Source organism: Anomalospiza imberbis, chromosome 3 (assembly GCF_031753505.1).
Source record: "Anomalospiza imberbis isolate Cuckoo-Finch-1a 21T00152 chromosome 3, ASM3175350v1, whole genome shotgun sequence".
NCBI lineage: Eukaryota > Metazoa > Chordata > Aves > Passeriformes > Viduidae > Anomalospiza > Anomalospiza imberbis.
The window spans coordinates 16024102-16312459 of record NC_089683.1 but is presented as its reverse complement, the minus strand read 5'-3'; the positions used below and the strand labels follow the sequence as shown (position 1 = coordinate 16312459).

At 39.0% G+C, this 288358-nt stretch overlaps 3 protein-coding genes and 3 long non-coding RNA genes across 15 annotated transcripts; 2 read left to right on the top strand and 4 right to left on the bottom strand.

The window, feature by feature from the left end:
• The first annotated feature begins 19261 nt into the window (after positions 1-19261).
• On the top strand, positions 19262-25550 carry LOC137470324 (uncharacterized). Its single transcript, XR_010997001.1, has 2 exons — positions 19262-21064; positions 24170-25550. It is a non-coding gene; the product is annotated as an uncharacterized lncRNA (long non-coding RNA).
• A 14868-nt stretch (positions 25551-40418) lies between these two features.
• LOC137470321 (uncharacterized) lies at positions 40419-55846 on the bottom strand. The gene is made up of 3 exons (XR_010996998.1): positions 54608-55846; positions 42656-42814; positions 40419-40835 (listed from the first exon to the last, which is right to left on the bottom strand). It is a non-coding gene; the product is annotated as an uncharacterized lncRNA (long non-coding RNA).
• Positions 55847-66027: 10181 nt separating this feature from the next.
• ID2 (inhibitor of DNA binding 2) lies at positions 66028-68100 on the top strand. The gene is made up of 3 exons (XM_068183506.1): positions 66028-66477; positions 66717-66781; positions 67456-68100. Exons 1-2 carry the CDS (start codon positions 66130-66132, stop codon positions 66771-66773), a joined length of 405 nt encoding a protein of 134 aa, XP_068039607.1. The 5' UTR covers positions 66028-66129; the 3' UTR covers positions 66774-66781; positions 67456-68100.
• LOC137470326 (uncharacterized) lies at positions 67807-70967 on the bottom strand. Its single transcript, XR_010997002.1, has 2 exons — positions 70838-70967; positions 67807-68313 (listed from the first exon to the last, which is right to left on the bottom strand). It is a non-coding gene; the product is annotated as an uncharacterized lncRNA (long non-coding RNA).
• A 17729-nt stretch (positions 70968-88696) lies between these two features.
• Positions 88697-164760, bottom strand: KIDINS220 (kinase D interacting substrate 220). 7 transcript variants are annotated; one of them, XM_068183501.1, is made up of 30 exons: positions 164672-164760; positions 156654-156803; positions 152260-152358; positions 150793-150891; positions 149249-149347; positions 148214-148315; positions 147689-147787; positions 146606-146803; positions 144623-144721; positions 142254-142352; positions 141495-141593; positions 140305-140482; positions 139638-139802; positions 138098-138277; positions 137627-137792; positions 136605-136756; positions 133947-134236; positions 130581-130721; positions 129720-129963; positions 129464-129552; positions 128371-128515; positions 126601-126763; positions 111263-111441; positions 107951-108177; positions 103718-103828; positions 102816-102872; positions 96341-96481; positions 94455-94553; positions 93357-93605; positions 88697-91087 (listed from the first exon to the last, which is right to left on the bottom strand). In XM_068183501.1, the coding sequence occupies exons 2-30, from the start codon at positions 156759-156761 to the stop codon at positions 89819-89821; spliced, it is 5346 nt and encodes a 1781-aa protein (XP_068039602.1). In that variant the 5' UTR covers positions 156762-156803; positions 164672-164760; the 3' UTR covers positions 88697-89818. The 7 variants fall into 7 exon arrangements, with proteins under 7 accessions (XP_068039602.1, XP_068039604.1, XP_068039600.1 ...); XM_068183503.1 differs by lacking the exon at positions 164672-164760 and adding an exon at positions 164073-164233 and having other exon boundaries at positions 156654-156798; XM_068183499.1 differs by lacking the exon at positions 164672-164760 and adding an exon at positions 164077-164233.
• Positions 164761-168025: 3265 nt separating this feature from the next.
• On the bottom strand, positions 168026-260156 carry MBOAT2 (membrane bound O-acyltransferase domain containing 2). 4 transcript variants are annotated; one of them, XM_068183495.1, is made up of 13 exons: positions 259992-260156; positions 242520-242665; positions 238881-238958; positions 203201-203296; positions 199191-199246; positions 192124-192178; positions 191137-191320; positions 185112-185304; positions 182711-182814; positions 182302-182366; positions 177512-177644; positions 174901-175052; positions 168026-174385 (listed from the first exon to the last, which is right to left on the bottom strand). In XM_068183495.1, the coding sequence occupies exons 1-13, from the start codon at positions 260061-260063 to the stop codon at positions 174163-174165; spliced, it is 1557 nt and encodes a 518-aa protein (XP_068039596.1). In that variant the 5' UTR covers positions 260064-260156; the 3' UTR covers positions 168026-174162. The 4 variants fall into 4 exon arrangements, with proteins under 4 accessions (XP_068039596.1, XP_068039597.1, XP_068039599.1 ...); XM_068183496.1 differs by lacking the exon at positions 259992-260156 and adding an exon at positions 259595-259666; XM_068183498.1 differs by lacking the exons at positions 238881-238958; positions 242520-242665 and having other exon boundaries at positions 259992-260155.
• Positions 260157-288358: the final 28202 nt, after the last annotated feature.

Here is a 288358-nt window from a genome sequence, read left to right as displayed (position 1 = left end):
TGGCCTTTAGACAGCTCTAGGAGACGCCTCTGCTCACCGCAGGTGCCCGAAGGAAGAATTAACTGTGCTCCAGCTGTGCAGAGACATTTCAGCACGAGGGAGAGCCGCTGCCGAGGCAGCACCGCCGCAGTGAGAGGCAAGGGCAGCGCTACGAGCCCGCCGGTCAGCCGGGGGCAGAAACTGCCCTTCAGCCTGGAAGCAAAGGCAAGATGGGCAAGCTGCCGTGTGGGGACTGAGCACTTCATCCTTCTCACCCTTCAGAACAAAAGGAACTGACGCACTAACTGATCTGACATTTGCTTTGGTGGTGGTTTTTTTTTTAAATTCCATGCATTCTCTAAATAATGGGAACAACGGGGCTTTGCACCTGGGAAGGCCGTTGTGCATTTCTCTCCGATAGGCAGGATATCAGGGTTAGCTAAATATGAGTTCAGCTGCGGGACTGACTCACTGCTTGTTCCTGGAACTGTCTGAAGGAGGGGAGGATGCTGTGGGCAGGCTCTAACTGTATCATCTGGGTTAGGGCCGGTAGCAGATGGTCCTAAAAACATACTTCCATGTGGGTTTAAAATAGCGCAGCACCCACAATCAGCTGAATGGGGAAATGTGAAAAAGGCTTGTCACACAAGGAATGCTGCTGTAAAGATCTGCAGTCAGGAGGGGATCCAAAGTTTCACCAGCCCTCACAGTACAGAAGTGCCCAAGGCTGTCTCCTCGCTCACACTGGCTCACACCACTGCCATGGCCCACCAGCCCTGGCAGGGGGATTCTAGCCTCCCCGTCATATTTCATGAACAAACTTTTTTCCCCCACCACAAAATCAAATTAGGAAACTTTCTCTTAGAGCAGCTTTTCCAGTGAAGCAGCACTCCTTGTCCACTACATAAACTTAAGCCTGAAAAACTGAATTGGAAAAAAAAAAAGAGAATTGCTTGTCCTTTGTGAGTCAACCTACTGTAGTGTTGATCAGCAGCGAGAGCCCTAAATACTCTGAGTCTATAGTTACATCCTTCTGGCTGCCCTGATGCCACACACAGAGTAAAAGAGGTGGTGACAGGGGAGGAATTGGCAGACGGCTCCAGGGCGTCAAGCAGGCGGCTCTTCCGAAGAGGCAGCTGAGCTACCCGGGGGTCAGCAGGGAGCAGCCCAGGAAGCCTCGGAAAGATGCCCCAGCACAAGCCTTAGGTGAGTGTCCACACCATGCAGCAGCCCAAGGAGAGTGTCCAGCTGGCCGTGGGAGGCATAGCAGTGCGGAGAGCACTGCAGGGCTGCCCTGTCCCCTGCCCCAGCCCACCCGAGGTCGACCTGAGGGAGTGGGATGAAGTGAAAACTGAGGAACTGCATTGCTATTGTGTGCCTGACTTTCTTAGGCTGATGGGTACAGAGATGCTGCAGAGAAAAGAACACTCTTCCATTCCCCCAGCCCTCCCTCTGTCCTCCCTGATGTAAGGGCTGTTACTGACAAAAGAACCTGATTCTTCTTCATTCTTCCATATTGGTGTCTCAGTAGGTATGCAAATACCACCAAAGATTTCTTGCTCCTTCCCCTCTTCCCCACCTCCTGCCTTTTTGCCATGCAAGCACCAAGAGCAATCTGGCCTGTAACCTTTAGAGGAAGAGAAATATCACAGGCACATCTGTTTTTACAGCTAATTGGCCACAGTTTTTGAAACGGGCAGAAGTAGCACAGATGAACAAAAAGAGTTCTCTGAGAAGCCCTGGCCACTGTGGGGGCCTGGCTCTAGCTTCTAGAGCAGTTCATGGCATATCCCATTGATGCCAGCAAAACACATCAAGATTTGCTTGCGATTGCACCAACTCCTGGTGGAAACAGGTCCAGCCCCCTTTGCTCCGCTGGAACTTGCAAGAGTACACAGCAGTGCATTTGGTCCTCCGTTTGAAACACGTTTCAAAAGCAAAGATTTTCCTAGGCGTTACCCCAGTCCTAAAAAGTGAACACATGGTGTCTACACCTTGCATTTAGTTTTCAACATCTCCTGTAAACTGCTTTTAGCATGCAAGAAAGCATTTCAGAATGCATTTTAAAAAAATATTTTCTGTGTTTCACATGACTGGGTTTTTATCAGCACAGAAGTGTTAGTACAGCACTGGATTGTTACACACTTAGCCAGTACAATAACGGCTGTAACAAGAGATGTTTTAGATGAAGATTATTTATTACTGCCAATAGTTGCAGAGAAAGTGCTTGTTTGGGCAGAGTGGGCTGAGGGGAGGAAGGGCTGTTCTGGTTTTTGCTGCAGCCTTCACTCATTACTTTTTCCAGAAAGCATTAAGCTTCCCGCCTGCACTTGCAGTTTACATCCCACAATTTTATCTAGGCTGAGCAATTTTAAGAGATTGGAAAGCTATTTGAGTTCACACAGGGTTGCCCTTTTCACCCATGTCTTCACATTTTGGTTCTAGCCAGCAGCAGTAAAGGAGCTTCCCTCCACATTCATCTCTACCTGGCCCTACGAAACAGACTTAGCCAAGCAAAAATGGCCACTTTTGTTTAAACTAGAGTTGCACAAATTGGGCAGGGCACTTTCTAGATGTCAAAAAAAAAAAAAAGGCATAGTCTTAAAATATCTGAATAGCACTACTGTTTCTGCCTCCAAGTACACACAGAAGAAATTTTCCAGAATCAATAAGATAATCTTTTTCCTTATTGCTTATGCAAACTACATGCCCCTTTAACTGGAAATGATCACTTCCCCAGGATCCTTCTTAATTTTACTGCCTCTACATCTCTCCCCAAGAATTCAACATACAATGGTGAAATAGTGAGCCTAACATATGCTGCAGTCTGAGTACATAATATTTTGCAATAAATGTAAATTATATATATATATAAATATATATATAAACAGAAAGAGAATGACTGTGAGAAAGAACAACCCTACCTACTTCCCATTCATGTTATGCAAACACCTTTCACATGTGTCTTTGCTCACTGAATGCAAACAGTGAGTATGCATACAGCTATGCCCACAAAGCACACATTCCTCATTAAAACCCATGCAATACATTTGTATCTGATTGACTTTTAAATCCTTCATCTTCCCACAACTACATCTTCCCCAAATCTAGTGGTCCAAATCCTGTTCACTTCTTCAGACAGTCTGTTGCAGTCAGGGTCTTCTGCCTCCATTAGTGGAAAGTGCCCTCCCATCCCTGGGAATGTTACTGGCTTGAGCACCAGGACTGGTGACATCCAGTTTTACACCATCAGCAACAAGGTGAAGAGGTGATATGTGGAGTTTGTTGTCATGCAAGAGGAATAGACCGTGCTTTCCAACGAGGCAATATTTTTATGGAAAATTAAGGCACACGAGGACATTAACAGGCTTCATTTTCACACAGGGGAAAGTTTTTCTCTGATTATTTTTAGAAAGATTTACTGGTTTTAATTTTGGTAGTTGGATCCTAAAAAAGGAAGCATGGCACATGGCCTCTTAAAAAGTTGCAAAACCCACTCTCAATAAAATTTAATATGCCCTGACTTGGCTTTCCTTTAATGTGCACTGTGTGAAGTACAGTGGTATAACATTTTTAGCATCAATCATTTCAGCACACTTCTGAGTAATGTGACTACCTCACACCTCTGTAGATAGGACATTTATTCAACAGTGCCACTTATTTTCTCTGCACTATGTGCACGTCTGGAAACCCACAAACATGTGTATCACTGGCAGCTTTTCCTTGCTATCCAACATTACTGCCCAGTGAGGAGTCACTAAGTGCACGGAGATCAAGAGAACTGTGCTAACACAAACTCACTTCAGCAGACCAGATTGTCATCCTAGCAAAACAGGAGCTCTGGTGAGTCCATGATACTATGTTTTCTGGGTGAGCACTGTTGTGTCTGTGTGTATGTCTAGGTAAATTTCCCATCCACTAGTCCTTGATGGAATAAAATGGCCAAATCTGCTGCTGCAGTGAACTGACGGAGTCCTGTGTAATTTGACAGAGCTGTAACAGATTACACCTACCAAATAGTTGGCTCCAGGAAAGAATTTTGCTGCCATCATTATTATGTGAAAGCAGCGCTACTATAGATTGTATTATTTATTACATATTTATGTCACCAGTGCAGTCAGGAGAGTGCAGCATAAAATGAGGAGGAGCAGGGCCACCTAGCTCACCAAGTTCAATCCCTCCAAAATCTTATATATAGATGTTCTGCCCAGAATGGCCTGTAAACACTGTGAACATTTTCGCTGTCCCACCCACACCCCCACACCCCACCTGAAATAGATAAAAAGTGTAGTGTACCACAGGGAGCATGAGACATGAACGTGTCCATGTTTTGGGCCACAGAAGTAACAGAATTTCCTCCCATCCCCTAAAAGAGTCCATTCAGGTACCACCGTATATCCTGGATACCACAAGGAGCTTTGGCTTTGTGAAGTTAAAATGTGCACCCATCAGGGCTGAATATTTATTCAAGTAGATACCGACCAGTAACATTTTGGCTAGTAAAATAGATTCCTTGAGCTGCAAACTAAACTTTCTACAGAGTGGGTTAAATATCAAGATTGTACAGAAGAGGAGTTCAGGAAGAAGCCTTTGTTAGTCAGTATGTCCCTTGTTAATCTTGTTAGTCAGCATCACTGCAAAACACATAAATAAGGCCATATTTCCCACAGAAAAAGCTATAAAGTAGCAAAGTGAAAACTACTGCTGATTTAAAGGAAGAATCCCCATTTTCCTAAAACTAGTTTTCCTCTAGGAAACACTTCCCATAAAACACAGAAAGTCAGCACATTTGGGTTTTAACAGGGACAATCAGATCAGTTCAGCTTTGAACCTCTTGTGTGAGATATTCACTAAGATTTTCAAAGGAACAGGTTGATTTGAAAGCAGAATTAGACACTTCATATGTAATGATCCAGTTATCACCTAAGACTAATTTTCAAAAATTGGATATGAATTGGCCACAGGATATGGTTAAAAGGAAGTTCGTAGAAAGAGAGCACATGAAATCTACAGCCAAAATACATATGGACTAATTTAAAAACAGGATTAAAGGAAATTCACAAAGTCATTTTGCTGCCAGATGTAATTAGTATGTTTAATATGTGAGATCACCTGAATCTACTTCTACTTGTTTTGTGTCCCATTAGGAGTTTCACAGGAGCAGTAATATGATTGAGTGGCCCCTGTGAGGGATGAAGCTTAGGCTGCTTTGAAACAAATTGAATTAATTTGAAATGATTCTTTCCAGGTATGACATTCTTGGAAACAGATGTGGGGATAAGGAGGGAGGGCATCAAAAGTCCAGATATATAGTCCTGAAGCTGTATCCACCTTTTTGTATAAACATCGGCACCTTTTAAAATATTTCCAGAAATACTGTAATGCTTGAAAACCTGTGCACATAAGATTACAATTGTTGATACTCCACAGAATTAGGTTACCATTTGAGATACTACAGTGACAAGGGTCCTCACACAAATTTTCCATCTCTATCACTTCTCTAAAATGTGAAAGTTGTGGGGATTGGATTATGCAAACGTTTTTTGTAGGATGTTAAAAGAGTAAATTTATACCCGGACATTTCTTGGTGAGTAAAACAGGCCAGATTCCAGTTCATTGGCTGAGACAAGGCCTCCGTGGAGGAAAGGGAGCCTTATTTTGAGAGGCATTCACAGCCCTTCCACTAGATTTCACTATTGTTGATTGATTTTACATGGAAGTCACTCAGGGGTTTACACTGCTGAGTAGCAGTGCAAACTCCTAAATAGGATAGAGCAGATTTATACTGTTTCACAAACAAATGGTATCATAAATGCTTTAAATAGTACAGTTACACAGCTAAAATACTATATACCAGCAGAGGAGGTGGAGGTAAGGGCAATAAGGATAGTATCAGGAGAAAAAATGTTCTGAGACTCAGAACATCTAAAATTTACACTCAGTTCTGTAAGCTACAAGTGCTCAGCTCGCCTGAAAACAAGCCCATGCATATGCATTCTCATTTTAACCTACAAAAACATTTCAAAATCCAGGCCCTGATCTGGCAAGATGCGGAATGTTTTGCCTTTTCATCAGACAAGCCTCTAAAAGAGATACTGAAGCGTGCATACTGTAGGAGCCGAAGCGCAGCCACAAAGGCTAATTTACCCAGCCAAAAAGCAGTCATTGCTGCCACTGCTATGCAGACATACCCACTGCCTTCAGCAAAACTTTAGTGAAGACTGAGGGCACTTGTCACTTCACAGGGAGCACTCAGTGTCTTCCAGGCTCACATTGGGTCTACATATGGATGAGCCGAATATTTTTCACTACAAACACTCTTCCCCTTCCAGGCCTCCTTCGCTTTCAGTTCTGAAGGGTGAATTCATTGAAAACATCTGCACTACTAGAAACATTCTGTGCTTTTTCCAAACCTCATCCCCATGGTGGCTCTGTAGTAATGGAGAATAGACAGAGCTGCATAACACAAGCCTGCAAGCAATGAACTGCTGTAGGGAGACGATACCAAACGCTGGAGCTTTGCCTCCAGTACCTAGCCACTACCTGGGCTCTGCTCACCTTCTGCCCTCTGCCATACAGCCAAAAGGTTTCCCCCTCTGTCATACAGCCAAAAGGCTTCCACAGCAACTGGCACATGCCACCACACCACTCTTAGCTCCACGATACAGAACACAGCTTAAACAAATCCCGCTTAACAGTGTCATGTTACCTTCTGCACACCTAGGAGTTGCTGCATGCTTCCCTTGGTATCAAGGCCAGTTCTGGAATTAGTTTTTGGATCTTTTACATAATTGCTATCTCTCCTTCTTTTATAATTTTTTCCTGATTTTCTTTAACTTTTCAGACTTGCAGCACTAAAGAAAGGGCTTTCTAACTGTGTCACAACAAGACAGAAGGGGCATAAATGGGTCTGATCCTGTTTCATTCACAAGCAGCAGCAATGAACTGGGCTAAGACTGCAAGAGCACATTTATGGCAGCAAACTTTAATAAGCCACATGAAATCTTCAAACAAGGGAAAGGAAAAGATGTATTTTTGTTTGGGGAATAAGGGATGTGGACCAGCCTTCAGCAGGCCTACCAGGAAGGCATGTGTAAGGGCTTGCGTGGCCATCTGTTTCTCCTCCTTATCAGCACTCCAGTGCCAGCTGCCTCTGTGGCTGAGCCGTCCCACGAGCAGGTCCCCTGCCCAGTCCTGTGCTGCTTCTGTCTACTCCTCACTAATCCCACATATCTCTATGAACTGCTTCCTACCAGTCCTATTTGGCCCCACCCCGCCGTAAACCCCATATAAATCACAGGGGGGAAGCTGGCGTCTCCGCCATGGTGCCTGCTGGCAGCGCTGCTCCTGTCCCTGAGCGGTTGCGGGGGCACGCGAGTCGGTGCTGCGCTTGCTTTACTTCCCGTGTTCTTCAGCCTGCTGAACCTCCATTTCCTGCAGTGCCATAGGAGTGTGGTCCAAGCCTGAACAACCATGGGATTTATGTTTGCTGACCTAGCACCCACATCCCAGTGCTGCCGTGCTCAAACTGCAATTAAAGCTGCAAAGGCAGCCCAGAAGTAGATACCCCGGATAGACAGGCAAGATAAGAACCTAATAGCAGATAGACAGGCTGATAGGCGAGTTTGAAAGCTGCAGCCACCTGGGAGCCATGCACGGTGATGCAATCCAGCAGTGGCAGTTGCCAAAGTCGTTCTGACAGCAGAGGCCGAGGGTGGGCAGGGCGCCCGCAGGGGCGCCGGGGAGGGGAGCTGGGTCCATCTGCGCAGAGGTGTGAAAACAGCAGAGCCACAGCCAGGCTCCCTTTGGGGCGACTCGCAGCGCTGGCAGCACAGCACTCCACTAAGCCTTGTGCTCAGAGACCATGAACAAGCAGGATTGAAAAAATATGTGTAACCTGGCTAAAGGACAGCAAGCTGCTGGGGGAACGGAAGGGGAAGGCAGGAGAGCGTGGTAGGCTGTGGATATCTGGAGGATACTGACCCCAGCAAGGGCACGGAGGCCAAGTAAGAGAGCAAGAAATCATCCAGGATGCTACGTTTTGCATTACCGTTCCGTGAATGAAATACTGGATAAAATTAGGAGAAGAACAATGAAACCCAGCCAGGCAGGACAGGCTGGCAGATGCACTGGCACTACCTCTCCTTTGGATTCCAGGACCTCCATAAGCAGGGTAACAGGGAAGAAGGCATGGGAGTTGCTCCCACAGCTCACCCAAGGCACAGCAGCCAGACCTGGCCTTCTCAATTCACTTGCAGAGGTGGAGAGGATCCATCTCTATTGTAGTATCTTTCAGCCCAGGAGGCATGGTCACAGACCAACCATGAAGACAATTCAGAACAAAACAATGATGCCACTCCCCAAAGAATTACCCGTTGATCTAAGTGTATGAGAAGTAATAGCAATTGGATGTAGTCTCTCCACCAGGGACTTAGAAATTTACAGTGAGTTGCCACAGCACTTTCACTAGCTTTTCAGCCTTCTCTTTAGCTTTACTGCTTTCCAGCCAATAAATTAATCTATACAAAAGCCAACATTGAATGCAATTTTCACTTTAACCTACATGTTGAACTTCAATATCTTCAGTGAACCCAGAGTTAGAGAAGGACTGATGTAGTTTGCAGGACGGGTTTATAAAGATTATAAGATTTATAAAGATTTATAAGATTATTATAGACTGTTGTTATTATAAGTATAATAATAACAACTTCATAATTTAACTGTTTGTCTTCAAGTACAACAGCTATTTCCTACTAGTTCCCAAATACTGCTACCAGCGCAGCAGGAGGTGCCTTTGTCACAGACCTCCACATCAAGATTAAGGATGGTGAAGGACTGACAACTGAATTACAGTGGAAGTACTTTCTCTTGTTTCAGTGTTGAAGGATCTAGAAGGGCAATGCAGCAAAGGTCACACCATTATCACCAACACAGGCTTTCAGAACTTCCCTTCCCTGGGCTGTCAACTGAACTAGTTATTACAAACCTCTGGCTACCTCTTGGAGAAGAGGCAATAGTCTGTACAGCTTATTTCTTATTTTACTTTTAAGAGGTGATTTGTATTACGAAATAGAGTATGATCCAGGTGTCCTTGTGCTAGATGCTGCAAAAAGTTTTTTGAGAAATTTTTTGCAAAGGGAACCTAAAAGCTAAAAACAAGAATATTTAGGAGAAAAGTGAAATGGAGAGGAGATGTTCTACCACTGAATCAAACTTAAATTCCTATTGAAGAACACGTTCTCACTTGAAGAAGTGATTGCAGAGTCTATTGGAGTTTCTGTGATTTTACTGAGGCTGAGCACTACAAATATTAATTATTTGAAACAGACAGGCTAAAACTTCCTGACCAAACACCCTAAACAATGTACAAATGTGGATTTGAGTGAGATATGAATTCTGACTGGATCCAGTCCCATGAAGGTCAATCCCATGTCATACAGTACAAAGCATATCTATAAGATTTAAAAAAACTGAAAATAAATCCTTGTTCTGCTTTGGTAATTGTCATTTACAGAGATGCAAACTACAAATATCTATAAACAATATTCTCACAGGAATTGGAAGGTATTCTTCCTTTTCAAATAATTACTATTTAAAGAAATTTTGAGCTCACTTAAAATGCAATGCAACACGTGAGTATGCTTAGCTTTGTTAGAGGAAAAAAAATACTATTTTAAATAAAATTAGCATTGGAAAACCTCTGCCACAAATCCCAAGCAATCCGCCCAGCAAGCTTGAAGGTAAACATGCAAGAAAGTCTCAGATAATGCAATGATGCAAGATGCAGAAGAATCTGCTTGCTTGGGTAAGATAGAAGATCACTACTTAACACCACTAAGACAACACCTCCAGGCTCTTTTATTTCAGTATCGAGCTAACCTGACTGTTTAGCTCACAAAGTGTGTTGGGACCAGATGATGATGAAGTCAGAGGCAAGATAACTGGAGATTAAACTTTACAGATATTTCTGTTCCTAAAATTACTTCCCTTTCTATACTCTGCTCGTGGCTCTGGCTCACAAGTTTCTTATTCCTTCTTAATAAAGTTAAAAACAATTCAACCAGCTGAGGATCAGATCCTAAACTTTTGTTACTCTGCTAGAGTAAAATTAATGGTGGTTTGAAAGCCTCCAGAAGGTCAGCAAGAGGCGCATGGAGCACGCTGTGACCTAGTGTTAAAAGAAGAAATTCTAGTCCCAGTTTCTTCAGCCACCTTAAGTTCAGAGATTCAGAAGGAATCAGATACCTGCAAAATGCAAATGAGGAAGGGGATGTGATGGACTGCAGGGCATAGGTAGTTACTCAACGGTATAAACAATAAGTAAGAAGAAGAGCTTATGAGAACAACAGTGGAAGGGGTCATTTAGAAGTGCAAGGAAATGCAGCTACAAACCCACTGAGCTATCGGTGCTGTCTGCATGCTTCTATTGTGAGTGTTATTTTGAGGAGGTGAGGAATGCAAGGCAGGGGGTCTGTGGTCTATGGTTTGTTTTCCCATCAATACATATGTCTGACTTCGAGTAAAAGATTAACGAGACAGCTAGCAAATGTCCTCGGAGACAAATGGGTAAAAGGCTGTTTGTACATGTCAGTTGAGGGAGGGCTCATTCTCGTCTCTCAGTCTCTGAATGAATCTGCTAGGATGCACACCTGCACCAGGAAGACTTCCTTGACAAGGTAACCCTTTCCTCTGCAGAACACATGAGCATGTCAGCATTCAGCTTACCTTACACTTACATTCTTTCAGTCAATGTGGTTTGGAAAGAACCTTCCACCTACTTTTTTTCTGCATGTGACGTACATTACTGTATGTTACAGAAAAGCCCCAGGTAAAGTAAATGGAAACTCTATCCAGCAGCTATGCACCTGGTGTTTTTGCATTTCCCAACAGATATTACAGTTGCTGGAATGATGTGTGAATCTTCTACAACACCTCCTATTGACAATTTATTTTAGGTGTGGCATGAGAGAGATCTGAGATATTGATACTAATGACCCACAGCCTGTTGCTAAAGAGAAGGAAGAAAGGAAGTAAGTGAATTTATAGTTTAAAAAAAAGAAAAAAAAAGCCAAACTATAAAACCCCACAAATATTTACATTCTACTGCTTTTGACAGCAGCCATTCTATTACAGACCAAAAACACAGCAAACGGGCATGCTGACACTTTAATATTTCCAGGATAGTCATGGTGGTGGGAAGAACAACTGGACTATCACAAAAGTTCACCTTTTCTAGGTATCAAAAACTCTGTTGTGTTTTCCTGTGCTGTTGTCAGTCTGTGATGCTGGTGATCCCTCAAAGTTGATGGTGTAATGGTGTTGGCCTGAGTCCCACTGCAAGGAATGCAGTGGCACCTAGTCAACCACCAGTACTAACCACAATCTCCCTGCAGATCTTAACTAACCTGGCAGCTCAGCTTTGTGTAGCAATGCCACAAAAAATGGGAGTGCCTTTTCCTTTCCTTCCTATCCTTCTTTTTTTTTTGGTCTTTTTTGCTCTTTTCTGGAAAAGTCTGAGGGATTTAAGCAGATTCCCTAAGGAGAGAAGTGACCCACCACTTGTAACACTGTCACAACCTTCAACATCTCTTATGTTCTGATTTCTGCTTTACCTGAAACCTGTCAAGTGTGAGTCACATCCATTTCCCTTATGCCATGATAGGGAAGAATGCTGATATGTGGGAACTGACAAAGAAGCATGAGGGAGCCGATGTTCACCTCTTAAACCTGACGAAATTTGCTGATGAATCACAGGGTAAGAACTTGACCTCACCCATGAAGTTTCGTGAAGATTAAAAGAACTTCCTTGTACCACTTTGCTGTGCTTCTGACTACCAGATTTATTGTCTGGAGACAAGCAGTTAAACCACCCCACTAAGCTCAAGGAGAATGAGTTCAAGTCTTGTCAACAGCCATCTCTGACAACCCAGCTCAAAATAACATAAGCTATCCCTTTTGATGAGTCAAGAACAAGCAGTCCCCTCTATTGAGTACATCAGACAGATGTGGTTGGCTGAGGAAAGGAACATACTGAACCATCCCAGGCCCCTTCATATCAGTGACATCAGATATATTTTGGTGTGAGAAGTTTGGAGCTTTGAATGAGAAGGTGATGTTGCAGGAAATTAGTCCTCAAGCAATGTTTTTATCTCACTTAAGTCTGACAGCATGTAAGTAAGCACAGGATAAGCTTATCCAAAAAAGCTGAGAAATGTTAGAAAACTGTAAGACCATCTACAACTACCCCTGAAAAAGCAGGAAAAGGAAACACCATGAAATGAACATGCTGTGTTAGGAACCAAACAGCCTTCTGTAGGCAAGGTCCTTGGTCACCTGGGGATTTAAATGATCCTGATACTTGGGCTTTCTTTACACTCCTGACTGCAGCTCTTGAACTGAGGATCTGGCCCATAGTCACTGCCAGGGTGCTGTGTCCCTCCTCCTTAAGAGTGCCAACAGAATGCAGGAAATAAGACATATGTTGGTCCATCCTGTACTGTACTCTTACTTCTATTTTTTTCCTTCTTTGCAGCTGCAAAATACAACTGAGCAAGTTAAATTCCACTTCCCTTGAACACGGAAGCCAGCAGTGCATTTTGTCACATGGTCACATCAGCAGACCACAACAACAAGCGCAGTCACCTGGTGAAACAATCCACACAGAGATTTGGAAGGAAAATTTCCTTTGGGCAGGTGACACCGGACATCTGGCAGTCCTCTACTTCTGTTCTGAGAGCAACACCCACGTTGTAGGGCGTGCTGCCAGAAGCTGCACCCACCTGGGATATAGCCAGCCCAAGATGAAAGGGAGCACCAAATCCAGAAGGGATGATTAGCATTCACTGATGTTCAGGACACAAGTACCTGGGAACATGCTAGTTCCCCTTAGGTGTTCAGTACTGCACAGAAAAGTCAGGCAACTAAGAAAGTTAATCAGGTCAGAGCCAGGCTTGCATATGCTTTCTCCACAGGAATTACAAACTATTTGCCAAATATTCCAATTGGGTAATTGCTACCCAGACTACTAAGGATATGCAGCCCAAAAGAAGATAATTGCTCAGAGGTTCTGATAGATTGCATCACTCTCTGCCAAAGTATGTGACAGAATGAGAATTATCAACACATAATGTAAGGATACAAGCCTGCACATACAGCAGAACTGAACCCATCATGGCTGGCTAAAACAAAAAAAAAACATTAACCCCCCAGACTGTTCATAGGAAAGCAATAATTTGATCCTGAACTCCAGAAGCATTTGTGGAATCCAGAGATTCCCTGAAATAACCTTCCCTTTCTTAGGACACAGGGGACAAGCATTTATCCCTGCTCTCTCTAAAATGTAAATTCGACCAAAGCTAATTTTACCCCAGTGGCTAGCTATGAGATCATGGTTCTACCAGCATACAAGTTTAGTCTCACATTGCCATATATTTTGTGACCAAATGCAACTTGGAGCAGAGCCCGTACTGTCCATCAAGGGTGCTGCTGTGTGATTAAAAAAAAAAATCCGTCATCTGTTGTATTTAATTATAAAGCTTTGATGAAAGTCAAGCTACTTCTAACATAAATCTTTAGGTACTAGTTAGATTAGGAAACAGAAAAACTAGTCTTCCAAAATACTACAACCTAATTGTATGTGAGAGTATGAGATTCCTGAAGCATTACAGAGGTACATTTCTTCTATGCAACCAAACAGCAATATAATCCAGAGAAGAGAACAGATATTTATTCAAAGTTTCACTATTCCAGTCAGTCATGCATACAGTGCTGACTCAGGAGCAAACATTAAAAAGCAGGAGCCATGTGGGAACTTAGAAATCTAATTGTACATCTCCCAAGAGGAATCATTACAGCAGTGTCAAACAGGCCTTAAGCAAGAGGAATGAACAGGTGGGGGAAGATCTGACAGCAGGGGGAAACAGTGCTGTCAGAAAAGGCCCCCAGAACAACAGGTACAATAGACAGGCACAGCCTTCAGACTGAGGCTTTTAAGGAGAAAACTGATAGCCCATATTAAAAGTAAATAAGGAAGACATGGTACAAATATAATAAGGAGAGAGAGCACATTAAAATATCCAGTGCAGGCCCCACTGCTGTGTGCCATTAGGAGATCATAGTCCTCCTTGTTTTCTCAGGTTTATAACTGAAATAGTTAATTTTAGACATGACCGCAAACAAGCAAATAAACTCAAAACTACATCTCTAAGAAAACTGGAAGATTATTAGGGCTTATTCAAGGTATGACACCTAGCCATATATGAACTACTAATTAAAGGTTGAATTCAGTACCTTCAGAAAATGACTATTCCACACAAGAGTGTTTTGCCTAATTGTGTAACATAGTTTTATTTTACTATGCATAGTAAAATAGACCAAACTGTTGGTGTAAAAAGACCACAGAGCTTTAGTGATGGGCTGAAACTTAAGAAAGGCATGTGTGTATTAATATTTGACTTCAGAAAACATGCAAATCATTTCAATAGCACAGTGTTTGTCTTCTCTATGAGATAATGGATAGTCAACAGCCTTTCTTTCACTGCTGGGTGGATCGTCAAATTAGTGTCTAAATTAAGGATCTGATTAATCTGTATTAAATAATTTGTCAATACAAGTAAAATCATTCCAAATTTAACATAATCATGTTTCGGGGGGGGGGGGGGGGAGAGGGGAGAGGTGTTGTGATTTTTTTTCTCTTATTGCCATTAAGAATAGGGACTTTTATCAATGCCCAAATCACAGCTCCCTTAAACTGGGAGGCTTCCAAAATTCTGATTGTGTACCATGACTCTCTCTCCTACATATAAAAAAAAATGCTTCTTTATCTATTGTGAAAACATCTTTTTTCTTGAGACAGGAACTATAAATTCCACTCCTCCCATTCACACCAAAAAGAACATTTGTCCCTAAACAGCACCACTTAATCCAAAACAAATAGCAAGATATCTAAAATATTCTTTAGTTTACTCAGGGATGTGAGACTCAAGAGACAGAGTACCTCCTTCTTAGAACAAAGGAAGGAGAGAGGGTGGATTCAAAAGGGCTGTAATCAAAAGGGTCTAACTCATCTCCAAGTGCCATGGTCAAATTTATGAGTGTTTCCACAGAAAAAAAATGTGTCAGAAGGACATCTTGGGTTGGAATGCAGTAGAATTGATTCTCACAAGCCCAGGAATGTTGCTAGTTTCCATGATAGAGCTGTTAATCTTATAATAAAGTAACTTTTGAATATATTTTGTACTCAGTGATGAGCTCTACTAGCAGTGACCTCAGTGTGAGCAGCCCTCTCCAGTAACAGGGCTGTGGAAATATTGCTGGAGGCAGGTCTTGTGTTGCTTTCTTTTGTTTCTCCACTTAAGCTTTACAGAAAGATACTACCAGAAGCACAGAAAGGCCATAAAGCTGAAAACATCATTTTAAATCAAAAGGCTTTTAGTGGTTGTCTTAAAGGGGCGATCTGTTTCCCAACAGTGACTATAGCAATTACACCGTGAAAACATCTAGGCAGGTGCATAATTTAAAAAGAAAAAGGACATCCTCCCCATTTAGGAGAGGCCAGGCTTTATATTTCAATAGGTCTGTTTGGCTAACAAAGGAGAAAAAATGAAGACAGAATGAAAGAAAGAGTGGAGCAGGATAGAAAAAAAAAAGATGAGATGGGAGAAAAGAATGGCCAGCAGAAAAAACAGCAGGGAAGGAGGATGAAAGAGAAGGATGACATCTGACTTGGACAAGGGGTGAACCACAAACCTAGTCATTGCCAGTGTCCAGGACAAAAATAACTCGTTTGTCCAGCAGCAGCAGGGCAGCTGCCAGTGCAGTAGGACGGAGTCCCTCCCGCACTGCTCTGCCCAGCACATCCCCAGCCCACTTCCAGATCTGCCCCTTTCCCTGTGCTGTGTGGCAAAACTCAGTGTGCTCTCGCAGTCCCTGTGGTTGTGGTTAGGAAACTGCTGCATGATGGATCTCAATAGAAAAAGTATTTTAATACAAGAAAAACAGGAAACTCAAGCACGTTTTGAGTCTAATTCAATTTCAGTTCCGTGATTCCTTTATTTTCTATGGACAAAAGGCATGTAACAAAATTATGAACTGGGACGTGAAGAAAGCAGAACTGTGCACATGACAGATAAAACTGGCTCATTATGTGAAAACTGAAGCCATGCGAAATAAAAATGCAGAGCAGATTAGAGCGCTTCTCATCCAAAAACCAGTTAGGACCAGTCAAGCACATCCCAGCACCTGGACAGAGTTTGAGCAGAACATATATGAACTGGCACAGGTCACAGTTTCACAAGAGGAGACCAGGTTATGAAGAAATGCAAATATTCTTTCTTCATTTTAAGCTGAAAGCAACCTCTGGTTTAGGAATCTTCAGAGACAAAGTACAAGGTAGCAGTTCAATGTCAGCTGCCTCACACTCTCTTTGCAATATCATCAGTGCATTTTAGTGCTAATGTACTAAAGCATGACACTAGCTAAAGATAACCACATTCTATTGAGAAACATAACAATTGAAATAATGGAATAAGCACTTCATGCAATTTGCTAGGAATGTAGTTTGGACACCAACAGCCAAAACAAACTAAAATGGCAAATGCAAGGACTCTATTTTGAAAAGATCTGCAAACAGACTCAGCAGCTTTACGGGGGGTCATATTTTCCACAAGGATAAACTGTCCTTGAACAATATTTTCAGTGTTCTGGGTATTAACCTGCTTTCTTTTCATATGGATTGTTCTCACCTACACTCCTTTTCCTTGAACAAATATTTACTGTGACCAATAAAATTCTGCTCTCCATTTACGAGTTTAAATAGCATCGCATTCCCACACGCTGCTTTATATACGTGTGCTTTATATACATTGAGCATACGTGCCCACAGAAAATGACATCTTCAAACTACGTCTGATGGAATTATTTTTAAGCAATCATATTCACTGTAGATTTCAGTCCTGATTCATCAATACATTTAATTCACTGTGGTATTAGATCTGTGAGCAAGAGGAATTAAACATTCAGCTGAAGGAAGAAGGTGACATATTTCACCAGCGATAAAGCATTTCTGTGAGTATGTGAGAGCGATGCCTGATGCATTGCTCATAAGCATGAGAGTAAACACATCATCTGCACAGGGAATTAGTGACATGTCTAATTTCAAGAAAGCAACAAAAAGTATTTTTAGTGAATTATTCATACACTTCTAAATGTGTTCAAGGGTTTTACCAGGTCAGAGTTTAAGTGGACAAATTACAGCCAGCAGGATGCCAACAGTCTGTAGGTGATAAGCATGCTGGACTACTATCTACTACTGTTATTCATTCATTATTCACCTATTTGCTGCTCATTGTCTTGAAATTTTCAGTAAACAAGTCAGAAATTGAAAGAATCCTTATATGTGAACCACAAACATCCAGCACAAACTATGTATGAAGAAAAAGGGTGAAAATTTCACAGGTTAACATATATAAACGCATCATCTAAGCCTCTTCTCTTTTCTACCCGGGGGACAGACTCTCAGCACACCGGAGCCCACCAGCGTCTGTGTTGTGTTTATATAGTTTTGGGGAAGTCAGGGACTGTGCTCCCCATGCAGGTCCTTTTTGCTGAATTCCCCTCCAGGGGCGCAGGGGTGAAGAGGAACACATCTCTCATGAACACCTGCAGCCAGCAGTTCCTTCCTCAGACACTTAAATAGATTTTCCTCACACTACAGTAAAACAAGATACTGGCTGTTCCCCTTCATACACCCCTAAATATAAACAGTTGTACTAACAAGAAAGAAGGTGAGAGCTGCAGCATGTTAATCTGGGAAAAGTAGAGCTGTGCTGGACTTGGGTTTAATTTGGAAATCCCAGTTTCTCTGCAGTGCCCCCCAAAATCTGCTGAGGTTCAGACTGCATAGCATGCCTAAGCTCTCTCACAAGCACACTCATATACTTCATTTAGAACTGTTCCTAGTCTTACAGATCTCTCTCAAGTCTTCTGAGACTAGTGGTATCTGACAGAGTTTAGTTCTGCACCCAGTACTGTTTGACTTATTCATCAATGACTTGGATGAAGGGGCAGAAGCCTCCTCAGCAAGTTCCCTGATGACACAAAGCTGGGAGGAGCCAATGCCCCAGGGGGCCATGCAGCCCTTCAGAAGGAGCTCAGCAGGTTGGAGACATGGGCAGGGAAGAATTGTCTGAAATTCAACAAAGGCCAGAGCAGAGTCCTGCACCTGTGGGGGAATAACCCCAGGCACCAGCACAGGCTGGGGCTGGCCTCCTGGGATGCAGGTGCCAAGAGGATGGACCAGGCTCTTCTCAGCAGTAGAACAAGAGGCAATGGGCAGAAACAGATATACAGGAAATTCCCCCTCAATATGAGGAAGAATTTCTTTAGTGTGCGGGTGACTGAGCACTGGAACAGGTTGTCCAGAGAGGTTATGGAGTCTCCCTCACTGGAGATATGCAAGAACTGTCTGGATGCAATTCTGTGCCATGTGCTCTAGGGTGGCACAAGATTTAGCAGGGAGGTTGGACCTGATGACGCACTGTGATCCCTTCCAATGCAACCCACTCTGTGATTCTGATCTTTACAAAAGAGGCTCAGCAGCCCCAGACTATCTGAGAGAGCCAATTGGATGGCCTCTTGGAGAAGAAAGAAGTGCACCCACACAGGCAGCAACATGAATAGATTGTGTATGGTCTCCTAACAATTTGACCAGGATTGGACCTAACTTGGTTTAGGACTTATCTAAGCCTCATGTTTGAAATTATTAATGTGGGCATGCATGTTTTGCTTTCTATTTTACACATGCATTTGGTTTTTGTCAAGATAGCTAGACTTCAGGACTAGCCACAAGGCAACCGACCACCAAGCTAAGCCCAATGGCAAGGGAAGAACCAACTTCCCTGTGGGTGCAAGGTGGAGTAATATATCAGCACAGATGCCTTGGTTAAAGCAGAAGAGGGTGAGAATTCTTGTCCAGAAAAGAGATGTCTGTCCCTCATGAGGAAGGACAGGTTAAACAGCCCATGCTACCTGCTCTGTGCTAGGAGATACACTTTGTACAACAAGCCCTCAATGCCAAATACCAGTGAAGTGTTAAGCAGAGAGAAAATGAAGTCAACCACCAACATGCTGGAAACAGCAAAAACTATTGGCTTTGGCACACATGCAAAGTGTGTATGCCTGGGCTGCCTGGAATAGCAAGAGATGCAAAATCCAGGACTGCCAGGATTGTTGGGGAGGGGGGGGGGGTGAAATGCTGCACTGCTGGGCAAAAAAAAAAAAAAAAAAAAAAAGTTCCCATGTGCTGATTTCAAAGGAAATCCAGATGCTCTCCTGATAATCTTGAGGTGGAGGATTTCGGATCCATCAGGCCAAGAAAGGGGAACTACACAGAATTAGAGAATCACTTAGGTTGGAAAATACCTTTATCACCAAACTTAACCATAAACCTAACACTACCAAGTCCACCACTAAACCATGCCCCTAAGTGCCACATTTACACATCTTTTAAATACCACCAGGGATGGTCACTCAACCACTTCTCTGGGTAGCCTGTTTCAATGCTTAACAATCTATTTGATGAGGAAATTTTTCCTAACAGTCAATCTAAACATCCCCTGGTACAACTTGAGGCCATTTCGTCATGTCCTATCACTTGTTAGTTGGGAGAAGAGAACAGCTCCCACCTCAATACAACCTCCTTTCAGATATTTGTAGCATGTGATAAGATCTCCCCTGAGCCTCCTTTTCTCCAGACTAAACAACCCCAGTTCCCCCAGCTAGTCCTCATAGGACTTGTTCACTAGACCCTTCACCAGCATGAGACAGTCATATCACAATGCTGAGGAGACTTTTTTGTTTGCCAAGTTGCTTGTTTGTAAGGCATTTTTTTCTCTTAGCAGCAAGCATGTTCTATACTAACATCTGCTTGACAATTTGATATTTGAAAGCTGTGTCATCTGTAACCTTATCTGTCTCATTTATCTGCTGTCATACACTAAAGATCTTTGCTTTTACTTTAAGATGACCTTATTTCCAGATTTGTAATCCCTGCTTTACAGAGAAAACATCTTTTCATCTGTTATTTGGCCACTATCAAGCATTTAGCAACAAGAGCATAGAACAAGTCACACTCTTCTGCACACCATGTAATAAAAACAAGAATGGCTTTCTTTTAAATAGTCCCTAATTAAGCCACAGTGCTGGTTTCAGGGGCTTTTCCAGTACTTCTGAGAAGAGACAATAGGCTGAGTTAGACAGCAGTGGCAAGCAGCCAATGTGCAGGTGAGAGAAGAAAGGGACCCCTAACTTCATCTATGCCAAACATTCCCACGTGCTTGACCCCTTTCAGCCCCTATAAATAAGCTTTCACTGATTTTCTTAAAACAGATGCTACTGGGAATAACTGGGAAGTCATTAAGCACTGAAAATAACTAAAATATATAACATTGTTGTAAAAATATCCTGAAGAACTGCGATTTGTGATGCATGAGCTTTGCTGTGTTGGGTATATTAACTTAATAAATTGCAAAATTAATTTGGCCACAAAAGGTCTTCCAGTCAACCATACATATTAGCACAGTTCTGTTGAAATGTGTTATATTTCAATACTGCTTCTAATCAGAGGATCGCATAATACATTTGCGATCCATAATTAATAAGACATATTTCCTTGAGCTATGCAAGTATGATTATATCATACACTGCAGTAGTCTCATTGCACTTCTCCACAGCTGGAACACTGTATTATTGTATGAGTGGGCTCATATAATAGCAACCAGCTCTGACCATTGCTTTGTTTTTGGTTTACCATTGTGCTAGTTATGTGAACATGTGCATATCCATGTGTTGCCATCGCTATTCTTTCCCTCCCTGCACAGGTACAAAATATACAAGTTGGTGGGAGGATATTAATCTTGCAACAGTTTTTTCTCAGATGCCTATTTCTTGCAATTTTCCAGTGGTATCTTCCAAAGGAGAAGCAGCAACAGAAGTGAAAAGGGAATGTGTTTATGTGCTCATGTGGATGCATGAGTGACAAATCAATACATCACATGGCAGAATCATGTAGTTTTTGAGAAGCAGATAGGTAAGCCTAAATTTTAGTAATCAAAACTGCATACCTAATTTTTCTTGCTAATCATGCAGAAGATTATTCACGGTAAAAGAGATTTAAAAATACAATTTAGTTTTAACCATGTATTCTTATTTAAAGAGTAGAAGAAAATATTATTTTACAGATAGTGATCAGACACCAGGAGACTTAACTTTCCCACAGCTGCATTGTAAATCTGTGCTCACACTGGCAGTTTCATCCATTCAAATTGCTGTTAATTCTGCTTACCACATCAGTGCTTAAGAACTACTGCAAGTGTAGTGCCTTCACTCTCACCAGGCTCTGTGCACACAGAGCTGCAGGTAGGCCCTGCCAGGAGGTCTCACAGCCAAAGCAAAAAATGGAGGAAAGGCTGGAAGAAAGGCAGTACCACAGCCAGGTACTGTGCAGGCTTTAGATAAAGTGGGGTATGTGGAACTAAAAGAAACAAGTGACTGATGAGTAAAGATTAAAGGAGAAATAGGTCAGGAGAGACGAAGATAAACCAGAACAGACAAGGAGCAAAAATGAAGTGAAAGGACTGCAGGGAGTGGTAAGATGCAGAAGAGAGAGACAGAGCTTCAGCGAAAGAGGATGGGGTGCAGAACATGCTCCAGAAGTGCAGCAAGCTCTCATAGCATCTAACAGTCCCTATTTCAGCAACTCTGGTAGCTGTTCCTCTCTGTGGTTCAGGGGAGGCATCACTTGTGTCCTAACATCCTCTGAGCAAAAGAGCTCCCTACACAACTCTGCACTGAGGGAAGGGGGAGGGATGGGCACTGACCAGAGCCCATCTACTTCCCCATCTCCTCACAGCCAGCTCAGCCCTGGCTGCCTCTGCAGCTGCTCCGCCAGCTAAAGAGTTCGGCCGCAAGACCAACCACAAGCCCAGACTTCTGCTGCTAGTTGGTTCACCACTTGTATCTCACATAACAGGCCTGCTCTGAGCATGCTGCAAACACATTGAACACTCCTGCTTCTCTTCCATATCCATAGTGTTTCCCTTCCAGGTTCAGATGAGCAGAAATATATATGCAATAGATGAGAGGGGAGGAGAGGAAAGAGAAGAAAAGATGGAGCATTCTGGCTCAGTTACATAGGTTTTTAGCCAAGTGTTCTGACAATCATGCAATACTGCTAAAAGTTGTTCCTATTAAACCCAACTGAATATGAAGGACAGACTTCAATCTTTATTATTTTTTTGTGAAAGCTGTCAAAACCCCAGATTTTGAAGTCTACTGTACCTGATGGTGATGTCATGCACCTGTTTCCTGCAGACAAAAGGACACGGACATACAGCACACCACGGTTTATGAGAGGTGGAAACAGAAGATGGAGGCACTGGTGCTTACCTCCATATCCCTATCCCCCATGGGAGGAAATGGAGTTCAAGGGCATGGATGTACAACCACTTCCCATGGTATCTTGCCAGTCCTCTGCCCCTGAGTCTGTTATGATTAATGCTGATCCACCACCTGGAGCCTATGTTGGCTGTTCATACTGTTTTTCATGGCGAGTAAACATAGTAAGCATGTGTAATAGATCTCCACCCACATTTTTGAAGAGTTCTGGGATTGCTAGAAAGATGAAGCAAAGTTAAACTGGGCCCCAGACTGTACCATGTAACTGAGTTCCCTGTGGATCTACTTTCTGCTGACAGGCTTGTAGCAAAAGCTTTGTCTTCCTTGAGGGTATATTAGGAGCAGCAAGAAATTAGTTACAGCAGGGTCTCTTCTCAACAAAGATATTTTCTTCTCCTAAGCCACTCTGAATCCTGTTCGGAAGCAAGTTTCTCTCCAGAATCCTTCAGACATTGCGACACAGTTCACTGCCTTTAAAAGGCTGACTTTCAAACAAGAATATGAAAGTTAGGGTAACAGGTTTCTGAAACATTTCCGTTTCTTGGGAGTCATCATTAAAATGGCCATTTGTGGGTAAGAACAAAATCCTGAGCAAAGGTTACCCCTCAAATGCTTTTGAAAAGCCATGTGCTGTGTGAAATAAAACCATTATAACACAAGCTGCAACCTATTTTCAACATCCAGAGCCAGAGACCATATAAAACTATCAGATTAGATTTGTATTGTGAAGTTGCTACTAAAATAAAGTCATGCCTGATAACACTGATATACTACACCCTATACATAGGTAAATCAATATTATCATTACCCCCCAGTGTGCAATACTCAAGCTAGGTTTGGTAATTAAAGCAGACTGCATTTAACAAACTATCAAAAATATTTATGATTTCTTTAAACAATTGCAATCCTGAAAGCTAGAGCCCTGATGATTCAAAGTACAAAAGCAGGATTTTGACAGCACTCCCTGGAAAGAGAATTTTCTTTCTCCATTTGGCACACTACCAAAAGATCCCCTGCATGCAGTCCAGCCCCACAGTAAATATCCAGGCCACATACATATGTACACACCTGCAGGCACCCAAAGTTTTGGCAGTTGTAAACTACCATTGCTTGCTTGACTTCAGCACAACTGTCTGCAGCACCTGAGGATCTGGCCCAAGAAACATATTCCACCAGAAACTGAAAAGCACCAGTTTTAATGTGTTTTTGACAGATTAATGAGGTTGGTGTTGTTTTTTAAATTAACATCCTTTAGCTAATGAGAAGTCTTCAGCATTTTTATATTACAACAATCATCTTAAGCTAATCTGCAAGGTTTCAGGCCAATGCCAACAGACAGTACTGCCAGGCATTGACATTTGGGGCTTACAAGACTACATTTCAGTCACCAAACTAAAGGCCTAGAATCTCATCTGAGATTTCAAACTTCACCCTTCAGAGGTGCAGATTATGAGCAGGGACTGAGATTGTGGCTGCAACTGAGAGAGAGCCCAGCTTCACAACAAGCCCCATGAATTTTTTCATACCTCTATCCTCACCACATTTTCCCAGATAAGATGCTTTGCTTCCATGTTGAGACTGCTGGGAATGTGATGAGCAGGCTCTGGTTAACGACAGAGTATTCTTGTCTTTCTGTGGGTAGATAAATAGGATCAGAAGTTTGGTGAAGTTCACAAAATAAAATCCGCTATTAATACAGTCTGGGTGGTTTGGGTTTGTTTTTTTTTTTTTTTACCAGACTGGTTCATAAGAAGACTCACCTATTCATCTGTTCATTCTCAAGAAATGTAAACTCCTTAGTTCACTGCATGTCTAATTGGAAAACCCAGGGCCCTGTGATGTATCCTGAGCCCTACCACCCAAGGAAGCACTGCAATTTGACAACACATTAAACAGTGTCACTAGTAGAAGCAACTTCTAGGTATAACCACTGAAAAATTTTTTAAGTACTGGTCAATTGCTTGTTTAAGAAACTGCTGTTAGAGGGTCCCCCTTCAGTTGGTTGCTGCCATCCCTTTGCCAGGAGTGCCCACACTGCAGAGCTCCTCTTCATTCCTATCACAAATGCTAGCAAGTTAATTTAACACAAGAAAAGCTCTTTACTTTAATCTGGCTGACATTACCCTGAAGCAGATTCTCGCTGTCTCTTTCCACATGGCTTTGAGGGCAATGGCCTTACAAAAAAAAAAAAAAAAAAAAAGTGTTGGTAACCAGCAACAAAAAGGAAAGCACATCTGAAACCAGTGTGCTGATCTACAGTGGATGTCTACCACATCCTAAAACACAAAATGTCAATCAAAGATGAAATCTGCAGGCAAAACCAATCTTTGCATGCCAGTGCCTTTCCTTTGAAAGAGATTAAAGAAAAAAGTAATTGCAGTGAAAAACTACTCCTTTACCTAAACAAAATCTGGGGAAATTCTAGGAACACATACCTTGGAGGAAAAGAATACATTCTGGAAATCATTAACAACTAGTTGACTTCCCTTATGGTAATGTTAGAATTTAAAGCTAAGGAAAAAGACAGTAAATTTCAGCAGATAGATCTCAATTTCCCTTCTCTAGTGCTCAGACCTGAATGTTAACATGATAGCAAATTTTGGCCACAGCATTTTTTTTCCTTGATTTTTATTTCTTTCCTGTGAAACTCTGAAAGTGTTTTTTATCTTTTTAAATTTCAGTCAGGTTTATGTTCTTCAAATTTTATTTTTCTGTATAACTGCCCAAAATGCTGAGTGTTATGGTGATATACACAAATTTCAAGCTCAGTTTCCAAAGCTTTCTTCTGGAAAATGCCAATTTCCTCTAAAACACTTTTTTTCTATGGAAAAAAAAAATTGAGCTTCTTTTCTCAGAATGGATCTCATTTCAAACTTGCAGTGATTTTTCACCTTTTCATCCAAATCTTGGAATATAATTCAAAATGATTTACCAATTAGCCAGATCTTGAAGTAGAGTGGAAGAGGCACTTCTGTGGTGCTTACACTGGTCTGTATGTTCCCCCTGTAGCTGTTAATGAAAATCATCTCTTGATAATGGCAAGGAAAGGAAAGGAGGAAAGGAGGCTTGAAAGAGTGGGAACACCCAGTAGAAAATAAAAATCTTTGCAAAGAATTTAAGATTTCTATTGCACTCTTGTCCTTACTGTCAGCAAATCTCAAAGCAAATATAAATAGTGTCCCTTAGCACTAATATAATTGACTCCTTCAGGTTCCCCCATCCTTCTTTTGTTAATACCAGTCCTATGAAAAATGAAACCCAGTAACTTCTGATCAGCCTAGGCATGGAAACCAATGTTGCAACATGCAGACGAGAAGGATCTCCCTGATTTCAAACAGGAGTCTGAAAAACCAAGCAACACCAGTCCAACACAGCCAGTCCCTGGACAAAGTCCCCCATGCCCCTTCCCAGATGTCCCTCAGCCAGGACTTGCCTGTTCCCTGCTGCTGCAAACCTGGGTCTTTTCACACCAGAATACAGCACTCATGCCAAATTGTGAAGTGGTTTTACGAGGTGAAAAGGCACCAGCTAGGGGCTAAAGAAAGGCTAATAAACTCCTCTAACTTGTAACAAAATAACAGATTTAAACCCAGGTCAACCGAGGTGAAGGGCAAGTGAATTAATCGCCTGTATTAACAAGGCTCTGTGTGGCTGCAGCAGCCCTCAATTGGAAAAGACAGTACATCTTCCTGTAAATAAGACAAATAAACAGCAGCTACAACAACAAATCTTCCCCCAATTTCTTTTACTTTTCATTAAATGAGTAATCTGACTTTTATTAAGTCCTCTTCAAAGGCCATGCAGGCCACTCTTTCTAACTGTGCCCGTTTGCACCACATGTACACTCCAAGATGTACATCACAGCCTGACGGATGCCTGGAAAGGAACCTCAGCCAGTTTTGTTCTTAAGTGATAATCGAAGAAATCCTCTGTCACGTGTTGCAGCAGTGTGAGTTGGCCATACCAGGACGAAGAGTCATGCAGATGTTACCCAAATGCTTCCATTAACTTAATCTTCCTCAGAAGAGCCCTTCTGCTGCCAAGTACTTAAGAGTGTCACTTGGGATTTAGATGCCATTTTTGTTCACTACTGAAGACCGGTCATGTGTAGGAATCTGCAGCCTTGATAATAGGGTTTACAGAACACCATGAAAATAGATTACTGACTGCTGAAAACATTTTAAAAAGACAATGTTACCTTTTTTACTAGCTTTAAGTGCTTTCTGGCATGGAAGACTTAATGGTTATTTACTCCAGTATGTTTTCTAGAATGTCAGCTTAGAACAAAATAAGGATCATCATAATAATTAGCTGAGATGCTGACAATATGGATCAAGAATCGAGATCAGTAAATGTTTTCATACACATCATTTTAGAAAACAAAACTGTATTTCTGTGATCAGAAAAATGCATAAAACTTTTTCAATTGTCCTAGCATATGCTGTTATCTTAGTAATGAAACCAGTTTTGCTTTTTTCCTTTTTTAACTCAGTTGTTATGTGGGAAGATGTAGTAGTATAAAATAGCAGGAAATAGTATGAGTAAATTTAACTTGAACAGTTTAGTATGTGTTTTAGAGAAAAGATTAACAAGTCATATTTTTTTTCAACTGTCTTTTTATCTCTGTTTTTTTCATCTTGCATTTGCTTCAGCCAAGCAATTCCAACAGTTCAGAAGGACAGATGTTCCATTTCATTCTATTCCCAGACAAGTCACTCTGTAAAATTACATTTCTTTTGAAACATTAGTACAACAGTTTAAAGACCATCAGAAGTTTTAAAGGCAAATTGCAGAGGAATAATCAGCAATATGTTTGGATCTAGTTTTTGTACTGGATTTTTTTTTCAGTTGTAGTACCACTCCTCAGTGAGACAGTTTCAAATTTATTTTCCACCTTGTGGTTCTTCCTGGTTTGCATCTATATAGTACCACAAACATCAGTGCAACACGAGCAGAGTATGTGTATTTGTGATATTCAAGGGTGATGTGTTCAGGCATGTGTTCAGTGAACCAAGGCATACCAATACACATCACAAGGAGAAAAAAATTATTTAAAATACACTACTTTGCTGACTGGCTAATCAAAGCCTACTCAATAAGGACATTCAGATCACACAGCTGCATTTCATATCATCACTGTTAATCTGCTTGTGCTGATACATTTCTACAACAAGGCCAGAGAGGCAGAAACCTTTGATCGATGCTCTCAGGAACCACACACCTGCACTGTCTCTTCCTGAACAGGTTAGTGATGGCACAAGAATTAAATACAAAGTCTCAAGAAAAGCAAATTAAGATTTAAAAGCAGTCACTTAACACAGAGAGACAGAAATCTCTCCATGTGGGTGCATCTGTACTATTGCTTTAGCTCGGATCACAGGGACTCTTTTGAGTCAAACCTACCAATCATCCCCATTTACTGCACTTGGGCTCACACTGCAGAGTGGCCTCAGAGCTAAGAGAAAGAAATGTTCCTGAGATCCCTATTTTACTCACTGAGATTGCTGACATTCACTCCATAGGACTAGACTAGCATCAGGCTGAGCACCCTCCTGAAATGTATCCAGCATGGCTACCAGGTCCAGAGGACTGACAGCTCCTTCCTGCCAGAGTGCTGCTCTCCGTCTGCACTGGTGGCTACTGTGGGCACACAGTCTGTACTGTGTCATATGGAAGGCACATTAGTGTCAGGGCCTTAATCTCCAGGTTCTTCTCCAGGTATGAACACTGATGCTTGTAAAAAGGAAATAATGCCTTACACGCATCTTGTATAGTTGAAGTCAGACACAAGATTTAGGAAAGTACAGAATTAGGCCCAGCATTGCAAATCTTTATAATAACTGATTAGATCAATTAACTGTAACTCATATGATATATTAAATACATTTTTGATTTTGCAATATAGAAATAAATTTCAAATTAGACCCTTAAAATACTATTCAATATAATGTCTTCCTAGGCCAATTACTTCTCAGAAAACACAGACTCAAGTTTACTAACTTGAAAGTGTGAATTTGTTGCTTGAAATTCCAGATCTGCAAATACACACAAACAAAAACTTTGCATGTGAGTATTTTATGTAACCCCAGTGTTGCCTACACATAGTAAATCTTACCACATACATTCTTGTTACCATATTAAGACATCATCAAGACCAAGAACTTCACAGAAAAAGGCTTGTGCATCCTTGTATTCTATTGCCAAGATTCACCATGTGAAATTGTGAGAGATGAGCTCAGGCCAAAATACTCAGTTTAAGGCAGTTTGCACAGCCCAGCTTCATCCACCTTCCCATATCAGATGCTGCTGGTTCAAGGCACGCTGAAGATCTGGACTCCCAGCTTTTGAATTCCAAAGGCACCACTAGAGGTAGTGGAAAGGAACTTTATTTGGGCTTTTTTTCTTTATTTGTAACTATTTTGGAGTTAATCACCTAAGGTTACTGTCAATGGAAACAAACTGAACCCTTCAGGATATCACCCTGTTGTGATCTGAACCCCACTTTTATGGAAGGACAGCTGACTATAAAAACAATCATGTGCAAGAGTGGGAAATTCCAGCCATCTTAATGTCACTAGGAATTTTACTATTGATTTCAACTAACAAAGTGAGGTTTCAAGGCAATTGTGGATATCCTTTAGTTACTTGGCACTATTTGCGGCAGCAATTTGTTTACTCCCTCTAGCAGGAATTAAAAAAAAAAAAAAGATGCTCATGTTTGAGTGCAGAAATAGAAAATTTTATGGTATTAAACTCCCTGAAAGCAAGATGGCACTCAGTGAAGAGTGTATTAGGTCAAATCCAATTATTTAGTAACTCCAGAGAGGTCAGTGGAATTGCAGCACAGCCGAATTCGGTCCAGCACTGCAAGTTAAGAAAATTGAGCTAAATTCTGCCCAAGGAACATGCGCTGAAGTAAGACTACACATTTAACAGACAGGAAAAAAATGAGCTTGCACCACACACAGGATCAAGTCATGCTTGCTCTGGCAGTGTAAATCTCTTACCAAATGCAGTGGACTTACTCCTCTAATTTGAAGCAGCAAGATTTGGATTTTTCTTTTTACAGTTACATATAAGAATGTGATCACATTAGGAAGATTTTCTGTCATCACTTTTCATTCAATTACAAAACAGAATACAGAGGGTAGGGGATGTTATGAAATCACAGTATTGGTCTGAATCCCAAAACAAGGATTATATTAAATAAAAAGGGGAATTCAAACTTGCTTCATGACTGTGGTACTTCAGTTTTACTTAGATGATTCTAACAAAACTAATACTCATGTCTGATTTACAAATGTGCACATACCAAATACAGGATGGAAGATCTTGGGAGCTTTTCTGGAAAAATGTGAAAAATGCGTGCTCCCTAGTAAAAGAAAAACCTGTTTTTGTTATTATATGAGTAATCTTATTCACCTAATATTGGTACAATAATGGACTAAGATAACCTGTAGCTCCAGTCACACAAATAGCCCCTTTTTTCACTTAATTCAGTGAGTTCCCTTTCTACCAAAGCAGCCAGAAAGCAAACTTTCATCTAATATTATCGTGCACTAATTACAGTTAATGCTCTATGCTTAGAAATTGTAAAACTACTTTCTTTTTCATTAAATGTAACATAGCTAATGGACTTTCAGAATCCTGCAGGCATTCTTAGGACTTTGCATAACTGGAGATGCAAACTGGGATCCTCATATCTATTCATCTGCCAAGTTCTTGAATTCCATTGAACAAGGTACTTAACTACTACTGAGGATGCAAACCCCAGTTTCCCACAAAAATAATCCATCAATACATCACAGAAAGAGGATACCAACATGAGCTTTTCAGGCTGAGCCTTGAATGAAAAATATGAGAAAGACTTTAGGAAAAATCTTCCTGTGTAATGATAGCAGTTTAGCTTTAAGTATCATCTGCTTTTTAAATTTTCAGACACTAGAAGGACTAAAATATCACATAAATGTTACATTTTAAAAAAGGAAAGTCCTGGAAGTAACAGAAATAAATGGAGATCTCTGTGGCAAATTCTGCACCCTTTCTGTGGGAGTCAGCCTGAGGAAGTGGGAGTAGAATCACACTAATTGGTAACAGAGTCATTCAGTTCACTCCTAGACTGGTACTAATTTCATTATTGCACTATATAGAAATGTATAATTATTTACAAATAATTTCACAAATAAATTGCCTGAATTTACACATGAATAAATCAGGCCAAAGTTAGGTTTTGCTCTGGAAAAAGTGTTTTTCAGCAGCTTATAAAGGCCCAGACTTTAAAAGAGGGACCGATGCAAACAGTGCCTCTGTACGTTGTTGATCTTCTGTGCGAACTGGTTTAGCACTAAGGATACGCGGCACACAAAAACTCATATGGGCTGAACATTGCAAGGCTGCCAATTTAATTTGAAATGACTTGACAGAAAATCTCTAGGCCACCAAATGCTATTATAAAGCACTGTATTCTCATTAAAGGTCTGAGCCCTTTTTTTTTCTCCCCGAGGGCAGGCTCCTCGTGAGGCTGTCCCTCTGGCATAACATGTGATAGAGCTAATCTGTCTTCACTTGGACAGCATTGCGGATATGCAAACCCAGGTGGCACTAATAGGTTTACAGTAATAACTATGGAATTGGATACAGTATGTTACACTGTGAGAAATTCCCACAGATCAATTTTTGTGGTGAAGGTTAACCAACAGACATAGAGCCATAATAGTCTCTTTTTCATGGGTCTGTTAACAATTTTATGGTTTTAAAAGTAAAAGAAGGACTCTCCCATATTTGGACAGAATATAAATATTTAACTTTTCAAACATATCTACAATATAAGTGCATTAAAAAATGCTCTCCTGGAAAGACAACTTCTGTTGTCAGTTATTCCAGCACAAACTGGGAGGAATTCCACTCAATTCAAAGATACCACTATAAGTGAGAGCACAATATGCCCCCAAAATATGTGTAACATAAGATTGTGTCATACCATTTTGTTTGTACATTTTAGTGGCAGTATTGTAACTTTATTATTAGAAATTACAATGAGAATAAAATTAGCTGTATAATCATAATGAATGTACTATACAGTTGAAAATACCCTTGTTGTAGTACAGCATTCTAGCCAGAGACACAAAATTGTGATCTGACCATTTGTGGTCATTAGAGATCCCATGTTACACTTTGTAAGATTAGGGGTTTTAATCTCAGGGTGCTGGCCAAATTCCAGCAAGGGTAATTACATTCTCTCTACCTAAATTCTCCACATTTCACCTAAGGTGGTTGCATTTCCATGGTGCATGAAGTGTTCTTTGCACGTGGATTTTAAAATTCTGTACCTGTTAGTGTAAAAGGTGTTATAAAACATGTGATACCCTTGTTACAATTAAGTACATTCATTCCAGAAAAAAAGAAAGAGCCATCTGTCAATCAACTGCAACATTTAATGTACTGATTAAAAACATCATTTCAGCTCAAGAGGCACTCCTGTATTGTGGTATGTTATGTCTTTGCAGTCATAAATTCCATACCCCTGTTAGCTACCACAGATGGAACATATTGAGAAGTTAAACACACAGCACTGGTGACTGAAGAGGATGTATACAACCACACTGCAAATTCACCCAGCTTGTCAGCCCCCAAACAGCACTATTACCAGCTCAAGCCAGAGCATCTGTCTCACTTGAGACTAACAAAGAGATCTCCTAAAGACAGTATAATCACCTAGGAGAGGGAGTTTGGAAACTGAAAACAAAGCCAGACAAAAGAAATACATTTCTCAGTACACAGCCACCTGAGCACTTCCAAGGCAGGGTACCTGTCTACCTGCAGACAGGATGATGGGCGACCACCTCCCCAGGCAATTTATTACTCCCTCTGATGATTCAGGTAGTGCCTCCTACTGCAACACCTACTCAGCCTCACTAGTAAGCAAAGACATATGGAAAGAGGGATGATGTACTCTGCAGCACTGCAAGATGGTTTTTCAGCCCAGAATGCCACCTCATGTGTATCTTGATTTTGTCAGCCATTTTGGTTCATCTTCTACAAAAGGAAATGGACTGGAAGTAAAATAGCAAAGTATCACAAGAAAAAATAGTAATGAAAAATACTTCCAAGCCTTTTTTTTTCACCAGCATCTTTTTGTCTCATTCTCGACAGTCAGATTTTCAGTAAGAAACTTGATATTCCTCAAGCACAGAATGAAATCATTAGATTTGAGTTTCATATACTTAATTCATTTACTAAAGAGTAAGACAACCTTTCAGGATTGTTCTAATAATTGATCCAGTGAGTCATGGGCCAGGTCTGGGGATGCTCAGTCTAGCAGAATGGCATCTTCATTTGGACTGAGACTGTTGCATTGAACCAAGTCATGTACAATTCAATTCTTAGAGTCTACTCTGATGAAACCAGACTTAAATATCTATCTATCATCTATCTATCTATCTATGCATGCTAAGTGCTTAACAAACAAGTCACTTGGTTGAGCGGCACTATGTGCAATATTGACATTAAATGCAGTTGGAAGCAGGAAATCACTGATTTTCAATTGATATTGATTGTTATTAGGCAGACACTGTTGTACTGAATTAGCACAAAATTATCTGATACATTAAAAAACTACCATTAATCAAGGTAATACTAAGCAAATTTAACTGCAAACTTTAAAGTTTTTCTTATTTGTTTGAGCCTTCCACATCAATCTACAAAACCTATTTACACACAAGATACAGTTTATTGCTAAGATGAATATTCTCTTCTGTATTTACAAAAATGTCTCACGTGTGGGCCTTCACATCAGAAAAAGACTTTATACAGCAGTTTCTCCTAAAAGGTTGTTTGAGAACTGATACCATGCAACTGCACTGCCAACCCTTTTTTCCCCCAGAGAAAAGTGGAGGTATTTCAGACACAACATCTTAAAACAATTTCAATAGCCTGTATTTTTAATTTTGAACCTTCAGATTACTATATCAGCATCGTTTTTGTTTTGATTTGGGATCATATTCAGCCTGTATATGGCAAACTTAGGGATCACAACCAGTGCAGTCTCAAAGTCCAAGAGAACAGCTTTCCTTCAGATCACACATGACCCAGAGTTTTCAGACCCAACTGCATAGGCAGTCAATGAAAAGAAGTTAAATTAGAGTTGTGGAATACAATACTCTGTATTTCTCTTTATGCTTTGCATTGCACAGACATTAAAATATGAACTAACCCTATACAACATAGGCGTCTCTGTGAGGTATCCAGTTGGAATACAGTCTCCCTTTGATCCATGTCTTGCAATAAGGATAGGAAGACACCTCAACACAACATTCAAGATGTATGAACAGAATGATGAACAGAAATAAACTGTTATGTCCATTAAGTACAAAGAAATTACATAAAAATGTTGACTTGTCCAAAACCCCAGCAAACAGCTAAAGAAAGGTAGAAATGGTTCTCAGTTCTATCAAGTTCTGACTTGGTGTCTCTTGTATGATGCCTTCTTACCATATGTGCTTCCAAAGACACAGATTCCTCAATGCCTTATTGATCAGGGCCTTCAATTATAGCAACATACTTGAGCAATGGAGGAAAACAAAATTATTTTCCATCAAAATATTTAAACAATAAAATTTCAGTAGATTTTTCCTACTTTACCTCTGAGGAAAAGGCCTGGCTGAATCTCCCAGCTTTAGAGAAAGGTCTGAGTGAGTTTAAAGCAAATTAATAAATTAGTTAATTAATAAACTGGCAGCTTCTGAAACGGTTACCACATTATAAGTTACCCACATTTAAACCCAGCCTTTTCTCTCAATTCTTCCTCTTTCAGTGAAATTTCAGTGAAATCTGTTCCTAAAATATCACACCATCAACCTCTGATTATCTCAAACAGATCTCTTTTCTCAAAAAAGTTATCTAGTCTTCTTTGTCACACAGACTCTGAAAACTACAACTAACTCAGTTTTATTCTTCCATCTCATCTTCACCTCTCCTTTTCTCCATCCCCAGACATCAGCAGTCCTCATTCTCCCATTATGCAACCCACATTCCCCAATACAAATCACGGCACTAAAATTACTGCTCTGCTATGTTTTTTACCAGCTTATCTCCCTCTACCACTCCCTTCCCTCCCTCTATCATATCTGTCAAACAGCACAAGTTTCCCAACCTCTCTTTCCTCCTTCCAAGCTATCTCTGGATTGCCCCATGTGAATCCTACTCGTGTTCTCACCTTTCTGCCCCTCTCTTTTAGGCTTTGCTCTCTCTTTTGTTATTCATCAAGTTACTTTTCTCCTCTTTTATCATTCACTTGCGGTGCATTTCTCCCACAAAGTATCTTAATCATAATACTACAGAGAGATTTTTAAATCTCTGTTAATAAGAAATGTGGATATTGAACCCATGTATTTCACACAGCTCAATACCTATTGTCTCACTCAGCCAAGTCTATTGTAGGCCCCATGGGCAGCAGCATTTTCTCCTTGTATATCCGTACAGTACCAAGTACTCTCCTGGAGCTCAGCAAATAATAAAGCAGTTGTGTATCTTAAAGGAACCAGATAGCACAGTAATAATGATCATAAGCATATGCAGTAACTTTTCTCCAGATGGATCCCAAAGCACTCTATACCATTTGCCAATTAACAGTACAAAATGAAGTATTTACATAGGAATAATTTCACCCACGAACAATGGCATAATGCCAGCCATGCCTTAATTGCATGAAGTTACACAATACAAATTTAAGACAGGAAGTGAAGACTCACGTCATATTTTCAGGGAGAATTAAGGCTGGAGTATTATAATTACCAAAACTAGTAGTAAAATGTGAATAAATTCACAGCAAAATAAATTACACTTATTTTCAGAATTGTGGAAATATCCTAACAATTTTTATCCGGTCAATAATGAGAACAGTTAATCCCAACCAAAAGTCTGAACACTTTCAAAGATTGCTGCAATTGAAAAAAAAAAAAACAAAAGCAAAACCAAAAAAACCCTACAAACAAACAAAAACAAAACCACCCAAAAACTAGTGTGCTCCTGAATAACTTTATTAAAAACTAGAAACTAGCCAGGACCTGAGACTTCTTTAATAACTGTAGTAGTGATTTCACTCATCATAAACTGGGACTGGGACTTCAGATGACAGGAAATATCATGATGTGAAAATCCAAAAAAAAAAAAAAACAGTTTGACTGTGCATTCACATATCCAGAGTCAAAATTTAATTTAAATTAATTAGATTAATAAAAGCTTAGGCTGAAGTAATTCATCCTTATTTTTTCTATACATTGGAAAAGTCACAGGTAAGTTTACCACTAATATTTAAACCAAGGTTCCATAAGTAAATGCAACACTTAGTTCTCAAAAGACTTTGGATTGGGTGAAGTCTTGGCATTGGTCAAATAATTTAGAATGTTTCCGCTAACTTTAAAACAATCACAGTTTCACTCACAGTCCATGGGATAGAGGAGTGTATAATGAAAAAAATACTTTGAATAAATTACTCAATGATTGCTCAAAATTTATGAATAATTTATTTGGAAAAGAGTATTTAACCACACATGAAGCTCATCAAAGAGGGGCAAATATATTTCTGAGTCATTTATTCAACAATTAATGGAAAAAAAAAACTATTCACAAATGTCATTCAAATAAGCTCTAGACTATAGTAACTTGGTTTCTAGTTGACTCAGTATGCCTTTTAGAAAAGTTCCAAGTTTTCCTGCACACTACGCTTGCTCTCATTATTTGAGATTCTCTTGTTTCTAATTTTCCCTTTCCCCCAGCAAAATAGCATCTTTTTTTCAGTACCACCACCACTATTGTAGGCCTGACTGGCTTTGACTGCAAGCCCAGTATCCAACTCTTATGAAGTCACCTTTCCCTTCACTAAGAAGCCAAGAAGTAAAAAAAATGAGCATGTATCTATATGTATTTATATATGTTTGAATTTCTGAATATATCTACTAGGTGGGGAGCAGAGAAGAAATCCACCTCAAAACAAGGGCAGGAGTCAGAGGAAACACTGAAGAGGTGAGACAAGATTTGGTAGCTGCATTCCTTCAAAGCCTCTCTTCCAGCCATGTCCATGCTTGGGCACACCTGCCTGGAGTGATCCAAGAGCACAGTGCACAGCCAAAGATTTCCCTTCTCAAGCCACAACATGATTCACTGCAACCACTGAAGAAGTAGGTTGCTCTTGAAAAGAAATACTGGCATTTGGTGTAATTATGCTTTCTTAATTATAGAAATCTTAGATGCAGGAAATTCATGTTGTTATCATTGTTTTTCCAATATGCATTTAAAATGCAGCATTACAAACGCTGGATGGTGTTCCTGCCTCAATGGGACTTTCCCAGTGCTTTGAGCACAATATAATGGAGTGAACTCATCTTTCAACAACTTGGCACCTTTTTCTTCAAATGCAACTTAAACAATAAAGGTCAGATTTAAACACACAGCAAGACAAACAGCTCTGCTTTACTCTTTTTTTAAAATGTTATTCACTAGCATTTAATGAGAATTTCTAAGGCACTGCAAATCACCAAGAGTAAACAGGAATGAACTGCTAAGAAGAATTTACCTGAAAAGGAGGGAGAGGTAGAAGAAGAGCTGTATGATGCTCTGATAAATATGAATAAGTACTCTTTGTACACAATGTGTGCAGAAATTGGTGACTTATTTCTTGTGCTCTGAGTAAGAACAAAGGCAAAGTGAAAGAAGCAGAAAAGATCAGAGTGCAAGGCTGTATAATAGCCATTCCAAAGCAAAACAGCCACTATTTTCAACCAGATCTGCTTTAAAATAATGGCTCATAGAACTAGATACAATATTTTCTTAATTTAGAATTTTCCAATGCAATATGATTTGGCATCTAGAATATATAATCATCACCAGAATGTAAATGCTATAATCCTCCAGACATCTATTCTACCTACTCTTTTTGATGCTATTTTGGCTTGACTCTAAGAAATTGTACCACACCAAGTATTACTTTAATTAATAAAGGTTAAGCATAGCTGAGTGCTGCTTAGCAAAATCTTATTTACATGAATAAATAACTGACTAGAAATGATGAATACACACAGCAACGTGCATGCTTTCATTTCCACATAATATACATCCATTAACTCCCACTGTGCATTAGAGTTATGTGCCCTGTATCTAGTCAAAGAGATTTATTTAACAGAGCATAATTTTGAAGGTGAGTTTTGAATCCTTGGACTGTTTGTTGGCCTATACCGAAGAACCCAGGTCTGGAGCTGGAAAGAAGATAAAAAGTATGTTTTGTGGTTTATGGTGCAAGTCACTCCTTCATTTATCCATCCCTGTCACACCAGAAGCTGCACAGTGCCAAGGACAAGACACCACTGCAGGTGCTGCCTTTCAGAGGAGATGTACAGCCCAGCCTTAGCCTACATGAAACCAGCAGAAGGATGAGGTCATGGCTGGGAACAAAAGAAGCAATTTGGGGAACCTGCTGATCAGTGAACAGCCCTGGGGCTTAGCACAGGCTTGGCAGGATGTCCAATCCTCTGACCTCGCTGATTAGCAAGATGGGAGAAGGGAGGAGAGGGGAGGAGTTTGTAAGGAAGATGAAAGAGCAATTGAATCTTGACAAAAACAACCTTCCTGAGACCCCTGTGTCTAATGTCAGCAGTTAATTTGCATTTTCACATTTAATTTGGACACTGCTGGACCAAAGCCTCCCAGGCACAACCTGTCACCACGCTGCTTTCAATGGTGTTAAAGTGGGATACATTTGTCCTGTAGTCTACATATTAAACATATTAAATTGCCATCATCTCCTCTTTATGCTTGTAGCACTAGACTGAGATTGCTTCTCGACATTCATTTCGAGCAGCAGCCTTGCCACACACGTTACAGCAATTGTGCCACTGACCATTTAACAACAACACTCTGAAAGAAAGGAAGCCTCTTTCTTTTTCCCTGCCCTGTCCAGCAGATCAATGTTCAGGTCCCATCCATTCTCTATGGAAATGGCCCCTCTGTAAATATCCTGTTACCTAATATTTACTGCACTGGCACAGAGTCCCAAAGGTAAACTTGAAAAGAGGTGAGTTCAACCCTCATAAACAACTAACCAAGAAATGCTCCGGGAACAGCAGGCACGTAGGATTCGTTAGCTGTAGCAGGGCTACAAAAGCCATTCACAACACCCTTCTTGACACTGCTTTACTTCTTCAGGACTCTGCTTGCTAATAAAACTGCAAAAGGATTAACCAAGGAGTTTCACAGAAATCGCCACAAAATGTCTTAGCATTTTAAAGCAGAAAACCCTTGGCATCGATTTTACAGATGACATACTGAAAAGGTTGGGGGTTTTTGTTGCTTTTTTTTTTTCTGTTAAAGAAAATAGGATTAGAGGTAGAGGCTTTTATATACCACCACTTCTGAGACATATGTTCTGCTCTCCCACCAGTTATGAAGTGATTACTGGAGTGGCACAAACAGATTTTTTTAACAAAGTAAAGGTGTGATTTTCTCAGGTTCTGTGAGAACATGCACACTTATTTTTACCAACCCAATCTGTTTTCCAGTAGTTTAATGTCCGCAGGGTTTATAAGGCTATCTTAGGTGTTGGAATCAATGCAGTTTGCAGGGTGCTACCTGACTATGAAAGTTTAAAGAAAAAGACACAGAGAAAGCAGAAATTATATAAAACTCAACCTAACTTGGGGACCAATTTAAATATACAAAAAGATTGACCTTTTTTTGCTGTTTGCCCATATACAGTACTCTAAAGCCTGAAGGCCTTCATTTCATAAATACTTGCTTAGTTTTAGAAGCCTCACTGAAGATCTATCCCTAAATAGATAGGGATACACATACAGCCTGAATTTTAAAAGTATTATTTTTACCCCACAAAAAGGAATTTGATCTTATAAATGCTTACTGCCAGGAGCAGCAATTCCCATGTGGAAAATGGGACTTGATTTCTTGCACTTTGTCTATTTAAGCTGGCCATAAAATGTTACCAAAGGCATGACTGAAGAGATCTGATTTTATATCCATTCACACTAAATTTTCAGTATATAAAAACCAAGAAAAGGAGATTTCACTACAAGGCAATGCAGAGAAAGAATTCACACCTGAATTGGACTGCTCACCTATTCCAGATTCTCAGCCAAAAATCTATAAACCCACCAACAGAAGGCAATGCTTCTCCAAGAGGCTCTTAAAGTTACATTTTGGTCTGTTACACTGGGACAAATTTAGAATAACCACTTCAAATGCAGTGAAGATACTCAGGACCAGAGGAAGTGAGAACAAAATTTGGTAGGGACTGTACAGGGAAGTCGTTGGTTAACATTTAATTCCTGATGAAAATCTTCACTATTGAGTGTCACTGGTTTAAAAACCAGTTTATCTGAAAACTCTTTCATAAATATATTTCAAGCTACCATACAGCATCTTAGCTCATAATTTAGCAACAGAATCGAGACTTTACATTTCCAGCCTGGTTGAAATCTATGCATTTGAAATTCTGCAAGGTTTCGATGCCATTTTAAGTATAACATTTCTGGGGGAGAAGAAACAACAAAAAAAAAAAAAAACCCAACCATCTCGTTTTCTGAATCACTGAAACTTTACAGGTAGATAAAAACCTTACATAGGACAATATTGGTTCCGTATTTTTCTGCTCAAATGACCTTACTTTGTCAGTACTCTTAAGACAAGAGGGCTATAGGGTATTTTCTTGACACAAGATAGCTCAGCCCTCCTGATCAAATTTTTTTGGAAAAACAGTCTTCATTCTTAGCTCTTCGCTGAGGGATTGGACAGTGAGGTCAAAATCATTAGTCCCTGGCAAAAGCCATAGCAGGTCCCACTAAGCATGCTCGGTAGGATTTGCTTTTGTTGCTTGTAATTTTGGATTAAAAGTATCCCCTTCTTGACAACTGGGATTTTCAGTGCAGCCTCATCTGACCGAATCTGTGCACATTGGCAGGAGCAGAGAGGTCTTGTGTTCACAGCAGCACAGGTGGTGGAGACCCTTTGGCACAGGGCTGCACCCTGCACTTGGGGCCCCTTTGAAATGCAGCTTTCATGAAATCAGAAGTTTAACTGTAAAGCTGAAAGGAAAATGGAGACTGGGAAAAACTCTATGCATCAAAACTTAAAGAATAGATAATCCTTTTGTAGGAAGTACCCAGAGATATTCCTGGTCATTTCATTTAGACCTCTTACAATATCAAAGGCACTTGTGACATCCAAGCTGTTCTTACAGCTCTGTTTTTCTCTGCATGCCCATTTCAGTATTTCCTACTCCTGAAACAGCTCCTCATTTATGGAATTGGTGATGTTTCACTCAGGTTTTTTCACATAAGTTATCTCCTCTTACCCCACTCCTTTACTTCCTGTTGGCTATACCAAATTTGTATCAGACAAAGCTGTGAACAAATAGACATTCACATTTTAAAATTTACTATGTATACTGCTCTATCCCATACCTACACAACAATCATTTCAAACACCTTGCATGAATTATAACATGGTATTTTTATTTACTTGTACTATGTGCTTATTGCCATTTAAAAACCCACAAAAAAAAAGTGCAATAATCTATGGGAATGCAAAACATAAGTATCTGTTTTAGATACACAGAGGCAAAGAAATTAAAAGAGACCTAAACTCTGAGCTAATGTTTCATCCCTAATTCATTCTCTTGTACCCATATATGGAACACTCAGCACACTGAATCTGGGAAAAGACACAATAATGTGTTGTGGAACTGGTGTACAATAAATTGATGGGGAATTTAATGTAACTCTAATCAGAGACTGGGTCAGAGATTTCAGTGATGAATAATGCTAGGCAAATAATTTATATTTTAATTCAGGCTTTCCTTAGTTTTTTTGCTTTAATTCATACCCCAAATACTTCTGGGAAAGAAGGCTTCTGCTGAGGCATCCTATACAAGGCACTGAATGTTTGACAGCAGTCAGTACTTTGTGATTTATCTGCACTGGTATTTCTTAAAAGTAAGAGGTCATATGTCACAAATCAATGTCAGGGTCTGAACCTCTTCTCTTAACGATTACTAAAAATTGTTAAATCCCATTTGCAACAGGAAGAACATACTGGTCCTAATATTGCAGAGTATATTTGTACTCAAAACATGTTCACAAGTTCTCATAATCCTATATTCTAAGGAAGTAAAAATATCTTACATAGTATTAACATCAAATTGAACAGAAACTCATGCTCTGCGATAGATTATTTCCAAGAAGAAAAGCTTGCTTTTCCAAGTTCTTCCTGCCTCAAGCTTGCTTTTTTAGATTTACAATGAAATAAAACAATATTTTTAACGAGTGGATATTTGGAAAAAATACAGAAACAGTGTAATCTTTCCACTGTAAATACCCATGCTGAACTGACAAAGGAAAGTAGAAGGTGTATGCAGAATCACTGCAAATAAATTGCTACATGTGCTGTATCTCGTAGAACTGCTGAACAGTTTTTATTACATTTTTGTTCATTGGTGATTGCTATAGAGATCTCTGCATTGCAAGTAGCCACACCATTTTAGTGCTTTGCTGTTTCAGAAGAGCAGATTTTCTTGATTAATAACAAAAGGTTTTGTTGGGATCAGAGCTGTTTCCCACCATCTCTATGCAAACCCGGCAACACAAACTGTGTACATTAGCATTTCAAGGAGCCTCCTATTAATGATGGCAAGAAAAGCTTCTCTCGGTGGGTAAAATCCATTTTGTCCTCTCTTGTGACATCTGTTCTAACTTTTAAAGCCAGAAAGGAAACTAGATAATGCCAGAGAGTCTTTTGATTTACTGTATTGGCACTTGTGATGATGCTTCAGACTATAAAAGCATGTAACCCTAGTGGACATACATGACTGTGTAAATGTGAACATCTGCATATTCCCACAACATAGGGTGAATTGAACAAGTAATTCCAAAGTTCTTTGTTAAACTTTTAACTATCTTTTTTTTTCAAGATTTCATAATTATACTTTCAATTACTTCTATACCACACAAAATTCAACATTTTAAATTGTATTTTTATGTAAATGTTTATTGCTACATATGTTTTTTTAATTAATTTCATTTCCCAAAAGCTTTTCTTTTTCTTACATTTTTGTGAGTGAAGACATTTAAGAAATGGAGTTGGAGTTACTGAAACATGGCTAAAAAATAAAACGCCAAACAGCATAGAATAAGAAAACGTAAACTAAACCCTGCAGATTTCTTACCTCTTTACACCATCTGTGCAGTATTGCTCTTAGGCCTTTTACATTGGTCATCCTGGGAACAAAGCTGAAGGCAGATTCCAGCAGTTTTTCCATTCACTATTCATTCAGAGGTTCATCAGCTCCATATGGATCCAGCCAACTGCTGTGTTAAATCAGAGCCTTTTCCCAGAATTGACATGGTAATGAAGTCATGGTATTGCTCACAGAAAAGGCCTCCATAGGTATTTTCCTCTCTAACAAATCCAGCCTTTTCACCCCATTCACTCCCTAAAATTATCTCATAACATTACAACATCTGTGAACTGGGTTTTTGCCTTTTAATGTCTAGCATGTTTTATTACATGACTATGCATTACGTACTGGTTAACAAGACTCCTACACAACCAAGGAAATAAACTTGCACTCTTCCCAGCTCAGATTGTTTCGTACCCTTTTTATTTATATCTACTATATTTATTTTTCTGCAATAGAGCTGTACAAACTATTGACATACAAGAAGAACTTTATTTTTTTTTATTTCTATCAGAAAGTCACTTCAGAAACATTCCAGAATGAAAAATTGTTTGACCACAAAATGGTAAATCCATCAATACAAAAAATTGCTAAAGATAGTTTGCATTAATGGCAACTATGTTCTAAAAGTTTTCTTCAGTTCATCATATGTATGAGCTTTGCTTTAACAGCAATGGTTTAAGATTTTTTAAGGAATAAATATGAGAACATTTATTTCTGCAATATTTCATCTTCAATAAATATGTAGATACTGCCTTGGTATGAAAACACAAGGTAGCTTTATTGGAAAAGTATGTCGTACATGTAGCAGTAATGTACTTGAACAAATATGATCTACAAAATGGGTATCGTTACAGATGTGTATGTGTGCCCAAGGTTAGCCATGTGCTGAGTGAAGAGATTACTCTGTTACTTGCAGTTAGTGTAGGTTTGTGAGATGGTTGTGAGATATGTTTCACTTCTGGTCTGCATGTATGCTGACATTATTTTTCTGTATGAGTTAGCACTGTGTCCTCGTAAATTCTGGTGTTTGGGATTGGAAAGCAGAAAGATGCAGAAAGATAAAGTACACACAATTCCCCTTCTGCACCCCAGCATAACATCCATGCAAGTGCCTCAGCCAGAGAGAAGCAGTATGGCTTACAAACAGACAGTGGGGCATGGGACAAGTGACTAAAGACTCTTTTTAGAGAAACTGTCCATGGTATCCCTCCCGACTACTCTTACAGTGTTGGTCCCAGCACCTCAAGGCAGACATGGCAGAGTTACTCCATGTGCAGACAAGAAAAACTAAAACTGTTGAAGGGATAAAACAGTTGCTCTAAGAAGAAATAAGTGACTAAAAAAGATTAGAGTTCCAATTTGATGAGGAGCTATCTGAGAGAGGAAATATAGAATCACAAAGCAGAAGTCTTCAGCAACTTTTGCAATTCTATAACTAGGGGTCACTTGAAATCAGTAAGTGATTGATTTAAAAGAGGTAAAAGCACTTCTTTATAAAGCATCTACTGAACTTCTGGAGCCTGCTGATGCAGAAGGGTTAGAAGGGAAACTGCAAGTGTAGGATCATTAAAAAATGAGATAACTTGATGGACCACGAGTCCATAAGCAGATGCTGAAAGAGCTAAGCAGGGCTACAGTCTAAAATCCCTAACACAACCACTCCAGGTGTGGGAAGGAAGTGAAGAATGATTTGCAGAAAGTGACCAGGCTAGTATGGTCTCCCTAAATAACATTTCCTGTTTCTGCTTTCAGAGACACAATACCTGGGCAGCTGGACACTGGTCTGACCCAACTAGTGCAAAGTTCTTTTTTACATCTTGTGAATGTCATTCAGCCACCACTCTAGAGCTTAGTGTTCATTCTGCTGAAGCAATGACTGCCACATTCTGCCAAAACTGGCATAAACCAGAGATTTGCTATTCAAAGTAAAGCCATCTCAAGGTAGATGGAGCAAAAGACCAAGTCACAGAGAACAAGGAACTGCTTCGAAGCAGAAACTGAGAGATATTTTATTTTCATCTGACACAAAAATTACAGTGTCTCCAGTATCAGAAGACACACTTTATCAGTGAGTGACAATTAATGGTTGTTTTATGGGGGGGCTCCAACTGGATATCAGAGACCACATATAGTCACTGACAGCATCTGTGCTGGATTAGTTCCTGGGAAAAAGTATCCTTGTCTGTGCTTACTGCAGTGAGGTGCACCATCATGATCCTTGAGATGTATGTTACGAAGTCAAAAAGGAGCAACAAAAAATACTGGTAGAACACATATGCTCCTTATGGGTGAATTAACTCATTATTAGTGAGATTAGCCAAAGAAACATCTTTAATCCTGACATCTTTAAGTCTGTGATGTTTAAGAACACAAAGGTCCAAGTCTGAAGATATTTCTTCGATACTTGTAACTCCAGAGGGCTAGAGTGACAGCTCCACCAGCACAGTTACTCAGAAAGATTGCCCAGGGTGCACCCAAGCCTGACCTGGGATAAATGCCAATAGCCCCAAGAAGAGTAAAGAAGCACTTGATGAACATGAAAAACATCCTTAAAATACTTCTGGCAATTGGGGAAAAAAAAAACTTGCTGCTTGTATAAAAATAGAAAGAAATTAAGATTAAATAACATCTGCAAAGAAACACTGTACAAGAAAAACATGTGGAACTTCTATAGTAGATTATGCAAAAGAATACCCCTTACACAATAAATTTGTTATACCTATCCATGAAAACCAGCCGCTGAGTCAGAGTCAGCCCACTCCATTTGTTCATGCTTTGCCTTTAGTTAACTAAAGTTTCTAACACCTAACACAATGCTGACTGCTGACAGAGGGCACACAGAGCAAAGACAAATACCCCTCTACCTACAGGCCTCTCTGGTCCCTCTGAAATCAGGACACCTTCTTGTGAAGCGATACTGGGCCTTGATGCAACAACTGCTGCAGGAAAAATGTGGAACTGAGAGCAACGCCCAGGCAAGTTTCAAGTCCTGGTTAGTAAATCCTGCTGTAGCAGCCTCACACACCGAAAGGATGGTTTCTACCAAGATTTTCTGTTTCCCTTTGGCACCAGGCAGTTATGAAGAGGAAATGTTATCACTATCCTCAAGAAATCACACACGCTGTCTCCACAGCACAGTATGTCTCCTCCTTTCCAGGCAGCAGAGTTTCCAAGCTGGTTAAAGCCAAGCTGTCCTGCATAGCAGAGAGCTGAGGTGTTGACTGGCCCCTTGGAGAGCACTGGAGGGCAGGGGGAGGGGACACAAATCCCCAGTGCTGGTGAGGAAGATGCACTTGCTCTGTCTCTGAGGACAAATGCTAAAGAAGTTGGCCATTCTCTGTGTTTGGACACCTACTGACAACTGATCTCATTCTTTCTTGGAAAGAGTTTTTTAACTATTCAGTGCACCTTAGACCTCTTTATTCACAAATAGCTGTTTCAAAGTAGCCTGGGGCATGGATGTATGGCATTGTGTTGCAATTGCCTCCACAATATTTGCAAAAGGATTATTTATCTATTAGGTATTATGCATCTCCCCCACTTGCTTCTTCCTAGAGGCTACTATGAAGAAGAGTGCTATCGTGCTTGAAAGTCTTTTAACCCAGTATACAAACAACACACAATGTATTTACAAAATTACTAGACCCAGTGTTCTGAGATTTTGATGTAGTATCTCCTTGCCTGCCACTTACCTATAAATCTGTGGAGATGTATGCCAAAGGTAATGGTTATGGAGGGAAAAGACTGCTGGTTTGAAATGGGACACTTGCACCTGGTCAGAATGGTGTTCATTCCTTGGTCAGAGCTGCTCAGCCCTGCTCTCAATTGCTCTAACTGCCAGAAGATAAGGAGAAACTGAAGAGGTAAATCTGTCTCCTCAGCCAAGACTTGCAGGTGAAAGCCTGTATTCTAGCTCCATCTTGCATGCCTGTAACAGTGCTTTCCACTGCAGCTTCTGTATGGGTACAGGCTGTTTGATTCAGTGACACTACACGAGACAGGAAAAAAATTCCCTTTGCTCCTTAATTATATTTATTAGATTTGTAATAAATGAAAGCAAATGAAGAGATAATTTTGTTGGAATAAGAACCACAGGAGTTTGTAAAGGAAAGCAGAATCTTTTGCAGCCTTGTTCAGTGCATCCCACCCTGGATGAAACAGCATCTACTTCACATCTACTCAGGGATTTGACGCAGCAAGATAATCAGTTAATTCCAGTTACACTAATGAGCTGGAAAAAAATCTCCAACATGAAGAACAGCTTTGCTAGCCACTCAGAAGAGAGGCTGCCTTAACACAGAGGTTTGCTGCCAACCCAGGGGCCTGCATTTGGGATGTCACAAAAGAGGCCTCCAAGCATGGCAAAAGCTGAGGATTCGTGTAGGTTCCATTGAAGCTGCAACAGATTCTAAAATATCAGAAGTTACTTCATGTCCCTCTGAAAGATATTGAAAGGATCTGAGGCACCAGTAGTGTTCTCTTTTATCCTCCCAGCAGGGCACTGGGACCCAGGCAGAGTGAAACAATTGCATAGGGTGAAGGACTGGCCATATGATTGGTGCCATGCTCAGAGCTTTGCATTCTCTGATCTGACACGTGCCTTTGAGAGACCGGGCTTGTCAACAGTAGATGGGGCACACTTGCTCAAGTGAGGTACAAGTGTCTTGGGGAGCAAGTTGGTGGGACTTAATAGCCAGGGCTTTAAACTAGATTCAGTGGGGAAGGGGATGCTCTACCAGATGTCAGTAAGGAACCAGGAAAAAACAGCCCCAGAGCAAAGAAACACCAAAAATAATCCCAAAGGAACTGGAGAGGGCTCCTCACAAAACATGAAGAGATCAACAGCTCAGTCACACTAAGGCATGCAGCATGGGTAACAAACAAGATGAGTTAGAAACCATGGCGCAATTAGAGAACTACAACATAATTGCTCTCACAGAAACGTGGTGGGATAAGTTGTCATGTTTGACTAAAGCATGGCAACTGAGGCCCAACAAGCCTTGAAGAAGAGACAGGCTGGGAAGGGGGACCAGGGGGTTTGCACCCTATGTTAAGGAGGGGATAGATTGTGAAGAGCTGCCTCTGAGTAACAGCCATGAATAGGCTGAGAGCTTTTGGGTAAAAATCTAGGACAAAACCAACAAAGGACGCCTGGTGATGTGCGTCTACTCTAGACCACCTGATCAGGAGCTTATTGACGAGGCTTTTTTTGCTTCACATACAGGAACTGTTGCACTTGCAAGTTCTCATCCTGATGGGTGATATTAACCACCTGGACATCTGCTGGGAAAGCAATCCAGCTGGCTGCAAGCAGAGCAGGAGACTCCTGGAGTGTGTAGAGAACAACTTCCTAGTCCAGGTGTTCAACAAGGCAACCAGACGTGAGGCATTACTGGACCTGGTGCTCACCAGTGTGGATGAGCGCCCAAAGGAATTAAGATTGGAGGCAGCCTGAGCTGTGGTGACCAGCTCTAGCCTGGTGAGAAGCAAAGTCAAGACCCTGAAGTTTGCAAGAGTGAACTTCCAGCTGTTTAAGGAGTTAGTGAATGAGATCCCCTGGGTAACTGGCCTTAAGGACACACGAGCTAAACAGAACTGGCAGCTATTTAAAGCCATCTTTCTCATAATAAGAGAGCTCTCAATCCCAGTGTGCTGGAAATCAAGCAAGGCAGGACAGAAACTAGCACAGCTGGGTAAGAATCTGCTTCTCATACTGAGGAGTAAGAAAGAAATGCAAGCCAGTGAATGCAGGGACAGGTCACCTGGGGAGACTACAGATTTTCCCAGCTAGAAGTAGCTGGGTTTTGAGGCACAAAAGCCCAGAATACGAAGGAGACTATGCTGCTGTTTCCAGTGGAGGAATGAGGAAAGACATTTCAGAGTCTTGAGTGTTCAAAATTTTCCTAAGTATAAACACCCAATTTACAGAATGTAAAACATCATATTGATTACATGTGTAAGTTTAGGACCACAACATGATAAAACCGCTGATTTTTTTTTTCTCCATAGCTCACAGCATTCCACTCTGTTCTGATAAAACCAGCAGATATCTTTGCCTTTTTCTTTCAAAGGGCAAACACATTCTTATACTCTCCCATCAAAGGGTCCTTTGACTTTTCACCTCCCTTGGTTTTAGTTCAGCTTCCATCAACAGTCATTTAGGGATTCTTGGAAATCAATGGTAAGTGTACGTTTCTAATTTTTATCTCACTATTTTCAATAGGGGTGGGACTTGGGACTTTTTTTCATTTCTGGAAAAGTATTTTCAGCTTCCCCCTCATGTGTTCCATTCTGGAATGGCTGCTATCCTTGTCACTTCTTTACATTTTTGCTTTTCACTTGATGTTTGTGTTTAGGTATATACTTCATCCACACTGTTTAGAATCAAACCACTACCTGCCACTTTTGTTTGCATTGACCAACAGCTCCCTAATAATTGCTGCCTCAACATTTAATCCATCACAAGCCACAGAAAACCCTTGAAATTAAGACTGCAGATAATTTGTAGGATTATAATCCACAGACACAGAAATTTAGTTCAACTAAAGACCACCCATACTACCCAAACTAAAAATTAAACAGCAAAGTAGTAAGATATTTCACTGGTTACTTCTGCATTTATCTTCTAGGTCTCTTTTTTGGCCCTCCATAAGAGCACGAACAGTTCAGATAAGCATTAGGGCACAGAAAAAGAACACATCCATAAAATAAGGTACTCATTAACAGTAAATTTCAGCATCCAGATTCCTTGCTGATATGCCAAGAAAATCAAGATGAAGGACTGGCAGGAATTTCAGGCTGCTGTATATATTCTTCTGTAATTTCTTTTAAGATGAGGTGGGAAAAAATGTGCTTAGTTGTTTGTAAGACTCTTTAAAAAGAAGCAAAGTTTGCTTTGAAGTTCACAAACTTGAGAATCTTTTAGCTCAGGGCTGTTATATTGAACTGCTTGTTAAGTGCAGCAGGAACAATCTGTTGCACTATTAATTTAAGAGATCTATATACCTGCACTACTAATGATGCTGGCATTAAGAAAGGAGGGAGTGCATCCTTCATAAGACCTGATCCTGCAGTGAACTTCATGTTGGCAGGTTATGCATCAGTCTGGAACTTGCAGTCAAAGCAAGTACCGAGTTCCTACTTTCTTTTGTTTACAGCTTGTTTACAGCTTTTGCAGCTTGCTTAATTTCATGTCAATTTAGAAACTTTAGGTGATCACCAACTGATCGTTGAGTTCAGTCAGAGGTGTATCAACAAGACATTTGAGTTCATTTGCATTTAGCTTGTTTAGCCATGTTAACTGCAGCCATAGCAGAGCCCAGGTACCTGTGGAGGGCTGCTTACTAATGGCACAAACATCATAAACAGAAAAACAGAGAAAAGATTTCAATAAGCAAAGCATCTGAGAACCTTCAGGGTGTTACACAGCACTGGAGCAGGTGCACAGGTGGGTATGCATTGGCCTCCATCCCTGTGCTGGGTGAGCAGGCCACTCTGGAAAGGCATAGTATAGCAAAAAATCACAATTATATAGGCTGGAAATTAGCTGCTGGAATAAGAGAAACAGTTTCAGTGTTTATCTGTCAGTGTCAGTTTTTAAGTTAATGGTCAGTGACTGCTGAGCCATGGAACTGACTCAGAGGCAGACATAGTTGGGGACTCTGGTTTGACACTCCCTAGAGACTGAGTTTATCGATTAGATGTTCATTGACTACAACTGGTGTCATTTGAGGTGCCAAGAAGATGCAAGCAGGCTCTCCTCAGTGGTGCCAACAAGAAGGCAGCGGGCAGAAACAGATGTACAGGAAGTTCCACCTGAATATGAGGAAGAACAACCTTTCTGTGCAAGTGACCAGAACAGGCTACCCAGAGAGGCTGTAGAGTCTCCCTCACCAGAGATATTCAAGAACTGTCTGGACACAAATCTGTCCAATGTGCTCTGGGATGACTCTGCAGGAGCAGGGAGGTTGGAACAGATGACCCACTGTGGTCCCTTCCAACTTGACCCATTCTGTGATGCTGTGGTCTCATCTGAATTCCAAAATCCTGCTCCTGAATGAGAAACTCTGCAAGACTCCATTTTAGTCATTTGGACTTTGTGAGAGATGGAAATATAAAAACATACTTCCTAGCACTGACAAGAGATACCCCGTGTGATTGCAGTGCAAGGGATGTTGCTACAGAATGTCTTATGGATGTTTATGGAGAAGAGAAAGGTGGATTCTGGAAAAGCAGACAAAAACTGCAAACCAAATTTGCTGGGCTACAGCAAAAGCCTACAACCTTGTCACAGATACTCATAAATAAAGGCAGCCTTTGAACTGTATGTTATATGCAGCAGGCTGTTGCTGATGAGCCTCAAACAGGATAGCAGTGACAGATTAGGCAGCTTCTCTTCTAGTTAGAAACATACCTCAACTGATTTTGGGCAAAAAAGCTCCCCAGTTCTGTTCCTCATTGGAATTGACTCCTCACAATGAAGGCTAATTCTTAATCTAATATTTACTCAGTTTACTGCTTTTCTGCATTCTGCTTTTCTGCATTCTGCATTGTCCACATCTGGACAACGCACATTTATTCATCAGCTGTGTTCATTCTAGCTGTGGCTGAGATGGCAATTTCATTCTAAGTCTCTGCATACATCAGTGGATACCTTTCAGCTGAACTTTCTCATGCTTGTTCTCAAGCCAGAACTTGGATATGTTTTCTGAAAGTTAGGAGTATACATGCACTCCTTTCCTGACCTCTCATATTTAAATGTGAGAACACAACATTTTAACAAAATGCTTTTGATACAGAGTGGTTTTTTATTTTTCTTTTTGAGTCTTTCAATTTTAAAGCAACTCTGAAGATATAGGAACAAGTGTTTCTTCAAATGCTATCACAAATGCAAGAAAGGCACAAGACTGTCTAGGAAAAGTAAGGTTTATAAGGAAAAGGAACACCACCACTCTCATTTGTGCATGAACTCCAACAGGAGGGTGAAGCATGTGACTGTGAGAAAGTTTGAGTCACATTTGCATACAAATAGTTAAAGAGCACTCAAATGAGTCATGAAAATTCACTCTGTTTCTAAAAATGTGTGGAAATGCTAATGCAATGGTAAGGCTGAGATTTCAATTGATGATAAGCAAAAATATTTACTGTTCTGGTTTCAAAGAGACTCTAACTTCTGCTCATTATTCCTACCTACTACAACAGCCCATGCAACATTCGTTCAATTCAGGTCTTGCCAGTATGTATCTATATTTATTTTTTGATTATTTGGGTCTCTTTTTAAGGGAGGGTGGATGTGTGGTTTTTTGGGGGTTTTTTTTTGTTTGTTTGTTTGTTTGTTTTTTGTGCAATACCACATTATTTTTCCTTCATTAATGGCGAAGAATGTTATATCACAAGGGGTAATAGCGATATCTTATGAACAAATCATAAATATACTCAAATTCTGTGCTCTAGTAAAAACATAATGGTCCAGGATGGTTTAATGTGTTGTTTGGGAAATCAAGGAAGGTGCCAGTGCTGGGATTTGTGCAAAGAGAAAGATGGGAAGGGAAAAGAGAGACCCTTTTCTGGAAGAAGGCATGGATGTTTACTTGCAGAGCTGTGTAAAGGCAGTATTAGAGGATGATGGAAAGTCAGGATGAGTACAGTTTTCTGTCACTACAGTGAAAAAGATGTTAAAAGTTAAAAATATGTGAATGCTGTTCATGTGCAGAGCCCAGAAGACAAAGTAGCAGGTTTACCACAGCTTGAAGAGCTCACTCTCCATTCACAAATGTTTATAAAAGCCAAGGTAATGCAGCAAAGAGCAAAAAGTAAGAAGGATTTTTCTTTCTCCAATACTAAGTGGAGCAGCTGAACAACTCAGAAAGATGACTCTCACTGACAACCCTGCTCCTATACCAGCACCCATCCACACCACAGGTGACACTTCCATTGCTCTAGGGAAATACATCACGTGAGGACTACAGAACGAAATACTGCCTGACTTTTGCATCTGTCATCCTCACAAGCTGCCTGGTTTTAAAACATTAGCAAAAATGGCAAGGTAACAGCTTGTGTTTGTTCTGTCATCCCCCCACTTCAAGACCCCTGACGCACTGAGAGACAGACTGTGGGTCAGGTTCTGCTCTGCCCCGTTCTTTCTGTCGTTATTTACACCTGAACAAACTGAGTGGAAAACATGCAAAATGGTACCATTTTGTTTTGATAGTGTTTTACCCTCACTTCACAGGGGTGAGAATGAATAGACAGGGTGCAAGGCAGTGGAGAATCAGGGATTCTGTATATTAAAAAACAGTGCAGACAGCGCAGAAAGTGTCAAACACAATACAAAAGGACTGCTCATGCATTCACGCTCAGCATCTGTGATCTGGACAGTATAAACAGAAGTCACTGTCTTTGGGCTATGTGGATTTTACAGGGTGTTGTTTATATAATTTAAAAATCAGCAGACCTGCAAAGCTGGATGTTGCAGGATGCTTTGCAAACAGCAATCTCACCCATACAGAAGCTTCTGGAGCTTACGAGAGGAATTCCCTCATTATTGATAGATGGTGAAGGCTATTGTCAGATGACTGATACTGGCTCTTTGCCACATTATGCTGGAGAGTACGATATTAATTAGAAACCCTAAAACAATTTGAAGAATTGCCTGTCTGAAGCTCTGATTAGCTAGGATGCCTTCCCCTTCCATATGGAGTTGGGCAAGTAATATCATCTAGGAGGGAAGGCTTTCTGCCACTCTGAAGGATTAAGATCTGTGGCTTCAAATGCAAGAAAGTCACCTCCCCAAAAGAGATCTTTGATGCTTAGAGCCAAGATGTGCTAATAAAGCCTGAAAGGGTGGATTCTGCCTTAGTCCCTCGGCCAGGCACAGGAGCTGAATTTGCAGATGTGCGAGAGCCAGGAAGGATGGAAGCAGCACGGTGGCTGTTGAGAGAGAAAGAGAGGGAAGGTAACAACCAGCAGGGCCAAGAGCTGCTCGTGTCTATGTCAGCTTCCAATGACAGCTGATGGTTACTAAAATGGTATCATGCCTTGTCATCCCCAGCAGGAGAGGGGTTGACAGCAGAACTGCAGTAGGAAAAACATGAGCATGTTTTCACACAGACTGCCTAGAAAACAATTTAACTTCCACTCTGCCCAGCTACTGTCAGCAAAGCCCCACAGACATGAGGGGGGGAGTGCATCTTAAGGAGTGATTTGAAGGCGAGTGGCTGGAAAGAATTTTCCAGACCTTTGTCCCACATGTGGAGGATAGGACACAGGAGAGTGTGAAGATATCTGTGCGGTAAAAGGACAAGTGTGTGGTACAGGCCGGCATCGCTACCAGAGCAAAGGTCAAGTTCAGCTATGCAGTAAGTTAACAGAGCTGGAAAGAGTGGATAAAGAGTTAAAAAAAAGAGCAAGGGGTTTTTTGCCTGGAGCACAAAGGATGTTAGGTGAAGTTAGTGGTTGTAGATGCAGGTTTTCCTCTTTAACCATCTGGTTTTTGAATTGATGGCATTTTTTGTTGTTTGGAAGAAAATTTCCCGCATTCTGGGATTTTGTTTTGGTCTCCCTCATACTGCAAGCACTCTTCAGAGCTATTAAGTTGAACAGCCACTAGTTAAGCACTTAAAGATGGGCTCTGACAGGTTTCCCAAGCTGCTTCTGAAATGTATTTGGCAAATAAATTCCTCTTCATCTGCTAATTTCAGACTTTTAAAATAATTTATCTCTCAAGTACATAACATAATGTTATTATCTTGTTCTTTACAATCTGAGGGCAGAATCTATTTAGAACGTGAGCAGGCTGGCTATGTGCAAGTGACAAGCTTTAGATAAAATTCACTTGCCAACCCAGAGCAGTGAAACAAATTCTCTCTCCGCTCTCACAGGCACCTGTTGCACTAGCCAAAAACCAGCCACCTCCCACATACACATTCACAAACACACCTGAAGCTGAATCCAAAGCTGTGACCTGACAGGGAGTCTTTCTCTCTGGAAGGTCTCACTGGATTTGCAACAGGCCTCAAAGGTGTAAAGTATGAAGACTACTGAGTCTCCATCAAAGGAGTTTCCACTGCCTGTTTTATGTCTTACCCACAGCCACCCCCATAACAGCTGATTCACACAGACAGCCTGCTTATTCTATACAGGAATGTACATTTGCAGCTTATATACATGTGCTTCACTCCACAAAACACTACCAAAATAGCAGAAAAGAGAGAAATTGGCATACTTCAGACTGCTCCTTAAAACCTTCTGCAAGGTGTGTTGCTGCTCTCAGTACAGAGCAGAGAGTACCATGTCCCCAGATACCTATGCCTTTGTCAGCTTTAAAAAAGGAGCATCTACATTACAGCAAAAAACACCTAGTCAATAAAAAAATTACCAAAAACTTTCCCATAATTTTTTTCCTTAATAGAATCTATAAAAGCACTTCTGAAAACAAAGCAGAAGTTCACATAAAGAGATATAAAATCACACTTCAGAAGAAAACCAAGATTATTCTCCTGAAGATATTCTCAGGAAATTCGAAGTGGTCTGATGCTTACAATGCCTGTCAAAAACCAAGGTTTCATATCCCATTCTTCCCAGATCAGACTGCAATTTAGAGTTTCCACTGCACCAGCTGAAAGTCCCAAATGACCACTTCTGGAGTGTTTCTTATCAAATGATTATAAGAACCTCACTGGATCAACCCAGAACCTATGCCTCCCATAACCTAGGAAACTGATTCAACTAGGGCTAAAATCACCACATTACAGCTCACAGGTTGTCCTAACAGGAGATAGAAATACAAGAAACTTCTTCAGAAGCATTCACTTTCTGGATAGTGTTGCTTATTTTAGCTTGACATTTCAAATGAAAGAAATCTAAATTGATGAAGAAATTTGAAACTTGAATTCTCCCCTTCCCCTTTAATCCTTAGACTTCCTTATTCCTGCTCCAAGTCCTCATCCAGCTGTGACTGGTACTTTCTCTGGTCTCTGGCAGTCACCCTACTGTCACTGCACCACCTTGTGATTTCCCATGTGGAGAGGAGGAGGTGGAATCTCTCTATGGGCACTGGAAAGGACACCAGAATGCCCCTTATTACAATTATTACTTCTGCCACCCCAGAATATTTTCCCACATTTATTAGAATATCTTCTGTACTACCCTCAGAAGGGATATTCCCTTTTCAAGAACAAGAAAATAAAAAAGGTAAAAAAAAGGGGAAAAAAGGAAAAAATTAAAGAAAGAGAAAAATAAGCTGTTATCTGTAAACCAGTGGTAAATGTGAAGCAGCTGGTCAGAAAATGTACTGGCTACTGATTCTAGTTCTGGCTGCCAAACTTGTGATAGATGGGACCTGTTACTTCAAGCAGTGTTTTCATCATAATTTAGATCTTTAAGGACAATTCCCATTGGATTAAGGACTTCCCATGTGATAAAGAGTCTCCTGACACAGGTCAGCTTTAAGTGACTTGTCCATCATTGCACGTAAAAATCTTTGTGGCAAAGACATGAATTCAGTCCTCCAGAACATAATTCAGCTGTTTTAAGGAGCATCTTCCTTCTTTGTGTACCTTCTACAACAGTTGAGGTAAGGCTTCCACAGAAAGCAATCCCTCACCATGGAAGTCCCATCTATGCCACAAAGGAATACACAGCCCTGCTGGTGTAAACTGCACAGCTAACAACAGGCAGAAATGCACAAAACTTACAACTATGAGCATCTAGCCTAGAGGTTACACATTGTGGACTCTAAAACCCCAGCACTCCACCACTCCACCAAACCACTGTCAGAAAAGCTTCTTGGTCTAAGTCTCTTAGCCACTGCTCATTCTTCTCAATGCTGTCAAATGTGTGAAGTCACACACAACCAAAAAAAAAAAAAAAAAAAAACAAGTGGAGAATTGTCAAGAAAGTCTGAGAACCAACCCTGACATGGGACATCCACATCAAGGCCAGGGTGCCCAGTTAAACCATATGCTGTCTGGGCTAAGGACAGATGGACCCAGAGATCAAGAGTAGCAAGGACAGAGTTAGGTGTTTAGACTTCTGCACTAGGTAGATATAAGCCATCACAGAAGAAATTATTTTCTCAATTGTCTGTAAACTGAGTCTTTAAAGACAGGCTTAGATGCAGACATCAACCAGACACATGCCATAAATCAAGTGAGGTGAATCTCATCTCCAGAACCAAGAGACCTGTGAAAGGGAATAAGGAATACAAAACTATTACTAATGAAGTGAAAACAAGCAGAGTGATAAGGCAGGAAAAAAGAAACTGCTAAAAGTCCATATTCTGATTATTCAATGGAGAACAGCTGAGATGCTAGGTATAAATGAGCTGTTTTGTTCTGGCTCAAAGTAGAAATACAAGATCTCTTGTCTCTGCTGTAAATAGCTTGAGGCCTTAAATAATTTAATTTTAGTCCATTCCAAATTATTTTTATGTTGCCAAATTTAGACATGTATCTTCCATATTTGATTAAAGAAGTAGAAGTGTTTCTCAACCATGCGTTTTGGAATAGTTGAAGGCATTCAGCTTTATGGAATTACATGAACAATGTGGTGGCATCATCTCCAATTGTATTCATAGCTAAAAACCCATCAGGAGAACATATTACTGTAATTTTGCCAAACTGGACACTTATTTTCCACAATTGTTTCCACAATCTAAAATTTGCAAAATGACTGGACAATAAGCTTTTGGTGACCTTTAACTAAAATTGTCTTTCCCTGGAATCATCCATTTGCAAAGAATATGTGTGCATCAAACTCAGACCAGCACAGAAAACACTTGCACTCCAGTAATTTGATAAGAAAGCTGGGTGACCTTTTGCTGATCCCTGACGAAACAATTAAGTACATAGCTGGGATTTATGCTGCAGTACACCACAACACTATTCCACATTATCAAAAATGAAAAAACTATAGATTTCTGAAACTGAGAACTACAGACTCATCTCTTCAGAGCTAGTATTAAAGGTGATATTTTTAAAGGCATCCAACCTCCAGTTTTAGAAGATAGAGACAGACTTTTCTGGGTATTCAAGTGCATAAAATGCAGTACACAGTCCATTTTCCATGGTACTTCACTTTCTTTGATTTAAATACAGAGACTTTCAGCTCTCTGAAAATCCCAACTGTAGCCCTGTAGTATCTTCAAACAATTTTTATGCATATTTTACACATCTAGCTCCTCTCTTAGAAGTAGTACGTAGTGCCTCGAGTCAGTTAGACCATCCTCAAAAGAAGTGCACAAAATGACATGTTATAGTTCCATACTTACATTTCAGACACCCAGCACCAGGATCCACAAGCACAGACTAGGAACACACATGGCCACATGGTCTTTAGGCTCTACAGGCTCAGCAACACTTCATCCCAAGACACTTCACCCCAGCTACCCATGTTCAGCCTTCCAGTGGAAGGAATGACCACGATACAGACAGAACTCAACTAACTTTGACTACATACCCAAATTTTAAAGGCTAAATTCGGGTATGATGAATCAGAAAAATTAGTCATCCACAGTGGAATCCACCTCGCTTGGCATCTATAAGTCAGGCTTCTGGCTGAAATTGGTTGTCTGGCTCCTGCTGAGAACTGATGGTGAGCAACGGCCCCCAGCGAGGAGATTCACTCCATCCTGAGAGAGGTGTCAGATGGGCACAGAATGAATCACTCTCTGCAGGTGTCTCTTGCTCTCTCTTCCCACTGTCTATAGAGAGATGAGACATAAAACCTCCAAATAGCTAAGATAAGGTGAGATGAACCTCACCCTCAAGAATGGGTGAGTCTGCCAGGCCAGCAGGCCCAGACTTCAGGTTTCTTGCCATCCAGGAGATGCCTTTACCCCTGAGCTATAGTGTTAGGCTCCCTCTTGTTTATAATGCCTCTGGCCCTCCGAAATTTGCATCTGTTTCTTTACTGTGGCAAGCTGGAACAGGATGGGCGGGTGTCCTCCACCTTAGCCTTATCTCTGGTCGTTAGGGTTGCTTTGCAAGCAGGAGGGAGTTTATATCACCTCTGATGAGGAGAACATTGAATCTGCATCACTCACTTCCAGGACAAGTGCTCTCATGAGAAAAATTGCTTATGAGAAAGCAGCAGTTCCTTTCCTTCTTTGCCCCTGAACTTTCCAGCAGCTCCAGCTGCTGCGCCTTGTGCTAAGCTCCATGCTGTCAGTGTGCATTTAACCATGATCTTGCACACACCTCCTAGACCAGGCCTCTCCAGAGACTTAGGCACATACCTATTTTGTGTGTCCCAGGTGGGTTGATGCAGGCGACAGTCACTGAGAAAGTCAGCTTAACCTAGATAATGCTCATTCTGGGCCAATAAAGGAGCAAAGTTTTAGCAGCCTAGGAAACTTCACTAGAACTCACATGGTTCAACAGCACTCATGAGGGTGCACGTGCATTTGGGATGTGGTGCACATATTTCGTTAAAATGCACTTCCAGTACCCAAACCCTGAGTGCAATTAGGCTTTCCTGACCATACATTTTTTTTTCTGCACATTAGTTAAAAAGGACTGAGAATGCTGTGGGTCCTGTGTTGACATAACCTATAACAATTGCTTTCAAAAAGTTAAGTTAGTACTGCCTGCTTAATAATAGAAAGCTTTCCACCATGGAACTGAGGTATTCTTCCTGAAGACAATAGGAAGACCAGATTGACCAACAATTAGATGCCAGTTGCAGTATAGACTCAATTTCTCCTCTATGTTCATGAAACATTGTTATTATTACTGAGGAAAAACAAAACACACAGAGCATACTATGAAAATATACTTATATTGAAATTATCATAATTTTACAATCTGGGGGGTGGAGTGAGGTGTGTGTGTTTAAAACCATACCTGGATCAGATTTGCAAAATCTTCTCCCACCAAGCTAATTCCCAGTCCCTATTTTTTTTATTTTGGTGAAATTAAGCCAAGTGTTTTGTGATCTTATTCCCACAGACCTGTACCTAAAGATCAAAACTGGGCCAAAGTGGGAGACTGAGGAGAGCTGGACCAGCCAGCCAGATAATTCACAAAAGAATAAGCCCATTTTTTACTCCTTGTTTTATTTCTTATTGCATGTGAGGTACTGTCAGCAATCTCCTGCCTGGCCCCTTCTCCCTTTTCTATCCTGAATAGATTTTCCAGAGAATTGGTGGGGAGTGCAAAATCTGCAACATTTTAGACCTACATTAATTTAAAGGTATCACTAGAAAAGTTACACTAGATGAAAACCATCTGCTATATAAGCCATGCAGTAATAAGTGTACTTGCTTGATCCCAGATTTTAGAACAACCATGCTGTTAGAGAGCCAGCTAAATGGTTCACTATAAGGACTTATAGAGGACCATGTGCAACTTAATTAAAGCATAGATGTTGCATTAATAAAATAAAGATTTTTAAACAGAAATGTATTTGGCTTTGAGTAAAAATAGATCTAATACACCTTATACCAGTAGAACTTACTATGCCAGAGAGATGCTGCTCTCAGATTTCACGGCAATTTGCTTCAAGTCGAATCAGGTAAGCAATAGCTCTTTGCAGATAGCAGTTTATATAGCAAAGCCTTCAGGGCACTGGTCCTACTTACAAAAAAAGAGAAATCCTACAAACCAGAAATAAATATTAGAACTAAAGCATCCGAATTTGGATTTGATATAAATGTTGCAGCAAAACAATGCAATTCAAATGGAAACACCCCTCTTTGCAGAGTGGTGTTGGAAAATACAGTTTGAGTAAAAGTCATTTTACAGAACAGCAGCAATTTAGGAATATGATCATGATACACATGTCGAAACAGAATCCAAAGGCCTGCCCTTCCTATAGTCCAACACTTCTAGCCAAAATGGAGATGTCTCAAAAGAATGAAAAAACATTTATGTTTTGCCAAAACACTTCCAAAGCATCCCAACAATACACAGCCTGGGATTAACAGCAGCAGATCTGGGATGCTTAAAAGCAGGAATGAAGAGAATGATACTGTGCGAAAGCAACATTATTCAAAAGCACAATGAGGAAGGAGGAAAAGAGATCTTAGAAGGCGACGGATCTGTAGCATTTGCAAATATGGCCCAGAAGAGAATGGAGTTTGGAAATGGGTCTCAAAGAAGGTGTATCCATAGGTTCCTTGAAGCAGCACCCAGAGGGGTTCGGAGCGGGGTGGATGGAAACGGTGGGCAGGGCATTCTCGTGCCCAGTGAAGGACCTGGAGGCGAGGGAGCTGTGGTGCCAGCCCCACTGGCCGAGAGCCGCTGCCGACAGAGCGGGACGCGAGAGCCGCGCCAGGGGCATCGCGGGCTGCGGGAAGCAGGACTGCTGCTCCCAACAGCACAGCTGTTCGCAGAGCGCCGCGGGAGCAGGGAGATGTCACCCTGCTGCTGCCGCTCCGGGGCTGCCCCTGCAGACGGGGAGCGCCGGGGCCCCGCTCCCCGGCCGCGGGGCAGAGCAGCGCTGTCCCACGCACGGCAGCCGCGCCCCGCCGGGCCGGGCCCGGGCCCGGCTGACAGCGACTGCGGCCGCACACGGCAGCACACGCACGACACGCGAGGCGTGGGACAGGGGCCGCAGCCGCGCCCCTGCCAGTCTGCAGCGCTGGGGACGGGGGCACGGGGAGGGCTGCTGCCGGCATGGCGAGGAGTGGGAAACAGGGAAAAGTAGAGGGAAAAAAAATAAATAAGAAAAGGTCCCTTCCCCCAAGGCAGCTGTGGAGTGTGCTGAAACCCCCTTTTAGGCACAATCAGCCCCGAGCATCTGGGCAAGGATGAGGTGGGTGCAAAGTGCACGGGGAGGAAATGTGTCAGCTGCAGCATCCGAGAGCAGCGGAGCAAGCTCAGACGGGAAATGAGCTTGCGAAGTGCACCCGACAAGATGATCGCGGGGATAAGTTGCTTCTATGGAAACTGCAGCCCGATGAACCAAAAAACAGTTTGATGGCAAAGTTTTAAAAGGAGCTGGCTGATGCCTGGTTTCAGCTACATTCCCCACCCCCTGAAGAAAAAAAGAAAAAAGTAGAAAAAGCTGCACAATGTGTTTCTTGTTATGGACCAAAAAAAAAAAAAAAAAAAAAAAAAAAAAAAAAGAGAAAATAAAAAAAAAAAAGAAAAGGAAAAAATGGGGACACAGGTTTTTCCCTGTATGGGCTACATCATATTAAGCTGTAAGTTTAGTTCTGGACAAACAATCTCTTGTTGCATCTCTGGGATGGAGGTTAATGAATTCCCACAGATGATGTTGGCCAAACAGTGGTCGGCTTGTGACTTGATTTCCAGCATCATGATGTGAGGGGATCAGTATAGAAAAGCACTTTGAAGGGAAGAGGCTGCCTACAGCAGGATTGTTTCTACAAGCTAATTGTACTGAGTGCAGCTGCACAAAGCTGGATCAACAGTAATAGAAGGCGGCGCAGACTTCCTGACGCCAGCCCCGCAGAGCTCCCACCAACAGCCTGGCAATTCCAGATTGTTTTCCAGACCTTATCTCTCCCCCAAGTTTTTTTTTTTTTTTTTTTTTTTTTTTTTTTTTCTTCTTCTTTCGCCTTTTTTTTTTTTTTAATTTTGTGACCGGAACAAAAGTAACAGGAAAATCCTTTGTGAAAGTAGAAAATGCTGTTACAGATCGGTGCCTTTCGCAGAAGTTGTAACTAAATATTTTGCATGCATTACTCTCCCTCCCGCTCAAAAGAAAGAAAGAAAAAAAAAAAGCCAACCCCCAAACTTCTACAACTTTTCTTTGAATGAATTGGAAACGTGAGGCAAACAAAAGGGAGCGGGTAGTTAAAAGCGGCCGGGTTTAGGGAGATATTTTACCTGGTACATTGAAAACTCCTATATCAAAACATACTTGGATCCCCCGCTTGGACAGGCTGGATGGTGTCAATGACTTGGAACCGGGCCAATTTTAACAGATTCTTTTTTTTTTTTTTTTTTTTTTTTTTAGTCTGGTTTGATGGCTTAAATACGCTGCAATTAAAGCTATTTACATTATTACTGGATGCTTTCGATAGATTTCATTAGAGGCAGGGGACAGGGCCGCGGAGGAACGCGCCGGTCCCCAAGGGGGTTGGCGGCGCAGCCCCGCAGGTTCTGCCCGGAGCCCCGCGCCCCCCACACACACCGGAGGGAGCCTGGCCGGGGGTGACTGTGTGGCCTCGGGGCTGGGCTGAGAAGACCTTCAGAGGCGAAAGAATAGGCAGCCTTCCAAACAACCATGAAAATACACTTTTTTGGCATGGAGGGGGAGGGAGGGGAAGGGGTGCGGCAGGACCGAACCCCCCACTCTCTACCCCACATCGGAGCCTGGGAAGCGCGGCCCGCTCCTTCGCGCCCGGGTCGCGGCAAGCTGGCCCCGCAGGGCAGCCGGGCTGGGGGGCGAGCGGCGCCGGCACCTTTCCCCGCCTCGTCCATCGCGATTTTGCCCGTTTTACTCTTTCCTCTCTCCTGTCTGCGGGCGACCCCCCCCGCCTTCCCACATTCCCTCGTCCTCCCCCCGCGGCATGGCGAGGCGTCCGGCGGCGGCCCCCGCTGCAGGTGCGCCCGGGAGGGGGAAGCGAGGCCGGGCCGCCGCCGCGGGCGCAGCCCCGGTCGCCATGGCAGCCGCCTGAGCGGCGCCGCCGGGCCCGGGCGGCGCGGGCGGGGGGGGCGGCGGCGAGGGGCTGATGTCACGGGGCTGGCGCCGCGCAGTCCGGGCCGGCCCCGGGCGCGGGGCGGGGCACGGGGGCGCGGGGGGGAACGGCGCCCCCGGGGCGGCCGCGCTCCCGCCGCCGCTCCGCGCACCCAGCGCCGCCGCGGGCCGGCGCCGGGCGGGGGGGACCCGCGCGCCCGCCGAGCGCAGCCCCGGGTTCGTGATCCCGGGGGCGCGGAGGCGAAAGCGGCGCTTTGTGCGTGGCTCCGAGTGGCGGCGGCGTTTCGGAGCTGGGAACCGGCTGTAAAAGTCCCGGCTGAAAACTAAGGGGTGGACGCACGGCTCCCGGGGCGCTCGGAGCTGCTTGGGACGGGGCCTGGAAAAGCCCCCGAGGAGCAGGTCGCAGTCCCCTCCCCGGTGGTTTCGGGCTCCCCCCCGCCCCGCAGTCCCCCCGGCTCGCCGGGCAGCGGGGCCGCCGCGCGTGCGACACCGCTCCTGGGGCCCGAGCGCAGGAGCTCCCAGAGCTAGCGAGCCGCTGCCAAAGCTTTCTGTGGTAAAACAGCAGAATTGAGGGAATGCAATGTTAGGGAAAGACTCTTCAGCCGCTCTCCTGGGGGAAGCGGAGCCTGGCTGCTCGCGGGCTCTATTTTGCTTGCAGAAAGAGCATATGACAGTCATTTGATGGCAGAAAAAATAGCCAGGTTAGCCTCTCCACACAACTTCCCGGTGTTCCAAAAAGCGTGCAAAGCCTCTGGTGTGGAAAACCTAGAGCAATAATACGGGGTCCTCTGCAGCGCCCGGCCGGCCGGTGCTGCTGCGCTGTCCAAGAACGACAAACAGTGATGGGAGAAGCATGAACATATTTACATTGGCTATTATTACAACCAAACCACTCCACATTTCTTCCACTGGTGCCTTCATTAGCGCAAGTATGTTGCATGACCAAAACCTGTGGCCGCTGGTCAAGTTCCACCACCAATTGGTATCTTGAGATGTAAGGGTTGAAGTCGCCCTAAGTTGGGATTTTGAGTGAGTCGTTAATTGGCAGGGTGGTTTTTATTATTATTTACTCTCTGTAACAGCACATGAACAGTGTACTTGTCTTCCTATCAGATTGAATGTCGAGATTCACTTTCACCCTTCGCGTTTCAAAACGCGTTGAATTGTGTTCCTATCAGCCTCAGCACCGCCTCCAGCCCCCCCCCGGAGAACAGCCCCGGGCAAACACCCTGGTGTGACAGTCACCGAAGTGCCCGGTTAAAAGAATAACCAACCACCAGCTCAGGAATGCCACGTTAATTGGAAAAAAACCTGATGTGGCTCTTCGCAGCTTTGTCTCCAAGTGTCCGCAATGTTCCTCTCTCACAGCCCCGACCCCCTTCGGGTAGCTATGCAACAACCGCGCAGATAAATGCAGTATTTGTCTGCTTTTAATATTTATGATTGGCAGCACAATCCTCACTGATTTTATGGATGTATGCGTTTACTACGGTTTTGTTTGCAATGAACACTAACGCGCTTTAGGCATCTGTGTGGTTTTAGTATTAGAAAATTGCTGCGATTTGGGCAGAATTTCATTTATATTAGTTGTGTATATACGTTCACGCTTTTTTAAGTTGAACTTTCCTTAGGTAGTGTGTGGAATGGAAGGTGGAAGCTGTGTCCGTTTGTTATACAGCCAGTAGCATAAGCAAAATATAGGAAAATAAAATGGAGCTAAACTTAAAAAAAAAAAAAAATCGAAGTCACTTCTCCTGCACAACAAAACAAAACAGAAAAACCCCGAAAACTTTTTCCTCTGGAATGTTTCTGGAAGATGTTTCATTGGCTGCAACCAAAAGCTGCTAAAAGTACAGCGTGTAGTAAGCATTTGCATTTGTCACCAGAAACAATCTATGCATAATTAATGGCAGTACTGTGTCACGAGCACTGATAGGGCGCAGATGAGCAGCCTTTCAAGGGTAATACATGTAAATGCACTTCCAATATGCAGATTTGCTTAATGATCTCCAATTAATAGCATCATCTGAAGTAGCCCTGTTCTCAGGAAGCAGGGCGCTAGAGTGACGCCTGCCTGGCTGGTGGGGTGCTCAATGTCCCGTTCTCATCAGGACAGAAAGTTGCAGTGGGATTTAAAGGCTTATTTGATCTTTAATCTTGGCTTATTTCATTCCCGCTTACAGCCTCAGCGTAGAGCGCTGGCTGCAAACCCGGCCTTTGACTTTCGCTGCCGTGTGCTGAGTGGGGACGTGCAAGCACCGCCGGGATGCTCCACTTCACGGTGACCTGGGGAGGGCTCAGCCCTCGCCACCCCTCGCTGCAGCGGGACCTGCGCAGCCCGCACTGCGCTCCTGGCGCGGCGCCGCCAGCCCCGCACACGGGTGCGAGCCCGTGCAGAGATCGGGGTGCGGCGGAGGGCAGGGAAGGGGCAGGGAAGGGTGTCTGGGGGCACGGAGGGGCGCCGGGGGTCACGGAGGGGTGCCGGGGGTCACGGAGGGGTGCCGGGGGCCGGGCCCGAACGCGGCGCTGCCGCCCCAAGCCCCGCGCGGGCCCGCACAGCTCCGCGCACTATTTACTCCCTCAGCTGTGCGCGCGGCCACGCCCCCCGCCGCCATTGGCTGCCCGGGCGGAAGGCCCCACCAGTGAGGGCGCCCCGCGGTGATTGACGTGCCGGCGGCCGCCAATGGCAGCGAGCGCGGGCCGGGCCCGGCGGCGGCCGCCATATAAGAGCGGCCGCGCAGCGCTGGCCCTCAGTGCGAGCTCCGGCAGCGCCAGAGCGGCAGCGCAGCGCTCCGCAGGCTCCAGCCCGCCCGCCCGAACCGCGCTCTCCGCCCGCCCGCCCGCCAGCCAGCATGAAAGCCTTCAGCCCGGTGCGGTCCGTCAGGAAAACCGGCCTCTCAGAGCACAACCTGGGCATCTCCCGGAGCAAGACCCCCGTGGATGACCCCATGAGCCTGCTGTACAATATGAACGACTGCTACTCCAAGCTGAAGGAGCTGGTGCCCAGCATCCCGCAGAACAAGAAAGTGAGCAAGATGGAAATCTTGCAGCACGTCATCGACTACATCCTGGACCTGCAGATCGCCTTGGACTCGCACCCCAGCATCGTCAGCCTGCACCACCAGAGACCCGGGCAGAACCCTTCCTCCAGAACTCCTCTGACCACCCTCAACACAGACATCAGCATCCTCTCGCTACAGGTAAGTGCCTCCCCCGCGCCCCGGCTCGTCGCTGAGCCTGCGCCGGGAGCTCGGGCGGCGCTGGCGGTGTCCCCAGCGCGGGTGGCGGGTGACAGCGCCCGCGGCGCGCTCCCTCCCCGCGGCGCGGCGGGACCCGGACGCGCCGCGGGGGAAGCGCTGCGGGAGCCGGGACAATCCGCTCCGGCCTCCCTGTGGGTGCTCGGCCACCTCGCCCTTACCCTGCTCTTGTTCTCTCGCAGGCGTCCGAGTTCCCCTCAGAGCTCATGTCGAGTGACAGCAAAGCACTTTGTGGCTGAACCAAACGGTGAGTGCAGTGCGCCTTTTTCCTAAACTTCGGGTAAAAACTGCCTCCCCGGGGAATGGGAGGCGTGATGGCAAATGCTAAAAATAGGTCCTGAAAGTTGATTAGGAGACGCCTTTGTAATCAGTAAGAAATGAGACTCATAACTGAGTCTTGAGGTCCTGAGTGTGTGTGTGTGTCGCTAAGGTTCACCCAGCAGCACAGGCTCTTCTGATCCTGCTCGCTGCTTAATGCAAATTCTTATCTGTTCTTGGAGCCGAAACTTCCTGGGCCAAAGTGACTGATTAAGTTGGGAATCTTGGCACAATTCCTTGAATTCTGTGATGTGGGATTGTCTGCGCTATCAGTTAAATAAGAGACTGCTTTTAATCAAATAATTGCTCTAAGAGGCAGACTGGCGCCTCTGAACATTGCGTTTACAGAGATCTAAATAAAGATTGGACTGAGAATCCTCTTTCTAGCCTTTCCCTGGAGTGTATGTTTTTTTTTATGTTCAATTTGTGCTCTTGAGAGCGAGTGTGTGAGCTTGTATGTGTTGCATCTGGACGCCAGGGTTTGCCCAATCTCTGAGTGTTTGGTTAAATGTTCAAACTGTGGCTTCCTCTCTGGCGCCAGTCTGTCCGGATCTCTGCCCTGTTAGCATTCTCCTAAATATGCCTCTTTTCAATCTCTTGCAGGTGTTCCACTGATGAGATTTTTTTTTTTCTTTTGCACAAGAAAATGTCTACAGGATTTTTTTTCTTTTTTGAGGTGCTGAATTTATTTTTCAGCTGTATCTGGAGGGGAAAATCCACGTTCAAGTAAAAGGAACTTTTAAAATGAATAAAGAAGAAAAAATCAAGATTGATCTTTATCCCCACCCCATTTTTCAACTTGGACTGAACCTAGTTATTTATGAAGAGACTCTTAACTACCCTTTCCCTAGTTGGAAGGCTTCCTTTATATACTATTCCCAGCGTGGGGAGCGAAACAAAAATCTCACAAGGAGTTGCCCATTTTAAAGCAGACTTTGCCTTTTTTTCCAAAGGTGGAGCGTGAGTACCGGAAGGATCCAGTGTTCAGTTTTTTAGGAAAGTCTGTGGTCAGAAATTACCTTTTTGACACAAACCTAGGACTGAATGCTGTGTATATATTTATATATAAATATATATATATGAGTGAAACCTTGTGAACTCTTTAATTAGAGTTTTCTTGTATAGTGGCAGAAATATACATTTCTGCAAAAAGTGTAATGATGTACTTAATCATGCTAAACTTTTTATAAAAGTTTAGTTGTAAACTTAACCCTTTTTATACAAAATAAATCAAGTGTGTTTATTGAACTGATTGCTTGCTTTATTCTTTGGGGACCAACTGTTGGCTTTGATTTGTGTTGTTTTTGTTGGTTTTTTTAATACTTATACATTGTTATGACTTCATCAAGTAAAAATTCAAATATGTAGAGACTATAAAGAATAAAATTACCTGAAGTGAATAATTCTTGTAACTTGGAAAATCTTATTTGAGTGTATATTGCAATCTTCTAAGTCATCTGCCTGTAAACAGCGTGAAAGGAATGAGAAAAGGAATTTATTACACAAGGGATGCTATTGACAAAAGTGCTTGGAAATGTATAAAAGCAGTTAATCCTGAGGCATTCCCATAGAGAATTGCCTTTTTTCTTCCCTCCCACCCCTCTGAATGATTCAGTTGGGGTAGTAATGGCCCAGATCTGTTAATTTGTGCTTGGAATAATCACTCAGAATTAAGGGTTGTGGGTGGTTATTAGTGCCCCAACTATTAAATTTCTCTAAAAAGGCTTTGAGTGTGAGAGTTGGTGATGCGTTAACATGGGATCTAAAATGATGAAGTGACTGTTGCCTTTCCTCACTGGAATTTTCATGCTTCCATGCAATATTTCAATGAAATGGGCTTTCTAATCAGTTGCAGCAGCTTCTCCATATGACTAAGATACTGAGAATTGACTTAAATCGCTGTTGTGTTACTGATTAAACTTTGGCTGCTCCTACAGGGACTGTCTCCATAAGAATTAAATTAAGTTTGAAATAGGAATCTAAACTCCTGAAAGGCAGAAACGGTTTATTTCTTCTTTCTCTTTTGCCTTCAGAAGCGATGCAATATCCCTTATTATTCCAGGGACACTTCCTGTACCCTATGGAGCCACTGTTCATTAAATATGTGTAGTTGTCATAAGACAGTGGTTGTGGGAACTGTGCCTTATCAGATGACATTCTAATTTAAGCGCAGGCATAAACTTCCCTGAAATGAGAAGTTAAATTGTGGGTCCTGCTTGGGAATTTAAGAGTCACTTGTAATCTGAAAGAGAGAAACTTCACTGGTGCTTAGGGTAAGTACAGCTGTGGCGGGTGCTGCGCCTCGGGCCGGAGGGAGCGTGTTCAGGGTTTCTGTGCTCTGGGGACTCTTAGTGTGAAAGGCAGGAGCCTCACCTGAGGCCAGTAACACTTTCCCTCGCGAACAGGTGGGTGGGTGGTGCTCTGGGGCGGCAGCAGCTGCCTTCCCTTGCCCTTGACACCAAATCCATTCACGTAGGCTGGGAGAAAGCCAGCTCTGATCTCTTAATACTGACGCTGCCCTGCCCAAGCAGAAGCGCGCCCTCTCAGAGGACCAATGCAATCAGAAGACAAGAAGGGTCAGCAAAAGCTGGGACGGGCCGGGGGGTGGGGAGAGGAGGACACGGCCCAGAGCTGATCCGCATCTCCCCATGCCCAGCCCCGCAGGGATTAGGGAAAGCTCCGTGCAGCGCACACCGGCTGTGCCTCCTGTGGCCAAACCTCGCTACTGTCTCAGCGCCCGGAGCGCAGGGCTTGTTCCAGCTCCGTGCAGGCAACGTTTAACCCTGACAGCCCAGTAGTGAAATACTTCGTTACCGCAAATCAGCACGCCTCAGTCCCTAAAATACTCTTTTTCTGTGTGTGTTTTACCCAACTCTTGACAGCAGCACATTCGGGGTTGTAATCAGAGTATTGATCACTTATAAACCAGTAACAATCCAATGCAATTGCCACCAATTTTCACCGTCAAAACTTTTTCACCCTGCTGCTCGTTTTGGGGTGAAACAACAGTAAGTCACTTTAAACCCACAGTTCATTTTATAAAATTAAAGAGCTGCAACGGTCAGATCACTGTAATTATTTTAAGATCAACCCCTTTAGAAACTACGGCGTTTACACTTTGATATTTTTAAGCTACAGGATGATTAACACACTTGTAGAATGAAACGATTTCCTTATCATGCACAGCCAAAATAGAAATTCACAATTTACAAGGCGTGGGGAGCTGAGCAGGAAAACAAACAAACATGTTTTTAAAAATGTAAATTAAGAAAGGAAAACATTTTTCCTCTTTCAGAATTAACTAATTCCTCGACTTGACAATGCTCTAAGATCAGAACTGGGGGCTTAAACTAGGTCCTCCCTTAGAGATTCACTCTCTTCCTATTCTTAAGATTTTGTCATTCAAAGATAAACAGCAAGGTGAAAGTTGAGTGCCCAATATTGTTAATTTTTAACATTAATTCTTTACATTTCCTTGAAGATGTGGGATTTCTTTATTCTATGCCATTGTCATTGTCCCTCCAGAATGCATCAGAAAAATCTGTGGCATTTTCACCACTTTCCCTGGCCCGTTTACTGTCTCTGTACAAAGTTGTTGTCCATAGTCCTGTTAACTGAGTAGTTCAACACAACAGATAAAGACGACCTGCAGGCAAGTATGTGACAGCAAAATAGTTTGTGACAATCATATTTAAACTCTGCAATTTGTTTTTGAGTAGGCTATGCATGAAAGTTGCAAATACACCTATAGACAATTCCATACCGGGGTGGGGGTGAAACAGAGATAGAAGAGGATTCTCTCATCTAGAAGAGAGGTTTCAAAGCGTGGCCTTTCTTGCGTATCGCCCTTAATAGCACATGGCCCAGCTCCCAGTCTTATCCCAGTCAGAAAGCGGCAGGCTCACACCCACGGGCGGTAGGAGACCCTCTAGCCCGTCTACAGGTAAGGGAAAGGCAGAGAGCAGGCTGGGGTTTGTTTACTCACCCCCGGGCAAACAGCATTGTGTCTATCGCACCGAAACCATTCGGGAGCCGCTTGCAGAACCGGTGCCAATATTTTGACAAAAACGTGACCGAGGGCGCTGCCTCGGAGCACGGGCAGGACGCGCCTTGGGGCCGCGTCCCGCGGCGCGGGGCCGGGCGGTGCGTGGAGGGCCAGTGCCACCCTCCGGGCCGGCCGCGCACGGCACCGCGCTCCCAGCGCCGCCCGCCCCTGCTGCCCGCAGCGCCTTCCCTGCGTGCTCCGGGGAGCTCTGATAGCTGCGGACCTCATTCCCAACGAGTGACACGGTTTGTAAAAACCTACGGAGAACGCTGCTTTGAAACACCAAACACTTCGCTCGTAACGCAATGAAAAAAGCACCATTTGATAGAACTAATTTGTGTTTGACTCTGGAAAGTAAAACATGTTCTCTAAACAGTCTAGTGTGTGTTAAGGATTCTTCCATAGAACATTTTGCAGTCTGGATCAATTAATGCAATATGGGAAAGGGATAACATTATTATTTGCTAATGAGAATGAGCTGTAGGTAAGAATCTCTTCCTGTGTTTACCACTGCCCTCGCTTACTTACAAGAAATTATTTACACAGCTTTTACTGGAAGCTGCAAAGAAGAGGGATAGCAGAATGCAACTATTGCATGGCAAAAGAAAACACTGGCATTGAATTTTGTACAGAAAAAGGTTTACACAAATGTACTGTGTAAAACTACTGTTTTGCAAAAGGATCAGTATTTTCCAATTCTACAGATAGATGAAAATGTTGGATCTTTGAAATCAAATTTGTTTTACCCGCATTACCATATTCCCCTCTACAACAGCCATTAACTTATCATAATTCTGAAGTGTAGGAGCCAAATGCAAACAGTATTTCAATAAAACAAGCTGATACTGCAACAGCCACTGATTGTGTGAGCCACTAGCTAAGGTAAAATGAAGGAGAAAGCAAAGGATGAAACAAACAAATACAATTACTTTTGGAGTCACTCACGGTAACTGAGAGGAAATTATATTTCAGTTGATTGCTTGTCTCAAATAAAAAATATTTTAAAAGGGCAGTCACTGCACTGGGCAAGAACTATAAATAGGGCCAAACTGAGAAAAATTAATTGCACAGGAAGCTCTGCAGTGGACTTAACTGCTGTTAGCTGCCCTTGAAGACAGCACTTTACTTTCTATTTCACAAGAACACAATGATTGAATAGATAAAATGACATTATGTGGAGCAACAAGGCCTATCCAGATTTGAAACAATTAAACTAACTGCATTACTTACCAAAAAGAGTATGTTTCTATAATTTCTAGTAAGTATCACCACAAATTACACCCTGTCTGTGACTAACAGTTTTATGAATAGATCAGGTATTTCTCCTTAAAACTAACGGCCTGAAACAGCTCTTAAGTTTTACTACTGATGGCAGTACTTCAAAAGCTAACACACAGTTGTTTGTAGGTTGTTTTTTTTTTTTTTTTCTTCTTCTCTTTATAAGAACTGGACTGTAAACCTGCTGAATTTCTCTTTCATTTGGAAGAGAACAAATTATTTGGTTACTTACCATCTTGCATCTGAGCAGACATAGGACCAGCAATATTGCCTCACTGAAGCCCACCTCTTGCTAACAGCTGCAGTATCTGAGTATGGATATCTGAGTATGGATATAAATATCTGAGTATGGATGAGTGCAAGATCAGCTTTGGGTGGTACTTCCTCCATGCAATCTCAGCATGTCACATGCTCCTAGAACAGCTTTTCTCATATTTTTTGGCATGGAGGTTCACTTTGATGCACTGTTTCTCAATACAGAACTTGCATATCCTATTGGAGTTACACCTGTCACCCTATTTTTCTCTTGTCCTGAGAAGAGACGTAGTGCTCTGAAAGGGGAGAGAGAGGCAGAAAGAAAAAGGGAGGACAGAGGTAACATAGGACTAAGTATTTCCTGCACATTAGACTGTAAAAGATCAAAGCAGTGTATCCTTTAAAAAACAATGAGGTTGGAGTTGTGTTTTCAGTCTTGTGCAAGTTTCTTTCACCTGGAGTAGAAAGCCCAACCTCCATCCCAGATGGACCCTCTCACTCAGGCACCCCACAGAACTGAGCTGGGTTAGCTACATCAGATACCAGCACCCCAGGGAAATTCAGTGTCTTAGAAAACCTCTAAGAGTGTCCTTCAGTCATATTTTCTGTCAAGCTCATTGCCCATCCACAAGCTCTTTGTGACCTTTTAGAAATCTGTGCAGTACTTGAAGAGAAGGAATGTGATGACAGTCTGCTGTAAACCAATGCAGAGAGCAGAGAATAGAGAAGAACTGGTGCTCAACACCAGATGCTGCTGCTGCTGCTGAGATTTCTGCCTTGTTCAGACCAGTAGCTTCACACCCAGCTGTAACACATTAATGCCTCTAGAAAAGACAGTCTCACACAGCATCAGAAAGACACACAGACACCTCAGTGGAACTGGGAGGAAATGTTTCTCATGGACATTGTTATGCAGGAGGTTAACTACTTGAGATTCTTATTTTCCATTCCTTAGGGTAGAAGAGATTTGCTTCAAGCAGCAGAGTAAATAAAACAAAACAAAAAAAACCCCACAACCCCCCCCCCCCAAAAAAATCCCAAACAAAAACAAAGGAACAAAAAAACACCCAAACCTCAAGAAATAAAAACAGACTAAGAATATGAACATGGAAGTAATTTTTAAGTTCAGATTCAGTGTCTACATGAGTTAATATATACAGGAATAAAGTGATGGGCAGGCAATTTCAGGAAGACTGGTCAAGCTACATAGCTACATTTCACAACTTCTTAGAAAAGTATCTTCCCAGTGCTCTTGTATTTCTCCCCATAAGTATATGAGAATGCAGTGCCACTGCTAGGGATTTGCCTCTTTGAGTTTAAAAAGCTTGTGTAAAATGCATTAAGTAAATCTCCCATTAGTACTTCTCAAAAGATGTAACAGTTAGAAGGCTGAGTAAATCATATGCCAAATTTATAAACTCAGCCCAGCTCTTGTTAGAAAGCTGGTTTCCAGCACATAGATATTGTCACCCAGCAGATATGAAGGTGCTACACATGTGGACACATTTTTTACTCATCTTTACTAATTCCCATTTTGCTCTTATTATCACAACTTTGCACTTACCACTCTTTCAGAAAAAGCTGGAAGTGTTGGTTGGACCTCATCCTGTAAGTATCAAGATATCACAATGCCTATAAAACTAAATTCTAAATTCCACTGTAAATCTGACTCCTCAGTCATTCAAATGTTAAGAGTTCCTTGGAGATTTGATTTTTTTGACTGAATTACTTTAATTCATGCACCTAACTAAGTTTAAAAGTTTAATTTAGAAGGAAAAGCTATGCTTAGATTTGAAAAGGGTAGAAGTTTGGACCCTTGTAGTAAACATATACATAAAAACTGTGTTATGTACACACCATATCCAACATGCAATTAGCAGTTTATTGATAGCATGAAAACAATTCTCCTAATCTGAATATCTGACAGAGTGTCACTAATATTTAATGGTATGTTGTTTTTTTGGCAGTTTTGAATACTTACTATTATTTTTATTTCTCTTTTACAGGGCTTTGAGGTAAGCAGTATTTTCCAAAAAGATAACAGTAAGTTGACTGAACAGCACTTGTAAGGGGAACGGAGCACTTCTGGGGAGACGCCCAAAGGCAGAAATTTCCTGGACTATGGCAGTCCTGGAAGGAAGCAGATTTGTTAGTTATGAGCCTAAAAATAACCAAAATTTTTGAAATAGAAAAAGAAACTCAGAAGTCAGGCATCAAAGTGAGAAAACAAAGCAGGTACTTCAGGATTTATTGGTCTTCCACTGAAAAATATGATGTGACAACACCCTGCCACAAAACAATGGAAATGTGACTACAAGTGGAAGAATGAGACAAGAAGGATACGCAGAACAAAAAGAATAAGTGATGTCATGTACACACACACACAAGAAAATTCTGAGGAAAATTATTGTGCCAGAGGAAGGAAAGAAAAGTAGGTTTTATGCAAGGAATCACAGGTAATGAAAACATGGAATACACAAAGAATGAGGTAAAAAAGTAGTGTCCATGTAAGAAAGAGGAAGAACAGAAGAAAGTGTATTTGCAGTGTAGAAAGTAAATGCAGTCACAAATTATACAAGAAAGAAAGCAGAGTTATTAGAACAAAAGAATGTAAAACTTGTCTTGTGAACTCAGGAAGGGGGTGGACAGATTTATTCTTTAGCCTCTCTGAAGAGTTTTAAGAAAGAGATAAACATCCCTTTTCTAATTCCACAGTATTTACAAATATAAAATGCTAGTTCCAGCCAGCCTTGTGCCTCAATCAGAATATAAATTATTTCCTTTTTTTTTCCATTTTAGATATTATTCGCACTGCATAACCTATGGAAAATAAGGGATTTTAGTCCTTGATAACTATACCTCCCATAACAGACTAAATTTAACATTTTCTAGGGGAAAACAAGATAATTAGCTGTAAAAGTATTTCTTTAAAACTTCCTTTTGCAGGTTCATTTGCTAGGAAAATTATGAATGAATCACCTTCAGTAACATAATTCCTGCCAAGCATAAAGTAACAATAAAATATTATCATAGGAAGCATGTAATTCACTAAAAGCAAGGAGAACAAAAAAGTAGGTCATCTTTGAGAACTTTTTTTTTTTTAAATTCCATGTTGGGGTTTATTAGTTAGTGTTATTTATTATTAAATCCCATGTATTTATAACATTTATAACCTCACATATGATTTCAGGGGGTTACCAATAAATATGTAAATAAGTAATGAGCATTTTTTTAATACTGTTTACATTAGGAATAAAAAGTGGGGGTTTCTCCTTCAGAAATATATGCAGCAAAGGATAAAAAGCACTACAGTTGTGTCAAAAATAATAGACATGGTGAATAGAGTTTAGTAAACGACAGAGGAAAGGAGGACTGACACTAAAACCAAGAGTTCTGTGACCTAAATTTCTTCATCAACCAGATTTTCCAATGAAAGTCATTCACTAAGAAACAAAAACAGCAGGTCCTTTTGATATACAAGTTTCAGGCTTATAAAGGAAAAACAGCTCTGTAAGTGCTATCTTTGAGGGCATTAATTCATGCAGTAACTCAAAGGTTAGAGAGGGTGTGGATATTGTCCTGAGGTGATCCAGCATTTTTCCAATCCTGAAAAATGCTACCTCTGTAGTACAAGTGGGAAGCACGACTGCAGTATGTGAGCAAGACCTAAGCAAACTTTCATTCTCTTAAGTTAGGCACCAACACCAAAGAAGATTGTCCAGTACAGACTTCAGTGTAGAAGACAGCAATGGAGAATACACAAGGCTGTACTGACACCTAAATCTTTGCAACCTGACTGCTCCTGATGCTTCAGCTTTTTCTGTCATCCTCATCATCTGCATGAGCTGACCTAAAGGCATCAGACTGAAACATAGACATACATAGACATACCCAGAAACAAATGCCTAAGGGCTTCAGTGGAGGTATACTTGGAATTATTACGTGACATAATCGATTACTGGATATCTGTCCTTATCTTTGAGACACTGTCACATGGGACCTAAAGGTAAATGTAAGGTTAATGTGTGGCAATTTGATGTAATCATCACAGAAAAAGGTTTCAAAAGAAGCACACTTCCAAAAAGATCTTCAGAGATAGATGCCTCTAAGCAACTGAATGTTTTGCTGAAGAGATATTTATAGATATTCTTCTGTTTTCTGGAGAGAAAAAAAAATAGCTTTATAAATGTAATCAATTTCAAATTTTAGAAGTATTAATTCACTATCTCTTAGTCTCTGAACTATTGCTGATATGTACTTTTAATTTTTTTGATCAACTGATGGCTTCCACAGCTTTCTTAAGCACCTAATTACAATTCAGGAAAGAAAGTTAATTTCATTAGATTCTCACAGAGTTGGTGAATGATTTAAGGTGTCCATGAAAACACTTATAAGCCACAAAAACTTCTTACCTTTCCCTTCAAAGTTCTGGCATTTAAGCAGCTCAAACCGGTAATTTATCAGCTGTTGAAGGTGATGAAACAGGGCTTCACTGATGTGGGGGGAAACACGATCTTGTGGTTAAGACTTTGAACTGGGAGCTATAAGACATAGCTCTTAGCCCAGATTTCCCACAGACTTTGTATGCTACCTCTGCAAGTCATTTCACTCCTTCATGTTTCTAACCATCTGTAAAAATGGAAAATATCATTCTCCCTCTCAGGAATTCTTATAAACTAGCATGTCTCTTGCTGGGCTACCTTTGTAATACTACCAATGGGAGCATCTTGGGCACTAAAATTGGTCATTTATCAAGTGAAATTGTGCCTGCCACACACTCGAACAATTGCCAGTCACAACTTGGGATTTACATGGCCCAGAAGCCCACCCAGAGCATCATTATGTTTTACAGAGTATCAGTATCAGTATCAACAGGAGAGATTCCATTGCAATAGGCCAAAGAATGGCCCTTATCCTGTTGGAAGCATTAATGTAGGTTAGAGCCCTGGGTTTGTTTAAATCACCAAGAAAAAAGAACCAGGGAGAAAGCAGATCTCTGGGTGAAGTAAGAGCAATTTCTTTGGCCTGAATTGATATCAGACAACAGGATTCTATGTCAAGTACTTTAATTCTTCCAAGATGCATACATTTCATTATCAATGTTAGTAACATTGTAACATGAATGCAAACACCCAACATGACAGTAGGCTGGGCATGAGGTCACTGTGCAAAACACAAGAGTCATACTTGTGACTGCAAGTCTGACCATCAAGTGCATGAACAAGGAGCTATTAATCTGATATGCAAAACATACTGGTTTGCTCCTCCATTTGAACTGGCAGCCACTGTGTCCCATACAACTGGAACAGTCTGGGTTATTGCTATCTTTGTGTTGCCTGGCTCTTTCTATTTCAAAGTGGGACCTTCTGCATTTGGACTGCTACTCAGGGACCTGCTCCATGGTTGGTAACTTTTCCTCTTTCATGGGTATTTACATTGAGGCCTACTTCATCAGTGAATTTCCCAGGAGCACATATAGTTTGGCACATGCTGCTTTTTCTTTGGGAGTCCCATCAGTGCTGAACACAATGACAGCTGAGGTTTAAAACAAATTTCTGTGTGTTTGGCAATGTAAAACCAAGAAGTGCAAACCAGAGTGGCAGGAGGTCATCTTATGATCTATTCATTTACATTACTCTCAAACGCTCCCAGTGAATGAAATTCCACAATTTAGCATCACTGATATTACTTTAGTAGAAAGCTTTTATTTTCAGAATACTTAAGAGGGATTTCCACCACAAATTAGAAGCTGATTACTCTGTGCTTCACTGATGAAGCTTAAAATCTTTTGTAACAGTATTTTACATCTGAAGAAATCATGTCCATTCAACCTTTCTCTAAATCTAACTCTTCCAATATTACATACCTGTAAAGTCATGTTTTCTATATGTTTTTGCCATTCTCCTTCATTGCTTGTTAAAGTTGCTCAGGTCTGGACACAGTATACCTTCAGCAGCAGGACACACCTCTCCTGGATTGGAGAATACTGCTATTAATTCACCCATCAGACATTTCCCTTCTTCCCTTTCACTTCCACAGTATTATTTATCTTCTTAGCTTACTACTGGTTTAGTAGCCACACCAAACCCCTATTGTTCTCTGCAGTATTTCAGTGGTTTATAATCAATTTTATATTTGTGGATTTGATTTTACTTTTGTAAGTGCAGTACTTTATACTTGCCTTTACTGAATGGCGTCATGTTAATTTACAGTCTTCTGTGTATCAATAATTCTGTCCTTTGAGATAAGGCAGGTTCAGACAATAGCAAACTCTGAGATTTCACAAATAATGTTGCTAATTAATTGAGGTACTGAACAAAAATGGACCAGACCCCCACATGACCCTACTTTGACATGAGATAACTGATGATCACTCCAGGTTTACCTTTTCCAGCAGTAAGCTTTCACTCCATTGCATGATTTGCTTAAGCTTCAATGATGAAAGTCTTACTGCAGTCAAATATATCACATCTGCTGTATCCATCTTCTGCAGGTTGGTTACTCAGACACAGGAGGAAATTGGAGCAATTTGATAAGGGTCATTCCTGAAAACTTAATATTAACTTTCAAACTTGCAGTCTAAACACCTGATGAATAATAAAAGCTTGATAAATAAAGTTCTTCCAGATGTCAAAGTAAAGATAGTTCCCCAGGCCCTCCCTTTCTGGCTTGAATATGATTCCAGATACTCCTGTCCTATCTTCTAGTAGTCTCTCAATTTCTCCAAGAAAATTGATCATAGTTTATATATTATTTTGACTGGATCCATAATTTCAACAGAAAGCACACTGAAAGAAAAATAAGTATGCTTAAGTTACTATCTGGACAAAAAACTCTAGGTATGCTAGAAAGGTCTAAGTGTTCAGAACCCCTCACTTCTGATCTCAAAAGTTTTTGTGATCTTTAAAATAATTATTGATTTCTTAGTATTGCAGAAATCCCCATAATAATTTACGTTCATAAGATAATTGGAGAGAAGAAAAATATACAAATCAAAGAGTTATGTGGAGTCAATTTATCTTGGTTTTTTTTCCGTTTCTACTTGTTTCTTTTCAGAAAGCATTAAAAAGATCTTACAACAGCTAGACATGAATGAATTTTGAAGTTATTTTCTTCAGAATTTTCAAATTGAGATAATTCTAAGATGTCTGAATTGAATACATTTCAGTCCTACATAGCATCAATATTTTAATGACTATCCTCAGTAATTTTTTTCCTCAAATCTCTCTTCTTTAGCTGTGATTTACTTTCTTAGAAGTGGTGTTCATTTGCATATTTATATTGTAATTGCACATGTTCTCAGGCAGTTAAGAATTTTCAACCTTTGCACTACCCACGGCGTGTGTTCACACCACATCCTCACACATACTTCAGATACAGGTGCTGTGTCATCTCAGCCCTGGCTCCGCTACAGAACTTAGAGTTCTCAGAAAGACTTGCCCTTAGGTGCAACCTATGAATATTTTCTTTCTCCATTTTAAATGTATATTTAAACATCTTTGTGCCTTACTCTCAGTGACCTGGGAAGAGGTGTCACAGTCCTCATTTTAAGACTCAAATCAATCAATTGACTTACAGATCAATCTTAGAAGCTCAGCAGCAACCCCCAGATTCCTGTGTGATGCCATAACTCTTGCTGAATATCAGCTCAAAGCCTGTTGGCTCTGCTCTCAGCAGAGAAGAGCTTCACAACTATCTGCAGTGGAGACTCTCAAGGGTTGCCAGAGTTCTGATGAATTGCACCACTCTGGGCAAGTTCCACTCTAGACATGTCATAAATCATTATCCTGTTTAGCAGCCTTTACAGATAGTGTTGCTTTGCTACTAACATGAACTAAAACATGGTCCCAACTTGATCCTGTGAAGACAAAATCACCCCCTCTTATCATCCTGATCATGAAAGAATGATCTAGGAATGAGAGGCTACATAAAACTACATTCCCTAGTTAAAATAGAATTGCTTAGGAAGGGGGAAAGCTGTAGGACTTCACTTTATCTAAAAAAGTGACAGTGGCAATGACAATCCTAAGTGTGAATTTCACCTGCTCTCTAAACAAGGTTACAATCTGAAGAGACGTGATCATGAATGCCAATGCTGTTAACTCCACTGAGGTTCTGTCCTGCAGTCCTAGCCCTGATCATTACTTGGTTTGTTTCTGCTGGTCTTCCACGCTGGAAACAATTTAATTCAACCTAGAGAACCTTTGAGAATACTGAATTGAACATGTGTGGCTGGTGCACCAAGGTAATGCTGCCAAGTGAATGTGGAGCAGACAACAGGATGGTTGAGCTTCTTTAGCTCCAACAGAAAGTCCAAAGTCTGGACACTCAGCCAAGAGAGAAGAAACAGAAGGCTTTTTAGTGCATTCTCTCACAGAGCCCTTTATGCTTTTGATAAGGATCTCTCCCATAGTACAGGAGCATCAGTACCCCAACCCTGACAGACACCCAGTATTCACCCTGAAATAGAAAGGGTGAGTGGACTAGAATAGCCAAATAATTCTTCATCAGATCCAAGATCAGATAGAGATGTTATTTTGAGATTTGTTACTGACAGATAGGTATAAAACACCCCCACCAAAACCAAACCAAAACAAAACTGAAAACCAACAAAAAACCCCCACAACAAACTGAACGTTATTTTTCCAGAAAGACTAGAAAGGAGCTCCTCACAGTAGGAGGATGACTGTCTAACTACTCTGTCCAACTTTCCACAGCCTGAAAAGAAAAAACTCTGATAGGTTTCTACCCTCCTCTGAACACCAGGGGCTATTTAAATATAGGTGATTTTTTTCTTTATTTTCATCTACTGTCCCTGAAACAAACAAACAAGCCCAAACAAACAAACAAACAACACAAAAAAAAAACCCACAAAAATTGAAGAGCCATAAAGTAGTTGATGGAACCTGAGCAAACTGATCTTATGTTTTAGAAGCCAGTTACTCAAGCAAAAGAGTCATGGTCCATCTCAGATGAGCAGAGGCAGATCAGATCATGTCTCTGCTAAAAGACATCTACTCCCATCAAAAGTAATCTGAATTTTTTTCTGAAAGTCCAAATAATTTCAAGGATGAGAATAAAATAACTGTCCCCTTTCTATACTGAAAAATTACAGAAGTGGGACTACTTTCCTGAATTTGAATTTTAAGCATAAATACCTTCCCTTGCAAATCTAGGATGAATCACCATTGTATTTTTGCTTGAGAGTAATGGGTCTATGCAGATAAATTAGTTCTATGGATCTCAGTTTTGAGAAATATCACCAGGTGCTTAAAGAAATTACTGTAAAAAGAGACCTGAAATTTGATGTGAAGACAAAAAATAAAAAATAAAAATTACTGAATACTGTAGCCATGGACAACAAAATTAAAGACTCTGGTTCATATTAGCATATAAAAAGATCTGATGAAGCTGAGCTAGTCTGTCATCAGATGGAAGAGAGGCAGAAGGTAGCACAGATGGTGAAAACAGAGGAAATTATTCATGGTTTCTCATCACACCTTGAAAGAAGCTACTGAAAAGATGATGTTGGAAATTAAGACCAGAAGGCATCCTGAAACAACAAAACCCCTAAATCCTCCTTTATATTCCAAAGGTGTAAATATGTCCTGAGGTTAAATAGGCTTATGGTTTTATGATTTGTCTTTTATAGAAAATGAAAAAAAAAAAAAATCAAGATTTCTTTTTATCTTTCGGAGTAAAGATATCTGAACACCAAAGGTTGACTCTTGAGTCTTTAAACAAATGTAGAACCTTTCAGATTCTTCAGATTACTTGAAAGCAAGTTCTAAAATGTCTCGTGCACATAACACTATTTGCAGTACCACTCAGACCTGCATCATCAAGCATAACTTAGAGAACAAAAAGGAGTATTAACCCTTCCTGAGTGCAACTATAAAGTTCTTCTAGAATCTTAACAGACTACTTAGAATGTAGATGAGCTGACAACTGTCTTTATCCTATGAGCAATCACTGCCTGATTATTGACCAGGAACAGATGCAAGGAAACAAAGAAGGAGATTTACCCCACAAAATAAAAGTTCGAAGTTTTTTTTCCATTGGCAGATATAAATTAGTGCATTTTTAGATGTGTCCACAATACCATCCACAATAAAGACATCAAATAGAATGTATTTTAAAACCAGCTTTGTGGACTGTGGATATATCATGTGAATTTTCCTGGACTTGAGGAAGAGGATGGAGAGAAGTGAGAGAAGAATTGATTGTAGAACTTAAAGCCTACCTAGGCTGTAAAACCTTTCTAGGGTAAAAAACCCCACCAATTATATATCCTCATCCAAGCAAAAAACACCAGCACTGCAGTACAACAGCATTTTCTGCCATTGCTGAAGTGGAAAAAAATGCAGAGTACAGCAATTATGAGGTTATCATGAAAAAGTTTGGGAAGGTAAGTCACACTGTCAGCAAACAAAGCTCCAGCTACCAGTCAGGTGTTGAGGTAGAACTGAAACAGTTCCAAGTTCACGATGTTCTCGTGCACTGAACACAGGGAGGGGGGGCAAGACAGGACAGGAGCATGTCCAGCAGTAAGGGAAAGCAAATATACATCCAGTCCCAAATGACTGGCATGCCTAAAGCTAGAATCATTCAAAGCTAGAATCTTAGGTTTTGCCAAAAGGAGAGGACCATAAACAAGTTGCAAGGCTTGTAGTCGGGGAATGTAAGGAGGATGATGAAAAAAAAAAAAAAAGCTGGGTAATGAGAAAAAGTCAACTTGATAGGAATCTTCAGTTTCGATTTCAGGACTTCTTACTGTTTCAATGAATGTAAAGTAAAAGTGGTCTCTCAACAAAAGTCCATTTAGGTTGGCAGATGAAAGCTTAGGACTCTCCTAAAAAATACATGTAATTCTATATTCTACCACTGCTGAGGTGGGACAGGATTTTTGGTGTCCAAAATGAACCTAGGAAAGTTTTGCTGCCTCTCAAAAGTATTATTACAAATGAGGAAGATTTGATGCTACTGCAATACGTAAACATATTCAAAAATATGTATTGATTTTAGCCAAGCACAAACCATCACATTATTTCAGAAGAAATATTCAAAACAAAAAAGTTAAATCTCTGCTGATTGCTTCCCTGTAGTTTAATTAGTGAGGCAAGGCAGTAAGGCATCACAAAATTTCCATTTTAGTTTAACTGTTCCCCACAGTCAATATTTTATGCCTTTGTTTTTATTTCTAGGTTCCAGGGACATGTATAAACTATTCAAACTTTTCCTTTTGTTTTCTACCATGAGAAATCCTGGAGACAAAGAAAAATCTTATAATGAACCACTAACATTCCTTTCCTCCACTTCTCTTTCATAAACAATAAACTTATTGTACTCCAGTAAAGATACACAGACACTCTGGTTTACTCACAAAGATAATTCTGCAATCCAGGTTACTTCTGTAAGAAGCAACAAGGGTATACAATTTCAGCAATCAGACCTGAAACATGAAAGAACCCTGAACACTGTGCTGTAATGGCATCTCTGAGAATTCACATAACAAGAAGTATGCTCTCTTGCTGGACTCTCATCTTTAAAAGAAATGTACACCAACTCTCTGTGAGAGGCTGAAATGGTTAATGGCTTAAACACTGTAAGAATCATCCCAGGACTTCTGCCCACTCTAGCAAACTGCAAAGAAGCTGTTCATCTGAGACCAGCACAGCCCACCTCACCCCACCGCGATTATGCCTACTGACTGGAGTGTGGAAAGTGACAGGCACTTGAGATAAGATAAAGGGGTGCTATTGTCCATTCATCCCAGGTCTGGGAGAAGAATGTATCCACGAGATGCTGGAGAGAGACTGGAATGCTGATAGCTCGAAGATTCAGGGGCAAGCCGGCGATGCGCAAAGTACCCGCCCGAGAGGGTGCGCAGGCCCCTAGAGCTGGTGTTGAACAAGACAACGAAAGAGGCAAACCCCGAGGCTCGGGGGTGTCTCCGTGTCCTTACTGAAGTGAACTCAGCTGTGGTAGCTCCCTTGCCGGAGAAGCAGTGGGACATTCACACTCAGCCTGAAGGGTTTCCTCTCTGCTGACATAGACAGCTCTAAGGTCTTAGAGGGTGTCAAAGGCTTCCAAAGCTCCCAAGAACCACAACCTTAATCCACAATTATCTTCCAGTGTGAAACTCCCCACCCCAGGAGAGGTACCTGGGCGTTCCCATGCTCACCTGAACCTGAGCTGATGAAAACTCAATAGATGTAGTGCTTTAGGGGGAGCTCTATGACTTCCCCCCCCTCCTGATGGTCTGCAACCACCACCTTGACCAACAGACATCATAATTGCAACTACCAATTGGTGTAAGGATGCCTTTTGATGGCGAGAATTTTCGACACTTGTCCCTTCCTTATAAATTTTTAAAGTGTATATTGTCATGTTAATACAGACAATAATAACCAAAATGGCTAAATACCTGCTTTCCATTGCAACCAAATTGTTCTGCAATAAACTCTACCGATATTTAGAAACATCAGCCATTCAGTGTCTTTTACTCTAAGCTGCCCCAAGGCATCCATTAAGGGTAATCTGCGTTACCCTTGACTTTCTGGAGGGGTTGTAGCACTCTCAATTGTAACCTTTTGCTACATAAAATGTCACACAATCTCTCAACTGTATTTCTTTCCTCCAAAAGACTTTTTTTTTCCTAAAATATCCCAGGGAATTATTTTTCCTTCCCTTTAAAAGGTGACCCAAAGATAACGATAAACTAAGAGAAGGAAATTGGCCAACATAATTTCCTTTATAAGTTTATCCACTGTTATCATCACAACAATCTGGGGGCAAAAACACCACCTGTTAATGTTTTTAAAGGCCCAAACATTTGGTGTTGTCAGTATCAATCTTCTTTAAGAACTACAATCACTTGTGACTGCAAAAAACATCACTAAGAACCCTGTAGCTCTGAGTCTTACTTCATGGAAAACAGGGCATAAACTTCTAAACCAAAACTCAACCAAAATATTAAGCATATCACAGGAGTCAGACCCACACATGAAAATATAAATGTTAGATTCAAAGCTTGGAGACATAGTGTGATATTATTTATACTATGAATTTGAGCATCCATTTTCCCTTTTTTTCTCTGTTTGTTAAAATTCAGAAACCTGTGAGAATATGTCAAACTTATGAAACTGTTCTGTATTCTCAAGGAGAAAGATTCTAACTAAAATTTTTGCTCACCCTGGCCTTAATCTAATGAAACAGGCCTTAGGAAAGATAACTGAAATCTAGAAAATCCAATGCACAAGGGCTGCCAGAAAACAGCATGTAAGTTTAGCACAGTCTTTCCAGTCTTCTCTGCTTAACTGGGATTGGAATTTTGCTCTAAGTCCTCCTCACTACAACTCCTATACAGCACAGAAGAGACCAAAATCCCAAAAGCAGTCTTTATCTCACACCAATTACTACAGTGTTTTTCTCTCATGTGTCTAAAATTCACTAACTGGTATGAACACTTCTATTTTACCAATATTGTAGTTTTCATTTATGAGACCTCAAGTATTCAGGTATTATTTTTCTTTGGCAATTTCTTAGTAATGTGTTTAGAAACTTAAACAAACCTGTAACAGATGATAAAGCTGATCAAAATGGTCAAGGCCACAGGGTGCAACATGCTGAACTGTGGCTCCTCTGCTTATGTTATCCTGTAGCCGTACAGGGAACTTCCCATATTCTTACAGCAGAAAGCTTCCCATGAGAGCTGCACATGTGAAAAAGAGGCTTTGTGGATTCTGTAGACAGAAGTGAACAGCTGAGCCCCAGACCACAAGAGAAACCACCTATTTTCAGCATTTTGTATAAAACCATGCTAAGTGTGTCTCAGGAAAATTTCCCAGAGATTATATAAAAAAAAAAAAAAAAAAAGGGGAAGAAACCAAAAAATGTAACAGTATTTGAAAATAAAAGTTACCAATACCCCATACCTATTCTGCTGTGTGGGCAAAGTCACACAGGGTGATCATACATTCCAGACTGAACAGGATAGGCACATAATGGAAACATTTTTTCCAGATCTCCAAGAATTTTACCAGACCATCATTTTGTTGCAAGTTTTACAAGTGAAATGTAAGAACTTCCCCCTCTCACTTCCTCAGAAACTGCAATCCTGGAAAAGGCTGGCAAATAGCCACAAGAGTCTCATATAAAACCTGGAATGTTACTTGCATCCAATTTTTCCTTCCAAAAGTGGTTTATTTTCACCCTACCATGCAATCCTATCCAGGCATCATAACATGAGGACAAGCCAAACTGTGCTCTTAAGATTCAGTTAGACAAAGTAGTCATGGCTTCAAGTTCCTGTACGTTCAGCCATCCAAAATTAGAGTGGATACATAAACTATCATTACAAGAGTTCTGGAAAGTGGTGAGCACCAGAAATAAGTATGCAGTTGTCTTATTGTTTTATACTTTTCATTCATTTCCATTTTCCATGGAACTCTTGGGTTCCATGATTCCCACAAGTCACAGAGCTAACATTAAATATTTCAACACTGGAAATTGTTTATGGTTTCTTAACTCAAAAAATTGTGCAACTATGCAAGCAAGTAGCCATAGAAACTGCGGTAGAGAAAAAAAAACAAGTTTCATCTAAGAAACTGCAGTGTATTTTTAATTCTCACAAATGCTATTCCATTATATTCTACATGTGAAAAAAACATTAAACATTTACAGTAACTAACATATATTTCTGTTATGTACTAAAGGATACTTACTACTCTGTTGTATTAAGTATTCCATTCCCTCTTCTCCTCCTCTCTCCCTTTATCATACTACCATGGTTTCTTCTGTTAGCTTATGAACACCTGTATAAAAAAACTTTGAAGAAAAATTCACTCTGTCTAGTTATTTTTAGGCAAGTGGATTCTGAGAGTCAGTTATATTTACTGTCCTGTTAAAAGCCAGCTTTTATAGCATGATGTTCTTAAACTGGCTATGAAGTATTCATAATTCCCAATGCTAGGAACTTTGCTAGGAAGGCATTAAATAAAAAGTCCATGAACACATTTGATGATACAAACTACAGCCTGCATTACTAGATAACGCAGTTAAAGCAGTCCATGAAACTGGACGGAACCACTGTTTGGAAATGAAATTACTTTAGGTACCCACATCCCATGTGTGGCATGGATCAACATACCCAAAGGGAGAATTGCATTAAGTCCTGTGCCATCTTACACAGACACTTTCTTTTAACTATTGCTTCCTAGTGATGGTAAGCAATTCCACTGGTATTAGTGAACACAAGACAGAAACACTAAAAAGTTTTCTACTCAACCACCTCTTTCATCAAAATGTTGGTATTTTATGAAGACTTGAGGGATAAAACTTCCAGTAAGAGAAATACCTCAAAACCATATGACAATTTGTCATTCATCTACTTAGAGGACTTAAGACAAAATGATTCAAAATAATTTGTATCTTTTGTCAATACTATATGTCTCTTGACTTCTCTTACAAAACAATGATTATAAGTATCTTTCTGTCAAAAGCTTTTATATCCCATAAATGTCTGAGAGCAGAGAAATGTACTTTTATTTTTAAGATGAAGAACCCAACGCAAAAAACTGCTCCCAAAGATTTGGCAAAGTCTTACGAAGCTACACAGGCTTTGGGGGCTTCATACTTTGTTTTGGGAGGCTTTTAGGCTGAACTATTTATCTAATAGTGCACACAAGTTTCCAGTACTTCTGTAACGTTCTGATGAGTAAATTTTAATTCAACCAAATAACATACCAACCAAATAACATACCAACCAAATCCAGAAATGTACAGATCACATCTCCAGTTCTGTAAGTATAAGGCATCCATGGACTGAAAAAATAGAGAGCCTAGATAAAGGCAGAAACACTTGTGTTGACTCTGGCATAGAAATGCATCCTCTTGATTTGGAAAACAAAGGCCAAGGCCACAAGGTCCCTTGGGAAGCATCTGGTTGGAGATGTACTGGGATATAAGCAAAGCTGTGCAAAGTCACCAGCACATGTGACTGCCAAGAATACTGCTCTGGACTAGTGAGAGGTGTCCACTTCTCTGTAGCTCACAGCACGTATTTAGAAATGTCTGTTTTGGCAATTTCATTTATCAAATGTATTTTTATACTTATTTAGTATTATATTTAAAAGTATATTGTTTTAATGCATGTTAAATAATTGAATCTGTAAAGTACTTTAACCCATAACAATATGGATTTAACATTTTTATCAAGTGAAGAAACAAAGTACTGCAAATAAAAAGAAATTTGGACACAAGCCCAACATGCCAATTTATTTTTTATTTTCTTTCTATTAGCAGACTCTAGCTTCAACAATTCTTCCTCAAAACCATGCAGATTTCACTGGACAGTACAAGTATTTGCTATAACATTATTCAGGTACATTACTTAGATGATAAAAAAATCTTCAAACACTGTACTTCAGAAATAAAGAAGCTGGAGAACAGCTTTGACAAGATTCCATAAAGGTATGCATTAGTTTTAAAATGGCAAACACTGCTTATTTTTCTTTCCATAACCAAATGATAAACACTGTACCAAGGAAAAACCACACACAGCCACAAATGCTTCATAAATTCAAACATCATATTCATACTTTATCCTTACAATATTTTAATCTGGTGGCTGCATCTACAGAGACCATCTATTGAATGACTGCAAAACTGTGTACCTATAATAAATAATGGATCCACTAAATCAATGATAAGGTATTACCTTATAAATAACTGCCAATTCCAGTGACACAGCAAGACAACATTCCTTACAAACCTTATCACCACCCTACCCAAAGTTCACAAATTCAACAGTAACTACTGAACATACAGAGAGCAAAAGGCAAAAGCGTACATATAGCCAAACAAGTACCTTAACACTCAAATTTCAACATATGTAATTTATGTTGCACACATAAATTCATAAATTAATGCAAAGTTTGGTAAGGTTGTGCTATTCAATGTTTTGGCATATTGAACATCAAATGGCAAGGATGGACAGCATTAACTTTACTTGCAGATATGGAGAATTAATGGAATGTTTAGATGGGATAAGTAATACATATCCCAAGAGAAAAGCAAAATCATATTGTACTTTTCATAATTAAACCATACTTCTGTAAAATCTGCCCCTGACCAAACCTTTGCACAGTATTTTAACAAAGAACTGATTTTCCATGCTGACAACTACTGCTTTTACATGTGGGGAAGGTTTGAAGTAGTTTGCTTCTGGTAAAAATCACTCCTCCTTTCAGAGAAAATGACTGAAAATAATCTAGGCCTTCTTTTAAAATATTGAAAGCTTGAACTACAGAGATTAGTGTAACCACAGACTGACAAAGAATTCCAAGCTGCAATTCATGAGCATATTCTTTTCAACCTGGCTGCTTTTCACAGGATACTCTCTCTCTCTTCTCCAAAACCAGCCCCCTCTGAGGCTGCAACAGTGTGGAGCTCTGATGAATCTTTTGAAAGCCTGGTATAACTTGAACGCTGGCCTCGCTTGTGAGCAGCCGTCTTCAAGTTCTCATTCTGAACTGCAGTTGAATTGGAACCTGAGCCAGGGCGCAGGGTAATTTGAGTTGGATCTCTGATACCTTGTATTTCTTCAAAATTTTGATTAGCTCGATTGCTTGGAGCACTGTTGTTATTTAAGGTGACTGTACTAGGGGTTCTGTTTAAATTATAGACTTTCTGGCAGGCTGGCCAGCTCTCTTCAGGGCTACTTGCTATCAGGCTGCTTTCAGAAGGGCTCTTCTTATCTTCTGAGCAAATAGACATGCGAACCACAGCTGGATCTTGAAGGCCACTAAGGCTGTGTGGAATTCCTCTTTTTGCACTGTGACTGTCATCTTCAAGCTCAATGAGATTTGCCTTTTCAAGCTGTGAATCATCTGCTCCTTCATTGTGGAGGGAATGATTTGGAGAACTTTCGTTGGATCTTACACCCGAGTCAGACGAATCTTTCTTATCCAAAAGGGCATCTGTCAAATACTCCTTTGCTTTGATGAAGGTTCTAATAGGTTCAGAACCATGTTCTGGAGATTTGGGCTGCTTCTCTATTTTGATATCTGTTTTCTTATCTTTACCTTCCTTAAGAAGTGGAGTATTATCTGATTCTTCAGTTCCTGACTCATCTTCATCACTGGGAAGTTTCTGATACCGGAGAGTAACTCCCTTAAGCTTTAAATCTGCAGCCTGGAAAATACTTGGTCTTTCCAAAGACTTCTTTCCTGGCAGAAGCTTGGAACCAGATTGATCGGATTTTTCATCTTCTTCAGTAATAGGATCCAAAGGAGATGCATCATTAGTAGAAACACCTGAAGTACTGTAATCAACATCATTCCTCTTCAGCAAAAAGGACTTTCTTCCATCATCTTGTTTCTGTTCACCATCTTTTCCTTTTTCCTGTTCTGAATTGGAGTGCAGGGAGCCCCCTGACGTGCTCTGGCCCATATAGAAAGCACTTGAGCTATGAGGGGAGGACCTCCCACTTACTGTGGTGGAATTGGCACCTCCTTCTAACTGTGACATTTGAGCAATATACTCTCTATATGCATCTCTGTACTCTGCCTGCACCTTGTCTGTAAGCTTTGATATTTCAATACTAGAATCTTGAGAGTTAAGACTTGAAAGACTTGGAGTTCTACGAGTTTGTGACTGGAAAAAAAAAGAGAAAAAGGTAACTGTTAAATGAACTACTTATTTTTACTTTTATCAATCTTCTTACATGAAATAACTCAGAGCATTAAGTATGTACTTAAATTATTCTTTTCATTGCTGCAAGTAAGATTATGCAAGTGAAATTGTAAACACTGTAATTAAAATATTCTTACTATAAACATATATATGGAATCACACACACAAAATAAACTTAGAATATATTCTGAATGTTGGTTCCCATAATGGAAAATTTCCACAAAACAAGAATTTTATCCAGTGCATTTGAGACTAACTCTTTTGAGCATATAATTATGAAAACTGGATTTGTATGTCAAGATGGGCTTTTCTAATACATTTCATACATTTACAAAACTTGCATTTTATATTAGAAAGACAGCAAGAATTCATCTAAATGTTGAACAAATCTCAAAAACATCTTTAAAAGACCTCCACCATACATACTTCAATATATCCTGGCAAAATTCCATTGCACAAATCTGTTTTCAGAAAAATCAGGTTTTTGACAAATATAACCCTCTTTGCCCCCATGTCGGCTTTTAGAATTTGGTTTTATTTCTCACTATCCCACTCTGATATCACTGGTAACAAATGAAACTAATTTCCCCAAGTGCAGTCTGTTTTGCCAGTGATGGTCCCTGGTGAGTGATCTCTCCCCTGCCCTTATCTTGTCCCACAAGCCTTCCATTATATTTCCTCTCCTCTGCCCAGCTGAGGAGGGCAATGATAAAAAAACTCTGGTGGGCACCTGGCATCCAGCCAGAGTCAATTCACCACAACAGAGAAGCTGCAATACAAGTCAGTATTGACTTTAAAAATTCTAACAGGAGAATTCTAATGTTTTCTTAAGGACAAATTACCTTTCTCATTCCTTTGATTCAACTTTAGATAACTATATAGGCATCATAAGCACTGTTTATTCAGCTACATCAAATGTGTGCAATGCCACTTTGGTCTAGAAAAAACATACATTGATACTCCATGGAAATGGCCAGTGAGGGTAATTGTATCCTACAAACACAGGCATGCATGCACACACTCAGAAGTATCTGGGATAGAAATCTATCCCTGCAATATACATCCCACACCCAGTTTCAAATGTTGATTATTAAAAGTATCACCTATAGTTAGGAATTTGGGGTGTCTTTTTATTTTGTTGCATCGTCAAGATTTTATAATTTACTTTTAGAGATGAAAAGGGCTCACCCCACTGAGTTTGCTGTTTCTTTTTTTTTTTTTTTTAATTCTAACTACTACTTAGCCACCAACTGATTACACTTCACATGGTCTCATAAGATGCAGAAGAAAATTGACCACAACCTATGGCAGAAACCACAGCTGGAGAAGGATGTCTGTGGTGTTATATTTCAGTTAAATGGTATGCTCTGTCTCACCCCTGGAAAATGTCTGGTTTATTCCAAGCCTGTGATCCTCCCCTGCAGTATCCTGTGTCTGTAATGCCATTGGCCCGATCTGTTCCGCGCCCACTTTGAATCTCCCTGTTCAGTGTGCCGGGGGACGTTTCTCTCTCTCTTCGCGGCTCTCCTGGCCGGTGCTCTCTCAGCCCCTCTCTCCCCCTTCCCTTTCCCCCCTCACTCCCCTTTCCCCCCTCTCCCTCAGAAACCATGCTGCCTCCCGGGGGTAGGACCCCAATAAACCCTCATCTAATGAGCACCCTCAGAAGCCGTGTGGAGTCTCCTTGCCTGCCTGCTGCCACCAGCCAACTCACAGCCTTGGGGGCCCCCCGGAGGGTCCCCCCAAACGCACCGCAACAGATGTCTGTTTTGGAATCCATGAACAGGTTATATGTTGTAAGGAAAAGATTCTTATGTCATGGAGCACTGTCTATTTTCAAAAACCTAACAAATATATTTGTTGAATGGGCTAACCTCTGGTTAGCACATAGCTAAAATATTTCATACACAAAGCCTGAATAATACAAAAATACAGAAGCCTTGAAGACACCACCCTAGGCTAGATGAGAAAAGCATGATAGCTTCAGATTTTTTTGTCATGAAGAGTGATTACCGGAACAGATTAATAGTTTTCAGACGGCAAAAATGAAAGACTTCAACTCAGAGTATGGTTAGAGTTTACATCTCTGCAGAACAACGATTTGCCAAGACTGAGAACTGAAAGCATCTGAACTAACCTAGAGACTTATTTCTTGACTTGTCTATAGCAAGCCTGGAAAAAAACCTCTTTTCCATACAGGTAAACAAGCAGAATACATTTCTCTATTAAATACCTGCCAACTTAAGTTACTATGGCGTGGAGGAGCTTCATCAAGACCAATTGTGTTGAGTTCTTCAAAGCTGAAGTTCAGTGTGTAGGGAGCTTGACCAGCAAGACCCGTCAGCTCAGTGTGAGGCAGCTCGGTGCTATGGCCAGCACGGCGAGTAAGGTCAGTGTGAGGAATCGCAGTTGTACCGTGCTCCGTTGCTTCACGAGGATCTTCCTGAGCAGCCTGATTTTCTGAATTTCTCATTTCAAGTATCTTAACATGCAAAGAGAGACAGTTTAAATGTAATTACATAAATAGAAGAAATTGATAAACAAGAATTCCATTAAAAATAGGAATGAGGAATTCACAGCTGTAAAAGTGTAACTGTATATGCAGTTTTGACCATAAAAAAGTAGAAAAATCACTTGATAATTTTTTTGTATTTACAAATTATTCTTATTACTGCTCAAACCCTTGAAAGAACCCACATGCCACAAAAATACTTCAATTCTTGTAAAACTAGCAAGTGATAAATTACAGATTTTGAAACAAAACCAAACACTTCGTATCTAACAATATATCTCATCATGTAATTCTTGGTGTTTTCAAGACTGACTTACAGTTGAGAGACACACTGTTATTTCAAGAAAGAAAACTGGCAATAGTCTAAAAATACTTAAGAGAAAACTCAGTTCTCTGTCATGCATAACCCCCACTGTAAAAACCTAGCTGCCCAATTCCTTGCAGTTATGATTAACACATACTTTGAATTCCTTGACTAACTTCAACAGTAGGACAGAGATTTAAAAAATAGTGAAGTTCTGACCATTTCATTAAAATAAGCAAATTTCAAAAAGGGAACCCATAAAGAAAAAAACAGATCCCACAAAAAAAGGAGGTAAAACTTCAGAGTTCACAATCAATTAAGATGCAAATTCATAGGCAGTTACTCATTACTGCTTAAGACAAAAAGACAAAGTAACAAAATAGCAGATGTATTCATCCCTTAAGACAATACTTACAAACTTAAAGATGATGACACTAAGGAAGCAATCAGAAAGAAAGACTCATATTGAAAAAGACTAATTTATGATGACCTGAACACTGAACAGAAAGTCTTACCATGCTCCTGAATAGGTGCCAGTCACCAAAATTCATATTCATTTCTTTTTTCAATTCATCAATGTTGCACTGAGCCAAGACACGGCCATTTATATTTGCCTAAAAAAATAAAACTAAATAATGTAAATTATGGATACAAGAATTATGGCATGGCAGTAACAGACTAAAAAGCTAGAGGTAAAGCTGGATGCAGACTACTAATGAAATTTCCCAAAGTCACTATTAAGTCCAATTCTATATAAAACCGTATGTTTTTATAGAAGTCTATTTAGTGATGATTGCTGATGGTCAAGAAACACCTTTGTGTCATGGAAAAAAAATGGAAATATTAAACCCATTAAAAATGTGTATATAAAAGGCAATATGATAGTTTCCTACATAAAGACATAAGGAAACAACACTTAAGTGGTGGAAAATTTCAGGGACAATAAGCCACACTGATCTGCTTACATTTCTCCAACTCAGAACAGAAATGGACTGCAGACACCCAAGCATTTGAAGATAATCAGACAATGAAGTCCCAGGCAGCATGTGACCCCTGCCTTGAGGAATCTAAGATCAAGTACTACTTCCATTAAGTTCCCTCTCTGCATAAAACAAGCTTACATTCCTCCCATCATTAGAAATTCCCAGGGATAGAAGATTAGACTTCTTTCTAATGTTCATCATCAATCAGAGATCAACACAGGAGTGCTTAAACAAGATCTGTATTCTAGGAAGGTGATTCCTCACACTGGGCATGTTTATATAGTGCTTAACTTCCAAAACCACCAAATTCAACACAGAACCACTTCCATTACATAACAATGACAGGTATTTCTCTTTATACCATATATCAGTGTATGGACAGAATGTAAAGGAGGAACCATGTCTGAGAAGAGCAGCCAGAAAATGGAAGACCCAAGTTGAGAGCTCTGCTTATACTGAGGGATCTCAATGGTTTTGTACCCATATCCCAGCAGATGGTCTTAGTCAAACCAGGAAAAAGACCAGGCTGAGCCATTTTATTCCTTCTTTTTTACATTATATCCCTTGTAAGAAATGCAAGAATATAAATAAGAGGAATCTCATCAGAGATAACTGATGAGCACATCTTTCTTTCACTCTGGAGCAAAGGAAGCAACTAAAATTTTTTGCAGTTTCACTTAATGATCTGCAATCTAACATCCTACTTCTTGCTTTGAGTAACTTTGCTGAAGCTTCCTATGATAAACCTGTCTCTTAATCCTTGAATCAAGTAATTCCATATTATTTAAGATACTATAAGCTCCAGGACAAATTGAGCTCAGCAAAAACACTAATGACAACCTTCATATTTTTCCATTCTTTCTTTGTAAAAAAGAGCACACAGAATGGTGAAAAAAAAGAGCAAAAAACAATTCAGTGTTAATGTAATCACAGAAAAGAGGAGAGACAGAAAAATACAGTGACCTTTTTCTGAAGCAAATAGATGTGGACTGTGATAAAGAAATGGAACCATCTTCACCATTCATTTACAACAGGAGAGATGTGCCAATTTTTCACAGAAGAAAAAGTAAGGAATACTGCTACCTAGATATGGAACACATTTGCAACCCTTTTTATTTTTTCATTACATGTGGCAATTCTGAAAACATTTTTCTTGCTTCTTTTCTCAAAATAACCAGTCTCATCAGCATTTATATTTCTGAGTGTTTGTCCTTTTCAATAGAGAGCATTTTCTCTGAAAAATGAATGCTTGTATTAAAATGTCCTTCAAACCTGTCATGCACAGAACTTAGGATGTTATTTTAACATCTGATGTGTTTAAATAAACATTTTCAAGAAAAGAGGTAATTAAATATTTTCCTCTCCTTGTGTATCTCCATGTTTAGGAACTAAACACATTAATGAAATTCAGCTGATACCTTTTTTATAGTTGCAGAGTACTGAGGTAGCATGCTCTGGTCCAGACCATCTATCTGCTTTAGCTTCTCACACACAGCTTCCACACTCATTGTGCTCAGAGATACATGGGATACTCCTGTAGCTGACCCTGTGCCTGCTCCCTGTAAGTGAGAAAACATGCACATAAGACTTTTTCCAGTACTCAGTACACCCAGAAATTCACAATACACACTAACACAAATCAAGCTGTGTTCAACTGTATTTCAAAATTAAGAGATGAGAATAAGAATGCACAGGCATTTTTAATTACTCTCAGAATATCTATATATTGGGAAACATTAATTATATGTATTTATAGGAGAAAAAAAACAGCACCTTGAGTCCTGCCTTTGTGACAAAAGAACCCTCTTACATAATTTTAAGTAAAGAAACATAAAAATCAGAAATATTAAGTACAGGTTAATCAATTTACAATGAAGTTTCACTCACAAGTTTTCCTCCAACTTTAGTAATTAGTTTGGTTTTGGGATGTTTGTTTTTTTTTTTTTTTTCTCAAATAAAGCAGATACAACTTAGATTTTTCTGTCTTAAAATCTCCTGGTTTATTATCAGATAAAGATGACTTAAAACTCAAAGACACTCAAAACAAAGATAACTCCTCAACTACTTGGATTAATTTTAACAACAATTTTAACAATATCTGTTCATTTTCCAGAAATTCCTTCAGCTCTATTTATGCAAGATCAGCCAAGGGGCTGTGTACAACAGTACTGAAACAGCAGCACTGCAAATACAAGATACTATGAGGATGCTTCATGTACCCCAAACTTGGGCAAGATCCAGGTAGAAATTATTTATAATTCAGCTCTGTAACACAAGAGTTGTCCTGTTAATATTGCTAGCTTCTGGGAATTTCAAAGAAAGGGTGGAAAACTAAAACGAATGCATCTGCAGGTAGACAGTATTATTAAGGCATGTTCCTTAAAAAAAACCACATTCCCCCTGGATGGGAACCTATGCAGTTACACTAGTGAGTCCAAATTTCTAAAAGCAAAATCAGAATCAGTTCTATCAGTTAAAAAATATTTGTATGCTCTCCACTTGTGAGGGAGGTTGCACCTTCCCTTTTTTCTTAACATGAAGATTTGGGTGCAGCATTGTAGACTGTGCACCAAACAGCTCATTTTGGGAGGATACAAAAGAGCTTCTAAGCTTCAGGGGTCATTATCACATGCACAAAACCTGGGATGTAAAAGTGCATTTTGACTATCCAGTTAATCAAGTTTTATTATATTCCTCAAATTACCAATGAAGACTGGCTTTGGAGCCGTAATATTGTCTCCCATTTTTATTTAATTACTTTGAAGGTGTCTAATCTTTCAGAATTAATATAAATTACTAGATAAATTATTAAATTACTAGTTCCCAATATACTGCTTATGAAAACCAAGAGTTATCACAGAGAATGCCATTAACCTTATCTGAATTATCTAAACCAGGATATTTACAAAGAATTTTTTCAACTAGTAATTCCAAGGCAGCAATCCAAAACCCCATTATCTACTACCTCAGAGTTCTGACTTACTCTTATCAAAGATAGCCTGATCTGGGGAGCTAGGCACACTCCTCACCCAAGCTACTCTGAGTTTCAAAGTTTAGGTAATATTACATGTAATTGCCCCAAAGTTCTCCACCAGATGTCCTTGAAATGGACTTTAAAGTGTGTAACTATCAGCTTCATTTGGGAACAGTACTGGGGGGGTCGTAGGGAATTTGAACTTGGCAGTTGACACGCTTGCCTGGAAACAGCTGGGGCACAAATCTTTGTTTCTTTAACCATTCCTAATTTTTTTAATGTCATGTCAACTGGATAATAAACAAAAGACATATCCCATTTTTGGGGAAGGCAATCTACTTCAATTACTGCAGAAAATTTAAACATTTTAATTCCACTCCAGTCTAGGCACTTAAACTAGGGCTTGGTATTGCTTTAGAGGACATGCTAGCTACTTTTCAGATACTGCAATGTCTCCATAATTAGGTGCCTACAATACCTTATTAGTTATCATATAGGCATCTGAAAGACAAATTTTAGGTCTTAATTTAGTCTGATTTTTAGCACATCTAAAATCTGTATCAGGTCAAGGATATAAGCCAATCATCAAAATTATGAAAATGACAGAATGAAGCTTCACCCAATAATCTATTTATCATATACTTCTTTTATGAACATCTTTAATTTTCCTCTTTAAGAAATCACTGTGGGTTATTCTTCAGAATACCAGCTTTATCCATTATTTCCTCATAAACACACTATTTATTATTGGCATGAGTTAGACAATACATCAACAAAGACAAGATACTAAGTTAATTCAAATCTTAATTATTTTTTGAAAGAAGGCTTATCAATTAAAATAAAAGAAACTATTTTAGCCAAAATTACTTTGTGGCACCACTAAAATAAATGGTCCCAAAGCAACATGTGTTAGCAATTGCCTTTTTTCTCAGAATCTATTAAATACATTATCTATGATATACTCAGAAATAAATGACGAAAAGTTTTAAACACTTCTAATTTAACAGATTCTCATTCAGATCAAAATATTTTTTTAACAATCAAGGACAAGCAATTCTTTCTGCATGCATTAAGACCTAGTTTAGAAACTTTGCTTTCAGTCTATAAAAAAGATACATAAAAGCTGAAATATTTAGACTATTTTTGTTGAAGTGTGAACTGTTTGAAATAGATGCACATTAATCCAAATCATTCTTTATGAAAAGCACTCTCTGAAGAATAAGTAATGTAATAGCTTTAGGGATATTGTCATCATGTAAGTGAATTAAAACTGTACTTAAACTGACACATTTTTCAGCCTTAGTGGTTTTGTTAGAGATGCTTAGAGAACATTAGTCTGAAAAGTATTTGCCATGCAAAAGCTAAAAGCAGCTTGTCAAAACAAACCTCAAGGCTAGTAATGAGCATTAGTTTACAGACAGCCCAGCATGAAGCACCAGTATGATAGCTTCTGGAATGACTCTGAAACAAGTGAATGAGAATTCACAGAAAGTGGCTGTACCTGTCTGTTTTTGTTTAACTCAGACTTACAAAGCTTTGAGAAAAGGACAAAACAGAATTAAAGAAACAACAGCTTAAAGTGACATCACAAAGGTTGAACATACAGAGAACATGCTTTGAAGTAAACAAGAAATCAGGGTTAGGACAGACACAGGATATTTTCATAATGTAATGAAACTTTAAAAATAGGTCTTCAAAATATACATTTAGGATATGCTATACAAATACTATTTTTATGAGCAGACTATTCTATTTTGCATTTGTAAAAAATCCACTTGCTATATTCTGTTTTGCATACAGGTTTTAGATAATGTTTCTGACAGAAAATCCTCCTTTTAATGGAACATTCTCCTGCCATCTCAAGATCACATACTACCAATGTACCTCACGTAACTTTTCAAACTTCTTTCTAACCAAATCTACCAATGCCCCTCGCCCCCACCCCAAAAAGCCTCCAAAATAAATCAGCACCACCCACAGAATGGAAAAGTTATTTCATATAAGCATAAATATTCAAAGCACAAAAATGCTACACAAAAGCGCTGGAAAATCTGCAATAAAACTCCCAAGCCATACATTTTCATTCATGCTCAAACTTTTCAAAAGTACTTCCAGTTTCTTAAGAAGTACTCTATGTTTATCTATACTACATGCTCTGGGCCATGTTAGTCCTCATTCAAAGCACACATAATACTACATCTTAATGGATTATATATTCAGTGCAGTATGAAAAAATGTATTTAAACATAGTAATTTTATTGGAACAAGCTACTTCTTAGGAAAAGAAGTCAAAATTGACATTGCAAACTAAAGCACAAAATCAAGTTTATGACAGATAAGCACTGCTAATGCTAGTTTGATTTCTAACATAAAAGGGGATTCTGTGAACCATTCCATGTTACCATTTCCTGACTGGTAACACTACAATCCACCTACAAACTCTTCAAAAGGGCACTCTAGAAGTTTTTGCGGTTATTCAGAAATAAGTGTTTGCACAGTAAAGCCAGCAGAAATGCATGTTTGTCTCCCTCACAGATGTCAAAGGCCAGCATCTTAAGACTATTTCAATTAGTGATTCAAGCTGATAACCTAAAATTTGCAATGCACCTTCATGCTGATACAACTAAATAGATGACATTTGGTCAACTTACCAGTTTGACATCTAAGTTTTGATCCACTCAGCAAAGAACAGTAAACTATGGTCTGAGATAGACAAGTTTTATCATCAGCAACAGAATCTAAGTATAGAAGGTGGCTAAAGTAAAATACTTGATAAAGGATGACTATACTCAAAATATTCCTGATTTTTACTAAGCTAACCTAGACTTACACAGATATTATGGGACTAATGATGATGGTCTGGAATTTCAGAACTTGGTCACTCCAACATCAGACTGACAACAACAGCAGACCCATAACTAGATCACGTAACAGCCTCCACACAGTTCTGTCAACTCATGCAATAAGCAGAAGTTATAATCTGTATGAAAAAAAGTATACGCCTAAGTAATCCTGGTTTTTTTTTCCCTGTTATGACTCAAGCATCCAAAACAATGATTATTCTCTATTTTACACAGGAGTTGCAACATTTCTGGCTCCTTGCCAGTTCAGCATGAAAGACAATTTTGATTCTACATGCTCCTCTTGTTTTCAATCACCAAACCAATTACACATCTTGGTGTTCATTAACTACTCTGTGTAGGTTTTGTTTACTTTATTTAATTACTTTGAGTGCATCAAACCATTTAATAAGTTGGATCACTTATACAGTAGCAATGACCCATCAATTAAGAGCTACCTAAATAGCTGGATTAAATTATTGTACAGATCATCTACAGATAATTGTAGCACATAACACAAATATCATACTGTTTCCTTTCATAGAAAATTCAATAAAGTTGACAAAAGAAGTGGATTTAGTAGTAGATGGATTTCATTAGTAGATGAAACCCTGATAAGACAGTGCATATCATATCCTGACTGACAACCTTCTTGTCCACTTCCCAAGAGACTTTAAAAAAAAAAAAATCAAAGTTTTAGATTTACACCTATTTAGGTAGGTTAAATAGTGCTAAGTCTTAGAAAAGTACATGATCTGATACGCTGCATTACAGCCTCACAATAGTATAAATTAAATTAATAAACAGATCTAACAAAATCTTCCATTATCATTATCTCAAAGGAAGTTTCTTTCTAATGTTTTAATTCCTTTATTTTCTTACTTAGAGGCAGAAGGTTACTTAACTTACAGGAGTCTTTTAAACTGCTGTTTGAAGCTGCACCTAAATGTGTGTTAAGATACACACTCAGCAGCAAGCAGCAGAGACACCCAGTTTGAGTTCTGCTGCTGGAACTCATTCACTACTTGGCCTCAAGACTAAATCCCACTTTTCCTGGCTTATGCCCCTTGTCACACTCAGAGAGACACACTCCTCAGCCATCACACTAATACTTTTGAGAAAGTCTTGCACTGACAAGTCTCAAAGGTCTTGGAAAAGAATGGGATACTGAGATAAGGAATCAAACACAAGGATGGCATTTCCAAAGGAAAAATTACTCCAAAGTCATCCCTTCACACAAGGTAAAAAAGGACTTGGGAGAGAGAAATGTAGCATACCTTTTCCATTGCACTGCACATACATGGCTTCTCAGTGAAACTTATGTACAGTTAAACAGAGTTTGGAATCTGTATGGGGTTTGATTGTTTTTAAATTGCACAACAGTAGAAAGACATTTTTGCAACTATTTACTAAAAGAAAAAGTAAATGCAATCAAACTATAACTCTTGCCAACAACTATTGGCAGCAAATATTAAGAGAATCATGACAGTCACATTAAACTCTGTTTTGGTACAAATCACGATTACCATAATTAGAGTTAAAACTTATACCTAAGTATGAATACTTAGGATAAAACAAAACAAGTCATAGAAAAGGTAACTGTTAACATTCTGACTCAAAAATAAGCTTATGACCAGCAATGTTTTATTTTTCCATTTCTATCAAAGCTGCCTTATACTATGTTACCTGCAATAGCTTTATGTCACCAACTAAAGAAGTAGGGTTTGGACGAGAGAGTTGACTGAAGCAGAAAAACACAATTGCTTCTAGAACTTAAGCACTGAATGACCAGCTGTCATTCTACACTCTGCTCAGCTACCACGACACTTTACTGAAAGCTCACCACAGCTACTGAGAAAGGCAAGGGGAAAACTACAGGGGAAAATAGAGTACATCTTACAAGTGAAATATTAGCTTTTAAATTCATTCACGAACTACATTAGTTTTCAACTACTCTATTTGCCCACCAAAGCCACTGATGCAGTGTTAGTGAACTGCAGTTATGATTAATGCAGACTCATTACTGCTGAAAAAGCAATGAGATGCTAAAATTTCCACACCACATGACTACTCGTTTACCATTGAGGGGTCTGTGGGTGAAGGAAGCCCCTCATCAGCATCCTCCTTGATAACATCCTAACAACAACAAAATATTATGGTTTGGGTAAAATGATCAAGGGCTCAACAAAAATTATGAAGTAAACAGTGAATGAGAATGATCTCATAATAATACATAATTCAATAGAAACACATTTGTTTTCTTTAAGTGATAAAAGCTTTTACCACCTTTTAACAGCCTTGCTCATTGTATCAATACCCTAGAATTAAAGCAACCCATAAGTGAGGCTTTTACTTTTTTATCTTTCCTTAGTTCATAATTCCATTTGAACAGCCATCTGTCAGTAAAATAAATAATTATAAATAGGAAATTTAATATTCTATAAGAAGCTAGGAAAGTCTGCTAGTTTTGCCCTTCTAATGGGTAAAACTGAATTATATGTACTTGCAAAAACACTTAAGATAAAATGTATTTTGCTTTACTTAAATATTAAAAATATTTCTTTTAACATTTAAATTTGATCCTCCAGTTTCTAGCATTATTTACAACATTAAAGGATGTAATTTTATATTCTCCAGATACAAAGAACTTGTGACATATTATTTTAAAAAATTGAACATAAATTTACAAGTAGCATTCATTTTCTTATATCACTACATCTATTTTGGCACTATAGTACAGTTGGCATTTTCATTAATATATTTTTGCCAGTATCACAGGCGATTCTCCTCCTCTGTAAGGAATTTCTAAAGTTAAAACAAAATACATTTACATTACATGTTAGTAACACCTTTGCTTAAAATATTTATAATATAAAGCTTATACTTGTCTAACAGAGAATCATCATTAATAATCTTCAATTTCATTACTCACTATATTTATTGTCTAGGTTAGTATTTGAATTACCCTTCAAAATACTTACTAGGCCATTGTTCTGATCTCTGGACAAACTCGTTTTTAGTGGTGGACGTGAGATGAGATGAGAACTGCCAGGGTAATACCTTGGCATGTAAAGATATGGGGCAAAGAATGGCTATGGAAAAAAAAAAGGTGTAACAAAAAAGGGACAAACAATTACACAAATCAAAATGTAATAATAATAAAATAAAAATCATTACAGCAAAACACATCCTCTAGTTGAGTTTCATAAAGTAAAAAAGAGCAATTACTAATAGCTTTCTTTACTTTTGCATTGAACCACTGAACAGAATTCAATCAAAAGCTCTGGAGTGAATTCTTCAAAATCACTCAGCAAATTACCCCCTTTTTTAACTCCGAGCCAACTGGTGCTCTGGTATAGTTTTCTGGAGGAACAGTCAGAATGATTTTGGTAGCTACACTCTAACATCTGCTTTCAATATGGGAAAAGGATAATTTAACAATAATTCTGACAATTTTACTCTCTGACCTTATCAACTAAAAATCAGCAAAACTTTGAGTCAATTGTCAATAGCCAAGACAATTGTACCAAATAAACAATAAGTGTGATACATAATAGCATCACTAGAACGTCCCAAATTTGTGGCACCCAACCTGGGGGCTTCCACAAACACTAGATTTTATAAACATATGAACAGATGCTTATAGCAGACAGTACTGGAGCTTTGTTTTGCTGGAAATACATTAATGCATGTTGTTCAATACAAATACCATTTTACGGGACAGTGTTAATTTATACTTTAGGAAAAGCAGAATTACAGCACTCATTGCTTTCAACTCATTGCCCAGTTTTTAATACAACCACCCACCCCTCCAAAAAAATCAACTAAAAACCAACAAAACACCATAAAAACCTAAAAGAAATCTCAAAACAATGGCTGTATTACTGATTTCTGATGTTTCTATGTGTAGCATTTTCAAAATTGTATTATCCAGATACTTCACAAGAGAACATATTATCTGATTTGTGTTTCTGCACATGACAAGATTCTGATTAGTCTACAACACCAAATTCAGTATAGAGTAACTAATTCCATGACTAAAGGGAGAATCTATGAGGAAGGAGTAAAATTTGTTGAAATATATAGATTTGCCAATAAGGACTTAAAAACTTCTGTATTCAGAAGCAGCTCTAAATGAACTTAGAAATTCAAGTTTAATTTCTCAGTATATCATTTATGTAGGCAGCATATGCTACAACTTCAAGCACTTTATGGAAAATAAAAATGGTTCCATATTCTTAGCTGCTAGAGGTAGATTCTGAGCACTTTCACACAATTATCACAAAAATTTCATATGCTCTTCCAACATATGAAGTTACACAATATTCATTGTAACCACTCGTCTAAATGGGGAAGTTTGGTTACCTAGCCTTTGCCTTACATTATTTGGCTAGTACAGAATGATGCAGGAAAGTTCACTGAATTAAACCTATTCCACTGTCATAAGGCACATTCTACAAATAATATGAACTTTTTTTTTGAAGCAAGAATAATTACCAGAAAATACTTCCGAATAATTTAATGCCTCAGTTTTCCACTAACAGCTTAAACCATGTGGAAAACCCCCAAGCATGAAATGCTTAACAGTCAAACTGCATTCAAGTGCCCAGCTCTCACTGCAGAGCCTCTTCTCTGAAACACACAGGGAGTTTGCTGGTTGCATGATATCAGACTACAAAGCAATGGAAAAACTCTGTCCACTAAGGCAATTATCCCACAATCCTCTCAGAACTTCTAATCAACCCCTGGGCCCATTTCAGCTACTCCACTGTTTCCCAATTGTGGGATTAATTCTCCACTACAGGCCAAGCACTTCAGACTCAATCTCCATTTGAACTACAATACAGTATCATGAAAACATGAGATCAATATAAATATATATTGGGCATAAACCAGTGCACAGTTGCTCTTCAAGTCTGCAGATAGCCTACAAGGCTTAATGGATGCAGCAAAATGCCATTTTTTCAAAATATCAAAGAATTTTCTCCTCTTTTGTAAAAAAAAAAAAAAAAAAAAAAAAAGTATTCAGATACCATAATTTCTCGTTCCCACCCAGGAAATCCCAATTAGACTTGCCTACTGCTCTGACCTTCCCTGTTAGAAACATCATCTCCACAATGATCCATGAGAGCAGCAATTTTGAGAAGCTGAACTTCTATTCTGCTTTCAGCCAGGCTGTTAGACAGTGGTTAACAGTACGTGTCCAGCTTAGCCCTATACTGAGAGCCAGAGTGCTAAATTGAAGAGCTTCTAAATGGGACCATAATCTTCCCTTTACAGCTAACCAGAAAAAAAACTGGGGTTTAAAACAAAAATTAATAGATTACATCACTGGAAGTTCATGGTCCATAACATAGGAGAATCTAAAGAAAAAAGAATACATACATAATTTAAAAATATCTGTATTTTCAAAAAATAAAGTCTTTTCCCCAACAGCTCAAGGGGGTCTTTCTTAAGCATAAATTTTTGCTTAAAGACAACAGGACATGAACCATTTACTGGTCAGAATATGGCACATATCCCCAGAACTGAGGGTGTTTTTGAATAAAATCCAGCCATTTCCACAGAAGTATTTGAATCTATTGTGCTGTGTCATCCAGTATCCAAGACCTCTCTCGGAAACTTCTACTGGGGAGAGTCTGTTCTTCAGTTCTATTTGTTTTTTTTAAATACCATTTCTACAAAAACCTGAGAAATGAAATATGATCGAAAATGCTGAAGGAAACAGTTTTTCAGGATGAATTTTCTATTTTTAAAAGCTTCTAATCACTTATCTCAGTATGTGGTGTTCATGACAGTACCTTCATGAGTCCAGAGTAATGAATAGTTCCCTGACAATATTTATTAAGTGACACACTAAAAACAATTATACTTTAGAAGGGTAGTATAAAATTCCAGTGAAAAAGGCCAAAATTGAAGTATTTTAGTCTTCAGCAGGCAAAAAAGTAAGCACGTCTGTAAGCCTTAACAAAAATGAACAAATAAACTCTTTTTAAGAACAGCTTATGACTCACCAATAATTGTTTCTCTAATGCTTATTGGAGCCAAAAATCCCCATACAGGTTTCAACAGTTTATCACCCCTGACTTTAAGCCTTGTCATGTACAGTAACACAAAACAGGGCAAAACAAACACAAAAACAGGGCTTCCAACAAAACAGCTACTTGGACTAAGCTGAGTTAGTATCAACACAAATATTCACGTGTCAAGCATTTATCAGTGTTGGAGTACTTCAAACTATATGTTATTTTACGTTATTTTCAACAAAACAGCATACCGTCACTGTCTCAAGAATCATTTTAGAATAGATAACTTTAAAGGTTCTGGTCTACATATATACTTTTTTGCCTTGTTTAACAAACACTGATTTCGGAGTAACTCAGTATACTTTTCACCTTAATAATGTTTATCTACAGTCAAATCTACTTAATGTTGAGGCTATTTCCTGTATATAGAAGTACGCTATGACTTATATCAGCTCTCTGGGTTTTTTTCATGATAGCACTGCAGAAAAAAAAGTGAAAAATAAAGTTTAAAAATACTGAACACATCCCACAAAACTAGAAACGTTAGACTCTCTTCAACTATACAGTAAAGCACTTCATTCAATTTTCATGTGAGCCATTCCCAGGACTATGTTTTCTGAGGCCCACAAATAGCTCAAAAATGTAAGTTTTATGCAATTCATGTTAATTCCTTTAAATGAGTACAACACCAGCTTAAGGAAAAGATCATAATAACTTCAAAAGATCAGAATAACTTTAAAAACAGACAACAGGGAAGACAGACATACATTCTTATAATCTATCTCCCCACTTGAGTTTCTGTATGTTTTAACAAAAGTAACCAAAAAAAAATGGGATCCTTTCCAACATCTGTGAGCATGTGAACAACTGAGCACAGTTTACCCCTCCAAAAAACCCCAACAAAACAAAAACAAAAAACCTCACCAAACAAAAAAACCCTGCAATATCCTACAAATGAGCAGTGTCTCAAAATTATTTTTTCTTCTTTGTAATTTGTTGTTCTGATGCCGTTTACCATGTTTCTTCCCCAAACAACAGTGACTGAACATTAGTACAACATTGGTCAGCTTTTGGACTTTTCTCCACTCCTAAATAAAACTTGCATGGGTATTTTAATATTTCATAGATGACATCTGCAGTATTAGCAGACTAAATCAGAAGAATGTTAATTGGATCTCGATTATTTACCCGATTGTAAAAGGGATGCTGAGGTCCTGTCATACCACTATAGTAACTGCTGTGAGGCTGGGGGGATAAAACTCCACTATTGAAAGGCCCATTGAAAGAGGTTGTAGAAGAGCAAGCTGAGGAAGGCTGACTGAACAGAGATGTTGCTCTAGCAGGTGCCTCATGTAAAGGCAAGGTGGGATAAGGAAGTCCTCCAATATTCATCTGATCTCTTGCAGCACGAACATCTGAAAAATAAATTCATAATAAGAATATTATTTTGCCGGAAGTATTTGGGAAAGTTTTTATTTGTTTGCCAATTCATTACAGTACATTTTTGTACATTTAACTCCAATCAGAACTCATCAAGTAGAACATCAAGGTGGTCAAATTTCAGCTGGATTTGGTTGATTTCTCTTGATGATCACATCTACACAGGAGGCTTTAGGAAAGTTAGAACGGTTTATCACATAAACTTATATAGCATACTTATTCTCTAAACATTTAGATTTTTTTTTAACGTGGCATAAAGGAACCTAACAGTCACTCTCCAAGAGAAGCTGCTACAAAGACTGGTCTGTACCATGGCAGAGTGACAAATCCCAGCACACAGGGGCCTCTTCTGATCCACCGGGAGCTGTCAATGCTCTCACAGCAGGTGCTACAGAGACCTGGGAGTTGCCAAAGAAACAAAGGTCCCCAGCAAGCCTAGCCCAGGGAGTGTGACAAGGTAGCTTGTGTGGCCAGGGCGCAGGAAGGGTGCAGTCACCCTACCCAAGAGGTGAGCCCCCTTGGTGGTCATCATCCTCTTGGAAGGAGCTCAGATATGGCATCCACAGAAGGTAAGGCACAAACCCATAGTTCTCTGCACTCTCCAGAAAGGATGTGACAACACAGACAGAGCTCCTATCCAGGTCTCAGGCTGGGGGTGGGGCAGAGCCTGTCACTAGTGTTGCATGGTAGTAGAGACAACAGCTGTGTGAGACATGACCAGGCAGACAACCCTGGTCCAGCCTGGTGGCAGAATTAAGTAAGGAAGCAGAAAGATTAAGAAGCATGAGAGAGTCAGAGGACAGAGACTGCTGGAATAATCCTCTGGCCTCCCTGAGACAGAACAGCCTCCAGAAAAAAGCCAAGATCCAGGGGACTCTGAATTCTCCCCACAACAGGCAAAAGGCAAGTGTACCAGGGGACATTCATATTGGACATCAGCAACAATTTCTCCACTGAAAGTCTTATAGAGATCAGCCAGGATCTCCTGAGGTAACAGAAGCCAACAGGGAAACACCACTGAAACACTTCAAAGGAATTAAAGGGTGTTCCTCAAAGAAGGTGACACAGTTGACAGCCCAGCTCACGTGTCTCTACCTCAGTACACATAGACTGGGCAACTAACAGGAGGAGCTGGAAGCCACCGTGCTGCTAGAAAGCTGTGACCTAGCTGCCGTTCCACAAACTTAGTGGATGAATCCTGTGGCTGGAGTGCAACTATTGAATTCTGCAGGCTACTCAAATGGGACAGGAGAGGAAGGAGGGGAGGAGAGGTTGCCCTCTAAATCAAGAGATGGATAGATTGCAAATTCTTAGAAACAGTAGAAAGGAGGACCCCAGGAACTAGTGACCTGTCAGCCTCACCTCTGTGCCTCTGAAGATCATAGACCAGATCCTCGGAGAAGTTTTACTAAGGCACACGGAGGACAGAGGTGATTCAAGACAGCTAGCAACAGCTTCACCCCACAGGGAAGTCCTGCCTGACCAACCCTGTGATGGAATGACTGCATCAGTGGACAAGGGAAGGGCTACAGATATCATTTTTCTGGGCTTCTACAAAGCTTTTCATGTAGTCCCCCCCAATATCCTTCTCTCTACATTGGAGATACATTTGATAGTTACACTGTTACACAGAGAGGAATTTGGGTGTGGACAACTGCATCCAAAAGGTAATGGTCAATGGCTCAGAGTCCCGACAGACATCAGTGAATACTGGTGTGCATCGGGTCCATACTAGGGCCAGCATTATGTAGTATCTCCATTAACGATAGGAATGAAGGGATGGGGGCATCCTCAGCCAGTCTGCAGATGACACCATGCTGAGTGCTGCAGTTGACACACCTGAGGGATGGGATGCCATCCAGAGGGACCTGGACAAGCTCAAGAAGGGGACACATGGGAATCTTTTGAGTTTTAATAAGATCACCTGGGTTTAGTCAACTCTCAGTAACAATCCAGGTTGGGGGATGAACAGATGCAGAGGAGCCCTGCTGAGAAGGTCTTGGGTGTGCTGGTGGGTGAAAGGCTGGACTCAACCCAGCCACGTGCCCTTGTAGCTCAGAAAGCCAAAGGTGTCCTGGTCTGCATCCAAATCAGTGTGGGCAGCAGGTGAAGGAGGAATTCTGCCACCTGCAGTGCTGCATCCAGCTCTGGGATCCCCAGAACAAGAAGGACATCAATGTATTTGAGCAAGTCCAGAGGAGGCCAAAGTTGACTGATGGATGGAGTTGACTGCGGGATGGAGCACCTTTACTATGAGGAAAGGCTGAGAGAATTGGGATTTTTCAGAGAGAAAGATTTGGGGTGACTTAATTGCAGCCTTCAACACCTTGAGAGAGCCTACAAGACAGGTGGAGAAAGGCTCTTTACAGGGATATGCAGTGACAGGACAAGGGGAAATGGCTTCCAACTGATAGTAGGTTTAGAATTCTATACCATGAAGGTGGTGAGGTACTGGAGCAGGTTGACCAGAGAACTTATGGATGCCCCAGCACTGGAAGTGTTTAAGACCAGGTTGGATGGGGTTCTGAACAACCTGGTCTAGTGAAAGGTATCCCTGCACATCGCAGGGGGGCTGGAACTAGATAATTTTTAATGCCCCTTCCTACCTAAGCCACTATAAGACTCTAAGGAACAACTCCCTTAGGAGAAAAGGCTGACAGAGTTGGGGTTCTTCAGCCTGGAGAAGACTTTGTTTCACTGACTTAAGTTCTACAGGGTTTTACATGTACTCTCAAAATTGTTAACAAAGATCTGAAGTCAACTTGTATCTCTTCTACTAAAATATAGTTTGTGCGTATTTGTTTCCTCCATCTCCTGAAGAGCTCTGCAAAGCAACAACAGTAGACTTCGCTCTCCAAAAGAAAAGTTTTAGTCCAGGATGGTCTGGCTGTTACAGCAAAACTATTAAGCAAAACTGAATGGCCTCTTACTGAAGTCAAATCAGACAATCTGAAGGTATGACCTGATGAACAAATGAGTGTTCTATGTGACATGCCAAGTAGCTCTACTTAAAATAAATAACAGATTTGTTATTTTCTATTTATTTGAAAGCATACTCACCTGCAATGATTTCTCGTAGCTTGGGATCCAAGTTCACTGTACAAGGCAAAAAGGTTCTTACATCACGTGCAACAAGGACAGGTGTTCGTGAGGATAAAAATACTTCAAAATTCCGTATATCTGCATCAATTTCAAGTAGAGGTTCAACATCTTTAGTTGTAGGAATATTCTTTGAAATTCTGGGGAGCAAAATGAGATACATCATAAATCATAGTTATTAGTGTATGACTTCAGTTTACAAAGTGATATTCTAGGGTGAAATACTAGTACACTTGCAACTCTTCTCCTGCTCTCTGAAAAATAAGAGAGCCCATAAAAACCTGTACTGTCTGCAGAAAGATCAATGTAACATTTTCTAATATGCAAAAAACCTCAAACTGCTGAACAATCTGATCTAACGGTATGCTTCAGAGAAATGTCCAAGAAGCCACACATCAGTGCTGTCAAATCCCAAGTAAGGGAAAGTTAACATTTGTGAACTTTAACCCCAAACATCTATTCGAATTCCTACACCCAATTCAGAAATTCCATGGGAAAAACAATTTCATTTTTAAACTAACTTTTTGTAACAGAAACAGGCATCTTAGAAGTTGATCAAAATCTAACTGTGCATTCATTGTAAAAAGTGGGAAAACAACCACCTGCTTTCAAGCATTTCACCTTCTAAGAAAAAGCCACAAACAAATGAAAACAACAAAACCATGAGACATGATCAATGTAAGGGACTGTTCATGTATTATGACTATTGTCAAGCAACAGTGGGGGTTTTGTGAGCACTAGTATAAAGGGGAGTTTCACGACAGAACAAGAAGGATTAAATGTTAGTCTTGTGGAAGTTTATGAAAAGCTCCTACCAAGCAAGTGATGGAGGCTGACGCTGTTGGTCAGATGGACTTTTTTTACTTGATGTTTCATCTCATAGTACTGGTATCTTACATCAAATGAGAAATGATAATCTAAATTAAAGATTACTAAAATGAAAAAGTACTCACACCCAGCATAATAAAAATGTAAACAGTGAAAGAATGCACTGAGAATAGTGAACACAGTTACAGTAATGGCTATTAAGTGACTGTGACACCACTCTATATGGATACCAGTAAAGTAACCACACTGTACATAAAGTAAAAATAGAAAAAAATATGAGGAGAAAAAAACCCAAAATTTTAAATAAATACAAATTTAATTACGATTTTTAATGGTTCTTTTCAAAGACATGTTAAGACTACAACTCCATGATAAAGGGGAACAGCATAGATATGTTGGCCGCTCTGTGAGCTGCTGTAACTTGCTTAAAAGAAGAAGGTAGCATAGAACAAAGAAAGTGTGTTTTCTCCAACTACTGGACAATTAGAAGAGTTAAGGCAACTACCAATGCTGTCATGGGGGAAATGAGTGCACTGATGCATGGATGGGAAGGGAGGCAGAAGACTCATGCACACTCAGTAAATCATCAGTACACCAGGAATTTCTTACATTAAATACATTTACACTTACATTGTGTCTTCAAAAAGGAAAAAAAACCTAACATTTAAAAGCAACCCCCAACTGGTTGTAATTGAATTGTATTTTTAATAGAGCTAATGAACTAAGGCTACCATTAGCTGAACAACCTTACCCCATTTCACAATTTGTCTGCTTTTTAAAAGCAACGGTCTTTTTTTATCTTTATTTTTAAATCCTCCACAGAAAATAGAATTTTATGCACCATGGGATTATTCCAGAGACAAAAGTGGCAGATTTACACAGAATACTTAGCATTTAATGTTAAGAAAAATAAAAGAGTAGAGAATCAATGCTACATGTTTGAAGTAAGTGCAACTCCATTGCATTAAAAATGTATTTCAGCCACATTAATCTTTCAATCTGATCTTTTATGACATTCTAGCCATTATACTAAGAGTAGAATTAAAAAATTCCTATCAATTTTACCAGAAAACAACGGACCATGTACCTAACAGATGGAGGATACTGCCATACCATCCTATCATAAACAGTGTCTGTGAATAACTTCATTCACAGTGGAAGGTTACTTTCTAGCACAGGAAAAATGTAGCAAATATAAAGCATAAATCAAGTGTAGCCTATTCTAACAAAGGTTCTGCAGAACAAGTTGTGATGAGACATTGTCCAGATGGCAGCTGGATTATCCACTTTAGGAAAGCTCAATGTATGTAAGACTTCAGAGACTCCAGCCTTAAGAGAATAAAAGGTGGTGATTCTGTGAGAAGACACTCAAAGGTTACAATTTCAAATAATGGGAACAGTTCATTCTCTGGCAGAGTTTAAAGCAATCAAGTATAAGCTGAAAGTAGTCCTAACCTCAAGGAGTGAAGGGCCAAAAGGAAAAAAATAAGAACACTGGCAGTATCAAAGTAAAACTTGCATACTCCACTGAATCTGAGAAATGCCTCTTTTACACCTACTATTTAGCTACTACCTTATGTTATTCTATTGAGCCTTATATAAAACTACAACTAAACTGACTGTAAATGTGTATGTTTTAAATCAAACATCAGATTGTGAAAAAAGCCAAGATCCTTAATGTACATTTTAGTTATATATATTTGCTACATATATTTACTGTTAGTATTTTAGACAGGAGTTCAATGCTGAAAAAGTAAAAATTAAGTCACTTTTCAAGTCAGGAACTAAAGAGTTAAAGAGTGGCCTACTTCAACACTTCAATCTACAAAATAAAAAGCCAAAAGAGAATGTGACATAGATTTAAATAAAACACACAGCTGATGAATCACATGAAACAAATTAGCTGATTTTTAATGCCAGCTCTACTTAAGTCTGAATGCGAACAGTGTTCCGAATACGATGAACAAAGCTACTGTTCAGAAGCCAATAGCCCACTGCTGGTGTGCAGATTGAAGTCTCTATTCTAACCTCCTGAGCTCAATGTCTTAAACTATGCCTTTGAAAGAAATATTTATGTAAATTATAATCTTTTGGCAAAGAGCCACAAAAACCATACGTGCCTGCACTTCTCAGATAAAAAAAAATAAAAGGTTAGCATTTAAAGTACTTTAGAAGTTACTTTCTCTAAAATACAAGCATGCAGATCTAAAAATAAAGCACTGTGAACACACTTTTTTCATTTTGGGGCTAGATTCCTGAGGCAAAAGAATTATTTTTTAAATCAGAAACATCAGAAAGTGTCAGTGTTACAGACTGTCTGTTTCCAGGAGAAACTACTTGAATTTAGAAGGAATGAAGTTAAAACAAAACATTTCATTGATTGAAGTGAACCTTAAAAATTAATTCCACTACACTTCACATCGCTTTCCCATGAGCAGCTGAAATTAAAAACTGCTTCCATTCTGGAGTAAGTTACATTGCAACAATGATGAATTATTCCTGACTTTTTCCTCAAATATAGACAACTTAGTACAAGCATACAGAGACACATCATCTTATCTTTCACTCTGCAAATCAGATTCCTATTTGTTCTAATTAAGTTCACCTTATACTTCCATGACTGACTTAGAAAATAACCAACCATGGCCTGACAGTGTGACCAGCACAGAATGTTGCCAGCATAGCTCAGAGGAAGGTGCTAAGCTGTTGCACCTATTGACCACCTCCTTCACTACCCTGCTAGGTGGGGGCAAAATGGCAAGAGCCAAAATCAACCACCTTCGTCCACTCTGGAGGTGCCCACTTTGCCTGTGCCACTGGTTATGTCAGGCCCTGGAACATGCCAACAGGATTTACCCACCTCTTCCGCCAGCCAGAGGTTTTGGGGCAGGTGCTCAAGGCTGGCTCTGACAGAGTGTAGCTGAGAAACCAGGCTGTGGTGACAAGAGCTGTGAGGAGCCTCACTGCAGGGCTCTCCTGCCTGAGCTAAGAACAGCTTTTACGCTCAGACCTTTGCCCTTGGTCCTCCTCTGAGCTACATCTATGCACCTTTGGTCTTGACCTTGACCATTGGCTTAACATCCTGCCTTGACCTGTGCCTTGTGGCTACACACCACAGGGCTGTTTGCTGTCCCTGCTTACTGTCACTGAACCCGCTCCGCTCTTCCCGTCTGGCTACTGAGGGATTGCTCCCCTTGCTCACAGGACCGTGCCTGCCTTGCAGCCCTCCTCAGCTCCCAGCTCACCCTCGCTGATGGAGCAGAACCCTGCTGTTCCCACACTGGTGGGAAGTTGACTTCTTTACAAGCCCTCACACCATGAAGGGCTGTTCTCTCTTCTCTTTCCAAACCTCTCTCCCCGAAGGTAAAAACAAAGAATTGATCTTTGCACACCTAGTTTTTTTTCCTCATGTGTTTTACAGGAGCAAGCAACTGCATGGACAAGAGTAATTTAACTTTCTCATTCCATAAAAAGCAAATTACTTAATTAATTGCTATTAAATAATAGAGCAACAGAAGGCATGAGCATGAAGGCATGTCATGTTTTATCTATCATGGGCTTTTTAATTTTTTCCTCTCAAGACAGTACAAGTCAAAAATGTTGCTTAAAATAATGACATAATTTGTCTTTAAAAACGAGAAAAAAAAATTCTACAGGTTTGATACTGAGAAACACAAAACTAGAAAATCTTGGATGCAATGGATTGCAATATGAAATTTTGATGCTTAACAGTCTGCTAATTAGACGTCTGATCTCTAATTCCTAATAATCAAAACCTATGCTTTGCACTGAAGTTACTTATCCTACTCTTCTCATGTCTGGTCAATATAATGACAGTGTTAAAAGCTCTCACACAAATCGCTCCAGGAACTTTGCAGTACTAGCAAAGTATCAGCAACTGTGCTACAAATATTCTCTCAAACTGAAAACTGCAACAGGTCACTTGGACACTGAAAAAGAACATTCACTTATATGCCCATTCGTACAAAGACAGGAATAAAAAGTCATCACACACTCAATAATATAACATAAGGAAACAAATGCTTTATCTTTATAATGACCAAAAAAAGAGAAAGCTATAGTTTGACATATCTATGTAGACAAAAATTCAAGTCTCCTCAGCGCATATTAAGCAGAAGAGACTTCACTGAACAGATGCAATAGCTATTTAAAAACTCCTATTACCATAGGTATTCAGGAAAGCTTCCTTTGCAGAACTGACTCTATTCAATTCAAGTACCAGCAGACAAACCACCTCTCCTCAGTGTTCCTGCTTTTCATTATTTCAGAAAGGAAACAAAAAACATTCTGATGCTTAAAAGATTGATATTTATTAAACTAATCTCCCACACCCAGTATCACACACTGTCACTGAGCCATATTAAAAAGTTCTGTTCTTTAAACAACTCACTGGCATACTTTATGATTAAAATAAAGTGTTAAAGCAGTTACAAATGCCCGGATTCATTCACAGCTTTGCAGTGCTATTTGAATTACAAAAGGCAAAAGAATTTTAAAAAAGGTGGGCATCAACCACCTACTACTCAACTGGTACACTGCCTTTTAACACTGAGACCACACTATTAGCACAGTAAGAAACATAATAACTTTTACATGCCCTGCATTTTAAGTAAGAGGCAATAAAAGGAAACAGAAAAACAAAAAGCAGGTTAAATATTTTAGAAGTAATGCCTCACTGTGAGGTCTACAATACTAAATTGTCTACTTAAAGGAAATGATTTATTTAAACCTGGCCTGGGCAAAGATGATTGCAGAGAACATTATCATCAGAGTGATGAATGTGGCACCTTCCACGGCTTTTTCCTTTTTAATTTCTGTAATCACTAAATAGCTACACTTCTTAAATTAATACATCAATAGGCATTAAGCAACTCACAAATCCCTCAGAAGTTCATTTCACCCTTTTTCTTAAAAGGTATTTAAGCAGTGTCAAAACTGGAATTAACATAATAACCTTCCAGAAAAGTTACATTTCAAGGATCTTGCTCAATTTTAACATTTAAAATCTCTACATAATTGCTGAAAGCATGTAACATACTTTTCTAAAATAATTCAATAGATATTTGTCTAAAGCACTGTAATGAAAAAGTAAACAGATAATGCTTATCTTCCATTTTTATTTTACTTTTCTTCTTACTTATGTATATTAACAAAAAAACCTCAAATGATTTAAACAAAAGCTTTTAGCTCAACACATAATTGCAACAAAATTACAATAATTGTACCAATTAAAATAATCCTGAATGAACAGTTTGTCATCTTAATGTTCCAATGGTTTATAGAAGGATCTACTTAATTAGCTGAAATTGCTTTCCAATGTTAGTATCAAATGTCATTTGTTAAAAGTTGAACGATTTTGAAAATAATTTAACAAAGCAATTTTACAAAACACCAAGAACCAACATTTTCTTTTCAGCTGAATAAAGCAAGCAGATGTGTCATCAAATTGCTATAAAAATAAATGAGCCTTTATATGGAGAAAAATAAATTTTACTACTAGTGCAACAGAATACTATTTTTTTATGAAATCAGATTCTTTAATAAAATAATTTCATATCATTTATATCTTGGCGATATTTTTAGTATGCTATAAATATACTTTCTTAAATTGAAGTAGTAAACAATCAAGGAGAAATATTCCATCGTACATGAAACAGAAAAATGTTTTAACCTGACTAAGTGATTTCTTAATTTGATTACCATGGGTGTATTAAACAAGAGATCTGAATCTATCAGGAAAACATGGCACCAGTGAAACCATGTTATAGAATTCCAAATCTATAGTAATGAACTGTTACACTTATAACTAAATCAGTTTCTACCAGTTTAATTTCAGGAAAAAAGGAAAAAAATAAAAGAAAAACCATTTTGTGGTTGATTTCAAGAAGGGGTAACTTCAGTAAAGACTGGAAAAAAACCCAAGCAAAATCATATACCAGTGCTGAAACCAGACTTGAACTGAAGGACCTAAGAAAAAATAATTCCTTCTACTATTGATAAATTAGACAAAGCATGTATATTCCACAATTCATCCCTTGGAATGCTGTAACAGTTGCAGGAACATTAAAATGAAAGTAATACATGAGCTATGGCTCACTTAGATCCTTTGGTTCCCGTCACCCCTGCAACCCCCCCACTACCCCCAGAAAAAGGAAAAAGAAAAGGAGCTGAATTAAAGAAAGCTGTTATGCTATTCTAAATTTGGTGTGTTCTGCCTCGGCATGTTGTATTGCCATCCAATTTGCCATCCATCATAGGTAGGCATGCACACATATGTGCACAAAGACTTTATCGCAGAGGTTAAATTAAGCCCAAGCGATGGATGAATTACATGTTGCTAAGTTTTAAATAATGGTTACCTACAACTCTGAGGAAAGTAGAACCATTTTCTTGTCCTGAGAAATCTTTTTTCAAAATCAAACAGTTCTTGATTTCCATAGTTTTCCTCAGCTTCCCAGAAAGCGTATTTTCAAGGAGATTAAGGAAGGGTGGAGATCATAATCTGAACAGATGGCTCATGAGTTTCTTCTTCTATCCTGAGCCAAGCTCTTCTGTTCTAATATTTTTAATAAATATATAAAAATAGTCACAGAAATTTAGGGACCATCAGCTATTTGCAAATATCCTCATAAAATATCGGAAAGTTCTGTCTTAATATTCCGGTTTGCTAAAAGCCCCTGTCTTAACACCCCAGTTTGGTCAAAGTTCAGGCAAAGAATGACAGGAGGGACTGTCCTTTGTGATATCAAGCCATGACAAAAAGCAGATTAACATCCAAAGCAGCCAGTAGGAAGCACCTGAACAGAAGGTTGTGTGAACACCTGAATTCTGTAGCATTAAATAAATTGTATATTCAGTCATGGGGGACAAGCACCCTCACCTCCCCAGCATCTTTAAGCACTGAGCTCATGGTGTCTCTTAAGACTATCTCCTCAGATACACCAGCCTTACTCTTCTCACAGTTTCAGCAGGTTCAGCTAGAATTTTATTCAGAAAGAAGCAGAACCTAGATCCTAACTCCATAAGACAGAAGACAATATTTACCACACATCTACCTAATGCCTGGGTGAATGTTCTACCTATGTCTGGTATCCATGAGGAAATTCTCATGGATTGTCATCAACTTCATACTGACTTTTTCCTTCCAAAGGGCCCTCTGTAACAGGCAGATCATTAAATTGCTCTGGTAGCCTGCAGTGCATTCCCTGCCATTTTCTGTCCAAAGGTCAACTGGAACTTTTCTATAGTGGCCTTACTTGCCTGCCTAGACAACACATCTTGCTCAACAGCACCAGAAGGTTCCTGCAACTTGTCACACATCCTGTCCCAGCACTTGGCGTAACTAATTTAGACACATTTATCTTAGAATTAAAGTAGCCTTTGCTGCTGTGCTTTGTGTTGAACCTCATTTTATTCTCCTGCTACAAACATGTTCAAACCACATTTTGTTTTGTCCTTTACTTGGCTCTGTAAGGGCTTCAGTTACTGACTGAATAGGTTCTAGGTGCAAGGTAGGCCTTGCTTCAGCAATTCTGTGCATGCACAACAGAACCATTGATTTCACAGGACCTTCAGGGGTAAAAATTCAGACTGTTCATAGTTTTTCAAGTGTCTAGAAATTTACAATCATTTTCTGAAATGCCATACAAGACATTATTGAACTCAAGAGGCATACGCACACCTAAACTTTCACTTTCAGTTGTATAATTCTTACAGTCCAGCTACTAACAGCTCTAAGAAGTGGCAGATTGGTAAATATGCCATATCTAGAAGAGAACTGGCTAGCTCATAAATACAGAAGCTCTCCCTAATGCCTCTGGAAGGACAAAAGCCGCCAGAAGGACAGGCAAGAGAGTTACACAATTACTTTAATGATTTCTAGGAACATTTTCCAATTGACAAAGTACTGCAGGCTTTGCTTTCTGCCATGATAAATAGGGTACAAAGAGAAAATCAGAGAAATCATCAACAGCTTAGGAATTCCTTTGCTTACTGCAGATTTACTGCCCACCACTGCATGAGCAGGATTATAGATGAGATTATTTTCCCCAGTAGGGTATGATACCTATATCCACAATGACATGATCTGCAACTTACTCACAGCTACTTCGACAACTCTCTGTGAAAAAGTTATCCTGGTTATATGCCCACATGGCATTTCCTCCCTCTGTCAGACCGTTCACAGCTATGTCAAATAGCACAAGAATTATCTTTGGAAACCTCACCTGCAGTTTCTCACAAGACAGATACTCTTATCTTTTGCTTCCTTCTTTTGTTTTCCTGGGGCAATCGGGCCTGTTATTATCTTAGATTTTAATACATTCAGATGTTTCTAGATTAAGATCTTGCTTTAAATGTCTTAAATTTCAAAATACTTCCTCGTCTTCTTCCTATATTCATTGAATCTGTTGAGAATTCAGTTTCTTGAAATGTATCTTTTTTCTACAAAAGCCACAGTGACTTTTCCCAAGATATCATTTATTTAGATCTGACACTGTCATTTATTCTGGTGTCATGGATGCTTTACTTGCCTTCACAAGAGAGCGCATTCCCATAGCTGGCTAATTTACAAGTCTGAGAAGTCTCAGTTGCAAACATTCAACAGAAACTTGCTTTAATCTGACAACTTAATTCTCTAAGAAATTATTTGCAGAAAGCCCACATATTTTATTTCACTTCAGAGCTTTAAAAATTTGCCTTTTGCAACTTCTGCAAACCACTTTGATATTACACAAAATCAACTCTTTACAGTAACATAGAAGAGAATACACCACACCATAAATGTAGAGAAATATTAACTCTATGTCACAGCTATAAATAAAATGGTAAAAATAATTAAATTAGACCAGTAAGGAGGGATGGGTACTGACAACAGTGAGGTTGACCACTGAAGAACCTAAACACAAAAGGGGAAGGAGTGACAAAATCAGAATTAAGAGCTTAACCTGGTAATGAGAGAGTCTACATGAAAATCCTGACAATGAGAAAAGGCAACACATTACCTGAATGAATAAATATTACTACTAATAAATATACCAGATGGAAAGCAAGACCAACTAGACAAGTAGAGAGAGAGAGGCTGAAATGAGAGGATAGAAGATGAGATAGAGATTATACAGCAAGTCACTTTACAGAAGTAAAATGAGGAAAGATTTTTTTTGAGCATATAAACTGAAAGCCAACAAAGCATTTTCTTTTCAAAATTTGCCACAGTGACAAAGCATGGGCTTGTTCCCCTCTAAAAAAGATTGAGAGCATAGAGTCTCTACCTGTTACTGTAAGAGATTTTAAGTGACTCCAGCTCATAAAGGTTCTTCAAAGAGGTGTGCCTGTGTCACAAATTGAAGCCTAATTTTCTTTAGAGGGTTGGGGGGAGGGGGCGGTTCGGTTTTGGGTTGAGTTTTTTTGTGGTTTCCTAATTGGTTTTGTGGTTGGGTTTTTTTGGTTGGTTTGTTGTTGTTGTCATTGTTGTTTTTGGTTGTTGTTTTGGGGCGGGGGGGAAGTCTATGTTCTTTTGGTTTTGGTGGGGTTTTTTGTGAGGGTGGTTTTTCCATTTGTTTGTTGGGTTTTTTGTTGTAGACCCTGGAAGAAAGTTCCCAACATGATATTCAGTAGGTTTTACATCTCTGCATAGTATGAAACAGGAAAGATACACTTCTCCTGACAGACCTGGTTCCATACTCATCAATTTAGACTTTGATATTCTTCACAGTATCTACAGAAAAAGACAAATTTACTTTCCCCAACACACCTTCATAATAAGAATATATTAGTTAGCTTTATTTTTAATGACAAATTGAAGCAGAGATACAGGTATACTTATTTAGTTACCAAATTGAGGTATCCATTTTTTTCAGAATACTCCACCAACTGAAAGCAGAGCTCCCAGTAGCTCCAGATATAGCTCTGAACACTGAGTACTTAGCAATATCAGCCTACAGAACCATAAGCTGTACACCACCTCCCCACAGAGGCACGAATACTATCCACCTGAAAGGTACTATAGAGGTGATTAGTCCAGCATCACACAAACACTGACTAATAGCTGGGGAACAGTGTTTCACAGTCTTACTTTAGTTATTGCATTAAACTCCAACAGACAGCACTGCAATGTGGCAGAAAATGGCTCTCTCCTTTACTTAAGTTTGCAAAACTAAATTCTGGACATTACAAGATGGAAATCTCACGGAGGCAAAATAGCATATAATCATGGAAATCATATGTCATTGTGCCTGCATAGAGGTGAATTAACTAAAGACTATATTTATTCTTTGGCTTCTTAGTGCTTGACTACCCGATTCTTTTCGTGTTCCTGTATTTTTTGTATGTTGTGAAGGCATCGCTTACTCCTGGAAACACTGAAAGCCAAGGCGCCTGCGCCAGCGCTCCCCGCGGCTGCGCCGAGCCGGGAGCGCCACCTGCCGGCACCGCGCCGCGCTGCACGGTCCCGGCGGCGCCACGCTGCCGGGGGGCAGCTGGGGACAGCCCGCCCCGGGGACACAGCTGGGGACAGCCCGCCCCGGGGACACAGCTGGGGACAGCCCGCCTTGGGGACACAGCTGGGGACAGCCCGCCTTGGGGGACACAACTGGGGACAGCCCGCCCCGGGGACAGCCCGCCCCGGGGACACAGCTGGGGACAGCCCGCCTTGGGAGACACAGCTGGGGACAGCCCGCCCCGGGGACACAGCTGGGGACAGCCCGTCCCGGGGACACAGCTGGGGACAGCCCGCCCCGGGGACACAGCTGGGGACAGCCCGCCTTGGGGGACACAGCTGGGGACAGCCCGCCCCGGGGACACAGCTGGGGACAGCCCGCCTTGGGGGACACAGCTGGGGACAGCCCGCCCCGGGGACACAGCTGGGGACAGCCCGCCCCGGGGACACAGCTGGGGACAGCCCGCCCCGGGGGACACAGCTGGGGACAGCCCGCCTTGGGGGACACAGCTGGGGACAGCCCGCCCCGGGGACACAGCTGGGGACAGCCCGCCTTGGGGGACACAGCTGGGGACAGCCCGCCCCGGGGACACAGCTGGGGACAGCCCGCCCCGGGGACACAGCTGGGGACAGCCCGCCCCGGGGACACAGCTGGGGACAGCCCGCCTTGGGGACACAGCTGGGGACAGCCCGCCCCGGGGACACAGCTGGGGACAGCCCGCCCCGGGGACACAGCTGGGGACAGCCCGCCTTGGGGGACACAGCTGGGGACAGCCCGCCCCGGGGACACAGCTGGGGACAGCCCGCCCGGGGACACACCTGGGGACAGCCCACCCCGGGGGACAGCCCGCCTTGGGGGACACAGCTGGGGACAGCCCGCCCCGCCCCAGGGACAGCCCCCGAGGGCACAGCTGTAGGGCAACACGGGGTTAACTGCCCCGGTTGCACCCCCAGTGAACACACCAAACACACCGGATCATCTGCTCCTCCATCTACTCCTCCGCTGAAGGGAGCTCTAACTGGCCAGTCCAGTGTGGTCACCCTCTGCTCCACTCCATCTGCAGCGGAGGGGAAGGCAATGGAGAGTTCTCACTGCAAGGGGAATCCTGGTGACCCAAAAGCTTTTTAACACACGATACTTTAAAATTTGGAAAGCAACTGTAATATCAAAGGATTCTCTTTACACAGGGAACACGATTAAGCGTCAAACTTTTACATTTAACTTTAGAACCTACAAGATTCCTTTCAGTGAAGAGATGTCCAAGCAGCAACCTAAAACTGCAGTGTCACAATAAAAAGTAGTTTGAGAAAAACTATTCAATACTAGGAAAACTATATATTCTTGATTCTGATGTAAAGTATCAAAATATTAAAATAAAAACCCTTGAAGAATAAAAGCAGAGAACAAGTAACAAACGCAGTACAGGAACAAGCTACATAATTATCAAGATCTAGTATCTCTTTATGGTACTAAAAATGGGAAAGCTGCTTTATAAACTAATAAAGCTTAGAAAACTGAAACTGAAGTTTTAAAAGAGGAACTAACTTTGAAATTATAGTGAAACAGTTGAGTCAAGTTACTTTAAACAGTTGCAGATAAAAAAAATAGTAATGCCACAGAAAGCATTACTTTGGATAAAACAGAATTTTTAGAGATCTAGATAATCCCAGAGAAGAGTTCACAGACCTTTTCACATTCAGCATATGGTAAAGATGATCACCCAAAACACTAGACAGATGAGACCTCAGCTTTGTCAGTACTTCAGGAGAGTTAGATAGTTCCTTCCACAGGTTCAACAGAATGGGCTGAGGGACATCCTGAGCATTCAGCAACATTATTGTTACAAAACTTTTTTCTTTAATTGTTAAGAAGCTAAAGAAACTAAGTATTTTAGCTTTATCATTTACATATCAAATAATCCTGTTGCTATGTTTTTGCTCAAGAGAAAATTCTGAATATTGGTCTTGTTTTCCTTTTCCTTGTTTTTCTGCTATTGCAGATGGAATACAAACAGCTTTCCTTAAAAGATTATTATCACTTTCCCTTTTCCAATACATTGTACAGGGTTCTTCACTGTTTCTTCCCATTATACACTCTGGTTTTAAATAACAAAAAATTACGTACACACTTGTAATTGTCAGTTATGAACTAGCAGTCTACTCAAGTGGCTGTATCACTTCCAAACAACCTGCACAGCAAGAGGTACAACACAGCAGCAGTCAGGAATCTCCTCCACACCTTAACTAATAAACCATGACACGCTCCAGCTGACACTAAGCATCAACAGCTCAAGTGTTTGTGCTAACAACAAACAATCCAGAACCCAAGTAAGTTACTCACATTCACTTGTGAATGTCCTTTTATTTACGCTGGTTTACTAGGATTTAACATCCATGAATACTGGAATTACTAGCATCCATTTACGAAAATTAATCAGGTCTCTAAAACCTCCTCTGGTTTATCAGAAGATGAATATTGTTAGGTCTTGAAGACAGCTTTGGATGTCAATCATCCCAAAGTGATTTATTACTCTGGATGCCAAAAATCAGAAAACTGTAATGAATTTGTTTGGTAAATACTGAAAACATAAAATTGTGAAACATGCTATACAGAAATCTAAATAAAGAGAAGTTTGAATGAAATGCATGACAGGAAAGGGAATTCCTGATGATTCGGAATTACTGTACTTAGCTGATCACATAAACATTTGTGATGCTAATTGTGTGAACGCACAGTGGAAAGATGGGTTCCCCGTGCTTCACCTTTGATTTCACATGTATATTATACTCACAGAGGAAATGCAAAACTCAAAAACTGCATCCACACTCTAGAGGAGAGTGTTTTCTAATCATGCACTTAATTTACCAGTGAAGTATGGTATTTCTAAAACCATCTTCTAGCTTAAAGCCAGTCAACTACTTCAGTCTACTACTCGCTCTCTATCTGTCTTCAATCCTCAGCCTTATCATGCCCAATCTACCCTTATCCCTCTGCCTTCTGAGATTCCTGTGTTCAGATCCTAACTGCACTTCAACTTTTCTCTCCTAATACAACTCATTCAATCTTTCTCAAACAATCCTAATTCCATTCTCAACACTTCAACCTTTCTCAGCCCACCCCAGACCCTTACACAGATCATTCCCTAGTCCTTGACTTTCACTGCAGAGCACACTTCCAGTATTTTCTCTCCAAATTCATTCCCCTGGACCCTGCAAAATCTCTAGATTTTCTGGTAACTTGCTCAATCAGTCACCATCTTGTCTCTTTACCTCAGCTGTTCTTTTCATCTGATCTCAATTATATTTTATCCAAATCAAGCCTTTCTTTCTTCTCCCTGACTCTGATTTTCAGATTCTGCTTTTCTTCTATAGGCCCCACTCTCAGTCACATCTCTCTCTTCCATTCCTCCCACTGTCGTCAGGTCACAACCCACAAATCCTTTCTTACAAGTGGAGGATTCTGTAGAGAAATGTTCACTGGCAACACAGGGCAAATTGTTCTTAGTAGCAACACTTAGACAGCTCTGTTGGAAAGCAACTTGTAGCAGAAATGGAGAAAGTCATGCTTCTTTTTCACATCCCTAACTGCAGCACATGGCATTGCTATAGCATACCTGCTAAGCACAAAACCTTCAGAGATTTTTATCAGTAAGACCGGTTTCTGCTGAGCTTATTTCAGATTAACAAAGAAGTGGAAAAAATACCCAACTTGTAGCTTGGCCAAGGTAAAGATGAAAAGGATATCAAGAGACAAAAGTACAGTTAGCTGCCTGTGAAAAAATACCTGTAGAGTTCTCTGTGGTTTAAATACAAAGCACTCATTCATATATGGTGCATCAAATAGCAATGAAACTCACTTTATAAGTTTTCAAAAGTCACCAGAAGATGGTAAGATTGTGGGAATTTTAGATTACAAACTGATACATGTTTGAAAGCCATGTTTTTCCAGTGATCATTAATAATGATCTCTATTTTAATCACTGAAATTGCACACCATTACCAGAATAATGACTACCTCTCATAGATGGTTTTTAAAGTCAGGTGATCTGGAACACCTTCAGTCTCTTCAAGATGCAGGATGAGCCATGATGTTCTGTATGGCCACTGCTCTGTGAGATTGATCCAACTTGCCAGTCTGTCCCAATTGAATGTGATTTGATTGGCTCTCAATAAACGACCTAAAAGAACAAGGAAGAAGAAAAGAAAACACAGAACATTTTTTTTCTCCCTTTTGAAAGATACCTTTTTTCCCCTTAAAGTAACAACCATGTTACTTTGTTATTATCGGATCTGTGAATTTCCTGCTATTATATTTTTAGCTCAATAAATTCAAAATTACTGCAAATTGCACCTAAAAATATAATTTTACAGTCTAATACAAATCCTTGCAAATACTGGTCAAAATACGAAACTCTCCAAAACTGTCAACTTCAGCCCCAGTTTAAACACTAATTAGTATCATCCTGCTACTGGTGAATCTTAACTTACTTCAACCAAATTCAATAAAGAATTTCACACAGCATTAATTTCCCCAACTAAACACAGAATTTCATGCTAATACTTTGACAGATTTTCTATGCACTGGCATATGAAATGTGGTCAAAACAAGTTAAGCATACAACAGCCAACTTCAATAGCCAATACAGTAAAATTCAAAGCTATGAAAAAGACTGTTTTAATTTAGTAAGGCAAGGTATAAATTACAAATAAGGTTATTTTAAAAATCAGAAAAAGTTAATGCTACAATTTAGGCATTTGAAGTTTCAGCAAATTTTCTGTAAGTCCTTTATTAATATCTGTAATTACATGTAACCTACAGCCTGAAGGTTCTGTTCATAAAGCTGTTTATGAAACCATCATGTCTAACCAAAGATTACACTACACTAAAAGTGTTCTTGCAAGGTCTTTTTTTTAGTTTGATTTTGCATCTAACATTTTGTGATTTTATTATACTTTCATAACTGCACTCTAATTTGCCAAAACAAGACAGGTTACATGCTACAAATTGCAGTAACAAGTTAAGAGACAGCACACTTATTTAAAACATTAGCCCAGAATTTGAGGTCGGCTGCAGATTTATGCTCTTAACTGTACACAGCGTGAAAAGTAACTCAATTTCTCTGCTCTGGGTAGCTGTAGGGCTACCCAGTGCCTTCTAGTGTCTGTAATAGGAAAGACACTAAATAATCACTCCTCATTCATTTACTACAAGAAACACACTTTTATTAAACCTCTGTAAGCCCTTTTCCAGTTATTTCCAGTTTTTAGACTTCAGAGATACCAATGTCTTGACTGTGTTTTACTGAAGAAAAACAGGTGAGAAAATGCTTTCATCAGCCTCACACAATCATTTAGGGAAAAAGAAATGCAAATACTCATAGCAAAAATGAACAGAATATATACTTGGTTTTCCCCTCAAAACTTACCTCCGCACATGTCATCACTACAATCTTTGTTCAAACCACAGAATTATGAAATTGAAAAATGTAATTTTCTTATCCCATTTCAAAATCAAAAAACACAAAATTTCTTCAAAATGCAGACTAGAATCATTTGCCTCCCAACTGAAGCCAATGAAACAACAAATATTACATATCTTCCAAATTCCACACAGAATGGACAATAATTTTTTCTTACATTCTGGAAGAGTTTGCTTCAGAAGGACTTTCAAAAGCAACACATGGACTGACTTGTTCGATTTAGTTCACACATTTCAAAGTCCGAGTGTAACTACAAGCAGCCAAAACACAATCCTGTTTACTGCACACCAGCATGTCACGCTTACCTGTCACTGAAACAATATTTAGCAACCTCCTCATGGTCTGAGGGCTGATATCACTGAACCAATCCTCGGTAACCAACAGCTTGGTCAAATCAAATGACATTTGGCGGGTAATGGTCCTCTGCATTTGGCGCCTTCGGTAAGTATCCTGATAATGAAACAAAAACCCAAAGAACACTGATTAGTATCAAAAGCTTTTGTGTATATCAAATAAAACTGAAGTATTTGAAAATCAAATTAGAGTCTTTTTGAGTAAGTCTGTGAAGCTGACAGGTAATATCTAAAGTACAAGAATTTAATTCTGATTTACCTGTGTAAAAGCTGAACATTATTTCCACAGAAGCCAAGAAGTGGTAAGAAACATTTTATTTCCACATCAATTCTGAGAGGGCAAAATAGAGTGACATAGCAAAATATTTTCTAAAAAGATTACTACTTTCAGCATTTTCATAATTGCTTCCTACTGTCTCTCCAAAGAGTTAACACCATCCATTTACTACATGTCAAAATTAAAGAGACCATCAGGTTCCTCTGCTACAAAACTCCCAAAGTCTACCAAAGGCTGCTCAAAAATCTCAATATCCTCAGACTCTGTGTTGCTTTTCACAACTTTCTAGATACCTTTTATTCAACCAGTTTGTGATTTTATGTAAATATGAAAGAACAGAAAGCAAGAAAAGAATGTGGTAGACACTGCAGTACAAGTCTAGTATGTGATATTTCTTTGATTAACTCAATTACTGTCTCTTGTTGCAACATCCTGCAACAAACTGATGCCAGGCTTACACACAAAAAAATCAAAATATACACCCAGACTATAGATTTGCTGTATCATCTCAGCATTCACAGAGAGCTGTATTTAATTTTTTGTGGAAAGGAATACTTTGGTGAGCAAGCAAACTTCTTCCTCTTCAACACAGCATCAATCTACTGATGTAAGAATGGACTTTTCTTACATGAATCATTTATAAAAATTTCATAAGAATGGTTTGATAAGTCTTCCAAGTTGATATTATTGAAAATGTCAAAGAAAAAAAACAGAAAAGAAAAAAAAAGTTTTACCATTATCTCTATTTAGACTAAAAATCCTTCTCACCCGCCTGTTGAGAGCAGTTTTGCTACCAAGCTTGGTCATGTCTCCAAGACTGTTCTGAGAAACTCTCCTGTCAACCTCTTCATGCAATCCTATGGAAAGGAAAACAAAGGTAGGTATTTTCCCCAGTCGTATACATTTGACTGACCTATAAAAATAATACTAATGATCTATTAATTATTTGGACAATTTCTTCCAAAACACAGATTTTGGATCACTGGTTTTGTAATGTTCATATCACCCTCCTGCAGAACCTTACCAGCATTATCTGCATAAGGAATATCCCCATTGGTTGTGGAAGCTACCATCAGCTTTTTTGCATTACTGAGCCCTCGGCTGTTCAGAAAAACGGGCAAATGGACAATATTTCGCATGTAATCATGGCCATTTATGTTTGAATCACGTAGAACACTGTTCAGATTCTGGTTAATTGCCTTTATAATGATGTGTGGGTCACTTGCAAAAATTGCAATGAACGGGCCTTTTGAAAACAAGACTCGCACCTGTAAAAAAGTAGACAGTAAACCTTGTTAGTAACAACTAACGGCAGCTGCAGATCATTTGAACATTTGGCTCAACATTTTATATACATTCTGTTCAAGCCATAAACCTGAGAGGCCAAGAGATGTATGGAGATGTCAGCTTCTTCTATATGAGCTATCTCACATTAGCAACTTATCCACAGCTAGAAATAAGCACACTCAACAATTTAACAGCAGAATTTCCAGTGGAAGTCACCACCAAGGATGTATCATGCAGTAATGTTCCAGTTTCCCACAAATATTTAGCATTTAAGTATTTTTCATCTAAAGTACTTCAATGGTAAAAATATGAAAAACTCTCCAAACATTTTAAGTTTGTTTCAACAGAATAATTATTTTCCAGTTTATATTTGATTCTTTCAAACCTTTTCAAAAGTACTAACATGCAATTTAATTTTCAACTTTTAAAAGTCATCACTCTTAGCAGTATAGTTATGCCAATATACACAAATATTAATTACCACAACATAGCATTCTTTCTACAGAAAACACACAATAACTGTATGCATCTGAGCTCATTTGTGGAAGAGACCATGCATATAATCCAGAGGTTATCTTTATAAAATGATCCAACTCACAGTATCAAGCATCTGTAAAACCTTGTCCTGCTCACAGGCATCTAGTCCATCAATAATTACAACAAGCCTTGTCTGATTCTGAGTGAAGCTGTCAATGGTTTTTGCCATTTTGGCCATCAGTTCCACTTCACATTTCAAAACCTATAAAAAAAGAAAAAAAAATAAAGGAGGAAAAGACACGTCTATAATACTTAAAACTGATAAAAATACATATATTTCCTTTTGCAGACTGCTATTTGTCCCAAAAATACTTCAGTAAGATTACAAGAATAAACTTACAAATATTCAAAGTGAAAAGTCCTAAAATGTCATTTCCAATATATTAATTTCCCATTTTAACAAATATGTACAGCAGAAACATATAATCCGCTTTGATATAACAAACTATCCTTATTTAAAATCCATTACAATGTTATTTAAGGAAATAATATTTATGCACAGTAAAGCATTATTTCAGAAGTACATAAAAGAACATTTGTGGCTTCAGCTAGTCCTCAAACATTGCTCTGCATAAAATGTACAGCAAGACTTTCTATGTGCCTTCCAGCCAAGCACATTATGCTATTACTGTAATATTCAGTCATTGCTATTCAAGATATGCAGTCTCAAGATTTGTTAAGCTTTTCAACATTGTTACACATGTAACAAGCAACCATAACATAGAAACAAAGGTGGAATTTGCCTTTCCTACCTTCAGCAGATAACAGGTATACATTAAAATCTGATCTCTTAACCAGTAGATTCATTAGAATGTGCACAGTAAGATGACATAAAACATGAGATGAACAACTCTCCTGAAATACCTACTTCTCTCCTTTGATGGCAAAGGGTGAACCTAACTAACTCCTAAAGGCTGAAGTTATGTCAGATAAATACTGCTCAACAAACAACTGTCAAGAAACACAGTACCAAGACACAATCAGGTCTTTTGTGCTGCAAAAACATGGCACTAGGCATGCTGGCATCAGAAGGGATTCACTTTTCTCCAAGGGCAAAAGAGCCTTTGACTAGGAGCCAGCAGGGTTAATTGACACAGCTTTAAACAAGACATGACAGAGGAGGAGGATAATATCAGGCTTGCCCACAACAAACTGTGGTATGACACACCAAGGTTAGAGGGATGCAGGGCTAGTGAAGGCCCTCATCTGAGATGTGCTGGCCACACTGGAGCACACTTGGAAGTCTTATGGAGATGAGGCTCCTGAGGTAACAGAAGCCAACAGGGAAACACTACTGAAATACTTCAAAGAAATTAAAGGATGTTCCTCTAAGAAGGTGACACAGCTGACAGCCCAGCTCAGGTGAGCAACACTGGACCTGATGGTCACTAATGTAAGTGAGCTAATTGGGGAGGTCAAGCTTGGAGGCAGCCTGGGCTGCAGTGATCACACACTGGTGGAGTTTGCAGTCCTGAGGGATATGGGTCAGGTAAGGAGTAAAGTCAGCACACTGCATTTTAAGAAAGTGAACTTTTAGCTCTTCAAAGAGACCAGATCCCCTGGAAAACTGCTCAGAGGGACAACACAGCTGGCAGATCTTTTAAGGATGCTTTCCATGGAACACAAAAGCCTGTAATCCCCAGCTACAAGAAAATTGGCAAGGAAGACTAAAAGCTAGCTGCACTGAGTAGAGACCTGCTGGTCAAACCAAAGACCAAGAAGTAAATGCACAGGCAGTGAAGCAGGCACACGTGTGCTAGGAAGAGTACAGGGACACAGTCTGGTTGTGAGGGGATGTGGTGAGGAAGGCCAAGGCACAACTGGAACTGAACTTGTCAAGAGATGCAAAAAATAAAAAAGGGTCAATGCCTCAGTGTCCCAACGGACATCAGTGATAAGTGCTGTCCCTCAGAGGTCCACACTGGGACCAGTGTTAATATCTGCATTAATGACATGAATGAAGGGATCAAATGCATCCTCAGCAAGTTTGCAGATGACATCAAGATAAGTGGTGCAGTTGAGACACCTGAGGGACAGGATGCCAACCAGAGGGACCTGGACAAGCTCAAGAAGGGGGTTCATGAGGTTCAACAAGGCCAAGTGCAACGCCCTGCACCTGTGTACTGAATCCCTGGTATCAATCCAGGCTGGGGGACGGAGAGATGCAGAGGAGCTCTGCCAAGAAGGACTTGGGGGATGCTGTGGGTGAGAGACTGGACATGACCCAGCCATGTGCCCTTGCAGCCCAGAAAGTCAAACATGTCCTGGGCTGCATCAAAGGCAGTGTGGGCAGCAGGTGAGGGAGGGGATTCTATCTCTCTGCTCCACTCTAGTGAGACGCCACCTGCAGTCCTGCATCCAGCTCTCCACTCCTCAGCACACGAATGACACCAATGTACTGCAGCAAGTCCAGAGGGGGCCACAAAGATCATTAGAGGGATGGAGCACCTCTGCTGCGACGAAAGGCTGAGAGGATTTGAATTATTGAGCCTGAAGAAGATAAGATTCTGGGGAGATGTTTATTGTGGCTTTCCAGTACCTAAAGAGGCCTGTAAGTAACAGGAAGACAAACTTTTTAGCAGGGCCTTTTGCAAGAGGACAAGGGGGAATGGTTTTAAAAACTGAAGGACAGTCAATTTAGGTTAGATATAAGAAAGGAGGTTTGTTTAAAATGAGATGGTAAAACACTGTTACAGATTGCCTAGAGAAGTTGTGGATGTCCATCCTTGGAAACATTCAAGGTCAGGCTGCACTGGCTGACCTTTAAAAGGTCCCTTTCAACTCAAACTATTCTATGACCGTATGAAAAGTATTTGTACAACAGGTTTTTATACAATACATTGGCTGTAATCTACAAAGTTAACAATTATGATGCTACATTTGACTTTCAAATAGGAGCATATAGCATTATCTGATGACAGTCTAAGAGTACATTTATCAGTTTATAGATACAGGCCAGAAAAACAATAGTTTTTTCTACCATTTTTCATTAAATACATGGAGTGTTTTGGAATGTTCTTTCAGTGCTATAAATCCTTTCTTGCCAAAGAGGTCTTGTAGACGAAGTTAGGCTTGTTTTTACACCTTTAGAAGATTCTCAAAGTTATTCTTTCTCATCTTATGATCTAAAGTAAGCTTTTACAAAATATTGGTAATTGAAAATTGTTTTCCAAGTATCTTCTTCCCAGCAAAAATTAAATCTGAAAACTGAAACCCCAAATGTAACATACATCAAGCAGATGGATCTCATATACTAAGCACAATTACCACTGGCACATTAGCGTTACATTCAGTAAAAACTCACCAAGTCTCATTCTCCTGTTGTGAGACTTGGCCTGGTTAAATTAATGGTGCCCCAATTTAATAACGCTCCCTGTATGGGGGTTTGTTTCATTCCTTTTAAGGTCCAATTCATATAAACTCTCACCTTCATGAACCCCTCACTTTTCAACTTGTGAAGCTTGGAGGCAGCACTGTGAAGACGTTTTCTCTGAGAATTCAAAACTGAGTCCATCACCTGCCACCATGTGCGGCAATTCAGGAAAAAGGCCAAACCAACAATACAGGTCACTGTTATGAGAATAACATTCACTGTCATGTTGGCTGACTCCACATTAAAAATCGCCAACAGGGCGATCGCAGAAACAACGCAAGACAAGATGAACAGGAAAATCACAAAGGATGGGAGGCAGCAAGTTTTCTTCCATTTCTTTTTACCTAGGAAACAAGTATCGCTGTTAGAATTAATGTATAATGTAATGACAGGTGAGTGCAAAATCTATTAACTTGCATACTTCTCATAAAACACTAACTGGCACAAAAGCTTACTGCAGTGTTACCACCTAGTCACAAACCAGTGGAGGAAAAAATCTATTATTTGCCAAAATTCTTGGAAATTATGAAGCAGAGATATTCCTTTAATCTTTAGTTTATTCCCATCATTTCAAGAAATCCACACTGGATCGAAATGACAATTTTGTATCAGTGCTATCACCCCTTTTGTGGCATCTCTTTGTAAAGTGTATTTATGTAAATAAATTATAAGACAACAGTACAGGAACTACTCAGTTTTAAACTGGAACCTGCTACTTACATAATCTAATAGTAATGGTACCATTGAAGAACTAAACCAAAACTGCAAGATACAACCTCAGGCCATCCTTTCTTGCATGCTAAAACACACACAAACAGGAAAACTGCAGCAAATACGGTTTGGGCAGTTCACAAGGGCCTCACAGGAGAGTACAGAGCTCCTGAATTCAAGTGGACTGATAAGAAAGAACCAAATACTGCAGTTGGAGCTTAGTACAGCTAAATCAATGACAGATCAGAAACAGCATTTTCCAAAGCAGCAGTCTCTGCCTTTAGGACCTGTACAGATCCAGTGGTACATCCAGAAGTTTGCTATCTTCTGGACACGTTTGTTGATAACAAAGAACAGAAGAGCAATGATCTGAAGTAAAATTATGACAACTAAACATCAGTATTTGAACTGCAGCGGGAAAATCAAATTTTTAATATGGTAAGTAGAAAGAATACCCAAGGTTTATATGTGGCCCATATTATTCTCTATACCAAGGTATGAGCTGCAAAGGTTTGTCACATGGCTGACATAAGTGACTCACTGGATTGTGCTGCAGGACAAAGCAACAGAAATGCATAATGACAGAAGTGAGAGATAAGAAGTGAAGGAGAACAGCTCAGATATAATTAGATTCAGTTCTAGACATAAGCAGAAAGAGACAGAACTGGACTAGAGAGACATTTAAATATCAGGAACAATGACATGATAATTGAAAGAGGTGTGTCTGCAAGTTTACAGACATAACAAAAACTAAGATACAGAAAGCTAAAAATAAACCTCTATGGAATTTCTGTGAACATCCAGAGGTAATAAATCTATGACCCTGGACCTGTAAACAACTCAAGAAAGGCGGAGAATGTGCAAAATCATCAAATAGATAAAATAAATTTTAAAATCAATTACATAATTAGACACAGCACAGGAAGGCAACAGAGCAAATAATACAAGTGAATGCAAAATTACAATGAAAGGGAAAAGATGATTACTGCAAATAATCACAAGAAGCCAGCACTACACTGCCATTCCCAAGACAACTTCAGGAGATATTACAACATCATGAAAGCTGTTTCACTGAGATTAAGGAGAGGAACTGCAGAACCTAACATGGAAAAGAATGAAAAAATCCACACATCTCTTTCATAAAGAACATTTAGTGAATTTGAAAAAGAACGATGAGGAATAAGTTGTGTTCATCACACAGCTGTACATAGCAAACATAGTGTGTTTTTTCCAGCCTCTGCAGGACAGAAGAGTCTAAATGTTTCTAAACACCTAAGAGACTAAACACCTTTGTAAGAGGTGACAGATTCCTCAATTTGTGGACAAGAAGAAATGAGAAATATCTGACACATATTAAACTTAAAGTACAAATAAATTCTCAGTTAATTGAAAGTTAAGCTCTAGTATTCCTTCACAGTATCATACTCTACTCTGCATATTTCTTTTTCTAGAAACCTACAGATGAAACAGAATGAAAAAGCTTGTAGGATCAAGGAGATACATTTAATCCCATCTTACTAGTACTAATCACAGCAATTTATAGGATTGGATCAACATGTCCCACACATTTATTATTTCCAAGAATAAGTAGTGGCCACTCATAAAAGCTCTAAATTAAAATCTAATAAACTGAACAAACCTCTCATAGCAATACACAAAAACATACATTTCCCTTTATCTGACTCAGACACGTTGACTTAATTGCTATGGAAATAGGCTGCATCTATAAGGATGTAATGTACATATGCATTTCCATTGACATTTCTGATAACTATACTTCACAGGAGATATCCCTTTATTATATTAATAAAATCAAGATTAGCAAATAAAATGGGGCAGTTTTTCTCTTCCAAACGAAAAGTTTCCCCTTCTCTATGAATTTCTGCATGGCTACAACAATTTCTAAAAAGAGCTTATAATGCAAAAAACAGAAGCCCTGGTAACAGTGCACTGAAGTGGAATAATTGGAATTGTCATTCAGGTAAAAAAAAAACCAACAACCTTGTGTATCTTCTGTCTTGAAAACTCGAAATAGCCTTGTTGCTAGGAAACCAAATTCCCTTTCACATGCATCAGAGAGGGTAGCAATCATCTCAGCCAGTGAAGTCTCTCCACCTACACTGGACAGTCTATTGTAGTCTGTAAACAAAAATCTGAAAGAGAAAAAGCATGTATTTTGTATACTTCAGAAAACTTTAAATATTTTCTGGCAACTAAAACAAAAGTCTTGCTGCATCTCTGTAGTTAAGTTTTTTTAAGTGGTACAAAATGTAAAATACTTTTACTTTTTTTTAGATCTACATGGAATTTAACTACTTCCCTATTTATCAACCTCTTCTTTGCCCTACTTCTTATACTAAAACTTGATTTCTTTAAAAGATAAAAATTGTCACATAACTAATAGTACCTCAGATGACAGTAAAAACATGAACATATCTTTATGATGCCAAACCATAATACTGACAAATATTTTCAAAACTGCATTCTGATTTATTTTCCAATATTTATAGAGGATTCAAAAAAATACAGAAACTAAAGATCACATAAAAGCACCATGAGGCTAAAATAGAAGTCTTTAAGCAATAGAAGTAAATTAAATTTTCAAACACACAGCAAAAATTTTCAGGTAAACTAGAAGCTTTGAACAGTCTGATGCTCTACTTACAGGGAGGAAAAAAAACCGAAACCTTAACAGAAGTAAACAATGGAACAAGCATTAAACATAGATAATATACAACATACATAAATTCTTATTTTATCTGGTATGAATTTTCATTAGTACAATAGCCAAAACCCCTAATTCTAAAAAGCCCTTTCACCAACTTTGGCAGATAGTTTTTCTTGAAAACATTCCTATCTTCTTCACACTGAAAAGTTTATGATCTTCCAGAGCTACTGTTTTTCTAACAGGAACCTCAAAAACTTTTCATATGAAGCTAAACGTGCACATTAATATGCAGTTTGAGAAGTATCAGAGTGAGCTCGACTGATTTATTCAAGAGTAAATAAATGAAATAACTAACCTGACAGGTAAAGCTTTAGTGGTTTGCTCTGGTAGTTCTGGTGGGTTCACAAACATGAGTTTGAGAAGCAACTCTAAATATCCAACATGTCTTGCCAACCTTGTACTTAACACCCAGGCCCAGTTCCATCTCTCCCCTTCTCTCCGGCCACCAAAGTAAATCACAGCTAAAATATTAAAAAGATATTATGGTTTTAATTTAGTCAACATTGACACCTGAAAGAATCACAAAGTTTGAACAAATAAAGTATGGAGTTCTGTAAAAGAAGTTATGAACTTTCAGCTGTTAGGTTAAAAATGAGAAGGTAAGAGTAACACAATGAGATTAATAAAGAAAATCTTTCTGTGTTCTCGAGTATGCCCTCGAGAAATAACCATTTAGTATTTTTTCTGAATGGCAAAGCACATCTACAAAGCAATATTTAATCCCAAAAATAGATAAAAACCTTCATGAATTCCATATAAGACTTACTAAAGAAAATGTAGAGAACAGCTAATAAGCTGAGTGACACTGCTATTCCAAGCTTCGCGTCCACAGTGAAAGCAAGCAATAAACCCAAACCTCCACACAGCAAAAGCGTGAGGAATACAACAAGCCAGGAGAACTGAAACAGAGGTTCAATCTGCTGTCCTGCAAAAGTTTTCATTTCATCTAAAACAAAAACACAAACACAAGTTAACATATGAAGTCACTAAAGAACAGATCATTTTTGAAAAGAACTTTTTCAGCAGACTGTATAACTTATCCCAATTATTGATCTAAAAAAGACAATGATACTTGAATTCTTCTTCAAACATCAGTACAAAGCCTTAAGTTTTCATCTGTGCAATGAATGAAAATATTTCACACAATATTTAAATACACAATACTCAGATTCCTTGCTGCAGATTTTCTACTTTTGAAAGCATATTAACAGTCATGCCATTTCCAATCATCCTACAAAAGTGTAAAATGTATTTTATGACATTAAGAAAAATAAATCCACCATATCTGTCAAAAAACCGCACCCAACCCCCAAAATCTCAATCACTGAAACATGGACTGTGTTCCTCAAATAGTCAGATATAAGAGTACAATGTGAAGGCTGTAGTATTATTTCTGTTTGTTGATTTTTATGTACTAAAACAGGAGTTCCTGAAGGAACTTATCTCGGCTCTAGGGAATACAAAATAATAAATACACTATCCAGAATAAAAAACAGGAATGAGGAACAGGAAGAAAACACTGAGGAAGTGTTTTAGAAATGTAAGAGCTCATCAGCAACAAATATCACAGTCAAAATACATACATTTTTGTTTATGACATGGAACAGCGGGTGAAAAAAATGAATGTAAAGATCCCATTTTGGCTAATAGAGAAATCACAGAAAGCAAGAAACACCAAGACTGGCAAAACTATTTTAAATTATATTGAAACATCTCAGAAAAACACCCTTCATAAGAAAATGCTAAAGTATATCCACCAGGAAAAATATTGATTCATTTCATATACCGCATTTGCCTTCCTCGGACATTTCACAAAGTTCAAAAAAACTCAAAATAAGAAAAAGGAAAGGAGAAGAAAACTAGATGCAAAGAACATACACTACAGAGAATAAAATACTAATAGCCTGATATTGTTCTTAAGCATTAAAAAGAAAAAGACACATAGGATGCACAATAAATAAATGCTGCAGCAGAAGAGGTCTGAACCTGATCTGATACACAAACAAGCCCAGCAAGGCATATTTTGGCAGCCAGACTTTCTGCAGTACCTAAAGGGTAGATTCACTGGTGCAGGAAACTCACAGGAAAATAGACAGAAGCACTGAAAGGCTGTCTTGACGTTGTATAAATGAACACAGCAATCTATGGATGAACTGACCACAGTAAAATTAAATCCTTTCATCACAGAAACACAGACCAGATACAAAATTACGTGGACGAACAACCCTCACAAAAACTAGTAACTCCAATATGATGCTTTTCATAGATAGATTGTAAGTACTGAAAAGACTAAATCAAGCTTTTACCTTCCAGTTTCTTAAGCAGGAAAGATTTTCCACTTCCCCACTGTGCATACAAGCCTACACAGATGGGTGGCTGCATGGTTGGTTCACTCAAAATATCAGCCAAAGCGCTGCTGTACAGATCATAGCCCAGCATGTCACCATCAGATTCAGTGGGAGACAAGTGTCCTGCAACACAAATACTTGTGCTACACAACTTTGCTCTAAGAAAGCTCTTCAGTATGACAATTTTCATTATATGTTCACCCATATTTGTATATATACTCCTGCCATATAACAGCTGTTATTCTTTGTACATTCCTGTTCAAAGGAACTTTAAATCATCCACATAAATGATACATAATTATCACAACTATTAAAGTCTACCACAAGATTCAAGACCCCAAACCAGAGGAAGTCAAAGAAAGTAATTCCCACACAAGCAAGATCAAAATAAAAACAAAGCAATCAATAGAAGTCATGTAGTATACAACATCTAAAGTCAAAATAAAAGGTTATTTTACCTTTGCCAGACTTTTAGAGGGATGGGGGTTTTTCCCCCAGCTGATAATTTTTAAGCCTTCCAGTTAGGTGCAACATTAAAACATTAAAAAATCTGTAGTCACCTTTCAATATATAATTGAATAAACTGGATCATCAATATACGAGTGATTTACAAAAAAATACTTACTGGCACCAAATATTTGTGTTAAAATACTCTTCTGGTGACTACAGTCAATATTGTAAGGAGTTTCTCCTGTCTTGTTGGGTCTATAAAGCAATCGACCATCTTTTGGATTTCTTAAGAGTAATTCAGCAAGTTTACGGCTTCTTCCACGAATAGCAATGTGAAGTGGAGTATCTCCTTTCTGCAATTAAGTGATAAAGCTAGTAATATCTAACATTAATTCCTAAGATTATACACAGACTATATGTTCAACACTGTTTCAGAACCATTATTTCCTTGAAATAAATCTTAGGGCACTTTCAAAAGCATCAGTGCCTTACAGCAAGCATTCTTCCCCTTGAAAAAACATTACAAATGTTTCAGAGAAGACATGTGAAAAAGCAGTTCTTAGAATGATAAACCTCAGACACTGCCTTCCTTCTTAAATGCTTATTAATATCCTAAAGTTCATGAAAATTGTAGTCTCTGTGTAGAAACAAATGTCTACAGGTAAACTCAGGATGTCTACATCCTGACATCCTGTGTAGAAACAGATGTCTACAGGAAAACTCAGGCAAAAACAGGAGACTTGTTTACAACAAGAGCTAGTGCTTGTTAGAATTGTTTCAATGTCTGCTCAGACTTCCCCAAAAACTTCCCAGTAAAAGCTTTCTTATTGCATCAAATCAATATAATTACTTTTTCACCCTAAATAAGAGATTAAAAAAGCACCAAATAAATGTTCCTGTATTTAAGAGGTTTGCAGTCAAAGTAAGTAATGCATAAGAAGACAGCAATAACCAGCTGTATTTGTCCTTGGCGTCCTTTATTTCAATGTCTATTAATCAAAAACTAATATTAGTGACAAATGACAACCATTCTCTATGCTCTTCTTCAAGTGTATTAAGAATTAGCTGTTTTAAACTGTTAAAAGTTTTATTCCTCGCCCAGATTTTTTTTTCACGTAATTAAGAGCAAACCAAAACCCAACAATATACTAATGGTGGAAACAAATTTACACTTAAGTGTTCTTATCTACTGAATTATTAAACATATGGGAGACTAAGCATTTAAGTCTTATTGTCTATTTAATTTGTCTATTTAAGCATATGGGAAGCTCTCTTTCTGTATTAGCTTTGAAAGCTCCCTCCAAAATCCTGCTGCAAAACTAAAATGATTAAATATACTAAAGTAAACAAACAAATATTCTTTACCTTGTCTACAGCAGAGACCTTGGCTCCTTTATCCAGAAGAAGCTCTACTATTTCAATATTTCTCATCTTGGTTGCCTTTATAAGTGGTGTTTCTCCATCCTAAAATGGAAAAGTAGAACTAATATAAAATCTCCATACCCCCAAAACCAAGAAAAAAAACAGTGATTGGGTAACAAATTAAAACAAAAAATTTTAAGATAATTAAATGTGCTACTGTGCAAGCAACAACACTTTAGCACCTATGTCTGTGAAAAAGTATCCCAGACCCAGTTTTTTAGATTGATTAGAATCAAAGAACAAAATACATTTCTGTCAATAAAAGTGTCAAATAGAGAAAGACAAAATTCAGATATAATACAAGATATCTGAAAATATTTCAATGCTGTGCCAACTATTTCTCTTATTTTTTTCCTTACTGTTGCACATGCCTGAATTCATGCCTAGTAATATCAGAAACCTCTTTCCTCAGTTTCCAGTAGCACTGCTCTTTACTCCTTATTCCTGGTCATGTCAATGATGCTGAGGTAAAGAATCCACATGTTCCCTGCTATCCCTGTTTGCTACTTAACAGCAAATCATATTTATCAACAGAAGGAACATTATTATTGCTGAGAAGCCTTATTTCACAAAAAAAAAAATAAGTGTTCAAGGTACCAACACTTCACAAAAACTGAATGTGGTATGATCTTCACATCATGCAAGAGCTGAGAAAAGAACAGATGTTAAAAAAAGCAATTCAATTAAAATTCTAATTGTTACCTTGGTACATGTCTCAGTATCAGGGTTGCATTGCAAGATATCCCTCACCATTGTAGCATTTCCCTTCTCAACTGCCCAATATAAGGCAGTTTTATTATCCTAAAAAAAATAGTATTAAACACAAACAGTATTTTCATTTAGTTGGAATAACTTCAAAAACTGTATTTAAAGTACAACCACTATATACTGAAAATTGCATATAATACAGCAATTTTTAGCACAGTTGAAGGCAAAGGGAAAGTTCAATAAATCTAATTGGCTCAACAGAAGAATTTAGAGCAGAGGATGCAAATTTGGCCAGGGAATATACATCTATTTTGAAAACCTGTGAAATATATTAAGAGCTTTAACAATCCAAGTGGACTCAACCTGTCTTGAAAAAGTTTCTGAAACTGCATGTAAATATTCAGCTCTAACTCAAATACAGAAATTGCCTAATGAAATAAACCAACTTTTTTTCAGAGGCTGTGGAAGCTGGGAAGCTGTAAAGTCAACACAAAGTTCCAGAATGCTGATCAGGCAGACATTTTATCAGTAAACTTAGGGGAAGGTTCACAGCCACAAATCTGCTTCTCTCATCTTTTTTTCCCCCCAGTGATGTGTGGATGTGTGCTACCACAGAAAGTCAATCTTTCTGTAGCCTAGTGACTGCACCTTGACTCTTTCTGTTTGATGCATATTTGTGTAGAGACATTTAAGAATAGCCTTTGAACGCACACCTGCTTCTAAACAGGAATGTCAAAGCGTCCCTTGCAGCCTTCTACCTTGCCTGCTTCTTTCATTTGCAGCTCTTTCTCTTCTACTCGTGGGCTTCACAGCAAACTGAGTTTAAAACCTTTCTCAACAGTTTAAGCCCAGTCACTAAGATTTCTTTCCTCTCCAATCACTTGAGTTTCATCTTCTCTGTCCTTCAGTGAGCTGGTTTCCTAGACATCAGTCCGAGCTGTAAATCAGCTACACAGCCAGGTGCTCCCAGCTGGGTTCTTCCCCCTCCCTGAAGGGCTGAGGGAAACACCACCTGAGCCCTCACCTGCCCCAATACCCAGTCTCAAGGGCCTTTTAGCCATGTTCTTTCTGCTGAAGGCATCTGCCGGCTGGCGACCATATGAATGAATGGTCGGCAAGGAACGCCATTGCTGGAAGGCTGGTCAAGACTCAGCAATATTTCTGAAACATCACAAATTTGGGCAGTCAACAGATCTCCCCAGAACAGGCCAGCAGGCAGGTGCTGCAGTGCCAAACAGCAGGGAAGTTGCTCCCAGCAGGGAAGTAGCATTCATCTCCAATTTTGATACTGCTGGTCCTAAACTATGATCTGAAGTGCAGAGCCAAAATGTTGCTCTGATGATAGTGACTCCTGCTGCGCCTCCTGTAAGGCCGCAGAAGTATTCTCTAGATCAACCACTGCTACTTGCCACTCAAGCAACCCCACACTGCCAGAAGTCACAAGCTTCCCTGCTACCAAAGACATTGCATCCTCCTGCTGTTTCTGTTTTGCTTCAGTCATAGCGAGATGTTGAAAAGCTTCAGATTTTCAAACCCATGTCACAGCCAGAAGCTGAGACACACAGGTTGCCAATGTCAGGTCAGAGGAAGAGATCCAAATGCTACTTTTTTTTTGAGAATATAAACTTGTTGGCTTCTCAGAGACGCTCTGCAGCAGCAGCAGGCACTGAACCTTTGCAGCTCTCAGTGACTAGTTAGGTTCGTGTGCCAACTTGGCAGAACCCATGTGCCAACAAAACAGAGTGATTTGAATAGCTTCAAGCAAAAGAAAGCAAGTTGAATGCAACAAAAACAAGTACCATGCTGAATGAGAGAGCTTCCAGTAGAAAACTAATACCTTAATCAAAGGACAAAAAAGAAACAAGGGGTAGGTAGAAAACACGGAAATCACTAACAACGTTTAACAGAAAGCATCGCAGAAAATTGGTGGAGACAAGAACCAACCAAGCACAGTGACAGAATTGCTCTGACAACAGATATAATCTCTGGTGCATCACATTTCATTGATATTCTATTTAAAATATGATTAAAATCATTATATTGTGTCTTTTAAAGTATGTCATTATTCTAAATCTGTTCAGTAGTGCAGATGAAGTTCAGTTTACATATTTTCCTTTTCAACCATTATACAATTAAGTGAAAAAACTGTACTTAACAAGCCATTACAATTATATGTATCTTATATTTTATAACCTGCACAGCAACATGATGTATTTTACTGCTTGATGGAATTTGAATTTCCTACAGAGTAGACAGAGCAAACTATATTTAAAGCTCATTTTTCAGGAACACAGTATAATTGTTTGGTATAAAGTTCACATCCTATTTAAGAAGCACTGTGACATTTACATTGTTGTACTTACCTGACCTCTGATATCTATATCAGCGTATTTATGGAGCAGGGCCCTCACAATTTCAACGTGACCACCTCTAACAGCCCCAATCAACACTGTATCTCCACTCTAAAAAAATTGTGAAATAATATTGAACATGAATTAACATTATTTACCAACAAGAAGTGCAACAGAGAATGAATTATAGCTTCCAAATATGCACTATGCCTATTTATATTAAGAAATCTCCACTCATTTTAAAAAAGAAAGATACAGAAAATATAACTATCTCTGAAAAAATGGGTATATAATAGAAAAAATTCTTGACTTTATTTTTTTTCAATTATTCAGGAAAACAAACATTCCATAAATAGGTCTAGCTTAAATCACTATCTTAAAAAACCCAGTATAGATTAATAATAAATAAGAAAAAAGCCAACCAGGAAGACCAAACACTCATAGTAATAACCTACTTACAATCGAAAAAGAATACTGTCTGTCTCTCTGAGATGTTTCACAGCTGACAAAAGCTCCTCAAGAATTTTAAATAAATGTATGGGGTTTTTTTTCTGCAGATTTGACTGCTATCTTGTTTACATACACTATGCTATTATAAATAAAAAAAGAAAAAGGCTGATTTAATCTCAGATCAAAATAAAAATATTTTGGTGTGGTAAATGGAGTTGCATATACATAAAACGAAGTTACAGTTGTGCTTAAGGCTTCTGATTTTAACACACTTAAGGACATGCCAGAATTTCAGAAAATACCTTTTACTCCTGAAACTGCCTAGTACTCCTTTTAGGATGAAACAAGATACCAAAATCACATGTGTGGAACTGAGAGAACTCAGCAGCAGGAAATGCCCCACCAATCAGTCATTACATACTTGGCTGCAAACCAAGAAACTTTCTTTATCGAAACCTACTCTAGCATCTGAAACTGAGAGTACTCATTGTTTGGTGTATTTTTGGAACGCAGTCAGCTGTGCTGAAAGTTGTAATTTCTCCTGCCTGAAAGCACAGAAATGTAGACTGCTGTAGAAAATTGTGGCAAAAGAGGTACTAAGAGGGATTGCAATGCATTTTCTTAAATATTTTAAGTTTGCTTTGATATGTGCCTGAGGTCAAATTTGTTGTGACATGACTGTAGCTCAGTACACTGCCATCTAAGAAATGCACTGACACCTGAAATACAGGAAAATGCATCCAAAAACCATTTTAGATTTATGAAGCAAGTATTAGGAAGCTTTCCTCTATTTTCTGCAACCCCAAGCAATCCAACTTAAGCAGCATCAAAAACATATTACCTCTCTGAACTAAGTCACTGACCCTGATAGAAACATCTAAGTTTAGGTATATAACCAACTACAGCCTCAAGGCTGCAGTGCTTGACCTGTCTCTGACACTTCCGAAACACCTCCCTATCAAGAGGGCACTGCAGACAGTCCAAAGCACCCGTATGAGTAACCAAATAAAATCCCAAGCTGCTAGCAAGCAGATTCACACTGTGGGCACTGCTCTTGTCACAGCTCTACTGAGTAATGCACTTATGGGTCAGGTACACAGCGTTACCTTTACATCTCTTAACCCAGAGCTGAAGTCTCCCTCTCATGCAAGTTTTCTAGTAAAAAGTTTCATTGTAAAAGATAAAGGTACACGCTGAATACATTCTTTTTTACAGAATCCATGGTTTACAGTTTTAGCAGTACTACCCCACCCCAAACCTACAGATTAGTTCAGAATTAGTCTTATGTTACAGATATATCAGATGTCCTATGTTCTCAATTCAAGAATCTCAAAGAAAGAGTAGTTTCAGTAGTTTATCCTTTACCTTCACAAAGCAACATTTACCACTTAACATACTTGTAAAAGAGTAATACACAAAAATATCCCTAGATGGCAGAAAAATTAGAGAGCCAGAAAAATCACATATATACAAATCTGCATATACTGGTATTTAAACATAAACTATATATATATAGAATAATAATTATGATGAAAATTGACTCACTCTGTCAGGAATGTTCACGTAAGTTCCAGCATCAAGAAGATCCTGCACAATTTCAGTATGTCCCTCCTTTGATGCAATCATCAAAGCTGTATTTCCATCTTTATCTGTTAGGTTTACATTTGGGTTCCTTTTCAGTATTTCTTTTACTGAGTCAGTATAGCCACCCTTCACTGCTACAATAAGTGCAGTCATAGAATTCTTTAAATAAAACCAAAAGATTTTATTGTACACTGGATATATCAATCATCGTTATATCAGCAGTTCAAATAAGAGAACACTCACTGACATCACTCAATCATCCAAATGCTACTTCAGTTTTGTGTTTTAAAGTGCACCAAAAATCACACTTTTTAAAAACAAAGAAATAAACTAAGACCAATAGTACACACTTCAAATGCAAAAAGTAAAGCTCAGATCAGTTTATTCTATCTCCTGAATTCCACATATATGATAAAATAATTTTCTTGTCCTATGGAAACATAGTATTATCAAAGCATCCAGGTCTACCAATACTGTTCACAAAGAGGATTTTTTAAGAACTTCAGAAATAATCATATGAATACCAAAAGTTTTCCCCATCTTCCACTTAACTTTAAATGGACTTTGTTTTTTTTTTTTTGGACAAATTTAAATGTAATCTGTTTTATTTAAAAACAATATGCAGCTGAAACTTCTGAAAAAATTCAATTTCTGAAAAGTTGCATCAACATTATTATTTTCAAAAGATGATTTGTGTTTGATTTACTTTTCAAATGGCACTGAGGAATAAGATATTTGATGGATACTGAATGAATTCTGATAACATTAACCTTCAGATAATAATTACCTAAATTAAAATTAGTCATTAAAATTTACACTTAACATACTGATGTGTACACTGTCAATACAGTTACATCACAGTTTTATTAAAAGGCACAAAGAAGTTTCAGTAACTCTCATATGCAATCTGCAAATAGCTGGAAAGCAAAACACTCCAACACCAACATTTCATCTTGTCTCATATATTTCTTGGTATTTGTTTTATTAAAAAAACCCAAACAGGATACACAGATGTACTTATCGCTGGAAAATGCAGTTACTTACAGCTCCTTCTTGGTCAACATCAGCTCCCATCTGCAGCAGGTATTTCACACACTCCAAATGCCCTTTCCTTGCTGCCCAAACCAGTGGGGTGGTTCCATACTAAAAAACATTCACAACATTTTATCATATTGCTTTCTGTATTTAGTATCCCATACAATCTAGCATTTATCCTACACTTCATTGCTTTAGTTTTTACAAAAATATAATTTGGTCTTTTGAATTAACACAAGCATTTGAAAAGTCACTTCAATTTTTCTTTTGTAGACAGCTGTAAGAATCCTTTTTATATACAACCTAGGATAGCAAGGTTTCCAATAGCTCTAAAAATAGAAATATGTTCACAACCATCTTGAGTATACTATGGAAAAACCTCTTTCAAGCATAACAACTTAATCTAGCACACTAATTCTAATCTCATGGGTAAAGTAACAGCAAGTTTTTTTCTAATCAAGAACTCATAGATTTCCTTTCACAAGAAATTCATCAAACATTTAAGAAACTAAATGTTATATAGGTATAACTTACTTTGTCAGAGCAGTTCACTTTAGCTCCATGCTGCAGTAAGAGATGGACTATATCTGAGTGGCCACGTCCTGCTGCCCAAATAATTGGATAAACACTGTATTGCTTAGAATTAAAAAACAAATAATTATAGTCTTATGTATTTTCATTGTTTTACATCAACAAAACAAGTTAAACCCATAGAGGAATGAATATACAGAAATAAATCCAACTACATTATCAACAATTGTTATCAAGTACATTACCCAGATGATATCTAGGAAGATGTCCACTGTTTTGAAACAGTTTTGATTTATTACTCTTTAAACAAGGTTTGTAAATTCACATCCTCATCTTAAGAGGAACAGTTGTAAGGTAGAAAGGAAGCAAGAGACAGCTGTGTAATACCCCTAAGGAATCAGGACTGCAGATGAGTTGTGCCATGCACACAGACACTGCATATATAAACCAGAGAAAATCAACCATCACAAAGGTTGTTCTGGCCCCTGGGGTTCTTCCTTCATTGTTCATAGCCTCAAACAGCAGAGAACTGCTAGTATAAACAAATTGTTCAGTACCTACACTTTTGTAGAAAACACTTACAAATTAACTAAATCTCAAAATCTTAGGGTTTTTTTTATTCTCCAACATGAATGGTATACGTTCATATAATCTAAACTATTATGAAACAATTAAAGCAAATTATGGTGTCTACACTGCACACATTAGCTACTCCATTAACTTCTACAAATGCAGAAAAATGACAGTTGTTATACACGTAACATTAGATACACTACTTATATTTTCTATGATTTCTTCTCCTGATAATTTGAATCTTAGTATAAGCTACACACCCATTTGCTTCAATTTAAAAAAAATCAAAGTTATTAAAAAAGGCAGTGGCAATCACACAGATTATTAAAGCAAGCCCTTTATAAAGTACAGTAAAAAATGTCATACTGCAAAAAATGCAACATGTTTGATCAAGTTAATAAGCCGAGCATACAATTTAAGACTTCAAACACTTGGGAGGTGGAGATGTTTGAGACTAAAACTTACCATGCCTGTGATGTTTGGGTTTGCTCCCTTCTCAAGCAGCAGTTTAGCCACTTCAGTACGGCCTTTGTATGATGCCCACATCAGGGCAGTCCATCCTCCCTAGCAAACACAATTCAAAGAATTGTAAAAACTGAAAAATACTTAGAAATGCATTTTAAAAGAAATGACTTTTATTTCATTCTGTATTTGTCCTAAGACTGTTCTGCAAATTCAAAATATAGTAAGGACCGACCACACAAAGTTGTAATCCTATTTATTCAGAATAAATAATAAGCTCCTGTATGGGAGTACTAATTTCCTGTTATATGCAAAACTTGGGAAAACGTCATGTTCTTAATGTTGCTGAACACTGAATTCAGATTTCAAATGCATACAAATCCAACCACTGGATTAAAAAAAAAAAAAAAACCAAAAATAAGAAACACACCATTATCTTAAAACAAAGTCTAGATCCCAAATCAATTAACTTGGAAAGTTTACTTTTGATTTCTGTATCAGAGAGTAATAAGAGCAATTAATTTCAAACTACACTGGTGTGTTCATTTAAGTTTGCAAGCTATGAGACAGTGAGGTTTCACTGCCTAAGGCATTTGACAGGTCAGATAAACAACTATTATTTTAAAATAACAGTATGCCTCCAATAACTGTAAGCACAGTTTTTATTTATTTCTTTATAATACACTTTCGGAGATGTGAAAGATCCCTCTGACTGGCAGAGGTCTAGAAATCAAGCACTTGGCCATGTGTGCTTAACATTAAACAAAAAATCTTGGTTAGTGAAGATGCCTTAGCTTTCAGACAGAGTGGAACTTCAATTAAAGGAAGCACTTGAACTCACTCCACATTTTAACTTAAGGAGAACAAAATCAGTCCTTGCAGGTACCTAATTCCATCTTCTGTCAACGGGGACAGTTTATAGCTCTTCAGGGCCATCGATAATCTTAGACTCACATCAGCAGCTTTTATAACTCTTTAGATGGGCTGGACTGTAGTGCCCACTTTGCCATATAAAAATTTATCAAGATGAATAAAAGCAAGTGTTAGGAGACTGAAAACAAGGACTGCTGTATGAACAATCACAGCTGCCCAGAGTAAAAGTAAATACAGACAGGTATCTTCTGGGAAAGATAATGTTTATTTTACCACAATACTTAAAAAGAAAAAAAAACACAAAAAAAAACTACCACCCAAAAAACCCTCCAACAACAACAACAAAAAAAACCCCATAAACCAACCCTCCTCCTGCAAAAAAACTCTCACTACCGAAAACACACCCAAAAATCAAACTGTTCTTCAGTTTAGCTTTTATCCAAAGCAAATTACCAGGAGAATAGCAGCCCTAGTAAACTCGATGCCATTATTAACACTAAAGCAACCTTTTGACAGGCGTAAAAAGAAATATTTAACTATATATTCTTTTTCATTTCAACAGCACTGGGAACATACCGTAAAAATGAAAGATCTTTCCTTAGTTTTATGGAATTGAAAATCTCCAACTCACAAAACGTTTTTCTATTTTATTTTTACACTAAGCCAACACATACCAAATCTCGATGCTCTAAACTGACATTATAATTGAGTAGCTCTGCTACAATAGCTGCATGTCCTTCTTTAGCTGCTGAAATCAGAGCTGTCCAGTTATCCTAGAAAAAAAGGAAAAAATGTTTTAAAGTAATATTCAATATTTCAATACAAGTAACCTTGTTTTTCAAATTTTTAATCCACAACAGGAAATGCAGAAACCTTTAAAATAGCTGTTCTTAAAAAAATACTAATAAACTCACAGTGTGCCAGTTATACACATGGAAATATAGAGCAACTACTCCAAATCTCCCCTCCAGTTATGTGCTCTCCTACCCAATATCTAGCCCTTTCCACTCCTCAGTTCACTGTAGGTTATCTTAATAAATATATCGAGGAAGCAGCACCTACAAAGGTTTAGAAAATGAGGTCAAGGTATTAAAAACTGCTGAGGGAATGAGATGCTAACCAAGACCACAGAAAACAGTGGCAGTGAGTCTCCACATATAGTGTGTGACAGCACTCAAGGGACATACTCAGATATGCAGGGTAATCTGGATCACAGCTTTTCACACTTCTGATCACTTCAGGAAGATACATTTCCCTTTGCATTATGCTTATTTTCCCCCCACTGCTCAAAGCTCATCCAGGTGTGGATGAGTAACAATTTATAAGGTAGCTGTCCTTCCTCGAAGTACGGAAATTGTGGCATTTATAGCAACTGTAATAAAATGTCTCAAAACAATACAGACTTAGTTGGTTGGTAGGTTTGGAATTTTTAGGTGACAGATTCCACAGAAGACCTTTCCTGGATGTCCATACCACTACACTTAAACTAAGTACAGAAGTAAAAAGAGCAAGTGATATCCTTTTCCTGGTCATCACTCTTCACTGGAATATACAGACCTTTCAAAACTTTCTAACAATATCTCTGTTCTATTAATCCCTTTTGGGCATCTTTCATCAGGAGTCAACTTCTTTTGCTGAGGCACAAAGACAATTCATAAATTTGAAACCGCTCTCTGCCACTGTTCTGGCAGAGAGGGATTATCTGAAATAATCCTTTAACCTAAAATCTCTCTAGGTATTTACTGGAAAAACATCAAAACCAAATTAAAAAACCCAAACAAATAAACAAAAATTCAACCCACTGACATACCTCAACAACACTGAGATGAGCAAAATCACTTGGACCTCATCTTTTATGCTGTATTTCTCTATTCTGATTTCCCAGAAGAAACACCAGCAAATTCAGCAGAGATCAAGATGTTTTAAACATCTGAGGAATATCCCTACTCTTCATGAGGGCTCAGAGAAATACAAGAGCTCAGCAATTTTGTATAAAATTTCTCTCTTATATGTCATCATTTTTCACCTGCTTTTTTTCCTCCCTGAGCTCAACACTAATTAAATTCTCTCTCTTCACCTGCCCCTTGAAATTTCTTGTTTTTCTACTGTAAGGTGCCATCACATAAAACACTAATACTTACTGCATCTTCTAAGTTGCAATTAGCTCCCTTCTTGAGAAGCTCCTGGACAATTTCTAAATTGCCTTGCTCAGCAGCCAACATAAGTGGAGTCTGGCCATTCTGAAATCAAAGTGACAGGAAAATAGATGCATTGGGAAATGGTAACAATGACACAAATACCCACACAATAAAAACACAGAAACTATAGAGCAACACTGTTTCAATTTTTAATTGCCACTGAGAATTAGTAAGAAGGAGTGGTGTTGAAACCACATCACAAACTTAAAATAAAAATGGAGGCTATAGTATTAAATCTCATCCCATAGGAGATTAAAAAACAAACACAAAAAACTCCAAATATTTCAGATATTAAAAAGGGCTACTAAAAAAAACCTTACATTATTACAAAAAAAACCTTACATTATTAAATATCTACCTTTTTGAATTATTTCCTTGCTGAAGACATCTCCAGTACGGGTTATATCTCTACAACTTGGAGTAACTCATTCACGTTGTAAAAAAATTAATAAAGAAATATATCTACCTTAGGAACCACAATGGCCATTAAAACATGCACACTGATTCAGAAGAACAGTTGCTAAAGTCTTGGAAAAAATAATCAGGTTATATACCCCACTTTTATCTCACAGCATAGGAAATACAGACATCACCCCTGTCTTCTGCAACATGGGTTCTTAGCAGACAGTCTCATCTCAAGGAAGATGAAAGATAGAGAATCTGGTTTATTTGCCTCCAGAAGTATTTTAAAAGTCAGTTAGAATCTGTCACCCTTCCATCAGCCTACTTTTGTGTCAGCAAATTTCTGAGATACAATTACTCTGTATGCTGAAAAGTACAACTTGCTAAATTTTACAGTAAATTTATTCATTACAAGTTAAAAAAATTAAGATAATTTTTCCTGACCTCGCTTCTGTTTTTCCTCTCCACCATACAGAAAACTCAAATTAACTGGTTTCTTAATAATGTAAAAGCTATATGTTAGGAGCTATACACCAGGAATTTCCCTGGAAAGAATAAAAATCAATGCAGAATCACAATACAGTAATATCACTAATCTCCATAATTGAAACTCTTAACAGTATGATTACTAAAGATACTTGATGACTCTTTCTGCTCTTTACACACACAAAATCACAGAATTGCACGGATTCTTTCAAAACGCTTTCTGGCCCATCAGCTGTTCCTCATGTAATTACATTTATAAGGTAATTTTTCACAAAGAAAAATTATGCCTTCATGTAAGTTTATGTTGGTATAACTGTACATTATATACATTCTAAAGGACACCATTGCTTATAGATCCTAAAGTATATTTTGTATGAACAAGAAGTTGTTTTAGGTCTGGTCATTAAAAAAAAAAGGAATTAAAATGCTCAAAAAATCAAGAGAAAATAAAATACTACTTTTTAGAAAAGAACAGCTCTCTTTGGAGAAGAAAACAGTCATAACTTCTGCTCTTTAAGATATGCAAGCTAATAAGTTGGGAATACACATGCTAAGTGATTTCAGAAATCCTGACTGACCACTCTCCCTTCTGCGATGACACTGGTCAGTGGATGCAGAGCTGAGACATTGCTTATGCCATAGCTAGCAAGGATTTCAACATTGTCTCCCACAATAACCAGGGACACTAATGAAGTACAAGCTAGACAAATGGACAGTGAGGTGGACTGAAACTGGCTGCAGTGCTGGGCTCAGAGCACTGGGATCAGCAGTACAAAGTCCAGCTGGAGGGCAGTCGCTAGTGCAGGGAATCGATACTGGGATCCTATTTAACCCTTTCATGAAGAACTGGGGAAATGGCATAGAGTGAACCCACAGCACCTACGCAGCCTGGACAAAGTTGGGAGGAGTGGCTGATGCACCTGAGGCTTGTGCTGCTATCCAGAGAGCACTGACAGGCTGGGCAGACAGGAACCTTACTGCACTGAGTACAGGTATCTGGTTGGGATGTCCAGAGGGAACTGCACTGAACCTTTGTGAAGAGAGGCTGGGACTGCCCTGAACCAGACACAGGCAATTCCAGCTGGCTCCATCCAACCCAGCTCAGGACACAGGACTAGATAATCTCCAGGGATCCCTTCCAAGCAGTGCTTTAGCAAAACAAATAAAACTCCCTATTTTAGCCTGACCATTCTTCTCACCTCCTTCTGAACAGTTACTATTGTTATCAGTCTGATTGTCTTCCACAAGTGGGTAACACAAAAGGATAATACATTCTAAATAAAAGTATGTCTGGATAAGAAGAGGCTGCGGATAGCAAAATTATTCCATTCTGTAAGAAGTGTCATACAGCTGCAAAATGGCTTTAGTTTTCTGAGATGTAAAATTTTCTATAGGGATACTGAAAACATCATTCCCTTTTTGTTAGAAGACTTTCAAATGTAAGTATAATGTTATAATGTTTTAGCAACCATCATAAAGATTTCACCAACACAGAAACAAAAGATAATTACTATATCAGTGACCTCCAGATTAATTCTCTAAAGTTGTCTGAGAGTCTAGACACTCCACAACAACTAAAAGCCCGTATTTCTCACACACACATCAAGTACTGTCTATCTGTACATCACAGCTCAGTGTAAGTATTGGAATAACCGAATTATAAAGGAGCACACCTGCATCTTTTTGGGGAAATCAATTAGTAGTGTCACCTTACAGGTTAGTGCTCTCACAGTCCATGAGAGAACAGAAGATTCAGAATTGAACAGGCAGAAGCTCCTCCAGTATCAAGAGCAGAAAGAAAGGCACATCAAGGGAAAGTGGAGGCTGTTAGGATCAAACTGCATCCCACAAAGCAAGCATCTATCATTAGCTGTTAATTCATGTGCCTGGTATGACAGAGAAAAAAATCACACAAGCAGAAGGATGTGCAGAGAAAAGGCAGAGAGACTGAGACTTGCCCCACTTAACTGAAGCTGACAGTGTTAATGCAATAAAACTATCCACACACAAACTGACTGGGACATCCCAGCTTTTCTGGCAACTGACCACAGACAAGATAAAAAGGGTTGGTACAAAGGGTTGGTAATAATGTGGGTGATCCTACCAAGTCACAAGTCACTGCAGCCTGGGAGGTCTTGGCATTAGCAAACCTTAGCTTGCCAGCAATCTTTTTAGATCTCCAAAGGCATTCTCCTTTTGGTATTTTCTTTTTACCCAAGAAGAAAAGATGCCTCAGCAGGTCCAAAACTGGAAACTGAACTGCACTCAAAGCAGTTCCTGAATTTCAAGGAAGAGCTATCACTTAAACAAAACTATCTTTATACATACAGAGCAGCCCCACAACGGGTTTGAAACTGATGCAAACCACACACATCTGTCTGCAGAAATGACCTTCTCCAATGCAACAGACAAGAAGACTGAAAACAACAGGTATCAGGGAAATTATCTCTGCAAAAAAGGCAGTTAATGAGACCCAGGACTACATTTAGTCCCACCAATAAGTGAATAAAAATTTAGAAAAGAAGGTGAAGGTGGTGACACTTGATAAAATCAACACAATATGTCTGATTTCGGCCATTTTGTTGAAAGGAACTGCCAGCAGAGGAAACAGACATTCCCCTTCTCAGATATGCTACATGCCAGGTGGTGAGGTTCATGTGTATGCTCTGAAACTTAAAATTCTCCCATCTGAAATACCTCAGCATATGTGCATACCCAGCACAGAATGATGTGCCAACAAAGAAAGAAAACTGTCTTAATTGAAACCAGATCTAATAACTACAGTAAGGCTCAATTCTGTACATTGTTTTCAATTTGCGTGATGCTCTTTGGGCTTGAGTAATATATGCTGTTGGGACTTCTTTCCAAAAGATATTCTTTCCATCTTATGCAGTTTTGAAATAGTGATCAAAATAACAGATTCTGAATAATTGTCATATAAACTCCCTACTATGTATCAAGACTTTTGTGTACTCCTGGTAAACTCTAGACTTACCTCTTGGATGCCTATTTTTTCATCTACATGAGCATATGCTCATGTAAATTTCAATACATGCTCTTATTTGGATTATATAACAAAGTATCTCTTGACTGAAAACCATGTGATGTGAGGCAAGGGTTATCATCATACCAGGTTTCACCACAACATGTACAGGGCTTATGCAGTTGGATCTGTGAACTAAGAAACAATTCTTAGCAACAGAAATACAGGTGTAAACTCTATTCACAAAGTAAGGACAGAGAATACTCTAGAAAGCAAATACTATGAAATAATGCTTGAGGTGCTGTCAGAGATTGAACACACAGTGTTCAGGTTATGCAAAGGTAAGCAATCACTTCAAAACAAAACTGAAATTTGTGTATTAAATAACCAGTGTGATCCCATTAATTATTCATTCTGTAATTAATAAGCTGCAATGTGAAACTGACCTTTTCAAAAATCATCTTACCTCATTTCTCTCATCAACATCCCTACATTTCTCAAGAAGTGCCTTCAGAGCAGGAACATTTCCTTCTTCTACATAGGTCAACAGACTCTGACTCATCAGACTCGCCATCTTCACACACTGTTTAAAGGGCTTCTAGATAACAAAGCTTACCTGTATTTCAGGAAAGAAAAAGAAAAAACAGCAAAGCATAAGTAACAGCTATAACATTTGACATTAGAAAGCATGAATTGCATATGCTAATAAGTTATTGGCTGGGTACAAACACCTGCCATTCTCCTCAACAAAACACTTTGAGGATATGCATTAAAAGGCACTATATTTCCGTGGAAAGTCTTAACTCCTCCTAGTTCTTAGAAAATTACAGAAATTATTCTAACTGTTATGTGTTGTCTAAATAAATGGAATGCATATATTTATATACAACATTATAGGAACAACTGTATATGTTACATACTTTATATATACTAATTATTTTCAATATAACCCTTATTCTTGATGTGGATAAGCAGAGCATTGAGACTAATCAGCATTACAAAATACAGTGATGCTATCTAAACTGCAGCCATATGGAACTCTGAGAAACACGATTTACTAAATCAGTTATCACCAACTTTATGCAGACATGCCTGCATGTTGTTAACTCGATAGTCACACATAACATGGCTTCTGTTAACTGATTATGTTTTTAACCTCTAAAATGCAAGACAGCAGGTTTTGCTTTCTTGAGGCAGACCACTAAAACCATTTCAGACTTCCTAAAAAGCTGTGCCCAGTAAGTTCACAGCACCAGTAGTACTACTGTGCCAAATTTATATACACATAGTGACAGAAGCTGAGTCATTCACTGCACCTAAATTAAGTTTCACTGGATGCAGAATAGGTCATGGGGCTGAATACAAGACTCCACCACCCCTTCACACCTTTCTCCTCACCAGTGGCTGACATGATCATGCTCTCCAGTTTTTTCTTGTAACAGCAGAGGAAATCTTCCAGTTTAGTGTTAACTAAAGCTTACCTCTTAGGCTATTCTCTCCCAGGGAGAAGCCAAAGACTAGTGGCTTTCCCAGGCAAATATTCTTACTTTTATTCTCTAATCAAAGCAGACTATGAATTTTTCTGTGCTTCCAAATGAAGTGGGAAAAAAGAGATGAGAGGAAGTCAGCAAGAACTTCACTGTGCTTAGCACAGAGAAGTTAGTTTAGATTTGGAGATTTAAATCAAATAATCCAGCTCCACTTTAAATTGCTTACATAGTCTGTAACACCATAGTTTATCCTTTACCAAGTTAAGTAAATACAGTCATGCACACTGTTGTCAGGGTATGTTGGAAACTTACCTGAGCTCACCTAGAGCACTGCAACCATCAGATGACCCACATACAGAAATGCCTTGTTCAAAATAAGGCCAGTTAATACTCAGTTAAGATCAGAGCAGCTCTCTGTACGTGCAAATGAAATTCAGGTGCACATGAATGTCTAGTGACAAAAGAAACTACAGACACTGTTTAAAAGCCACACGTAAAACCAGTAAAAAAAAAAAAATCTAGATTTGATACATAAAGCCCAGTAGAAGTTTTGTCTGTCCCACAAGAAAGCTATAAATTAACTGTCCCACAAGAAAGCTATAAATAAACTATGAACACAAAAGGTCTGTCACGTTTACTGTACAGTTAAATTACCATCAATGGGGGTGAGCAGCACAACACTGGTGGTATATGTTTGTCTCCATTTTTTTCAGTAGGAGGAAGAGCCAATTGAGAGGTTGCAAACTTAAAAGCAGAAAACCCACTAATCCATCCAAAATATAAAAGGTTTGAAAAGAAACTGCAATTTTACTGACTCAGTGTGGACACACTGGCTCCTACTGCGATTTCAGACGCTAAAAATACCAGGAAAGTTAGCATCCTGCCTGGCATCCAGCTGCCAGTCCAGGACAACTCACCTCCCTTACAGCCTTCAGCAGCATCTTTTAGCCCTGTGCAGGTGTCTCGGATATTCTCAAGCGCTTAAAATGACATTAGATATTCACATACACCTGCATTCCTCCCTTTTTTTTAATATATGACAACAGAAATCCATGAAATGTCATTTGCTGCTACCTCCACTGCTACCAGAGGCATTTTTTGCTTTTCCTGTGCTATCTCCCAGCTTCTCTCCTGTAGCTGTAACCATCAATCCCGAAGCTATTTTCCATACCAAATACTAAATTGAGAACTGTATTAACAACATCCCCAAAACATGACTAAAAATGTCTCACCAAATGATTTATACTCTGCAGTTGCTATTAAAACTTCACCAATTAATTCTTAGCTAGTGTGAAAAGAAGGAAAGTATTCAGCATTGCTTTTTCCTCAAAGTAAGATTCCTCATTTCATGTTCCCTGTGGGCATATTTCCAAAAGGCAGAGGCAACCCTGCTGCACTGTAGATAAGCATCCTGCTTGCTTCAGAAATCCCAGCTGGCGACAGTGCAGCTTCTGCCTTCACACAGAGCTGAATCCTTAGGGACAGCTTAAACCTCTGACTGACAGCAAAACACCTGATGCCAACGAACACGTCTAGAGATGTGTTTATAAACTCCATGGTAATGTTACTTTTATAAATCATAAAAGATTTACACCAGTGACACATGTCCAAGAATATTAATATTTCCTGTCCCCTTTGTTTCACTGTCACATAACATCCCCTTCTTAGAATTAATAATAGTCTGTTTTATAAAAACAAGAATCACAAGATCAAATACTATAATTATGCATTTATATCCTCATGCTTTTATTTTCCCTTTTTCAGGCACGCTTCTTGGAGCATCCTAAAGATTAACATCACTGGAGGGCATTTGGAAAGCACAGTTTAGGGACAACAACCACCACCAAACAAACAAAACTCTACCCACCACTCCAGAAAAAAAGATAAATTAAAAAATGGTGGTATTGAGGTTTTTGGAAACTTTGCTTTATTTCTTCCCCACCAAGAATGAAGAACATGCCCAAAATAAGCCAGACTGGGTCTGTTCATGATACACTCGTGACAGCAACTCAACATCAGCTGAATACAGTCACAGTCCACCTTTTTATTAAATAAAATGTATGTTATTATGTTATGAAAATTAGGCATTGTACTCAAAGGGGTACTGGTCACTAAAGTGTGATTTCTTCCAATGCTTCATATTTCTTTTAAATAATCATAAAAACTGAAGCGAGACTCTGAGGAACAGTCCCTGGCTATAGAAGTAATTCTACTCTGGTTCCTCTAATGAAAAAATTCCTGAAATATATATTCATACACTTTTCAAACAAACCTAGAATAAAAAGAAAACTCTAAGACTTACCCTTGACCAAATTAAAGGATGAGAACTTCATCCCTGCCAAATTTCACAAATACAAGTGCAAAACCAGTATCATTCAAGAACATCCCATACATAAATGGTCCTTAATTGCTCAATTAGCACATTTACTTTCTTTGACACAGCAGAAATATTTTCACAACGTATAACAAAAATTTCAGTTAAAACCAGGATTCTATGTGGAAACCAATCCCCTTTCCAATAAGGATTAATGCTGTTGGCTTTTTTTTTTCTCTCCCACCCAAGTGAGCTTATTTCCAGTTCAAAAAACCTGCTCTTCATTCAGAATCCAAACTTTCAAGCTTGGAAATCTCACAATGCCCTTGGGCAGCAAATCCTGATGTTTTATGAAACTAACAACACACCAAGAACTATGAAATCATATAAAGTGCACAAATGCTCAGGTGAAGGCAATGTTTGCACAGGGATTAACCTGGTTTTGTAAGGCTCTTGCATCCTGAGCTGAAGCAGACAAACATTATCACTGTTTTGGAAAGACTGCAAAAAATTTGTCAATTTAAAAAAAAACAGTTTCTCTCAACAACACTAGTATTGACAGCAGAGGTCCTGATAACCCAAATCTGCAGCTATTTTATGTATTCTCGGAACCTCTTATGAGTTCCTAACTATATAAGAAATATTACTCACTAAATTTTCCAACTATCACAATTTTTACATAGACCTTCTGCATGGTTTTTTTTATTGTGCAAACAGCAACTTTCTATGAATAAATATCAAAACTGGTCAACAACTCTAGCATTACTGAGAATACCTATTGAAAACAAAAAAATAAAAAAGTCAAGATAGTAACGACATTAAATTTGTACTATTCATCATACAATGAAAAAACTGTTGCCTACTTTTTAATGCCTCCTTCCTTTTCCAGACACAAAAGCCACCTTCCCAACATGCAACACTGTGGCAGATCTTTCAGCTAACTATAAAAGGAAATAATTACTATGCTGCTGAAATCTGAGCACGTACAACTCAAATGTGTAAATGCATAGCATTTCACCCTTAAGAACTGGAAGTGCCATCTTTTCAAATTAAAATTAAAAAAAGGTGAAACACAAGAATTGTACACATGAAATTTATTATAAAAAACTAACATAAGCCAGTTTCATATTCTCATGTTTTTATGCTTTATGATGGCATAAAGGAATTAAAAACATGCTGAAACATCACATTTACTCACAGCACTCAGAATCTTACTAAAACAAGCATTGCCCAGCCATTATGACACCTTATTGTAATACCTTCCTAAATTGATATACTTCCTACACATGAACAGATCAAAAGTCAGGCATCACATGAAGTGGCAAATATCTTAAAATATTCTTTCTATTGGGATTGAGTCAACCAGGATTCTGTTTAAAGAAGAAATTTTCAGAACAGCTGAAATGAGTCTCTAAGAATATTAATTTCTGGTATCCAGAGTCAGAGAGAAATAACAAATCTAAGTTTCCCTAAGTAGTCTACACCCACACTTCTTCTTCAGTGTCTGAAATTCCAGTATGACTAATGACCTTATGCTGCATTTCTGCTTTTCCCTGTTTATCTGGGAATATTTATTCTACTTCTCTTAACCACATTTCTGTTATCCAGGTGAGAAGATTTTTTTTATTACCTTATTTTTTGTTACTTTATCACAAAGAACAAAATTGTGTAACTCTAAAATATCAAAAGATACAAAGTGAAGTACAGCTAGACACACAGACATTCTTCTTTTGAAACCTGAAACCAATATAAGTAAAAAAAATTGCACAGAAGGAGGTCTCTACTGTAACCATCAAAACTGCACACAGAAAGAAGTAGGGCAAGTTGGAAATACACAAATCCTTCTTTTCTACCTTATGCACTCAAGGCAACGGCCATTTACAAATATTGTAGTGATGGATTTTTTGTTAGTTTTAATAAAAAAAAAGAGACTGGGGATTACATATCAAAGACTGGAAAAATGTAAATCTATATTTAAAATGCAGGGCTGGTTGTCAGATGATAGCAATTATCAGACATGTCTCTGTTCCACCCTGGTTAAAAAAAAAACAGTTAAAATAATGTGTGAAGTAGCTGACATGAGGATTTATACTTTATCAGAGAAATCTGCCCACCTTCAAGATAAAATTTAAATATGGTCAATGAACAGTAACATATTGCTAAGAAAAAATTCACTTCCTAAACAAAATACAAGGTGCTCAGTCCTACAAATCACTATTTCAGGTTTTAAATGCATCAGATAAAAGAAAGCAAACAGAAAGTTACCAATATTAAGGGGTTTCTTTAAATTATACCAACGAACACAAACCAATTGTCAAAACCTGTACAAAATACACAAAAGCACAAGAAAGTCTGCAATGTCATCTTACAATCTCATATGGCCAACACGTTTCTCTGTATCACAAAATCAAGGGTTTGTTAGTCACAGAAACATGTTATATGACAAAAAAAATCTAAGTTTTGGAGTGCTTCCACTTAAAAAGAGTGAACGGTGTGATGTAGAACTTTAAACTAATATGGTACTATTTCATAAGCTGTGGTCACACAACTTCAAGCAGATATTAATTACCTAATAACCAATTTATTTTAAATAAACGCTGTGGCAGAACAAAGAATAGATGCCTATCCAGTAGACAAAAAGATGGGTTTTCTTACACGGTCTGATCTCAGAAAAAGATCTTCTGTTTTTCTGTCCATTTCTTTACTATTTGATGGGGGGGGGAGTTTCAAGTAATTAATCAGTTAACAATTCAAACACTTTTCCAGCAAAAGACATATTACTAAATTATTCCACCATCAATCCTTTACCAAAAGTTATAGAGAAGAAATCACTTTTCAAACCAATTTTTAAGCATATATGCAAAGTGGCAAAGCCCCCACTACCTTTAAGACATTTTGCTACTCTTCCAGTGATGTCCTGTGGCAGGACCTGAGACAATGGACAGAAACTGAAACACAGAATGAGTTAAGCTGGAAAAGACCTCTGAGAAGTCACTGAGTCTAACCTGCGATTGAACACCACCACTATGTCACCTAGACCATGGCACTAAGCGGTCTTTCCTTAACCACCTCCAGGGTCAGTGACTCCAGCAACTCCCTGGGCAGCCCATTGCAATGTTTAACCACGCTTTCTGAGAAGAAATTGTTCCTAACATCCAAGCTAAACGTCCTCCCACACAGCCTGAGGCTACATTCTCTTGTCCTATCACTTGTTACCTGGGAGAAGACGCTGATTCCCACTTGGCTACAACCTCCTTTCAGGTAGTTGTAGAGAGTGATACTGTCACCCCCGAGCCTACTTCTCTTCCAGGCTAAACACCCCCAGCACTCCCTCGGCATCTCCTCACAGGACTTGTGCTCCAGACCCTCCTCTGCATTCAAAGGAGTCTCTGTCGGAACATCAGGAAACACTTTGTTATTGAGAGGGCGACCCAGCACTGGCACAAGGTGCCGAATCTCCTTTCTTGGAGACACACCAAAGCCCTCTGGGCATGGTCCGGGAGATCCACTCTTGTTGTCCCTATCCGAGGAGAAGGACTGGACCCTATGACCTGGGGAGGTCCCTCCCATCCTCAGCCGTTCTGTTATTCTTTACCTTCGAAACTAGATGCCAAAAACTTTCCTGACGAGTCGAACCCTTATCTACCTTTCCGAGTCAACAAGAAAGAAACACGGTACAAGAGGCTCCTCCACCCCGGGACAGTGATGACGGGGACCCCAGGCCGTGCCCGCGGCACCCGCGGGATGCTTCACCCACGGGGCGGTGTCCCCGACACCCGCACACCGAGGCCGGTCCGGCCCGCACACGGCACCGCGGGAGCCCCGGGATGCCCAGGGCAGGGCAGAGCGGAGCGGGCGCGCCGCCGCTCCCGACCCGCGGCCCTGCACTGAGGGGACCGGGACCGGGCCCGCGAGCCACGGCGGGCATGAGCCGCCCAAGCCCAGCGCTTCCCCGGGACCCCGCCGGGAGCGGCCCCGCGGCGGCCTTTGTTTGGCAGCGGGAGCGCCGCCCACACCACAGCCCGTGCCCTTCCCCTGCCCTTCCGCGGCCGGCCGGTGCCCCCCGCCTTCCCGCCGCTACTCACCCCACGGCCGGGCGCACTCGGCCCCTGCGGCGGCTGCCTGGGCCTAGCAGGAGCCTGACACGGAGGGAGGCGGCGGCCCCGAGCGCTGCTCAGCTGGGCCCGGCGGCGCCCGCCATCTTCCGCAACTGCACTCCGCCCGCCCGGGCCGTGACGCGCGGGGCGGCTCCGCCCGGCTCCGGCCGCACCCATCGCCGCGGGCGGCGGCCACAGCGGGCGCGGGCACGGGCACGGGCACTGCCCTGCCCGGGAGCTCCGCGGCGCACAGTGGGCACGGCTGAGCCGAAGCGCAGCGCTGGGCAGCGCAGAGCGTGGCACCGCCCTGGAGAGCCACCAGCAGTCACCCCTGGCTGCTTTCTGATAGAAGAGAAGGGGAGAAAGGGTAGTAAACAACTGGTGCCTGATGTACGGACGGACTGGGGAACGAGAGGCTGGAAAGCAGCGCCGTGGAAAGGGACCTCACCTTGTGCCCTGGGGGCAGTTTTGGGCACCACAACATAAGAAAGACATTGAGCTGTTAGAGAGCGTCCAAAGAAGGGCAAAGAAGATTGTGTGAAAGGCCTTGAGCCGAGGAAATACGAGGAGTGGCTGAGGTCACTCGTCTTAGTCTGGCGAAGAGTGAGGAGAGGCCTCGTTGCAGTTTCAACTTCCACGTGTGGGAAAGAGGAGGAGCAGGCACTGATCTCTCTCTTCTCTGTGGTGACCAGTGACAGGACCCGAGGGAACAGCAACAAGCTGAGCCGGGAGGTTGAGGCTGAATGTTAGGAAAAGATTCTTCACCCAGAGGGTGGTTGGCACTGGAACCGGCTCTCCAGGGAAGTTGTCAGCACCAAGGCTGACAGAGTTCAAGAAGCGTTTGGACAATGCTCTCAGGTCCATGCTGTGACTCTTGGGGTTGTGCTGTGCATGGCCAGGAATTGGACTTGGTAATTGTGATGGGTCCCTTCCAACTCAGAATATTTTATGTTTCTGTGGTTTATACATAGAAGCTGTGTCCGTAACCTCCCAAGTGCAGCTTCTCCTTTATTGGCTGGGTTGTAATTTTCATGCAAGTCACTTAACCCCAGCTGATTTCTGTGCATGCTCAGGGGAAGGATCTTCTCCTGGGCAGGGTCTTTCTGACCTTCATGACTGATTTTTAGTATAATAATGAAGATAGACCAACTATAGGATCCATGGACCTTGAGTCTTTTGCCAAGGTGGCAATATATACATAGACATAACATCAACATCTTGATTTACTTCATCCTTAAACCTTGTTAGCTCCAGGATGTCCTGATTAAGGGATACTAGCTGCTATCTGTTCTACTGATTACGTCTCCTTTCTTGCTGAGTAGACTTGAAAGTATATAAAGACCAAATATCAAGTACATCCTGATTTAAGATAATGTTGACATAATGCACATTTTGCAATACCACCACATACCTTGAGACCCACCAAGTTCTCTCAGACTCCCCACAACCCAGATGTCCAAGTATCTTCATGGGTATTTTGAAAATTTCCATCTTCAGCACAGTCCAAATCCATGATTATGGATGTGTTTAATTCATCTGGACAACTAGATGAGAGATGATCTCTGATGACTGCAGCAATAACATCTCTCCAGGAGATCACAGAACCTTGCCTAAACCAACGATGGCAACAAACCAGCCAGGGAAAGAAGCATAGTTCCCACAGTACTGCTTATTTCTAAGGTGCTTATTACTGAGTTTCAAGGGTCAAGGCACTGATATAATTCTTTACAACACTGAGATCTTCAATCTCAGTAAAGAGCCATGACTCTTTCCTTCTTAAAGAAATATCTGTCAGGGCTTCCTCTATACCCCAATACTTACAAACCAGAAACCATGCAGCAAGGGCTTTGCTCATTTTTTTAAGCAAGAATTCTCCAATGACCTCAAAGTCCTGATAAAATATACAGTTTCCTTACCTGCTCTAAAGTTGTTAATACAAAGCAAAGGCACAAAAAGTGAAATTCAAAAGCTAAATCCACTTAATCTTGCACCAAAATATTGCTTTAGCTGAAAAACTGGGAAAAATTAAGTATATAGAACACATTCTCCTTCTTTACACTAAATTGCAGAAATGGAATGTGACCAAATGGAGGATGAGTCCCTGCAGTTAATGTGGGGCTGAAAAGGGCTCTCTGCGCCACCTGAACGTATGCATAAGGGCCACTACACAAGGAAGAATGGTCCTGATGCTTCAGGCACCCATATAATCTTGTGTACCTAAGAGAAACCACAGTCTGACAAGACTGCCTGTGTTAGCCTCTTACGTTTTATAGATTTTGAAACACTTTCAAGATAATACTATTTTTTCACACTTTTTACAGAAATGTGTATTAGTATCTCACTTCATAATCTCCCATCACTCAAATCCTTATTCCCATATCATAGTGTTCTCACTCATCAAGTGTTAGCTGTGTTCTCACCATGTAGTTAACAAATATCAGGCAGAAACAGTAGCTCCTTCCCTCCTGCATAAAAAGGAACTGTACAAACACTGTGAATATGGAGGCAGAAAAGGCAGTTTCCCATATGGTCCTTCACTATCGCTCACTTTTGCTACAGATGGATCCAGCTACTAACATCCTTGTGCTCTTCTAAGTTTTACCCTATGTTTAGATCAGGAGCAACACTTTCCCATCAGTGACTAATTCACATACACAGTGAAACATGGTGCAGTTGTTATTTATTCAGTTTGGAAAGATCATGTGCAGCCCCCATGGAGAAATAACTCCTTTGCTACTACATATGACCACCTTAGGAAGAGCTGTAAGATGTACTGCCAAACTCTGGACTGATCTCCAACTCTCACCTAGTAATTAGGTTGAAGACATCTCCCCTTAGAACTATGTCTGTATTCTATACTGAAACATTCTGCATGTTATCAGGAAGTTACTGAGATGGAACTAAGTTAATTACAGGCACAAGAAAATATCTGCTGGCACCAAGATGCTCTCAAGTATGTATTCTTCTGTGCAGCAACTTAACAATTTACAACACATAGTAGCAGAAAGCTGTGTTTTATTTTAATCTCTTCAAATTAGTTTTTCACTAAATGCAGCAATGTTGAGTTCATGAGGACACTTCATACTCCTGACTGACTGTTGTGAATGCATATTTGAGAAGGCAATTTCCATTGCAGTCTAACTTCTGGTTAAAATGACAACATCAGACCTTCACCAGACCTTTTAAAATTGCATCTGTAGTCCCTTGTGTTGGAATGGCAAGTATTTTAATCTCCTGTGATACCACTTGCTAAAAGAGAATTCTAAACACAGGGAGAAAATTATTCAGTGTGAGACAGGAAGTGATGGAAACAGCCCCTCTTTAGTAGTGACACCTAATATCTCTTATTTTCTCCAACAATTTAAGCTCACATGGTAAAAACCTGCAGGTCCAGGAGTCTCAGCCAGCTTTGACATACTGTCACCAGCCAACAGAAACTGCCTTATCAGAGTCCTGGTAGCTGAGTTTGAAAAAGAAAAAAAATGTGCACATATGGTACACATTTAGCCCTACTTCTTTGGAACCAGCAATTAAAGCAACAGCTTCTGCAAAGCACCAAATTTGATTTCTCAGTTATGAGGTTTCCATTTCTCAAGCTAAAAACGCCCTGGTTGTCATATCCAGAAGTCGCACTCATTGGGTAGCAACATGCTCTGAGATGGAGGGTTTAAATTGCTTAAGCACCTTTCCTAACTAACAAGACGCTAGACCCAAAATTCTGTTTACTAGCTCTACTGAAAAATAATCATATACATATACTTGTATATAAGCTCTAGAAAACAAACTAAATAAATGAAATTTTGAACTAGAACATTCCAAATAACAGTGTAAATGCATGCAATGTATACTTAGCAATCTAAAAGGAGAAACTGCATTAAAATAATTTTGTTCTTCACCACTCATTAAAGATAGACAGCAAAGAATTTAGAAAAACAAGTTCACTTTCTTTAAACTACAGTTTAATCAGATTTAAAGACACAAATTAGAAAAGAACATTTATAGGCAAGTTAAAAACACCTTTAAAACATAACAGCATGCTGCTTCTGCAGCACTGCTGAGACAAATTAGAAATAAGTAATTATTAAAATATCACAATCACAGTGTAACTAACAGTGGTATTTTAATTTTACCATACACCAACACTTAGTTTATGGATCTGTTGAAAAATAACACTTTTTAAAAAATATATATTTTGGAATAATAAAAATGAAATTCACTGACAATGTATTATAATCTGAACCAGGAAAGGCAAATTTAGGAATACTGTAGCTATCCACTTTTAGGGGTGTTCTCTCACCTTAACATACGGGTGGTTGGAGGCATAACTACTTCTGCACTGAGGTAAAACTATTCCTTTGAATGTGTAACCAAGGCAGGAAAGAATAAAGTTCCATATTTTAAATTCTTAAATTGAATAACTTATTACAACATCTTTGAATAATGCTGTATTACCCATCTTACACTATTTTTCATCCAATACATTTTGAATGTTCTCTTCTAACTGATCTAGAACACATCTGAGGTCTGGGATTTTAGAGTAACTACCTAATTACTATTGTAGCATTTTGACACCTTTGTCACAGTAAGACACATCAGCAGATTCTCCACAGAAATAGTCAACACCACTGGACAAAAGAAGTTACAAAGAAAAGATGTAAAGAGAACTGAAAAACACAGAGAAAGGCAAAAGATGCATAGGCAAATACTCCTTAACTTACTGTAGTAATTGTTGCACCTTTAATAAGCAGTGTTGCACTTTCTGATTACCAGTCTCTAGGCACCCCATTTTCTCTATTTTTTTGTTTCAGATTACACTGTCCCCATTTTCAAGCCTAATCTGGCTAGAGCATGGACCCCAGCTATCTATTCATATGACATATTATAGTGAAACCTAAATGAAAATCCAGCCTAGGGTACCTCCCCCTTAGAGAACAAAAGGAAGGAAAAAGATTGTGCAGAGAGAGGTCTCTTTTGCCAAGAGGTTTGTTTGAAATAAGGTGCTGGACTGAGTCACTAGCAAGACAAAAACCTTCCTCCAGAAGTAGCCCAACCTCAGACCTCACTCTGAAGTCACACAGTTTTTCAATTCAAAATTTATGCAATGTTTATATGGATATGTACATGGGTTCAGAAAATCTAAAACCATCTACAACCAAAACCAGGTCTAAGTCACTGGACACACAGCTAATGCACAAATGATGATAAAGTGGCAACATTTGCTTTTGCACATTTGTATACCTAAACTGAGCAAAACTGGGGTTTAAATATTTAATGTGATGAAAATGGATACATTTGATGGTTAGATTTTGTAAAAATCCTACAAAAAGCCCATTCTGAAACAAGTTTTTAAGAAATCTTTTTTTCATTTAGCTTTGACCATAATAAACAAGTGTTGCAGTATTTGTAATTGTAACTTTGCGGGGTGACTTTGTGGATGCCTGGATTTCATGGTGTTTGCAATATATCTAGATTAGGACAGCAAACATGTCAAAAATCCAGCCAGATGTAGTCCAGAGCAGCTGCAGCCTGGGCCACAAGCAAGTAGAACCTCTGCCAAGCTCTGCACAGAGGGTTAGCTCCCTGCAGGAATTGTGGCAAACCCTTCCCGCCACAAAGGGGACACATTCTGACCAGAGACTTCTCCACTGCCATCCTTTTCCACCAAGACTCTGAGGATGAAGATGGACAGTGCAAACCAGCTGAGATGCAGACAAATCTGGTAATCTTATGAGAGTAGGCTCAATTCACTAGAGTGCCTGCTTACTTATTCAGAGTAGCATTTAAATACTTATTGAAGTACTCATTGTCAATTGATTTTTCAACAGGAAAATTGAAAAATACACCAAGTGCAGTTCAGAGTATTATTGGACCTAAATAAATACATAAAGGTCAATCATGTAGTGAAATGCTGTGATGAATCAGCACAGAACTAATGTGTATTTTTTTTAATACATAGTCTACATCATATTAAAATCCTTAAATTTATTTCCATTTGTTTTTCTAACAATGATCTACACGGATGGCAGTATTTCAAAATTTTCAATGAAAATCAAATTCTCAAGCCTGATTTCAGAATTCAATTAGAATTACAAAGTGAAAGAATTAAAGATAAGGGAAATGAAAGCCTAAACTATAGTAATTTGTGCTTTTAAATTTCTTTCAAGGCCAACTTATAAAGTTGAACATGTGAAAGATCACATATAAGCAAGTTACACATTTTAATGCAAACGTGAAGACACATTTGACCACGTATTTAAACAAATTGTCAACAACTTGTTTGCAAAGCTTCTGAGAGAAAAAAAAAATCTAAATTTTCTTAAAATTACTATTGATATTAATTAGACAGGAGGTGATGATCTCAAACATCTCCTCTGCATCAGAAGACATTTTACCACTATCCAAATCAATGCCATCAAAAGAGACAAAACTACCTAATGTGCATCCTGCCATACAAGCCTAGCATTTATTTTAATATTACTTATTCCCCTGGAGGAAAGAGAACAAGTTCTTCAAGTGTAAAATTCCTCTAATAAGTAATTTACTATATTGGTAAAATTTATACCGTATGTCAGTGTAGAGCAGGGACTATACCAAGGTCTCTTCATGGTCTTATCACTGAAGTGTGATTTGTTATCAAGAGCATATTGAAATGCATACCGATATTTTTACATGTAATACATTTTCAAATGTAATCAATTACTGAAATCTTGTCTACATGTCAACTTAAGGAATGGCCAGGGAAGAATACGTTTCCTGAATAAGAAGGACATATCTGTAACTGCAAAGCTAACAAAGCCTTTTTGATTACAACAGTAGTGGGCACCACTGAAAGTATTATTTAAATATGTAAAATATATCTCTCATTAATACAGAATCATCAAAGTTAAGAACCATTAAGCAAGCAAATAGTTACTACCGGGGTGACTACATTTACTAACTAACATTAACTCATTAAGTGCCTGAATGAACTGTTCACAATAGGCAAATATCTGCAAAGCACCGTAAAATTATGAATGATATGTTGCATTTACTTTTCATAGTGTGCTGATCTGCAATACAGGAAATACTTTTACCTTTTGGATAAACATTATTTAATAAGTGAAAGAATACTTTTAAAACCATGTTTCCTTCATGTCCAAAACATATATATAGGAAATACACTTTCGACACTTTTTGTCAGGAAGAGCAATAAAAATCACTGCCATCCTTTCAAATTCAGTATTATCAAATGGTGTGTGTAAAACCTAAAAATTATCTAAAGCATTAGGGCTGGCTGCTCTTGACTTTCTGACTGAATGGATAAAAAGGATCCAGTGTGATAGCAAGGCAGAAAATGAGTAAAGCAGAGGGAAAGAGATATCAAAACCCCAGTCTGACTAAAATCAGGGCGCTGGCATTAAAATAAAACAGTTCTTTCCATAGTCCTCAAGAGAATTCATTCTCATGAAGAGCAGATTTTTGTTCAAAGTACTTTTATACCTAACAACGGCATTTAAAGGGTAAATTCCAGGACACTATACTTAAATTCTGTGAAGAATTAATTGTCATCATTTTCTTGTGTTGCAATTACTTAATGAGTTCAAATCATAAAGAAAAAAGTCATGTCCAATTTTGAAACCTGTATTTTGCCATCTGCGCTCAATGAAAGTATGAATGTATTTTCTTAGTTGTTTCAACTTCCCTACATAAAGAAGTTCTGAAAAAAACTGTACCTCTGAATTCACTCATGTTGAAGTACCAGTCTGCACTACCCTAAATCTGCCAATTTTCTGGGAGTCTTTACAACTGTTTCCATATTTCATAAAGAAGAATTAGTAAGCCTCCACAGCACACATGAGCACGCATGCCAAAACAGTAAATCAAGAGTATGAGAAGATAAATAGGAAAACAGCATATTGTACCGGTATGCAAAAGTGGTTTTTCTTAAATAGATTTGGAGACTGCACCAATAAGATGAATTTAAGTTCAAGAGTAACAAATGCTGAAAGAATCAGTCCTATTTCTACTTACCCACCCAGAAATATGCATATCTTTTTCTGCTCCTTTATGTAAATGTCCCTTCAAGTACAGAATGCAAAAAACTGTCTTTCCTGATTCTGTATCTAACAAGGATGATCAAACAAACAAGCATATCCTTACTTATTAACAAAAAGAAAACCATAACGTGGTGCCAAAGAAGTGTATGACAACCACAACCCCATGTTAGGGGAAGTCTACCTGGGCAATCAAAGTAAGGATTTGGAAGTCAGATTATCTTAAAGATAATACAGCTGTCACTGAAACAATGAACATCTCTCCTCATCTAAACACACTCATCCACTCTCATTTCATATTCAGTTCTCCCTTTCTGAGTAGAATAATTAGTGCTAACGTACATATATGGGAAGTTATGTTCTCTTCCTCCTGGAGTTTTAGACAAGGAGCCAAGGGCCAGAGAGTTATGACAGCAAGGAAACAACTCTGACCTAACTTAGGGTCTGGTCCTTCTGGGGATATATCCATCATTGCACTTGTGGTAGTAAGAATACTCATCCAACTGGAGCTAGATATTTGATGAAAACTTTAGGTTTCAAAATATTATGGCAAAATTTTCCTTGATAATTTGTTAGTTATTAATCAACCAGCTGCATTATTTTTCTCTGGTATTATTTTCTATCTGGTTTAAAATTAAGAATAAACCCCACATGGATAAACAGCTTGTGTTTACTTAAAAAATTATATGAAAATACAGAATATATGCAATTAAAATGTAGCCCTTTAACAGTAGTACTCTAGCACTAACCATCATCACAATAAATGATTGGAAATAGATATAACCACTACATTGTTTCCTTGACACACTTCCATAATTCAGACAGCCAGATATTCTGAAGGATTTCTTTCTTTCATTATGTTAGCCAGAAATATGACATGAAATTTGCATCTAAAATTCTAATTCAAAGAAAAAGCTTTTCCTCAAATTCACACACTTCTTTGGATAAAGGTTCATCAATTATCAAGCATACAGAAATTGGTTGTGATAGTCATTTCATGTTTGACTACCTATGTGCTGGAGCTTCAAGGTAATTTTGCTATTTTATACTGAAAGCATCATCAACTAACTGATGCCTGAAAATTCAAAATAACTTTAAGTATTAAAAATTACTTTTTTTAAAACAGTTCTATTCTAGAACAAGTATTTATAGTATTTAAGGGCAAAACTGCGCTTTCATTGAAATCCCAGTGCTTGCACATTGTCTTCTGTGCCTTGTGGCTGTCTTTCCCCCTCTGGCTGCAAAGCCCACTTGGCAGTGTATTACTGGGTTTAGGTACTTTAAAATAAAAAGAAACCTACATTACAACTATCAATCCCTGGAAAAGGTAAATCTTCAGGTGTTTTTAATCCGTTCAGAAGGGCCATTTTATTCCATTCAGAGCAATTATACTCTTTATCAAAGAAACCTAACTATAATTTGGCATCAATGTTTACAGTTCTGTAATGTACTCTAATAGTTTGAGATAAGAAAACCCTCCAAATACTGAGATGCTTATTGCAATTCCCTTTGAAAGACTCCAAAGTCTTCTAGTGACTTTGTATTTCCTCTCATCATCTTCTTTATAGCACATAGTGTTATATATTTGAAATACTTTCCACATAAAATCAAACTTGAAATACCCACTTAGAAACAATATTTCAGTAAATAGAGGGTTTAAGGCAAGTCATTCAGTTGGAAAAATTAATTTCCATTTGTTAATCCTAGACTGACACAATTTTATTCCACCCCATCAGTGCCTTGGGATACACAACGTACATTCAGCAAAGGGCACACATATGACCCTATGGACATACGTTGCAAGTCCTGAGTGCCCATTGAAATAATGGTAATATCTTCATATAAGGCGTGACCCACAGGGACATGGCATGGGAGGGGTTAATTTGTTTTGTTTCCAGTCTTGCTACTGTATGTGATTTTCCTAGGTAATGCGTTCTTTTCTTACTAAATATCTTTGCAAACAAATACAAACCCCTTTAAAAGGTGCTAAAAATGGGTTTCTGAAAACATACAAAATATATTCATCATAGTATTTCCTCAATCACTGCTTTAATGTTTGATATCTGCAGGTTATTTCTTGTTTCTGACTGAAACTATTATTTGTTGTGGAATAACTGTTCTTTTGCAAAAGACTTTCTTCTTCTAGTTTTCTGGACCACACAGGCTGGACACTTTCATGCCTTTTACTTCCTTTTTGAGTTCTTTTCAATGGAAATACCAACAACACCAGGATGCTGGCAATATGAAGACAGAAATAGCAGGAGCTAAAAAACAAACAGAAATAATAAATCAATGAAACTCTGACCACTCTAACAGATATACTTTGCACATAAGATATGAAAACATTCATATTTCCTTTAAGAAAAGTAAAATGGGGGAAAATCAGAAATTAAGTCTTCCCTCACATTATTTTGGACTGTAACAAGGTATAAAGTAAACAGAAGTCTGCTTTCAACTTTTTTCAAAAGTTATTTTTGGGAAGTCAATATCTAGTCTTGCTATAAAATAGTCCAAGAACATATAGTCATTTCAGAGGTATCCTCTGGGTTTGTTTTTGATTGTTCTTTTTTCCCTGCCCCCTGAAAAATAGGTCTATTATGAAAGTGTCAGCAACACAAGACACACTGTTCAATACAGTTGATACAGTCACAGAAATACAGTTCACTCAGCTACAAACCAATCTTAGAATTGTGTCACTAAAATAGGTTCAGAACTCTTCTGCCACTGAAAATACTTCTATTCCAAGGGAAAGAAAAGTAAACCGGTAGAACATGCTTACCTGTAAAAGGTGAAAGAGGGTTTTACAGAGAGCAGTACAAACGGCACGACTGTGTAACTTATTGCTGCTTGAGTTGCCATCCATGTTACAATATCATAACATAGTTTAACAGCAGGAGATTCAACAAAATAGTGTCTGATATTGTTTCTTATCTGAAAAAGCAGGTAATACTAAATTAGCTGAGGAATAAACCCTGAGAGCTCAGTTTGTTGCATTGACACAAAAGTCACAGGATGAATTTACATGCTACAGTTTGGTCAAATATATTTGAACTATTCAAAATGCCCATTAATTTCAACAAGAATTGGCTCAAATTCCCTGCAATTCATCCAGCATGGGAATTTCAGCATTTATCAATTTAAACAGAATTTAAGTAAATTAATCCTACCCTAAATCCAATGCATATTTGCAGTGCTTGTATGAATGAGGCAGACACTGTATTCTATCAAGCCATTCTGTAAATATAGAGGGTTGGAGTAAGTGAAGGCCAGAATGTTTCTGACGAAAGCTTCTATATAGTCAGCCATTTTCATACACTTGTTAAAAAAATATATTTTAAGGCAAGTAGGGGATATATCAGAATATACAAAATATCAGTTCTAATTACATATTTCAGGAGTCTTAACTTCCATCAAGTGGGATTATTAAAAAATTACTCAAATTTCTATGCTGAATCTTCTTTTTTTCTAAAATTCTGCTTATAAGATTGAATGCCAGAAATATTTAAGAAACCCAAATCCAAATCCCACATAAGGTTGGGTTCAGTTTTATTTAAGTCTGTAATTATAAAGACATCAGTAAATCTTTGCCTCTCCTTCCTTTGACTGAAGTGTTATCCTTGCTCACACTCTTACATGTTGACAAACTAAGATGGGCTCAATTCAGCCTTTGACCCCAACCTGACATGACAGTTGCCACCTCCTGGTCACCTGCACTGAAGCAGTGCTCTCTGAAAAGCTGCACACCAGAGTACACTGTTCAGCTTTCTTAACCCTCAGTTTCTTTAGAACTCCTCATTCCAAAGAATGTATCCAAGGCTAGCTCCTGCTCATTTAATGCTTTACATTAAAAACCCTTTTGACCCTTCTTGTTCTTCTTACTCTAATTGCCCTGTAGATACCACATTCCCACTCAGTCTTTACTTAGTTAAGTCAAACAAGTAATTCTAGCTACATATCCTTCATTCTGCCATCTCCCTCTAGTTATTCCTATGGTCACATGTAAGGATTTGTTCCTGAGTTCTGTAGAACTCAGATGAAGCTTCACAAAATTTCGTGTAATCTTGTATTTTAGGACTTGGAGAACAACTTTTAACACAAATATATGGCTGCCACTAGTAAACACCCAGTTATGAAATCTGTAATGATTAAAGGCAGTAAAATAAGTTGGATACATGCTTAGGCATAACAGAGCAAAGTGTGGATCACTGTTGTCAAACTTTGCAATTAAAGACTAGTAGAGTTAAATAACAAATATGCTCTAACATATCTTAGTTAATATTAAGTACCTGTTGATACAGAAACTCCAAATATTTTTTATTAGCCTTTTGATTGACACATATGAAACATGAATACAATATAGTCTACTGGAGAAGCCTAGGATGAAGGGCAGTGAGCACTCCAATTTACTGGACTAGTCTCACTAAGTAAACAACTTTTATCTGTGAACTCTCACAGAAACTTGGCTTTTGCTCCAGGCCCTGGTCGATAAATATCAAAAGTTCCCTGTGATAGATATGGAAGAAGAAAGCACTATCTGTTGTAAAGGAGTCGGTTCTGTCAAACAAGGACTACACCCATATCTTGTGAAGAAAGAGAAGCATTTGTTTTATTGATGTAGTAGCAACCTAAATCTGAAGTACCACCTTCCCCTAGCTATTATAGCAACCACAGAGCAGCCTGCTTCATTTCTCACTCCTCTGGTTCTTTCAACAAAAAAGTGCTCTGTTACAGTCCTCTGATCTGATGTGTAATTTGCTCCTCTTCTCCACTGAGTGACTGATAAACCTGTCTCTGTTCTTACACAGCTTTCTCAGGCAGAACAGTAAGAGATTTCTTGGCAGATTTGCTGTTTCCATATGGTTCTGAATAGCAACTGCAAAAGCTTGTTAATGTGACTGCACTACTGGCTGGCCAACTTGAAATAGTAACTGCACTAGAGATTTTTATGTGCTGCTTGAGGGGGAACATTCTTTAGCTATCATCCTTACACAATAGTACTGGAGACAAATTAGGGATGAGGCAGACTCTAGAAATACATAGCACTGACACCCAAATTTTAAGCTACTCATCATCACTGATTTTTTCAAAATTAGTTTAGATAACATCAACCCATTCAGCATGCTATAGTAACTCACCATCAGTTAATAGAGGAAGAGCTTCCACAAAAGATATACTACAAAGATGTTATAGGCTGTGTATAGTCTTGTTTGTGTCCACCAATCAAGCCCTCCTTTTAATTAATCATTCCCATTTTTCTCATAATGAAAAAAGTAAACACCACTAGCAGACAGAGTGCGTATCAACAGTAAAGGGCATCTTTGGAGCAATGAACATGATCAATTTGCTTTTACAAAACTTATTATTTAAGAAGACACTTGGTTGGTACTTACAGCTCGTGCTGCTAATGTCATTAGTACTCCTGTTAAAAATGTTAAATAATATCCTGGATAAACCCCATGCCAGATGGCAGAAAGAATGAAGGTTTGGATCGTTGGGCTGAAGGTGGCTCGCTCATAGCACACTCTAGCAAGTCAGAAACAATTCAAAATAAGTAACATGAAACAAATCACCCAGTCTTCCTAGCTATCATTTATACTTTTACCACTTTCATCTCCAACAAAGAAGTTTCAACACAATTGCAGTTTTCTATTCTTTAATAATGTTGTCACTATATTATGGCTTACAAAAAACGCTTACAGCTATTCACAGCTCCTGATTCCAGCCCTCAGTGCTAAACTTGTGCTCAATGCCATCACACATTGTCCTTATTCCTAACAAAGTGATACACAAGCATCCAAAGATGAGTTTTGGCATTAATAAGGGATCTTGAGCCATCAAAGAATGTGTTTGAAAAGCTGCACTGGAAGGCACAAACCACTGCCAGATTCTTGGGATGAGTCAGGAATGTTTTCCATAAAATAAGAACAGCTTATAGGAACAGGGCAAAACTAATAACTACTTTCAATTTTGAATAAGAAAGAAACTACAGTTGAAAATGTGTCTGTGTGACACAATTAGGTGAGCCTGACAATGAAATTGTAATAAATACTCTAGTGCTGAGAGAGTATCAAATAAGGAGAATGCTGAACTCTGTGTTATTTTAAAATTGAGACTCTGAATTACTAGGCAAGGTTCTATAATAAGGAATTCTAGAAGGAAGAAGGGAAAAAGAAATCCAAGAAAGGTGGCTTCTAGAAGAAAACATTATATGACACAATGACAAACCATCCTGATGTGGAAGAATTATAGGAAACATGGTAATGTCCTGATATGGCTTCATCAAGAGTTCTTTAATGCCTTTAATGATCTGAAAACCAAAAAGCAATAGGAAATATGGAAACAGATACAAACTAACAAAGCAAAAATAAATACCACAAGCATGCATGAGCACAAATCTATGGCTAACATACAAAAATGAGTTTTAACTAATAAGTCTATAGACATGAATATGTAAAAAGGTGTTATAACCACACAGCAAGTAACAGAGAAAGAGAATGCACATCTGTTATTCAAAGATGACAAGATAATGATACCGAGAGCCACAATATCCACTACTAATATAACTACTTTACTGCAACTTCCACATAAAGATCACTGAAACCTACTGATGTAGTCTATGTTGAAGAACAGAAGGTAAAAAGGCTATGAATAGGGGAAGATTAAAAGTGTAATTTTCTAATTTAGTTTATTCCAGTCAAATAGATGTGGTAAGTTTTATCTTATGAGGTCTTCAGTGGGATATGTCCACAACCCCCTCCTCTTGCTAAAAGGCTTCACTCACAGTGGCAATTAAGATGAAAACATGAGGCTGGCCTCATACTTAAAACTATCTGAGGACATCTGACCAAAACAGATCACCTTAAAGAGGAAAGCAACACTGGCCAGGCTGAATAGTAAACAGATATTTTTGACAAAGAATGTAAGCTTCAGGAGTAGCAAAGCATTGGGAAGCAAAGGAAAATGTGTGCTGAGTCAGGGAGACATCTTGGAGCAAAATACTTTTCCTCAAAACCTCATTTGACACTGCCAGAAGTCACCCCACCAACACCATGTCCCTGGTAGACACAGAGTAGCTGCATCCAGATAGGGGCCTGTCAGTGCAGTGCACCATGCCAGGGAGCAGTGTCTCATCCCTGTCAGCTGCAGGCACACGGATTTGTGCCAGGCTTTTCTAGGGGACATGTGAAATCACCAGATTCACACCAAGCTGGAGCACCCACATCTCCCACAGGCAGTGCATGCAAGCAGGGTTTTGTATCCCACACATCCTTAGGAGAGGAGGTGCAGTTTGCATGTAATTGTGTACGTACGTGTGTGCTTTTTAATCTGCTTGGGATTAGTTACAGAAGAGTGTTTAAAAATGTTTATTACACCAAAGCACTAAACATATGTGAAATGTTATGAGTTCTAATACTGCTATTAATTCTGAATGTATGTGACTGGTGGCTAATTACATCTCATTAATAAAGTGATACATGTCTTCAGTCTTTATTTGGTTTAAAGTACTGAAATTATCCCTGGAAAGCATTCAGGAGCAAACAAAAAAGTCACTAAATTAACTAGCCAAATTTCAGCTGTATCAATGTAAGTGAGGTAAAACAGTACAAAAAAATTCCTCAGATTTCAATTTCAAAGAATAAAAAGTAAACTTAAATGCTTCCATGGATTTGGCAATAATAAATCATGTTCAAATACTTCATTTGACGATCCTAGAAACAAATGAAGGAAATATGGTCATCACAACAGGTTGAGAAAATCTATTCAAATATAGGTGGTTCCATGATGCTCTAGAAGTGGGACGATGCATCAACTGTTCAGCAAGGTACTGGCTTCAGTCTGGTTTTATGATTTCTTTACTAACTTAGGTGGTAGACTGAGAAGTATTTCTTCCACCTTGTCTTTCCTTCCTTTTTTGAGGTGGAAGGTGGGATGGACGAGATTGGCATTGTTTTCTTAGTAGAGAGCACTAGAATCCAAAATGCTCTCGGCAGACTTGAAGGATGTTCTGAAATCAACAAGATGAAGTCCAAAGCATAGAACATCTAATAAGAAAAGTGGAAGACACAAACCAGTACCATTCCCGTAACATTATTCAAAAAGTGTAGCTGAGTATGAATATGGATCAACCGTATGAAACACTGAGTATCCACTAAGCATGAATCAACAGTAGATTGCTGCTGCAAAAAAAGACAGATAACACCCTTTCTAATACATTACAGTATTACCCAAAGAAAATAATTATAACTAATCCACTCCAATTAATCAACTCTGCCTCTAAAAAGTCAGGGAAAATTCTTGAAGGTCTTAGTAGAAGTACTACATCTACTCTAAGAAGACAGAAGATTTGGAAAGATGTCAGATTTGAGCAAAAAGAACCACAGAAGTTTTGCGAACGTGACCAAAGACAAATGGGATGAGATGGTTTCTTTGTAAAAGAGAAAGAACAGGCTGAGAGGAACATAACTTTGCCAGCCAGGAAATGTTATAATTATATATATTGTTGATATATGCTAGTATGTAACTATCTATTTTAACTTACATGCTTGTAACAATAATTTAAATTGCTGTATACTATGATCTACATTAAATATTTACTAAACCTCTTTGTGATCTGTAGCTCCATTAACTGTATTTTTTACAAGTTTGTTTTTACACACAATCAGGCTTCAAGTGATAATCAGAAAAGAACAGAACAAATGCTAATGTCAGGTATTTCATGTGAGATAAATGGCTGAAGTTTTAAGTACTTCTAAAAAATGGTAAAAAAGGTGAGCTATTAAAAGTGGATGTTTAAAGTAATCTATGAGTTTATCCTCTATGCAAATTATTGGAGCATTGCAACTAACCAAATGATTAGTAACAAAATGTACATTCTCTACCACTGTTTATGGACCTATTTTACTTGCAACAAAACTTTCACAGAACATCCATCTTTCCACACCCTTTCACTTTGACAGAATCAATTTAGACCACCCCCAAGGATTCGATTCTTATTGTTTTAAAAAAATACTTATTAAAATAGATAGTTTAATTTTTCTTCACATCTTCTTTTATTATCACCCTGAGCAACTGACTTGCATTTTTTTTTCTTTCAATTTTTAAGAGTAATATTATGCTTCTTCACTAATATTTTTTGTTTAGAATCATTCCAGTTAGGAGATTTGAAAGCATGTTGAAATATAACCTCTTCCTATTATGTTTTAATACTTTTAAACATCTGTTCTCTAAATCAAAACAGCTGAATTATATATTTGATTTTTGAAATTCTACATTTCAATACCTGCAAACATGCAATTTTTTGTTGACTATCCTAGCCATAGATTCCATTGTCTATTGAGCCAACCAGAATAATCACATAAAATTCAATTTCTTTTTTAAACTGGGTGAGCAAAATATTTAGGGATGAAATTATGGAAGAAAGAGAACATACTATGAAGAAATTTGATGGAAGAGACATCCAGTTGCCAGCTATCCTAGAATAAGGGGAGAAGTCCTCTAAGTGATCCCAAGATAGGGGTCTCAGTAAAACTTGCACCTGTGGATAGGAGACCAGCTCAACAGTCTGACTGGAAGAAGGGAAACAGCACCCATGAGCTACTCAAGAACACTTCTACTTTCTCCTTACCACAAAGAAGCAGAATGATGTAATTCACAGGGCACTGTACCTGTTCCCCAGGCAAGGAAAAAGAGTGCAGCTGAGAGAGAGTCATTTGGAATTTTTGCTGACAGCACATTTTAGGGTTTGATGCTTGTCATACACTCATAATGGAAGGAGCACAGAAAGTTCTCTCACAGAACATACAGAAGTACCTGTATCACTCTGTGGCTAAAAATAATGCAGAGCCTTCACAGGCTGAGATGTACACTTTGCCTGCTGCTCTCAGCAACATGCACTGCCTGAATGCTAAGAGAAGGAAAAAAGACACCTCCACAGATTAACAGTTTTAGGTTCCCTATGGCCTGTGAAGAAAAACAGATTCTAGCATACCCTGATAGTTTACACTAAGAAAGAAGTCCTAAACTCAGAGGCTTTACTTCAAGTATTACAAGAAGAATCTCCCGCACAGTTGCTAAGCAAGTGATATTTTGTGGGAGTTAGCTACAAATGTTATACCATCTTCAAAGAAATATTCATCTAAGAAACTTCAGTGGAGAAAAATTTCCTTTAAGAAATAAATACCTTTTGAGCCAAAGAGCTGTTTGGATATTCCAGTTATCGAGAAACATCTTGAAACTTGTGGAAAACTGTAAAGTAAAACAAACTAATTATTTCCATAACTGCAGAGTGTCACAATGTGTTTCAAAATTCTTGTGTATAAATTATAAATCCTCCCACCCAAATTTGTGATGAGTTGAATAAGTTATTTACTCAACTACTTATAACCACAGAATATTTCGGATGTCAACTGACAAGTAGAACATGTTCAAAACAGGATATTTTCCACCCTTTTTTTAAAGGTGTGGACACCTAATTTTTGACTAAGAACATATTCACTATCTAAAGGAACAAATGTGTAGGAAAAGTTATTTAAATTAAGAGCAACTACCTACATGGGCATGTGGGTTTTTTGAAAGAACCAGAAACAAACCTCTATTTGCTGGATTCTCAGATTTGATATTAGATCCCAACGTGTAACTCCATTTTTATCGTAGCCTCTAAAACCAAACCCCGCTGCATTATTTATTGCATCTGCTGCAATGAGACAAGAAACAAATTAATTATAAACTGTTTGTATTACAAACTGTGCATCACACAACATGTAGTTTGTTCAAAATACTTATTCCATTTTAAAGACTACACTTATTTTTTCTTTTAAATACTGAGGATCACTTGAACAAACAGAAAACAATCCAAGCAACACTAGCTTCCAATTCAAAAACTTGCACAAAAGCATAAGAATGATAGGTAGCACTAGCTACTTCACAGTACAGATGTTCCCTGCCTCCCATACCAACTACTCAGACTTGCTTGAGCAATCAGACAGAAAAACAAACTCAATGAGATGCATCAAGACTACAAAACAGTGGCTGGTTCTAATCATTTGAAACAGCAGCTCAATGCTCAGATGCATGCCTTTAGTCTTCATTACGCAGCAACAGTGATGCTTAAAGCATAAAGATTAAATTGTGTGATTCCCTCCATGCAGGTGCACATTCACAGCACCCCACAGAGAGCAGTGCAGACCTGACAGACAAAACCAGTCATTTTCTAAGGAATGCAGAGCTCATCAAACTTCCACTAATGGCACAAGGGCTCTGTTACAAAACCTTTGAATGTGAAGTGTTTACAGTGCATGTCAAAGGTCAGATGTTCCAAACAAACAATATTTTTTCCCTAGGAGAAAAAGCTGCTACTGTCATCTGGACTATGCAGGAAAATACAAGGGATCTCTACTGCCTGTCACTTTCAGTCATCACCTTTGTCTGAGCTTTGTTAGTTCACACACTAAAATCTCCTCAACTGTATTTTCCAAATTAGGGTGGCCACACACAAGGAAATAGGATGTGTTTGAATTTATAATATTTTTAGTTCCTTGTGAATTTTTTTAAAAACATCTTTGAAAGCAACAAAATTTGCTGCCTTACATCTGATGTTGCTACGCCAACTTCAAATACTGGGCAATAGTTTTACGCTCAATTAGAAACAGCTGGAGACACAAACTCCATCTTTCACAAGGTAGCATGCAAAGACTGTAACTAGAGTAAGTACTCGTTTTGTTAACTAGCATTTTAGTATTCATTTTAAGTAATTAATTTCATTAACACTTTTTTTAAAGTGTAAAGAATAGTAATGTATAACTCAAAGGTGTAACATCCAAGTAAAACTGTTAAAGCCCCTCACATTCTACTCGTACAATGATAAGTTTAGATGAGACAAAGTGGAAGGAAGAAGGCTAACAAACTAGAAGTACAGAGTTGGCATAGTTTATTTTCTTTGGTATTTACCAGAGGAATGCTAGCTCTACACTGCTAGCAAGTGCACAAAGAGGAATCCAACTGAAGTATTAAAGGCAAAAAAAGGCCCAACTGAAATTATTCACTTTTCAGATGACTACTACTATTTATAGATGATGATACGGGTGTATAAGAGCAAAATATTCAAAAGTATTTATTTCCACAACAAGCCCCAGAACTACTATATCCAGACAAGCTGAAAGCATTTAATTCATTGACCAGGAATGAAACCAGCAGCTGTAAATGAGTCATGCTTCTCTGCTACCCTAAAGCTTGCTTTATTGCATTGTTCCCACAGATTTTCTCTCAAAAGAGCTATGAGACAAGTACGTAAAACTGGAGAGGAGGAGGAAGCTGATGAAATCTGTTGTGTGAGCCACTTTCAAGATGTCAGCTTACTTAAAGCATCTTCCTCTTGTACGTGTTTTTTTACAAGTAACATGAAAGGAAATGCAAAATATTCTTTAAACTGTACAATCTATTCAAGTGTCTTAAATAAGTTACTAAGCATGTTATCCCAACAGTCATTCAATCTTTTAGTAAACAAAGGCTAAAACTGAATTGTCACCCATCAAATTCTGAAAATGCCACCTACTATTAACAACAGTATCATATACCTGAATTCCAAAGTATTAATTTTCCTTTGTGATTGAATAACATCAAGCAAATTACTGATAATTAACCACAGAAAGATTTTAAAATTAACTTTGAAGATATGACAAAAATAAAGGTATCAAAATAATTTAAAAAAAAAAAAGAAGGATTGTACATCAGATTAGATTTACTGCCTTTTTTTTCTTCTTTTAAAGTTACTGTTCATTAGAACACTATCACTCTCCAAAAAGAGAGTGATTGCTTCGCAAAAAGAGAGACACTATTCAATGTACTTAATACCTTGGAAGACTTAAATGCAATCAGGTTTTCCTAAGGCCTCAAGAGGGCACTGCCACTTTTTAATACACACTTAAGTGTGCACATCTCAGATGACTCTCAATACATGCTCTGTTATTATTATATTTTTAAACATACACTTACCTAAAGTCCATGCAAAATAATACTTGGGTCTGGCAGCCATAAGAGACACATACAGGTAGAAAAACCTTACAGGCCATGATGCTGTAGCTCTGAAGTTATCATCAATGTTGTATTCCACAGGCAAACTTTTTGTAATAGTCATGTGGAAGAGTAAGGACAGTCCACAGATCAAGAGTTTCTGTGCCACAGCTATCTGAAAATTTAAGGGAGATTCTGTCAGCTTCATTTTTTTGTTTATCTTCTGGAAACAAAGGAAAGTTAAAATCTTCCTTCCCTATACAGACATATAGATATATAAATTTTTCAGTAATATATACACTATATATTACTGAAGCAACACTAGCAACTATAAAATAGTTGCTAGCAACTACACAACACTAGCAACTATAAAATATACACTAGCAACTTTAAAATAGTTTATAAAAATATTTTATTTTACAGAGACTTGAGGAATATATATTGATCAAGTTGTAAGCATGGCCAACACAATAAATCCAGTCTGTCTACAGTGAGTGTCTAAAAGCCCTTTTAATAACCAGAGCACCCTTTGCAAGTCAGGTTTTTTTTTCTTATTTTCTTGTCAAATTACTGAAGCAATTAAATTGTTAAGACATCATAACACAAAACATATAATCTAGGACAAAGTAAGATTATCACTGCAGAGATTCCAGAACAATGGCAAAACTTCAGTTTCTTTTCAGGACCCTTTGGCATAATGCAAGTGTTTGACTTCTGCCCAACTCAATACATCAATAATCTCTGTTAGATTATCAAAGCATCTAAATTCTAAGCCAACTAAAGTAATTTATGCATTTCAGCCCAAATTTGAGCCAATCAGTTCTAGATAGACCTGTTTTCCCAATCAGAGTAATCAAGTTACAATGGTACAAATAATATGCTCACAGATATGTACATGTGAGTTGTTCAGATAGGACCTATGCAAATTTTCTCAAAACTCAGCTTTGCTATAACCACCACAGTAAAGAGTATGTATCTTCAGTAGAACTTAGAATTCTAAGGCTCTATTATAAAACATACAGAGCAGTATATGCCTGACACTGACTGCTCTAAGTCACTAGTCTGATCCACATCCCAAGGGCAGACACCATGTTGTGTGAAAGACCCCAGTAACATACTAAACCAAGCACCAACAAGAGAAGCTTGACAGCTAATTCACTAAAATGCAATTTTCAAGCTTTTATTTTATGTAATCTCAATATTTAAACACTACAGTTTTAATTTTCATTACAATTACACAGATACTAAACTTGACAAAAAAAAATCTACTTTTGTTTGAAGCATCAAAACAAAAATATAACCAGAACCTGTCTGTGCTGCTTCCAGTACACCCACCCAAACTTTTAAAGATAACATCCTGCTTCACTGAGAGTTCTGCTCAACATCTAGTCACAAAATAAAGGACAATTTTTTTCCATGATACAGAATGGGGCAGTAAATGTCCAACTGAAAGTGCACACTTTGGCAAGACACACAGTATCAAAGATTCACCCCGTTGCACAGATGTACCTTTAATCAGGTACAACCTGATTAAAGAACTAGTCTTGGAAAAGCTGTAAAACAGTAAGGGTATTTTCAGATCTTGCATATATTTCACTTGGCTCATCTCAGAAGATATTTCAGAGAGGATCAGGCATCCCAGCGATTTAAAATAAAACATCAGCCAGATAATTCAGGAGGCGACTATCTATTAATGGTTAAAGCTGGTGCTTAATTATTTGTTTGTACTTGCTTTCTAATGAGCTTCATTTTAATACTTTATTCTATTACAAGAGTTCAATGTGAAGAGCATTAATTTTCTAAATGTGTTCCTTTGTTATTCCAGAACTATTAATAATCTCTCTCTCTGCTACAGAAGAGGGAAAGTTCAGTTGGCTTAACACCTTCAGGATCTTAAACAGAAATGTATGTTCATAAAATCAGTTACTACTAAAAGTAACAAATCTTTAATTCTGGTATGTATCTGACAAATGCAAAAGTCTGATATTTGTAAGTATCAGAAGGCAACACCCCAAGTTCTGAAGATATTTGCAAGGACTGAACTTTAAGGCCTAAGTCATAATTACAAGTCATGTTCAATCTTGTTTCAGAGAAACAACACTTAAAAGCTGGTAACAGTAACATGCAAGTTAAAACATAGGTAGGAATATATAAAATAGGTTCTTTCCATCTGAAGATGACCATAAAGTCTCAAAAAATGTTTTGGCCACTTATAATGTTATCTCTGTTCAAAAACCAACTTTGTGCCACTGCCTGTATTTGCCAATTTTTCTATTAGCAAACAGATGCCACTCACCTGCCTATTCAACACCAAATATGCTTTGTATTTCTCTTAAGGTTCTTAAGTAAATTGTGGAGGTGAAAACACCTCTTTTACAAGAGCATCAGGGTTTCAACAAAATTTATTTTAAGAAAAAATAATGAACTCATACAGTACTCTGCCATAAATTCAACTTTTTTTTTTTTTTCATTGCACTACTTCACACAATAATTATAAATCTTGGCATGCTGATACCACTTACAGGGAACAGAATCAGGGATAACCGTGTCCTTAGAAAACTGTGGTGGAGATAATCTCCCACCTCTACAAAGTTGGGGAGCTGCTGTTTCCAGACTGGCTTAAGCAGAGATTCTGAAGGCCAAGCCAAACACCGGCTGCAATGCAAAGCAGAGTCTTGCCCTGCCTCCACTCCTTCCCTGCAGGTTGGGCTCATTTCCCTGCTCCTTAGGCTGAGTCAGATTAGAGAAGCAAATCAGATGAAAACCTAAATTTTCGGCATTTTACGGGGGGGCATTTGTTGTTTGGAATTTTTTTTGGTGGGAAGGTGTGGTGGTATGTTTGGTAGGTTTTGGTGGCTTTTTGTTTGTTTTTTCGCGACAAGTTATTTTCAGACAAATCAAATTATCTGACTCAAAGTACAACACTGTGCAATGACACCAACAAAATCATTGTTCAATTTTTCAATTACCTATTGAAATGCATTTGGTAAAACATTCATTCGCTTCCTATTATTTAATTAAGCTTTCTTTGCCAAGGCATACATTGGAAATCACTGAATTGCACAGTCACATAGGAGGGTTGGTCAATTTTTACAAGGATGAAGTAATTTGAAGTTTCATTTCATTTACTCTTTTAAGTTTTCAACATAGCAAAATAACAGTTCTGTTAAGGAATTAAAAGACAGTAAGATGCAGGATAACTTTGACCTTTCGTGAAGAAGCACAAAATACAAATTATTTTACAACAAAAAGGTAAAAAGACCTGTCTCATTCAGTTTTGATGAACAACTGGGCATACCCATATAAAAATATGAAATATGATCAACACTGGGCAGGGAAGGAGGTACTTAAGCTAGAAGACAGTGTCAGGACAAAACTAGACATGCATAAATTAGATGAGAATATAATTAGGTTGAAAGCTAGATACCTAATTGGAGAAAGGGGTTCAGGAGCAGCTTTCTAATTGAAGAAATAAAGGTGTTTCTTTCTAATAGAAGAAATAGAGTGCTCTGAGCACTCACAGAGCTCAGAAATATTAGAAATAAATTACTGCATAAACATGTATAACATATAAAAATAGATTAAACAAAGTAGAGAGGGACCTTCAAAATTTTATTTGAATCAACTTGTTCTTAATTTGATAAAGAATCAGTACATAATACATAATATTGAACATTATTAAAGCACATTATTCTGGGGAGGTTGGTACCTCAGACAAAAACTATATATATTTAAGCAAGAACATTATAACCTGTAGGAAGATTCTGCATAATAAGCAAGAAAGCAGGTATCTGCTGACAGGAATCTTGTATTTTAAGCGTAGCCATAATAAAAAGAAACTTACAAAGACAGATATTAATTTCTGAGAGTTGACACCACTTTGAGCACCAACAACTGATAGCTTGCAAAAAGGCACAATAGGAGGGATATAAGAAGTAAGTTTTAATATGGTGACTTGATTCATTTAACATGCAATGAACACAGCAAAAGTACTAATCCCAGTTAACATCATGCAGTCAACACACACAGTATAGAGGAGGAGGCTGGCATGAACTACTTCAGTTATGTAATTGTATTTAACAAGAAATGAAACTTACTGTAACTCAGCTCACGGATTCTTTTTTATTTATGATATTAACATTTGCTGATCCCCCACTAGATTTCAAAATTTTTTGAGTTACCTAAAAATTTATTCTTCTTGAAATAATAACAAAATTAAAGTATTAATATAAGGTTGATGGTATTTAAACATTCTTCTAGAACAAGACAATGAATATTTTAATTGATACAGCAAATGCAGTAAAATTGTGTCATTCATCTTTCTCCAAAAGCACACAATACTCACTGGTATTATAAAACGCAGCCAGATTTCTCTAACACCAGCTGGGAGATGAAGTATCAGGAGCATAAACAGCTTCTCTTTCTTTTCATGTCAAAAGCTAATGCAGCATAAATTGCAAAAGTTTCAAGCATCTTAAGAGCAAATAATTTTAAGGAAAACCACTTACCTGAAAGAAGAAGCCATCATAGGTTTGTATTTATTTCTAATGACCGTGTCCACATTACTAGCAAGATTATGTGGTAAAAAGCCAGGAAGTCCTATCAGGCATCAGTGGATGTGTGTCCAGAAGTACTGATACAGGTACTTCAAGGCAGGTTTGGTTTACCTCCATTTATTTGCAATAATTTTACTATATAACACTTTTCTGCAGAAATAGGATTTCAGTACACAAGATTTTACTGGGCCAAAACAATGCTTAGAAACAAAAGTGCCTGCAAATTTGTAGATACAACACATCAAAGCAGAGCATCGGCCATGCGATGCTGATTTACACAAGGAATTCTCAGTGTCTTTCACCCTTCCTAGCTTGTTCCACAGCTCATTTGTGTGAGCTCACATGCTCTGTCAATTTGTGGAGCATATTCAAGTGTTATCCTCCAGCCAGGAGTTTAGATTCCAGTTGTGCAAGTTACTACGTTCATACAAGATGGGTAGAACGAAATCGTGCGAAGACTCCTTACCCACTTTCCAAGGATGGAAGTGGTTGGAGATGCCCCAACCGATTGGGAAGCACTCCCTGTTGGCCCAGCTGTGGGGCCGTAACCTCTGGATGGTAGGACAAAACAAGCAGCTACATGTGGGAATGCCTCCATCTGCTCCAGCAACAGCTGGTCTCACAAGATAAGCAGAACAGGGGCAACTGGTGCTGGAATTAGCAAAAGCCATCCATGAGAAGTGTTCTAATTGACCCCATGATACTTCTGCCTCTTACGTGAGATAAGAATTATCTTAGGCACATGTATATTTAAATGCCTGATACATTACTATTTAAGACAGTAACAAAAGAGTAAAAAAATAATATTCTGTACTCTGGGGATCAACCTAATTGAACCAAAATTTAAAAGTAACAAGTTTTGTGAGCTTTTGATTTAAATTCAGGTCATGCAGTCTCTCCTGTAAAGCATGATCAACTGGACTATCTTCTCTATGTATCTGGTCTCTTCTCCAATAACAGACCAATGAAAAAAAAGCCTTAAGTGTCTTGTCTTGGAATATCGTTCATAGTGTTATGGCTAGTACATCTTTCACTACACCTTCAGATCAAAATCCATCTTTAATACCTCTCTACATGACTGCAAGCATGAAAAATAAAACTCATTCTATGAATTTTTCAATTTGTTACATATGACTGGGTTTTTATGCACAATATATGCTTTGAAGTGAACATGCATGAACAGTTTTCATTTAAAGATGGCTTTTTACTATATAAGCTTGTTAGGAAGCTCCAAATTAATCTGCTTTTATCCACAAGATCCAGACTGGAAACCATGGAGAAAACCTGCCTTTAAAAAAATAAGCATATAACTTTTTGAACAGGTAACTATTCCGTTGATGAATGAACTCCAGATTCAGCTCAGCAGTTATGCCTGTAAATGAAGAGTGCAAACCAAGCTTTCCATGCAATGATTCCATAAGCATCAGCACTGCAAGAGTCATACATCTTACATTTGGGGAAGGATCCGTTTGTTCATACTTTGTATCTTCCTTCCCATTTGCTTCAGACTGTTGGAGTTGGTATGATCTGCCTTCAATGAAAGTAATATAGTCTTTGTAAGAGCATAACGGGCCTGCCAGGATACCCATGAAATTACAGTTGTAACTTAAATACTCCAGTAGACTTGGCATGCGTCTGTAATTCAAACACAAGCAACTCGTGAGATGGATTGTGCAGTCCTTCAGGATTTCCAGAGCAGGAAAAGTCACACTCCATGCTATCACTCACTCTAACTGCAGGAAAAAACACATGGACAAGAGCAGTTTGTCTGTCTTTTGTAATCACAGCTTGAAACCTTCTACACAGAGTATTTCTTTCCAATCCATAACTGGGCATTTTGAGACAGACCTCCTGAACTCAACTGAGTCTCTCTTTGTTCAGTAGAGGTGTTTGACTGAAGCTGAGCCCGAAGAAGGAAAGGGAAGGCTGTTTTCCTAAGTGTTTGTTCAACTGTATTAAGTTCTCTATTTTTGCCTCAACAATTGAATCAATAAACAAAGGTTTGGGCTAACTGGCAATAATTTTGTTTAAAGCAAATGTCTCAACACTCTCTCGCCCAAAGCAACATACTATTTTCAAGTGCCCAGAATAAAGAAAGGAGAAAAAGCAAGTTAAATACTGAAAAACAGAATTTAACAATGTTTCTTCACCTGCTACTTCATATGTGTACTAACTGTTTACTAGTCTCCTATCTGATATGGCATTCATTTGCAAAGACTGCATAGAACTTAGAATGTTTTTTCTAAATAACGATAAAATCTACTCCTAATGATATTTTTCAGAAGAACAAATGTACAAATCAAACTAAAAATATATAAAAACACTAATCTGTTTTACACGATCTTGTAAACTCTGTCTTGAACCTGACCTGTAGAAACTGCACAGAGCATTAAGAAAATACACAAAACATCCCCAAAGCAGTATGTCTGAAAGCCTACCTTACAGCCAAACACCTCTGTGATGGAGTCAAGTCTTCATTTTTCCGAAACATTCCTAGGGAAGAGGACAGGAAAAAGAAAAAAATAAAGAAAAGCTAAATTCCCTCCACATTTTACTCAGCAGAACAAGCCTCATGCTGCAGTGTAATTTCTTAATGTCTCAAGCAATTTCAGAGCTATTATGTCACATAACATTTTTGCTGGAGTTGGATCAAACAATTCTTACTGACAAGATTACAAATTCTCATATCTTCAGTAATATCCAGCAGTGCCTAAACATGAAATCACGTGGATTTCAGGAAAACATTAAGACAACTTGAAAAAAGTGCTAACAAAAACAATTCTCATACATTATTCAAGACTTTAAAGGTTTTAAAACACTTTATTTCCAATTCTGGAACCAGGACATGCCCCAAACATGGTCAATAGTCACTGCAGTTTTGATGCATAAAATGAACACAGTCCAAGAGAGATTTCAGCGATTGGAAACTTATGGCACACCTCAAGAACAGCTTTGCACTGCAAGGAAAGGTTGTGACCAAGCTCCAGTCAAGCAGGCATGGCAGTGAAAGGTGCCACAGCCTTTTTCCTGAGCACTAACAAGAAGCTCTAACCCCTGCTAGCAAGAAGGGGGCAGTCCAAGTCTATATTCAGCAGCAAGACTGAGTTTACCTTATTGACATTTGTGGCTCTTTCTGAAATGTGGTGACCTATCCCTGAAAAACAGTCTTCAAAATCTGTACTCTTATGAAAGGGAAAAGTAAAAAGTAAGACTTTCAATATTTTCATTTCATATGAAATACACTAATTCAGGGGAACAAATAAAGTAGACCTCCCTCCTTCAGATAGCCCTGGCTAATACCAGCCAGCACTGCCTGCCAGAATGACCACTTCAGCTCTTCCTGCAGCCTTCTCTAGTAGCTCAGACATTCCCACATGCAGCCATTTCCTGCTGTTCACATTTGCATTTTTTCTTTGCCATTGCAAGTACTAAAAACTTTATCCACATTGCTTCCTAAAGGAAATCAAATTTATGGGATTACACTTCAATTATCTTCCTCCACAGCACTGCTTAAACCCAGCAGCCAATCAAGTTTGACAAAAGAGCAGGGCAATATAAATATGAAATCTTAATGTGCTTACAAATATAGGTGTTTCTGTAGAAGACACTCCCCTCATAGAAAGGTTACCTTCAACTCCACTCCTTGATGCCAGTAAATCCAGAGGGGAGCCCTTATACTTGATCCAGGGTAAGTTTCAACTGGAGCCAATTTTTTTTTAGATATCAAAATCAGTCAGTCTTATGACAAAGATTGAGGCACTGAGGGGAAGTAAAAGCTAATTTAATTCTATGACTCATGGAAACACTTGTTATCTACAAAGAAGGAAATTCTGTTGTCTTAGTGTGACTCCAATGTGGCTATGATCTTTCATACACTTATAACTTCAAAATCACACTTTAAGTCTTCAACAAAGCTGAGAATACAGAGGGAGTTTACCAACTTGTCACCTCCTCTCTTTCAGTATAACCTGGGAAAATGCCTTCCTTGGTCCTGATCCTTCACAGTCAAAAGTTATCTCCATTCAGACTCATTCAAGGCAAGAAACTGAAGAACAAATTATCACCCCCTAACTTCATGCAGCACCTTTGATGCCTCAGGTTTTAGCTTTTATATTTTTCAGATTCTGTGCTGCTTTAGTGTGTGGGTCTGGGCTTCATATTAAGGGATGGTAAGCTCTCTTCAGAGTAGGTGGACAAAACAATTCCTTCTCTAGCTGGGGACCCAAGGACAGCTGATCCAAATCTCAGGCCCAAAAGCATAAACAACAGTGGACTGAAGAGGGAAAAACAAGAAGGATGGGACTTCATAAGCTAAAACTGCAATTGGACAATTAGCTCCAATATGCTAATGGACCAGAACTTAAAGTGAGAGACCCTGTGACCGGTCATCCATTTTTGTGACCATTTTGGGTTCACCTGGGGTGTAGCCCTGGCTGGGCTCTTGTGCTGCCCAAGGTGGATCCATTGAGGCCTCCTAATAAATACCTACTTTAGTCTTTAGCTCCATCTAGTCTCTGTTCTAGGTCAGCCTTCAAAATGCATCACCTTCTCTTCCTCATCGTTACATGTTCACATCTTCTCCTTGGTTCTGTAGCAAAGACTTTTATGCTGATAAAGGTGCTGAATAAAAAATGTGGAAGAAGCATTTTAAAAGATTCTGTATCCTTAAAGGCCATAATATTACCGTTCTCAGGTAGTGAATCTCTGAATTTAATACAAACAGAAATTTAACACAAAGACACCTATGGATGGATGGATGTAGATCCCACCACACAGATAGTGAAGTGTCTCATACACAGCCTCCCGTCTCTCACAACCCACACAATGCAAACTGACTGGAGCAGGAGACTCCTTTGCCATTATATTCCATACAAGTCTTTTACCCTGAAGTCAGAAAGAGGAAGGGATCCAAATGAACTTGCATGAAGCCAGACTAGCCATTAAATAAAGGTAATTAGTCAAATGAAATATTTCATATTACAAATGTGTGACGAAAAAGGAGGAAAGAATCTCAAAACTGAAATATGATCTGTGGTTTTGGAGAGGTTGAAGGAAAGAAGTGGTCTATTTAAAACAGGTTTTAGTTATATACATACATATGAAGTCATTTAAGGCCCAAATAACTCTGTGAGCAATGCACTTGCTGTCTAAAACATACTGCATCCAAGTAAGCCTCCATTAATTTTTCATTTCCCTATCTCACAAAGGTTTCCCTCCAGCCAGCAGATTATTTGAGGTCAAGTTAGTGGCTTTCCCTGTTTTGTTGGGCTTTTTTTAAATGCCTTCTCAGTACCTTGAAGGCCCATTTATCATCTTAGCACAGCATGCAAGAACATGATGATCTCTGTCATACTCCTAAAAGCATTCAGGAAGCTACTGTTAAGATTTTTTGAATCATAGAAAGTAAACATGGAAGAGGTGCTCTTACATTGATGCTTATTCAATATGAGATGAATTAATAAATACACACTGACTACTTCCCAGGGCCATGGGAACAGAGACCTGATAAACCATAGCTGTTCCCAACCTACTACACACTGGAGATTAAGAACTCCCACTTCAGCAGCACACTGCTGCTAGGGAACTCATGAGGTTTTGTAGCATTCCTTTGGGGATTTTAAGAATTGCTTTCTTCTGTCCTAAAGCAGGAGACTGCCACAAGAACTGCAGCTCTTTCTTACTACCAAAGCACACAGCAGAGATTAGAGAAAACAGGTTTTATCGAATATCTGTTAGAGAGGTGAAACAATCTGGTCACTCAGCAACTGTAACTCCATTTTCTCATCTGTAAAGCAGGAAATACTCCTATGGTCCTTCCTTGGTGAAACAATTATGTAAATCATCAGTAAAAAAAATTTCCCAAGTGGTCTAGATCACAAGCAAGTTCTATCTTTACATTCTTTCTCAAGAGCCCATATCCTAATGGTAACAAACCCAAAACTCTTAGGCACACACCATTATCCTGCCACACAGACTTTATTATGGGATATTATGACTGCTTCTGAGCTCTCACTACAACAGTGTTTACAAACATATCACCCCAGCTTTGCGGTTAAACATATCCACTTTTATATTTGTATGGAAATCTGGCTGATCAGTAACTAATAATGCTTAGGCACAGGATTATATGTTAATAATAAACATAGATCCTATTGCAGGGCCTGTTGCAATTACAGTAAATTTTGTAGTTCTGAAATGAATCAACAGCTGAGCCCAAATGCTTGTTGTTATTAAAACATTGTAAAATCCAAAGACAGACAATAACAGATTTAGTTGTTATTACTACACTGGCAGCAACAAAGGCAAATAGGTAGAATGCCCACTGAGTAAAATTTTAAAAAACCTACAAAAAAAGCAAGAAAATTTACAAGTCTTCATATCCAGAGAGCCATACAAGCAAAACAGGCACAAAACTATACTTGAAGACTTAGAAGGGGAAAAATACAATATAATTTCTTTAACCACTAAGGACATGTACAATAAAAAAATTAATTTGGAAACTGATACTGAAACAATCACCATGCTGTCACTATCGTAAGAGAGTGTACCTTAAAAAAATAAAAATAAAGAGGTAGAAGGAAACAGAGCATTAAAAGAAACTCCTAACTATAATAAGAAAGCAACAAGTTACAAAATAAATACCCCAAAACGGCACCACACCATGGCAGTTTCACTGATATAATTAACAGAACTATTAGAAAGCAATGTTTGTTGTTAAACAGCTGCACATTTTTTGTTCTAATAAAAATAAAATATCTTTTTCTCCCTTAATTCTGTTATTCTGAAGTGTTGCATAAACAAATCTAAATCTTGTCATAAAGAATTAATATGGACATCAGCAGTTTCCAAATTTCATAAAAACATTTCTGCCTTTAGAATATACATGTGAGATGCTAGGGGTAATCAGCAAAAAATACAAAGGAAACATTAACACACACTACTCGTTTTTGGCATTGCTCATTTGAGTAACAAGGAACTGCAAGGTAAGAAATATCAAAGAGTGAAGTTTAAAATGTAGATCAGAATACATGAAAGGCATGTTTCAAATCTCTTCAGGTGGAAGTTTGTGATCCATGCAAACTTCTGTAATGTTTGTATTACACAGCAAGCTTAAAGTACAGAATCACAGAATAGGCTGAATGGGAAGGGACCCCCAAGGATCATCGAGTCCAAATCGTATGCAACTTGCATTTAATTTCCCTGCTTAAAAAAATCCCTCAAGGTCAGAGCACATGGGTGCAACAGTTACAGAGGTAGCTGTTTTTTGTGTATGGGATTCCATACTAGTTTTCAGCTTGGAATCAAGCATATCCACTTAGCTAGACAGACACTTGAATACGCAGCACAAGTGAGTGGCATTTGTGGCTAATTTCAGTTCAGTCCAGGACCTTCAAATGAAACCAGCTGAAAACAACAAACTGGCTGCCATGGAAAGATCAAGTCCAGAAGACTGGCCTTTATCAAAAACCAACCTAGTGACCACTGGAATCCTGAAGTTTACCAGGAACTTCCAATACAGAAACATTTTTTTTTTCAGCTGTTTATTTTCATTACATTCCTTGGACGTACAGGTAAAAAATGAGGGAAGAAAATAAAGAAATTGGTGATTAATATAGCCAAGCTGATGTGACTAGAGGCTCAGAGTGCCATTAATCACTTAGAATTATTTGCAACTTTATCTCTTCTCCAGTAACTATATCTCTAAGTAATTTCCAGTGGAAGCATGTACCTTTGCACAGTGAACAAAAGCCCATTGGCAGCAGGGCTTGTTTTCATTAATTTTTCATGAAGTATCCCTTTTAGGTTGTCTAAGGTTAAAAAACTTTGCTTTAATGCAATCTTAGTCTCCCCTGCACATATTTGCTTATCATCTCATGACACCAGACTATCAGTTACTTCTGAATTCACATTGGTCACATCAACTTTTGAAAGTCATGTACACAACTGCAACTATGACCATCCAACTCAAGGAATCTGCTAAACTGCAGACACAACCAGAGAAATTTTTCCAATATACTGTTAGCTATTCCTCAAGGCCTAACAAAGAATTTAGAGTTCAATGAGGAACAAAATTTCAAGACTTATACTGAAAATTCAGTGGTATCTATAAAGAAATCCAGGAGAAAATACAAATTATCTGAATTAATTTAAGTAGGAAAAAATCTAGTCTAGTTCATGATGAAAGTTAAGAATAGAGCTGTCTAAATGAAACATTTGTCTCAAGATTGCCAGGAACACTCACACGCTTGTTCCATACCACCACTCCACTATTTGTACATGATGTCAGCAAATTCAGAACAGCTCTTTCCCCTAGCAAAATAATAGTAAGAGGAAGCATTTTTCATGTTTAATACTCGAACTATTACTTCCTTATAATAACCTGTTTCCACTAACTTGTGTACTCTGTATTTCAGTTGATTACAGCTTGCAAAATTACTACTCCTGAATATATTTTCTCTGGAAGGTAAACATCAATGTCTTTGACCAGCTAGATAAGCCCAGCATTATTTATTTTCATTCATAAAAAAATACTTTAAAAAGGTCTTTTCCCAACTTTTCATATTCTTGAAAGTTTTTGCCCACAGGCTTCTCTAGACAGTGCCACTTAACAAGAACAGAAAAAAAAATGAAGCACCAACATCACTAAAGCTAGGATGCATATGAGACAGAAACACATTAAACTTCATGCACAATGTTAATATGCAATTTCAGAACAGAAGGTGTCTTAATCCAACTGTCTGGAGCTACACTCCAAAATCTTCAACTGACATCTGTAGCTCCAAGTGATTCAAGCTAATTGGACAGATTTATTAGATGACATTTTCAAACTTTTAAATGAAAATTACTCCTTTGAATTTCGAGGTAACTAAAAACCTAGCTATCCTACCCATGAAAGCCAACATTAGGATTCACTGTCACAACTAGGGCCCACTTGTCTGATGGATACATCTGACAAGAGATAAGACAAACATAATTAGATCATCTCCCTGTTCACAGTTCAATCTATTAGCTGTGAATGTAATTATGATACTAAACAAAATGAAACACACAAAGGTTTTATAAAAATCAGCATAAATGGCACAAACTAGGGAAGTGCTCAAGAATTAGCATTTTAAAACAAAAGGTGCTCAACAACTGAAACTACATGTGCTTTTTCTATCCGTCAGCAACAGAGGTCTCTGAATCTGGAAGTTCTTTAGTTAACTCTCACAATCAATACCCCAGCCCAAAAGAATATCATTGCTCTGTAGACACTGACTCCAGAAGTGTCACTGGTCTTCTGATAAGTTCTATCTTCTGCACAGTGTTAGCATTTTTAGAGCTTCTGTAGAGTCCGAGCAACATTTCTCAGTATTTTCATTAATAAGCATCAGTGAAACAATTAGACACAGAAATTTATTTTGCCCTGAAACACAAAACTGGTCTAAAGTAAATCACTGACTCATGGTGAACTTTGGTAAAATGCATTTGGTATGGAAAATTAAACACAGTAAAGAAATCTTACCATCATGAATCTCAAATGCCAAACTAGTGATCTTCTGTGTAATTATCATCATTGGACTGTCATGAAAAAAAGGAAGAAAAAACAATTTAGATACAAATTCAGGATTTTCTTTCACTTATAGATACCAGGGGAAATTTATATTAGGAGTCCAGGTTAACTACTCTAAGCTGGAACATCTTCAATGCAAGAACAAAGTGTTTAGTTTATTCACTCAAACCATTGCAGAGTTTTCAATGCAATGAGAAGAATTTAAGCCTTAAAATGCAGTATTTGATAACACATGTCTTTTATTGCTGCATTAGGTTCTACAAATGACTCTATGATCTTAAAGGTCTCTTCTAACCTAGAAAATACAGCTGAAGTGTTTCACAACTATTTTCAACTAACATAGTTTATTTTTTTTACTGGGAGAAGAGTAAAGAAGAAAGGACAGAGCAATTATATTCGTTGTAAGATACAGCAGCAATAAGCAAAGGACAAGAAAATTACAGCAAAGCTTAATATTAAAATAAATTATTTAGCTATGCAGATCACTTCCATGGCTTCTACTAACACTTGATCCTATCTTTGATTTTTCCATTGAGCATTATTATTTGCTCCAAGTAAACATACCTGGCAAAACAAAAACCCAGCATAATTATGCTGGCTCAAACAGAGTTCACTTTGTTCTCAATTTGGTACACTTGAGTGAATCTTAAACTGTCCAAGAAATATTCTACCCTGGCTAGCCAGGACAGTTTTGTACTGAGAAAAGATACCATTTTCATACTGTCTAAGAGCTGTTGCCTGATGTGAATCTCAACATTTTGAACCCCCTCCCTGGGGCAGGGAAGCAATGGGGAATGCATAAAGTAAACTACTACAATTTAGAAATTTAATTTTTAAATCAGATCTCAAAAAACACATCAGGAGTTGAATTTACCTACAAGTATCTGAGCTGGAGACAAAAAAACACAAACCAAAAAACCAAAACCAACCACCAAATTAAAGAAAACCCAACAAACAAAAAACCCTCGCAATAAAATAATAATGCTGTACAATGGGCGCTTAGTTTTGTTCACATCTTGAGTGCACTTGGCATTTTTATAACACATTAAGTTGGCACAGAAACACAAATCCAAAAGCCATCGAGTCCTCCTTCATTAACAAGGCAGTATTTTGCCATATGGTTCAGTCCACCAAATTGATTTTCTTTTTAGGTAATGGTTAAAATGGTTTCAAAGCACACAATTATTTCCAGTCCCCAACATGCAATCAGGGGAAAAAAATTTCTACGGTACTACCAGTGCCCCAAAATCCTGATATCAGGACTAGAGTTGACACACAAGGGTCATAAAGGAAAAAGAGTAAACAGGAACAAATAGTCTGGTAAATCCCTCATATCTTTTTCTAGCATTTAATCTTTAGGCCTGGTGCTGGCAGAAATTCCCAACTGACTCTAAACATAATGGTTTTCCTTCTGTAAGCAGACATGTGACAGCATGGGTCCTGCCTGGTGGAAGGATGGAGCCCAGGAGGAACTCAGTCAGCCCTTACATTAATTCCAGCTGATAAATCTGTCATTGTTATCATAGCAGACCCTGGTATTCTATTTTTTTTTTTTTCTCCTGAAGTGGCTATTCCAGTATCATCAAATATTTGGCTGAGGAGCAAAAATCTAGAGACTAAAAGAGGAAGAGTCCTTCCTGGCACAGAGAGTCTGTGAAGCAGGATTTTAACAAGCCCTTTTAGGTGCTGGCAGAAAGGCAAAGGAGGCAGCTGGGATCTGTTAGTACTGCAGCCAGGACCACACAGCTCTGCACAAGCAATTGCATCTCCAGCATGAGGTGTCCCCCAGCTTTCTCCACTGTCAGTGCACTGAGATCTTCCTTCAAATTTTGAGCAGATCTTCTCAGCTTGGGCACCTCAGACAAGCACTGCATGTTAGGAGAAATATCTAGGTAAACACACATTAAAGCTCTTTTGGGGCTAACCACTATACAAATCCATGCCAACATCTTTAGAAGAACTTGCTCATACTGGAGCTCAGCAGCTAGTTAGGCAACTTCAGGGATTTTTTTGAGCTTACTCTCTTTTCCCAGAACCAGAGAAAGTTTTCTTTCTCTGCCTGTTTTGGAAGTAATCTCTGTCTCATGTCAAGGGAGCACATGCAGTATATGCCAGAGATTTAATGTGATATGCATACATCAAGCTCCCAAACTGGTGTATGAAAGGGTGGTTTAAATCTGTCATCTCAAACATACAATCAGACAGCTGGATCTAGGCTTCAGAACAGTTCTGTCCAGAGCACGGAGCTCCTAAATCATGGAATGGTTTGGGTTGGAAGGGACCTTGAAAATCATCTACCTCCATCATCCCTGCCCTGAGCAGACACCTTCAATTAGATCAGGTTGCTCCATCCAACCTGGCCTTGAACTTCTCCAGGGATGGAATGTGGGAATCTTTGGACATGTTTAGACCTAAGAGAAATCTCTGAGCTACCACCAAACCATCAGAGCCACATCTGAAAGCAGTACAGTCCCATCTGAGCAATGGTGTGCTCAAGTGCTACTAATTATTTTGAGAATGAGAACAATAAGGTGCAATTACACAGTCAGTTTAGAACTTTGATCACTGCCAGGGCTGTACACTTTGGCCCTACTGTGAACTGGAAGGGACAGCATCTGGATTACAGTTTCACTAGTAATGGTGAAATTAAATTCAGCATCAGTAAATCTAGTGCCTTTATGCATGTGACTGTTGCAAGCTCTCATTCTAGCCAGTGGAGATGTAGTCCAGAGTCAGGGGCACCTGACAAGTGACCCAGTTCACGCTCAGGTAGACACTTAGTGGTGGGTCAGCTGAAACACCCCGCAGCCTCTACTGTCCACATCGATCACATCTCTGCTGACTACAACTGGAACTTGGATATCTAGCTTGAAGGCAGACACTTGGATGCAAGACAAATGTAGAAATATGTTTTAGAAGGTAAGAAGATAAAGATGGAAGAAAATATGAACTCAACCATAAGAGCTTTTGGCTTCAGCCTACAAGTTAATTTTCTGGACTACATGCCTGTTACCAATAAAGACTGATAAGTAACAAGGCTATCAAGTACAATTCTATCACAGGTTATGCTGAACTACAAAGACCACTGCCATTCACAGTATCCCTGGAAAGTACTTAATGCATTATTTTAAGCAGACTAGCAAAAACTCCTCATCTCTTTTCCCCCCCACCCCTAGAATATACACTCTCCTTTAAACCAACAAAAACACTATCACAGTAGCAAACTTGTTTGTAAGAAACTTGTTTGTACATCACTCCTCTGTGTCTGCAGCAGAAAGAAGAATTACTGATACAGTTTATTTTTATTTTGCCCATTTAATTCTGTTTTGCTCCTATACAGTTCAAGTCAAATATAGGTATACGTTCAAGATATTATATGAGGGCACACAGAGACAAAACTTTCCGTTTCCAAGGTCTCTGACTACCTCAACATCCAGGTGCCTGTCTCCTTAGCTTTCTCCTTCTGAAGCATCTAACATAAAATGAAAGAAGAAAGAAGCTAAAAGCTAAATTCCATAAACGTTCAGATTTTCCTCAAAAAGTGCTATCAGACTGTGCCAGGCAAGTAAGTACACGAGACACATTTCAAGGTTCGTCATGCTGTCAAGGATGGTAGCAGACACTTTAATGGAAAAATCAAAGAACAAAAAAAATCCCATAGCTACCAAATCCTTTGTGCCATTCAGTCAGCAACAAGAGGCAATAGATAACACTTTGGGGGTTCTAACAAGAACAATTGTTCACAAAAATTCTCGGTTTGTATGATTAAAGCATAGTTACTTATATATTTGCATGTGTGCCAATATACACATACATGCTCAGCTTTCTCCCAGAGTTTTAAAGGTTGACACAATTAGTTTGGGGGTGGGGTGGGGGGGAAGCAACCAATAAAAAAATCTCCCACAACAACAGACACAGTATCACTTAGGAGGAAAAGACAGGAAGATTATTTTTCTCCTTACCCAGAAAAATCAGCAGAATACTGTCCATAATCAAAGATATAGACCCTAGTAATTTGGCACACAGTGAGGTATCCTAAAGCGAAAACAAAGCAATACCTGGAAAGACAATGGGGGGAAAATTTCAATTAAAAATCAAACATTTCTCCACTGAATAAAGTACCTTTTCAATAGAGTTTGATCTCCGATTATTTCTACAAAATATCACATAATAAGAATCTGTAATTACACTTTTATTCTCCCTGAGGTTTTTTTGGTAATGCTTATTCTATGCAAGCACATACTTTTTTATTTGAAAGTGTGCAATACAACCATAAAAATTCTATTCTCAGTAGCCAAAATATTTATTCACATAAATAAAGCCTAGAATCTGTAACTGTAAGCATCACTGTAAAAACTGGAAGTCCTATAAAGAGAAAATTAATCTGTTAAGGTTGTTGGTTTTGTTTTGTAGTTCAGAGTTAATTTTTGTCTGTATGAGCATAGAAGTTTAGAAAATGATACATCAAATAATTTCCATTGCATGTACTGCTATGCATTCAAAATTCAGTACCACAAATCGTATTGCTGCTGTTTTCAAAGGAACTGGAAAAGGCATGTAATTGTCAAATGCACATATTATAACACAGCTGAGTGAAAAAATGACCAGGACGCCTTTTGTCTTCTATTAAGCTGATCCTGAGCAAAGGTAAGAAAAAACACATATACAAGCTACCTTATGAAAGTGTTACATGTATAATAAAATTAGTTTTATTTACCATTTTCTCTACAACGCACTAGTGAGAACTGATTTGCCAACACACCTCACAAAATCTGCCAGATATTCTTTGAAGTCCAAAAGGACAGTGAATGTCAGCAGGATCTTAACTAATCCCTAATCCTTCAGGAGTTTAATGTATGAACTGTACAGTCTTTATTTCATGTTCACAAGACTGATGTGCAACCCCTGCAGCACACTATATAATGCATTCAAAATCCAGTTAGAATGAAAATATTAATTCAACAAACTGAAAATCACAGACAAGATTGGATTTAGGTGAACTAGTGAGGGATACTGCAAGACAACTTTGGAACATGACTTTCTTTTCCAGATAAATAATTTGCAAAAAATTGTTAAGAAAATCTAAGGTCTTAGAAATTATTCTTCAATCTGACACTTTAACCTTTAACTGAAAAACATGCTATATATAAACAATCTAATATTTTAAAGCATCCAACTTTGAAATTACAGATTACCTTATATACCACTAAATTACATATGTTTTGGTGAAAAAAAAGAATTGTAGAGGGTCTGTTTTAGCCATAGTTTACTTTCTGCTTTCATTAACATTCATAATTCAGAAACAGTATTATACTGGGTGACGAACTGGTACAAAAGTGCTTACAGTAACAATACGCTGGCACAGGTTGCCCAGAGAGGTGGTGGATGCCCCATCCCTGGAAACATTCAAGGTCAGGTTGAATAGAGCTCTGAACAACCTGATCTAATTGATGATGTTCCTTGCAGGGTGGACTAGATGTCCTTTAAAATTCAATTCAAACTAATCCACAGTTCTACAAAATAAATAATAGTCATCATGACCAACATGGTAGGGGTCTTCACAACATTCAGTTAATACCCACACTGAAGTTAAAGTACAGAAATGGAAGAAAGAAAAACAAAACACCTTAATTTGATTTGAAATTTCAGTCTAAAACAAAAGCTATCTTCTGACAGAGCAGTGAAATTTGCTGCTGTTGCACTCACCAAACACAATTACGAATCTTAACTATCTTCCAGCTATGTCAGCCACAGTTCCAAGTTACACACATATTGGAAGACTGCAAATTTTTAATTGATGAGTAAAACACAGGAACTTGCAACCCATACAATGCTTTTCAACTTCCAACTGCATCTCTGCACATTAATGATGGCACATCACGTCCCTTGTTCATCAGAAATGTCATTTCACCAGGCAAAGTGCAGCAATATGTTCTCCCCTAAAGAAACTTAAAAGGTTTATGACAGCTTGCATCATTCCTGTTGTTTCTTCTGCAAGTTTGTAGTGCAACTTGCTGATCAGCCTAAGTCTCATGTAAATCCATCTTTAGTCAAAAAAAATCAGATAAGATCTGAAAATGTTTTGCTAACTTTCTAGAGTACTCTTACTACATGTTTCTTACTCTCTTCAATGATTCATTCATTAACCCTTAGGTAAGAAAATTGAATGAAGTTTTGCAGAGCTCAACCACAAGTTTTACCCAATTAGACAGCTAATGACAAGCTTCACACAAATGCAACAGTTCTACCCGAGTTTCTCCACCAGTAGAAAAGCAATTGGTCTTAAAAGTCAATATTACTCTATACTTGCTTCTCACTGTATAAAGTTCTTGGGAGCAGAAAGATTAAAGTATGTCACACTGAACATAAACAGCTACAAGCAAGTCACAACATGGTTATTATTACAAGCAACTTTTATACAAACTGGCCTGCAATGAACACTGTATTATGTAACAGAAAGACAGAAAAACATTCATTTAAAATATGTCTGAGACTAATTCCCAGGATCTTTGTCAATACAACCTTACTTTATCTATCAACAGATACACCAAAACCAGACACATCTGGGAAACACTGTAGCACGTACCAGAAAGCAGAACACAGTGATATGTTTAATTCCTGATTAAAAGTTTTTAAAAAAAGAAAGAAATTAAGCAAACAATATTGGATAACCTATTACATAGAAGAGGTTTTCTTGTACAAGTATTTAATATTTCAATTCCTTACAGTTTTGAACATCTCAGAACACTAGAAACAGTATGCAATATGTTCTACCCATAAAATGTTATCTTTCCTTTAAAAAGAAATATATCAAGTAAACTACTCAATGCTTTTTAAAAGTATATTCTAATGTATTATAAATGAAGTACCTTAAACTATACACATAAATATTACAATATATAGAAAATACTAAAGTAACAGCCTCTCCATGTACTTCTTTACAGAATGTGCTCATCATGAGAACATCTGTTTAATTCTATTTTTTAAAAAAAGGCAAATTAATCTCTTATTGGCAAATAAAATACATTGTCCTATTCACTATTTCTGTCTAGTCATTTTTTGACAACTAACATTAAACAACATACATATCAGGGACTTTTACCTGCATGTATACATATAAAACCAAACAGCATAATTCTATCTATATGTGAGCATATATATATACACACACAGAGATATACAGGGTTTGGTTCCTTCCCATTACATGAACTTTCCTCTAGTCTCCAAACATCCCGATGGAATTTGATATGCACTTCCTATTACACTTTCTACTGCTAGCATTCTTTCAGAATGACTCCTGAAACACCATTTCTGCTAATGCAGAACTTCAATCTCATCCCTGTACCCCTCTTTTTTATTGTCCTCACAAGTTTAACACAGCCAACACAACATTCACACCAGCATTGCTCATTTCAGTACAAAGTGGTTGGATTTTGTTTGAACAATTCTTTTTTTTTCCCTACAGCAAAGCATTTTTATCCAGTGTCACCTTACAATTTCACTCCACATGACACAGCATCATGGTTTAACTCCAGCTGGCAGCCACTCCCTCACTGCTTCCACCATACACCCACCACCCACAGGGAAAGGGAGAAGTAGAAAGAAAAGGTGAACCTCATGGGTTCAGATAAGCACAATTTATTAAGTGAAACTAGATATCATAGTAATAAATATGCTAATGCTGATAATAATCATTGAAATTACAAGGAGAGGAAGAACAAGTAACAGAATCCAAGAGAAAAGTGATGCACAGTACAATTGCTCACCATTTGCTTACTGAGGAGCAGATCAGACCCCTTCCAGGTAACTCCCCCCAGTTTATACACTGACCATGTCACTCTATGGTATGGAATAACCCTTTGGCCAGCTCAGGTCAGCTGTCCTGGCCATGCTTCCTCACAGCTTCTTGTGCACCTCCTCACTGGCAGAGCATGGCAAAATGACATGCATCTGACTTACAGTAAGCATTACCTAGCCACAACCAAAATGTCAGCGTGTATCAACACTATTCTCATACTAAAACCCAAGAACAGCAATGAACCAGCTACTAGGAAGAAAATAACCTTGTCCAGTCAAAAGCAGGACATACAGCAGCCATCCTGCCCAGCACATCCTGTGTAACAGGAGGACATAAAGGCTCAGACAAAGTGTCCATCTAGCCCAGGATCCAGAACTGTGTCCTCCCCACAGCAGGAGCTCACGGATGCCCAGGAATGCAGATGAGCAGAACAAGCACAGAAGCTGCTTCCCAGTGCTCTCCCACACTCAAACCATCAGCATAGACCCAGATTCAAACACATTATCCACATGTTTAGTAACACTTAGCATACTACACCTCTATCAACTTCTGGCTCCAAAGCACACCCCCATCTTTACCACCCTCTGTTGCTCCAAATACACTTGAGACAGAGAGAAAGAGCTGTTAGTCTCAACATCTTCAGCATCACCATACATAAATTTGGTAGAATTGAATGACCCAGCATAACCCACTTATATAAAGCTTCCACATATTTAAGAATATAAAGATCACATATGTGGTTTAAAGGCAGAACCCCCATCTTTTACCTGTGTTCCTCAGAAATTTTGGGTTGCTAGTCAAGAAAGAACATCCACAAGTTAATTCTAGAGCTTTTTATCTATCTGCTGAAGAGCAAGCTGAGCAGCACACAGATCCAGGCTAACAATCAGCCAATGTATGCTATGTTTTTGCATAACAAGGCGTGGGAGTTGCATTTTCATTTTACACTTTTAGGGGACTCAGCATCTTAGTTATAAAATGTATATTCCTACCATACCTATCTCTGTTTGCACAAAATGCAGCAAAAATAGAACTGTGACCTTGACAAAGGCAGGCTTTGAAAGATGTCATAACAGCTTCTGTTATTTTAGGCTTTTCTCATGCAGTAGGACAACAGCACAATATGCTATTTTGCTGGAAGAAAGTTAAATAAACCAATCAACACAGGGTGCTTTTTTACCAGCTAGTTGGCACATTCCACAGATTTAGCCTTGAAATAAAGGCTTCATGTCCAGTCAAGAGATCTACTTTTTCCACTATGTTAGGAAAAAGTACTTTTTTTTCTATAGATGTGTAATTATTTAATTTCAAAAGGCATACCTAGACACCATGTAAAATGATATTGCATTGATTTTTAGAAAAGATGACAGAATAGCCTCTGAGTTTTCCCAAGCCTTGTGCTGAAAGCTGCTGCATGGGTTTGCTTATTTGCTTTCCTACAGATGATGCCAAACTAAAAAAAAAAAAAAAAAAAAAAAGTTCTTGCCTCTAGGGTCAGAACTGAATTCTTATTAAAATCCAACTATATTATTTTTTTAATTCTAATGATCATAATCAGTTTGCATTGTTCACACAGAGAAATTCAACTCTGTGCAGTTAGAACATACAATTACAAAACTTCAAAGGGAAAAATGTACATCAAAAAAAGTCCAAAGTGCCAAAGCTAAACATCTAATTCTGCAATCATCCAGCACAAGGCAACAGACATACTGATTAGAATTAACTTAGTTTTGACTATCTGAGAGCTGCAAGGTAAGCTACTCTGCTCAATCTCCTTTTTTTTCACCAAAAAGAGTTGTCTATTTGGAAATGTTTTATGTATGCGTTATTGACTTTCATAACTGGTATTTCTTAGGAAATGGATCTGTTTTATGATGTAAACAATAACAGCCTCAGAATGTGTGCGCCTCTAAAATACAAGCAATATTAATCCTTCTGCCCACTCAGAAGTTTCTGATTCACACACTAATCTGTCCGTTCTGATTATTTCAAGCGGAGATCCAAAATGCATTGAATAAACAACAAACAAAATAACAAAACCAGGCTGTCTATGAGCCCATTTCCAGAGAAGGAAGCATTCATACCATCATGCTTTGGTAATAAGCAGTCTATCACATTACACCCATCAGCAACCCTCCGATGAAGATTTTTGTCTGACAGCCATTTAAAGCAAATTTAACACGTGGGCAGAGTTCTCCAACTTTCAGATCCAGCAGCAGTCCCACACAAGCCAGGGCAGGAGGGCTGCAGCAGCCCCCAGCAGCCTGGCCTGCCCGCAGCCCAAGGGTCCAGGTTTTGTTCAGCCATAGGGAGAACACCACCCAGGCCCCTCGGTGTCCTGCAAACAAGCAGACACACAAGGCTGGGTACATGAGGATTCATTAGCCCAATTGTCCCAGAACCATTTGTGGTGGCTTGACTGACTATTTACTACAGATCTGCTGCTGACATTCTCACTTGACTAATGTATTTTGATGTTTTGCTACATAATGGCAACATAATGGTTTGGTAAAGTAAATCTTTACCAAGCTAAATTAAATGATCATTCTAGTTATAGCTACAGGCCATATTCCACATGCAACATGACAAATGCAACACAGATATTCTTGTCAAAAATGCATGCAAAAACACTTCAGATCTTCCACATGCTTCCTAATGTTACATTCTCTTGCTTTCCAACCTCTCCCCCTGCTCCCTTCAATTCTGGAACATCTCACGGACAAGGAAACCAGCTTCAGACTCTCATAAATGAGAGAAACATCATCTGAAACAGAAGACAGGCAGGAGGGAGGGTGCTTTCATGACTTCCCTGGAATGGAAGAAACATATTGTGTGATTTATTCTTCCTGTAAGACTCCAAAAGGAACACAGAACTAGGAAAGGTGGGAATAAAAAAGATATTTGATCCCCTAGAAAACTCAAAGCTGAGAGTTGAAGTTGACTATGTCCACAATTTAATGTTAAACTGAGATGAGACATGAGGGGTCACCTAAGTTCTCTCTCACTTGAAAAACCATATTGTGTCATATCAACCCGGATGTCTGCAATCCCTTGGAAGTATAACAGTAACCAATGCAGATAAGAGCACCAAGTCTGACCTTTGCATTTCAAAAAGTTGACAATAGTATAGAGCACTCAAAAACACAAAGAAGAAAGCCTAACAGCTTCACAACACAAAACCTGTAAAGGCAGAACTCCACGATGCTGGAATCTGCCTCACAAAACCCTGATGAAGGAAGTAGAATCTTGAGATCTTCTGACAAAAATGAGTACTCATAACTCAGAAAACAAATAGCTAACATGCTGGTGCTGTGAATTTTCATCTCTTCACTCATTTTCCTACATAATATTTGCCTAGATTTACAATGTTTCAGCATCACAGAGTGGAAGCAATTTTATGCTTCCTCTTTCTTTTATGTGATACATAAGTAATTTTTCTGCAAACATCAGAACTACACCCAGTATTGTTAATTTTGCAAATCAGCAGAAATCCATAGGCCACAGAGTCAGAAAACAGTCTCCTATTAGGAATGTGGTAGCAACACAACTTCTGAGTATTTTAAAGGAAATAAAAATGTCATTACAGAACATTGACAATAATGGGACTACTGCAAGTGCTATTTTAAAGAACAGGCCTAACAGTCATAATGGTTTAGAAATGATAAACTAGAACTGCTAATACAAAATATTTTGTAATAATTCTATTTCATTGGATCAGTAAGCTTCATACAAGAACTCACAGGCAGTTTAACAGAACAAGTTCTCTGATGGCAAAACAATAGCAAAGTCAATCATTAAACCCATCACTGCTGTTAACTCGGCTTGGCAAGTATCATCTTGGATGAAGATAAGAGGGAGTTGTTATTTCCATTCACCCACTCATCACCCTGCTCCAGCTACACACCCCCTTGTGCCCCATGCACATGCCACATTCTGTGGGGAAGGAGCAGATTCCCAGCTGCCTCAGCCCTCCAATCTCTGCTGCAGCCCACATCTTTGCCTTGAGACACAACAAATGAGGCCGAGAACCAGTGTGGCTGCAACACTGCCAGGAGAGAGAGGCCAGGTTTGCTCAGCCATGAGGTGATGCCAGCTGGAATTTGTGTTCAGCCAGCCAGGAGACATTTTCTGCACGTTTAAGGATGGCAGCAGCTGGGGAACATACGGGATATGATTTGCTGAGAAGGTGGTTGTGCAGCCAGAATCAGTACACAGGGCAGCCAGCAGATTAATAAACAACCCAACCCCCTGCAAGCAGCATGCGAAACAAAAGGCCACAGGAATCAGATTTAGTTACAAAAACCAAGTTTTTTAATGATTCCAAGACCAAAGGAAAGCCAGGAGTTTGTGCTAACAACCTAACACAGCTGCCTTTTCTTTTAAACCATTTCTCAAAACAAAATGCCCTACAGAGGTATTTTATTAGAGGGGATGATGGTATTTCTATTTCCCACCCTATTTCTTGCTTTGCCTCTAGGAAGGAATCAATCAATTCTTTGTTTTCAGCAGGGTACTGAATCAACTGCAAGCCCCACAGCTGGTCAGACCTGCACCAGCAGTGCAGCCCTATACCTTGCTGAGCCTATTTACACCCTCTTGCAATCAGACACACGTCTCAAACAGCATAATGGCTGCAATAAAACACTTCTGAGACAAATAAAGCCATTTCTGAAAAATACAATTTGCTTAAAACATAGCATAAATGAAATGCTTGCTTTTCTCCAATGTTTAACATTCCTCTAACCTGGAAAGACATATCCCTTCAGATGACTTGTTTCATTTCTGTCCCATCCCCATCCCCCAGCTAAGTTAAAGCACTGCTACAGCGTCCTATCTTCTGCATCCTTTAATCAATGCATGCTGATGTACATAACATCCACATGATGCATCAACGTCACCACTGTCACAGTATTTGTCATATGGTCCTGCAGAAACACATGGAGACCTAAATCAGCTGTTTCCTGCTCTCAGTCAGGAGCAAACCTGTGGGTAGCTCCATTTTCTTTGCTCAGTGATGAAGCCTGACATAGGAATAGATGATGGCAACTTCTACTTTCACGTAGATTTTCCTTCCGCATGTGAGAAACACTAATGACTATTTCTGGGGATGAATTTGAGATACTCCACAAAAAACAATGATACACAAGGAACCCATTATGAAAAAGCCCTGCATTTATTTTTGGAAGATTCTTCATGCTTCCAGTTAGTAATGGAAAACCCAAAACAAACAAAAAACCCCAACAAACACCACACACAAAACACCCCACAGCAAAATAAACACCTACTCAATGACAGTCCAAGTCATGGCACAATCACTTATGACCTATTTCAACCACAGACAAACAATATTACACAAAGATATATTCATGATCTTTAAATTAGAAAGTAACTATGTTGCCCAAGTATGTATGTACATATTACACATATTTCTATTTATACAGCCCATACCTTTTAAAATTTTTGATTTATTGGAAAACTGTCTTGATCCTATTTCATGCATATTTGAACTTGGCAGCACTTTTGGCCTGCCATAGGCACTGAACTGCTTGCACTCTGGTTTGTCACCTCCCTGCTCTTCAGTGGAGACACACAAACCACTCATGTTCATCACTTTCTAATACACTTGAAAAATTCCCTTTAAATGCCCAGTGCAATCAAATTATCTCACAATGTATTAAAAATAAGAGAAATTCTTAAAATTAGAATGGCTCAGGTTATTTCAGACAAATTAATCATATCACATGTCCTTCACAGTAAGTTGTATGAAGTCAACTAATAGATACTTTTGGGTAAATTTAATCACAATATATGCTAGCAGAAGAGGCTACATTTCAGTAAAAATGCAGTCTTCATATCAATGCTGATAAGGAACTTCAGGTTGTTCATCAATTATCCTTTGGGGTATGAGATTAAAACAATGAATTATTCACGTATATGTATACCCATATCACTGCAATTTGTCTATCACTCCTCATCAAGGTGTTCCACTGCCTTCCTGAGTTATTTTCTCTCTTATATTTCCTAATGTAAGAACTCACTATAGACCTCAACTTTCAATTCATTGAATTTACATAATAGAGAAAAGCCATTTAAAGTCTCTGAAGAAAATAAATAGTCAACCTTACTTCAACAATTTCTTTCTCCCAGCATTCAAACACTTTTCATACTCACTATCTAGAAATATCTCATACTACTGGTTTCTTCTATTTTGTACAAGTAGGGATATGACCAAACACAACAAGCCATTCTTTATGCAGGCTAAGACCTTTCTTTCCTCATCACAAACAGGGTGTCCAAACAAATGAACCTCTCACTCCCAAATCTTTTGCAACACTGATTTATCAGTGAACAAAATCCGCTGCTGCCAGCAGAACTGTCTAGAGACAGCAAGTTACACACAATGAAAGCATCTGCAATCATTTTGTCAGCTCAAAGCTTCCACTGTGAAAATTTTTATTACTTGAGTTCTTTTATCTACAGGTAACACAAAAGTCACAAGAGAGTTCTAAAGAGATATGTATGAATTTTAATCCTGAACTACAAAAAAGAGACTAAGAAGGGAGCTCATCTTGAGTTGCACTTTTCATGACTGGTACTATTCAGAATTAGGAAATATGCTCAAATTTTTTCATCATTATTGGAGCCATTATATAATGAAAAACTTAGTATTTATTAAAAACCAAATATTATCAATTCAAAGTTTGTTAGACTCAGAGCAACAGTTTAAAAAGTAGTTTACAAGAAACAGCTTACATATTTTTGTTCATAGCAAGAAATACACATTACACAGATATAGAAGAAGTTTAAGTTTACTATGATTACAGTGGCAAAGGTCCCACTGCACGTTAGACAAGTCACCATAACACCACCAAACAGCCAGCGCAGTCAGGCAGAATCAAGGAAGATAAGTGGACTCCAGCAGCCTGTGAAACCTATCACAGACACATCATATGATTACAAACAGGTGGTTTAAACCAAGATCCACAAATGTAGTGTTCTTCTTTATACAGCTGTTCTCTAGGCATTCCAATTCCCATTGTATAAATCCACAGAACCTTGATATTTAGTTGCTAAATTTACAGAGCTATTTCAATCCCTCTGACTGCCCCATCTATATAACACATACAGAAACACCTGGTGCACAAGAGCATTCTGTGAGCAAGTGTGTTATAGATTACAATTCACTGAACTGGATTACAGGATTATAGAATACCAGATTAGAAGGGACAAGAATTACCTGATCCAACCTTTCCTGGAAAAAGCACAGCCTAGACAAATAGCCGAGCATCCTGTCCAGCTAAATCTTAGTGTCCAATACTGGGGAATCCACCATTACACTGGGGAGATAATTCTAATGCTTGATTGTTCTCACTGTGAAAATTTTTCTTATGTCTAATTGGAATCTTCCCAGGAGTAACTTGTACCCATTACATGTCATTTTTTTCCAAAAGGAATCACATGAAGTCTCCATTTTCTCTATATCCACACTTTAAATATTGGAATACAGTGGTAAGGTAATCCCTGAACTTTCTTTTCTCAAGACTGAACAAATCCAGTTCTCTCAGCCTTTCCTCATACGGCAGGCTGCCCGGTCCTTTTACCTTTTCTGTGCCCCTCTCTGGATCCTCTCCAGCCTGTCCACATCCTTTTTTGCAGAGCAGGGACCAAAACTGAACACAGTGTTCCAGATGAGGCCTGACAATCACTGAACAGAGTGGGACAATGACTTGTTTCTCTCTGCTGGTGATGGCCCTGACCAGCATCCTGTTGGTTGCCTTTGCTGCAGCAGCACAATGTTCACCCTTGAGCTGCTGTCCCTCAGGGCTCCCAGGTCCCTTTCCCAGAGCTGTTCCCCAGACAGGTAGGTCCCAGCCTGTTCTGCACTCCTGGACTTTGCTCTCCCAGGACCTTATACTTGCCCTTGCTGACCTTCCCAAGGTTCTTGTCAGCCCACTCTTCCAGCCTATCCAGGTCTTTCTGCAGGATGACACTCTCTTCGACTTCTCTACTTGGTTTCATCCCATCTTGCAGATTACATCTGAAGATATTAAAGTGCACTGGGCCCAATATCAAGCCCTGGGGAACCAATTTGGGATGGGCTGCCAGTTGGAAGAGGAGGCATCTACCACCACCTGGCTGAGAGTGCAGTTTCTCAGCCACTTCCTCACCCACTGCAAAAATCAATTGTCTAGGCCATCACACATCAGTTTCTCTAGGAAAAGACCACAGGAAATGGTATTGAAAGCCTTGGAAAAATCCAGGTAGAAAACATCCACCCTTCACTCCCCATCAACCAAGCAGGCTGTTCCATCATAGAAGGCAATCAGGTGCCTTGTCAAGCACCATTGCTCTTGGGGAATCCATGCTGGCTTTTCCCAACCACATGCTTCATCTGACTTATGATAATCTTCAGGAGGATTATATAGAAAGAGACCTTTTGCTTTCCTAACTGCATCTCTGCACACCCTGGCAATGTCCTTGTGTTTTTTAACAGGCGTGCAACCACTTTTCCATCTCTGTTACAGTTCTCTTTTGGTTTTGAACACACTCCGAAGTTCACAGTTAAGCCAAGGGGATCTTTTGCTCTGCTTACGCCCCTCACCGTTGAAGGGGATGAACTGCTTTTGTGCTTCCAGGAAAACACCCTCGAAAAGCTCCCAGCACTCACTAGACTAGCTCCTTTATCCTCCATGGATCCCTCCCAACTGAGCTCTGAGTGAGCTGAAATGTGCTCTTCTAAACTCCTAAGTTTCTGTCTCAGTACTGCCTTCAGCATGCTCAGCCAGATCCCAAACACCGCAAAACTGTGATCACTGCCACCAGGGCTATCACTAACAGAGCTATTACAAAACAGCTTTTGTCCATTTCTGAGCAGTGCCTCACTCCTGGTGGCACATCTAACATTTCTATGAGAAAGCAGTTCCCTATGCATTCCAGAAACTTGATGGATGACACATCAACTGCTGCATGGTTCTTCCAACAAGTGTCTGGGTACTTGAATTTGCCCATAAGAACCAGGCTGTGCTGACCTGAAATTTGCTTAAGTGACCCAAATACTGCTCCACTGGCCCTATCATCTTGGTTTGAAGGTCAATGGCAGATGTCTACTCCAAGACTCGCCTTGAAGACAACTACTCTGAGCTTGATCCATTCAAAAGGGCCTCCATGATCACCACAGATGGGTATTATTAAGGAGAACATTCAAGGTTCTCCTTAACATAGAGCACAACTCCTCCTCCTCTTCCTCCCTACCGATCTTTATAAAACAGCCTACAGCTGTCCATCACATTCTCGAGACCCATGAGCTGGCCTACCATGGTTCGGTTATTTCTGTGATATAGTAACTTTGTGGCTGAACAAGGAGCTCCAGTTCCTCCTGTTCCCCAGCCAGACATGATGATGTGAGCATTGCCACTTTGGACCCAACCCCTCAAGTCCTTCACTTTAAAACCAGGCTCACCAAATTGGTCAGCATGCTGTCAAAGATTCCCTCACCTCTTCCACACAGGTGGATCCCACCCCTCCACAATAGACTACAGTCATCAAAGAATGTCCTATTGTCATAAAGCCCAACTCCTTCATGATGGCATCAGCCACAAAGTCAGAAGTTAACTCACATCATACATCTATTTCTGGCTGCACCCTTTCCTCTAACCATCAAAATGGAAGAAAAAGACACCAATACTTTTCATTTGCACTCCCAGGGCTCTGTAGTTTTCCCTAATTTTAGTTTATGGTGAACTGCTTTATGGTCACTATTATAAGGACACCTAAACACTAAACTTGTCTACTCTCTACTATCACTTGTTTTAATAAAATAATAAAAAATATTTTGTTTTTATTAAAAAGGGTGTAACATACTTATGATTCGTGTTCAAGTTAATCAAAATCACTAATTTTCAGACAGAACTTTTAATTTTATTCTAAGCATGTGAAACTCTACACTGTAAGCCTTCACGCCTAAAAATAGTGTGATTGCCAGTCAGCCAGAAATTTAGAATGCATCCAGAAGCTCCTACGCTGCACTTGCCAGGAATGTCAAGACTTTGAAAAATCGCATACATTATAACAGTCAAGACAAACTAATCTGTAACACAAGCACACAGAACACACTCTGATTTTCCATTATTGTGAAGCCTGGCAGTATCACTGCAGTTCAGCTTCCTTCTGTATTTTCATTATAAACCAAATCTGAAGAAATGTTTCAGCTAAATGTGCATGTCCTGGTCTACATGTGTTAAAAAATACACTTTAACGTGTTTGGGAATTATGACACTTAGTAGTGACCTGAGAATATGAAAGGAAATTGACAGTATATTTGAAGTAAACAATTTCCTACTGTTTTGGTGACTGAAATCTAGAGGTATCCATATAGTCTCAGACCAGAGTAATGAGAACTCCTCCATGAGGTTTGGATCAGCTGTATTCTATTTATATCAAACAAAACATGATGAGTTTATACGCCTATGTTTCATCACTAGCTATTTAATTAAGTACGTTTTCACAATGTGAATACATCGCACTGGTTGATCTTTAGACCACCAGGTATCCATCCAGCCAGGGCTAAATTTCAATTGCTATTGAATACCTGGAGTGCTAGCTCTTAAATAACTTACAACACTCTTGTGCTACTAGTAATCATTCTCCTCCCACTTGTAGCTGTTGGAAGGGTTGAGAAAAGGTTCTATAAAGACGTTACTAGTCTGAAAGCACATTCTATTTAGGCCTTTCTGTTACCTGGAAAATTTCAATCACAGAATGGCTCAGGTTGGAAGAGAAGACTACAGTGGGTCATTTGGTCAAATCTCCCTGCCCAAGCAGGGTCATCCTAGAGCACAAGGCACAGGATTGCGTTTAGCTGGCTCTCGAATATCTCCAGTGAGGGAGACTCCACAGCTTCTCTGGGAAACCTGTTTCTGTGCATGGTCACTCACACAGTAAAGAAGTTTTTCCCCATGTTCAAGGTGGAACTTCTTGTGCATCACTTTCTGCTCATTGCTGCTTCTTCTATTGGCTGGCACCACCAAGAGCCTGGCTCCATCTTCTTCACAACCACCCTGTAGATATATTTATACACATTGATGAGGTCCCCTCTCAATTGCCTCCTTCTCGAGGCTGAACAGGCCCAGCTCCCTCAGCCTTTCCTCATAAGAGAGATTCTCCAGACAAACTTAGTAGCTCCCTGCCGGACAAAGGCATAAGATGGGAAAAAATTTAAAGATGGAATCCTTTTCAGACTTTTGCTGGGTCTTCTTATAGGGACAAGTAGTGTTTGCTGTAACACCATTTCACATACAGTCTTATGCCAGCACACACATTGAAATTAGAAAGAGGCAACAGGAAGAAAAAGGTTGGTGGCAGTCTTGTGAGAAGACAACAGAACTAAAACCAAGCAAACAGATTGTAAGATTCATATCTTGTTTTAGCGATTTCAGCTGAATGCCAGAACCTTGTCATACTTCATCTCTGGAGATGCAAAGATAACAAGTGTTGACTGAGAGAGGATGGGGAAAAAAGAAATAACAGAAGCCATCATGAGAAAAAACATTTAACTTGAAGCAGCATCAAGTGTAAAGGACACCTACAAAAGGGAGATGCAGTACTGTCACAATTCATAGAGAATTATATAATTAATAACTAACCACATTAGTCTTAAACCTTTCAGTTGATGGTTCATTGAAGTATTTTCAGTCTTTATATAGTTCTACCATACAGGTGAGATATTTCAATAACTGAAAGCAGTACATAGGTTAGCCTTCAGCTGTTAGTAAATTAAGATCAGTGACATAGCCGAAAAATCAGCAGTGCACCCCTAAGTTATTTGTGCCTTTGCCAGAGAATGCCACAGATGCAGGGTGAAGCAAACCCTTCTGAAAGAAATTACACTGCAGCAATGAATGCTGGAGCACAACTGAGATGGGGCCACATGGGATAAATGTAATAGTTGTACTTTTGCACAGTTTCATCTGTACAGTACCTATATATCTCCATACAAGCAAGTTATAAAATATTGCTGCATTTATGGAATTGTACTAAAAGCCTCTCACTCTAAAATCCCAATATTTTAACTTAATAGTAGGAACATGTACCTCCTACACAAACTTGCAATTCTTAAAATGTTAGTTTAAATAGTAGATTCTGTTGCATTGTAAGCATCACAGTCAAGTCAGATTTCTCTTACCACTCTAGCTACAAAACTATTTACTCACAAATACACATTTTTAAGTTGCAGAGGCACGTAACTATAAGAGCAAATGTGTCTTCTCAAGTTTTAGTACAGGTGGCAGAGATTGTAGAAAAAATGAGCATTTTTATCAAAGACACCAAACATTTGTAAAGATAATTTGAAACAAGTAACTGGAAAATGACAGGGGAGCACCTGAGAAGAACGGTATAAAAACAAAAATTTACTTTAATAACCATAAGCTCCATCAGTCAATACAATTTGCTGTGGGAAAACTTCAGTAAGAAAGCCACCACGTGTGAATGACCCAAATGCTTAGTGAAAGGACAGGACTTATGTAAAGTACCTGGAGTTAGCCACAGTTTTAAAATTATGTGTCTGGATTCTCACACCCCTTTCCTCTTCATGCAGTTTTTCAGGATTGCTTTAAAGGCTTCTAAATTTTCTTTTCAGGGGTGGGGGGAGAACAGACACAAAAAGGGAGAACATGATACACAATAAAACAAAACAACATACACTTTACTAGAACAAGAACTAGAAGTTTAAATTCCTAACAGAAAAATGTGTGAGCAAGTAGGGCAGCCAGAACACAAAGCACATCCCTCCCTTTGTTCATTGTGTCCTTGGCAGACAGACTCATACTTCCAGCCAAGTCTAGTATTTTCTGAACAGTGGCAGACTCTGCTCAAATACCCCAGTCCCTCAGAAGCTTTCCTTGTCCCCTCTGAGAACTGGCTGCCTGTTCCCAGCTCGTCACCACAGCCCTGCAGCCCCTCAGTGAGCCCTGGGCATCTGCAGCTTCCTCTGGAACTCTCCTTTTGCCACACTGCTCAGGCCCTTAACCCCTAAGCAAGCTTTCATGGGAAGAAACAGTTTCTACCTCCACCTATCCTTGTCTTCAAAAGAAGAAACTAGGTATGATGCCTTTTGTTCACTGCTATTAATTTTGATACTTCTTAGGCAATTTTTAGGTTTTACATACAGGGTCAAAGCCATGGCTTGCTTAGCACAGTATCCTTGTCAGAAGAGATACATCAGAAGCAGTTGTGAGAACCACACGGCACAGTAGCTCAGACTAGAAAATACCTGGTTAGAAGACAAATGTTACTTTTATAGTGAAAGAATCAGAGTTCCATTAGGGCACTTAGTAAAAAGGCAAAAACCAGGCAGGCATAACAAGAAATAATGCCAGGAATACAGCTCAAAACCACTCAGATTAAAATCAATAAAAGTGATTACCAGAATCCAATTTAATGCAAAATATTTTCTGACTCTTTGAATCTTACACAAAAGCATCCAATCTTGATTTTGAAATACATTTACTTAATTAAACAACTTACTGGTTTAACCATGGAAATATTATGTCTGTGCTACATCAGAAGCCAAACCGAACTAAAAAAATCTCCCTTTAAAAGTCTATCTCCAGAAGAATTTATCTTTGCTCTTACAGTAGGAAACCATTTAGATCCTGACACCTGGCATTTACAAATCTTCCAGAATACTTTATCTTTAGTAAGGCTACTGAGATGCAATGTTGCATCTCTTTTAATTACCTTTCTTCAAGATAGCAAACTCAAGACGTCCACAATGTCTCATCTGAATTCTCCACGCCTATTGGTTTTTTGTTAATTTATCTTCTCCAAATCCACAATAAATGTGCAGTACTCTATGTGAAAAAGGTCCTTGACACTGGGCTCAGAATCACACCACATCCCCTATCCATGTTTTGTTTGACATAAATAGAATTTATCTTTGCTCTTACAGTAGGAAACCATTTAGATCCTGACACCTGGCATTTACAAATCTTCCAGAATACTTTATCTTTAGTAAGGCTACTGGGGGTCTTCTTGGCATTTTTCTAGTCTTAGCCCCAGCGACATCTGAGAAAATTAAAACTATATTTCCACTATGAACTGAGATAGAAGCAAACGCCTGCCCCTTTTGAAAGGGGAATTTTAAAAGAAATTACATTCTTCCTGAGGGAAAAATTAATAAGCTGACTTTTCTATGATGTTCATATGCATCTCCATTCATAGCTAGAACTAGGTATATCGTTAAAAGTAGGTACATGCTTAGGGCAAGAGACTACCATGAAAAAAAAAAAACTTCTTTTTAGAAATGAGTAGTCCTGTTGAACAGGACAATCATAACTCCTGCTTTTCTCAGCAATAGGAAGACGAAATCCAGGTTTCCATCCTAGATCCCTTCCCAGTCTCCTCCCCACTGTGGTACAAGGGAAATGCAGTTTCTCCTATGCAGACAAACAGCTTTAGGCAGGTTACAATGTTGCATCTCTTTTAACTGCCTCTCTTCAAGATAGCAAACTCAAGACGTCTACAATGTCTCATCTGAATTCTCCACGCCTATTGGTTTTTTGTTAATTTATCTTCTCCAAATCCACAATAAATGTGCAGTACTCTATGTGAAAAAAGTCCTTGACACTGGGCTCAGAATCACACCACATCCCCTATCCATGTAACAACACTATGTCCTCACAGTTATTCTCCACTTCATAGTTTGCTTTACAAAGCTTCTCTTGGAGGTCGTCCATGACATATATATCCCATTCCTAATTTCAAGCCACCATGTTGCACACACGGTTGAACAGCCTCCATTGAATTATGCATTGTTGGCTTTTTCAGTGTTGAACCAAGCCTTTTTTTGTCTATTTATTCTTTCCTGTTCTGAAATTCTTCAAAACACTATTATCTGCCCCATTCAGCCAAACCTTGCAAAGTGTTGCCAGTAATTCAAGGGAGGTGACACATACTCGCTACACAGCACTGCATAACGAGGCCACACCTGGAGCAGCAGGTGCAGTTCTGGCCTCCGCAGCAAGAGGGAAACATAGACATATGGAGAGAGTCCCAAAGGCCACAAGGATAATGAAGGGACTGGACTTTCTCTCCTGTGGGGAAAGGTTGAGAGAGCTGGGGCACTACACTCTGGGTGGCCTGGCAGTGGGATTGGACCAGGCGTTTTCCACAAGTTCCTTCAAACCTCAATCATTTTGTGATTCTATGGTTATTAGTGAACCTTTCATTATTTATTATTTATTATAAATTAGTGAACATTAATAACCATAATTGAGTTGTGCAGTTACTACCCTTTCACCCAAAAACAGCCTATCACTACTAGCTTCCTAACAGAAGGTGACAGTTGACAACAGCCCCTTCTAACAAATACTTAAAGTGCAATTCACAAGAAGCTGCTTTTGAGACATCTTTCTTTTTAATAGTCACAATGCATTCAAAAACACAAATCAAATAGCCTGTAACTCATAAAGGCAGTATGGACAATTTCAGAAAGCAAATGGAAGATAAGGTTCAGAAACAATCTGGAGAAGTAGGAACTGACAAATCAATATACAAGTAAAATCTCTAAGATATTAAGCTAAATGGTGCTTAGTCATATTTAATAATTATCCACTGAGAAAAATTTTGCATGGTTAAGATTTCTTTGAAACTGGAAAAAAGGGCTACATTTCTTTAGAACATGGTCTTTAAAAGTAGAAAGGGAATTAAAAAAAAATCATAGGTCCTTGAACTCAAAATCAAATACTGTAAAGGGTTTTGTTGGCTTTTTCCACAGTACATATTTATAAATACCTAGAAGGTAAACAGTGCAACACAACTGAATCATAAGCTTGTCCAGAACAAGTACGACTTGATTATATGAGTGCAGTTAACAGATGTGCCCTGTCACATGAGCATGACTGCCATCCATTATCAAACCTATCCTTAGCACAGCCAGGGTGAGGAACAGCTGGGACAAGGCGAATTTGCTTCCTAGTAGCTAGCACAGTGCTGTGCTTTGGATTTAGTGAGAATAACGCTGATAACACACCGAAGTTCTAGTTGCTGCTGAGCAGTGCTTACTCCAAGTCCAGGACTTTGCAGTGTCTCATGCTCTGCCAGCAAGGAGGTGCACAAGAAGCTGGGAGAGAATATGGCCTGGGTAAGTGACAAACTAGTCAAAGGGATATTCCACACCATAGAGCATCATGCTCAGGATAGAAACTGTGGGGAAATGGCCCCAGGGACCAATCACTGCTAAGGGACAGGCTGGGCACCAGCCAGTGGGTGATGATGTGCAATTGTACCGTGCATCACTTGTTTCTCTACAATTTTGTCTCCCTTTTTATTAGTTTATTAGCATGGTACTTAGTTGCTGGGTATGGTTAAAATTATGCCTGCAGCCGGTCAGCTGGTCTTAATCCTAACACTTGGCCTCCTGGAGAGTACCAACCCAAATCCACATTGTACAAAAAAAAAAAAAAAAATTTATTAAATACCATCAAATCATAAGAATCCATCAGATATCACTCTACTAACAAAACTTATGAAAACAACAAGAAACATTTAAATAGTTTGGTAACAGTAAGTATGTTAATTAAATCTTCAAGTAGACATTACATTATAAAAATTGCAAACACTCTGTTGATCAGAAAATCTTGGAAAAAAAATGAAAAATTAAAAAATATTTAAAAGCCTCAAGTAGAGCTGAATTAAGTCACATGCAAAGCACAATTTTGCTCGGTAAATAATCAACCATAAAAATCTGTAATGGAAACCAACTCTTAGGCAGCATTAGAGCAGGAAAGGATCCATGCAAAGTAACAGCATTGCTAAACAGACAGAATTAGCCTTTCACTCTGCCTAGCATTACAAATACCTCAACCTGTTTTGAGAAGCGCATCTCCAAATGACATGGAACAACTGGAAGAATTCCAAAAGCAACTACATAAAAAAAAAAAAAAAAGGAAAGAGGCCTTGAAAACACAACCTAAGGAGAAATTTAAGTAGATTTGTTTGGACTTTACTGGACTGAAAGAAGACAATATAAATAGAAGATTCCTGCAAACACAAGGGAAACACACTTCCCTACACAGATGACAGGGGCTCAAACTACAGGTGATTTAGGCAAAACTTGGGCTAATTTCTAGGGCAACCTAACTGCAAGCATAGTTAAGCACCTGTACAGATTGCCAAACAAGACCAAAAACTTTGAAGAATTTTAAAATTATTTTTAAATATTTCAAACTGACTTTGATCAGAGGTCCAGATAAACTCGCAAATCCCTTTCAGGCTCCATTTCCAGAATGCTATATTTTATTTTGCTTACCAAAGAAGTATTTTTCAAGATGAGAGAAAAGGAGTCTGCTTAAAAAATTTTCCACTACATAGATGAACAGACATCTGTATTTAAAATATTTATAATTTAAAGTCTGTTAAGAGATCAGATGCAAAAGGCAGGAAAAACAGCTGTGGGAGCCAGTCAAGATACTGATGATCTGGCAAGACAAACTCAAGTACAGGAACAAGACACACCCACAGGAGCTGGTTTTGTGTCATATCATTCTAGTACTACTCAAATTTCTTTTAAATGCTTCCAATCTTGTCAAACCAAGGTTACATTTGCTGAAAAGATTTCACATTATAGTCATGTACTTGGTTTTGAACACATTCCATATGTTAAACTTTGATTAGGAGTTCAGCTATGCTGTGAGGGCGGGCAGCCTACACCTCCCTTATCTCCTGATCAATGCAAACAAATATTTTCAAGTGAGGATGAGCCTTTAGCACCAGTAAATTCTGAAATCTTTGTTTGCTAAAAGAGAAGCAACCTACATATTTTTCTATCTTCTAATTTACAAATTGCTCAAATATTTTGTGTATTAAACTTGGTTGCAATCAGTCACAGAACACATCATTGAATGTAAAAAAGAAAAAAGTGTAAAAATTGAACTGAACTAAGTTCTCACCCACACCTGTTCCTTTCTATACTTATTGCCTTCACTCTACATGCTTGTGTCCTTGAAAATCCAGATGTAGCATTTCTTATTAATTCCTCTGGGAAAGCAGGGACTGCAAGAAAGCAGACAGAACCTCTGAAGAAATGTAGAAATCCAAAGACTATGCTTAGAATGATGGATTTCTTAATTTCCATGAAAGGGGAAAAAATAAGCAAGAAGCAAACTTAGTAACAGAACTCTAATTTGCTTCAGAACCATCCCAAATGGGGGTACAAAGCTCATGACCAAAAGCTACATAGACAGTAAACCACTGTAAGCCAAGTTATTCCTAAAATTTTCATTAAAAAAACACAATTGTGCATATATACCTCAAGGACAGGTGTAGAGCAGTTGTGGATTAAGAACCTAAATTACATTCCATGAGAATCTTTGTCCCTCCTTCTCAGGCAGAGATCTTGGACTCTGCAGCAGAACTGCACCCACACATTGATTCTCACAAGACATGCCCTGATGAGCTCAAGCAAGAAACAGGAAGACAGGCAAGCATGAAAATAGATGAAGGCTTCTTCCTTCAGAAAGGCACTTCCAGAAGTGCTAATCTGTTGACAAAAGTCTTATTGTTTTGTCCTTTCCAGCAACTCAGAGAAGACAGTGTAGAAATAAGTGGAACACTGTTTCTAATCTACTCTTTATTTCTGCTGGTTTCTTCATAATCTACCTACTCTACCAAAGAGTATAAAAATCAAAACCATAGTAAAACACTTAAATACTGAAACTTTCTTTGCTTTTAAGGAGAAAAAACAAAACCAAAAATGCAAACAACCCCCCCATATGAATTTGAAAACACTTTTGACAGTCTCCAGTTCAGAAAAGAAGACTTCAATTTTCAATTAACATTTTCATACCAACAGATCCTGAAGAATCAATCTATTTCTTTCTAAAAGTCTAAGCTTGTCTAAAAAGAAGGTTTATACTTGCTTCATCTAAATGGTAACTTTCAGATTAGTAGTTGGTCAGTAAACTTTCTGCACCCTGTATTTTGGACAGCTTTGTGTTCCAGTGAAACAGAAATGCTCTCTTACTATCTAGAAATGCTTCCTATGGATTTGGAGGTCTACTTATGTAATCTCTGGAAATTTCATTGTATTTATCTAGTTCAAACAGCAAGAAGATTGACATTTCATGAATAATACACCATCTTTCATTATTGCAGCCAAAAAAATCTCCAAAACAGCCTATGATGTTTAAAGGGTAAAGCTCCCTTTGAGAAATTAAATCATCCCTTCCCCCAAGATTTAGTCAGAAAGCATGATGCAAAGATTTAAAAAAAAACTGCAAAACTTCACAACTATATTGGTAGAAAGTAGTAACACCTACCAAAGTCCCTATGTACACTAAGGAAGTCAGAATTCCTGTTCCCAACTTGGTTTTCATGCTGTCCTTCCCTCTTCTTAGAATTTGGAATACTGGACTACGTCAGACTACAAAACAAAAATAAATTCCCAGGATTTGCCTTTTTTTTTTTTTTTTTTTTTTTTTTTTTTTTTTTTTTGTTTATTTGGGGACAACTGGGGCTTAGTTCTAGGGTGAGGCTTTTTGGTGGGGGGTTTTTGGTTATTTGTCTGCGTTTTTTCACAATCAAGATACCCTAGCAAAAAATATTATCTCAAAATGATCTTTTAAAAGATCCCTAAAGGAAATGAGATTCTGATAGATGCTGTGACAGCATCCTGTATTTGAGAGAGCAGTTAATCCCTTGGAAAAGAACAGGAGCATTAAAATAATTCGGAAGTAGCAGGCGCTCTAATTAGTATCAGCCAACATGAAATCCTGGAAGAGACATACAGAAAATTCTTTCCTATCTGAAGCTGAAAAGGCCATCCTCTGCCCAGACTTGATCAGATACATAAAAACACAAGAGCATGCAGTACAAACCAGCCAGATTAATATCGGCAGTCCAAATTAAAAAAAAAAAAAAAAAAAGCGCACACCCTTCAAACTGAAAAGCACAGAAAGGTATGGCAGTTCACACACAAAAGGTCATGGCACCACACAGTTTCTCCATAGAGGCAAGAGAGGCAGGCAGAAGGAAAACAGCAAGGAGTTGCACAGGTTCACAAGAATGCAACCATTAGCAGGTACTCAGAATGGAATTGCAAGGTCCAGCTACCAAAAGGGAATCCTGAGTGTACAAAAGAATGGCAAAGTTTGGTCTGCAGGATACATCAAGTCCACAAGAGATGGGCAAAGGCTTGGAAAACATCACAGATTTAGAATGATTTCTCTTCACTCAGCTTCCAATTTTCATGACATGCAAAGAAAACGATCTTTAAAAAAGTCAAATTTATGCCCATCCTGATTGAACCAGTCAGTCAATTTCAAATGCACAAGCACAGCATTAGCTTCCATTCATTAAGGGATTGAAAAAAATAAGACTAAACCAGTCACATACAATCTGTCATGCTCTTCCATTTTTAGGAATCAAAAGGAACCAGAAAGGGAAGAACTGTGGAAGAACAATTCATAGGATCACAGAATGCCTTGGATTATCTAGTTCCAGCCCCTCTGCCCATGGGCACTTTTCACTAGACCGGGCTGCTCAGGGCTCCATCCAGCCGGGCTGGAACACTTTTGGGGATGAGGCATCCACAACTTCTCTGAGCAACTGCTCTGGTTCCAGCACCTCATCAACCCTACAGGGAAGTATTTCTTTCTTATACCTAATCTAAACCTCTGCTCTTCCAGTTTAAAGCCATTCCTGCTTGCCCTATCATTACATACCCTTCTGAACGGTTCCTCTCCTGCTTTTTTGCTGGCCCCCTTTAGGTACTGGAAGGTGCTCTGAGGTCTCTCTGTAGCCTTCCCTTCTCCAGGCTGAACAGATTAATCTCTCTCAGCCTGTCTTCACAGGAGAAGTCCTCCAGCCTTATGATCATCTTCATGGTCCTCCTCCGGACTAGCTCCAACAGTCTGATGTCATATGCTGGGGACCCCAGATCTGAATGCAGCCCTCCAGGTAGGGTCTCACAGGAGCAGAAGTGACTCTTTGACCTGCTGGCCACACTTCTTGTGATGCAGCCCAGGATACAATTGGCTTTCTGGGCTGAAAGTGCACATTACCAGCTCCTGCTGAGCATCTCAAACTACACCTGAGTCCGCCTCAAGGCTACTCTCAATCCACTCTCTACCCAGCTTGTACTTGCTTGGGATGACTCCAACCCAGGTGCACCGTCCCCTTGCATTTGTCCTTGTTGAACCTCATGAGGTCTGCACAGGCCCACCTCTCAAGCCTGTTCAGGTCCCTCTGGATGGCACCCCTTCCCTGCAGTGGTGTTGGCTACACCAGTTTGATGTCATTGGAAAACCTGCTGAGAGTGCACTCAATCCCTTAGCACTGATCCCACTACAGACCTCTGAGAGACACCACCCATCACAGGTATCCACTAGGACATTGAGCCACTGACCTCAACTCTTTAACCCCATTAATACTGAAACAGAGACCTGATCTTTGAAAATCTGCCAATGTCTTCAGGTATTGCTTTATAATTAAAAAGATAAAAGCAAAATCAAACAAACTAAAATAAACCATTATAGCTTCAGATACAGAAACCAGGCAAAGAAATAACATGGCTAGAAACACTTCTACAAAAACAAATTCAGAACTTTTGAAGCTAGTAGACTTAAATAGTTAGATAGCTTTTCTTGAAGAAAAAACACCCTCAGAACAGAAGAAATGTTCCTTGTACTTAGAAAACGGCCTATTTCATATAGCAGCCAGCTGCGTGCTCTTACCACAAAGACTAATGGCATTCCAGGCTGCATTAGGCAAAGCATTGCCAGCAGGTCAAGGGTGGAGACCCATCTTCTCTATTGGGCACTGGGTGAGGCCACAAGGAATGTTGGGTCCAGTGCTGTGTTTTCCAATACAAGGGAGGGTTTGACATACCAGAGAGAATCCAATAAAGGGCCTCTTAAGACAAGGGACTGGAGCATTCTTCTTATTCGGAAAGGCTGAGAGAGCTGGGAATGTTCAGCCTGGAGAAGGCTCAGGGAGATCTCACCAATGTGTGTAAATACCTGAAGGGAGGCTACGTAGAGGATGGAGCCAGGCTCTTTTCCATGGTGCCCAGTGACAGAAGTGTGCCCAGAGGTAACATGCACAAATTCAAACACAGAAGGTGCTCTCAGAACAGTGGGAAACGCTGGCAGAAGTTCCCCAGGGCATAGTGAACTCTCCCTCCTTAGAGATACTCAAAAGCCATCTGGATGTAGTTTTGGACAACTGGGTCTAGGTTGCCCTGCTTGAACAGGAGGGTGACCTCTGGGAAGTTCCTTCCAACATCAACCAATTTCAAATTCCACAAAGATTTTTAGTCTGTAACAATTAATACAAGAGATTATTTCAGAAAATGCACATCAGAAAACCAGGACTTGCTCCCATATGAGTCAATCCCAGAACCTCAAGCTCAGAACTTTGCCATTAGAAAATAAGATGCTGACAGAGCAGACTAAGCAACCAGTTGCTGCAGGGGAAGGCTCACTGCTGAGCCTTTAACAAGAACTGTCTGGCTGAACTGAGGCTACCATCCATTTTCTCCCTCTGCCTCCTGAGAGCTCTTGGCATCTAAAGCATCCACCAACCAGCATCCATCTGGCAGGAGTCCTATTCTGGAATCCCTCAGGCTCTCAGAGATAGGGTATTCTGAACTTCTCTGGCAAAATGAATCAATATTTCCATTTGCAGAAGATTCCCTTTAACAGAGCATTACTGAGCACACTGATAGTTCAAGGACTGTCGGCTGAAGTTACCCAATGATAATGTCTGATTACTCAAGTAAAAGAAAACAGGTCAGCACAACCATAAATACACAAAGTCTGTAATTAAAGTACCAGTTATTCTGTTTGGGTTGTTTGGTTTCCTCTTTCCCACTTCATCTTCTCTCAACAGCATCATGAACCACAGTTTGCGTGAACTGTTAATCGCTACCCACTACAATTCTTAACACACAGAGGCAGACAGGAACAGAGCAAGAATTTTCACAGCCAAGGAGAAGAAAGGAAAGTAACCTAGAACAGGTTGCTCAGACATCTGCTCAGTGACTTGACCAAATGCCATTTTAAACATATGTCATCACTGTTCATGCCCTGTGGCATGAAAACCGAGGCAGTGTATCCAGAACAAACTGGACAGTGTCACAGTGCTCCTATGTTTTTGCAGAAGATGGAGAGAAACCACAGCTAAGAAACAGAAGCTATTTTCTGATTGTCATATATTTTCACTCCAATATGAGAGACTAAGGAAAGAAAATCCAATATGTGATTATTAAACACCGGAGAATACACTATGGGCAAATAATGGCTTCATTTCACAAGGAAAACAAGCACACAGCAGGTCATTACCATCCTGATAATATACTTTAAACAAATGTCTCTCAGTGATGACCTGAAGAGTAAGTTTACAAGAATTATACTGAATAATGGATGTTCTTACACCAGTTGACAGCTACAGCAGAAGATTTAAAAGATTAAGAATGATTTTATTTCTTCATTGATTCTGCTCATAAACACAAAGTGGTGATGCTTGTAAGGAACTGATGTATTAGCAAACACTGGCATTGCTTCTACCATTGCCCATTGTACTATTTTCAGAAAGCATCACTTACCTAATTTCATAATTATTAACTGCTAAAATATATGGGATTTACTACCTCCAGCAAAATTATTTCTTCTACCATAAGAACTGGACAGGGACTGCATCTGATCTTTGTGTGTTTGAGTTCATAATGTACCTTGTATTTCAATTCTCATATGTAAGAGGATGATGTTTAAGAGCAGAAATCATTTCATATTTCTGAGGTAACTGCACTCCTGCACTGCAAAGGGAATACTTTTCCAGGATCTTTTAAAAATGCACTGAGTAGTTATATGAGTAGCAAAATATAGCTGGCACAACAAACCAAACATTCTGCTTCTAGTTGTCTTAGGCTCCTTTATTTAGACCCTTCTTCTATTTATACAGATAGTGTCAAATATACTAATTGCACAAACAGAAGTATGAAAAAACACCAGAGAAACTAACCAGCCTCCAAAGCCACATACTTTACATCAAACCAACATCAGAACAAAGTTTTATTTTAACACTTTTCAGAAGCTACCCATTAATGAATTTTTGTTCTCATATCCAAAAGCCTCAGCTTTTTCAGTGTGAGGATACCCTATCTGGACACAGCTGTTGACACTTCAGACATTTATATAAAAGACAGCAAAAGCTGTTATTCTGCTCTCCAGCAGCTGGGATTGATGAAGCCTTTGGCTTCTGACTGCAGCTCTGATAGAAGCTTGGTAGTAAGGTCCTCACTCCATTCTGGAAAGATACCTCAGGTACAGTAATAGAATATACCACATCATGGCCACATAGACCAAATTTGAATTTTATCACATGAAATGGTAAGAACTTACTGTGGAGACAACTCTTAAGTGATCACAATCACGCTGCTTACATGGATTTCTGAAGGAAATCTTTAGCAAACCTACTGCAGTCAGGACAACTAAAAACTAACACCACCACAACTATAGGTTTATACAAATGTCCTCTCTCTGCAGAAGAATGTACCTACAACATGTACCAGTCAGCTTTTCAGAACACCGTGGTCATGCAGAGAAAGAGATCCAGAGGAGCCTGGACTCTTTTTTCATTACAGCTGGAGAGAAGTGGATACTGCTGATTAATGAGACCTCCTTCCACCTTGTAGGGAAAAAAAAATGATAGGTCTATAGGTTTTTCTTTTGTTATAACACATTTAGCAAGTTTCAGCCGACATCTGTACACCTCATGTAGGGAAATGGTAAAATCTTACTATTTAATTTCACTGTATGCATACCACCTCATTTACACCTCACAAGATATCCTTAAAGCATTCAAGAGACTAATATTATTTGAAGACAAAAAGCTTTTTACAGAAACAGTAACAGCTACCACTAAAAAGAAGCACTCAGTATCAAAGCCGGAAGACAGTGATTAGGCACAGAGATGACGACACAGCATCTATTAAACATGGTGGACACGATGGTGGAGGGAAGCAAAAGAGAAAACCTCAATGAGCTGAAAAGCTTGACACTTAAAGAGCTTCCAGGATATAGGATTTAAAACAGACACACCTAGAAAGAGCAGAAAACGAAGAAAAAGAAAGCTACCCAGGTGACTCTTGTTTAAAATGCTGCATTACTTGTATGCATTGTGCATTTCCATGTGGTATCATCTATTAATAGAACAGATTATTCACTCTAAGTAATCATACACCAAATTACCCAGAGCTTCCTTTTGCAAGCCTACTGACTTCACAGTTCCTGTTGTGCCTGTGATGAGTAATGACTGCAAGAACTTCTTAGCATTTTGCTATACTATTTTTTATTTCAGTATTATCCAGTTTTGAAGATTAACTCCATGCTACATTGTCCAAGGTACTTGCATCTTCTTACCAGATGTAAACACACAACAAACCTGTTAAACACACAACAAACTTGTTAAAGTATCACATACCTAAAATTTCCCAGAAAATAGAACATTGCAAGTTCAAATTTAAGATAGGTACTGTAAATTGTACAGTAAATTTAAACTGTACTGTGATTTGTATCTTTTATTTACCCATTTCTCTTCCAACATAGTTCAGTGCAACTTTTATATAGAAAGTTTGAAATTTACTGTTCTAAAGCACTAAGCTTCTCAATTAAAAATTATGCCAACCAATACATAAGGAAATCGCTTTCAGGAGGGCTATGTGCAAGGAATCCAATTTGTCCATAATGATGGAAGTACAAGTAAATCAACTTCTCATAGCATCACAGAATATGGTGAGTTGAAAGGGATCCACAAGGATCACAGAGTCTCACTCCTGGCCCTGCACAGCACCATCCCCACAAGTCACTCCATGTGCCTGAGAGCACTGTCCAAACGCTTCTTGAGCGCCTGACCACTGTCAGGCTGGTGCTGTGACCACTTCCCTGGGGAGCCTGTTCCAGTGCCCAACCATCCTCTGAGTGAAGAGCCTTTTCCTAATATCCAACCTAAACCTCCCTAACAACTTCCGACCATTCTCTCCGCTCCTATCACAGGTCACCACAGAGAAGAGATCAGTGTCTCCTCCTCTCACAAGGAAGTTGTAACTGCAGTGAGGTTCATCCTCAGGCTCCTCTGCTCCAGGCTGAACAGACCAACCAACCTCAGCCACTCCTCATACAGCTTCTCCTCAAGATCCTTCACCATCTTTGTCAAGAAGAAAGGAAGGGATTTCTTGGTTGAAAACTGGAAGAACATTTGACTTCAAACATAACTGCAAAGTTAATTCAAAGTAAAACCAACTTGCAGTGTCAAATACTCCTCTGACATGTCTTCGTTACTCAGCCTGGCTTCCACCTGTTTCTACTGACTTAAAGACATGAGACTTCCGTAATTTTTCTTGGCATAGTCTTTATTTCATGTGTTTTGCCCTCACCCCTGTTTTTATTATTGATGTTACCTCTTACAAAAAAGGAAAGACTGACATGCTACTGCTTGTTGCCTAACATGGTCTCCTCCTATCGAATTAACTGCCTCAAGTATAGCTGGCTTATTTCACTGTAAGCTGAAATGAGCCTGATCAATTTAAGTTAATAATACCAAATCTGGACAATTCTTGGGTGAAGGAAAATTAAAGCATAAAAAGCTTTTGTGCACGTTCAGATCAGATGGGAAAACTAAGCTGCATGAAGTCACCTCAAATAAATTTTAAGCTATAATAAATATTGAAGCAAGACACCAAAATGAAATGACTAGCATGCTTATGACAACTGGAACTATTCAGAATATGATAGTACTAAGGAAGAGTTTGGTTTAACAGAGCAACCTGCTCTAGCTGATCCTGCTTTGAACAGGCAGGGTGGGAGTCAGAAACACTTCCCTCCACAGCTATTCTATGATTCTGTGATCTGATCTTTAACTTCCAGTAAAGACATTTGATCTGCAAAACTGACAAGCTTTAAAAGCTATATGAAACTTAACATCTTTAATTGAGACACTGGATTTTAAATTTAAGATGTTTGTATTTCTTAAATATCAATGCTTTCTATTTACATCCACTCTCCTTTATAGGAAAAAAAAATCCACAAACAGAATTTTTACTGTTTGCAGTACATTGGTATCAAGGGTCATCATCTTTTAGCTCCAACTCAGACACTTCATACACCATCACCTGCAGTTCTGCAGGGAAAAATTACTTGCCTAACTTACAGCCAGCAGTTTCATTAAGAACAATGAAATTATTTGCTGAGCTTGTCATAATTAGTCAAGTGAAATTTGTCTCAAATGCAAGAAATTTCATCAAAGAATGAAAAAGCATGGATAATTATGCTCTTAGAGAAGAAAATTTACTGTAATATATGGTACCCTTGAACATAATCTCTATCCCAAACACTACTGTGTCAATTCAGTCAATGCCATGCAACCAGAATTTTTAATCAACTCTTATTAGTGGCTGTCTTTGTCAGGAGCTGAAGAAGTACATAGCCTTCACTTAACTCTTCTAGGTACAATTTATTCTGCCACTTCATTTTGTAGGGAACCTGATTTATTTGACATCAATAGTTTGTTGAGGTAATAAACCATGCAGGAATGATACCATGACTCAGAGCTCATTTGCTAACAGTCAAGTTGCTTGGCAGCATGACAGGCAGAGTAATGTGCCTTGAAGAAGTATCTGTATAGATGCCACCGAGATTACCAAACAAATACAGAGCCCCAAAACACAACTTTATCAACTTGTTTTGATTGACTGATTGTACTCAGCTTCACTTTGAGCACAAAGATTAAAAAAAAATCTATAGGCAAGCCAAAAAGCTACTCCATCCCAACAGATTTCTAACACACCCAGGCAATTTTACACTACTGCTTCCTTCCAAGATAGGGTTGTCCTCCACATGCTTACAGAAACCACACAGTGCAGGAAGCAAGGCAACCTTCCTTCAGGTAAATATCAGTACTCAATGAACTATAGCTACTTCCTACAGCAGAAGTCCAATTTTTTTTTCACCTGAGTTTGCAAGAGTGATGAAAGAGGTTTTGTATGCTAATGGTACTATTTAAAAACCCTGTTCTTCTGAGAACACTGTTCTTTTGAGTAACATCAGCAATCAAGCATAAAATGAAATAAAACTTTAAAAAGGAGGTAGGGATTTAAGAAAAAGACTGATTTAGACTCTTCTCTCTGGAAAGACAAAGCATATAACCAGATTTTTTCCTAGTTGCATTAAGACAGCATATGTCTTTTTGTACCAAACCAACTGCAAAGGATACAACACTTTAAAAATGCCCATGCATTATCTTTTTCAGCCTCTCTACTTAAGCACCAACCTTTACAAACCTGCAGGTACTAGATGATTCCTATCCTTCTTTCTCCCTATACCTCTATAGGCACACACACACACCTTCCCCAAGATTAAATAATTGTATTTAATCTTTATTTAAAAGTACAGCAAAAATTGGTAGACACTACAGGTAAGGAAATTGTAATTTTCTTTTCACTCAATTCCTGTCATTACAAAACACATGTTCATTAAAGGCTTTTACGTTTAAACATTCCTATTTTAGGAAGGATAATATATCAAGTTTTTTTCAACTTATACATTCATTGTTTGAAGTCATGCAGAGTTCCATTCAGGCTCAGCCTAGAGTGTTACAGGAAGTTATCAAAGTGGATGAACTTGTAATAGCTACTTAGAGAAAATACTTTTAGAAGAAATTCTCAAGGATTACTAGGAAATTCCTTCACAGCTGTTAAGTTCAACAAGAGATTATTTTTCAACTAATCGAAGATAGACAATTTACAATCCATTGACATGGTTATTTTTGTAATCATCAAATCTTCAGCATACAGAAAATCACTGCCTGGTGCTAGTCAGTATTTCCATTCACAGTCTTCAGAATACAAGTCTGATTTCTAAGTAAGCATCAGAAAAATCATGACATTCAGCATTATTAAGTACCTGACTGACAAATTAAGTGCCACAATTAACATGCCAAGGGCATTAGTTTACTCAGATGATCAATACTGATTTGGCTCTAATCTGAGTTTAAGATAAACCAATCAAATCTCCTCCACACCTCCTTTTCTACATCTCCCATTGTTTGTCAACCCCACAGCAAGGAGTGAAGGTAAAGGGGAGCCTTCCCCTCAGTCCTGGCTCTAGCTTGGAGCATAAGGGAACTTTTTTTTATGGAATTTTATTATTTATAATATATATATAATATAATAAAAAATATTATGGAATGGACTAACATTCCAAAATTCCAAGAAAGATATGACCAGGAAGCACCTTCACAGATAGCAGACAGTTACAACCAAAGTTTGTTTACTCAAATTCAAATATCTCTTTACATTAGCATGTTCAAACAGCTCACACACATGGGCATAGGAACAGTACAAAGAACTCTATGTCCATCAAAACAAACAAAACCACAGAACAGCAGACACAACAGCTACCATGAAAGGTAAAGTGCTTTGGAGAATGCAAACATTTATCAAAAACCTTGCTTCAGAGGGTAACGAAGCCTGTATAACCAGTGCACAGCAACCGAACTGATAGCCTTTTAAAAATTTTAGTTGTCTCTTACTTGTTTAAGCAGTTTTTAGAGAGGCTGGAGACCCTGAGGAGCTATGTTAGCAGGTAGGGAAAACAGCAAGGAGAGAAATAATGTTTTTCCTATCTATACACTCAAGAAATCTGCAGGACAGCCAGCAGGGCAGGGAAAAGAAGGAAACTTAGGTCAGTGAATAAACTTAGTTACTAGACAAATATGTTTTCTACAAAACGTTAAGTGCTTTTCCAATACAAAATCCACTTGAATCCATATTTACATCACATATAGGTATTTGAAGTTTGACTCCAAGGTTAAGATGCTCATTGAACAATGCAGGAAACCTCTAAATAGAACTGCCAGCCAATGGGTCCCTCTACAATACAAAAAGTAAATCCCAAACCTGGGGCTATGCAGGTATATACAAGTACTATGATTAGTTGTACTCACATCCCCCACTAAAACATTGACATTCTCCAGTCCTGGTACCAGCTGCACTCTGCTGTACAGTACTTAACCTTCAATCTCCCCTGGGCTCCATGAGACACATCCATAGCCTGAAGACAAACACTTAGGTGGAGAGAGGAGTAATTCACTTTGGTTTCTATTCAGATTGCCAAACAGAAAGCTGTAAGTGGCATTTTACTGACAGAAAATTAAGTGTACCTGGTGCATTCCTTAGGTACAGGCACCGCCACTTCTGGGATACTCCAGCAGTGGAGGGAGCAAACCTTCTGTAGTCTGCCTGTATCACCTACTAGAAGCGACTCCTGGAGCTTCCCATACAGCATCCACACATTGTCCACAATTTAAAGTAACAAATGACTCTCACATTTTTTTCTTCCACTGAAAGAAGAGGTTTTTAGCTTCATCCAATATCAGACTAATTAATATGGTGACAAAGCAATATAAGCTCTGTAATCAAATCTAGGTTTCCCTCCCAGCTGTGCAGTAACAGCTGTGTTTAACACAGCCAACATCTCAGTAGATCAGGCCATGCAGTTAAACCAGCTGGTATGAATTAGGAGGATCAGGAATTAGTGTTCCCTTACCACAGTGCAGGAAATCTGCCTACCTGTCTCACGCTATTAGGAATGTAAACCACTGCAGGGATTTCCATTTTTGAGAAGCCTATGTACCTTGTAATGGTAAAGACCAAAGTGCTCCTGACTGACACCTCCCTTTGCTGCATTTAACCACATTAATAATTTTTTTTAGAATATTAAGTAACATAAGTTCTAGCTTACACTGTTGAATGTCTAAAGAGAAATTTACAAGAACAAGTTGCTTTACAACAACCAGTAATCAAGGAAGCTGTTTGTCTATAAACCAGTTATCCAACCAAATAAGGTTCTCTCACATCCATAGTAGTTTGAATACATGAGGCTTTGAAGAAAATCTTGAACATAAGAGCCTAATATGGGATATTTTAAAAAACAATAAAATTACATTCACTATCACAGGACAATTCAGCAGAGTATTCTAACAGGTAGGATCATGAACTAAGGCTGCCCTGGCTTTGTGCTTTCTGTGTAAAGCAATTTTCCTCTTTGTTTCTTCTACCAGCATTTTTCTCACAGGCTTCCATACTTCAGGAACCTACTCAAGCAAGGATTTGCTATTTTACTAAACATTTATGCAGGAATTAACACAGTGGGAATCTAATTTGTTTCTGATCTCTAGGCTACTGGAATAGTAAAATATATGCATACAGTAATAAACGTCTTCCCTGCTTTTAAGAAGGACTGAAAATGAGAAACAAGTGGTTTTCTATATGGATTCAGACACTGCTAATATAATCAAGCATTCAAACTTCAAATAATGCCATATGTGTCTTATAAATGTATTCTTAACCTAAAAAAGCATTCATATTGATATAGAAAAAAAAAAGGAATTATAAGCACTTAGTTCCTAGAGAAATGTCTCACACAAATTGTCTTCTGTTCAGACATCTTCCATCTACTAGCATTGGCTGTTTTCAAATCACATTTGTCATTTGTCAACACCCAAAAATACTTAAGATTAAGCAATGATAAAAAAATAAGAATATGTAAACACAAAATATGTCTCAGCAGGGTATTATTTTAATGAGCTTTAAATATTTCTAAAAGCTGGCAAAAATTCCGAAATAAGCCATCTTCTCACCTGAAAATAAAATCATGGTTAGAGAATTCAAATACTGAAATGTTATGATACAACTAGAATTATGATATATATGCACGATTACAAAAAAAACCCTCTCAACAGCAGCATTCTTGTAAAGGCAAAATAAAATAAATTTTAGAATGGAAACTTACTTGTGCATATTTTCCACTCCTATTATGATCATGATATAGTAGGAAATTCCACTTTGTATAACAAAATGTAAGGCATACCTGGAGGGGGGAAAAAAAGTAAACCCTCATAGCATTTTCTTTAATGACAATCAACTGCATGCAAAAAAAGTAAACCCTCATAGCATTTTCTTTAATGACAATAAACTGCATGCATTTATTGTGAAATTAAAGAGGTTCAAAGTTTAAAGCCATCACACCTCCCAAAGAAAAACCCCCTTTTATTCTAATTAGGTTTTCTGCTACCCTTCCTTCTGCTGAGAACTTCTCCCTTTAGCATAGCACAGAGAGCAGTAAGGAACAAAACTAGCCAGGTAGCTAGAATGCTCCAGCTCAATTGAGGGCATTGCAAATGCTTCCAATTCTTAAAATATAAAGAATATGTATTCTAATACTTCCATTTGGCATTATTTCCTGAATAAATAACTGTAACAACATGAAAGTTTTGTGGCTTAATTTCCATATTCATCTTTCTACCCATTTACAGCAATAGATATTTCAGATAAGGCTACCAATTTCTTAGTATCCACAACATTGTAAGATTTCCCACTCAACCGAAACAGTGACTGTGTCCAGCCAGTCTCTTTGTCCCAGGTTGTCAGAAACTTTTAAAGGGATGGTGGTGATGGTCACAAAACACACACACACACACACACACACAAAAAAAAAGCCCTACACATCAACATGCCACAGATTTATTTCACAAAGGTGCTCTAAGCTCCTCGTTTGTTTTCCACAGCTTACCACCACAGCTATCCCAACACCATTGCTTTGGGGGTTTGCTTTGGCCTTTGAAGGAATTATACTTCGGTAAGCTGTAGAGCACTGCTATCAAAGCAGTGCCAGTGAATGGGGAAAAGAGCTGATCTTCAGTAACTTGATTTTTCTTTCATTCTGGTGCCTCAGTACCACATTTACATATGCTCAAGTGACACAACTCATCTAATTTGGGAATTTTTTTCCCCCATAAAAAGCAGCTATTATTTTGCTACAGTGATGCTGTTTTGTTTCGGCTTATCACCAACAATTTCCTAATTCTCCATCGCCTCTACTCACAACGAAATGACTTCAAAGATTTTCAACAAGAAAACCAGTTCTATTCCACTAAAATTCTTCATCCTACACATGAGAAACTGAGGCAAAACAAGTCACTTGGACATGAATTAATCTTGAAAAATCTTTACTTTTTACAGAAGAGACCATCTGTACATGCTCCCATGCTTCACTCCAAGTAAGTCTCATTTAGGATAGAACTACCTAAAATTCAAGTGTGCATTTTAATATAGTAATTGTCAATTTAAAAATTATTTACTTGGTTTTCTTATCTGCCAAGTATTAGCAATATTGTATAGCAAAGACAGGCATTAGTAAAATGACAAAAACGTAAGAGGTTTGTTCTTATACAGAGAAAGGAGACTAAGATATCAAAGCCTGAGAGAGTGTGGATTGACAAGGAGTACCATACCAGGATTACAGTCACTGAAAGCATTTCTTTCAGAGCTGTTAACAATAGCAATATGTTCTTTGATTCAAACATTCAAAGGGATCTATTGAGATACTACAGGGAATAGTGATTTTTAACTAAATGCAAAGGGTACATATTCTGGGCCTTTTATGCTATTTGCTATTATGCCAAAGGAATTAGTGCTTCTCTTCCTTTCCTCTACCACCATCACAAGTATTATAAAAGTAACTGAAAACTAACACACTTGAAAATGACAACTTAACTACTACTAAATGCCCTTAAAAGGGTGCAGATACAAACTACTTCCTTACATTTAAGTTGGCAGGACCTTATCTACAAGTTACTACATTTACTAGTAACACCATATAACAAAACAGTAACAGTTTCCTTCTTGTGACATATGTTTATAAGACATGTTATAGCACAATCCAAGAGTCACTGAAGATGTATCAGGGGCTCCTAACCTGCATGCATACTTCATTTCTTGAAAAGGGGGAACCAAAAAAACCAAAACCATCAAAAAACCTGCTTGTATAACATGTACTTAACCAAAAGGAAAAAGCATTGGCAGAAGTACCAATTTTTAAAGAATGTGTATTTTCAACATCTCAAATTATGTTCTTTTCATAATTTTAAGTAGTTTTTAGCTCCATAACTGCAAAATAGAAATTAATTGCTAATATAATAGATTCAAGTATGATCCAAAGCAAACTAGAATAATGTGGATTTCTACTACAATAGAAATTTTTTTTTTTTTTTTCCTCCAGGGCATATTGCTGGTGAGAAGTTTCCACAAAATTTTATTTATGTCTGTTGGGAGCAGAGGTTGTTTCTTTCCAAAATCTCCCATACCCAAAATTCATATATGAATATATTACTAGCCCTTTCTAATTACAAGTTACAAATAATGATTTCTCCTTCTCTAAAGCAATGGAAACAGAATGTGTTTCTAATCTTACACAGCTCTCAAAAAAATCCTCACGTAGTACCTCCTATCTCCCATATCTTCCTCTTTGTCTGTGGTGCTAAGACTGGAAGCCTTTGAGATCAGATCGTTCTCTCAAAGCAGAATACCATGGCCACAAAGCAGAATACCATGGCCACACGTTTAAGATATGGACTGGCGTACTAGAGTTTTATATAAATCATGCATGTAAATCTAAAGAATAAAGGTTACTGATTTCCTTTCCTAAAATTTAAAAACAATATGTATCAATTAATGTTGGGAGATCTCTGCAACACGCCAACGTAGAGGCCAACACACTCTGCATGTGCAGAGGCAGACGCATGCACACACTGTGTGCAGCTACCCACCTGCACAACAGCTTGATTAATTCCCCCTAGCTCAGTAATACTCTCTAACTGTCAGCATAAATAACTCTTACACACCTGAAGCTAAGTAAGCACCTTGTTTACAATGCAATAAAATGAAACTGGCACTCACACCATCTTGGGAAGATGTGAGCCATTTAATAAGCTGTTTTTTGAAGAAAAAACATTCACCAAACCAAATGCATACCCTTTTCTAACTTTACTAACATTCTCTCTTGCTACACTGTGAAAAGATGAAGATATGAAAACAGCAGTCACACAAATTATGTTTGAAAAAATAATCACATCTTCCCTCCAAATCATTAAAGAAAAAAAAAGCCATGAAATAGTCTGAAGTCAAAGCCAGCTCTTTTCCAGGTGTTTTACACTACTAGGAGTGTCACTAGATATACTTTACAGTTCCTAAAAACTCTTCCTAAAAAAAGTCACATTATAGTCAATATTCAGAAAAAGAGACTGAGTTATCTCACACCACGAGTATTTATGGGGAATTATCCTAGTCACCACATCTGTGCTGTGCCTCAAGAGAATACTTCTCCAGCAAGTTTACAGAAAAAAAAAAAGCTGTAGAAGTTAAACAAACTGCACCTGCATCATCCTCCCAAAACCACAGGCAGCCAGTATGGTAGTTACCAGTTTGCAAACAGATGATCTTTCAAAATTTATGCACCTCATCAGAATATTTAAGCTGAATTCTGTACATTTGCAGCAGCTAAAAACCCCAACAGAATTAGGCAATAATGTTTTTCATAACACAAAAATAAAAATTTACAAGTTCCTGAGAAATGAATTTAAGTGCAACTTACCATCCAAAACAAAAAAGTGCAAGATAAAGGCCCAAGAGTGTTGCAACAACATGTCTTATAAACGGGCTAGTTTTGCTTGAATGAAGGTATGTTCGAAACCAAATAGCCGCAAGCAAGGCAAACAGTTGGCACACTACAAAGTTGACCTGCATAAAAAAAAGAAAAGAAAGAACTCACACAAGTGTGCATTAAAAATTAACAGAAATATCTACACATTTTTAGCAATTTGCAGAACCTGTAGCTTTGCCATGGCTTTTTCCACAGCATGTCTAAGAGCTTCTCCCATGAGTCCTTCCCTGGCCAAAGCACAAACCAGTGCTCCCCCGAGCAGCTCAGAGGAAAAGATGCATCGAACACATGAGGCACTATGTGCATAAATCAAGAAAAGAAAACGACGTCTTTTGCTGTAGATTTTCTGAATACCAAACCACGATCAACCATTAAATCACCTCTACTCTCCCAGTAATATGAATTTCTGAGCTGCAGTTTTATTTGTTTTTTAAGTGAGCAGGACTTCAAGCTACAGATCAGCTCCAAAAATCACTGCCAGATCACTGACAGATCAATTCAGTAGCCTGTGCAGAAGCAGGGCTCAATGAAGTGCATTTCAGTGCTATGTAATCAGATAAACAGCTTGGTTGCACACTGTGTTTTCTTCTTGTACATTCGAGTAGGATAGTTTCAGAAATTCTTCCTCCCTCCAAGCCATTTATTCTAGAAGATAGAAAATTTCTTGTATATTAAATATTTAAAGACATTAGGGCACTGAAAGCAAAAGTGGAATTGAATAAAACTAAATCAGTGAGTAAAAAGAATTGTTCTGATTATGGCCTGAAAAAAATATAACAGTAAGGGCACAATAAAAAAAGAAATTCCTCAAATACAGCAACCACCGCCAAAAGTAGTAGTTAAGCTACAAAAAGCTGGATAAATTACTTTATTTAGAAAGTAACATTTCTCACTTCATAGATTTTATTTTTTACTGACATAGAAAACTGCCTAACAATTTTCCATGTCTAATAGTGGCATCCCAAGTCATCACAAGCAACATCTTGGGAACCACTGCTTCAGGTTCTAAGCAGCTCAATAAAAGAAACTTGTACATCCTGCATGCTTCACTGGGCCTCTGCACAACAGTGTTTTAGACTGTGTGATGGCACTTAGCTGAAATACATACTTAATCTTAACACCACAGGGTACAATGACAAGACTCTTTTTATGTTCCTGACAGCAAGCCTAATTTGATGTTTGCAGCAACACAGTGCACACTTGCAGTACCATAATTCAGCTTGTCCATTCCTTTATCATTTTTCAACCAAGTTCCAGGCCATAATAAGTAAGGGTCAGAGTATGCAAACATGGTCATTTTAAAAGAAGCAATTAAAACACCAACTACAGAACTCTCCTTCTTGTAACAACTCCAAACCTGTAACACCAAGTTAAAGCATTAAGTGCTAGCAGGGAAAGAGACTCAAAAGGCAGGGCTGTGCTTTTTAATAGGCGCAGTTCCCTAAATTTAACTGTTCTTTAAACTGTCACATACGCTTTTCCATCCGTTCTCTTACCACCACATTTCTATTATGCTTTTAACAGTATTTGAAAAATCCTAAATAAATGAGGAGATATTCTTTCAGGGCATAACTTGACCTGTTTTCTCTTCTTTATGAGCAATGATGCAAATGAAACAGAGCGAAGTTTATTACTCAAGATGATTCTGTGAATTTAGTGGAAAAGTTTCATACAAACCAGTCAAATGAACCACTGAAAGGGAAATAAACTGATAATGTTTTAGAAAAAAAGGGTAAGGAAAAAAATTAAAACAAAAAATTATTATTAATTCAGTATCAACATTTGTATGAATACTTGTTACAGAAATTATGCTATGTAACCCACAAAGCATATTTCTGACCCAAAGAACTCGCATCCTTAACAGCCTAGAAGGGGAAGGGAGACAGATAAGGTTGCACATTCACAGATATGTAGTGAAGTTGAGTTAAAGAGACAGAGGGAAGAAATGAGCATGAATACCTGTCCTGAAATAGACACACAGGCTGGTTTTAATGTCTGAATTCCCAGACATTAGTGCTTTGACTGCAATATAGATAATTTACCAGCTGGTATCACACGGTGTCCTCCTTTTTCAGATTACCACTAAAAGCAAGCTAGCAAGACCCAGGGAAAAAGAGAAGTCATCATCTGGCTCCTACTACTACTATGAAAAGGGTACAAGTGCTTGGCATTTCTGGCCTGTATCATCAACTCTATAGGAGCAGACACTAACAAAACAACAAACCTTGAATCTCACAATTCAGGATGAGCCTACAGGTTTAGGAATGAGCAAAATCCTCGCACAAAACACAAAAAGCAAGCATGAGAAAGGATTCAGCAGGTAGAGAGTGAAAAGGGGGTACCTTTCTTGGGTACTTGCTCTTTGTTTAGCTACTTACTCTAATGATCAAATCTGTATCTGAAAAACAATATCCATTATTTAAAAAACAAACAAAACCCCATTAAAAAAAAAAAAAGAAAACACAAAAACCAAACCAGAACACCTTCCCCAAGAAGAGTATTTTGAGAACAGCAACAAAATGCAGGATAACATACCTTAAGATCAACCCCACAAGCCAACTTCCAGGGATGCAAATTTATTATGTCAGTTTTTCAAGCACAAAACTAAGTGATCCAAGCAGCACAAACCTTTTCCAAAAGCCTTCCTCACAAATTAATCCAAAACTGCCAGTGGGTAGTTTTAAAGTGCTCTTCCTAAAAAGGGCACAAACGTATACAGTACTTGGAAATCTAAGGCATCACCACAATAGTCACACACCACCATGCATCTCTTCTCTACTCTTACCAATACTATTCTTATCCTTGCCTCAGTGCACCAAAATGCAGGTTACAAAGCACCAAGAGCTCTGCAGAACTTGTAAAGCCCCAAAGCTTTAAACACATATCTGTAAAACCAAGCTATGCAGCAGTTAAGGTTTGAAAGCCATGCAACTTGAGTTTAAACTTTATACATACCTACTTCTGACTGTATTCATTCTGCTGCTTTATTCTATTTTCTCTAGTAGCATTTCTGATTCATTCAGCAAATGGACAATTGCCCAGTTTTTGCCCTCATCCTGTGACCCATTAAATGCTTACCATCTGCATTCTACACTGAATATAAAAAATATACATATTATGCAGCTCTGCCCATAACATGGTAAGACTACATACAACAAATGCAAACTTTGCAATAATTTAATAAGATCAGTATTCCTATTCTAAAGGTGAATGAGCAGCACAAACATTATGAAAGCCCGAAGGGTAAAATAAATGCCCACTAACTTTGGTTGCTCAATTTCAGACACTCAGTGACTAGTTTTTCAGTCAGTACTTTTAACAGAACTTTAACTGGGACTGTGTTTTGAAAATACAAATTCAGCTGCTATTCTGATTATCCAGCATGCCTATAAACCAGGCCCGACGTATCTCAAAATGCAAGCAAAATTAAAAATCATCACAACAATCTATTTTTTTTCCTATTTTTCTCCAGTTCACAAAAAAGTTTTGGTTTACTAGTGATTTGCCTTCCAAGTAAAGGAGCTCATACGGAAGAGTTTGTGAGCACTGCTGGGCAGTGTCAGAGTCACAGAGGTAATCATCATCTGACACTGATTCTGACTTTTCAGCATCTGCTATCACAGCTTATATATTCACTTGGTAAATATCTTGAATACTTGACTACTTACATTTTAAAAGAAAACATAGAATTTCTACAACAAAAATCAAAACTTAGCTGTGGCTTTCAGTCCACAGCACTCATTTCTACCACTTGTACTCACTTCCACATGGAAAGAAGTTTCATCCCTTGCCAATACTACAGGAAGTAGAATGAGAAACAGACTCTGTGGGCTCCTAAATTCCACTGCATGCACTTCCAACTCCAGCAGCGAGATAATTCGTGCATCTCCACAGTGGCTTAGTTCAGATCAGAGGGGGCTCCTGAAGCCTCCCAGTTATCTGCACTTCATGTGCTTTGCAAGTGCTGTGCAATGGTGCCTGGATACACAAACCTGATTTCTTTAAAACTAAACTGAACTAGAGTATCTGTTCCAAAGGTAAGTGAATATTTAGCCCATGGACTAACCTGCGCAAAAGCAGTATTTCCCAAAATTATTACAGCACCCATGTTGGATCCTTAATGCCAACCACTTCATCCCACAGAAACACTTCTTTCTGTACTGCGCTACTTGGTTTAGTAAACAATGCCAAAATTTAATCTTCAGCCTTTTCTTAACTCCATCTCCCATCTTAAACCATGCTGAGCAGTGTGGAAATGACAGCTTCATTGTATCCATATACTGAGATAAATGAAGAACTTGCCTTCACATACACAGCTTGCCTTGAAAGAGTGAAAAAAAATATCTGGCTGTCTAGGAGACAAAAGGAACAGACAGCAAATGAGCAGGAACAAGGGCAGAGCTGGACATCACCACCTTGAAAGCTCCATGAAAACCAGGCACTCAACCAAGCAGCGATTTTGTTGGTAAATGTTATATATACAAACTTCAACAACTGGGAATGGTATACTTGTGTACCTTTTGAAAACTTATGTCAAGCTCTTATAATATTGTGAGTATGGGCAAAACACAACTTTCTAAATACCATATGACTTGGTCAGATGTGAGCAGAACACCCACAAAGAACAAAGACAACGCATTCCCTAAAGCTGCATGACGCATTCTTCAAACCTAACTGTAATCTGCCTCCATGAGGTCATAAAACCTGTTCCAATAAGCAGCTTCAATTTTACAGAAGAAATCTTAAAAAAACTAACTAAGATCTATTTAAAGCTGAGATTTCATGGCAGGAAAAAAAATATCTTGCCATAGAATGGCAAGTTTCACCCTGAGCAGTTATAATTTAGCACATGTATAAGAAAACAAACAGAATTTTTTATTCCTCCTCATGTACAGGATATCAACAGCCTGGCCAATTAGAGTAACACCTCAAAATCTTACAGAGAGAGCAATGTGTAATGTAAAGTTATGTGCACATAAGAATAAAAAACAGACAACTATAATGTAAATTATCACCGCTAGTTATTCAGAAGTGAACGATACGAGTATGTGTTACACATACTAAGCTATTGCAGATCCTGCTGTGTGTAGCCTAGCAGTTTCAAAATTAAATCCTCTATTTTGGTTGAAAACTAGAAGCACTGCATAGAAGCACTGCAGTTCATAGGCACAACTCATGCCAAATGAAATAGTAAAACATGAACACAAATTCACAGTTTCAATATTTGGAGTAGCTACACAAAATACTAATCCATTACATCATTAACAGCATTAAGCTATCTACATAAGAAATTCTCCATTTGCATGACCTCTGCAAAGGTCAACAGAAAGTATGTAACTCTTAAGGACATTTATTTTAGTATTTTAAAAGAATAAAATGCAATTTATGCCATGTTTTTGTAAAAACAAAGTTAGTGCTAAGGAAAAAGTATTTAAACAATCAATTCATAACAAAGGGGAAAAAAAGAAAAAGGTCACCAACACAAGGATTTTCATAATCAAGAGGAAATTTTAGCATAACACTGGATTTGAAGACCTGGAAGTCTCCAACGTTACAACACAGACAGCACCTTTAATATATCGTTAGAGAAATTTAAGTCCACATTAAAACGAAATACAGAAGAAAAGTTTATTTCTTCTACAAAACTAATTTTAATACATGCATATTGTATCTACTAATTCAGATTTTAGGCTAAACTTCCTCTTCATATCAGCTATATTTTAATATCAAAAGCCAATTGCTGCAGTCAAGGCCTCCAGAATGCTGCTACTTCACAGCACAGAAGGCATCTGCCTCATTCAGAAAAGCAGCCAAAGCAGAGAGGGAATTTTATAGACACAGATAATTCCTAACTGGATGGCACAAGTTAATCATTCAGGCCCACACTGTACAGCCTACTAATAACCCACTGAAAAGCAGCAACACAATGGCACAAAGTTTTGCTTACCAGCTATAGCAAGGTACTGAGAGACACCCAAGGAACAACATTTACAACAAAGTACCTTACAAGAGAAACAGTGGTTTAGCAGGTGAAGCACCAAAGGTGAGCCAGGAATGCTGCATTTTACTCTTTCTGCCAACAACCCACAAACTCTTTGCAAGTTACCTTGTCTTGGTGCGTCTCTATTTTCTCATTTTTAACAAAATTTCTCTAATAAGAAGAAAAAAAGGTAATCAACCCTTTAAAATGCAGTGGATGCTTGTGGCCTCAATACAACACTTCAGATAAATTAAAGCTGATGTGAGGGTTCTGTTTGGGGGTTTGTGTTTTTCTGTGGATTTTTGTCTGTTTGTTCTTTAGTGCATTTTTTCTAAGTTATTCCTGAAGAAAAATTAGAAGACACTTCTGTTCTTATTGCTGATGAATTAGGCTTTGAAAAAAGATTACCCAGATAGAAGCAGAAGCACTGAAGCCTACCTGATCATGTGCAGAGCCTAAAATAACAAGTTTAAGATGCAAGATGCTTTATAGACAACAGTCAAGAACCTGTGGATACAGCAATTCCGCAGACAGAGATTTAGGAGTACCCCTCTTAGCCAGACCATGGTACATTTTCCCCCTGGAATTCAGTTTTTCTGAGGTGCAAGATAACAGCATTACTTGTCTCCCTCTCTAGTAATTTTTGGCCCTCCATTGTACCACAGACAAAGTCATGACCTATGCTTCCTCCTGTATCTGACAGGGCCAGTGAGCAAGGTACACTACGCAGCATGCCTCTTCTCCAGCCTTTTGCTCTTCTTTTCAATATCCATGACTGTTAGAGGAAAAAAGACTTTTTAGGAAAAGAAATAGAATATGAACTACAAAACCACTTTAAAAGGAGTTCTTGCAAGAGCTAGGAGATCGAGACAGAATAATGTACATACACCTTACGAAGACCTTAAAACCAAGGCTTTGATGTTTATTCTAAATCTGTAGGGCCACTTGAGCAGTAACATTTTAAACACAAACCTCTTCAAGCATGATATTTGTTGACACATACTTGTCAAAAATTGCCAAACTTTACCACAATTAATGAAGAATCAGTTGTGCTTTGTTCCTTAAACATCATTATTTTCTTGTTCCTGCTCCAAGTTAAGTCAAAACTATTTTCCCTTCCCACAAAAACAATGAGCTGAGGAATGAAAAACATTTACAAGAGTTCACAAAAAGTTGCTTATAACATACAGGGGAGTTAATGTTTCTCCACAGAAACCAGACAGCAGTATTGGTGGATATTCTTCCATCCAATTTCTAACCTTCAAGTATAAAAAGAACTTGTACAATTATCTAATAATTGGTTAATGCCAGACAGCTAAGAACTGAAAAGTGTGAATTACTTATTTGAAACCAATGTCAATTTTCCAACTACTGCCTCAAAGTTACTGCACTAATATTAAAGAGAAAAAAAGGAAATAACATTTTCCACAGTAAAGCTGAAAAAAGCAATTCCATTACAAAGCTCAAAATCAAACCACTTGGTAATTTTCTTCAATTTATTGGGAAATGTCAGGAAGACAAGTTCAGAGATACTGGCAAGGGCATTTGATAAAGTTGACAGATGCTTAAGAGTAGTTCAGAGAACATGTCTTCTATGAATGATAAGAAGAAACAAGATTCCTCTTTCAACTGAAAGCATCATAAATCTTGCAAAAATGCTTTCAAATGTATTTTTTAAATTCAATTAATACTCTGCCTTACATGATGAAAATATAACTAATTAACACTCCTTCTGTGAAGTCTCAACCTTGCTTCACGGGTGAAATGTGAAGAAATGGAGGATAAGCAGCAGTGATTATTTTGAAATCATACCAGCATGGGAGATGTTTGTATTAAGGCACAACGTTCTTTGCAGCAAAGACTATATTACTGAATGTTTATACAGTATCCACTGTGAAGGGACACTTATTCAGATGAAAACTCCAAGCACAGCCCTGTAATATCAGGGACTTCCTTCAAGTGCATGCTTCTAACCATTTGTGTTAGTCAACATCAACATAACTGGCAAATGCTTTTTAATATTGGACCCAAGCACTTCCTCTTCCCATTGATTTACTGGCAGATGAAAAGCCTTAACATAAGATGCTAAACATTTTCTTTCCAAGTTGGTTTCAGTCCAAAACATCAAATCCAGTTGTGACGTAGGTTAGCAATAGCATTTCTATTTCCAGTATTAACTCCTGGTTTCCAGTTTGCAATTCTTAAGTATGCTACAGAGAGCAAAGCACATCATGAATAACATGATGGAGGCAATAGTAATCTGGTTTGTGCAATAAATGAGCATCAAATCCAATAAGCTTTTTCAAAGAAGGCTTACTTAATCATTACTCAGAATTACTCTAAAATAAACTGTATGACTAAAGATGTAAAATGAAACACCAATGTACATTTTATTGTGAAAACAACCAAAACTAATTCATTAAGGATAGGAAGATATTGGCTGAAGGGTGTTCTCTCTGATGGGCTCTTAAGAATTCACCATTATAGATCATGACTTGTCAAAAAAAGCTATTTATTCACAGGAATATCCAAAATCTAGGATGCAAGTTTGATTCAAAGGTGAAATCAGACTAAGAATGCTTGCTTGGGTTTTTTTGTTTGTGTGCTTTGTTTTCTTCTCTCTTCAGAAACAAAAAGGACCTAAACCACTTGCTTCTCTTAAGCAAAAACTGGTTTGGCCAGTTAAGGATATCAGAATACCATGGAAAAAGAGTTTACAACATCAAAACACCACAGCCTGGCATTATGTTGGCAAAACACAGCTCCAAACAAAGACCAACTCAGTTACTGTGCTTTTAAAACCATGGGGGTTTATCACACATTTGCTGTGCACATGCACATAATGAGATGAACTCAAAATCTCTACTCTGTCATATGTATCAGCAGTACACTGATAACAAAATCAGCTAGAAAATAACACAATTTGAAGTATTAGAAAGCAGTCTTTATTACAATGCTGGACACTTTCAGAGGATATCTACTCTAATCAAATGTGTGTGTGAAACTTTTCAACAGCATATTTATCCCATCATGATCATACATATTCATTACAGTGTAGTTGCTAGCTAATACATAAACATTTTTCCTAGAACTAATTTGCATGTATCTGTCTCCTATTGGAAGCCCTTTTATGGTCCTAGAGGGTTATTCTAAAGGGGTCTCTGGTGGTTATACTCCTTAAGTGCCTCAATATTACAGATGACCTTTCCTTGAACTTTTTTTGGGAATGAGCTGTTATTTCTTGAGATAGAACTTTGTCAAAAAATATACTATATTCCTCATTATCTGTTTATCCAATAGTTCCAGCTATGTTTATCATCCTGTGTGCATACTTTCACATTCTTTTATCCTTTTGTTCCTAGTTAATCTTTAAACTCCATCTAGCAACTCCAGGGGAACTGAAAATTTCTATTCTCTGACCTCTATAAATACAGGGTATTCAAATGTGTATTTGAATGACAAGTTTTTATTTGAAAGCCCAGAGAACCACTACAGTGTCTGAAATCTTGCAAAAACTTCACAAGCTACTCACTTTCCTAGGCATTTAAAAATAAAGCCAAATAACCAACATCTATGGAGGTACCTTTCTCAAATGCAACCAGAAACGTACATTTTCTCAATTAAGATCTTACTTCACTACAATTATGTTCTCCTAGTATGTGAGAAACTAAAATACATCTTAAAATAAGCAACAGACACTGAAAGTAAGTCTCTTGTCCATATAGCAAGCACAAATCTGGTAAAGACGATAGTAATTTCCATTAGCAAGTAGAACAAATATTCCCCACCTTTAAAATGCCAGCTTCTTAGTGCTCTCTGTGGGAAGGAAAAAAAAAAAAAGGAGGGCTTCATTACACTCTCCCTTGAACGAACGACTATCCAACACAGTCTGTATTCCTCCATTATCTTCCTGCTTTTCCCAATTCAGGAATCATTCCCATGAGATCAGCCAAGCCTCATCTCCAACCACCACAACAGCAGCCCTTGAAGTATCTGCAGTATGCAGCAGTCCACAGAAGCAAGGGACAAAGATGTTACATCTTTTCAAATTAATCCCATTTTTAATAATATTTTAGTAATATTTAGAATTATACTTCTATATTAAAATATTTTATCTGACCTCTTGCACTCAATTCCATTACAGAAAATTATTTGCTAGTGTATTCTACAGGTAGACCTTCTACAAATCTCAGCCATCACTGAACTTCTAAAATTCTGCAGATCTGTGATGACCTCAAATTCTTTCTAGCCTTTCCACCATGAAGAATAAAACCCAATTCACTTTAGTCTAGGCCTCCAGTCCAATTTTTCAATGACACTTTTAGTCAACTGAACAACTGGGGTTTTAGATATGTGTGTGCATATATATATATATATATGTAAGATTGAGAGGAAGCAGTAGAATCAAGGGCATTACTCAGTCAAAAAGCAGGTCAGAAAGTTTAAGAATTATCTGTACAGGTGGCATTAAAATATAGAATATACCACTGTAGTAATACAACCAGTATGCCCAAAAGCCATATTTCAGAATAAGTACACCTTCTGCAGCTTAGGTCACTTTAACTGGAAATAGAAGAAAACATCAAAATCCCAACTACAGAAAGTCACAACACTATAGCCAAACCAAAATAGCTTTTTCACCTCTGGATATATTATTCTAGAATAAAAAGCAGAGCTATTGAAGTTTTCCTTTGCAAAAGATGGCTTAGCTACCAGAATGAGCACTTAAAACAAGTAGGCATAACAAGTCCTTCTCTAAATTTGCAGACAAATTGAAATTCTCAAACAGATCTGTTCACTTAAGTGCTAAAAGACTAGCACCGTTGATCCAACAGATGTTGAATCTAAAATACTTCTAAAAGGAAAGAAGGAAAATGAAATATCCATTCTGAAGAGCTACATCAACTTTCCTTGTAACAAGAATACTGTGAAGATGCACACATCAAGCAAACAGGTTTTCACTTGGCTTCTCACTTTTCAGGAGAAAATAAAACTCCAGTCTAGACTCCCTAGTTCAAGAGGAACAAGGCAAAAAAATGGACACATGTTACTCAGGAAAAGTGCACATTAGTCAAAATAATAAATGTGAAGAAAGTATTCTGTAATCAAGTCTGCAAAGGATGTATCACAGTGCTTCATTAGGTCAACACAGGAACAGGTAAACAGGAGTGAAAAGTCAACAAATGTCAGGTCCACTGAACGATAAAGATGACTCATCTATTTCAGTTCTATTGCTTTTTCAGAACTCTTGCTTAAAGTCAGCACAGTACTCAAGGAAAGGCCCACAGAGAGAAAAGATCAACTTAGCTGTGGTACAAGAGATTTACAGCAGCAACCCTTCAGAAACAGAAAGCAACACAGTGGTAACCATGCACTCAGTAAAAAGTTACTCTTTGTCTTCCTTATGCCTTAATTTTTTTTTTTCTTTAGTGGACTGCTCTTTGAGCACTCCACTATTTCTTTTCAACATCCCAGAACTGCCGTATTTTATAGCAACTCCTGTACCCCATTCTGGATTCAGAAATGGGTTGTACTGTCATGAGCACAGATGTGTGTTCATACACAACCTCAACGACTTGCATAAAGATGTGAAAAGAATGAGACAAAACAATGCAGGTGACTATAAGCTATTCAGGTAAAGAGTATTTAGTTCAAATGTTTACTGTAGAAACCGTAGGTGTAACTATATTTGACTTTTTCCACCGCTTTGCAAAAAACTGAAGAAAACATACCCTCTGAAAGCATGTGAGAACAAAATTCACCGCTGCTTCTGTAAATATTAAAGAATTACAGCAGCTCAGTAATTTGCATCCTCACAACAATATTCATGAACCTGAATAACATGGATTTATTTTCTTCTTGCACTAAATCTTTCTATCACTTCATAAATGGCCCATCTTTTCGAACACTGTAACCCAGTCTTTGCTTTCTTTTCCAACTCTGTTTATGACAGATTTCAGCTCTTCCTTCAAGACAGTCACTTTCTCTTGTCAATTTTTCCTCTTATCCCAACCATTTCATCCTTCTCTATGTAACTCTTTACCTATTTTTTGTTTAGTAAGTCAACACCTAACCATGAATAGTAAAACCTGGCAAAGGTGTCACTGTACAGGACCCTCCTGACGATACATTCCCTCCCTTCCAAGAGTTCAAAGGGAGGTTAAGAAACTACTAAAAACTTGGCTTACAAATCCAAACAATTCAAAACACCACTGAGAACAGCGCATACAGAATGAAGAACAGAACTTTATTTCCAGCTTTTTTTTCACCCACTAGTCTCTATCTATCATCATAAAAGATCATGTTTTGCCATCCACCCTTCATTCACGTGACTACTGCTAGCAGCACACAAGGAAAAGTACAGGGCAAAGTAGGGGCACAATTTGCTTATCCTACTATTCCCTTGCCTTCAGTGTTTGCATTTTACACACCCATGAATGATAATTTTACTCAAAGCTGCTACTTATAAATTTACCGGGTCTTATCTGAAAAATCAGTAACAAGCTGCTCAGGGTTCCACAACCAGACCCTTAGACAAGGGTCTAAGAATCAATGTTGAAAGAAGGAAACTTGGGACACTCTTCATTTTATTCATTTTTCTAGTTTGATAATGCTGCAGTCAAATGTTAGGCCATCTAAATTCTGGACAGTTATACAGGACAAACATTTTGATATCCATTCCATGTTTAGACAAAAAGGTTTTTATCAGACTAAAACATTTCAGCCCTCAGGAGGCTACTTTATGTTGCCTTGGCAGAAAACAAGGGATGATAAGACAACACAAATGCTCAAAATTTTGTGAGATAACAGATCTAACTAGAAGACATACTCAGATGTACCCTGCAGGCAAATCAGACACATAATGCTTCTCAGCAAAATTCCCTAGCTCATCTCCAAGCCTTGCCTTTTCCCCAAACTACAGCAGTGCTTACCTCCAAGGCATCAAAAGAGGAGAAAAAATTGCTACGTTGATTTCTTACATCATATGCATGTAAGAAATATTTCACAGATATATACAAGGAAAAAAAAATTCCTGCCCAATCTCCTTGAGGGCTTAAAGGTGAAACACGGGCTCAACATACGTCAGTGCTTTTATGTGGAACCCAGTGTGTTAAGGGCATGAGGAAAGCAACTTGGGTAACTCTCTGCACAAGGAAGCGCATGCAGAAAATTATGTCAAGGTACAGCAAGCTGGTTTATGATCACTAAATGAATGAAGTTTGTGTGGTTTATGCAATTCATGTTTAGGAAGACTTGGATTTTTATGTCTAGTCTTAATAAAAAAAAGTCAGTTTAGAGTCTTTGGAGATTGATGGCACCAACATAGAAAATTGTATATATTCTACACAAATGAGCAAACTTAACCAAATAAAAGCTAAAACTAGATTGGAAAAAAAAAAAACCAAACCAAAACCAAGAAAAGTGTGGAAATAGCGCAGAGCTTTTTTTTTTTCTTCTGTTGAAAAAACACTGCTTAATTTTACATCCTGGAGTTTAAGTCAAGTGCATAATCATAAGTATGACACTTTATTCTGTTTACATATCTTCATGCATCTATACTGCTAGTAGCTGGAGCCACATTCTTCCTTTTCTTATCTAGAAGATAATCACTGAAGTTCAGACCATATTTCAGGATCTCAAGATCAATCTTTTACACAACTCATATAAAAAGCTGATGTTCACTTATTGTCATAGTCTCGTATCTCCCCTGCTCAACTATTCCTCTACTGTAAATTACTAATTTCTGCAAATAATGAAGTGCAGAAATAACCCCTAAAATTTCTGTACATTTTTAGTAAAAAAATTTTGCTCCCTCTGGTGGAAGCAGTGAAAGCAATGATTATTCTCTGAACTCCCCTAACCCCACAGTGACCAAAAAACCAAAAAAGAAAGCTTTGCTCTCCTATAATCATTGTCAAAGCAAATTTAAATCTTTCCAATGTAATGACAAGTAAGCTGACACATCAAGATAAGTCATTTGTCAACAGAAAATCAGCAAGGCAGTAATAGAATTGGAAACAGACCAAAGTCCAACATATTATTTGTCAGGCTTCACCTTAGAGAAAGAAGAAAGAAGCAGAGGCATAAATATTACATGAGAACAGACAGGAAAAATATAAAGCTAGGTGACAGATGTAACTACAATAAAATAATTAAAGTTGCAACCTCAATGCATTATGCAACATGTGATACTCTAGCAGCCAAGATTTTATGGTAAACCTTCCCATACTTCTCTTGGGAAGTAGTCCAGGTTGGGAAGGACATGGCCACCTTTATTCCTTCTGTCCCCTGAGAAGACACAAGGAATATGAAGTACATTAATATTTATTCATTCATTCATTAACTTTAAGGACCTAATGTGCCACAGCTGTTGACAGAATGCTTCCTTTCCTCAGCAGCCAATTTACATTCTCCAAGATGTGAAAAGAAACCGTTTTTATGAGGCTTTTCACTCCCAAGTAGTGATTTATTTTTTCCTACTACAAAATACAGAAGAAAGGTAAGTTTGCTCTAGGTTCTCGCTGACACTGAGCATCTTCCCTTTCATCAAATGGCTGAAAATAACAACAGAAAAACTGGCCCAAGCAGCTTATAAAGAACACATTAACTTTTCTAAACAGCCCTTTAAGTTAACTTGGTGCAAGACAAAATGAGAGCCAAAGGAAAAGTTAACACAGCAACAAGTTACTGCACAATACCTTTCTGGGGAATACATACAGGAGCAGAAAACAAGTTCTTCTCCATTCCTTTAGTTACCTAGTACTCCAGTTCCAAGAAAAAATGTCTAGCAAATTGTTAAAGCAACAAATATTTTCTTTTGCAACACAGCTGGGTACATAGAGAAGACCGCTGTGTCAAATGGCTCTGATGGAGCCCACCCTTCATATTTTGCACTGATGTCCAACTAGCACATAACATACACCATTCTCAAATCTCCGCCTCTAGCTCTACCAAGCATTAAGTAAAAAAGTAATCAATTTCCCTCACACAGAGATCTGATTGATTAATCTTAAAGATAGCAATTTCACCTTGAACTTAAATTTCTAATCCCATGCACTGCCAAATAGGGAAGGTTCTCCATTCATTTGTTTGAACACCAGAGAGTACGGCAACATGGACACATGCTGCCTCAGTTTGTCTTCAAGAGTTATATGCCTTAGCAGGGTAATTAGGTAGTAACGGCTTAAACCTAAATCACAATTTAAGCAACATTTTGGATAAAGATTAGTATCTATTTCTGGTCAAAACTGAAACTGAGTGGAGAAAAAAAACCCTACTGATGTCCAGCAGTTCTGAGTGCTGGTATTATACCAGAGTGCCTATTTCAAGCAGCTGCTATATTGGTATGACTGTAGTCATAGTACAGATTTGGAGCAAGTAGTAGAAACAATGTACTAAACAAAAAACTTTCATTCTTCTATTATTTGTTCAAAGCGGTGCTACATTTTTATTCTGAATATGCTTATAGTACCACCAAATGTCATGCATAATCTCTGAGCAAACACACCAAAGAGTATCAGAACTTTCTTTTCCTTCCCTGACCTCATTACCTCCTTCACTCCCTTTGATTTGATTACACTGAACACAATTCACATTCTTTCTGTATTACAAACTTACTATCAAGATAGAATCTTGAGCTGAGGTTGCAAAAAACTTTGTTTTTTTAAATCAGGTTTTTTATAGATATGTTCTCCTCGGTCCAGCAAAATTTTGAAGCTCTTCAATTCATACTCATCACTATTAGCGCTCTTCATACAGAACTGGGCCTATATTATGTACAGTCCACTGATGTCCAAAAACAATGTATGTCTGACTTCCAACTGCTTATAACAAGCCTTCTAAACTACATGCCTAGCCACCCTCCAATGTGATTATTCCTAAAAGCTCCAACAGAGCTCAAAGTGTACTTCATAAAACTTCTTGGTCCTACAGGAGCATCTGTTGCAAAACATTCAATACAGGGAAGTTTTCCAGGCTTTGATAAAATGTAACTCCATTATCATCAAAATGTCCTACCCACAGTATTAAAAAAAAATTGGCAGCAGTCACACCATGTCATAAACAATTAAATTTATGACTACTATTATGAGTATAAAATTATACGCCACCAACATCATGCCAAAAAAAGATGGTCAACTCTGACGTGTTTTACAGTATCCTGTAGAAGCTGCACATTTTATGGAAATAACCACATGGCACCTGGCAAGAGCAGCTTACCACCTGCAGGTATGAGGCACCAAGCCACTCGGTGCCATCGATCCCAGCCACAGGTATCATTGCAATGGGTGCACAGTATCTATTCCATCCCAGCAAGCTCAATTTCAACTTGCCTGTTTTACCAGTTTTCTAGATGGTACTTTTTCATGTATATCCTTAACCATCCTTCCCCTCAAACAAGTGGCTGGGGAATGGGGGCAGAAAAAAGCAGAATGTGTAACTCAGTCACTTCCAAAATACTTTCACCAGGCATGCTCCTTCCTCTATGTTTCATTTCCAGTTACTTCTCTCACTTATCAGGTGTATTTTGTAAAAACAAGTCATCAAAGTCTCCCGCTACTGAAGCACGGACCGTTTCCTTTGATGTGTTTCACTTACAGGTACATGAATGAAGTGTTAAAAAAAATAAAAATCCCTAACATGAAATTTTTGGTGCTACAACATTTATATGACAATTACTTGTCTTAAGTATGCCTAAATACATAAATATTCTGTAGATTTCAGAGGTCTAGACCACTTCCCTCATAAACAAACATTCTGGTCCAGCTTCAGTGATTAAACTCGGCAAACCTCAGTTACCCAATCTCACTTTGTAGTCTGCAGATATTTTGTGAAGATAGCAGGATTAGCAGCCTTCAGGAATTTTTATATCACTTGGACAATAGATACCACAGAAACGCTCTGCCTACAAAGCGCATACGAATTCCCAGCAGCATTGTGTGCGGCGCACATTATTTAACACCGCGAGTAAACCCCCCTGGCAGGCGCATCCAGGCGCAGCGCGCTGCTTCGCATTTGCAATTATTACCCAACCTTTGCATCCCTTGAACTGATACCGGCCCCATTCCCAGCTGCGGATCCACATCTGGCCGACTGACGATGCCAACAAGTTGGGGCGAGGCAGGGCCGGGCAGGACAGGCTTGGATGCGGGCGGGATGCTGGACCAGCCGGGGCGGGCGCGGAGCGGGCGCACCTGCCCGCGAAGCGCGGCCGCCGCCCCGGCGCCCCCCGCCCGCGGGTGCGGACAGGAACCGCGGCCATCCCCCGCTGCGGGCGCTGCCCGGTCTGCCCCGGCCCCACGCGTGGATGGAGGGGCCGCGGGGGGCCGGGGCGGGGCAGGACGGCGCGGAGCGGGGGCGCGGAGCGGTCCCTCCCCGGCGAGCCCGCGGGAGCGGCGGCGGGGCGGGCGCCTCCCCATCCTCACCTGGTCGACGGGCAGGCGCACGGCGTTGCTGAGGGGCTGCAGCAGCGTGGAGCCCGTGGTGCTGGTGGCCATGGCGAGGCCGGGCAGCCGCTCCCCGCCCGGGCTCCCGCGGCGGCGGCAACAACAGCGGCGCGAGCGGCCCCAGCCCCGCACGGCGCCGTGACAACAAGGGGCGGGCGCGGCCCCGCCGATGACTGACAGCGCCGGCGACCAATCGCTGTGCGGCGCCGCCGCGGAGTGACGGGCGGGCTCGCCCAATCCCCGCCCCCGGCAGGCGGGGCGGGACGAGGCGGCGCCGCGGCGGCCGCTCCGCGCTGAGGGTGGGTGGGAGCTGCGCGCACCGCGCAGGTACCGCGCAGGGCCCGCGCTGTCTCACCCGCTGCCAGCCTGCGCTAGGGGACAGTCTGCTGGGACGTTCTTCGCAGGACGAGCTATTAGACATTGGAACGGGCTGCCCAGGGCGGTGGTGGAGTCACCGTGCCTGGAGGTGTTTAAGGAAAGACCACGCAGTGCTGGTCTAGTTGACACAGTGGTGTTCGCTCCTAGGCTGGACTCCATGATCTCGGAGTCTCTTCCTGCTTGATTCTGTGAGGCTGAGCGCTGACCCGCGCCCAGATGCGCGGGGTGAGCGCTAAGGGCACGCGTGGGTGACGGATGCGGGCAGCTAATGGGGAGTGGCACTTCCCTGCGCGGGGTGGGCAGGCAGGGACAGCCGGACAGGGAGTGCAGTGCAGGGACAGCCGGACAGGGAGTGCAGTGCAGGCCCAGGCGGCCCCTGAGGAGGTGTCTGTCGCTGAGGGTAGCCCAGACCGTGTGGGTGCAGATACCTGTTGAGGTAATGAAGAGCTCAGCCCACGTCCAGCTCCGAACATCGCCTCTTCGCCCAGACGGGCACATGGGCGCTCAGCAGCGGCGAACACGGAGCTGAAGGAGTGATGGATACACACTGGGCAGGAGAGGGGCCTGGAACCCTGAAGAAGTGGCACAAAAAATTGGTAAAAAGATCCTGTTCTTCAAGTCGCCCATGAACTTAAGGAAGTCTGTCTATCATGCTGTAAGATACAGTTTTTAGTTTATTATTGGCCTATTTCTTAAATACAGAAATGCGAAATGATAAAAGCACCAGTTCTTCAGTGGGTTCAATCTGGCAGTGCTGTTTCCTTATAGAAAGAACTGATGTGATGGCAATGGTACTGAACTGGTGCGCAGCGCAGCTCTTCCACCTGTCCGGTCCTGTCCCAGTGTGAAACAAAGCACTTCAGTGAAGGCATTGCCTTAGGGAAGTGCAGAAAACTCTACCAGATGAGCTCATGCTACTTACTAAGCCATTCTGGTTTAGTGCCCTGCCTGCTATTTACATTAGAGCTTTCTATAGATTTTTTTCCCCTGTGAAATAACTGAAATATTAACTGTTCTAAAGACAATTAATATTGTCGTCATGAAGGAGGTTGCAAAGGAATATTCTGGTCTTATCTATAAAACTGCTCAAGATCCCTGTGTTTCTTGAGATAAAACTGCAAGTTATTTCTTGTAGTTTATCAAACATTTTTTATAATTGTTGTATGTTGCACCTCTAAACCACGAAACAATAAGAAATCTGCTCTCAACAAAAAGAAAATGTCACCATTTTAAGCATGTAAAATATGAAATGCATTATCCAATGTCCTATTAGCAGACTGACAGTGTCTGGATTAGTGGCCAGGTGTAGTGATTTACATGGCCATTGAAGTTCATGGTTAATGCTAATTGGTAATAGCAGGAAAATGGAGGTAAGTGTAATTATCTGAAAACACACATTGTTTTTCTTACTGAATTGCAGACCACACTCTGTACTTATGTTTTAGCTTGTGGTAAGGTCTTTTGTCTGAATTTAAAGAGACTGGTTAATAGGTGCAAATAAGTGGTTTTAATTAGATTTCTTCACTGCATGACAAGCAATTACAATTGTGGTAGCATCTGCAGAGGCAATAGCATAATGTTCTTGTGGTAAAGCAAAAAAGAGCTGCTTTCAGAAAGGGGAAAAGAAACCCCAAACTTTTCCCAGTTAATTCTGAATCAGTGCCTTAAATCTGAACCTACAAATTATATATGTGTGAATAACTTCATTGGAGTGCGATGTCACTAGGCTCAGTACAGTCTGCAGTACACTATACATATGTATATGAAGACTCGGCTCACTTTAGCTGATTTTCTTTTATTAAGATACATATCTACACACAGAAATCTTTGAAAATCTTAACCTAAACATTCTCAAATGAAGCACAAAAGAGCTGCTTTAGAAAAGGCAGATACCTAATTCTGAATCAGTAGTCTAATCACAAGAAATTATTCTGGTGCATCTGTATAAGTCTATGGAGGTGCCATTACTGACACTTTGATGAAATACTGGCAGCAAAGAATTGACCTACTGAACGAACTCCTTATTTCCAATTAACAAAATGCCTGAGAACAAACTCATCGCAGCATAAATGTTGGTTAGATTTAAAACACAATGTTTTATTTTTCTGGTAAGTTTTATTCTTTTGTGAGTGCATGTATTCTTGCAATGCTCAGAAAATAGCAAAAATATTCTTTCCTGTATGACTCCTAGGAGTTCATCTGTCAAAGATATATCTTTACTGTGTATCACAGTACTACTATATATTTATAATAGTACTTGCACCTATGGCATTAAGTTACATAGTTATGTCTTTCACAAGTTTTCAGTGGAGAAATGTGGTGTCTTGGGAAGACTTACTTGTGCTCTTATTTAGGAAGGTGTGTGTTGGGGAATACAACATCACAGAAATACATCTTGAAAACAGTTACAAAATAATCATCCCTTTGTTGAAACCCTCCCTTGGTGGGAGAGATTGGTTGCATGGAAGAACAAAAGGTGTCCTGCCTCACAGATCTGAAAATCGAAGTTTGCAATTGAAAGTGAAGTGTACAAATGTTGCTTGAGAAGAAAGCAACAGGAAAATAAGGGATTTCTGACAGAGAGAATGTAGCTTGTCTTTGATGTCTGCTCTATAAATGTATTGTAAGGACTGGCACTGGCACTGCAGTAAAACTAGGTCTTCTGCTTTTCCTCTTTTTTTTGAAGGTTTTATTAAGATGTTTTCAGAGAACTTCCTGCCTGTGTGAGAATACAGTGTGGGAAGGTGAAGCATTGTCTGGCAACAGGTAGCGTTCTGCATCACATCAATACAATGACAATGCAGTTGGTCCTGAAAGGTAAATGATGCTGTGAGAAAGAAGGCTGGTGAGTGATATGCAGCAGCTGATGTACTGAGAGTAGTGAATCTGTAAAATTTCATGTGAATTGGACAGTTTTCAATAAACATGATTTACATTCCTACTGTTTAAAATATTTTCATGTAAGAGAACAAGAAGTGATACTTCTACAAGGAAATTCTTTCCACCAAAGGCTGTCAGATAGAATGCAGGAGGGTGTGGTGATTTAAGTAATTCCAGGAGAGTGGCTTGGTATACCATGAACAACTTCTGATTTTGTACTTCTGATTAAGTTTTTGTGGTCCCATAAATGCTTATAGTTCTTGGGTACAAAAATAATCACAAAGGCATCTCAGCCCTACAGAGATTGCTCAGTCTGTCAGAATGAAGTAACAAACACTAGAGCTTTCCTCTAAACTTTGTTTATTTGAATGACACTGTGAGATACTCAGGTGTTAACAATATCCGTCTTCCCATGTGAGACTCTACAATAGAATAATAAAATGAGAAGCACTGTGGCAGAAGACAGGAAGGGATAAAGTTTCTAGATGCGCCATTGTGTGCAGTTCTTGTTCCTCTTTGTTTGATAAGGCTGTTCTAGGAACACATTCACAGTCAGAAAATAGGAACAATTACTGAAACTCCTTCTAACAAAATAAATGAAAAGGAAAATGAGTTTCAGTGTTAGAGCTGACCACTTTTGCACAGTAAAGTCTTATTTTAGACTTTCCTATCTGGCTTGCTTATCCTGAAATATTTGAGACTTCATTCCAAAGAGAACAATGTTTCTGCAAAAGCTGATGCCAGTCAAATGGAAATAATTTTAATTTAAAAATCTACTCTTAGAATTTTGGTATTTCTATTTTTGTCTGATCCTTCCTGCAAAGCAGTCTTTTGCTATATCTTTAAATATTCTGCAAAGCACAGTAAACCTCACATGCATCAACTGTTTTCTGAAATTATATAATCTTTAATTAGCCATTTCAGCTATTTTAGTAATTTAGTGCTCTGTGTGATTCCTTAATATTTGTTGGAATTCTTCATGATGATACTGTTAATTGCTAGTTCAAGTAACATTTGTTTCTCTCTCTCTCTCTCTCTCTCTCTATTTATGAGGAAAAATATAAATTCCTTTCTACAGTTTAGATACAAGACAGATAAAGTCTCCCTTTGGCTCTTTTAGCAGAATGTTTTGGTTTCTGATTTTTGACTTATTTTAGTCTTAGAGCTGCTCTGAGAGTGAACAGCCTTCTCTGTTGTTAAGGCAGCAGCCAGTTTCAATCATATAATTGATTTAAATCAACTTTTTTTCTTCTAAGTGCTTACATCTTGGAAATTCTCCTATGAGGAAGTGCATCAGTGTCTCTTGAAAACATAGTCATGTTCAGCTCAGACCATTTTGTTTTTTAATTATAGCACAAACTCTGTTAACAAAATCAGGCAGAGCTTCTAAAGAAAGATGAGTGAAAGCTGACTAAAGCTTACTGTTCAGCTGTAAATATCAACTCTTATGTACAGATCTTAGAAGTTGTAATTTCTTTGCTAAAGGAACTTCCTGCTTTCCTGACAAGGTCAAGCCAACTGACTTCAACAAGAAGTTATTTTGATAAATGGGTTACCTTTTAAAAGCAAATTCTACCAAAAAAAATTTATGGAGAAACAGGCCAAACTGATAGTCTACAGCATTTCAAAATGTAATAACCAGTGCCGCAGGCAGTTGGAGTTTTGTTGTCACTCTGATAATTGAAAAGTTTAGGGAACAGAAGCTCTTTTTTCAGAATTGAAATAAAAGCAATGAACTTCAAAGGTGGATTATGAGTTTAAGAACAGCTGTTTTGAGCTTAATTAAATATTTATTATAGACTGTGGGAGATACAGCGGATGGGAGAGGCTGGTGATAACCTTGCAAGGAACCTACTACTATAAAACACTAGTAAAGAGCTGCCAAGTCTACCTTTTTCATTGATTTAACTAGTAAAAAAACATATTCGGATGAAATGTGTATGAATAAGTGTGCAGTGAATTATTTCCTGTCATACTGTAACAGCAGGGCGTAGAAATATCAGCTTTTACAAGTTTCTCAGGTTTCTGGGATGTCTGTGTATCATGTCTCCTTGGCTGAAAGGGGAGACCCAACTTTCCTCGATACCAGGTACTACAAGTTCTCAAACTGATCCTTGCTGCTCAGAGAGCTCACTTCCCAAGGTTCCTCCCGCTTGGCATAGGTTGAGTGCAACAAGATAGGACTAAGAGTCTTCTTTATCTGGATTAATTGTTTTTCAAATAATATGCCTTATTCATCCCAAAGTTGCTTTAGAGTTGCTTTTAATGCCAAGATAAGCTTTCAGAATAAAATGAGTTTACTGTAAGAGCAAAGGTCGAACTGTAGGAGGGGACGCAAAGTAAATAACAAAAATGCAATTTAAAATTAGGCTTACCAAGTAAGTTTTCCTGTTAGTTACTTCAAGTTCACAGTTAACTTAAAGGAGAGAAAGGGCATTTTCTTTTCCTGTATCCCAGGACTGGCTTGCACTGAATAGCTTTCTCAGTCCATGTGGTCATTGCTACTTAGTTTGGAATGGTTCTCCCTGTTCTTATGCATTATCATGTTCAATCTGATCATGTTTCTGTTCAGTAAGAAGGAGGATATTTTCCTTCAGGAGTTTCTGGGATTAGTCTTGTGTGTTCATTTGAGTTTAAATTATTCTCCTATTTTTGAAACATTTTTGAAGTTTTTGTTATAAGACATCTTCGTGTTCATGCACCTTATTAGTTTCATTGTCTGCTATTCATTTAAAATTCTTTATTTGAATTGCACATATGTGCACTAGAAGGGATAAGATTGGACATACAACATTTCATTCCCACTTGTCCCATCATTCCTATTATATTCTTCTCCACATGCTATTGGTACTTCTACTCTTAAAATTCCTCCCTTGCTGGTTCTGACTCCAACAACATCAGTCAGCACAGCTTGAGGTGCCTCCTCTTTGACAGGTCACGATGGACTTTTTAGTGATCAGAACTGGTGGTGTGTGGCAGAACCAGGCTGAGGGACATGATGAATGAAAAGTAGGTACTTGGGATGTTCAACCAGTTTGCTGCAGCCAGAAACAGCCTAGTGCAATGTAACTCATCACTGGATGTTTCTGCAGTTGCTCTGGTATTCGCCTGCTTCACCAGTGCCTTTCTCTTGCTTTATAGAACACGCAAGTTGTTCTAGTAGCTGAGCCTTTGCTGTTCAGAGCAGCAGGACAGGCTCGTCAGCTCAGAGATCTACAGACCTGAGAGGAAATGGACCAAGAGCCTCACACTGTCAGCCACTGAGCATAAAAATACTCCAGTGAGGATTACTTTTGTTCATTGTATCTTTGCATGATGTCCTGCCTTCTAAGTGTCCATCTGCAAGCATAAAGGGGATATGGAGCATGAGCATTCTCCAAATTCAATTTTGTGAGATTAGTCATAATACCATAGTCCTCCTAACAACCTGCCCAAAACTTTAGTAAGTAAGATTCTGGGAAGAGTAGTCAAAGATGCATGCTGGTGTTCAGGTTTCTGAGAGTTACTTCAAGTCACAAGCTTAGATACGTGTTCCATTTCTATAACTGGTGTTACTTGCATGACTGAAGCCTTTTGCATAAAGTTCAACGATTCAGTCAAGCAGGAATCTTCCTAAAATTGCAGTATGTGTACCTGAAACACTCTAGGATATAAATTTATTTTTCAGGAAGCCAATCAAAGAAAGAAGAAGAATTTTATTAAATTGAATATACTCATTGGTATACGTAAGTTCTTTTCTTTTTCCTTGATAGTTCAGTTAAATCATAATCACAAGCAAATAATTAGATATACTTATCATGCTGTGCTTCTTTTTCACCCTTTACATTGTGTGTAAAAGCAAGGTTTGTCTATAATCTCCTCCATGGTTTTTGAGATTGGTGTTTATGATTAAAGTAAATTTAATGTTTCTAAATTGTACTTTAATCAAGGTATGAGTATTTAGGGTCATGAATGATTAAACAACCTGAATGAAAAAGCAGTATTCCATCTCTTTCTTCAAGTTGGTAGCACCTTCATCACTTCTCTGAAAATCAGGATTTATGTCTTCATATAACAAAATCTGTTCATAACATCAACTGCTATGCAGATCAGAATAGTTCATTTCATGATGTTTTGTCCACAGACCTTTGTTGTAGACAGCAAATCTGTCTGACATTGCTGCTTTTTTGATGATCCTACTCCTAGTTTTGGCATTTTTATTGACCGACTATGATTATGTTTACTTTTAATAACGAATTAACTATTAAAGATTTCATAGGACTACTGCATCTCCTTGTCTAGAAATTTTGTGAAAGAATGTAGAACAAGCAGCAAATTTAAAAGTATGTATTTATTCTTTGGAAATCATTACCAGAACATAAAGGCCTTCTTAAATGTATTTTAAAAAGTAAGAGGAAAAGCAGAGATAATTTAAAATCACAAAGGATATAAATCTTTAAGCCTTGGGCTTCTAGTTACTAAGCTAAGAAATTACTGTTCTGTCAAAGAAGCTTCTGTGTAGGTTATTACGTAATTGACTTCTAAAATTTTTGCACCTTTTTGAAAGGTACTGGGGAGAGAGAGGATGCTAAATCAATGATCAGTTCCCTAGTGTTCCTTCTCTTCCCTTTTCTGTTAGAGAGTTATTGTGTCACAGTGAAGGAATACTAACTGCAGGATCTTGCCATATATAAAACTGCAGGGGACCCTTGAAGCTGACTGGAGCCCTGTTCCTGCAATGCTCCAGTCAAGTTAATATCATGAACTGTGTGATTGATGTTCTCAGGGCTGCACTCCCTGCTGCTTTAAACAGGAAGCTCTTCCAGTGTTGCTTCAGCTCAGTGCACAAGGCCACTTCCTTAACAATACAATAACAGGAATTTGATCAGAAACTTCAAAATTCAGTTCTCAAAGGCATGACAGCGATTGCTTTCATTCTTGCATTATCTGCAGTATTTAGGTATAAAAGTTACAGATTTTATTTGAAAAAAGAATACTTTCCTTGTATTCTTTTCACAAGGAAGAATTTGGCTTTTTTATGATAATTAAAATATTGTTCCAGTTTTGTGAGAGATTTATCATTCTTCTTTCTTTCCCTAGACTAGATTTATGTTGCCAATATCACAATATGATTCTGCAGGAAAATGCCCTCGGCTACTTAGAACACTTTGTCATCTTTCAAGGTTCATGTTCACCACTAAGAATAGATTTACACAGATATTATTCAGGTGCAGGATGCTCAAGAAGCATCCCTCAGTCATTGCCTGCATTCATTTGCTACTTCTAATACAGATACAGAAATATTACAGCTAAATAAAACTGAATTATTCATACCACAGAACTAAATTATTTGCCTTTATTTTTACCTGTAAGATTTGCTTTCAGGGATCCTAGGCCATGGAGATCAGTGGAAAAGTCTGGAGCTCTGAAGACTTAACTTTAGTAGAGGAAGATTGAGTTAGGAAATGTTTAAACAGATAGAGCACATGCATGTCAGTAGGATTTGTTGGGATTCAACCGTGCATGCAGGGCTGCTCTCAATTGTATCTGGAAGGTCATGGAAATCAGAGGAGGTTCCTGGGGCCTGTAAGAAAGCAAGTGTCTTATGCTATATTCCAGAAGGGCAAGAAGGAGAATGCAGGGAACTACAAGCCTGTCCATCTCATCTAAATCCCTGGGAGGGTGTAATACAGCAAATCCTCAAGAAAATTATTTTTGAATATATCATGGACAATGTGATTAGGAGTTGTCAACATGGATATAAATGGAGGAAACTTTGCCTGACCAATCTGTTGCCTTCTGTGATGGAAGAGCTGGCTTTGTGAATAACAGGAGGCTGGGGCATGTTGTTTATCTTGGCTTTAGCAAGATTTTCAATGCTGTGTCCTGTAACCTCCATACAGACAAAATGACAAAGTGCAGACTAGATAAATGGACAGTGAGATGCACTGAAAACTGGACAAACTGCTGGCCTCAAAGGGCTGTGCTGGGCACAAAGTCCAGCTGGAGGTCAGTCACTCATAAAGTACCATGGGGATTGATGCCAGGGCTTATACTGAGTGGTGCTGTCAGAGTGCAACCACAGCAATTATCCAGACAATAAAAGGTTGAGAGGAGTGGTTGAGACCAGGTGTGTGTGCTGACATTCAGAGGGACATCAACAGGCTCAAGAAATTGGCCAACTCTGTTCTTGAATCCCATAAATTCAACAAAAGGAAATGCCAAGTCCTGTAGCAGCTGAGGATTAACCCTATGCACTAGTACACTTTGGAGCCTGGGAAGCAGCTTTACAGAAAAGGATCCAGGGCTTCTGCTGGGCAAAATGTTGACTGTGAACCAGCAATGTGCAGTTGCAGAAAAGGCAGCCAACAACATCCAGGCATTGCCAGTAGGTCAAGGGAAATAATTCTTCCTGGTGAGACCACACCTTGAGACCTGTGTCCAGTTCTGGGCTCCCCAGCACAAGAAATACATGCCCATATGAGAAGTTAAGTGAAAGGCTGCAAAGATAATTAGGAGAATGGAGAATGTGTCATACAAGGAGAGGCTGAGAGAGTTGGAATTGTTAACCTGGAGGAAAAGAAGGCTCAGTAGGATCTTATCAATGTGTATAAATACCAGAAGGGATTAAGGTAGTAAAAGACCACGGAACCAGTATCTTTCCACTGCTACCCAGAAAGGACAATTGGCAATAGGTACTGATTGAAAGACAGGAAATTCCACTTAAATATATTAAAAACTTCTTTACTGTGAAGGTGTTCAGACACTGAAACAGGTATCCCAAAGCAGTTGTGGAGTCTTCAGCGTTGGAGATCCTTGAAATCCAACTGGATAAGGTTCTGCACAACCTACTATAGTTGACTGAAGTTTGAGCAGAGTAGGGCCTGAACTCAATATTCTGGTGAGGTCCCTTCACGATTCAACTATTACTCTTCTGTGAATCTATCAAATTAGGGTAGTCAGAAAGGTTTGAGGTAAATTCTGCCATTTACAAATGGAGCATAAGAGCATAAGGAGCAAGGTAAAGCCTCAAGATAAATTGTTGGCTAGGAATTTCTATTCAAGAATACAGGATTTGTGCATATCAGGAGTGCAATATATATAAACACAAATGCTTGCAGAGCAGATGTAAACTGTTCCTTTTGGCATTCTGTACTAATTTGCTAATGGATATCATGCAAATTGGGATTTTTAATTGTAGAGGGAACTTTGAATGAAAAAGTAATTTAAAGTCCTCAATTTCTGTTGAAATCTGTTAATTCAAGAAGCTGTCTGGGAAACCCTATTATTTAACCATGAAGAGATTTGTATTTTTAATGTGTTTTTGAAGGACTCAATTCAGCTTTCAAGTCCAAGAAATTTGCAAGTTGTGGCTTTTATGTATGTGTGCAACAATGTCACTAAATAAAGGAGAGGCTTCTCTCCACCATTTTATTGAATCTTTGTTTAGTAGCTCCCATATACTTTGCGGATCTTGGAGTTGTCTGGGCTGATGGGAGGTTTTGGATAGTGCCAGATATGGTACTCAGGTAAATCACTCCTTTTCCTGCAGATTATTCTTAACTGCTGTTTTATGTACTTTGGATTAAGTTATTTTCCCTTTTTTCTATTTTTTTTAATTCTTTTTTTTCCCTGTGTTCTTTATTTTCCCTCCCATCTTCTTGTGGAGAATGGCATGCCACACAACTGGAGACACACCACACTTAAGCTTCAGGTTCTCCCTGGATAGGAGATTCTACAGCCATTCTTCAAAATTCAGACATTTCTTGTGGATCTGCATTTTCAGCTGTGAGGACTTCAGCAAAGATTCAACAACTTCCCTTTCCTTTCATCATAGGCTCCGATAGTCTCTTTTTGGCCAACATGCAATTAGTCTGTCCAGAACAACTGCAAAGGCTTCCCCTCCTTGTTTTTCAGTAACAGATGGGTGTTACTGCTTGTGTGTTTGGGAAAGAAGACAAAGACTGGACATCTATTTCTCAGCCATCTGCTTCCTTGTCAGCCTCTTTCTTTAAACCGTGTTATGGAAGAGGAGTAGCAGGGTCTCTGGCATGATGGTTCTGCACAAATAAATAAAAAGGCGTGGTTCCTGCTCAAAAAATTTACAGTAAAAAGAGAGAAATGCCAAGAAAATAATCACTGAGGCTTCATATAGGTATGTAAGTTGCATCATGTACCACAAAAAAATATTAATCAGTTCAATATTTGAAGTAAATATCTCATGTATACAATTCCACCATAGATCCTAAAAAAAGGGCAGAATTTTCTTTTTCAATTTTGGAGCAGTACAGAAGACTATGTTTGTGTTTTATACCTGACATGAAAAAGCCTGTTGACAGATGTGCTTCTGTTGAAGGCACTGAAAATTTATGCTGTTTAATTGCATTGTTCTTCCCCTTGCTCATGTAGATACTTGGGTTTCTCCTGCAGACTGGAAAATCCAAAGCTTTTTTTGTTTTCCCTGTCTGCTTCCTGAAAACTTTGTAAGGTTGTAATAGCCATGTGCATGCTGTGCTGCTTGGAACTTTGGTGTGTATTACACCGGGAGGAGCATTTCTGGTTTCCTACAGGACCCAATAAAACAACCTTCTCCCCTTGGGAAAGTGATTTGTGCTTTTTATTAGTCCAAAGCTAGAGGCTATTTTAATCCTCCAAAGTCTTCACTTTACTGTACTAGATTCTGACTTTCCTGCTTACTAATGTGAATTAAAAACAAAACAAAACACAAAAATCCCACGGCAATAAAAACATGGATCTTCTTTATGTCTGCAAGTCATGTTTTCTTTCTGGGGAACAATGTGCAGACTTACTGCACAGAGGTAATGCAGCACTGAGGATATAAAGCTGGAAGGAAGGAAGCAGTACAGATGTTGAAGACTTGATACTTTGTGGGCTTTTCAGAGCAGGAAAATACACCTGAAATCTCTAGTGTCTTAGTCAAGAAATGGTAGAAATTGGCTACCCTGGACTGGCATTGTAAGTAAACTATTAGATTAAATTGCCAAGCCATGTCATCAGGAACACATCTGAAATATTTTTTAGTTTTCTGAGTGTTCTACTTATAGGATACAAATAGTCCCTTAATTGCAGTATATGAAAAAGCCAAGTTAACCTCAAATAGTAGTGTTCCTCTGTCCTGCAGGATTAGTTGACTGTTGGGGAACATTCACAAGCACCCATTTGGATGAAGCCTGTTTCAACATGTTCTGAAACAAGTGAGCCCACACCTCTTTGGACAGCCAAAACCTATGGCCACACGTACACTTCTCTATCAGTTTAGGGACAACTGAGTCTGTCATCTTCTGACATGGCCTGAAAGCAACCTGAGACAATATGGGATGTGCAGAACACTTTGTTCTTAGTTGTTTATAGGTAACAGAGTTCCACAGTCATAAAACAGTCACCTAAACTATGTTGACTTAAGCCAAGAAGCACTAGTGAAATGAATGCTGAACTTGTTTAATTCCCTGCCCTCTACAGATACTTTAATAAGTAGTTGCCTGCAACCATTTACAGTGTTACATTGCAAAATACCTCACAACACATTGTCCTCATTTCTTTCATGCTGTGTGGTCTATATTTGCTTAATTTTCTGGGTTTTTTTGTGGCTGTTCTTCTGCCTGGGGTATTTTGTCATAGATTAATTCACAAAATGTACAAGAAAATATTTAATTAGCCCCATCAGATTGCTAAGAAAAAGTAAATGTACTTTTAAACTGTGGTATTGTATGAAAGCAAGCCAAAATTCAACCTGTGAAATGCTTGGACTGGGACAGGAGTTGTAATTTCTTCTGCATTTGAGGGTTTTCTTTCTCACACATCTCTTCCTTTTTTGGCATGGACTATGGCCACTATGGGAGGTCACACAAGCATTTCATAAAATGCTCATCTTTGACTTTTTCATTCTCTGAAAAGCAACAGACCAAAGTTTAGAGGAGTTTGGGATGCTTGCCTCTGAAACTGGAGGGGAACTTATGGGATGGGGATCATGTGTCCCTGTGTCTGTGGGAGACTTTTTTCTCAGAGCCAGGCAAAAGTGCCAGTGGTGGCTTCATCACTGAGACAATACTCAAAGTATTTCTGGTCTCTGTCCACAAAAGAATTTATTTTTCAAGAACCCTGACAGAGTTTGCAATTCCCTTGTGCCTGCAATAATTTTTGTGATTTTTTGCCTCTTAATATGGGTAAGGGGTGCATTTTCTCCTGGCCTCACACTGTGGTGAGCACGTACTCATGCTCCTCTGTTTTCACAGTATTTGCAGTGGGAAAAACCAGTCTCTTCAATATTCTTTTTCAGATATCAAGACCTGGATTTTCAGTGCGAGAATTAATTGCTTTTACATTACAGATTTGCAGTTTGCAGATTTAATTTAATTTATTTTCTTATTTCCCCTATGAGCTCAGCAGACCTCAGAGGTTTCTGGGAAATCATATCAGAGTGACAACAGGTCATGTTGTGAGAAAGTGGCTTTTATTATTTCTTGCTTTGTTTAAATCACCTTTTATAGCTTACTAACTTCCTATGGAAGTGGTTTGCCTTTTGGTATTAATGTGTCTAAACAGATAATTAGCGTCTTAGTCTTGGGCCTGTTTGACCTTCTTTGAGCTTGGGCGACCCACTGGTGATATTTATACTTAGAGATCCCTGAATGGAGAAGAGAGGGAATGTCTAAGCCCAGCATGGCCTGAACATTCTCTTCAGGCTCTGCAAAGTTCTAGAATAGCCTTTTTAAAACATAATATGTAAGTAAAATGAGAAGTTCTCTGAACTACAAAAGCTCAAACACAAATTGCACTATTATTTGACCAAATCCATTGCCTGAAATGCTTTTTCCCTTAAATTTGTCAATTATTATTTTTTATATAGAACTGGAAGACTGCTGATCTGAAGTAGCTACTTTTTCAGTTATACCTGCCAGCCAGCATTGCCACAAAAATGGCTTATCTGCCCCAGCAGAGGGGGCAGAAGTGAGTTGTGTGTAGTTTATGACCAGGACCTCCCATGATAGAGGTCTGCCTCTGTGACTGTTCAAAGGACACCTTGCCAAAAAGCATTGGCTACTGCACTGCCTGGGACAGCATCCACCTAAACAGACCGGTAGAACAGACCTCTGGTGACTTTTCACATTAACAGATGTCACCCACTAAAGTGGCCTCACAATTTAGAAGTTAATCAAAACTTAACTTTGCTTAAACTTTTCCTTAGACCAATTCATAAGCACTGTCCTTAAGCAGACAATGATAACAATAATTATTAGTGAAGTACGGGTTGCAAAATTTACTACACACCTTAAGCCATCTTCACTTAGGGGACAATCCTCCATAAAAACACATATTGCTAGTTTAAATTAACCTTGGAGAAAGAGGTTTAAGGATACAGTTGACTTAACAGTTCTGCAGCCCTTACAGAGACCGTGTTGGGGAAGGTGCTGCACCATTATCATGGGTTTCAAAACAGCACATCCATCAGTGATATCTCACTGTGAAGAAATTGGCCAAATATACAAAGCATTTTTTTTAGGGGAAAAACCTGGATGAGATGGTTTCCTTTGTAGATCACTATCCCATACCTGGCTGGAGACAGCCTTCAAACCAAGAAATGCAGCACAAGCTGTCAGCTGCTTCTGAAAACTATTTCCCATGTGAGTTGACTTGTACTTGTCTTCAAGTGCTGCAACCATGACAAAACCAGACTTTTTGCCATTTTAATATTTATACACATAATTGCCTATTTAAAATATATTAACCTTTTGTGGCATTTACTGAGACATGCTTTATTACATACTTTAAAACACCCAAGACTATGCAAATTCAAAGTGATACAATTGCTCAGTTCATGTATATAAAACCCCCTCCTATTGGCAGTCATCCATGCAAGCAGCAGCCATAAAATTCTTACTTGTTTTTTTTTCCATTTCTAACTGTAGATTGTAAGTGTCTGTCCAGAAATCTCCTGCCTGTTTACAGAGATGTTTGTCAAACCATAACAAAGTCAGTGCTTGGTATTTTGACCATGTCACTCAGAGCATGGAAAGATTTCTCCCAGTGCATCAGGTCCCCCAGTTATTCTTCTAGTTTGTGAGGGACAACAACTTAACTCTTTGTTAAGTTGTTCTAGACAAGGTGTTAGGATAAATGGACACACTTGTGCCATAGGAACACTTCATGGAATGCCTTTCTACTTTCCTGTAATTTTTGTCCTTTGAAACAGTGACTTCTTAAAAAAAAATAAAAAATTCAGAAATCTCAGTACTTAAGGAAATATGAGCACTTTATTGGGCTCTAATTAGCAAAGCCTGGCGGTCGGGGCATGTCCAGGCATGTCCAGGCACAGTTCAGATCCATTGCCTTTCAGGAGGTTAGAAACATATGCCTGATGCTCCCCTCAAATGGCTGTGTGCACCCTTGCTCAAAATGGCACTGCTGCAATGTGCTTAATATATCAGCTGAAGTCATGGGCCCGTGTGTCCCTGCCGGGATCTGACCAGGATTTGACTGTACTCTTCCTACTTGATGCCTGCATGTCAGGAACGTGCATGACTTGGGCTGACAGCCTGGAGCAGCCCCCGGTAATGAGAGGCTGTAGGCCAAACAGAGTTTTACAATACTGCCTCAGCAAAGCAGCAAAATGGGAAAGTTTGTCCGAAGAGCAGATTTGGGGATGGTGAGTGAAGGATGTACTGGCTTAACTCCCAGCAGCTTGTGGTTCTGCTGTAGCCACAGTGCAAATGCACAGCATGAAGTGGGGCCAGCAGCTGAAGCAGGTGTAGGAGTGAAATCTGAGCCCCCCCAGTCAGGCTGCCCTGAGGCCACAGAGCGAATATAGGAGCACGGAGGTACTTCCCGGGTGCTCTGGGCAGAGGCATGAGCAGGAACTCACTCCCAACCCAGCTGGGCATCGGTTCCTGGTGTGTGCTCAGGGACTGGATTATACCAAAAATAAATTCTCGTCTTTCCTCATAAGGAATGTGGAGTTTTTGCCCATAAGCAAGATTTTAAACATAACAAAACTGAACACCAATTTTCTTTATTTGTATAGCTGTCGCATTATCCCAGGAAGGTAAGCGCTCTCCTGAGTTTGTGGAGCAGTCTGAGTCTTTCCCAAGGAATGGCTGAGAGGACAACTACGAGGGGGGAACCAAGTAGCCACATCATCCTGATTCACCCAGCGCATGTTTTCATTATGTGACTACATCCTTGTTTCCCAGCAACAATAAGCTTGATGTTTTTTGATTTACGATAAGATCTAATTATGCATTTTTGACACTACCATCAAACTATTGTCTTTAGTATTATTTTTTTCCTCTTCTTCGCAGTGCTCTGAAGTAGAGGTCTAGACTGAGCTCAAGATTACTCAGGAATTTAGACTAAAATGCAAATTTTTGTTTAATGATAAAGAGTAGTATTTACTACTAATTATACATGTACAGTTCTTATTATACAAGTGCATAGCACTTTACAAATATTGATGGAGTTAGTCTGATAGTGCCAAGATAATGTAAATAAGCATAAATTTGGGCACTCAACATGAAACAACTCTGGTAATGGATGTGACTAATAGAAGAGTAATCCTTTATGCTGATTTACTAAGCCTTTTGACTCACTATGTAACCAAAATCCAGTTAAAGGAACTGGGGAGTGGCTGTGTAGGACAAGGGCAAGGACTGTACAGGCAGGAAGGGTTGTAATCACACGGCAGAAAGCTTTTTATTTCCTCATTTTGTTTCTTTTCTATGGTTGTCAAATTCCAGAAAGGGACAAGTTACACTGGTTTTGTCACTGAGAAGGCTGGGCACAACATCTCTTCATATAAGAACTGCATCTGCTCTGAGATGGGATATTTGAAGAAGAAAGTATAAGAGGAACACCAGAGTAATGTCACCTCTGCATTGCCAATCTCTTGCTTTATTTGACAACCACCTCACATATTTCCTTCTATAATTTAATTAAATCAGTTTATAACCTCTGTTTTATTATTTGTCCTTGTAACTCCCATTGGAAAGTTTCTTCAGGAACTCAGTAGTTTATCCTAGTGACAATAAAACTCAGCTTGGGTACCTTGATACATACTGTGTGCTTTAATTTGAAGAGCACTTTTCATCTGCTTCTTTAACTCAAAATTTGCTTTAAAGTCCCATTCCCACTGCTGGCGCTGGAACCTTCCCTTACAGGGCACCTGGCATTGTTGCTGCTTCCAGTACTTTAAGTTATCTGTGTGATGTTTCTTTCAGTTGTTGCCAGTGCCCTAAAGTAGTCAGTACAAGTCATTTGTTGTAAGTGCAACAATTTAACTACAGTGAACTGCATTTGCTATTACTTTGCTATGTGTGTTTTAAAGGTTTTCTTTAACTATTCCATTCATACCTTTCTGTGTTGTTTTGAATTAGCCACTCAGCCTGCTGGATTGGATTGACAACCCAGAATTCAGTGTTCACTTGTGCTGCCTGGCATAGCAAGATTCTTTTCTTTTCCATTGGCAATGTTCATGGATCCTTAGCAGAAAGAATGGAGATCAAGTTAACAAAGCTGTACACTTCCTTTGCTGGCATTAAATAAATGCTGTACGTTTGGAGTCATTTCAGCTGTTCAATGCACTTTAAGTAATTTTCAAACCACTGTCAAAGTCAGAGGAATCTACTGAGTTCTCCTACACTTAAGAAGAAAAGATTGCTTTTGCATTTAGAAAAACTTATTAATTTTTCTTCTATGTACAGCTAAAAATCAGAAGTAAAATGTGATTGAAAAGCAGGCTATGAGTTTCCAGTGTTACCTGACATAAACCACAACCTGTCACTAAGAGACCGGTGAGTCCTAAACATAAAGTCCAGTGCATGCCTCATGCAATTCAGATGGGCTTTAAAATTTTCCACTATTAACATCTTTGCATGTAACTCAAATAGCCATTTTTATTCTAGGATTAAGCAAGAGTGCATGTTGTTCCACAGAGAATTGGTGACCCCTTCTTAGGCTGTTGATATAGTTATGAAAAATTGTTCTGAATGACATGCACCATAACTCAATACTTAATCTAGTAGCAAACTGCTTTTTAGCTGTAGTCCCTAAACTTTGTTGTGGAAAAATAAGAAAAGATGATGGAAAGAATTGGCAAAAGTATTCAATAATTTGTACTTGATAAACACTGAAAATAAAGAACTGCTAGTCAATTGTGATTTTATCAAGACTTTTTTCACAAGTGCAGTTAGAGATTAATGATTTCAAGCAAAAGAGGTTTGTTATGTCAAATAATATATTGTTTGCTATTGTACAACATTGGTGAGAGTAAATGATTACTTCTTGGAGGGGGATAAAAGCAAGATTCAACAACTAAAAAGGAATTGTATGAATCAGTAAAGGAAACAAATCCTCCCATTTGCTGGAAAAAGAAAACCATGGTTAAAGACTATGCTATAAGCAGGGAAACACATTTGCATCTGATTTTATTAGGAATGATTGTATGAACTTTATATTCTGATGTCGATAGGAATTCAAACTGCATTTGAATAACATTTTCCAGAAAAAAAAAGTAGCAACAAGTTTAAATATGGTAATGAATTTTTTATAGCAATAAAGTTATTACAAAAAGTTGTGATAAAAGACCAAAAATCACAAGGAATGGTCAAAATAAGGTTCTCTTGATACATTGATCCTTTAATTAGACAGAGAGAAATTGTAATTCCATTAGCAATGAGGGTTTTTATGCCTTGTAAGGGTAGAAGATGGAAGGACAACACTTCAGTAATCTGGACCACCAGTTATGTTTGTTGCTTTGGCAGTTCACTTCCTCCCCACTTAAGGCTGCTCACAGGCTTGAGCACCACCTCTTTGCTTCAGGTACTGTAGCTAAGATGAATTCTGCCTTCACAAATCTCCTTAGCTTTCAGAAATTTGTCAGCTTCTCTGAGAGCAGTAAAGTTCTTTCCCTCATGATTTTAAGTGCTATGGAAAAGCAGAAACTGAGGTTTCAGAAGATAAATAGCCAGGAATATATGAATTCATCAAGATCTCAGTGGCCCAATTAAACCGTTGAAGACTCAGCTCATGAAAAACTGAGTATACTAATAAAACCATGAGTCATCGTTCCTTTTTTATTGATTCTTGTTATCTTTCTGTATCTGAGGCAACAATAAACATGATTTATATGCACTGCCTTTAATTTCCCATGGTGTTCTAATCTCACAGTGGTGTAGGGGGAAAATCAATGAAGATGGATGGTGAGCAGACTGCAAACTGGGAGGCAGGCAGCAAATTTGGTCAGAAATCAGAGTGGGGTGGATCATGTTGCAGAGATAAGTAACTTTTACATCTTTAGAGCTGACTCTATTTAGCATATATTAAAAGAAAAAGAATGATGTGATGGGTAAGGCAGGAAGATGGTCCTGTTTGTACCCATAAAAAGTGCCCATTTCAATCTCTTTTGTGGATGAATCAGAACATAACACTTATGAGCCTTTCTTCCCTCTTTACACTGCTAAGCAGAGACAATTTCTGTGAAGATGTCTTCTATAAGGTCCAAATAATCTAATTTGTACTGGTGAAACCTGCTACAGCAGTTTTCCTTGCTGAGCCACACAGACAGCATAACACACATGGCATCACAGGAACTTCCCATGCCTTCATATACATTTTCTATGTCACATGGGTGTTTGATGGAGAGCTGCCTGGAAACAGGCTGTAGGCTCCCTGGCAGAATCATTCACAAAAAATTAATTCAATCTTCTAAAATATAGGCAGACTAGAAGAAAATTGTTACAGGCTATTGTCCAGTTCCTTCCCTTTGGATGCATTGTTGGGGCCTTTTTGAAAAAACATTGAATTAGGCTGCGAAATCCTCCCCTTTCATTTTTTGTCCCTGATAACATCCTCTTTATGAGTGTATTCCAGTTACTGCTGAAATGGTGCCATTTCACTAAATGCTATTTATCTTTGCAAAAGGCATGGTTAAGCCTGCAGCTTCTGGCAAGCCATGACTCTCATGCCTGCACAAGGGCCTCTGCATATGATACAAAGGAGGCACCACTGGCTGCCTGTGAGAATCTGAATGAAGATGAGATGCCAGAGCACTTGGCTACCAGGAAAGTGCTTAAGGTGCAAGTGCAGATATTTACTGACTTCCTTCTAAAATTAATTACTGTGGCTCAAGAAATCAAGAGCATTGGTGAGCAAAGAGGTCAGTCATGGGCGCAGAAAATGTAGTAAAGCAACTAGACTTCTAGAAATGCTGTATACTTGTGCAGAGAATGCCTCAGGGAGAAAAAAAAGCCTTTCTAAGGAACAGCTTTTTGTAGGGCCATTGCAAAAATTGTAGAGGAATATCCCTGGAAGCCCAGCTTTGTCTCCAGTTGTTGTTACTGGAATAAGAAAAAGATCACGTTCTGAAGCAACAATGGCTTAAGCCCTTATAAGCAGCTCCCTCTTTATGGCTCATTTTGTGGTCTCACCAATAAACTATTTTACAGTTTCTTCCAGAGAAAGGCAGCTCTACGGTTAGAGAAAAGCCCTTTGGGTTCTGTTCCTCAGCTCCACTATCCCTCTCTTCTCCAGTGAACGCACAGATCCTTAACCTACTTTTACATTATTATGAGGCTCAGAGCCTGTGCTGCTCCCTTTGAGGACAACTGGAAAGCTGCCACTGACTTCAAAAAGAGCATGGGCAGGCTTCTCGTTAGTTAACATTCGTAAAGTGCTTGGAGGTACTTAGACAAGAGATGTTACACAAATGTGATTAATATTGTAACTTGGCTGTCAATACTGCAAGGCTGTGCTGCACCTTGGTCAGCAGGATCTCCATTCACACTCAGCACCATGTGACTGAGGGTTAGGGGTTAGTAAAATGCAGATAAATAATCTTCCCAAATTCAATGCAACTATTCATCCACATAAGTAAAGCTTCTACTTTGTCTAAATAAGGAAATCTCTTGTTTGTATGGAAACCCTTTAAAAAGTATATATTAACACTAACTCTTATTTCTGGTACAATTATAAAACATAGCAGCTTGTTGAGGTGTTGTATGTTTGAATCATCACAGATGCCCTGGGAATGGTAATATAACAATAGATACAGAAGGTGAATGCTATTTAATACTAACAATTCAACTGTTCATGTTAACTTTTGCCAGTTAATTGTCAAAATTAGCTTTATCTTCCAGTGACACAGAGAAGTCCACTAACACTGATGAGTTGTTTAGGTTACCTAAGTACTTTGGTGCCATTTGTTCCTTTAACATTCCATGAGAGCGAAGTAATCTCTCTATCATTTTACAAAATTCACAACAATATTTCAAAATCTGTGGGCATTTCTTAGTGGTTCTGTGCATTAACATTCAAATTAACTTTTTATCATCTTGAGGCCACTACAGCCAGAGTTTTGAAAAAGAAGTTAGAGGCTTGGAAAGAGAGTCCAATGAATACAATGCCTAGAAATCACCTACTGACATGGAATGGCAGCCAGTGCTGACAGGGAAAGGCGGATACGCTCCCCTGGAAGGATGCATGGCAGAGGGCTGGTAGAAGGAGGCAGATTTCGGATGAGTCTCAGCTCCTTGCACCAGTAATGGCAATGGGTTAAACAGTGAAATCCAACACTGAGAAGCAGTAACAAGCACAAATCCCTGTCCTGTGTAGACACCCCACATTCATACACAGGCTCTATGTTGAATGAGCAGAGCCATCATGCCTTATGAGAACTATAATATGTACTAAATGATTGATTTAATTATGTTCCATGAACCATTGTCTTTTTTCCTAAAAATTCAATCCACAAGATAAAATCTGGCAACGAGTCTTTTGATAGGTTTTCTTATATGATGTAAAATTCCCCTTTTTTATCACACCTCTGCAATTCTTCATCAGCATTATGTATGCACTTTTGTTACTGAGAGCCTAAAATTAATATTTTATAGTAGTTCCTTTTCTGTATTGAAAGCACTTTATTGTCATGTGCTGCAAGTATTAGTCAATTTGGTTAGTCTTAACAAAAACAATGGCATGTAAATGAATAATATGGCTGTGTATCTACCATTTCAGATTCTAATTTAATCATTTGAGGTAATTACCAAAGAAATATGCAGATCATCTGTGGAAAATATACTTAAAGAATGAAGCATTCTTGTGAAAATTAACATTATTCAATTACAAAACTAAAAATATAGTGAGTCAAGCGGAAACCCACTGGGTATTTCAAAGGGCAACTATAATGCACTTTATCAAATCAAACCATCAGCATTTGTATTCCCACTTTTTTTTCATGTCCAGCACATAAAGAAAGCAATTCTTGATGTAGACAGCTGGTTTAGCAGTCCTTAAGTGATGGAGAACCTGAGGTCCATGGATAGTTTAGGCAAATATTTGCAAGCAGTGCAACTGAGCTGTGCTTTTCATTTCTCAGAATGTGAGATACTTGGAGTGTGATGGGAAGAACTCTTTAGCCCATTATTCCAGTCATGGCCTGGCAATCATAATGCCAGTTCATGCATCATTGATACATTTGGCATTTGAATACTTTGAGACACAGCCTTTCTACAGTAGAGGATGTTATTCACTATAATTGTTATTCACTCTAACTGCTGCTTTGCAGCCACTTTTAAGGCTTTTAGTGTTTTCAAAGCTGCTGTTCTCTTCTGTACAAATATGACTTTTCATTCTCTTACTTTATTTGTCAATATTAAAATGTGGAATACTTCTTTGCACTCTGTTCAGCAAGTGATGCCTGTAAAAGCTAGGTTTGCATTTTCAATTTCCACTCCATCTGTCTTTGTGCTGCACAGGGATATTAAAGCCAGCTCACAAGGAGCTCACTGCTGGCTTGTGTTGCTGAACAAACCCAGCTGTTTTCAAGCTTCACCAGTTCCCTTTAGCCATGTACCAACTCCAAAGCTCAAACATTTTCTCAGCCAGTTTGATGACTGATGAGTAGATTGGATAGAGCTTTGGAATTTGTCTGCAATTTGCCGGTGATAACCCAGAAGTGGAATGTTAATGCTGTTCTCTGAGTTAGTCAGAGGTGGGAAGCTTCTTATAAAACTTCACTGCACTATGTGGACAAAAACTTTCTTCTCTAATTCTTGAGAGTAGCTCTTTTATGCAGTCTTCAGGATGACAGATTAAAAAATTAATGTATAGCTGCTTAAATAATTTAAATGCTGAAGTGTGTTAAATCATCAAACTGGGTAATAAAGATGGGTATTTTGTCTGCCTTACTTCTATTCAAATTCAGCCTATTCAGTATTTCATGCCTGAAAAAGATTTACACTGATGTTTGAAGAGAAACATTGGATATATGTTCCTGTTCATAGAATCACTAGAATATCCTCAGTTGGAAGAAACTTGCAAGGATTACTAGTCCATTTCATGGCCCTGCACAGGACAAGCCCAGATCACACCGTGTGCCTGAAAGCATCATCCAAACACTTCTTGAACTCTGTCAGCCTTGGTGCTGTGGCCACTTCCATGGGAGGCCTGTTCCAGTGCCCAGCTACACTCTGGGTGAATAATCTTTACCTAATACTCAGCCTGGACCTCTCCTGAGTGAGTATTGATTAAGTGATAATGTCAGTGATTGGCAGTGCCTGACTATAATGCAGTGAACCTGAAGCTCCTTCAGACTGGGCTTTCATGTTGCAGGGAGAAGGCAAAAGATCATTTCCCTCAGTTCTGAATCTGTAGGGAGAGCTGGCTCTGTTCTTCCTATTCACCTCCAGCATCCATCATTTATAGACATATGGAGTCTTTGCTCACAGGAGAGATTCATGCTGTCATTGCAGTATCACCTCCTGCATAAAGTGCCACGGGGTTGCCCTGTGTTGACTAAACTAGAGCACAAATATGATGTCTTGATGTTAAAATTAACAGAAATTAACAAGGAACCTGCAAAAAGGTCTGAGTGTTACAACTGTTTCACGTTTATAGTGAGACTATATCTAGCATCAGTGTCATTTGCATGGAAGGCAGAGGGTATTTCTCCTGGCCATTTATTGAGGCAGACCCAGTCCTGCCTAGAAGCTAGCAGTCAGTCATCCCTTGTGCAGCTCCACAGAAACAGATGGAGTTGGCCTCTGCTAAATGTATTCTACCCTTTAAAATAGCTATGCAACCATGTCTGGATCTTACACCTAATGGATTTTTCCTTTATAGTTTTTTTTATAAAGACATTTTCAGTTATGTAGCCCCTTTTCCTGTACAGTGCTTCACAAGAGTGGACAGCTCTTGACTTTGTAGTGATGTGCACCATAGAACAATGAGTTCATGCTTGAAAAACTACATGAACTTATCATTTCTAGCAACTTCATTTTTTCTTTCAATAATTATATTCATGAACTGAAGCAAAAGAAGTAGAATACAGACCAGCATAGAGACAAAACCAGCCACTGATTGCACAATATGGACAGCTGTTTCATACTTTCACAGAACATTCAGGAAATAGTTTGTTGTATTTGGCACTTGTACCCTCTTAATTCAAAGAGGCTCTAATTTATATCAACTAAATAGTGTAGCAGTGAAAATTCTTGTGGCAAGCACATGAAGCTTATGGTAAAACAAGAGACACAAAAAACTGTGTGAAACACTGTATGTCAGCTATTTAACATGTTGGAGCTGATTTATTATTGACAGTGGCTACCTGTACAGACTGTTATCCATTTTAATTTTAATAAGGATCTTAAATACATGTAAATTCAGCCCAAATACTGAATATTCTTTTTCTGATCCCAAATCCCCACTTGCTACTGAACAACAGCTCTGATTTTTTCAGAGAATGTGCTGTGCTATGACTGCAGTGGGCAGAGAATCAGATGTCACCATTATGGAAGACATTAAGTCCTGGGGTTTTTTTCTGGATTTGGCCACCTCTCCCGCAGGTGAATGGCACTGTTAGTTTTAATGCTCAGATTTTGTTTTCTTGAGCTCTTAAGAGTACATGACCTGTATCATTCTTGTTGTAGTATCTAATTTATGATGTACCTACTAAGAATGTTCATGTGAACCTTTTCCATTCTTTCTTTGCTCATTTCAAACTTAGCTTCAGTCCTGGAGAAAAAGCCATATAGCCATAAGCAATGTTGGAACAATATTTAGCAAATGTTGTGATTTGTGTAGATATCCATATTCCTTTCAAATCATGCCTAGTTTGGCAATCATATGGATGAACTCTTTGCAATTCACCGACATTCAGTTATACACCACATTATGATGTTTCTTGCTAAACAGTTTCCTGTTTCTTAGTTTATTTTTGATCAGTTTACTGTTGTAGTTAAGAAAGGACATACATACATGGACAATGAGAGGAAACTGACTCTGAGCCATAAGAAGGAGACAACATTTTCAATTACATGGTCAGATTATTATTTCTGCCCCCTAGCAGAAAGGTAGCATCCAGACTTCAAAATAAGATACTAAGATTTTATTACGAATGGTGGACTGGCTATGGGTAGTTGATATGAACTGTTACAGCTCCAATGACATCACCACAATGACTTAGTTAAGCAACTGAACCTGACAGGCAGTGCATTGTAGAGGGATTATTGCATGCCTTTAATAAAACATAAAATAAAAAGCAAGGAATTTCAGCTACCAAGAAACCTCTGAAAAAAAATCTCCTGTCCACCTTGTAAAAAAAAGAGAAACTAATGGAATTTTAGGAAAGCAGAAAAGAAAATAGGCCAGTCTTGCATTTAGCAGTCTAAGGATATTTATCACCACTATGAAACATCTGCCCAGAATACTGTATTTATATCTCATAACCCATTGCAGGATGACTTTTACCCTGGAACCAAGATTCAAACAACGATTTCATGTTAAGATACTTTTCCATGTATTCAGACAAAAAGCAAGAATGATTAGGGACCCAGCCTTGAGGTGTGATTTTGAGGAGTGAGCAGAGATAGAGACGATCTCCTCTCATTAGGTTTGTCTGCTTTGGTGGAGACAACTGAATAGACAGTGCAAAGAAATAGTATTAGCAGCTAAAAGTTGGTGGGATAGAGCCCAGTTTACTTGAGCCAAGCCCTGCATTGCTGTCAGAGCTTTGCCAGCTGAAAATATGGTTTGCAGTAGATTAATTCTTATTGACTAAAAATTTGGATCTAGAGCCAGTTATGTAATACAGAAATGCCCAAATCATTTATTTCACTGAAACAGTGAGGAGAGCTGAAATTCTGCCATGCTAACAAAAACCTTGGTTTTTATCATAACCACTCTACTGACGGGGTTGACCAGCGCAGGAGTACTGTAATGCTTTCTAAAACTTTACCTTTCGGTATTTCATACCTAAATGTAATGTGCCAGAAAAGGAATGAGAAGATTAAGCCAGTCAAAGCCAAACCAGGAATTATTCTCCTTTTTCAAGCTTTTGAGGTTAGTATGCTGCATTGCATATGGAGAAGTAATAAAGACTTTGTTTAAACCTCTTTCAATCTGGAGCAATGAAATGAAGAGTAACATGGAGGGTATGGTGTTGCAAAAAGATTTGGCTTTGTTTTGATCCCTGTTTTTCTATTTAAGCTCTATGAGGTTGTGGTGTTACCCCGGGCCCCCCTCCCCCCACGAAACGCACTGCTACATGAGGTCTGCCTGGTCTATGTTCAGTCTTCAGTACCTGAAGGGCACCGTTTGTTCCTGTTGCATGCCTGATCACTGTCAAGTGTAGACAATAGTTAGGTACCAACATACTGCCTTAGTACAGATTCCCTACTGTGTCAACATTGTATTGCATTTTGAAGGCTATTAAAAAAAACAAAGTATTGACTTCATCTTCTGCTTTCTTCCCACATCCCCTTTGGACTTACCAAATATATCAAACATCCCCCTCCCATCTTATATCTGATGTCAGCGACAGGCTGTCTTCACAGGAGCACCTGCTGCCCATTGAAGATCAGAAGATGAAACAATGGACATGTTTGACCTATGCTGGAGTTAGCACATAGTCAAAAGAAGAAGATGCCATTTCTATTTAGTTTGCTGGCACCTGAACATCCACTGGTACAGGAGTCGATGCTGATGAAGGAGGAAGAGAGCTGTGAAGGTGCCTGATGAACTTCTCATGGCAGTCTTTATCTAAATGCCATAGAGGCATTTCTGCCACTTTGGCATCAGACCGAGGGCTGACATTCCTTTTGTTTCCCTTTTCTGTTATCTCTCTGATATGCTTTCTTCCTTGAGCTGAGGATAATCACATTAGGAACATACTGTGCTTCTATGTTTAGATCTCTAATTTGTTTATTCAACAGGGTAAGTATAATTATCCTTATTTTGAACCGTTGTATGAAGATGAAACAATTTGTTCAGCATCTCACCTCAAATCATTTAGATATGTTTTTATATCTGTGAAAATTCCTCATTGTATTGCTTATCTCAGTTCCACAGCCTATGTCCCACATCTCACTTCCAAGCAAACTCCATACTAGACTTCCACCCACTTTACACTGTGATGTGGGTGAGAGGCACAGCCTTACACAGCAGCAGCAGTGAAGGAAGCTGCCTTGCAGGGCATCTCATTCTCCCCAAGGTAAGGAATGAAAACTTTGAAGATTTCTCTGCTTACTCTAAAAACACAGAACAGATGTATGTTGACATTTAATTTCTCCTAGTCAGCTATTTGTAAGCACACCACTTCTTAAAGGAAGTATAAAGTTATGTGTGTAGAGGTTCAGTAATTAAAAAAAAGACACTCTTTAGCTGATGAATCCCAACAGAGTTTTCTGTTCAGTTACCGTTCTCTGCTATAATGGACTGAAAAGTTGCACTCATAAGCCAGAGTTATTCAGAAAGTTAATTTTTTTTCAGCTCTGTTTTATGTGATTTTTTTAAGGAAGGGAAAAATTAAAGGAATTTTGAAAAGGCTTTTGGCAATTGCATCCACAGCAGTGCATGTATTCTGTTCAGCACAATCATTACACTGGAGCACACAAAACCCCAGTTTTCATTTGTTGGGACTGACTTTTAAGAAGCTTTCTCACCAGTGCATACAATTTGGTCTGTGTGTCCTCTTTTGTGGCCATTATTAACTCACAATGTGGGCTATAAACCCAGGCTTCCTCATCTGATGCCAACTGGCATCTGTCACCACTCTCTCCTTATCTGCTACCTCTGCCAGTTCCCAGTGTGAAATGAGGCCACGC

Coding starts and splice junctions, on each gene's coding strand:
- ID2 (XM_068183506.1), top strand. CDS start 66,130: ATGAAAGCCTTCAGCCCGGTGCGGTCCGTCAGGAAAACCGGCCTCTCA. Junction 66,478..66,716: donor TCAGCATCCTCTCGCTACAG/GTAAGTGCCTCC, acceptor GTTCTCTCGCAG/GCGTCCGAGTTCCCCTCAGA.
- KIDINS220 (XM_068183501.1), bottom strand. CDS start 156,761: ATGGCGAGTCTGATGAGTCAGAGTCTGTTGACCTATGTAGAAGAAGGA. Junction 150,892..152,259: donor ATTGCAACTTAGAAGATGCA/GTAAGTATTAGT, acceptor CTTTTTTTCTAG/GATAACTGGACAGCTCTGAT. Junction 93,606..94,454: donor GGCACCTATTCAGGAGCATG/GTAAGACTTTCT, acceptor TTGCATGTTAAG/ATACTTGAAATGAGAAATTC.
- MBOAT2 (XM_068183495.1), bottom strand. CDS start 260,063: ATGGCCACCAGCACCACGGGCTCCACGCTGCTGCAGCCCCTCAGCAAC. Junction 203,297..238,880: donor GGAGTGGAAAATATGCACAA/GTAAGTTTCCAT, acceptor TTGTCTTTCCAG/GTATTGCTTTGTTTTCGCTT. Junction 182,367..182,710: donor TGAGAATCCAGCAAATAGAG/GTTTGTTTCTGG, acceptor TTTACTTTACAG/TTTTCCACAAGTTTCAAGAT.